Source organism: Pan troglodytes, chromosome 1, assembly GCF_028858775.2.
Source record: "Pan troglodytes isolate AG18354 chromosome 1, NHGRI_mPanTro3-v2.0_pri, whole genome shotgun sequence".
Classification (NCBI taxonomy): domain Eukaryota; kingdom Metazoa; phylum Chordata; class Mammalia; order Primates; family Hominidae; genus Pan; species Pan troglodytes.
The window spans coordinates 135,951,737-136,195,529 of NC_072398.2; the positions used below are offsets into that span (position 1 = coordinate 135,951,737).

Genomic DNA, 243,793 nt, shown 5'->3' on the forward strand with positions numbered 1-243,793 from the left:
GCTCTTTCTTCAGTTATGCTTTTTATTAGAATCCTAATATCAAAGCATCCTCTTTTTTTGCCTTAGCTAGTTCTATTTGGGATTTTATTCCTTGCAACCAAAAGCATACCATTGTAATCATTCACAGTTTTAATACATTTATACATTTTACTAGTAATAATAAAGTATTACTTTTCACACACCTCTAACAGCCAGATTTGAGCCCTGCTGTCTCACTTCTTTAAAAGTGCAATGAATGAAGCTGGCTGTTTCAGTTACAAGTCTGTGGCTCTGGAAGCACTGATTCTCTGTAGGATTAAACTATGCCCTAATCAGCACTGGGTAAGAAGCAGTAAAATAAGCACAAAGAACTCAGACCATGAGTCAGCTCAGTTTTCCTCAGCAGCTCTGTTTTAGTGCAAGTTGCTTAACTTTGATGGAACTCAGTTTCCTCCACTGTAAAAAGATGCAAATTACACCATGATTTCTGAGAACCTTTCTGGTTTTTGAATTATTTACTCTTGCACAGATTAAAGTCATCCAGACATTGCATGGGTTACAGGTGAGTATATCCAGTGGATTTCATGGCCCATTTCACTCCCAGCTTCTTTGATCATATGTATTTTATTCTTAATAGAATTCAAATTCAGTATTATCAAGTGATATGCTTAACAAAGTTAAGTGAAGACAATATCATTTTGCTCAGTAGTGAGAATTTCTAAGAACTATGAAATACCTATGGGTGAAATAAAAGAACAAACTGATGTTATAAACCTTATCTCCAGAACTACCTCATGGTAGTTTTTATACTATAAGACTTGTGACTGGGGAAAGGAAAAATCACTAAGTTCTGAAACAGTACAGAGAGTTCCATTCTCCCTGCAGTTGAAGTCAGGTCTTCAAAGCTAGACAATGAGAAGGAAACGGAAATGTTCTTGTTTTTCCTTATGGACTATTGATTTTATTTATTTATTTTTTTTTTTGAGACAGAGTCTTGTTCTGTTGCCCAGGCTGGAGTGCAGTGGCACAATCTAGGCTCACTGCAACCTTAGACTTCCAGGTTCAAGCGAGTCTCATCTCTCAGCCACCTGAGTAGCTGGGATTACAGGAGTACACCACCATGCCCAACTAATTTTTGTGTTTTTTGTAGAGACAGGGTTTCGCCATGTTGGCCAGGCTGGCCTCGTATTCCTGGCCTCAAGTGATCCACCTGCCTTGGCCTCCCAAAGTGCTGGGATTACAGGTGTGAGCCACAGCACCTAGCTTGATTTTAACTTTTATTACCAAAATCAAATGGGTGATTGCTTTTGTCACCAAAATAATGACCTTTAAAAGCCCACCTTAATAAGTAACTTGCAATTACAAAAAAAGTTTGTGTACTCAATCTTAGCCAGCTGATACAATTTTACGAATCAAAAACTAAACTCCTTAGCCAAAATATTGACTTGGAAAAACAAAGCATAGGATGCAATTTGGAAATTATTATATTACTGTTTCTCTCAAAAGCACAAATCATTTTTTTCCAATAAAAGTAGAATTGATTCAATAAAGAGCATTAAAGTTATAATGTATTTGAGGGGATGCAACTCAATATATTTTTATATTTAATGGTGTCATATGATTCACTGAAAGAACCATCTCCAAAGTCAGTAATAAATATGGCTTGGAATTTTTGATAGCTTTGTATTGATGCCTAACCTACTTATACTTAAGCAATTATTCAGGGGTATGATTTCCGTCATGTGTTCATTACTTTGGGTAACATTTTAAGAAAGGGAAAGCAAGGAAAGGAACAAAACTATATCCACTGTTTTAATTGTTTGCACCAGCAGATGGGCGTCCACAGAATGAATACAGGAATGTCTGTCTGCCTGTCTGTGTATACTCTGTGAAGGAATACACCAATATTACATGCTGACCCAAGGATAGCCAGTACGCCTTCTGCAAGAGGAAAGTTTGTGTTTCAAAATTCATCAAGGTAAATCTTTGGCTGCCCACACTCGTGTCCCCAGACATCAGGGAATCTTAATCATCCACATGTAGTGAGGCCCAGCTATGGTGCTAGTTCCAACAGTACGTAAATGGCTGTGACTGCCAGGAGGAAGCTGACTCAGTATGGTTCCCCAGTCGCTAGCAGTGGTGATATTCGCAATATTTAACAGCGAATGCAGCTTGAGGCCTGGCCAATCTAACAAACACTAGGTATAAACATCTCTGCTGGCTGGTGCAGTGCACCCTGGCTGAGTGTCAGCCCCAGCAATTGAGTGTCAGCTTGAGCAACCAGTGCAACTTTAGAGTTTACAAATACACTTAAAAGTATATTATCTCATTTAGTCCCCCAAAATTATGTTATGTAGGTATTATTACTTTTCTCAATTTATGGGTGAGAACATTGAGGCTTACAGAGGTCAAGTAATTTTCCCTAGGTCACACAACTAGTAAGTGGTAGAACTTAGGTGAACTATGGCTGACCAGCACAACCAGTTTGCTTTCTTCTGCGGTTTCTCTTCCATTCCCAATGCTAATTATACAGACAAGAAACTCTCTAATTTTTTACGCTATGCTACCTACTCAGAAGTCAGAAAATAAAAGTGACAATTAGGCCAGGTGCAGTGGCTCATGCCTATAATCCCAGCATTTTGGGAGGCTGATGCAGGACCATCACTTGAGCCCAGGAGTTCAAGACCAGCCTGAGCAACATAGCAAGACCTTGTCTCTACAAAAAAAAAAAAAAATTAAAAATACACATATACCTGTGGTCCCAGCTATTCAAGAGACTGAGGTGCGAGAATGACTTGAGCCCAGAAGGTTGAGACTACAGTGAACTGTAATCATACCACTGCACTCCAGCTTGGCTGACAGAGCAAGACCCTGTTTCAAAAAATAAATATTAAAAAAATTAAAATAAAATGTTGATCCAGTACTTCAGCGTTGTGTTATTCAAATCACTCAGTTACAAGTAGTTTCCACTATATGACTTTTTACTTGGCCTGTGGAAATGTTAATGACTGTGCAAAGAAATATGTGAATAAGACACACTGAATATTATTTTCGTGAGGCTCTTCTTCACTACTCTCAACTTCTGCTACCATCAGCATGTTAATCTGTATTGAAAAAAATGAACCAAATAGCTAGCTTCCTGGATAAAATTTATCCTGTGAGTTTAATCTTAGTAAGCAAGGCATGAAGTCATTCAGTCTTTTTTTTTTTTTTTTTTTTGAGATGGAGTCTCACTCTGTCATCCAGGCTGGAGTGCAGTGGTGTGATCTTGGCTCACTGCAACCTCCGCCTCCCAGGCTCAAGCGATTCTCCTGCCTCAGCCTCCCAAGTAGCTGGGACTACAGGTGCACACCACCATGCCCAGCTAACATTTTGTATTGTTAGTAGAGGCAGGGTTTCACTGTGTTCACCAGGATGGTCTCAATCTCCTGACCTCATGATCTGCCCACCTCAGCCTCCCAAAGTGCTGGGGTTACAGGCGTGAGCCACCATACCCAGCCATCATTCAGTCTTTTTAAGGATTAAAAATCCATTTATCCTGGGGAGATGAGACAAAACTCTGATGCATAAAAATTCCAAATAATTTATGTAGAACCTCACCCTCAAGGAGGTGGAGTACAAATGCCCACTCCTTGAGTACAGGCTTCACATGGTGACTTCCATCAGTGAGGATGGTACAAAAGGAGAGTGGGGAAGGGAGAGTAACTTCACAGTGGAGAAACCTGACAAACACTATGTTGGCCATGTGATCAAGGTCAACATCAACAGCGATAAGTAATGTCGGCAGTCTGTACCCTTGATGTGAGGGGATTAAAGTGATACTTTACTTCTGTGGTCTTCCTCGCCCAAACCCACAACCCCAGTTTCATAGTGAGAAAAGCGTCAGACAAATTCCAGTTGAGGTACATTCTACAAAGTACCTGACCAGTACGCCTCCAAGCTATCAAGGTCATCAAAAACAGGAAAAATCAGAGAAACTGTCACAGTCAAGATGAGACCATGAAAAGATAAACTTTGGCAAATGAAACTTTTAGAGTTTATCTGAGCAGTCAGCAATTCATGAATCAGGCAGCACCAAACCACGTGTGGTTTGGGCTCCATAGAGGGGATATGAGGGGAACGCTTTTATGAAGTGTTCACAGAAGCAACACAAAGAAAATGTTTGACTGGTTAAAGTGAGACAGTATCCTTAAAGTCTCTAGCTGGCAGTTTCTGATGAGTAAAGTTACTTTGAGTTGGGTTGCAAGGTTTGCTTACGTAGAAACCCAGAACACAGATCCCTCTCAGCCTAATGGCTTCCCAGAGCCCTCTCAGCCTAATGGCTTCCCAGTTACTTTTTTTTTTTTAAACATAACTAAATGTTATGTATCCTGGATGGGATCCTGTAATAAGGAAAGGATATTAGGTAAAAACTAAGAAAATCTGAATACAGTATAGATTTTAGTTAATAATAATGTATAAATATTGATTCATTATAACAAATGTATCATATTAATGTTAATAGGAGGAGAAGTTGGGTGCAAGTTGTATTAGAATTGTCTGTACTGACTGCAACTTTTCTGTAAATCTAAAATTGTTTTGACATATGAAGGGTTTATTTTTAAAATAATTCACTTAGCATTTTGGCATTTCAATGGTTGATCATGATATACCAGTCCCTTGGTTAACTTAAAATTCCTAAAGAGACAGATAATAAAAGTGAGGCTGGAAATCCTCAAAGCCACACTTTCTTCTGAGGAAGCCTACCTGCAACATCGTCACTCCCCACCCTCCACCCTCCCCCAAAGCTCCCCAACACACACACACACACACACACACACACACACACACACAGAGTATCCCCTCACAGTATCCTTTCACGGCCAAGGTTCCTGCAAGACAAGGACAGCTGTCCCTCCCTATCCCTGGAAGACTGGTTCCAAGACCTTCCTGTGATACCAAACTCCAAGGGTGCTCAAATTCCTGATATAAAATGGCATAGTATTTGCATATAACCCATGCACATTCTCCAATATACTTTAAATCATTCTAGATTACTTATAATGCCTAATACAATGTAAATGCTCTGTAAATAGTTGTTATACTGCATTGGTTAGGGTATAATGAAAGAAAAAAGCTATACATGTTCAATATAGGCACAATTTTTAAAATATTTTCAATCTGAGGTTGGTTGAATACATGGATGCATAGTGTATGGATACTGAGGGCCAAGTGCAGCCTCTACTTCACCTCTCACTCACTCTTCCAACCACTGCAGTCATGTGTCTACCCAACAGTGACTCAAAGTCCAAATCCAGTGGCTTCTCCTCAGTCTTCATCTTACTTAACCTGAGGAAGATTGAAAGTACTGATCACTCACTACTTTAAAACTTCCAGTTTCCTTACCACAGTCTCCTTGGTTCTCCTTTTCTCTCTCCTTCTCGTTTACTAATATAGCAAGATACTCACCTTTCACCATTTTTTATTTTTGCCTTTTAAAAGGTGATAGAACTTGAGCTTCTTGTTCAGAAGGGTTATATGAATAAACTTCTAAGTTATGCAAATGTAGGGTGAGTGGCAGCCAGCATAAGAGGATGTTCCCCATGGAATGCCTTCTTCCTTACTGCCAGAGTAATAGATCCAACTTGTTCAATAACAAGTGTGTTCCTGGTAGTCTTTGGCTAGAGAGCATTGGCAATTTTTGTCTTATATATAAGTAAAATACTAAACACATTTATATTATTGCTTATGTGATTAAGTGACTTTAAGTAATGTAAAGAATGGGAGGAAGTCACACACACACACACACCTGATAGTTGATCTCTACATTGGCACACAGCCAGTACTTACCAAGTAATTAAACATTGCTTTATGTTGTCTATTATCCTGTCTAATTATTTCAGCATGTTTTTTAATGTTACTTATATGATTACCTATTAAACATTTACACTAAACAAGAGATTTCTCCAGACAGAAGGAAGATTTTGCCTTACTTGTTTTAAAAGAGAGTTCAAATAGGGATCTGATTAGATGTAGCTCAGGTGCTGCTCTCTTGCACACATTTGGGAAGCCCGAGCTTATGGATGGCAATTACAGTGTGTACTGCAGGATGGATACAGCACAGCAGACAGTGAGAAGATCAAGATACTGAGCTAATCTGTGGAAGCAAGAGCCCACAGTTCCTTTCAGAGGGGTTTGCCCTGTTTACATCATCTCTTCCTTTATCTTCGTCTACAACAGTAAGTCTACAAATAGATATAGACAGCATCTCTGTGCAGGTGGTTTTCTGTGAAAATTAGAGAAGGACCAAGTTTTACCTCTGGGTTCTTTCAATAAACTATGGGAAAGTCTGGATTTTTATAGGCTATCAAACTAGGGTTGTGTTTCTATCCAATTCTGTCTAGATCTTAAAAGAAGGGAGAAACTCCAGCTTGGCATCTGGTTGTACATGTCATCTGAAAAATCAACTGAAACTTTTTGAATTCAAGTGGAGAGTGGAAGTGGCTGCAAGTAGACTATGAACTCTTTGAGGAGGAACTCTTCTGATATGGTTTGGCTCTATGTCCCCACCCAAATCTCATGTGGAATTGTAATCCCCATGTGTCAGGGGAGGCACCTGGTGGGAGGTAATTGGATCATGGGGGCAGATTTCCCCCATGCCGTTCTCATGATAGTAACTTCTCACAATATCTGATGGTTTAAAAGTCTGTGGCAGGGGGACTCTTCCAAGATAGCCGAACAGGAACAGCTCTGGTCTGCAGCTCCCAGTGAGACTGACACAGAAGATGGGTGATTTCTGCATTTCCCACTGAGGTACCTGGTTCATCTCATTGAGACTGGTTGGACAGTGGGTGCAACCCACAGAGGGCAAGCCGAAGCAGGGCCGGGCACCGCCTCACCCGGGAAGTGCAAGGGGTCAGGGGATTTCCCTTACCTAGCCAAGGGAAGCCGTGAGAGACACTGTAGCGGGAGGAACAGTACACTCCTGCCCAAATACAGCACTTTTCCCACAGTCTTCGCAACCAGCAGACCAGAAGATTCCCTCCAGTGCCTGGCTCAGTGGGCCCCATGCCCACCGAGCCCAGCAAGCAAAGATTCATTGGCTTGAAATTCTCGCTGCTAGTGCAGCAGTCTGAGATCGACCTGGGATGCTGGAGCTTGGCAGGCGGAGGGGCGTCTGCCATGGTGAGGTGTGAGTAGGCAGCTGCTATGCTCACAGTGTAAACAGAGCTGCCAGGAAGCTCCAACTGGGTGGAGCCCACTACAGTTCAGCAAGGCAGACGGCCTCTTTAGGTTCCACCTCTGTAGGCAGGGCATATCTGAACAAAAGGCAGCTGCCCCACTCAGGGACTTATACGTAAAACCCCCATCCCCCTGGGACAGAGCACCTGGGGGAAGGGGCAGTGGTGGGCACAGCTTCTCCAGACTTAAACGTCCCTGACTGACAGCGCTGAAGACAGCAGTGGTTCTCCCAGCATGGTGTTCAAGCTCTGATAACAGACAGACTGCCTCCTCAAGTGGGTCCCTGACCCCCGGGTAGCCTTACTGGGAGACACCTCCCAGTAGGGGCCGACAGACACCTCATACAATAGAGTTCTGGCTGGCATCTGGCGGGTGCCCCTCTGAGATGAAGCTTCCAGAGGAAGGATCAGGCAGCAACATTTGCCATTCTGCAATATTTGCTGTTCTGCAGCCTCCGCTGGTGACACCCAGGCAAACAGGGTCTGGAGTGGACCTCCAGCAAACTCCAACAGACCTGCAGCTGAGGGGCCTGACTGTTAGAAGGAAAACTAACAAACAGAAGAAGCATCAGCATCAACAAAAAGGACATCCACACCAAAACCCCATCCATAGGTCACCAACATCAAAGACCAAAGGTAGATAAAACCACAAAGATGGGGAGAAACCAGAGCAGAAAGGCTGAAAATTCCAAAAACCAGAATGCCTGTTCTCCTCCAAAGAATCACAACTCCTCGCCAGCAAGGGAACAAAACTGGAGGGAGAATGAGTTTGATGAGGTGAAAGAAGTAGGCTTCAGAAGGTGGGTAATAACAAACTTCTCCGAGCTAAAGGAGCATGTTCTAAGCCATTGAAAGGAAGATAAAAACCTTGAAAAAAAGATTAGAGGAATGGCTAACTAGAACAACCAGTGTAGAGAAGAACATAAATGACCTGATGGAGCTGAAAAACACAACACGAGAAGTTCATGAAGCATACACAAGCTTCAATAGCCGATTTGATCAAGCGGAGGAAAGGATATCAGTGATTGAAGATCAAATTAATGAAATAAAGCAAGAAGACAAGACTAGAGAAAAAAGAGTGAAAATAAACGAACAAAGTCTCCAAGAAATATGGGACTGTGTGAAAAGACAAGTCTACGTTTGACTGGTATACCTGAAAGTGATGGGGAGAATGGAACCAAGTTAGAAAACACTCTTTGGGATATTATCCAGGAGAACTTTCCCAACCTAGCAAGGCAGGCCAACATTCAAATTCAGGAAATACAGAGAACACCACAAAGATATTCCTTGAGAAGAGCAACCCCAAGACACATAATCATCAGATTCACCGAGGTGGAAATGAAGGAAAAAATGTTAAGGGCAGCCAGAGAGAAAGGTCAGGTTACCCACAAAGGGAAGCCCATCAGACTAACAGCAGACTTCTCAGCAGAAACCCTACAAGCCAGAACAGAGTGGGGGTCAATATTCAATATTCTTAAAGAAAAGAATATTCAACCCAGAATTTCATATCCAGCCAAACTAAGCTTCATAAGTGAAGGAGAAATAAAATCCTTTACAGACAAGCAAATGCTGAGAGATTCTGTCACCACCAGGCCTGCCTTACAAGAGCTCCTGAAGGAAGCACTAAACATGGAAAGGAACAACTGGTACCAGCCACTGCAAAAACATGCCAAATTGTAAAGACCATCATTGCTATGAAGAAACTGTATTAATTAGCGGGCAAAATAACCAGCTAACATCATAATGGCAGGATCAAATTCACACATAACAATATTAACCTTAAATATACCTGTGCTAAATGACCCAATTAAAAGACACAGACTGGCAAATTGGATAAAGAGTCAAGTCCCATCAGTGTGCTGTATTCAGGAAACCCATCTCACATGCAAAGACACACATACACTCAAAATAAAGAAATGGAGGAAGATCTACCAGCAAATGGAAAGCAAAAAAAAAGCAGGGGTTGCAATCCTAGTCTCTGATAAAATAGACTTTAAACCAATAAAGATCAAAAGAGACAAAGAAGGACATTACATAATGGTAAAGGAATCAATTCAACAAGAAGAGCTAACTATCCTAAATATATATGCACCCAATACAGGAGCACCCAGATTCATAAAGCAAGTCCTTAGAGACCTACAAAGAGACTTAAGACTCCCACACAATAATAACGGGAGACTTTTAACACCCCACTGTCAACATTAGACAGATCAACGAGACAGAAAGTTAACAAGGATATCCAGGAACTGAACTCAGCTCTACACCAAGCAGACCTAATAGACATCTACAGAACTGTCCACCCCAAATCAACAGAATATACATTCTTCTCAGCACCACATCGCACTATTCCAAAATTGACCACACAGTTGGAAGTAAAGCACTCCTCAGCAAATGTAAAAGAACAGAAATTATAACAAACTGTCTCTCAGACCACAGTGCAATCAAACTAGAACTCAGGATTAGGAAACTCACTCAAAACTGCTCAATTACATGCAAACTGAACAACCTGCTCCTGAATGACTACTAGGTACATAACAAAATGAAGGCAGAAATAAAGATGTTCTTTGAAACCAATGAGAACAAAGACACAACATACCAGAATCTCTGGGACACATTTAAAGCAGGGTGTAGAGGGAAATTTATAGCACTAAATGCCCACAAGAGAAAGCAGGAAAGATCTAAAATTGACACCCTAACATCACAATTAAAAGAACTAGAGAAGCAAGAGCAAACACATTCAAAAGCTAGCAGAAGGCAAGAAATAATTAAGATCAGAGAAGAACTGAAGGAGATAGAGACACAAAAAAACCTTCAAAAAATCAATGAATCCAGGAGCTGGTTTTCTGAAAAGATCAACAAAATTGATAGACCGCTAGCAAGACTAATAAAGAAGAAAAGAGAGAAGAATCCAATAGATGCAATAAACAATGATAAAGGGGATATCACTACTGATCCCACAGAAATACAAACTACCATCAGAGAATACTATAAACATCTCTATGCAAATAAACTAGAAAATCTAGAAGAAATGGATAAATTCCTGGACACATACACCCTCCCAAGACTAAACTAGGAAGAAGTCGAATCTCTGAATACACCAATAACAGGTTCTGAAATTAAGGCAATAATTAATAGCCTACCAACCAAAAAAAGTCCAGGACCAGGAAGATTCACAGCCAAATTCTACCAGAGGTACAAAGAGTAGCTGATACCATTCCTTCTGAAACTATTCCAATCAACAGAAAAAGAGGGAATCCTCTCTAACTCATTTTATGAGGCCAGCATCATCCTGATACCAAATCCTGGCAGAGACACAACAAAAAAAGAGAATTTTAGGCCAATATCCCTAATGAACATCGATGTGAAAATCCTCAATAAAATACTGGCAAACCGAATCCAGCAGCACATCAAAAAGCTTATCCACCACAATCAAGTCGGCTTCATCCCTGGGATGCAAGGCTGGTTCAACATATGCAAATCAATAAACATAATCCATCACATAAACAGAACCAAAGACAAAAACCACATGACTCTCTCAATAGATGCAGAAAAGGCCTTTGACAAAATTCAGCAGCGCTTCATGCTAAAAACTCTCAATAAACTAAGTATTGATGGAATGTATCTCAAAATAATAAGAGCTATTTATGACAAACCCACAGCCAATGTCATACTGAATGGGCAAAAACTGGAAGCATTCCCTTTGAAAACTGGCACAAGACAAAGATGCCCTCTCCCACCACTCCTATTCAACATAGTATTGGAAGTTCTGGCCAGGGCAATCAGGCAAGAGAAAGAAATAAAGCATATTCAATTAGGAAAAGAGGAAGTCAAATTGTCCCTATTTGCAGATGACATGATTGTATATTTAGAAAACCCCATCGTCCCAGCCCAAAATCTCCTTAAGCTGATAAGCAACTTCAGCAAAGTCTCAGGATACAAAATCAATGTGCAAAAATCACAAGCATCCCTATACACCAATAACAGACAAACAGAGAGCCAAATCATGAGTGAACTCCATTCACAATTGCTACAAAGAGAATAAAATACCTAGGAATCCAACTTACAAGGGATGTGAAGGACCTCTTCAAGGAGAACTACAAACCACTACTCAATGAAGTAAAAGAGGACACAAACAAATGGAAGAACATTCCATGCTCATGGATAGGAAGAATCAATATTGTGAAAATGCCATACTACCCAAAGTAGTTTATAGATTCAAAGCTATCCCCATCAAGCTACCACTGACTTTCTTCACAGAACTGGAAAAAACTACTTTAAAGTTTATATGGAACCAAAAAAGAGCCTGCATAGCCAAGACAATCCTAAACCAAAAGAACAAAGCTGGAGGCATCACGCTACCTGACTTCAAACTATACTACAAGTCTACAGTAACCAAAACAGCATGGTACTGGTACCAAAACAGAGATATAGACCAATGGAACAGAACAAAGGCCTCAGAAATAACACCACACATCTAAAATCATCTGATCTTTGACAAAACTGACAAAAACAAACAATGGGGAAAGGATTCCCTATTTTATAAACGGTGCTGGGAAAACTGGCTAGCCACATGTAGAAAGCTGAAAGTGGATCCCTTCCTTACACCTTATACAAAAATTAATTCAAGATGTATTAAAGACTTAAATATAAGACCCAAAATCATAAAAACCCTAGAAGAAAACCTGGGCAATACCATTCAGGACATAGGCATGGGCAAAGACTTCATGACTAAAACACTAAAAGCAATGGCAACAAAAGCCAAAAGAGACAAATGGGATCTAATTAAACTAAAGAGCTTTTGCACAGCAAAAAAAAAAAAACTATCAGCAGAGTGAACAGACAACCTACAGAATGGGATAAAATTTTTGCAATCTACCCATCTGACAAAGGGCTAATATCCAGAATCTACAAAGAACTTAAACAAATTTACAAGAAAAGATCAAACAACCCCATCAAAAAGTGGGCAAAAGATAGGAACAGACACTTCTCAAAAGAAGACATTTGTGCAGCCAACAGACATATGAAAAAATGCTCATCATCACTGGTCATTAGAGAAATGCAAATCAAAACCACAATGAGATATCATCTCATGCCAGTTAGAATGGAGATCATTAAAAAGTCAGGAAACAACAGGTGCTGGAGAGGATGTGGAGAAATAGGAACACTTTTACACATTGGGAGTGTAAATTAGTTCAACCATTTTGGAAGACAGTGTGGTCATTCCTCAAGGATCTAGAACTAGAAATGCCATTTGACCCAGCAATCCCATTACTGGGTATATATCCAAAGGATTATAAATCATGCTGCTATAAAGACACATGCACACGTATGTTTACTGTGGCACTATTCACAATAGCAAAGACTTGGAACCAACCCAAATGTCCATCAATAATAGACTGGATTAAGAAAATGTGGCACATATATACCATGGAATACTATGCAGCCTAAAAAAAGGATGAGTTCATGTCCTTTGCAGGGACATGGATGAAGCTGGAAACCACCATTCTCAGCAAATTATCACAGGACAGAAAACCAAACACCACATGTTCTCACTCATAAGAGGGAGTTGAACAATGAGAACACATGGACACGGGGAGGGGAACATCACACATTGGGGCCTGTCAGGGGTGGGGGGCTGGGGGAGGGATAGCATTGGGAGAAATACCTAATGTAAACGACAAGTTGATGGGTGCAGCAAAGCAACATGGCACATGTATACCTATGTAACAAACCTGCACATTGTGCACATGTACCCCAGAACTTAAAGTATAATTTAAAAAAAAAAAAGCGTGTGGCAGTTCGCCCCTCACTCTCTCTCTCTCCTGATCCTCCATGGTAAGATGTGCCAGCTTCCCCTTTGCCTTCCGCCATGATTGTAAGTCACCTGAGGCCTCCTAGCCATGCTTCCTGTACAGCCTGTGGAACTGTGAGTCAATCAAACCTCTTTTCTTCATAAATTACTTGGTCTCAGGTAGTTCTTTATAGCAGTTTGAGAATGGACTAATACATCTTATTTCCAATCCTTGCTATTCAAATCCTAGTCCAAGGTCCAACAGCATTGGCATCCCCTGGCAGTGTATTAGAAACACAGATTTCCAGGATCAACCACAGACCTACTGAATGAGAACCTACATTGAATAAAATCCTCAACGCACATTGAGAAGCACTGGAAGTCTGTCACTGCACCTTAATCACTGATGGAGAGAAAGGACAAGTAAGGAGAGAAGAAAGGAGGCAATCTTATTTTAAAAACTCTTACATTACAGTTGTAAATAAGTATTTTAAGTATTATTATTTTAGTAAATACTGATTTTAATAAGCAGTCTAAGACTTCATAAACAAGAAAATATTTTAAAACTAAATTTTAAAAATTTTAGGTAGTACATGATATGTTCCTTTTCTGTTCATTTGTTCTTTAATATATCATTGTCCCAAAATTTCTCCCAACCAATTTTGTAACCTAAGTACTAGTATGGCTAAAGTAGCATATAAAATTATTCTTTTTTATTACTTTAATTAAGTTGATATAAAAATCCTGTCAGCTTTGACCTAAAGAGCATTCATATTTTCTCTTGACTAGCTACTCAGATAGCACTGCAGTGTTTATATATTATTTTCCTTTGATTTATGTTTTCAGGGTGTTTCTGTTGTTTGTTATCACTGTTGCTGTTTTTAATATTCTCTACCAGAGCTGAGCACTAACTTTAATCCATTTTATTTGGTAGGAAGTAAGTTGTCAAAAATCAAACTGTGTCAAGTTAATATCCAACTTCATAATTTGAGCTCCCTTAAAGTTGTAAAAAAACTTTTTAAGAATCCTTCAAAACTTTTTCAGCCTTAGGTAAGCTTAAAGAAAAACTAGAGGTCAGAATTATATGTGATAAGGAACCTTGTGAGGAAATAATCTGGTTGATATAAGTACTTTGGGAATTCTAAGTACTGTGTTGGCCCTTATCCTTCTTAGCAAAGATAAGTTAATGTTTGTAGTGCTCACATGCTTGTGGCCTCAAAAACACAGTAAACACAGAGCACAAGCCTGGAAGGGTAGAGAACTTACTTAAATTTAATTGAAGTTCTCCTTAATGTTTGCTGAAGAACAAGAATTTCTCCAAGTTATTCAACTATTATCTACACATTTTTACTTTCAGGAAATCAAAAATGATGTGAGGACTGCACAGCTTATAAAATACATTTGTCACAGAAAATTCTATTTTTCATTGAAACTGTTGAATATTTTTATTTAAATACATATTATATAAATCACTTAATCTAGACACTTTTTAATATATAAATTGTTCAGCATTCTATAAATGAATTCATCCGCCTTGTACAAATTATCCTGCCATAATAGTTGGTGTGAAGGGTCTCATTAGTTAGGCTTTGCGCTTAGCTTTCCACTTGAAGCCTGCTTAAAATAAAGAGTGCCCTTAGTAGAGACAATTCCAAACACACCAGAAAGCCTTGTTCTTCCACAGAAACATCACTAGGCAACTGTTATTTATCCTTAACTTGGAAAGACTTCCTTTCCAACCTAGATTACTTACCCACAATTAAATAATATTTTTAAACACCAGCTTGAAAAATAATGTGTCCCAGAGGCAGAGAGGTTAATAAGTCGACACATAAAGCAAGTGTTTCAAATGGATTTTCGGACAAAATTGTATATTCAATATTCTAAAGTCACGGAGGATTGTTGGCTCTCCTTTTGGGCAATGGATCCAGGAAGGACCCAGCAGGGGATTCTGCTCATTGCTTTCCTTCTAAAAGTTCACATTCTTTAGGTCAAGCTATTGTTAGAACCACCATTCAGATCAAACACATTCATACAGTTTTATTTTAAGCCACCTTTTTTATTACCATATAACATGCACAAGTTTGTACAATTAATATGAATTTTCACAAAGTGAACTCACCCATATATCCAGCACAGACCAAGAAATACAACATTGCCAGTGTCCCAAAGGTCTCCGTTCTGCCCTCTCCCAGTCCTTACTCAGTCCCACCCCTGTTAACATCGTAGATTAGTTTTGCCTATTTTTATGTATGTAAATGGAACTTTATGTAAATGGAATCATAGGGTATTAACTCTTTTGTATCCAGTTTCTTTCCAGCAACAATGACATGAGTTCAAGCGATTCATCAACATTACTGCATGTAACTGTAGTTCATACATTCTCGTTGCTGTGTAATATTGAAGAAATATATAACAATTTCTTTTTCTACTCTATTATTGATGATATTTGGGCTGTTTCCAGTTTGGGGCTATCATGAATCATGCTGCTACATATATAGTTTCAAAACAAAAGTAATCTAATCAGTTTAAATAAGAAAAAGTTTGGCAGATACTTTTTTCATCATTAATTTCAACTAAAAAAATGAAGCTATTGGATTAGAGCAGAGATGAACCTTTAAATCTAACATTCTGTACTACAATATCTAAATAGCTTGTCTTTCTTTTCATAAAAACTAGTCTCTACAGAGCCAGCTCACTAGTTTCCTATTTCTGCTGTAACAAATTACCACAAATTTAGTGGCTTCAAACAACACAAATTTGTTCTCTCATCATTCTGGAGGTCTGAGGTCCAGAATAGGTCTTACAGACCAAAATCAAAGCATTGGCAGGGCTGCATTCCTTCTCGAAGCTCTCGCAGAGAATATGTGTCTTGCCTTTCCCAGGTTGTAGAGGCTGCCCACATTTCTTGTTCCCTGGCCTGGCCTCCAGCCAACAATCCCATCACACTGCCAGCTGCATCTCCAGTCACATCTCTTCTGACTCTCCTGCCTCCCTCTTTCCCTTATAAGGACTCTTGTGATTACACTGGGCCAGCCTCGATAGTCCAAGATCAAGAAGATCCTTAATCACATCTTCAAGGTCCTTTTTGCCATGTAAAGTAACATAACCACAGATTCCAGGGATTAGGACATGGACATCTTTGGGCCATTATTCAGCCCACCACTCCAACCCTCTGAAATTATTCCGCTCCCATTCCCCAGTACACTCTGTCCTTGACACCTCACCAAAGTAAAACGGTAACTCAATGTCCTTTTATTCTGTGATCTCAACTCCCAGACATTTACAATGTAAGCTCCTTGAGGAGAGGGACTGGCCAGGCTCTGTGCTCTTTCCCCACCACCAGCACAATCGCTGATCCTCAGTGTGTACCCAGTAAATGTTGGTTGGTTGAGTGGAGAGGTAGCAGTCCCTACATCCTCACATCTTCTCCCTGGTAAATGAGAAGCAGCAGCATATGACATTCAGGGACCTGGGACAGCTGACTGCAAGTACAGTTTTATTCCATATTCTGATTTTAACCAAAACACTTAAGAGCTCTCTGTGCTTCAGTTTCCTCATCTGAAAAATGAGGTGGCTGGCAAAGGTAGTATCTAGAGTATCTGGCCAGCATTAATATTCATTTTAAATGGAAACAATGCTTATGATACATTGTAAAGTGAAAAGGTCAGAATTCAAAATTCTGTAAGTTGTATGATTTAAACTGACTATAATGTTATACACCAAACAAACCTAAGATGTTAACCAAAGGAGAAACTGAGGGTATATGGGGTATACTGGCACTCTGTACTAGCTTCACAGTTTTTCTGTAACTTTAAAACTGCTCTAAAATAAAAAGGTTATCTTTTTAAAGTTGCTTGGCAACAAGTCTAGATTATAAACTCCTTGAGGGCAGGCCTCATGTTCTCCCTCATATTTGTTTACATAGAACCTACAACAATACTTCATACAAAGTGCCCAATAAGCATTGAAATATAAAAAAAAACTGTTTATGTGGATTTCAGATTAGTACAGACACAGTCTCTAACACTCTTCTCAGAACTGTGAAATAAGCTTCGCTGTATGTAAAGGTAAAGGCCAACTGGGCTTGATGAAATCACTGGTCATCAAGGAATGAGATCATGGAGTAGGTTGTAAAAAGATGAATCAGAAGAGGCGTGAAAGGGACCAGAAAGGAGACATGTAGTTTGGACAGGCATATTTCATCATTTTTTATGTATTTGAAAAATGAAAAAAAAAATGTATTCATGATTCTCAGTGGGGATAAGGATGGATGTTGAAGGAGTGTGTATGGTGTTCATATGTACAAGTATGGGCACATATCCAAAACTGGTTGAAAATTTTGATGTTATAATTTGCATGGATTTTTAAAGTTTGAAAAACATTAAATTATTTGGTTCCCCGTTAAAACCACTTTATTATTTAAAAAATTAAGCTACCTATTAAGCATCAATGATTATGAATGTCACTGTCTCCAGATCCACTGATCATCTCTAAACTGCTTGCTATGGTCTGAATGTCAGTGTCCCCAACAAAAATTCCTATGTTGAAATCCTACCCCACAAGGTTGGTAGGATGGGATTAAGAAATAGGGCCTTTGGGAAGTGATGAGAGAGAAGACCTCATGAATAAGATTACTGCTCTTATAAAATGGGCCCAAGGAGGCTCATTCAACCCTTCTGCCATATGAGGATGCAATAAGAAGACATCATCAATAAACCAGGATGTGAAACCTGGAAGCAGGTCTTCACCAGACAGTGAATCCGCCAGGCCCTAATCTTGGACTTCCCAACCTCCAGAACTGGATAAGTAAATTTCTGTGGTTTATAAACTACTCAGTAGAAGGTATTTTGTTATAGAAGTCCAAACAAACAGACTAGGACAGTGTTTATATGATCCCAGTCCTAATGAATTACCTTTATAAATGCTTAGGTAGTGATTAAAGAATTATGCATAGAAAAGGTTACATTAAGAAGACATTAAACAACTAAGCATTGTCATATTTGTGTGGCAAGACCACGGATCACATTTCTTTCTCTTTTATTTCAGTAGGCAAGTTGTATCTCTTTGATGAAAATACAAATAACATTTAAGATATATTTAAGAGTCTATATAAAAAGATTTTTTTATAGTTGGCTTGTAATTTGAGCAATTAATATTACAAATCTGTATGAATAACATATATAATCAGATTTTTAAAAAGTGTTTAGAAAAGATTTCTTGATTTCTCCTCCATCTCTCCTTCAAACCTGCTTCTTCTTTAGTCTTCCCTATCTTAGGACCACCATTCTCCCATTTGTTCAAGCCAAAATCATACAAAATCATCATTTATCGAGGCTTTTCCCTCACTTTCCTGTAAGCAGTCCATCAACAACTACTGTCAACTCTACCTGTAAAATATATCCTGAATCCATCCATTTCTCTTCATCTCCACTGTCACCACTTCAGTTTGAACCAATGTTTTACAAACTGTAAATTGCCACTCATTGCTGAGTTATCAAATCAGTTTTGTGGGTGACAACCAGCATTTCTTCTTTTACAGTGAAAGAGAACAGAAAAATTCAGAGGGCGTCATTCACGGTAAGGGTATTGTCTCATTAAATTTTGCTTATGTATCTGTGTTTATGTGTGGAGTCACCACACAAAATATGTTTCCTCCTGTGGATTGTGGAACAAAATGTTTGAAACCCTAGATTTAGGTCCACATCATTTCTCACTTGGACTGCTTAAAACCCAGAATGCTTATTCTTGGCACAGTAGAAGCCAAACACTTTACAATGGCCTAACGACCCAGCATAATCTTATGCCTCCTTCCTCTCTGACCACATCTTCATCTCTCATCCTCCTCCCTCATGCTCCAGTCACACTGCCTCCTTTTCAATGAACACACCAGTCTCCCCACCTCCAGGACTCTGTACTTGCTACTTCCTCTGCACAGATTGTTCTTCACAATACTTGCAGATGCCTCCTGCCTGGTCTTAGCACAAGTGCCATCTCCACAAAGTGACCTGTTTAAACTGTCCCCAATTTCCATTTTCTTCTATTTATTTCATGTTACTTATTATCTGGAATTGTATTATTTCTTTTTTCAGACTTCTTTACTGCCCATCTCTCTTTGCTAGAATATTTAAGTTCTAAGAGAGCTAAGTCTTCCTTGTCTGCCTCCTTCACTGATAAATATTCAGAGCCTAAAATAAAGCCTGGTACATAATGCATACTGAATAAATATTTACTTTTTCTTTTTTATTACTGAATCAATTTTTTTTATTGACTTCCTGACTGGTCACTTACTAAATGTGAAACACTATGCCAGACTTAGGAGTTGAAGATGAAAGACACACTCTACACAGAATCACTTGATTTGCTTTCCCTTGTTCCTTATCTCTGTCTTAGTCCGTTTGGGCTGCTATCACAAACTGTCATCAAGTGGGTGCTCATAAATAATAGAAATAAGTAACAGAAATTTTTTGCAGTTCTGGAGGTTGACAAGTCCAACATCAAACCTCCAGCCAATCTGTTGTCTGAGGACTCACTTCCTGGTTCACAGACAGCTGTCTTCTCACTGTAACCTCACAGGGCAGAGGGGTGAGGGATCTCTCTAAGGTCTCTAAGGGCACTAATCCCATTCATGAGCACTCCATCCTCCTGACCTAATCACCTCCCCAAAGCCCTGCCTCTTAATATCATTACCTTGAAGGTTAGAATTTCAATATATGAATTTGGGGGGGATACAAACATTCAGTTAATTGCAACCTCTATTCCCTTCCAGACTCTAAGCTCCCTGTGGGCAAAGACCCTGACAGTTTTGTTCACCGTTTATACCCTTTCCCTTGCATGGTGCCTAGAGTGTTAATTTTTTTTTTAAGTGAATGAGATCTTGAATTTGTGGTGGCCCCAATACACAGAGTTGAATAATGTTCCAGCAGGTCTCTGTTACCTGGGTTAAGCATAGAAAATGTAAACATTTGGTTTGATCTAGGGTAAGGATATTTAGGAGTTGAAGCTAATGGCTAGAAAGTCATGAAAGGGGTAGACAATAGAATGTAGACTTCTGGCTTTACTTTTTAAATAAACAGCTTAGATTCCTTTTTTAAAAAATAATGGTTCAGCCAGGTGCGGTTGCTCATGCCTGTAATCCCAGCACTTTGGGAGGCCAACGCAGGTGGATCACCTGAGGTCAGGAGTTCAACACCAGCCTGGCCAACATGGTGAAACCCTGTCTCTACCAAAAATACAAAAATTAGTCGAGCATGGTGGTGGATGCCTGTAATCCCAGCTACTCGGGAGGCTGAGGCAGGAGAATCACTTGAAACTGGGAGGCAGAGGCTGCAGGGAGCCAAGATCATGCCACTGTACTCCAGCCTGGGCGACAGAGTAAGACTCCGTTTAAAAAAAAAAGAAAAAGAAAAATAGTGGTTCAAAGTCATATGTTTTCATTTAGAGTAGTAATTTTTAAAGAAAAAAATTACAGTACTATTACATCTATTTTCTCACTCCATTCTTTAGAATATAAATCCTAATTAGTATTTAGTTTTGCTTATTACAAAGCTAAGGAATCATCTACATTTTTCCCTACAGCATGCAGACGTCTTACTTTCCTTCATGATATGGTGCCTTAGAACAGGGGTTCCCAAACACCAGGCCAAGTTTGTGGCCTGTTAGGAACTGGCCCACACAAGAGGAGATGAGCGGTGGGCTAATGAGCATTACCACTTAAGCTCCGACTCCTGTCAGATCAGCAGGGCATTAGATTCTCATGGGAGCACCAACCCTACTGTGAACTGCGCATGCGAGGGATCTAGGCTGCATGCTTCTTGTGAGAATCTAATGCCTGATGATCTGAGGTGGAACAGTTTCATCCTGAAACCATCCTCCCTACTACCCTGTCACATGGAAAAATTGTCTTCCATGAAATTGGTCCCTGGTGCCAAAAAAGGTTGGGAACTGCCACCTCAGAGAGTCAATTGTAAAAATCAGGAATGGATCTACTATGGATAATTATCTCCAATCAGCTAAAGATCAATAATGTTGCAGGAAACAAGTATACCAGCAAAGTCACAGACAATAAACATTGTCATAATAATGTCCCCATCTAATTTCATCCTGGCCTTGACTCTCCACAAAGCCCATCAAATAATCCCAGCAGTGTACATATAGAGTCACAAAGAACACAGAAATCTTATAGAAAGTCCTGATCTCACAGCAAGTCCTAACACTGAGTCAATCAAGGTAAATGACCCATTAGTGATGGACTGGCTTCTCAAGATAGAGGATTCAGATTGGTTTTGGTGAGAGGGGACTAAATAACTTACCATTTACATTTCTGTTAATCATCTATTTTCCTTTCTGATGATTATATTTAATTGTGGGAAACAAAATGAGTTCTATATTTAGATACTATGATGAAAATGTTTACATCTTTTAAATGTTAACACTAGGAAGAATATGACAAAATTCAACTTGGCTGCAAGTACAGTGGGAAAGTACATCATTAAAACTTTATCTATTTCCCCTAAGAATGTTGAAGCATTCAGCAAATATTTATAGTTAGCCTTTTTGGCTAGGTTCATTGATTGCAACTGATACTGTCTCCTCTTACAAGTGAGGCAGATGGAGTCATAAACAAGTGGCCTCATTCAAGAGCATACAGTCACAATCAAAACTGAAATTTAGACCACCTCCAAAAACTTACACACTTGAAACTAGTATTCTGGAATTGCTGTCTGATAGGAATTTGCTCATACCCTACCATACCCTGGGCTACATGTCCCTAACCTTGATTCTAATTACCGTGTTTTCTTTGTTGTTGTTGTTTTTTGAGATGCAGTCTCACTCTGTTGCCCAGGCTGGAATGCAGTGGCGTGATCTCAGCTCACTGCAACCTCTGCCTCCCGGGTTCAAGCAATTCTCCTGCCTCAGCCTCCCGAATAGCTGGGATTCCAAGTACACACTGCCACACCCGGCTAATTTCTTGTGTTTTAGTAGAGACAGGGTTTCCACCTTGTTGCCCAGGCTGGTCGCAAACTCCTGAGCTCAGGCAATCTGCCCACCTCAGCCTCCCAAAGTGCTGGGATTACAGGCATGAGCCACCGTGCCCAGCCCATAATTACTGAATGATGGAATCTGAAAGAAAAGTGGCCTTTAATTCAACCAGTTCAACTCCTCACTTTCCAGATCAAAAAACAAAAGCCAGTAAGGTGGCCGGGCGCGGTGGCTCACGCCTGTAATCCCAGCACTTTGGGAGGCCGAGGCGGGCGGATCACGAGGTCAGGAGATCGAGACCATCCTGGCTAACACGGTGAAACCCCGTCTCTACTAAAAATACAAAAAATTAGCCGGGCGTGGTAGCGGGCGCCTGTAGTCCCAGCTACTCGGGAGGCTGAGGCAGGAGAATGGCGTGAACCCGGGAGGCGGAGCTTGCAGTGAGCCGAGATCGCGCCACTGCACTCCAGCCTGGGCGACAGAGCGAGACTCCGTCTCAAAAAAAAAAAAAAAAAAAAAAAAAAAAAAAAAAAAGCCAGTAAGGTGAAAGCACTTGCCTAAAATGCTTACTAGAAGGTATTAGGGCCAGAACTGGAATCCAGGTTTCTGGAGTCCCAGATGAAAAGACTTTCTATGGTGTTATTCAAAATATCAAAGTCTGTTCTAAAGCCTGTAGTGGGCTCTGCACCCACTAGTTGCCCCATTCAATGGGGGTGGGAGGAACTAATTTCTTTGACCTCTCAGCTAAGAGAAAACACAGCAGCTTGGCCGTGGCCCCGCTTATACAGGACAGGAGGTTCTGAGATCCAGCTTGCCAATCAAGAATGAGTTTATTTATCCTGGTTGTTCCAGGAATTCATGTGACAATTTAACAAGTAAGTACTCAATAAATGTTAAAACAATTTAATGAGGCTTTTTTCTCTCAACTCTTATCTGAACATTTTTGTTTAATTTTTAGTGAAAAAAATAAGAACCAATTCCCTTACTATATGGTCTTGAGGATGAATAGAATGCAGATCAGAAAGAAAGGGCCTCTAGGCCACATCACAGCCAACGTTTAAGTGCCTGGAGCTGGATGAGCATGGGGGCGGCAGTGGCACCCTTCTGGGAGAACTTTCAGGGGTACCATGAGGTTGGATAGGGTAGGGCTATAGCTATCATCGAGAACCTTAGATCTGGCTTAAGGAATTTAGACTTGGGAGTGGAGTACTGGAAGTTTTGAGCAGGACTGTGACAAAAATTTCAGATGTATTCTAAATGATGACTCCATCGGTAGCATGTATGATGGAGGTGACAGTGTGGAGTTGAAGACCAATTAAAAGACTGCATGGGGCCAGGCGCAGTGGCTCACGCCTGTAATCCCAGCATTTTGGGAGGCCAAGGCCAGCAGATCACTTGAGGGCAGGAGTTTGAGACCAGATTGGCCAACATGGCGAAGCCCCGTCTCTACTAAAAATAACAAAAATTAGCCGGGTGCGGTGGCGCGCGCCTGTAGTTCCAGCTACTTGTTGGCTGAGGCAGGAGAATCGCATGAACCCAGGAAGCGGAGATTGCAGTGAGCTGAGACTGCGCCAGTGCACTCCAGCCTGGGAGACGGAGTGAGACCCTGACTCAAAAAACAAAAACAAACAAACAAAAAATGGCATGGTTGTCCAAGAGAGAATGTTTCAAAGTGCCTCTCCATTTCCCCTCTGAATTCATAAACTGAAACTGGGAGCCTAACACTGTCCCTGCAGCCTCCACCCCTGCTCCAGGATCCACAGCTGCTTCTGCTCCACCCTTTGAGCTTCTGCCCTTTCTTGCACCATCCAAAGACCACCTCACGCAGGGAACCAATCCCACTGCAAGGCTGGGGTCTCCCCACTCCACAGTAGCCTCTAGCTAGTGGACTTCAGAGAAGGGCCTTATTCTTTAGGCCTCTTACTATCATCTCTAGACCTTTCTCAAGCTCCTTGACTTGACAGGGCTGAGCTGACCCTATGGGGAACAATGAATCATGGGGTCAGCTCATTGGAACCTGAAAGGGTGTTGAGGAAACCATGGGTCAGTGACCAGTCAGGAACCTGAAATATCCAGATACAAGGGGTCAAGGCAAGACATTGCGTCAGAAATCCGAAAAGTCATGAAAACCACAACAGTGTGGTACTTGGACAGAGCTTTTTCTTTCTTCCAGATGCTCTCTGGGAGAAACTCTGCACAACACTGGCATTATGTTAAAAGTCTGTCACAGGCTCCACCACTCTTCCAATTACTATGCCTTCTCTTTTATCATTCATGGCAAATGACTGCAGCTCCCCACATTCTGACATCACAACCCAGTGGCATCTGTCCCCTCTCCATTCCACAGCCTTATTCCTGAGTTTCCTGAATTAGGTTGTTTTTCTAAATCCCCTTACCTCTCTCTCTGATATTTATCAGGTCAGCCCCTTTATTTATCTTCCTTGTCCCAGGCCAGCCATCAGGCTTAACTACATTGCAGGTCCTTGGCCAGTTTCTCCATCACTAAACCTCTTCTGTATTCTCATTCATCTAATTTGACACTGAGAATCTTCCTTGAATGTCATTTAAATCATATCACTAAGCCTTCAAAGCTACACTTGTTCCTTCCTGATTGCCTCGTTTCAAACTAAAGCTCTTACTAATAGGATGGGAGAGTTGGAAGGAACATCAGAGATTATTTTACAGATAACAAAACTAAGACTCAGATTAAGATGCTTCTTCATGGTTACTGTAGGATTTTAGGCACCTCACTCTTTCCAAATTGCTCTAATTGACAATTCAAACAAAATTCTACCCTCTTGTGCCTCATCCATTCATACATCCTTTCTGTCCACAACAGTGTACTTTATACATGTATATACACCCACCTACATACATATAGGGAAGCATATATGATGAATATGTACGTATTCAACACAGAAAAGTCACAAAACTTTTTTTTTTTCCTTAGAGACAGGGTCTTGCTATGTAGCTCAGGCTGAACTGAAACTCCTGGGCTCAAGTGGTCCTCCCACCTCAGCCTCCCCAAGTAACAGGGCTACCATGCCTGGTTCTGAGAAAAGCTGTAACTTCTTATACTCTTGATACCATGTATAGGAATTTTACTATATTCATTTTTTCCCTGATAGGTTCCTGTCACCCAAAATGCAATGTATATATACATAACATTTTCTTATTTTTTCTGTTCTCTGAAGTCCCTTCCTCTTTCCTTGGTGTCATTCTTTCCAAATATCCACCTTTCCATCTTTTATCCTCAACAGAACTACAGCCAATCATCCAGCCTATCATCCCTATTGCCTTTCCTTTTCTGTACAAGTCCCTTTCAAAAGTTCTCCACAGGTAATTTCTGCTGGTATAATCCATGATCTGGTAAGACGACAAGACTAGATATGGTAATTGAATTTAGCTGGAGGTAGATGAAAAGAGAAAGGGACTAGGCAGCAATGGCAGGGAGGATCTAGGAGCACTGTGCCAAAAATGACAATGGGCACAGCTACTCAAGCAGAGGGTGGTGTGCACCACCCTTAGATGAAGAGTCCAATTTTTTGCGGGGGGGGGGGGGGCATCTAGGAACGTCTGTCAGAAGACCAGTTACTAGCATAGGGAACAGTTACAAATTTGTCAAATCACTTATTTTATGCATGCTGAAGGACCATCAAAAGGGAGGGAAAGCAGTAAGCAGACTTTTAGAAAAAGACTAGATAGAAGAACAAAACATGGATCATGTCTGAAACAGCCTGAGGTGTGGCAGAGACCCCATTTACACTTGCTTCAAGTAGCTCTGAATACTTGTAATATCACCTGTGGCCTATCTCCACTGACAGCTGTGACTGCCATTTTCATTCTGAAATTCAGCTGTTCCTTTGCCAGTCTGGACACAACATTTTAGGCATGTTCTGAAGCATGACTCATGGTACTCTCCATAGGCAAACCTCTTCAGTATTCAATTAGTGCTCTGCTTCCTGACCTACTGGATATTCTCAGACCAAGATGCAGGATTTAAGACCACAGGCAATTTGAGAAGGTAGGAATTCCAGCCAAGACATTCAGCAAAAAGCACTAGAGACCACATGAGAGGCCTAGGGACAAAGGTAAGGAGATTAAAAACACAACTGCCAAAGTTTTACTTAATCTAAAAGAACATATCAATTAGACAGCACCATTCCTTTCATTAACAAGCATGACTGAAATGGTTGCAGCTCCTGCTGGTTTGCTACCAAGCTGGTGACCTCAGTGGGCAGAAAGGGAGGGAAGGAAATAAGCAAGCTCTACAAGCATCCTGAGGAATAAAAATTTACCTTTAGGATTAAGGTGCTAGAAGAGATTATTTGATTTGCAGAACATAATTTTATCATTAATCTATTCATTAATTACTATTAAAGTATACACCTTGCAGACAAACTTTTGCACTAAATAATTGTGATTTTATTGTTTTTTTCCACAAAATACAAAGCTTTGCACCACATTGTGGTAGTGTTCTAGCACAAGAAAATCCCAAGGTTTTCATGGAGGGGAGGGGGAGAAGGGTAATTTACAGGGTGTTCATTTTATCATTCTTGAAATGTTAACTAAAAATTTCAGGACAAAATATGTCAACCTTGTATAACATGCAGATTATTGCTTAGAACTTGCATATACTTTAAAATGGCACACATAAAGTATACAAACATTTCAGAATTTTAATGGAAATAACTTAGACATTTATTATCCCTCCAAATAAAACAACCAGGAAACAAAATAAAGAATGCCAAGTTGCTATTTTAAGTACTGATAAGTCCTAGTAACACTGATTCATACATTATCTAGTCTTACATTTTGTAAATAAAAGTTCTTCAGCCTTATGGAAATAAATTAGAAGGTATGTTCTCAAAATGGTATTAAGTATATTTTGAAAGACTTCCAAAAATCTTTGACAATTATATATTATACATTCTCAGAAAAAAGTATATATCTATGTATCTATATATATCACTATAGTTCTATTTACTGCTTTCCAAGTAGCTTTTTCAAATAAAATCTAAAAGTCATTATTATTACAAATTCTAATACCAAAAAATCTCATAACTTATCCTATTTACAAGTTAGTGAGAGTATTATCTACACAAAATTCCTTAAATAAAAAGTAGACATAGTCATACCAGAAACAAACCAAGCAGGAAACAGAAAAACACAGAGCACATTCTATATACAGCTATACCTTTAGGCTTGTTAAGTAGCAAATAACCCTAATGTACACTTAATTACAGAAATAATTACATAAAGATATAAAGAAAAAATATCCAAAGGATGTTTAACGAGTTTTCAGCCAGAGGTACTGTACTTATAAATCTTTGAGATTTAGAAATATTTCTGGTTTTGGTCTTATGTATAGGGCCTGATATCAAAATGGTCCACTGCTTAGAGTGAATAAGTGTAAACATTTTCAAAGCAAACAAACCAATCTTTAGGAGCTGCTTTCAATTCTTCACTGCTATCCAAAATATATTCCAATAAAGGTATGAATTATTATCAAAACTAGAGGCTGGCCTAGTCTGGCCTAGAAAGGGGTAAGGTTCAAGTCCTTGGATGTTGTACTTTGGAAAACACCAAGTAACGCAGTTGCTGGTAAATTTTTTTTTCAATGAAACATTACCATAGCAAAGTTTTCCCTAAAGAGCAGAACTCTAAAATAATTTTGCCACAAGCCAGCATCCACCCTCTCATAACACAGAGTTATCTCAGTTCCTCTGTGCTCCTGTCATGGGGTCTAAAAAGAACATTTAGATAATTTACAAGCCTATAATAAATCTTCAGCTGAAACACATTACAAAGCTCTGTTAAACCAGTTTAAGAAAAACAGAGATGACAGATGTCTCTTAATAAAACCATAATATTATTAGCTTTGCCTCATGTTGTAAACAGGTATTATTAAATGCTGAATGGCTTCCTGTAGTCTCTTAATAAGTCATGATTTGTCTGAGCTCCACTTTAAACTTTACTACAATGCTTTTTTTCAATGAGAGAACCTATTTGTAAACTTTTAAATTTGCCATAAGAGACTGGGAAGCTTATAGATACATGGGGAGGTCTCAAAAGTTGACAGCGAAAGGTGTTAGCATAAAAGAGGGAGATGCTGATGAAGTCATCTGGCGTACCAGGAGGAAGAGATGGAAGGATTCAAAGAGAATACTTCTAGATCAAGGGAGGACTATCACGGCGTTTAAGGGAAAAGCACTCTCAATGCCTCCTCTAACTCCAGATCCTCTAGCTTTTCATTGTTCCTACACACCTCACATGTGTTTTGCATCAGAACTCACTTTCAGTAGCTTTAATGTATTTCAATGAGCTGTGTTTAAGGTTGGGAAGATATATGTGCATCCAGAGACACATGAAGGGTCTCGCTGTATGCCAGCTCGCACCTGAGAAACACTGTGCTACTCTTGATAAAATTATCTAAGTTCAACTTCTTATGGAATCCAAACACATAAAAATACATAAACCTTTATGAAGTATTATTGATGATGTCAATACATGAATTTTTCCATTTCAGCTAATAGTCTAAACCACTTAAAGCTATTCAAATGCACATTTATTTAAATGTTTGGAATTAAGAGCAACCTAGAAACAGAAAACGTGTTCAAATATTTATTTTAACAGCATCTTTTGGAACATGTTTATTTCCCTTAAAAATGACACAGAGGAAACATGTACACTGTAACAACACCTTCCCCTCTGTTTCTCCAGAAGAAAAATGTTTCTGCATGCCTGATAACAGATGGTACAACCAACAGTAAACCTGGCTCTCTACACCGGTGAAGAACCATTCTCCAAATGCCCGGTGTGCCTCAGAGGAAATATACAATTTAAAAGTTGACCCTGTAGCAAAAATTTTGAGTCAAATTATTAAAATTTAGAAAAGAACTGGAATCAAATACTTACAAACTAGGCAGTTTTTAAAACTAGACCTTTAAGACCGTCCTGGGTCATCCATAATATATCAGAGTCACTCTTAGGGGTGGTAACAACATAAATATTATTTCACTTAACGTAAGGCTAGTCCATGAAATAACAAAATCAAACAGTTGGGATAAAAATTTAATTCAATTCACTGTAGAGTATCAACACATATTTGAGCAGAAGTCAATTTCTTTGCACTCATATATAACTTCATTTCGAGTTTTACATAAATGCAAATAATCCTTTAAAAGATTTTAGACATAAGAAGGCAAACTTTATAAGTTATAGCTCATAATTTTCAAATATTCACAAATAAAAATTTAATGCAGGATCTATGATCTTGCATGCTATTAGTTGGTTTTCATTCATTTTTTAAGTTTCACAAGAACTTTTATTTTCTAGGATACTACACATTCAAAAAACATCTTTATAATTACAGGTTGTCATCTTTTTTCTACAAAAATAGAATTGCTCAAAAATTTATATCAATTTGCTTTTATTTTTCTATAAATATTTTAATAGAGTTGTTAAATATCAGAATGCCTGATAGAATCATTTAAATTAATCCGTGTAGTCAAAATACTTAATATTTAAAATGTCTAGCAAACGTTTTTCATTTAATAAATGAAAAATTCATCGTGCAGTAAATGATATGTTCTGTCTTCATTTGTATTTTAGGTAGGTGAATACAATCATAGAACAGCAAAGTGTACCTCCTGCAAAGGTCAGACTTAAAAGTAGCAGGGCAGTTTCTAGTGGCATTTCCATTCCATGTCTGTTGTATGAGGAAATATATAGAACCTACTTTAGGATATTTAATCTGGATGTTGAATTAACTCATGCAGCCAGCATAAGATAAGGATTGCTGAATAAGGGAATCACAAACTTTAGTTCAAAATTTTGATGTTTTAAATATACTTATTTAGTGAGTGGCTATACCAGTGAAGGGTAACATTAATGAAAGTAAGAATGAAGTTTTAAGCATGAAACAGTAACTATAAAAACAAACTGCTACATGGAGACTCACTAATATTATAGCTTTATATTGTTTTCATTTTGATAGTGGGTTTAAAATCTGTGTTCAGAACTATAGAAATATCCAGAGTCAAAAAATATTTATCTCAAGGTCTCTTTCTAAAAGAATGAATTTCCAAAATAGTTTTATTATATAAATTTTTTTAAAGCCACTTTTCCTGCAAAAAGGTAAGAACAAGATAAAACCGCTTGCTTTCCTACCCCCCTCTAGTTAACCAGTACATATTTAAGCACCTATGATGTGGACAGCACTAAATTTAGCAACAAATTATCAGTGTAATATTAGCTGCTTTAAAAATAACTATTATTTTACATTAATTCTTTCAAAAATAAATGTACCTAATATAAGCCAATCAATCTCATTTTATCATTTAGTTACTGACTGAGATTTCAATCTTCTTTAAATGTTCTAAAACTTATCAGGCTCTATCTGCATTGAATAATAAAAGCAAATCAAATCAAAAGTCTTGATTATATTCAGCTAGCATGAACAATGAAAGTGAGTCAAACATTCTCCTTCAAACTGAGAAACTGGATTACATCTTTTGGTATGAGTTCAATTAATTTCAAGTATTCATCACTGGTAGAATTAAATTTCTTCCTTTCTCAGGTAAGAATAATCATTAAACTCAAGTGCTTAAAGAATAAATAAAGGCAATAATAGATAAATATATAATTCTATATTTGGATTGCAAGAATTAAAGTAAAAGCAAAACACATACACACACAACCAGAGTCGCCAGTCATTTATCTTCATATAATCAGACAATAATTTTGATGATAGAATACTTGGATTAAATTACCTTTTTTTTCTGTGCTTTAAGATAGAAATTCGAAGCACTAAAATGCTGACTAAGTAAGCACGGGTATGAATTGTGAGTAAAATATGAATACTGATATTTTTGTAATAGTTTGGGTCTCATCAAGAAGAGGCCTATTTCAGGAGCATAATAAATACATATTGCATAAGACTTTGGTACTGATGGTGCTGGGTTCAGAACTTAGGGAAGATTTTGCAAACAGAAAATATTTTTCACAGAAAAAGTGCAAGGAAAGCAGATAGGGATAAATAGTGTTAAAACTTTCTTTCTTAGTGATTCCTCCGATTAGCCTAAATAGTCCTCTATCAACATGCATTTTTAGAAGAAGAAACTCATCTCTTAGGGAGGTCTATAATCTGTCTTAAGCCTTACTACAAAATAAAAAAGCAATAATTTGATAAAATGCTAAAATAGAAATGACAGTGATATTTGAAAAATCTTAAAATGTGGGAAGTATTCTCCATGACTAAACTAATTAAATATTCCCAAAGTGGTAAAATATTTCATCATTAATAGGTGATTGCATGTCTGAAATGAAAAATGTTGTTACTTCTGAATAGCCTGAGAAAAAGAACATGCCAACAATTTAGAAATTAAACCCTACACAAGTGTTGACAGCCATAGTAAGAAAAGAGTGCATACAACAAATGTTAAGAGCTATTTACAGATTTAAAAGCAGTTCCCATTCTTGCAGCAAAATTGGTGACATAAAACCATTTGTACCAGATTATCATAGTCATCTTTCACAGAGAAAAAATACCAATGCAGTTAAGAGATTTCTCAAAAGATTCACCATTATACTGATCATTTTTATTTAAACCTTTAAGATTTTTATCCATGCTTGTAAATAAGGCAAAAGAAAGGCAGAAAAGACATCTTGGGATGAAAACTAAATTTTAATTTTAGTTTCTCTTTTCTTTTGTTTTTTTTTTTTTTTTTTTTTTTGAGATGGAGTCTTGCTCTGTTGCCCAGGCTGGAGTGCAGTGGCACAATATCAGCTCACTGCAACCTCTGTCTCTCGGGTTCAAGCGATTCTCCTGCCTCAGCCTCCCGAGTAGCTGGGATTACAGGCGCCAACCACCACGCCCAGCTACTTTTTTTGTATTTTTAGTAGAGATGGGGTTTCACCATGTTGGCCAAGCTAGTCTCGAACTCCTGACCTCAGCGATCCACCCACCTTGGCCTCCCAAAGTGCTGGGATTACAGGCATGAGCCACCACGCCCGGCCTTCTCTTTTCTAAGGTTTAAAAAAAAAGACACTGAAATCCTGAATAACAATTATAATTAATAAAGATACACAAGAACATGCCAAGAATTCATCCTATCAGCAGATATGCTGGGTAGTAATGAAGTTTGCTTATCGGTAGCACTCCTTTAATCAAGTTTTCCATTCTGAAGACTATTTTTGGCTTTCTCTTGTCTGATGTGAGAGATGACTTTGATGCAACCTTTTGAAATTTTGATCATCCACATGACATTCATCACATCCAAAACAACACAACTAATGACCCAGGATAACTGGATTAAAACTCCAAGCCTTATGTAGGGTTCTGTTCCATACACGGAATACATGAAGCCATAATGAGGAAGCATTGAGGCAATCCGCACGATGAAGAATACTACTGTCATGAGTATTCCATTGATAACGATAGCTTTAGAAAACTTGGGATACTTCAGAGCTTCAAAGAACCACCTGAAAAATGAATTAAAGAAACATCACATTTATAGTGCATCTCTGAGGATTAACCATTTTTATTTTAGTTTTTAAATTTTAAAATTCAGTGAAGGAGGAGCAAAGGGCCTAGAATAGCATATGCAATGCTGAAAAAGAACAAAATTGGAGGACTCACACTACCCATTTCCAAGACTTACTATAAAGCGACAGTAATCAAGTCAGCATGGTGTTAGTGAAATAATCAATAAACCAATGGAAGAGAAAAGAGAGCTCAGAAATAGACCCACACAAATATACTCAACTGATTTGTGACAAAAGCATAAAGGTAATTCAGTGGAGAAAAAAAGTCTTTTCAACAAGGTGTGCAAAATTGTATATCAACATCAAGAAAAATGAAGTTAAGCAGAGATCTCACACCTTACACAAAAATTAACTCAAAATGGATCATAGACCTAAATGTAAAATGCAAAACTATAAAACTTCCATAAGAAAAAAGGAAAAAAACCTGTATGATCTTGCATTTGGTGGTGGTATTTTAGATACAACACCAAAAGTGTCATCCATGGAAGAAAAAGTTGGTTAAGTTGGACTTCATTAAAATTAAAACTTGCTCTGTGAAAGACACTGTTAAAGAAAAGACAACCACACACTAGGAAAAAATATTTAAAATATACATGTATGGTAAAGTACATGTATACAAAGTACACAAAGAATTCTTGAAAGTCAACAATAAGAAAACAACCCAATTAAAACACTGGTAAAAGAGCATAACAAACACCTCATCAGAAAATATATATAGATGAAAACTAAGCATATAAAAAGATGTTCACTATTGTCATTAGGAAGTGCAAATTGCAGTGGCTCATGCCTGTAATCCCAGCACTTTAGGAGGCTGAGGCAGGTGGATCACCTGAGGTCAGGGGTTTGAAACCAGCCTGGCCAGCCAGGCGCAGTGGCTGACCCCTGTAATCCCAGCACTTTGGGAGGCTGAGGAGCGTGGATCATCAGGTCAGGAGTTCAAGACCAGCCTGGCCAAGATAGTGAAACCCCGTCTCTACTAAAAATACAAAAATTAGCCAGGCATGGCGGCGGGCACCTGTAATCCCAGCTACTCAGAGGCTGAGGCAGAGAATTGCTTGAACCCAGGAGGCAGAGGTTGCAATGAGCCGAGATCACACCACCACACTCCAGCCTGGGCGATAGAGCGAGATTCCATCTCAAAAAAGAAAAGAAAAGAAAAGAAACCAATGTGGCCAAAATGGCGAAACCCCATCTCTACTAAAAATACAAAATTATCTGGGTGTGGTGGTGCATTCTTGTAATCCCAGCTACTTGGGAGGCTGAGGCAGGAGAATCTCTTGAACCTGGGAGGCAGAGGTTGCAGTGAGCCGAAATCGTGCTATTGCACTCCAGCCTAGGCAACAAGAGTGAGACTCTGTCTCAAAAAAAAAGAAAAAAAAAAAAAGAAAGTGCAAATTTTAGCAACAAGATACTATGCACACCTATTAAAATAGCTAAAATCCCAAAAAATGGACAATAACAATTGCTGGCAAGGGTGTGGAACAAGAGGAACACACATTCATTGCTGCTAGGAATGCAAAATGGTACAACCACTTTAGAAGACAGTTTAACAGGCATAAAAGTAAACATATTCATAGCACACAAACCAGCAATCACATTCCTAGGTATTTTTCCAACTGATTAAAAAATGTATGTCCACACAAAAGCTGCATACATGTTTACACCAGCTTTATTCATAACTGCCAACAACTACAAGCCATCAAGATGGACAAACATTGTAGTACATCCATACAGTGGAATACTACTTAGCAATAAAAATAAACTATCAATCAATGTAACAACAGCAAGAATGAATCTAAAGTGCTAAGTAAATGAAATCAGTCTGAAAATCCTGTACACTGTATGATTCCATTTATAGACATTCTAGAAAAAGCAAAAGTATCAAGACAGAAAACAGAACAGTGGTTACCAGAGTTTCGGAAAGAGTGGAAAGGGATTGAGTAAGTAAAACAAGGGATATTTTAGGGTGGTGAAACTGTTCTGCATAATACTACAGTGGTGGATACTTGACATTATGCAATTATCAAAACCCACAGAAGTGCACAAAAAGTGAACCTGATGTATGCAAAATTTTAAACAATCAGGAGGTTGGGGGATACGAGGATGCAATGCAAACAGTGACAAAAGAATCTTAACTGTTACAAATGCATGATATAACATCCCTGAAAGGAGTAAGGTAGAAAGAGGTGCTGACCTAAGTGACTTCAAAGATGGAGACTATAAGACAAAGGCAAAAGAAACTGTATACAGGCAATGTACTCTAGTTCACGCAAAAACAATTAACAATTCTGAAACCATTATACATGTATATCAGGACTGAACAAATAAATAGATTTGTCTGATGAAAAATAGTGGGAACCAGGTTTCTCATTGTTGGAGTGAAAGGTTTCAGACAAGCAAGAAGAAGCTAGATTTTTTCCATGAGATACTGGATTAGATTTGGAAACAGTGAACTATTTTAGCTTGATATAGCTATAAATGCATACATACAGAAATAATTATAGATAGGTGTATACACACAGGTCAGCATATTTCCAGGTTCTGTCAGCTAGGAGCCCATAGAAACAATGATGCCTCAGTAACCATGAGCATACATGGCATCCACATGTTGGCTTCTAATACCACTCTCCAATTAAAGAAACTAGGGTTCCTTGAGAAATACCTGATTTGAGGGCTAGGAACAGAGAATACACAATATACAATATGAACCTGTTAGAGTATCATTTAGGGCCAGAGAGCAAGAAAGTGCTCAAAAAACAAAATGACGTTTCTTTATGTCAAAGGAACACAGAAACCAACCAAATGAGCTCTCCAGGTCCAAAACTCACAATGTGAGCAACAAAATAAATAATGTTGTATTGGATTATAACCTAAAGTATAAAATAAATATCCAGAAATCAATATTGATATAAATGAATGAATGAATGAATGAATAGGGGAGAAGAAACAAATCTGTTCCGAATAACTGCAAATAATTTATGTAGAAATCACACCTTCAACAAGGTAAAGCATAAACCCCTACTCCTCAAGTGTGGGCTATGTATAGTGTAATGTATTGAACTGTCTCCCACTAAATTCTTTTTTTTTTTTTTTTTTTTCTGAGACGGAGTCTCGCTCTGTCACCCAGGCTGGAGTGCAGTGGCGCGATCTTGGCTCACTGCAAGCTCCGCCTCCCGGGATCACGCCATTTTCCTGCCTCAGCCTCCTGAGTAGCTGGGACTACAGGTGCCCGCCACCATGCCCGGCTAATTTTTTGTATTTTTTAGTAGAGACGGGGTTTCACCGTGTTAGCCAGGATGGTCTTGATCTCCTGACCTTGTGTTCCACCCGCCTCAGCCTCCCAAAGTGCTGGGATTACAGGCGTGAGCTACCGCGCCCGGCTAAATTCTTATGTTGAAGCCCTGAAGCCCCAAAGTGACTGTATTTCAAGATAGGTCCTTTAAGAAGGCAATTAAGGTTAAATAAAGTAACAAGGGTCAGGCCCCAATCCAATAGGACCAGTGCCCTTAAAAGAAAGGAGAGACCAAAGTTCTCCCTCTCTTCCTCCATGCACACACGGAGAAGAGGCCATGTGAGGACACAGAGAGAAGTTGCCTTCTGCAAGAAGAGGAGAGGCGCCTCACCGGGAACCAACCCTGCAGGCACCTTGGTCTTGGACTTCCGGCTTCCAGCACTGTGCAAAAACACATTTCTGTTATTTAAGCCACCCAGACTGTGGCATTTTTTATGGCAGCCCCCAACAAACTAATACACACAGTGACTTCCTTCCAAAGTGTACAGTATAGAAGGGGCAGGGGGAGGGCAAGTGTAAGGAATAACTTTAAAATGGAGAAACCGGACAAACAGTACCTCAGGTGAACAAGCTTAACATCAACAATGATTAAGTCATGTTCACAGCATGCAGTCCTAATATGTGTGATGAGAATGGTACTGTCCCTCGGTGGTCTTCCTCCCAAAACCCCATATCCCCAGTGTAATCATGAGAAAAACATCAGACAAACCCAAATTGAGGGACAGTCTACAAAACACCTGATCAGTACTCCTCAAAACCGTCAAGGTCACCAGAGACAGGGGACATCTGAGAAACGATCACAGCCAACAGTAGCCTAAGCAGACATGAAACTAAATGTAGTGTGGCATTCTGGAAGGGATCCTGGGACAGAAAAGGGGCACTGGGCAAAAACGAAAGAAATCCACACAAAGTATGGACTTTAGTTAACAATAAGATATTAACACTGGCTCGCTAATTGTAACAACTGCACCCACTGATCTATGACGCTAACAATAGGGGAAGCTGGGTGTGGGGTACACAGGGACCCTCTGTATCAGCCTTCTGATTTTTCTGTAAATGTAAAACTATTCTAAAGATAAAAAGGTTTTTAAAAAGTCAGTGAACATTCGCTCTATTCCACTTTTTCTTCCTTAAAAAAACTGCCTTGCCTAATTTTACATCATTTTAGAGATCAAATTGCAAAGGCAGTAAAACATATCTGTGTATCTTAATATTCAATTTAACTGAATTAGTCCTGATTAAGCTAAAATTGTTCAACATAAGAAACTAAAAATTAACAGTTAAAAAGCTTGAAAATATCTTATTGAGTGATTAAAATATCAAATAATTTATATAGGATGAGAGATGTATTACATTTTATAAGTTTATGTAGGATAAAATGGCTAAATTATCTAAGACAATTAAGAAAGACTATTTAGATAGCAATGGCTAAATTAATGAAATAATACTGCAAATAGGAAAAACATCACTAAAGCAATGACATCCACATTCTAATCCAGGTCTCTGATCCTCAAGCCTTCTCTTCTCCAAAGACTTCCCTTCTCCTTCAGCCATTCATTTCTTTGACTACATGGCAACTTTGGAATTACTCAAGAAATATTATACCTCAGTGAACCCATTCCTCTCTAATCATAAGCCTTCCATATTTCTCTTTACCCAATCTCACCTAAACTACTTCTTTGACCTTCAAATCCTCAAATCCCTCTCTATCACCTCCACGCTTTCACTTCCTTTCCTACCTAATCCAAACTCCAAGTTAACTTCAGAACACACATCAGCACCCTCCATTCTCTTGCCACTTCATCTATCTCACCCACTCTGCTGATCTCCAGTGTTTCATCAAGCCAGCTTTCCTTAGGCAATACAGAATGATGTGAAGAGTAGGTAGGGTGCTCTGCAGTCAGGCCGCCTGGGTTGAAAGCCTGGTTCTGCCATGGAGCAACTGTGTGGTCTTAGCTCTCTCTGCTATTGACCTCTATGTTTGTTCTATCTCTATAAATGGGGATAAATGATAGTACCTCCTTTGTACTATGAAGCTGCCATGACACAGAGTAACAACTCCCCCATACTGTAAATTCAATAAATATCATTACCCACCAATCTTTATTAAGATAAATGGCACAAATATAATTTTAAAAGACTTGAACTTCAGCAGAATTCTCAAACTGGCTCGACAGTCCTTTCATTTAACTCCATAGTTCCCATATAATTGCTTCCAAACCTGTCCTGCCATTCAAGTCAATTCCCTTCCTCATTCACTTTTGTCTCTCAATCCTATCAGAGCATCTGGTTTCTTACTGATATACAGTTAATTCTTGAGCAACGCCAGGGTTAGGGGTGCTGACTCCCCACACAGTTGAAAATTGCTTGACTTCTGACTTGCCCAAACACCTGATTGTTGACCAGAAGCCTTACCAATAACATAAAGTCAATTAACATTATTTTATGTTATTTGCATTATATACTATATTCTTATAATAAAGTAAGCTAGAGAAAAATGTTATTTTCTAGAGAAAAGAAAATCATAAAGAAAAGAAAATATATGTACTATTAAGTGAAAGTGGATCTTTGTAAAGGTCTTCATTCTCGTCGTCTTCACGTTAACTAGCCTTGAGTAAGAGGAGGAGTTGGACTTGCTGTCGCAAGGGTGGCAGAGGTGGAAGAGGTGACGAAGTTGGAAGGAAAGGCAGGCACACTTAGTGCAAATTTTATTGAAAAAAATAGATGTGTCAGTGGACTCACACAGTTCAAACCCATGTTGTTCGGGAGTCAACTGCATTAGAGTCCATCAACCATGAATTCCTTCCACTCTGACCCCAAGATCTCAAAACTTCTTCTCAGGCACCTTTACCTTTCAACTCAGAGAAGAGTCCTCATCTTCCAGGATTTATTCAATAAACTACCCTGCCTTCCCTTGTTCTATCAAGTTCCCCTTCTATAAATTGATTATTCTTTTACCAACGTGCTCAATTCCTGCTAATCCAAAAACCTCCCCTCCACTGCTTCTCTTCTTTGCCAGTTTTTTGAAAGGAGAGTCAGACATATTCACAGACATTCTTACTACACTCCCAAACCCAAGACGATATGACTGCAACTCTACAAAAGAAATTAGTCAGTTACATATGTGCACATGTACCCTAAAACTTAAAGTATAATTTAAAAAAAAAAAAAGAAAAAAAAAAGAAATTGGTCACCCATAGCTTCCTCATAACCATAGTGTTAGCTTCTGCCAATTTTTCCATCTAACCAGTGCCTGGTCTTTAAACCAGTGTCTTTCAAAGGAAAGAACCCAAATGTTAATTCAAGGTGAAATAATATTTACATAACTGTCCTCCTTACCTCCCTCTTCCATGGCAGAAAGATCACTTATTTTGTTGGAATCCACCTCTTCTTACCTAATTAGAACATTCTTTCATTCTAGCAAATAAAGGCTAACAGTTTGTGAAGGTATGTACTGAATCTGAGAGGAAAGAGGGGAAGGGAGGAAAACATGCATGTGGGAAGGAAGGAAAGAAGAAGAACAACACTTTCTTTTACCCACCATTTACTGTTATTACTAAGACAGGCATAAAAGACAGCAAATTGTATGTATTTATTAATACAATCCTCCCTTCACTCCAGAGAGAAAATCCTAACTTTGGTCATTTAGCAATTATTCCTCCTCCTACCCTTCTAAAGGAACTTGAACCTTCCCATTAAGTTTACTGGGAGTTAATTGTGTAGAGGTATCGTACTCACTAAAAATTGTGTAAAAACTAGAAAAAGTGTAAAAACTAGGAATTATTTGCTCTAATTCACATTTACATTTGGAAAGAGGATGGAGGGCTATTTGCAGGCACAGAAAAAAAAAGTGAGAAAAGAGGACAGGGACAAATAATTGATCCTTGATGGCACTGGTTTGTTGAGTTTTAGAGGAGTTGAGAGTCAGAAGTTTGAGAGAGCCTTAGGAAAGCTGTGGGGTCGAGATATTGTGAGTCCAAGAGGAATGAAGAGAATTTTAAGAAGTGCTGTTGTGAGTAACAAACTGGATCTTTGTTGACATCCTTGGAAAAACTCCAATAAGGATTTGGATGCTGTACTGTTTCTGGAACTCTGTGAAGGGACTGGGCTGTAAGCTGACTCTACTTACATCTTAGTTGCAAATGTAATTTCTTCAGTCATGTAAACATTTGTATTTAATAAATATTAACCCTGGAAGGTTAGGAATTTAAGAACTGAATTTTAGACAAGTTTCCCTCCAGTTTCATATTATTTTGGTTCCCCTACTACTCCTAAATTATTCCTTCATTATATCTACTCTTCTTTCTCTGATTCTCCAATCTTGTTTTTTTGTTTTGTTTTTGTTTTTGTTTTTTATGTTGTTGTTTTTTGAGACAGTCTTGCTCTGTTGCCAGGCTGGAGTGCAGTGGTGCGATCTCGGCTCACTGCAATCTCCGCATCCCAGATTCAAGCGATTCTCCTGCCTCAGCCTCCTGAGTAGCCGGGACTAGGCGCCACCACACCCAGCTAATTCTTTTTTGTACTTTTAGTAGAGACGGGGTTTCACCATGTTGGCCAGAATGGTCTCGATCTCCTCCTGACCTTGTGATCTGCTTGCCTCGGCCTCCCAAAGTGCTGGGATTACAGGCATGAGACACCACACCTGGCTGATTTTCCAGTCTTAAACATTTAACTCTAATCTTCTAAATATATCTTTTCTCACAGGTTAAAATATCACCTTATTCTGATCATCCAAACATTCCTCTCTCGAGCTCTCACTAAATTTCCACTCAGATGCTCTGTTTGTCCTCTTATCCAATATCTCCGCACTAAATTCATCACCTTCCCTCTGAGTCTTCCTAATTCTCTGTCACTTTTGATGGGCACATTTCTCTGGGTCCAATATAAGATTTGTCTTAAACTTGTCCGTATTCTCTAATTTTTTATCCATTCATTGCCAATTTCATTTCATTTCTTCAAAATCTCTATTTTGTCATCTCTCTAGTCCCACAGCTTAATATGGACTCTTATTTACTTTCTGAACTAATAAAATTACACTGTCCATTCACACAACTAAGAACTGGGTAACCTAACCCAAACTTTTGTCTCCAGTGTTACAATCTATCCTACAAATATCAAAAGTTATAACCACTCAGTGGTCTTTCCAGAATGTCTTTCTCCACTATAATCTCACTGTCTACTGGGTCAAGTTCAGTCAGCTCTCCCAGACACTCAACATCATCTACATCTATCCACCCTACTCCTAAGACATACTCTTTGATCCTATACTTTCTCTTTCCCATAGCATGTTTATTTCACTTTTCAAAATCCTATGTTGATTCTTTTCTTCTTGAATGCAGGCCCTTCCCTCTCCATCCACTTCTTAAAAAAAAAAAGTCCTAAAACATTTTAAGAGTGTATGCCACGTTCTCTGTGAAGCCTTACGTGACAAGTATCTATCAATGATAGGTCTTAAAATGTGGCTTATGGACCCCTGAGTCCTTTTTGGGAGGTCTTCAAGATATAATTATTTTAATAATAGTATTAAAACATTATTTGCCTTTTTCATTGTGCTGACTTCTATACTGATAGTGTAAAGTGCTAGTAAATAAAACTGTTGGCATCTTAGCACAAATAAAGAAATGGTATTAGTAGCCACTGTATCTTTTTCCACCACATGCTTGCTTGCAGTTAAAAACAAAACCAGAAAAAGGAAAAGTTTCAGTTAGAAATGCCCTTAATGAAGCAGTAAGAATTATTTTTATTTTTATTAAATGACTTCTATGTGTCTTTTTAATATTCTGTATGATAAAATGGGAAGTACACATAAGGCATTTCTGCTACAAAGTAAAATGGTTTTCTTGAGGAAAAACCCTCAACTGATGGTTTAAATTGTAAGCTAAACTACCAGGTTCTTCCACAGACTGCCATTTTTACTTGAAAAAAAAAAAAAAAAACAATAAACTATGATTGCTTGAGCCATCTGGCAGGCACTCTCTCAAAAATAAAAAAAAAAAAGTGGGCTTGTCACATAAAGAAAAGCAACTGACAGTTTTGATACCAACAACAAAATCTGAACTTTCAAATGAAAATCAGAATATTGGAAAATTTGTTATCTGCAACTGTGAGCTTGACAGCCTCTCAATACTTAAAGACTTTTCTAATGAGATCTGCGGTGATATCTTAAATGTCATCTAATAAATGTTCAACATTTAGAAGACCTACATAACTCAGTGAGCCAATATTTTCCCAATGACCAAGACATGATGAATCAAAATTATGCATATGTAAAAGATTGAAGGCCTGCCAGGTGCGGTGGCTCACACCTGTAATCCCAGCACTTGGGGAGGCCGAGGCGGGTGGATCACGAGGTCAGGAGTTCAAGACCAGCCTGGCCAACATAGTGAAACGCAGTCTGTACTAAACATACAAAAAATTAGCCGGGCGTGGTGGCGTAGTAATCCCAGCTACTCAGGGAGTAGTAGTAATCCCAGCTACTCAGGGAGGCTGAGGCAGGAGAATTGCTTGAACCTGGGAGGCGGAGGTTGCAGTGAGCCAAGATCGCACCACGGCACTCCAGCCCAGGTGACAATGCGAGACTCCATCTCAAAAAAATAAATAAATAAATAAATAAATAAATAAATAAACAAATTTAAAAAAGGTTAAAGCCCAAGAAAGGCCAATGAATTTGAATATAACAGAGTATGAAAAGTTCATTGATATGGTTTCGGATTTCACATTTACTTACCCTTTAAGAAACTACCTATTGGTATATTCTGATGACATATTAAGGAATATCCACAATTATTAGTATTTGAAAAGGCCACTAAAATACTTTTTTTCTATTGCATAATTAACTCTGAGAGGCCAGATATTTTTCATGTGCTTCAAACACTACTTATCACAACAGACTGAAAACAGAAGCCAATCTGAGAATCCAGCTGAATTCTATCATTCCAGATATTAAAGAGATTTGCAAAAATGTAAAACAATGACAGTGTTCCTACTGTTTTTTTGTTTTGTTTGTTTTGGCAATGCAGTTATTTTTCATACACACACAAATATTGTGTTAACATGGAACATTACTGTTAATATTCAATGAGGTAATAATTTCTTGTTTTTTTCTGAGACAGAGTCTCACTCTATCACCCAGGCTGGAGTACAGTAGCGTGATCTTGGCTCACTGCAACCTCCACCAACTGGGTTCAAGTAATTCTACTGCCTCAGCATCCCGAGTAGTTGGGACTACAGGCATGTGCCACCATGCCCAGCTAATTTTTGTATTTTTAGTAGAAAAAAGAAAAAATTGTATTTTATATTTTTAGGTACTATTTTCTCAAACACAGACATGAAGCCAGATGCTATATTTAAAGCTCCTTGAAGTCACAGAATGGGACATTTAAGTACTGAAGAGGTATTTAATAAATATTGAATGAACATATTAAGAAACACAGGTGCAAAGCTTTTACAAGGTATTCAATTTCAATATCAATTCATAAAATATGTCCTCAAAAACAATTAAGAGCATTTAGGCAAGAAAGAAGTTAGCACCATTAAATTACTTTATATAAAAGAAACCTGCGTGTGGGCATAACTCAGCAGCAGAAATTTCACTGAAGCCCAGGTGTCTAAACTAATTCAGTATTTTTTCACTCTATACCCCAGCACATGTATGCCATGTGCCTTCTTATATACAAAGCTCTAAAATGGAGAGAAAATAAAAATATCTCAAACTAAAAAAGAAAACAACTAAACTATGGAAACTCTGACAGAAGCTGTGCTCAATATTGTTACAATCTCCTTACTGCCCAATGATACCATTTCTTATTCATATTCTAACGCCAGTTCTCATTTTCTTAACAGGAAGGATTCAAAGCTTTTAGATAAAGGTACAGTATAACTTTTTATTATAAAATTATAAAATTAAACTATCTCTAATTTTATAATTTCTCTAAAAGAGTTTTAAACAAAAACAAATGGAGGTGCCTATTAGTGTCAAAGGTAGCTTTATCCTGCTTCAAAATCTCATAATCAGAATCATTTTCAAGAGACAGAATTAGCTAAAGCTTAACTTATCACCTCTTGGGAGTCATTCATTCAAAAAGCAATCAAATGGCTACTACATGCCAGATAATGTGTGGACACTGGACCATGCAAAGTTTAACAAAATTTGGCCCTTGATCTAATGAAATGTAAAGATAAATAGGAAACATAAAAAAGAGAGAACTTTGCAATAAAATACATTAAGTATAGTAATATACACATATGTTGCTATTGTGAAAGGATATGTAAGACGCACCCAATTCAGCCTGGAAAGAGATGGGTTTTAGTGATGGAAATTATCCCTGGGTTGAGTTCTAAATAACAAGTAAGAAGACAGGAGGCATTGTCAGTAGATGGACAAGCTGGTGTGAGATGAGAGTTTGAGGGGCCATGTGGCAGAAGGAGATAAGACAGCTCTTCTTGCAGAGCTTTCTGTGTCACACTGAAGAGCTCATATTTTATCCTGTAAGCAGCCAGAGCCACTGAGAGGTTTTAACCAAGGAAGCTGCATATTTTTTTCTTCTTAAGCTATGTTGTAGGCTCCTACAAAGCCATATATTTCTTTATTGTGAAAGATAATAATATAGAAGAGAGATGAAAGGGGAACAGGATAGGAGACAGGAGATGGTCTATGACAAGGGCTGGAAAACTATTTCCATAAAGAGCCAAATAGTGAACATTAAAGCAGTAGCTGTTGGAGGCCATCTGTTCTCTGTCAGAACTATGCAATTCTGCCATGGTAGAGTTAAAGCAATCATGGCAGAAAAGTGAACATGGCTGTGCTCCAGTATAACTTTGTTTACAAAAACAGGCAGCGGGTCTGGCCCATGAGCCATGCATGGTTTGCCAACCTGGCCTAGAGCCCCACTGACCAAAAGAACTTTCCACAATAATGAAAATGTTCTACTAAAGGTATGTTGCTCACACATACCTGTAGGTTCCGTGTATGGCCACATGGAGCCATAAAGCACTAGAAATGCCAAAAGTTAGACTAAGGAATTGAATTTTTAATTTTATTTCCTTTAAATGATTTAAATGTAAATATTCATACGTGGCTTGTGGTTACCCTACCAAACAGTACAGAGTTAGAAACTGGTAAGGTAGCCAGCAAGAGATGGTGAACTAGGGCACTGAAGGTAGAGACAGAGAAGAGGTGGTAAAGGTGAGAAATATTAGGAGGTGATATGGTAGAACCTAATGCTGGATCAAATATAGTGAGGGAGAAATAGTCAAAAACACTTCACCCATGTTGAGCAGCAGTAACCAAGTGGACAGCTGGGCCATGCACTGAGTATAGAGGGAAATATGTTGTGTTACTTTACACATGTTGATTCAACGTGCCACCTAAGAGAAGAAAACACTTGACTATAATACAAAGAAGTAGGTAATATTAAATATGTTCTTTTCATAGATAAAATGACTATAATACAGGAATATTAAGTAACTTGTCCAAGGTCATTGCAACTTGAGTTTATCCGATTCCAAGACTAAGGCATAGTCCCTTACACCAAGATGAGTAAATAGTTAAGAGCTGACACCTTGGGAGGAAAGAACTCACCCAGAGAGAAGCAGGGAGAATATTAGTGAGACTGTCTCAAAAAAAAAAAAAAAAAAAAAAAAAGGGCTGGGCATGGTGGCTCACGCCTGTAATCCCAGCATTTTGGGAGGCCGAGGTGGGTGGATCACCTGAGGTCAGGAGTTCGAGACCAGCCTGGCCAACATGGCCAAACCCCGTCTCTACTAAAAATACAAAAATTAGCCAGGTGAGGTGGCAGCGAATGCCTGTAATCCCAGCTACTCAGGAGGCTGAGGCAGGAGAACCGTTTGAACCTGGGAGGTTGGGGTTGCAGAGAGCCAAGATCACACTACCGTACTTCAGCCAGGGTGACAGAGTAAGACTCCATCTCAAAAACAAATAAATAATAAAAATTAAAAAGAGGCCGGGTGCAGTGGCTCACACCTGTAATCCTAGCACTTTGGGAGGCCGAGGTGGGCAGACTGCCTGAGCTCAGGAGTTCAAGACCAGCTTGGGGAACACTGTGAAACTCCATCTCTACTAAAATACAAAAAGTTAGCCGGGTGTGGTGGCATGCGCCTGAAGTCCCAGCTACTCGGGAAGCTGAGGCAGGAGAATTGCTTGAACCCGGGAGGTGTAGGTTGCAGTGAGCCAAGATCACGCCACTGCACTCTAGCCTGGACAACGGAGTGAGACTCTATCTCCAAAAAACAAAAAAAAAAAAGAAAGAAAAGAAAAAAAGACAGTTGATCCAGGCTAATCACCTGGTAAACACACTAATGCCAAACCTCTTGATAAAGAGACTAATAAAATTTGTAGCAAGAGAGGCTTCATCTATGGGATGCTTTTAGAAGAACATACTTAGTCTAGGATTGCTTATGGTAAGTGACCCAGGAATTAATGGATTTATGAGATCTGACCCCCTTGAGAATGTCACATAAGCTATGTAACTCAAGATTAACTGGAGGTGTTTTATCACCAAGAGAGCTCCTTCTATGTAAATGATATGAACTGCATACATCACTTAGAGACCTCACAGGTTCCCAGGTGGTCTGGTGGTTAAACAAAAATTTTAATAAAAAATAAAATTATTTTTAAAAAGAGACCTCACAAGTAATCTTGTTCCAGAGTACACCCTAGGCACACAGACCTAGGGAGCCCTGTCAATTGTCCTGAACATCTTCCTGCTTTGCTTGTGCCTCCAATGGCCAGTATCTTCGAAATTATTCATGAGGCTTCATTGAGGGTAAGTGCTCTAACTTATGTGTCTCTGATGTGGAATACTCCCAACTTTCTGTGTTATCCCTGTACTAAATAACAAAAGACATATAATCATAGAAGCCTTCCCTGGGTTTTAGATTTTGACTAAGACTTGAAGGATAAGTAAATTTTTCAAAGATGGGGAGAAAACAGAGGATATGAATAAAGGAAGAAATATGAGAAAAACCCAAAGGAACCTAAGACAGTAAGGATAGAAAACTGATTCTAATGAATAATTTAAAAAAAGAGGCTGAAGGCATATGGAGCACATCACAGAGAACTTCAGAAGTCAGAGAGAGAAGTGTAAACAGGATGCAGCTTTTAGGGAAAAAATAAGGTAGTGAAAGTGGAATGTAAGAAAGATGATTCTGGTAACACTGTGAGGAAAGGACTGAGAGAGGGTGTATCTGGAATTAGGAAGTCAGTTAGAAGCTACTGTAGAAATTAAACCCTTGCATGTATGGCCAAATGACTTGACAAGGGTACCAAGACTACACAATGGGGAAAAGATAGTCTCTTGAACAAATGTGCTGGAAAAACTACATATCCACATTCTAAGAATGAAGTTGGACCCCTATACCATATATAAAAATTAATTCAAAATGAATTAAAGACCTACACATAAGCCCAAACTATAAAACTCCTAGAAAGAAATATAGGGGGAAGGCTTCAGGATATAAGACTTGGCAATGATTTTTTGGATATGATACCAAAAGCACAGGCAACAAAAACAAAAACAGACAAATGGGACTTCATCAACTTTAAAATCTTCTGCACATCAAAGGAAACAATCAGCAGAGTGAAAAAGCAACCTATGGAATAGATGAAAATATTTCCAAATCATGTATTTGATAAAGTATCAATATTCAGTACTACTACAACAAAATAAATAACCCAATTTAAAAATGGGCAAAGGGCTGGGCTCAGTGGCTCATGCCTGTAATCCCAGTACTTTGGGAGGCTGAGGTGGGAGGATTACTTGAGGTCAAGAGTTCGAGACCAGCCTGGCCAACATGGCAAAACCCCATTTCTACTAAAAATACAAAATTAGCTGGGCATGGTGGTGTATGCCTGTAATTCTAGCTACTCAAGAGACTGAGGCACAAGAATCACTGGAACCCAAGAGGTAGAGGTTGCAGTGAGCCAAGATCACGCCACTGTACTCCAGACTGGGCAACAGAGCAAAACTGCATCAAAAAAAAAAAAAAAAAAAAGGAAAAAATTGGCAAAGAACTTGAACAGGCAATTCTTTAAAGATATACAAATGGCCAAGAAATGCATGAAAAGATGCTCCACACCATGAATCAAAGTAAAATGTAGATCAAAACCGCATGACCAGCCAGGCGCAGTGGCTCAAACCTGTAATCCCAGAATTTTGGGAGGCCAAAGTGGGAGGATTGCTTGAGCCCAGGAGTTGGAGACCAGCCTGGGCAACATGGTGAAACTCCTTCTCTACAAAAAATACAAAAATTAGCCAGGTGTGGTGGCACATGCCTATAGCCCCAGCTACTTAGAAAGCTGAGGTGGGAGGATCCTTTGAGCCTGAGAGGTCAAGGCTGCAGTGAGCCAAGATCATGCCACTGCACTCCAGCCTGGGAACCAGAGTGAGACCCTGTATCAAAAAAAAAAAAAGAAAAGAAAAGAAAAAGAAAAAGAAAAACACATGACATACCACCTCCACCCATTAGAATGGCTACTATCAGAAGAACAGAAAACAGCAAGTGTTGATGAGGATGTGAAGAAATCAGAACCCTTGTGCACTGTTAGTGGGAATGTAAAAAGATGTATGCATTATGGAAAACTGTCTGAAGGTTCATCAAAAAATTAAAGGACCATCATATGATCCAGCAATCCCACTTCTAGAAATATATCCAAAAGAATTTGAAACAGGGTCTCAAAAATATATTTGTATGCCCATGTCCATTTCAGCATTATTCACAATAGCCAGGGGTGCAAGTAATCTCAATGTCCATGGACGGATGAATGCATAAGGAAAATGTGTTACACATACAACAGGAATATTATGCAGCCTTTAAAAAGAAGAAAATCCTGTCATATGCTACAACATGATGCATTTCAAGGACATTATAGTAAGCAAAATAAGCCAGGCACAAAAGGATAAACACTGTATGATTCCATTCATATGAATTATTTAGTCAAAATCATAGAAACAGAAAGTAGAAAGGTGGTTGTCTAGGGCTTGCAGGAGAGGGAAATTAGTGTTTAATGGGCGTAGAGTTTCAATTTTGCAAAATGAAAAAGTTCTAACGGTCTGTTGCACAATAATGTGAATATACTTAACACAACTGAACTGTATTCTTAAAAATGGTTGAGATGGGCCAGGCGCAGTGGCTCATGCCTGTAACCCCAGCACTTCAGGAGGCCAAAGCGGGTGGATCACTTGAGGTCAGGAGTTTGAGACCAGCCTGGCCAACATGGCAAAATCTCGTTTCTACTAAAAATACAAAAATTAGCCAGGCATGGTGGTGGGCACCTGTAATCCCTGCTACTTGGGAGGCTGAGGCAGGAGAATCACCTGAACCTAGGAGGTGGAGGTTGCAGTGAGCAGAGATGGCGCCATTGCACTCTAGCCTGGGCAACAAAGCGAGACTCCATCTCAAAAATAATAATAATTCACTAGTGATGACTATCAATATTACAAATTGTTAGTTTAGTTATTTACATTGTATGTATTTAAAATAAAAGTAGTCTTTTAAAAAAAATAAATTTTTTACAGACAGGGTTTCTCTGTTTTGCCCAGGCTGGATCTCAGCTCACTGGACACACTGCTTAAACTCTTGGACTCATGCGATCCTTCCGCCTTAGCCTCCCAAACAGCTAGAACTACAGGCAAGCACCATCGTGCCCAGCTAATTTTCTTTTTCCTTTTTTTTTTTTTTTTGTAGGGTTGGGATCTCACAATGTTACTCAGGCTGGTCTCAAACTCCTGGCCTCAAGCAATCCTCCTGCCTCAACCTCCCAAAGTGCTGGGATTTATAGACGTGAGCCCCTGAGCCCAGCCAAAAGTAGCCTTTTAAATTTAAAAAATAAAAAGATTATGTATTTCAATGAGGCACTAAGATAATGTCAATATAAGAATTTGGGGACAGGAGGAAGTTAGTGTCAGGAATATGAGCTAGACTCAAAATGAGCCACAGTGATATTTGTCCTTTTCCATAAAGAGCCCCACTCAATTCTAAGATTCAGTGAATACCATTCATCTTGCAGTGTACAACATGGAGGGTGAAAGAATGAGCTGGAAGCAGGCATCATAAAGCACCATCGTACTGCAAAGAGCAGGATTTAAAACCTAGCACCACCACTTGCTAGCTAGGGAAACTTGGGTAAGTTACTCTAACCTTTCCAAAACTCACTTTCCTCATTTGTATGATGGTGATAACAATTCATATCACAGATCCGTATCTTTTATATAGTAACTTGAGGATCACGGGAAAAGGATTTGCCCAAACTAAAAATAAACAGCATGACTTTAAAATAATCAATGATATCAGTAACATACCGCTGATTCACAAACGGGCTGGAAAGCTCTGCAAGCAGGCGAAAATTCCCAATGTATGCCAGCACTCCATTTTTCTGAATGATAAACATAAAACACAATGTCAAGGATAACATTCTTAACAAAATTCCCAAATACCGTAGAAATATCCAATAGCTTCTCAGCATAATATAACAATCAATACCAAAACAGATCAAGAAGTTTTCAACCTTTTACTGTTAAACTGATTTTCTTCGTGAGAATATAGAAAGATCCTTGGAATTCTACAGTATTTTTAAAAAACAGTAAATTATACACTTATGTTCACTTACGTATACAGTGTCCACTTAATGAAAATAGGCTTCAAGCAGTTGTGTCACGTTAAACAAATTAACTCTGTAAATAACCATTAGTAATGGCATTTTCAAATTACTGTAGAAAAGAATGATCACGTGGCACGCGCCTGTAGTCCCAGCTACTCGGGAGGCTGAGGCGGGAGAATGGCGTGAACCCGGGAGGCGGAGCTTGCAGTGAGCCGAGGTCGCACCACTGCACTTCAGCCTGGGCAACAGAGCGAGACTCCGTCTCAAAAAAAAAAAAAAAGAATGATCACAAAGTACTGTGAATTTCAGAAGATGAGGAGTTTTATAACAATTTAACACCTGATAGTAACTCACTTTATATCCATTACTAACTGGAAGCACCTTAAAAATCTCAAAAAAGCACTTATCCTCAATAACAATACACAAGCCTGTGAGTACAGGTATATTTGCCCAGTATGACAACATATGCCACCATGTTTGTTCTGAAAAATATATTTGTGAATCAGAAGATCCTGGAGCTAAATTTAGGATCTTTGAGACCTTTCTAAATTTAAACACAATACCTAGTACATTCTACCAATTAAATAATATAAGTTTAGCAGAGTTAGTAAACATTGGAAGGAAAACCAAAAGTATACATTCTAAAAATTTTACTTAATATACTTTAAAAATTGCTACTAAGTAAATGGAGTCACTCCAGCACTTCCAATTAAATCAGAATTATGATTACATGCCAAAGAAAACAGTCCTCCCTACCCCAATACATTAGATGTAAACAAAAGTTTGGAAACTATTTTTCTACTGGCTATACCATGCTGCCTTCCAAATGAGAACAATATGAAGCATTAAAAAAATAATAGGTGGACTTTTTATTTGATGATTTTTAGTATTTATTCATGAAAATTATTTTAGGGATTCAAAATTCTAAGCTAGATTATAAGAACTACCTTTAACAAGGTTAATCTAAAACTTTTTATAATCACAAATTAATTACCCTTAGCAATACTGGAATTTGTGATGAGGAAGAAGGAAGGAGGGATGGCCAAAGACACAGAAACAGCAGGCAAGAGGAGCACTGAATGCACAGGGGGTGACCAACTTTTCAGAGAGTCAACCAGGGCACAGCCATACCAGTCCAGAGACATAACAATGGAGGAGAAAGAAGTATGCACAGGTTTTATTACTTTAACACACAAATATGAAGAATAGGTATTTATGTGAAATTATTATTCTATGCTAGTTTTCTGTTATACTAAATGCTTTTATTTAAACAAGATGGAAGAAGTGCAGATTAATTTAGATGTGCTTGCCTGTCTTATCCCAGACTTGAGAGACACAGTCTCCTTAGGTGCTTGCACATCTCCTTCACCAAGCCTGTATTAGTTTGTTAGCGCTGTCATAACAAAGTACCAAAAACTGGGTGGTTTAAGCAACAGAAATGTATTGTCTCACAGTTACGGAAGCTAGAAGTCCAAGATCAAGGGGTTAACAGGGTCATGAGCTCTCTGCAGGCACTAGGGAAGAATCTGTTCTAGGACTCTCTGCCAGCTTCCTGCAGTTCCTTGGCTTGTGGCAGCCTAACTCCAGTCTCCACGTGGCATTATCCCTGTGTGCATGTCTGTCCAAATTTCCCCTTTTCACAAGGAGACCAGTCATAGTGGATTAGGGGCCCACCATATTTTAATACAAACTCATCTTAACTAACTACATCTACAATGACCCTATTTCCAACTGAGGTTACATTCTAAGGTACCGGGAGTTATGACTTCAACCTATGAATTTTGGAGGGGACACAATTCAAACTGTAACAATGCCCAATCCCAAATTCTTTCCTGCCTATTGTGCAATATGTTCTGTTTTATCTCCCTAATTAAATTTTATGTGTCTTTCCCTCTGTCTATAACATATCATTATATACTAATATATATAAAATAACATAGATTTCCATATACAATAATAACTTTCCTTCTCAGTGATGTCTGGGACACTCTGGGTGTTGATATCATAACTGTTCTCATTTTCATTATCTGAAATCTCAGAAAATACAGTCACAGTATTCACAGTGTGGTAGGTTAAACTAACACTATGTCAATACAAATCAAAACAGTTAATCCAATGGGCAATGTCAATGATAGACTGTTACTGCTCACAATTACAACACACTTAAGTTGCATCAGTGGATGATCCATTATTGTGAACTGCAAATCATAGCTGCCGTGATTTTTTTTTTTGTATCAGAGGAAGGGGTTTCCCGGGCTGCAGGATTTTCAGTGGTAAAATGGTACGACTAGGATAGCTCTGAACAGGCCACTCTCATCTTTGTTTTATTATAAATGCATTTAGGCTGGGCATGGTGGCTCACAAAAGTAATCCCAGCACATTGGGAGGCCAAGGCAAGAGGATCACTTGAGCCTAGAGGTTCGAGACCAGCTTGGGCAAACATCGCAAAACCCCATCTCCATACAAAAATTTAAAATAACAAATAAATAATTCATTTTAATACATATTTGAAATCACATTTGCAGCTAAAAAAAAGGGGGGGGGGGATGAGAAAAGCACAAATGTCTGAGCCCTCTAATTTATTCAGCATAAAGAACCACTTTAAAGATAATAAGGAACAAATTGCCATTTGCATTTCAAACTCCTTAGGTATTTTGTGTGCTTTTTTTAATGAAAAAATTTGGTGGCTTGTTCAAAGTTTAGGTGAGTTTTCTCAAAAGAATTGCTTGGAATATTTAAGAAGAAGTTAAAATAACAAGTAAAGTAAAATAAGAGAAATGTTCTGTTTGTTTGCTATCTCTATAGTTAAATTCTGTACCAAATTAGGGAAAAGGACAACTTTGGAAACAGTACACAACTAAAATATGACTCTTGAGGGGACAAAAAAATGAAAGGAAAAAGTTATTTTAATGAGATTCTTACTTGAGCCAGACACCAGACATAAACATCTTAGAAAGATTTGCATTATGGCTGGGCACAGTGGCTCACACCTGTAATCCCAATACTTTGGGAGGCCAAAGCGAACGGATCACGAGGTCAGGAGATCGAGACCATCCTGGCTAATACAGTGAAACCCTGTCTCTACTAAAAATACAAAAAATTAGCCAGGCGTGGTGGCGGGTGCCTATAGTCCCAGCTACTCGGGAGACTGAGGCAGGAGAATGGCGTGAACCTGGGAGGCGGAGCTTGCAGTGAGCCGAAATCGCGCCACTGCACTCCAGCCTAGGGGACAGAGCGAGACTTTTCTCAAAAAAAAAAAAAAAGAATGATTTGTATTATTATAACCCCTCACTAAGACAAATTCATGTATGTAATAAACATGAAGCATTAAAAAAATTATAGGTGAACTTTTTATTCCTTAAGGATAATTTCTCTCATTCATAACACTGACTTTCTCCCATCAAAGGTGATTTTTCTTCTGATCTATTTTTCCTAACAATTCTCTTTAGTTGTTCTAAGTCTATGGCATTCTACGTAACTACATTCAATGTTTAGAGAAGATGACAGACCAGACTGCTGCAAAATGTTACGAGTTAATGTGTTCCTAAGGTCAGCCAAAATTCTTGCTAAATTTCTTACTGTATCCTTCAAATAAATAGTTTTTCCAAAGATAAGATCAAATACCAAAATTTATTTTTATTCAACTTATAAAGTATTTTAAAGCAGACTCCCCAAAGTCATGTAAAATATCAAAATACTATAGCAGCAACAGCCTAAGCCTTAATTAAATTTTAAAAACCATTTTAGGCTGGGCACAATGGTGCACAGCTGTAGTCTGACTCAGCTACTCAGAAGGCTAAGGCAGGAAGATCACCTGAACCCAGAAGTTTGAGGGTGTGGCTGTGAGCTGTGATCACACTACTGCATACCAGCCTAGGTGACACAGCAAAACCGTTTCTTTAAAAAAATTCTAAAAATTTCTCTCTAGTTAATATTAACTTTAAAAACAAAAAAAATCATGAAGTATACTATATTTAAGACCTTTTTTGAGAATTTAAAGATTACTTTTTCCGACTCCTTTCATACTGGTAAAGAATTAAAAGTATTAACCAAAGTACCAAATTAATATCAGATAAAACCTGACTTCATGATTTTCATTAAGTATTAAAAGAGTCAGTGTAAAAATGGTAAATTTGATGTTATGTTCATCTAAACAACTTTGGCCAAAGTGCAAATTTTCCATGCTTTGAGGAAACTGTCTCTTGAATTTGAAAAAAGTTGGGCATAACATCTTGGCTCTTCTAAGTCCTCTCTCCTCTTCCCAAAGAGAATGGTTAGTTCTAGTACTTCTAGCCCAATGGTTCTCGTGTAGTTCCCAGATAAGCAGCATCAGCATGACCTGGGAACTTGCTAGATATGCATATTCCAGGGCCCCATCCAAGACATACTGAATGGGAAACCATGAGGGGTGGGAACAGCAGCTGTGTTTTGCAGGCCCTCCAGGTGAGTCCAAGGTACATTAAAGTGAGAGAAGTGCTTTCCTAGTCTAGAAATAGCCAGCGATCTATAAGCCCCAAGGAGCTAGCTCCCTACTTCTCAGAAACCGCGCTGAGCAAAGGTTTACAAACACCCACCCCAGACTGCACAGCTCTTAAGGTGGACCTGCTACATTCCTCTAGAAAAGTTTTTCCTGACCCCTTAACTCTTAGCTGGGAGAACCCCCAGTCAATTGCCTCCGCAGATCTCTCTGCTTATCTGTGAGAGTACTTAGCTCCTTGCAAATATCTACATTTCCTGTTCCTTATTCACTGTTATATCCATAAAGCCTTACACAGTGCCTGGCCCATGTTTCCTGAGTTGAACCTGGCCTTCTCAGTGCTGTTAAACAAGCACATCACCTCTAAAGTCAAAATCCCAAGAGTCCTTCAGGCCTATTTCTGAGTGGGAGAGAGGATTATCAGAATATTAGCCTTTGGCTGGACGTGGTGGTTCATGCCTATAATGCCAGCAGAGGCAGGAGGATCATTTGAGCCCAGCCAAGGCAACATTAGTGAGACCCTGTCTCTTAAAAAAAAAAAAAAAAAAAAAGCTCACTCACATTTCATTCCAAAAGAAAAGGAGAAAACCATCCAGATTTTAATCTCATAAAGATATCAGCGGAACAGAATTAGAAGTTATCAAATTTGTTATGAGAAAATAAAAATGTCTGAATCTCCAAACACTGATACATTTAGAGTTAGTGAAGCAAGGCTGGTAAAAGTGGGTAAGCAAGTAGAAGAGGTAGGGGAATGTGGGACCACTGTAACAGAAGTAAAACATCTAGAAGCAGACAGTGAGCACACTTGCAAACTAAGGAGCAATAGGATGTAGTCTAAAAGAAAGACAAACCAGGATTATAGCTCTGACCTTACTAGCCGTGTAACCTTGTGCCTATTACTGAACTCCTCTGATCCTATTCCAAGAAATCTATAACAAAGGGTTAATACTTTTAAACAGGGCTGTTGTTAGGACTATATGGCTGCCATTACTACCATCATTGTCCTCATCACTTTATAAAACATAAAACGAGAGAGTTAAAATTAACGACAGATGGAAGTGTCTAAGAATGCCATTTGATACTGTTGGGGTGATGGTCCCAACACCAGGTCGTGGGGGTGACGAAGTCTGGCGGAGTCAAAGGAATGAAAAAAGACAGTTTACGAGAGAAAGTGGGTCCAGGGGGCCAACACTAAGTATGGAGGCTGCGAAGGCCCCAAGCTCTGGAAGCCCAGACTATTTATTGGTGATCAAACAAAGAAACAGGTGGTGAGAATGTGGGGGTCGAAAGGGAGCATTATATTAAGCACATGATTTACAGCTGTGATGGTTTAGCATATGCTCTGCTACTTGAGATAATGGAGAGCAGGTTCTTTTAACTCAAGATACAATCGATCCTGGGAGAGCAAGGAGCAAGGAGCCAGCAAGTCTAGACACATTCCAGAGCCAGGAGCCTTGGATTCTATCCAAGCCATGAGCGGTTTTATGCCCTGGGCTTAGATTACGGTGCGTCAGGGTAGCCTTCCACCCTTTGGCACAGAGCTTGGTGTTCCAAAGGCCACAAGGGGTTTTAGACCCTGGACCCCGCACATGTTCCAAGACTCTCTTACATTATGTCAGTCATGGAAGCCCTGCCTCAGCTTCTCTCCCAACACTCAGCTTTTCCCAACAGATACCACCACTATATCCCAATGCTGACAGAATTTCCAGAAATATTTATTGGCAAACTTTTTAAAACTTCCTCTATTTGAGCAAATTATTATTATAATTAAGCAATTACATTTTGGGAGGCAGGGATAGTTAAAAGCAATTAAGTTTTGGGAGGCGGAGACAGTTAATGACAACATGCCTGTGGTATGGAGGGCAGGATTTGAATCCTAGCTCTGGTGGCAACTTGGGGCAAAGCTAATCTAAATTTCGGTTTCTCCTTTTGTAAAATGGGCACAATGCCATCTTTATAGCAAGACTGACATGAGAATAAAATGAGACGCATACTGATCGCCATCAGTATGCGGCGCTCAAAAGAGAAGGCACTCAAAAGAGGAAAAAGGACTAGGTACAGTGGCTCATGCATGTAATCCCAACACTTTAGGAGGTTGAGGCAGGAGGATCGCTTGAGATCAGGAATTCTGGGCCAGCCTGGTCAACATAGTAAGACCCCACGTCTACAAAAAAAAAATTTTTTTTTTAATTAGCCAGGCATGGTGGCGTGTGCCTATAGTCCCAGCTACTCAGGAGGCTGAGGCAGGAGGATCACTTGAGCTCAGGAGTTAAGGCCACAGCAAGCTATGACTGCACCACTGTACTCCAGCGTGGGTGACAGAGTGAGACTTTGTCTCTAAAAAAACAACTGAACAAGGTAAATTTTCTTATTATAAAGACAAGGCCTAAAAGGGCCTATTCCTTCCTGCCTAGGTGCAATCATTCACACCTAGTTACTGATGCAAGGGTGACCACACAGGTCTAAGGTTCAGGCCTGGATGATGGGGAGGAATGGATGATTAGACAGATCATTACAGTCAGGAAGGACTGGATGCACTACTAATGAACACTGCTATTTTACTATAAAAGATAACCTTACGTGAACAAATCACCCTCCAAAAGTAGTTGTTACTTTCTACTTGTTGCAGAAAAGCATCCAGGATGAAAAGGAAAATTAATACTTCTAAGGGTAAACTAAACTGTTTTATTGATCCTATGGTTTTTGTCAGCTTTTCATCTCACTTTGCACAACTATAATATATTTCATCCAACCTAAACTTAACTGTGTTCATGATGACTTTATGTTCATCATACCACAGTGTGGCATGGTTGAAATGGCCTCTGAAAATTACCTACTTTCCATTACCCACAGATTTTTAAATCCCACCCACAAAAGCTCTTCCAGTTTACCCTCAGCTTAGGGTGGACTACTCCATAGTGAGGAGTGTAAGCAGCTCACTGCAACCTGGGACTGCTATTCAAAAGTTCCAAAATTATACTGCTCTCTCAGATTTCCACCTGCCTGTCCTACTTCTGATCCTCACAACCCAAAAAACTTAATTGAATCCAATCTCTTTTTCATATAAACCTTCTGATATTTACAGACAGTATATGTTTATTTTCTTTCCCAGTATCATTTCCACATTGCTCAGGTAAAGACTCTTCTAGCCAACCCTTTTCAGAGTTCTTGATCCCTGTTAACTGCAGTCTTCACAAAACAAAAATAAAACAAACAACAGAAACCAAGCAGCCTCTTGATGAAAAGAACCAGTTACACAATGATTCTCTGAAGAGAATTTTGGCAGAATGAATCAATATCCTTAAAACATACATATACTAGGCCGGGCGCAGTGGCTCATGCCTGTAATCCCAGCACTCTGGGAGGCCGAGGCGGGTGGATCACCTGAGGTCAGGAGTTCGAGACCAGCCTGCCAACATAGTGAAACCCCATCTCTACTAAAAAATACAAAAATTAGCCAGGCATGGTGGCAGGTGCCGGTAATCCCAACTACTTGGGAGGCTGAGGCAGGAGAATCGCTTGAACCTGGGAAGTGGAGGTTGCAGTGAGCCAAGATCACGCTATTGCACTCCACCCTGGGGGACAAGAGCGAGACTTTGTCTGAAAAAAAAAAAAAAAAAAAAAACACATACTATTTGCCCAAGAATTCCACTCAACAAAATTATTCTTTGAAAATAATTATTCATGTGCACAAATGAGAAGATATATGGATATTCACTCAAAGTTACCTATGACACTGAAACACATAACAATAGGTCATTGGTTAAATGTTATTACATATCCATATGCCACCAGTAGAGATAATGATACCACCAGATAGTCTGAGAATAAAAACATCTTCGGAACTTGCAACAGACTCAGAGTTTACCTCCTTCGCTTTCTTAGGTATCATTTGAGGATATGCTGCAGCAAAATGAGTGAATAAACAAGAAAGTCAAAGACATGGGATTGAGGAAACAGTGACTTCAGCCCAAGATTGGAATGACAGGGAGCCCCAGGCCACTGGGCAGCAGCACAGACAGCAATCTGTTCAGACTGCAGCAGAACAGCAAACTCCTGGAGCAGGTATGTGGGAGCTGGGAAAAGATGGTTGCAGAGATGGAGTAGTATCCTTGAGGATATGAAGCTACTCAAATATGTAGTAAAGGCAAATGATGGGGGGAAAAAAGGAAGGCAATTAGAAACTCCAAAAAAATTACACAGAAAATGTAATCTGGGTCCTGCAATCAACTATTTTAATACAATCATAATAAATATTTTACTGATTTTCTGTGTGTAGATCAACTGACTACAAAGAAAAACTTACTATGATTACAGAATACAAAGTAGATATTTTTAATTCTCAGCAATATAAAAGTACAAGTGATAAAAACTGAGAAGCAAAGTAGGAGTTAGAGAAGTAGAAGAAAAAATTGGGGCACTAATATCTTCATTTTTAAAAGTATCAAGAGGTGGCGGGGGTTCCAAGACGGCCGAATAGGACCAGCTCCAGTCTATAGCTCCCAGTATGAGCAACGCAGAAGACGGGTGACTTCTGCATTTCCAACTGAGGTACCGCATTCATCTCACTGGGGCTTATCAGACACTGGGTGCAGCCCACAGAGCCGAAGCAGGGCAGGGCATCGCCTCACCTGGGAAGCACAAGGGGTCAGGAATTCCCTTTACTAGCCAAGGGAAGCCGTGGCAGATGGTACCTGGAAAATCAGGACACTCCCACCCTAATATTGTGCTTTTCCAACAGCCTTAACAAACAGCACACCAAGAGATTATATCCCGCGCCTGGCTCGGAGGGTCCCATGCCCACGGAGCCTCGCTCATTGCTAGCACAGCAGTCTGAGATCAAACTGCAAGGCGGCAGTGAGGCTGGGGGAGGGGCATCCACCATTGCTGAGGTTTGAGTAGGTAAACAAAACGGCCTGGAAGCTCGAACTGGGTGGAGCCCACCACAGCTCAAGGAGGCCTGCCTGCCTCTGTAGACTCCACCTCTGGGGGCAGGGCATAGCTGAACAAAAGGCAGCAGAAACTTCCACAGAATTAAACATCCCTGTCTGACAGCTTTGAAGACAGTAGTGGTTCTCCCAGCACAGTTTGAGATCTGAGAACAGACAGACTACCTCCTCAAGTGGACCCCTGACCCCTGAGTAGCCTAACTGGGAGGCACCTCCCAGTAGGGGCCGACTGACACCTCATATGGCTGGGTGCCCCTCTGAGACAAAGCTTCCAGAGGAAGGATCAGGCAGCAACATTGGCCATTCTGCAATATTTGCTGTTCTGCAGCCTCCACTGGTGATACTCAGGCAAACAAGGTCTGGAGTGGACCTCCAGCAAACTCCAACAGACCTGCAGCTGAAGGTCCTGTTAGAAGGAAAACTAACAAACAGAAAGGACATCCACACCAAAACCCCATCTGTATGTCACCATCATCAAAGACCAAAGGTAGATAAAACCATAAAGATGGGGAGAAACTAGAGCAGAAAAGCTGAAAATTCTAAAAATCAGAGCGCCTATTCTCCTCCAAAGTAACGCAGCTCCTCGCCAGCAACAGAACAAAGCTGGACAGAGAATGACTTTGACAAGTTGAGAGAAGAAGGCTTCAAACGATCAGTAATAACAAACCTCTCCGAGCTAAAGGAGGATGTTCGAACCCATCGCAAAAAAGCTAAAAACATTCAAAAAAGAGTAGACGAATGGCTAACTACAATAAACAGCATACAGAAGACCTCAGGTACCCAATGGAGCTGAAAACCATGGCACGAGAACTATATGACACATGCACAAGCTTCAGTAGCCGATTTGATCAAGTGGAAGAAAGGGTATCAGTGATTGTAGATCAAATGAATGAAATGAAGTGAGAAGAGTTTAGAGAAAAAAGAGTAAAAAGAAATGAACGAAGCCTCTGAGAAACATGAGACTATGTGAAGAGACCAAATCTACGTTTGACTGGTATACCTGAAAGTGATGGGGAGAATGGAACCAAGTTGGAAAACACTCTTCAGGGTATAATCGAGGAGAACTTCCCCAACCTAGCAAGGCAGGCCAACATTCAAATTCAGGAAATACAGAGAACGCCACAAAGATACTCCTCGAGAAGAGCAACTCCAAGACACATAATTGTCAGATTCACCAAAGGTGAAATGAAGGAAAAAATGTTAAGGGCAGCCAGAGAGAAAGGTCGGGTTACCCACAAAGGGAAGCCCAACAGACTAACAGCGGATCTCTCGGCAGAAACTCTACAAGCCAGAACAGAGTGGGGGCCAATGTTCAACATTCTTAAAGTAAAGAACTTTCAATCCAGAATTTCATATCCAGCCAAACTAAGCATCATAAGTGAAGGAGAAATAAAATCCTTTACAGACAAGCAAATGCGGAGAGATTCTGTCACCACCAGGCCTGCCTTACAAGAGCTCCTGAAGGAAGCACTAAACATGGAAAGGAACAACCAGTACTAACCACTGCAAAAACATGCCAAATTGTAAAGACCATCATTGCTATGAAGAAACTGTACTGATTAGCGGGCAAAATAACCAGCTAACATCATAATGACAGGATCAAATTCACATATAACAATATTAACCTTAAAGGTACATGTGCTAAATGACCCAATTAAAAGACACAGACTGGCAAATTGGATAAAGAGTCAAGTCCCATCAGTGTGCTGTAGTCAGGAAACCCATCTCACATGCAAAGACACACATACACTCAAAATAAAGAAATGGAGGAAGATCTACCAGGCAAATGGAAAGCAAAAAAAAGCAGGGGTTGCAATCCTAGTCTCTGATAAAACAGACTTTAAACCAATAAAGATCAAAAGAGACAAAGAAGGACATTACATAATGGTAAAGGAATCAATTCAACAAGAAGAGCTAACTATCCTAAATATATATGCACCCAATACAGGAGCACCCAGATTCATAAAGCAAGTCCTTAGAGACCTACAAAGAGACTTAGACTTCCACACAATAATAATGGGAGACTTTTAACACCCCACTGTCAACATTAGACAGATCAACGAGACAGAAAGTTAACCAGGATATCCAGGAATTGAACTCAGCTCTGCACCAAGCAGACCTAATAGACATCTACAGAACTCTCCACCCCAAATCAACAGAATATACATTCTTCTCAGCACCACATCGCACTATTCCAAAATTGACCACACAGTTGGAAGTAAAGCACTCCTCAGCAAATGTAAAAGAACAGAAATTATAACAAACTATCTCAGACCACAGTGCAATCAAACTAGAACTCAGGATTAAGAAACTCACTCAAAACCACTCAACTACATGCAAACTGAACAACCTGCTCCTGAATGACTACTGGGTACATAAAAAAATGAAGGCAGAAATAAAGATGTTCTTTGAAACCAATGAGAACACAGACACAACATACCAGAATCTCTGGGACACATTTAAAGCAGGGTGTAGAGGGAAATTTGTAGCACTAAATGCCCATAAGAGAAAGCAGGAAAGATCTAAAATTGACACCCTAACATCACAATTAAAAGAACTAGAAGAGCAAGAGCAAACACTTCAAAAGCCAGCAGAAGGCAAGAAATAACTAAGATCAGAGCAGAACTGAAGGAGATAGAGACACAAAAACCCTTCAAAAAATCAATGAATCCAAGAGCTGGTTTCTTGAAAAGATCAACAAAATTGACGGACTGCTAGCAAGACTAATAAAGAAGAAAAGAGAGAAGAATCCACTAGATGCAATAAAAAATGATAAAGGGGATATCACTACTGATCCCACAGAAATGCAAACTACCATCAGAGAATACTATAAACACCTCTACGCAAATAAACTAGAAAATCTAGAAGAAATGGATAAATTCCTGGACACATACACTCTCCCAAGACTAAACCAGGAAGAAGTTGAATCCCTGAATAGACCAATAACAGGCTCTGAAATTGAGGCAATAATTAATAGCGTACCAACCAAAAAAAGTCCAGGACCAGACGGATCCACAGCTGAATTCTACCAGAGGTACAAAGAGGAGCTGGTACCATTCCTTCTGAAACTATTCCAATCAACAGAAAAAGAGGGAACCCTCTCTAACTTATTTTATGAGGCCAGCATCATCCTGATACCAAAGCCTGGCAGAGACACAACAAAAAAAGAGAATTTTAGACCAATATCCTTCATGAACATTGATGCAAAAATCCTCAATAAAATACTGGCAAACCAAATCCAGCAGCACATCAAGAAGCTTATCCACCATGATCAAGTTGGCTTCATCGGTGGGATGCAAGGCTGGTTCAACATACGTAAACCAATAAACATAATCCATCATATAAACAGAACCAAAGACGAAAACCACATGATTATCTCAATAGATGCAGAAAAGGCCTTTGACAAAATTCAACAGCCTTCATGCAAAAAACTCTCAATAAACTAGGTATTGATGGGATGTATCTCAAAATAATAAAAACTGTGACAAACCCACAGCCAATATCATACCGAATGGGCAAAAACTGGAAGCATTCCCTTTGAAAACTGGCACAAGACAGGGATGCCCTCTCTCACCACTCCTATTCAACATAGTATTGGAAGTTCTGGCCAGGGCAATCAGGCAGGAGAAAGAAATAAAGTGTATTCAATTAGGAAAAGAGGAAGTCAAACTGTCCCTGTTTGCAGATAACATGACTGTATATTTAGAAAACCCCATCGTCTCAGCCCAAAATCTCCTTAAGCTGATAAGCAACTTCAGCAAAGTCTCAGGATACAAAATCAATGTGCAAAAATCACAAGCATTCCTATATACCAATAACAGACAAACAGAGAGCCAAATCATGAGTGAACTCCCATTCACTATTGCTACAAAGATAATAAAATACCTAGGAATCCAACTTACAAGGGATGTGAACGACCTCTTCAAGGAGAACTACAAACCACTGCTCAAGGAAATAAAAGAGGACACAAACAAATGGAAGAACATTCCATGCTCATGTGTAGGAAGAATCAATATCGTGAAAATGGCCATACTGCCCAAGGTAATTTATACATTCAATGCCATCCCCATCAAGCTACCAATGACTTTCTTCACAGAATGGGAAAAAACTACTTTAAAGTTCATATGGAATGAAAAAAGAGCCCGCATTGCCAAGACAATCCTAAACCAAAAGAACAAAGCTGGAGGCATCATGCTACCTGACTTCAAACTATACTACAAGGCTACAGTAACCAAAACAGCATGGTACTGGTACCAAAACAGAGATGTTGACCAATGGAACAGAGCAGAGGCCTCAGAAATAATACCACACATCTACAACCATCTGATCTTTGACAAACCTGACAAAAACAAGAAATGGGGAAAGGATTCCCTATTTAATAAATGATGCTGGGAAAACTGGCTAGCCACATGTAGAAAGCTGAAACTGCATCCCTTCCTTACACCTTAAACAAAAATTAATTCAAGATGGATTAAAGACTTAAATGTTAGACCTAAAATACATAAAAACCCTAGAAGAAAACCTAGGCAATACCATTCAGGACATAGGCATGGGCAAAGACTTCACGACTAAAACACCAAAAACAATGGCAACAAAAGCCAAAAGTGACAAATGGGATCTAATTAAACTAAAGAGCTTCTGCACAGCAAAAGAAACTCCATCAGAGTGAATATGCAACCTACAGAATGAGAGAAAATTTTTGCAATCTACCCATCTGACAAAGGGCTAATATCCAGAATCTACAAAGAACTTAAACAAATTTACAAGAAAAAATCAAACAACCCAATCAAAAAGTGGCCAAAGGATATGAACAGATACTTCTCAAAAGAAGACATCTATGCAGCCAACAGACACGTGAAAAAATGCTCATCATCACTGGCCATCAGAGAAATGCAAATCAAAACCACAATGAGATACCATCTCATACCAGTTAGAATGGCAATCATTAAAAAGTCAGGAAACAACAGGTGCTGGAGAAGATGTGGAGAAATAGGTACACTTTTAAACCGTTGGTGGGAGTGTAAACTAGTTCAACTATTGTGGAAGACAGTGTGGCAATTCCTCAAGGATCTAGAAGTAGACATACCATTTGACCCAGCCATCCCATTACTGGGTCAAAACCCAAAGGATTATAATTCATGCTGCTATAAAGACACACGCACATGTATGTTTACTGTGGCACTATTCACAATAGCAAAGACTTGGAACCAACCCAAATGTCTGTCAATGATAGACTGGATTAAGAAAATGTGGCACATATACACCATGGAATACTATGCAGCCATAAAAAAGAATGAGTTCATGTCCTCTGTAGGGACATGGATGAAGCTGGAAACCATCATTCTGAGCAAACTATCGCAAGGACAGAAAACCAAACACTGCATGTTCTCACTCATAGGTGGGAAGTGACCAATAAGAACACTTGGACACAGGATGGGGAACAGCACACACCGGGGCCTGTCATGGGGTGGGGGCAGGGGGGGACGGATAGCATTAGGAGATATACCTAATGTAAATGACGAGTTAATGGGTGCAGCACACCAACATGACACATGTATACATATGTAACAAACCTGCATGTTGTGCACATGTACCCTAGAACTTAAAGTATAATAAAAATAAATAAATAAATAAATAAATAAATGAAGTATCAAGAGACCAGGGATGGTGAATCATGCCTGTAATCCTAGCACTTTGGGAGGCTGAGGCAGGAGGATCACTTGAGCCCAGCAGTTTGATACCAGCCTGGGCAACATAGGCTGACCCCATCTCTATAGAAAATTTTTAAAAATTAGCCAGGTATAGTGGTGAATGTCTCAGCTACTCAGGAGGCTGAGGCAGGCAGATCGCTTGGCCCTGGGAGGTCAAGGCTGCAGTGAGCCCTGACAGTGCCACTGCACTCCAGCCTGGGCAACAGAATGAGACTCTGTCTCAAAAAAAGAAAAAATTAAGTATATAGGACCAGAAATAAGAATACTTACAGTTTTAAAAGGAACTGAGTGACAACTAGCATTCCCTAACTACATTGGGAGGAAGAAGGGAAGGCAAATAGAGGTATGAACATTAAATTCTTGTCCACCACAGCAAGAAAATACTATCTAACATTATTACCCAACATTGACAAATCAAGATATGGATAGTGTCTGAACAGGGCCACATCAATTCCTTCCCTCCCTGTATGTGCAAAATGTTCCTCGTATCAAGAGGTGGTCTTATTTCCTACCTCTCAAGTCTGAACTGCCCTTAGCAACTCACTTGATAAATAGAATATACTGGAATTACCTATGTAGTAAGTCTTCTGAAGCCAGGTCCTAAGAAGTCTTGCGGCTTCCTCCTGGGTCTCTTGGAACAATTACTCTTGAAATGTTCTTCAGAACGCAATTATGAGGCTGTGAGAAGCCCAAGCTACATGGAAGGACCACATATAGATACTCTCCCACTGAACTCCTACCAATGAGCCTTTAGATAATTCCAGCCTCAACTGCCATTTAACAGCACCCACATGAGACGTCAAGCAAGACTGCCCAACTGGCTTGCTTTCTCCTTTCATTTTTTAAAAATATAATTAAGAACTTACGAGTCAATGGATTTCAATCAACCACAGTCATTATTCTAACTGATGATCAAAATGTCACATTTTAAGCCAACAGAAGAGCCTTCATATTGGATCTTGTGTCCTTCTGACATAGTCCCATTAGTCTTTGATAGGTTCCTTGCTTTCTGACCCAAGATTTCCAGAACCACTTCAATATGTAAAATGAAAACTTAAATTTTAGTTTTGATCACATTTTTATAATATACATATTATATATTTATATGAGAAATGCTGTTTTTGACATACGCATAAACACATATGTATATAGGAAAAAAGTACATTCCTAAATGTAAATATTAAGTAAGTAAATAATATAGTTATATAGGTTGTGAGATTGGGGCATCATTTTTTCTTTTTGCTTGTCAATGTTTCCTAATCCTCAAATAAAAATGAATTACCTAAAATAGCTTTTTTAAATGGCCTCTGCTAAAACATTATTTATCTCAGCTTTTTATTTACAATATTGCTTTTAGGGAATATTGCTTCCAATATTGCTTTTGGAAACCACTGATTTCCAAATGCATTCTTTTATGGTTCTCTTTCTACCTTCTGAGTTATCCTTTGCCTGATCATCCTTCTTCTGGTCCCTGACCCTGACTGCACTGCCCTTTACACAAACCTTCATTTCTAATGGCATATGGGCCACTTTCCCCTGGGATAGCCATACATCTCCAAAAACCTCTTAACATCTCACAGTATCTCTCCAAACTGCTTCTCCCATTTCCTTCCATGGTGTCATCTTCCTCTAGTGCTCTGGATCATTTCGGTCTTTTCTTTCCCTTCCTTCTCTGAAATCCAAATTAGATACTGTGCTCTACTCACTGCAAAATGACTCAGATTTGTTTCTTCCTCATTAATATAACCACCACTATAACCATCAAAATTAGCTTCTTTGTAATCTGTCACCTATATTACTTCAAGCACCTCCTAAAAGATATCCTCTTCCCCAATCAGATTTTTTTCTGCATATCATCATCAGCTTTATTTTTCTAACATGCCAACTGTATCAAGTTATTTTCTGGCTAAAGATCCTACAACCATTCCGTGAAAAGCAAAAATGCAGGGCTGGTGAGTCTGAATTTTCACTCCACCTATCAGCTGGCCCTATCTTACTCATCCATATGTACAACCATCACCCATGTCTACACAAATTCCATACCCTGACACCCCAAGTCCTCAGTATCACCCATGAAGATCTGACATCTCCTCAGTGACTTTCCTCAAAATGTTTTCTAACCTAGAAAGCCTTCCCTACTTTTTTTTCCAACCTAAATATGCATATTTTTTAAGGCTGGGTTTAAATCCCATCTATCTCAAAAGCTCTCTTAGAAAATTCAAAAAGGCATAAATATACATATGAACATTTATGTAAAACTTATATAAACTGCAAGAATATACATCAAGTACTATCAGTAGTTATCTCTGGAGAATCAGACCTAGAAAACATTATACTTACTAAGCCCAGTATTTCTACAAACTCAATTTTTTTTTACAAACATCTATATTCAGAAGAAAAATTAACAGAAATTAACACAAAGATCTTTCCATTCCTTAAATTACTACGGTATTACTGATTGATCCCTGGATGACATTTTAATTTTTAAATAGTATCTTATATTTAAATCTTACATCCCTAATTGAAACCACTCATTCTATCCTATTGCTATCCCCTATCCCCCACCCTCCTTAGCTCAAAATCTCTGTAATACCTGGTTGATCCTGCCAGTAGGAAAAAAAGAAAAATAAAAAAATCTTAAAAAAAAAAAACCTCTGTGAGTCACACTGGGGTGCAGAACTATGCTTCAGTAATCTTGAGTCTATATTTTCTGATCCTGTACCCGTCAATATATCAATGACTCTGGGCCCATTTAATCCAATGACAGATAGCATCACATGTGACACATACATCCATCAGCATAGGTGGCCATTAGGTAAGATTCAGGTTATGCATAATTCCTTGTTACTTTATCCTTTTCTCTCCTATTCAAGAAAACCTACTCTAAAATACAAATGAGATAGATGCTATTAAAGGGATAGGATTAAATCTTCCTATAATATTTTTAAATAATTACAAATTCTGATACTTTATTGTTGGTAAATTATGGCAAAACTCACAAGTTATTTATGGTTAGTGTGGTGTCTCCACTCTGTCATCTACCTTTAAGGAGCTTTGCATAGAGTAAAATCTACATTTGCCATGGCCTCTGCATGACTGTGAGGGGAAACAAAACAGGATTTTTCTGATCCCTTCCGCAGCTTAAAAGAAAATTCTCCTTTTAGCAAGCGATTATGGAAGTCTGGATTTTCTTACTATGGGAAATTTTTCTACCAGCTAAGAGTGGCTAAGACCAGAGGTTTAGAAGGTAGGGGGGAAAAGAGAACTAAATTATGCACCTACTACTGCTAGTATGGTACTAAATACTGACTGTTCTACCACCAAAGGCCTGGACAGAAATGGGCACCCTTTCCCTACTATACTACACTGCACTGCACTGCACTGCACTACACTACACTACACTACGACTATATGTTGGTAGGAAATAAGTTCTGGGCATCCCAAATTGGAATCCTGTGTAAAAACGTGACTGTGTTCTATAGTGACAATGATGGGGCATTTTTTAACAGGTAATAGACTGACCCAGAGTCTCAAGCACATTTCAATTGTGCTTGAGACTCTGGGTCAGTCTATTACCTATTAATGGAAACCGTTTCAGGGTACCATCAACCTAGAATTGAGGTTTGGAAACAAAATCTATTACTATGTTTAATAATTATTTGCTTAATTGTAATCATTCAAGGTTTTTGATTATCTGCTTATAAGACAGAGATGAAGGTTTGAGCTAACACACAGGATTGGACTGCCAAATGAGACTCATGTGAAACAGTGTTCCTACCTAGCATGAAGCTCTACTAAATGTTACAAAGATAGAGACCATCAAATAATTCAAATGAAGCAGAGAGAGGTCTGGGACATCAAGGGCCACTGGCAACCCAGTTATTTATTTCTTTGCTGTGTGCCTACATGACATTCTCCAATGAGCTGTGCCTTATAGATACTGGGTTCTCTTTACTATAGGTAATCCTTACCCAGGGACACACTGCTAAGGGCATTTCAGAGTTAATGTTTCTTCTTCCTAACAAACATCAGTACTCTATTTATCCTAAGTCCTGTTGACAAGGAGATTAGACTGGGCCACGTGCCTTCTTTTTCTCCCCTCCTGTCCCCCAAGGAAGTGAATGGATTGGCAGGTCAGCTGCTTTCACCTCTTCCTCCTAGGGTTACTTAAGAACTTGGTGACATAACTTAGCTTATTGTTAATTCCCCCATTGTCTAGTTCTCTTGCATTAGAACTAAATCAAATCATTTCAACAAAACAGGTGCATCACAGAATCTCAGAATTAGAATAGAACCTTAAAGATTATTTAGTGCAAGCTCCTACCTAAAGCTTCTGCTGATTGTATCTACTTTTATATCTATCTGATTAAAGCTATCTTATGGTAGAATAGCCACTTTAAAAGGCCTTTCCATTGTGATAATCTTCCAATCACTGAGGATGTCTTTCTTCCACAAAATAGAAGTCTCCCCTACCTCTCTTTACCACCCCATTGGTCCTAGTCCCAACATCAGAATCAATCCAGAATAAGTCTATTCCCCCTTCCACTTAGTAGTCCTTTCACATTTCCAGGGACATTTCAAGGCCATCATGTCCTTCTAGTTCTTAGCTTTTCTAGGCTGACATCTCCAGGTCCTTCAATTGTTTGTTATAAGACAATAGCTACCTAATCTAATATCTCCTCTCTACAATTAACTAGCAGCTCTCTTCCAGATACATGCAAGTTTAGGGACTTCAGATGATGATGGTCTTGGATGTGGTCTGACCAGGCAAACTACGTGTGAATTGGATACCATGCCTCCTCTAATAGAATCTAAATTTGAAAAAGCTTTCTGTTTTAGCAGATGTGATAAATTGGCATAACTGAGATGCAGTCATCTACCACCTCCAGGTCATTCTTTATCCTTATGCATCGTTGAACCTAAATGCAAAACTTAACATTTATCACTATTAAGTTCCACCCATTTGTTTCAGTTTATAGTTACGATGAAGCCTTTCTAAAAATGTAATAACATTGTCCAATATGTTATTAGTTCTCCTTCCTAACTTTGTTTCAGTTATCTCATAAGCTTGCTTTAACTTTTTTATTATGGTAAAATATATATGACATAAAATTTACCCTTTTGACAACTTTTAAGTGTACAATTCAGTGGCATTAAGTACATTCATTTTGTTATACAACCATCACAACCATCCATCTCCAGAACTTTCCATATTCCCAAATGGAAACTCTGTACCATTAAACAATAATTCCCCATTATCCCTTCTGCCCAGCCAGGATCACATCACTGCACTCCAGCCTGGTGACAGAGCAAGACTCCATCTCAAAAAAAAAAAAGAAAATAAATAATAATAATATGGTGGGCTTGGAAATTGATGCATATTGAATGATTTTCAAGTTTAAATGTTTTCCAAATATATTCTAACTCATTATCTAAAGGCATGGTTTAATTGGAGATAGAAGGTGATTCACAAGGAACACATACACAAAAAAATGAAGGCTATCAATGTAGTCAGAAAGGGTGTACAAAGGAGGGTAGTTTGTCCTTAAAAATTGGGGATTAAAGCATAAATGTGTTCATTTCTCTTAGAATAAGAGATCGGCTTGTCAGGTTTTCCTTGATAATTAGTATCCTGCTCCAGGGGTGAAAGATGAGTATCAGGAAAAAAGGCTGTAGGATTTGTACCTCTCTATATAGACAGAAGAGGATTCATTAAGCTCTAAATTACTCTGCCAGAGAATTTTAAAATGACAGTAAATATAGTAGAAAGATACAAAAATAGCAATCAAGACATTATATAACCCATAATACCTTAAATTCCAAAGAATCTTACTTTTCAACTATTTCTTCAGTAAGGATACATTTTAAAACTACAGGGAACTTGCTTCTATTCATCACTTTAAGTTTTACTTTGTTTTAATAACAAAATCATTTAAGAAAAAAAGCTTACTGCAAACAGCTTAAATGGTTACATAAGTATTAAGTGAAAGTGCTTTCCAAATACAAGTTCTCATTATTGCATAAGTGATAAGAATTTCATGATCATTTACCCCCCCCAAAATTATAATTATTATTATTTTTGTTAGCTTTACTTGGAATAACAAAATGCACAAAATGACCTGGGAATTCACTGCATAGAAAAAAACCTTCCTATAGTCAATGAGTAACTACTGTAAGATTGGTAAATAACATAGGATCCTTATAGCATCTGTTAACATTCATCATTTGATCTAACTTTTCCTATTTTGTTTCCCTATGAATAGATTCACTTTAAAAGACAAATTTTAAACTATAACAATAGAACACAGACATATCAAAAAAGCAACCATCTTTATGGAAAAAATTGCAGTTGCAATATCTACCTTGAGCTTGTTGGTATATTTATGTTGAAAAACAACTGATTCTAGAGAAACCTAACAAACACACAAGGAATATAAAGTTGCTAGTTTACATATGTATATGTAGAAATTTTAGATATATAATTTAATATGCTTTACTGCCTGAGATCTGTTGGAAGAATCCTCTATTAACCTTGGTCTTGGAATTCTGAAAAAGTCTGAGCAAGATTTCTCCACTGCTCCAACCTACTTAAATGTAATTATGTATATGTAATTGCACATGGAATTAAACAGAAAAGAAATATTTTCGCTGGCTCATACTCTTTGCTGTTAAATCATAAATGCATCTAGAAATACACACAAATATCTATAGCTACACAATCCTGAAGGTTTTAAATGGAAATTCAAAGAATTAGGGTCATTTGTCTGTCTCAAAATCTATGAATACAAACAGACACACCAACACCAACACAGACACACATAAAGGTATTATTTTAGTTAATACACAAGATAGCATATCACAAAAGCAATCCCTGAATGCATCTGGAGATGGTCTTTAAAAACTAAGAATTGTATGTTTAGATTTATGTTCACCTTTACATCGCTATTCCCAATCTTGTCTGCTAGTTAGGCTACAAAAAATCCTGGAACTCACCAGTACAAGGTAGTATGCATACAGGGACGCACAATGATGCATTATAAAAAATTTGTCACCAATCACTTTCCAATACAAAATTATAATGGACAAATCTGTAAGAAAGAAAAGTGAGTAAGGTATTACATAAGAAGAAAGTTGCACTGTTTTTCAAATCTATTGAACTCTTTCTCCTGCCAACTCATCACTGTCCACTCTGAGCCCACGGCACTTTGTTCATCCCTCAGTTACTCTGATTATCTACTTTACCATAAAATCTCTGCTCCTATATGCCTGTCTCATCCACTGTGGCTCCTCTAAGACAAGGGCCAGGTTGTGAGCATCTTTAAACCCTCAGAATCTAGCACAAGGCCTGGCATGTAGGTTGGTGCAAAAGTAACTGTGATTTTTGCCATTATTTTTAATCACAAAAACTGCAATTACTTTTGTACCAACCTAATCATACGTAATATAATATTTGTTGAAAGCATAAATGAATAACTTGTTTCCAGAGTTAAAATAAACAAAAAATATTATTGAATAGAAATAATTTTAAATAAGCTTAAGTGACTGATTTTTGTCACTACAATAATTCAAACAGAGATAAGATGGTCATAGGGAAGGTACAAAATGACCAACTCATTTATAAAACAAATCGTACAAAAAATATTTTAAAAATAAAAAAGAATGCAATTAAATACTAATTCAAAATAGTGACGCCACCAAAAACTATAACTATTAAAAAGAAAAACAAAGAAAAAAGCTTACTTCTGCAAATTTTACAAAAACAACACAAAACCATGACTACTGGAACACATTTCAAGAACTCTTGCAAGTGAGGGACCCTAAAAGTTAAACTTCGTTAGTTTCACAGTCATTACACTTAAGAGCCTCATTAGGACAAAGAGGGACCATATCCTTGCTGATAAAAAATGTCCAGGCCTCAGTTGTTTGAGGCATCACTCTGTAACTCTGATCTTCAGTGAGAAACAGAAAACCATTTCATGAAAAGACGTTTCATGTTCTACCATCATGGGAGGTATTTTTTTCCTCTGTATGCTTCCTAAATGCTATCTCTCAAATAAACCAAAAGCATAGACTATGTATTCTTTGTATAATTCCGTGAGTAGTTTACAAAGAATTAGACAATAAAACAACATCTCACATACCAGAAATGAGGTAGCCTGAGGCAATAGCAATATTCACGTTTGCAAGTGATGGACCACCCCTGAAAAAAAAAAAAAAGGTTCCTTTTTAAAGTATATAGATTGTAGATGACCGCTACTTCTTTTTTCTATAGAGATTTAAATATAATGAAATTGCTTTCTATAGATTCTCAAATGGTAAGCTGTCATCTTCAAATAAAATTGCAAAACACACAATGACAGTTTAGCCAAACTGTGACGCATCATGTGGTACTGGTGTTAGCAGTAAGGTAACTACTGCTGTTATCTTACATAGTAAGATAGTTACAAAGTGAACTACTAGTGAAAGTAACACTAACTAAAATAGCTGGACTACAAATATTTAATAGAAAGATTTAGCACAAGTTGTGCCTTCTTTACAAATTTTGATCTGTAAATATAACTGGGAAAATTTGACCTGGAGTAAATCATGACATAAAATTCAAATCAAAAATTATGTTAAAGTTTGATAAGGCAAAACTTGAACAATTAATCAAATCTTTGTTACGAAATTTACTTCCCAAAAGAACTGGTTTTATTTTGCTGATGGTCATGTTAGTAAAATGAAAATGAAAATTTTTAAAAAGCTAGAAATTTTGTAGGTAGACTATTTAAAAACCTAGTCATGGAATTAAATTCAATAAATTAATTCTCTTTGAAAAACAGCATCCCAATGAAAATGTATCAATACTGATATTATCCTTATGGGAATAATTTTATATTTATGAATAGAAAAACATCCTTGCAGTCAAATGGTGGTGGTCAAAAGAAAAGGCTAAATTGCCCTACATCCCCCGGAGCCCACAACTACCTCATCTCAGTGCAGTGCTTCTTCAAACATGCCTGCTCTCTCAAACTAAGCTGAACTAAGCCTTCTCATATAACACCAGGAAACAGTTTGCAAAATTTCTGCCATTGGAATGACATTTAAATTTTTCTAAAAGGACCATCTTACATGTTATCCTATTACTGCTGAACACAGTTATTATTAGTGCATTAGTGCTTCAAATCCTGTGGTACTAAATTCCTATCACATGGCCATCTGTAACTCTCATTTCATCGCTTTGATATCAAATGAGTCAAACATAAATTGGAGACAAAAAAGTCTTAAGTAGATATTATCCAAGTTGACCACCCTACCTCAATAATGATTTATTTTTCTTCAGAACTGTGACTACAATAACTTGGCTTTACTCATTAACACAGTAAAAATGTTTAAATTATCATCATATTCTCCTTGTTTGGGATAACAATTGCTACACTAAGGCAAAATGGCCTTCATTTGTGCTCAAATCTAAAATAAATCATTTAAATGCACTTTGCTAGAATGTCTGAGCACAAGCATTTTAATAAGGCATATACGATCAATATGTTTTCTGTTTTAAAGTAAGTGATGTTCTTATAAATAATTAATATCAAAACATAAATGAAATTGGCAATCTCAGAAAAAGAAACAGCTTACCAAAGTGGATCAGCTTTAGTAGCCTCATCGAATAAGAAAATGTACAGGCCAAAAATACCAACCACCAAAGAATGGCATGTGGATACTACCCTGAAATTAAACAAAATACACACAAAGATTTTAGATTCTTTGCAATAAAATTTAATTCTGACAAGACACAGAACATTCTGAACAAGTTATACCTGGAAGCATTTATATACAGGGGTGGAGTATAACGGAGAGTATAATGCAAAATTGCCATTTCTTGCCATTTAGAAATCCAAAGGCCACAGCTTTACTTTGGAATAAAGAAGGAGGAAGATACCAAGGCCTACAATTTCCTGCTAGAGAACTGGTGAATCACTTATTGGTTAAAAGTTCTAAGACAGATAGATGCATACATGATGATGCAGCTGACAGACTTTTGTGCAGACAGATGGCAACTGGCAAGGCCACTACCCTTGGCTCCAAGCTCCAGCCCCAACAGCATCAATGCAGGATAAGTTTCCTGCTCCAATCAGCTGGGAATGACTTCCAGATCTACTGGCTTTAACAAACTCCATATCCTTAAAACAATTCGAATGGATCATGATATGAAGATTTATTATCCTGGGAGGCTTCAGTTTGTAAAGTACGTTGACATGCACTATTGCACTTGATTCTTGTAACACATTTGTAAGAAAACAAGGGTAGCTATTATTAGTCCCTCTTTATCATTATTATGAAAACATTTCTAAATAGAAAAATTGAGGACATAAATTTATACAGAAAATTTGTTTTTAAAAGAAACACCCAAGTGAAAGCACAATGTTCTCAAGATCCAGGTCAAGTTTTCTTGTATATAAGGAATAAGTTTAACATAAAAACCATAAGTTTCTATGAATATACCTTGTTAATAAATTTAATGATGTGACTAATTCCCAAGCTCTATGTTACTTAGAGAACTATACTTAGGATACTGTGTATTCATCCATACAATAAAGTTTTTTTACCCAACAATTTCAGATTTCTCACATCTTTATTGAGAAGTTCACAAGTAATGAAACTTCTTTTCATTAGGATAAAAAATGAGAGGTACAGCAAAGTTTTCTCTCTAAAAATTACTGGTGTGCAATAAATTTTTCTCTACAGTATGATCCCAAATCTTTAGAAGTAAGTAAAATATATCAACTAATATTAGGTTTGGTATCAGAAAATTTCATTGTAACTTTAGAAACCAATATACTTGACCTAATAGTGTGTTACAAAATAGATGTATCATGCTAAATCAAGCCATATTTTAAATAAGCAAAGATTCTCACCAATTTAAAGGCATTGACCAAGTATCATTTATAATACCTAAGAATCATTTTGAAATGTGAATAATTAATCCAATTTATCTGGTTTACAAGTCTATAATTTTCATGCCAAGCACACCTTGAGCACAGGATAAAAATGTAAATTCCTTGGCCGGGCATGGTGGCTCACACTTGTAATCCCAGCACTTTGGGAGGCCAAGGTGGGCGGGTCACCTGAGGTCAGGAGTTTGAGAGCAGCCTGGTCAACATGGTGAAATTCCATCTCTACCAAAAATACAAAAATTAGCTGGGTATGGTGGTACACACCTGTAATCCCAGCTACTCGGGAGGCTGAGGCACAAGAATCACTTGAACCTGGGAGGCAAAGGTTTCAGTGAGCGGAGATTGCACCACTGTACTCCAGCCTGGGCAACAGAGCGACACTCTGTCTCAAAAAAAAAAAAAAAATTAAATTCCTTGATATAAAATAAAATACTCCATTTAAATGGTCATACAGCCCACTCTCTATTGCTATTCAAAAATTATATAAAATTAAAAAATATATAATCTCTCTTACAAACTTGTTTTACTGTTTGGTAACCATAGTCAGAAAGCTCCCTTTTGAAAAACCTAACTTTTTATTTCTGACACTCAGGCCTCAGATTCACTTCTCTTTTGAGATGTTATGTGGTAAATGGAAAGCATTCTAAGCCCTCAGCTGATGGAAATGGTGTATGATTCAGTACAGAAAAGTTAAATATTACTTGGTCCAATCAAATATCTCCCTCTGTAATGAGGAGGAAAAACAAATACCCTGCCCTCACTCATACACTATTCTGTATTAAAAGTCTATACTATAAGTTTCAGAAACTTCTGTTAATAAAAATTTTATATTTTATTATTTAAAATCAGATTCCTAGCAAAGGAAAATTTAGATTCCTTAGTATCTAAAAAGAAATTCCAAGATATTACCCAAGATAAAATATTTCAATTTTTTTTCAAAGAGGGTGGAAAAGAAATGTTTGTGCATATAAAGGGATAGCACTCTAAGGAAATGATTAATGACCATTTTAGAATAGCAATTTTAAGTTACTAATCACAAGTAGTGTAAATATTGCCAACAGAAATTATATAACTCAGCTAAATTTTAGAGAAACATTTAAAAATTAGTAGTATTTCAACACAATAAGACTTTCGATGTGATAGGTAAGAAAGTGAATATAAGTAATTAAGAAAATTTTTTTACATTATAAGATGTAGCACCTGTAAGTATACACGTTTTCAGAAAAAGTAACAATTCAGTACAACAATTTTTCACTTTTAATTAAACTGTTGTCTCTCAAGTGAGCATTTCCAGTGATTTTTTTTTCCTCTATTTCTTTTTATACTAGATGGCTCAGACCACTCTCAACTCATGTTTAGAGACTCTTTCCTGATCACTAGAAAGAATTATGTGTGTTTACCTGTATGTTTCAAACTGGAGGCTGAATTTTAAGACATTTATACATATTTTACTCAAAATACAGCCTCCTTGTCCTACTTTGCACTCTCCACCTTACAGCTTAAGTCCTTTGTAAAAAAAGCTGGAGTGAGAAGCAGGAGCAAACTTGAGAAAAAAAGAAAACACCACTGAATACCTAAATGAATTTTATATAATCCCAGACTCCTTTTTCAAATAGAAACTCAGTTTCCCAAATGGTATTTCCTGTGTCATAGAATGGCAGTGATAAGACTAGATAATGCAAAATATTTTTCAATTTCATTTCATTTTCATCTTGGCTTCCATCTCTCTGTACCCTTTCCTATTTCTCTGACTTGCAGCTACCTAACATTCAAATGCCTTTACCTATCCTAACCACAGGAAAGAGGAAATGAAAATAGTTCAACATTTAATCAGAGAACGTATGTACCCCCTTCTCTTTCCTACCATTCCATCTATCTTCATATGTTAGAAAAGATTTTTTAAAGTAATGGTATCTCTAGTATAACGCATTTGAACAATATTTTTGTGCTAGTCTTAAGACAAAATAATCATACTGCTTATTTTTTGAAAATATGTGGAGAAATAATTCTTGCTTTTTGGGTGAAAAGAACTTTGACATGTATGAACCGGATACATCACTGTAAAGTACAAAAAAAAAACAACTAGAGTCTTATTAAATTCACAGTCTGAATCATAAAAGTAGATGCCTGCAAAACAATTTGGTTCAAAGGGAATTTCAAATCAAATATGACCATTCTCAAATAAATACTCAGACACTGACAGAATTTCTTGAATTTTAAAAGGAAATTTCAATGAAAGATAATTATAGCAAACTTTAGAGACTTGCTGAATCCATTTTATGGTTAGTATTAACTTCAACTAAATAGCAACAACAAAAAATACGGCCACGGCTGCTCTGACTCACTGAGGTTTACAAATGCACGGCGATGTTTGGGGACATAAAATGCTCTAAAGCACGTGAAGAAGTCATCAGAGCCATTTTGTGTTTGAAATGTTGTGAGATTAATAAGTTGTACACACACAAAAAAATTGCAACCAACTTTTTAAAACTCTGGCAGGGTGCAGTGGCTCACGCCTGTAATCCCAGCACTTTGGGAGGGCAAGGTGGGTGGATCACCTGAGGTCAGGAGTTCGAGACCAGCCTGGCCAACCTAGTGAAACCCTGTCTCTACTAAAAACACAAAAATTAGCTTGGCATGGTGGCGCATGCCTGTAATCCCAGCTACTCAGGAAGCTGAGGCAGGAGAATCACTGGAACCTGGGAGGCAGAGGTTGCAGCGAGCCAAGATTTCACCACTGCACTCCAGCCTGGGTGACAGAACGAGACTCTGTCTCAAAAAAAAAATAAACAAATAAAATAAAAATAAAAATAAAAAATAAAACTCCAGCAGATTTCTATATCAATAGATGTCTAATTCTTTCTCCATTTACTTTTCTGTTTAAAAAAAAAAACTAAAAAGAAATTTTTACTTTAAAATTATATAACAAAATAATAAATGCTGGAGGGCTCTAAATTATAATGCAAAGTTCATTATAAGATTCATATGCACTGACTGTACACTTTGTTCCCTGATGTGTAGAGTCTAACTGCCCCAGGTCTGGCTAAGTTGGCCAATACTGTATGGTATAAGCTACTCAAAAGTACAACTAATCTTTTCTTCCATCTTTGTTTCCAAAGAATATGTTTGTTATAAATATTTCAAAGAAGAACACGAAAGTACTAGTATTCATCCACAGTCAGCTGGAGTCTACTTCATCTTCACACACTTCCTCAGAAACTTAAGTAAATTTCTCCTAACATCTTTCAATATATGAATTCTTAAACTTTTTTTTGCATGAGATCATCTACTTGTTTTTCCTTTTATTTCTAAGATCAAATAAAAATTTGGCCTTACATTAGATCCTAAATGAAATACTTTTTTGAAATATTTTAAATAATTTTATCTCATAAACTAGTTTCTTGTCATCAATTACATTTTCATATGCTTTACCTTGAGTTCCATTCAATCTTCTTTTTGAAGCTGAGACTATTGAAACCTGGAGAAACTTTTGCTGAAAACCAGTAACTTACAAAGTAGAAAAGAAGCTGAAAGGTGAAAAAGCTGGTACAGGTAACACTGATGAGCAGTTTTGTGTTGATCTCCATATTTCTTCAACCTGTTAAGATAAATGACAGCTATAAATTGTTGTCTCATAATAAACCTAGAGTAATTTTTTAAAGAAATATGTCTTGTAATTTTAGTAATTTTTAAAATTTAGAACAAATGTAATATAAACTATAAGAATTTTTGACCTTTTGTATATTTCTTCACCTTTACCATCTATTTGTCATGTATCTTATGTCTGTTTTATCTTAAAGATCTCAATATTAGAGGTGTCATTTATAATTTTAACATCATGATATTCAAAATTATCTAAGTCTTAACATTAACAGAGAATTTCAAGTACTATAAGTAAAAACTATTCTTCTAATAATATTTCAATTAAATTTAGGACAAATCACTTGATTTCTTTATCCCTTAATTTCTCATCTATGATATGAAAGAGTTGGTTACATAATTTCTAAGAAACAATCAAGCCAAAAACCATAGAACTAACACTGCCTGTAATAACAAAACAAAAAATAATTCCATAATTAAAAAACTAATTTTGCAGCAGGACAAACAACATTTAAAACAAAATTAAAATCTTAAGAAGAACACAGTCTTAGCAAAGAGCCATTGCACTGTTGAGGCAAGACAATAGGGTCTGGAGGCAGGGAACCTAAGGCTGATTCATACTGACTTCCTAGAACTAAATCAAACAGAAAAGCCCAACTTTACACACCTAACTAACAAAATAACTGGAGGTTACTCACTTTGAAAACCCCTCCCTCACTTTTCTGAGTGGCAAATGGAAAACTGAAAGTACCTCTGATTGGTTGCTTTCCGCAACCAATCAGACATTTACATAGGAGTATAACTTTATAACTTAGTTTCAGCCTCTGACTGGTTGCTTTCCCCAACCAATCTGACTGACTGCCAGCCAAGTCTTCCTTTGCACAGAAGTGTAACTTCCCCTCCCCCCCGCCACGCCCCCAACCCCGCCTCCAGATGGAGTCTTGCTGTGTCCCCCAGGCTAGAGTGCAGTGGTGCGATAGATCTCAGCTCACTGCAACCTCCGCCTCCCGGGTTCAAGCAATTCTGCTGCCTCATCATCCCGAGTGGCTGGGATTACAGGCACGCACCACCACACTCGGCTAATTTTTGTATTTTTAGTAGAGACGGGGTTTCACCATGTTGGCCAGACTGGTCTTGAACTCCTGACCTCGTGATCTGCCCACCTCAGCCTCCTAAAGTGCTGGGATTACAGGCGTGAGGCATCACAACTGGCCTAGATTGTGGGCCACTACTTCATTTGCATGGGGTGTACAACAAGTGGCCAGTGGGAAACCTGTAGCAGGTATTTAAGCCCTAGAAAATTCTGTAACCGGGCTCTTGAGCCCCTATGGTAGGACCAACTTCCACCCTGTGGAGTGTACTTTCATTTTTAATAAATCGCTACTTTCGTTGCTTCATTCCTTCCTTGCTTTGTTTGTGCATTTTGTCTAATTCTTTGTTCAAAATGCCAAGAACCTGAACACCCTCCACCGCTAACACCGTCACTGCACAAATGAGAATTTAACTTTTAAAACATGCTGTTCAATCACACACATTCTTGGAGCAAAAGGCCTGCAGGGCTTTGTATCCCTTATTAAAAAAAAAAAAAAAAAAGATTTTTATAAAAGAGCTTCAGGTCTTAACTATCGAGTTAGCAGAAAGAATAGTACTATGCATATATGCACACTCAAAGTGTGTTTTCTATCTAATTGAGCTGAACTTTATTTGGCTCCTAAAAATCTCAGGAACATTCAGAGCAAAAAAAAAAAAAAGGCACTAAAGCATTTGCTCATATCCAGCAAATATAGCACTTCTATGGCTCCATCTTTGATAAAGCTGATTCTCAAATGAAAAAGAAATAAATCAATACACATTTCCAGCTGCCTAATGCAAAGAAATAAAGTCACCTACTGAAGTCAATTCACCAGAGAAAAGCCAAGTCATTGACTGCACTAGCAATAACCCCACTTCATTCCCTTCCGACCAGGATATCGTAATAAGAATCAATCTCCCACAGGGCCCCTTCCGTCAGAATTCATGTCTATAATGAATTCTTTCCTCATTCTTTGTGTGTATGTGTGTGTGTACTTGGTAAAAATATTGATATTACAATTCTTCTCTATGAGACTCCATTAACTTTACTGCTCTTTTACTTCTTTTTAATTCAACATATGTTTATTGGGTATTAAAATTTTAATTTGTGGTCTTTTAGCCTAGGTTTAATATTAACCAAACAATACATAAAAGTTTTGTACATAAATTAAGCATTACCATAATTTGCTAAGTGGGATGTAAGGAGAATAATGTTTTTCTAAGATTAAAGCAAATAGATATCTGGAGGCCAGATGGACACAAAATTGGAAAAAAAAATATAATCAGTAATCAGAAGAGAATGGAGAGTCTAATCTTAAATGTGAGGAGGTTTCCCCTGAAGACTTTCGTATGCTCTCTGCTGATCCTAGAGCAGAAGGTGGGCATGGGCTGCTCATTTAGTTTGTTAAAATTCAATGTATACAAAGCATTTATTTCATGAATGTTAAAAGGTGCCATAAAACATATCATACCTTATCCATTTTATGAATTTTTCATTTAACTAATGTATTTAAAAGCACTCAAAACAATTCACCGTTAAAAAATGTATCATCCCACCCTCGCCCAAAAATCGAGTTTTTAAGTCTTTGTTATACTGGATGAATATTATATTTTGAACAGAATTATTATCAGGTAAGACTTTGGGATATATGTTTAGAGTCTCCCTTTGGAAAAATGTTTCATTTAAAACTAAATAAAGAGCTCCATATATTCAAGCTGTGACTTCCATTAAAAGCTCAACAGATAGAAGCCAATTAAATTGCTCTACTCTCAGCTTTGCCTCTTAGTAAACAGCTGCTTGCTTAATCAGTCATGCCAAATCAAGAACTAATCTAGAGATCTTTACAAATTTCCCCAGAAAACCAAGGCTTCTGGTAGGAAGCAGCTACCCCTGTTCATTCACTTTAATGCATGAATCAGGCAAGAAAAATGGTAAAAAGTGATAAAACCAAAGGATGCTCATTACTAACATATATAAAGGGCCTGCAAGAGTTTGGTGATTATTAAGTACAGGAATATACAGTAAAACTGGAAAAGCAGACCTACTTCATATACCTCTACAGGTAGCTAGTAGCTGGCAGAAAGCTGGGATACTATTTGGCCTAGCGAAGAGCAGCTGAAACAGATAAGGGAAATACTTCTGTAGCAATTTACAAGAGCGTCTAGACATGAACTCTACATTATAATTAGTCCATCTTGATTCACAGGAATTGTGGACATCAAAGAAACTTTTCCAGAGACCTGTTGAATGAAATAATGTTTATACTTTTCATTCAAGGTGGTTTACATAAACTTTAATTGACATTGATTTCTTAGTAGGGAAAAACATGAAAAGGTCTGAAGTACAGTCATGCACTGCATAACGATGTTTCAGTCAATGACAGACCACATATACAATGGTGGTCTCATAAGATTACAATGGAGCTGAAAATTCCTATCACCTAGAGACGCTGTAGCCATCATAACACCGCAGCACAACACATTACTCATGTGTTTGGGGTGATGCTGGTGTAAATAAACCTACTGCACTGACAGTCATATAAAAGTCTAGCACATACAATTATGTGCAGTACATAATAGTTGACAATGATAATAAATGACTATGTTACTGGCTTAAGCATTTACTACACTATACTTTTTATCATGATTATACAGTGTATTCCTTCTATTTATTAAAAAACACACACACACACAATTAACTGTAAAACAGCCTCAGGAAAGTCCTTCAGGAGGCAGTCCAGAAGGAGGCATTGTTCTCATAGGAGATGACAGCTCCATGTGTGTTATTACCCCTGAAGACCTTCCAGTGGGACAAGATGTGGAGGACGACAATGATATTGATGGTTCTGACAGACCTAGGCTAATGTGTGTGTCTGAGTCTTCGTTTTTAACAAAAAAGTAATAAAATAATAATAACAATTGTAAAAATAGAAGAAAGCTTATAAAATAAGGATATAAAGAAAATCTTTTTCTACAGCCATACAATGGGTTTGTTTTCAGATAAGTGTTATTAAAAAGAATCAAAGGCTGGGTGCAGTGGCTCACGCCTGTAATCCCAGCACTTTGGCAGACCGAGGCTGGTGGATCACCTGAGGTCAAGTGTTCGAGACCAGCCTGGTCAACATGGTGAAACCCCATCTCTACTAAATATACAAAAAATTAGCTGGGCATGGTGGCACACGCCTGTAGTCTCAACAACTCAGGAGGCTGAGGCAGGAGAATCACTTGAACCTGGGAGACGGAGGCTGGAGTGAGCCAAGATCACGCCACTGCACTCCAGCCTAGGTGACAAGAGTGAAACTGTCTCAAAAAAAAAAAAAAAATCAAAGGTTTAAATCAAAAAGTTTATAAAATAAAAAAGAAACTAAGCTAAGGTTAATTTATTGAAAAAAGAAATTTTTAAAATCAATTTAGTGTTGCCTAAGTGTACAGTGTTTATAAAGCCTACAGTAGTGTTCAGTAATGTCCTAGCCCTCCACTTTCACTCACCACTCACTCACTGATTCACCTAGAGCAACTTCTAGTCCTGCAGGCTCCATTCACAGTAATTGCTCCACAGAGGTGGTGTAACATTTTTTATCTTTTTTTTTTTTTTTTTTTTGACACAGGTTCTCACTCTGTCATCCAGGCTGAAGTGCAGTGGCACAATCATAGCTCACTATAACCTCAAACTTCTAGGCTCAAGTGATCCTCCCGCCTCAGCCTCCCACATAGCCACCACACCCAGCTCATTTTTTTTTTTTTTTTTGTAGAGACTGGGTCTCACTATGTTGCCCAGGATGGTCTCAAAGTCCTGGCCTCAAGTGATCCTCCCACCTCAGCCTCCCAGACCACTGGGATTACAGGTATGAGCCACCTTGCCTAGTCCAATTTTTAATTTTTTTACTACATTTTTTAACTGTACCTTTTCTAGGTTTAGATACACAAATACTTGGCATTGTGTAGCATCTGTCTACACCATGTATTCAGTACAGTAAATACTATACAATGTAGTATTTAGATACACAAATACTTGGCATTGTGTAGCATCTGTCTACACAATGTATTCAGTACAGTACTGTACTGTATTCAGTACAGTAAATGCTGTACAGGTTTGTAGCCTAGGAGCAACAGGTTATGTCATATAGCCTAGGTGTGTGGTAGGCTATTCCATCTAGGTTTGTGTTAAGTGCACTCTATGATGTTCACACAATGATAAAATTGTGTTAAGGACACATTTCTTAGAATGTATCCCCATTGTTAAGCAATGCATGACTGTACATGTCTTAACTATCAGCTATGAGAGCCCTTCCCTTCCAGCAGGAGGACTCCCAGAGACAGGGCCCTGGGAAACAGCACTGCCAGGGCTAATTCAGTCTTCACATCAAAAAACAGTCCATCCATCTGTCTCTGGTCCACCATGAGCCAGGCACTGTGCTGGAATACAAAATAGGGAGACATGCTTATAGCCAGTAGGGATACAAAGAAATTGATCCTCACCACACAAAGTGGTAAGTGTAGGGTGCTAAGAGAATGCTCCCTGCTTTCCAAGGAATAAATACCCAGGAGAGGTAACACATAACAGTGAGGAGGTATCCAAAAGTAAACCAAGAGGACATCTTCTCTTCTATTAAAATCCCAATAAGATGCTTTTAGGCTGGAGCCCAAAAGACTCAGTTCTCAGTCGGGCTCATGCCTGTAATTCCAGCACTTTAGGAGGCCCAGGTAGGAGGACTGCTTCAGGCCAGGAGTTCAAGACCAGCCTGGACAACATTAACAAGACCCCGTCTCTACAAAAAATAGAAAAATTAGCTGGGTGTAGTAGCACATTCCTGTAGTCCCCACTACTCAGGAGGCAGAGATGGGAGGATCACTTGAGCCCAGGAGATGGAGGCTACAGTGAGTTATGATTGTGTACCAGGGCACTCAGGCCTGGGTGACCGTGCAAGACCCTGTTTCAGAAAAAAAGAGAAGGAAGAAAGGGAGGGAGGGAGGGAAAGAGAAAAGAAGAGGAGGAGGAAAGAAGGACAGAGAGGAAGAAGGAAGAGGGGATGAGGGGAAGAAGGGGCAATTTTAAAGGAAATTGACTTTAGAAAAAACAGACTCAGTTCTAGTAGGTGAGGTTAGGATTACCAGCCCCTCCCCACCAAAACACGATCACTCACTCATTTCCCCCATTTGTGATTCCTTTGCAAATACAGGGATTCCTTAGAGAATATATCAAATACCAGTGCCACTTCCATGCACATACATAACCCCTCTCCTTCATTTTCTGATATAATCCCTCAGTGAGAACCACTGCTGGAGTGTTTTGCAGTAAAAATCCCTAAAAAGAAGGGGATGGGTCTGTGTGTTTGTCTTTAAGGGCAGCAAAGAAGGGGGAAGCTGGGAAGAATGCCCCAATTATGCTTAGCATTCCTTTTCCCATCCCTGGCAAGCTCCCTTTCCTATTTCCCACATTGATTCCAAATATTCACCGCTCTCAAATCTCTAGTTCTCCCTCTTAAAATAGATGAGGTTTCTTCCCATTTGACCAAGAAAATGAAGGCGATCAGGCATAAACACCTTTAACTTGGCAATGTTTACTACCTCTCCCCAACCCCCACTACCTGAACCTCTTCTCTGCATACTATAGGTTCTGCCTGGCTAGGCGCCCTGCACCTTCAACACAGCTTATACTGTGTGCAACTAGATTTCACCACCCACCATGTACCAGCCCTGAATGGTCAGCCACCCTCTGGATGGGCTCCATTTGTGCATCCGGAGGCCCCGCAGGTTCTACTTCACCCAAGTTGAACTTAACCCCAACCAGCCCTTCTCTGTGGTGCCATACCTCAATGAATGACATGGACATCCACAACACTGCCCCATCTTCCAACCTGGAACAGCTCAGTCATCCTTGATTCCTTCCTATACCTTACCTCCACAAATAACTGACCAACAAATCCTGGTAGATTGGAGAATACCAAATGAAGGATACCTTGATTCCAGCAAAGTTCTGAAAGTTTCTCATGATAGCCTTATGAAAAATACCAAAAAAAGTGGCTAGATCAACAAAGTTAGTGAGCCCAAGAGCTAGCTGAAAACTAGAAGCAGCATGTAAATTAATGATCCAAAGTAGAATTGAGAAATATCTCCTGATATTTTATACTATTTTCTCTTTTTTGGTCCTGTTTCAGCAAATATTTTTTGTAAATATTTGTATGTTTACTTAAGCTGCATACAACACAGAGGTGGGAAAGACAGCTAATACATTAAGTTAACAGAATCAGGTTTTGAAATTATCTTGATTAGCTGAAATAATGAATCCCAATCATAAAGGCAAAATATAATAAAATTTTTAAAGGCAATACCAAAGTATAGGACTTGGCATAATAGCCATACACACAAGACCTTAGCATTGTAAGTGACACAAATCAATGAAAGACAACAGTATAACAATGATACTAAACACACACACACAAAACAAATTTCAGGCTCATTTATACTCAGAAAGAGTGGAAGTGCATTTTTTGATCAAGCATCAGTCCCATATACTCCCAATTAATTACATAGCAAAGTACCTTTAGAGTGGTGTAAAGATGGTAATCTTATCATGTCATAAAGAGCTAAGAGGCTGAGTAATGTTAGCTTGGGAACAAGATTTCTTAAAAAAAAAAAAAAAAAAAACTTGAAAACTTGAGAGCAGGCGGGGCTCAGTGGGTCATGCCTGTAATCCCAGCACTTTGGGAGATCAAGGCCAGCAGATCACCTGAGCCCAAGAGTTCAAGACCAGCCTTTTGCAACATGGTGAAACCCCATCTCTACAAACAAAATACAAAAATTAACCAGGTATGGTGGTGCACACCTGTAATCCCAGCTACCAGGAGGCTGAGGTGGGAGAATCACTTGAGCCCAGGAGGCGGAGATCACATTACTGCATTCCAGCCTGGGTGACAGAATGAGACCCTGTCTCAAAAACAAAACAAAATGAACTTGAGAGCATTCCTTGAATATTTAAAGAAGCGTTGTGGCTGGGCATGGTAGCTCACACCTGTAATCTCAGCACTTTCAGAGGCCAAGGCGGGTGGATCACTTGAGGTCAGGAGTTCAAGACCAACCTAGCCAACATGGTGAAATCCCATCTCTACTAAAAATACAAAAATTAGCCGGGCGTGGTGGTATGCGGCTGTTGTCCCAGCTACTTGGGGGGGCTAAGGCACAAGAATCACCTGAACCTGAAAGACAGAGGTTGCAATAAGCCGAGATCATGTCACTGCACTCCAGCCTGGCGACAGAGGAAGACTCTGTCTCAAAAAAAAAAAAAAAAAAAAAAAAAAAAGTTTACAAAAAAATGAGACCAGGAACTTATTCTGCATTACTCAAAATGACACAAGTGGGCAGTTTAACTTAACCACCCTCTAGCCCTTTAGAAGTGTCCAAGTGTCTATCATGGAAGTGGTAAAAGAAGAGCTGGGAGGGTTGTCTGCAGAAGGCAGGGGCCCTAGTCTAACTTTCAGAGGACTCTGCAAACAAGATTTGGAGTCTAAAATTGAACTTAATTTTGGTATTCAGAAAGACAATTCCTATTACATTAACTTCTCAACAGTCTATCAGATATGTTAAAAATAATAATTTCACAGGGAAGGAAATGTTAAGTAGATACACCATCATGGGAAGTACACAGGAACAAAGTCTTGATTTTGAGTCTCAGTTCTACCATTTGCTAGCTGTGTAGCCTTAGAAAAATTACTAAACTTGCCTTAACAGAACCTCAGTTTCCTCATCTGTAAGACAGAAATATCAACAGTACTAGCCTGGCATGGTTGTAATAGGAAATAAATGATATAATGTTTCTTGGGCACTTAGAACAGTACTCAGCATATGGTGTGTGCCTAGTCTCTGCTTCTACCATCATCTACCTCCAGCAGCACACAGGACATACAATAACTCATGCCTGTTTTCATCAGGCAACACTTAAAATGTAGGCAGTGCCCACCGCAGAGATCTATCCTCTACCACTTGAGTACCGCTATTTTGCTTCCAAGTTCCTTCCCAGCCCATCACCCTCTCCACCTCCCACAACCTTCCTCTAGGTCCCTTGGAACTGCTGCTCTACACCCAGAAAGTAGTGTCATATCCTTGGCCTCTCCTCTGAGCATGCTGAAGACACCCCTCTTCTCCTGCAACCCTCTCAAGTAGCAGCTGCCCAGCCTCTCACACTCTGGAGTCAGGAGATGGCCTTGGCACCTCTGCCCCTTCAGGCCTTATTTCTCCATTCCCCTGCCCACTGCAAACACCCATATCCTTTTTAGGGTCCTGCCATTCAGTTACACCACCCTCCTCCTTTCCTCACTGTTATATTCTAATCGCCCAATCACTTTTGCTTACTCAAAGACATTAGCCCTGGCTCACTGATGTCGTCAAGCCCTGCCATATTCCTGCCCATTTGTTGGCTCCGCATCTCCTAGACGACTCAGTCCATTATCTTCACCTGGAATGGCATGTCTTCCATGCCACCTTACCCACCCATGAACCTTTATTGTCCCCTATGCATCGTTTTCTGCCTCGAAAATAACACTTCAAGTATTCCCTTTGTTGACCAGGGCCTTCTTTCCTTCAAGCTGTGCAGTATTACAACATTATCAGTCCACTGACCTCTCAGCTTTTTCCCAACCCATTAGCCCTATTCTGCTTGTACATCCCTCTTTAATCAGCTTACATCCCAAAGTCCATCATTTCCACAGCACTCTAACACCCAAATTCCCTTTCCATTGCCAAGAGTTGACAAAATCCTAATCCTGGATATGCCCAACTATTTACTCAGCAGTGAGTCCAGAACAATCAGAGCTCTGTTGCAGAAAGCCACACATGAGAAGGTTGAAGCCAGTGTGTGAGAATTACAGAGGGATCAGACAGCCCTCAACGCTGCCCTCCACTCCAACCATTTGCCACTCCAACCATTTGCCACTCCAACCAACCCTCTCAGAGTCCACAATAAAATTCCCAAATTGTCCCTATTCTTTTCAAAACACCATCCATCTACCCCATTCTCAGCAGATGACCCCCATCCTACTTCACAAAAAAGTAGAAGCCAACATATGAAAACATTCAATATCCCACACTACCGACTATACAAACTACCTCCATCTGTAACTATCTGTCTTCCCACCTAAGGTCAACCTCTCTAACTTGTTCACTTTAGATCCATCCTTTCTGGCCTTCTTGGGAATCTTTTGCTCCACATTATCCTTTACTCTCTCCCTCTCAAATGGCTCTTTCTATTGGCTTTTTTTTTTTTTAATTATACTTTAAGTTTTAGGGTACATGTGCACAACGTGCAGGTTTGTTACATATGTATACATGTGCCATGTTGGTGTGCTGCACCCATTAACTCATCATTTAACATTAGGTATATCTGCTAATGCTATCCCTCCCCCGTCCCCCCACCCCACAACACATGGACACAGGAACGGGAACATCACACACCAGGGTCTATTGGCTCTTAAACAGGCTCAAGTTCTTAGCAAAAACAAAAATCAACAGATTTACAACCTCTTCTTCAATCCTCTTTTTCCATAAAGTTTCTCTCTCTTGCTTGAATTTTTACACTTGCGCTCTCTCTCTCTCTCTCCACTCCTTTACAGACAAAGTTCTAGAAATATTTGCCTGTATTCTGTCATCATTTCTCATCTGACACTTCACCACACTCCACTGTTGTCCCCATCCACATCACTCTCCTGGAACAGCTGTTGCTAAGGTTAACAATGACTTGCACCATACATTCAGATCTGACAGCCAGAAACCCAGGAGTCACCCTTGATAACCTGCTTTCTGCACCTTCCAACTCTGCCACTGTATTCAATCTACCACCAAGTCCAATGGATTATACTTCTTAAATAACTATCAAAAAGATGCATTTTCTTCTCAAGCTACTATCATCACATTTCTGGACTGTCTCCAAACTGGTCTCCTTAGAGTGAAGAACAAACTGGAGGGCTCCAGGAGAATCTTTTCTAAAAGCCATCTCTGATCATGTCACTTCCTTACCCACCCTCATCTTAAAACCTTCATTTGTTTCTCAATGCTCTTACGAGGACTCCATCTTCTCCAGCCTCAGTTGGCACCTGCCCTCACTTACTGCATTCCAGCTAACATGGCCTTCTTTCTCTTCCTTAAAGATGCCATGTTCCCTTCTTCCACAAGGCCTGTGCACATCCTATTCCCTAACTCCCTTCCATACCCCTCCACTCCCAAGTTCACATCCATGCTTCTTCAGCTGTCTTCTCTGAGCTCTGTCAACAGGTTAATTCCCCCATTACCTGCCCTCATGCTGCATGTCCCTCTCCTTTACAGCTGCAACTTAAACAGACATTTCCTTCTCACAGTGGAATGTATGCCCCATAAGGGTGGGAAATACGGCATTTTTCCCCTCACCATTAAATCTCCATGCACAACACAATGTCTTCCATGTAATTTATGCTCAATAAATATGTTAAATAAAACAGTTATAATAACAGACATACTCTTACATGTGCTTTCCATTCTGCTAGTGTTATAGATTCCTTGTTTTACCAGGGTAATCACAATACTAGAAAAGAAATTTTCTGAACTGACAACCATAGTATTACAGCATGAAAGTATACTGACTTCAAAAGTATTCTCACCTCCAAATATGTCCAACAGCAAAAAGTACCATTATAAATGAAGTATATTTATCTACTGTAAACTCCTTTTAACATGATATACATTCAAAAGTTTCATGTATAACCTGTAATTGTACTTTAACATTCTTATCAACTGCAGAAGTACTGATTTGTTGACTTATTTACCACCACCAGTAGTCCTAACACTCTAGGATGTAAAAGTCTCTATCTGCAAACTCTAAGTCTTTTGTAAATAAGCACATCACTGCAGAAGATGAGCTGTTTACCAAGCCAAAGAAACAAATAAAAAACCCTGGCCAAAAAAGGCATACCATCCTACACCCATTCTGAGTTTTGTTTGCATTTTCATATAGGTGGTACACTGTAATTATCTATCTCAACATTGACAAAATGTCAAAAAATGACCAAAGACATTGAAATCTTAGTAAAGAATAACTGTTGGGCCAGGCACTGTGGCTCACGCCTGTAATCTCAGCACTTTGGGAGGCCGAGGCCGGTGGATCACAACATCAGGAGTTTGAAACCAGCCTGGCCAATATGGTAAAACCCCGTCTCTACCAAAAATACAAAAAATTAGCTGGGTATGGAGGCACGTGCCTGTAGTCCCAGCTGCTCGGAAGGCTGAGACAGGAGAATCGCTTGAACCTGGGAGGCGGAGGCTGCAGTGAGCCGAGATCGCACCACTGAACTCCAGCCTGGCAACAGAGCAAGATTCTGTCTCAAAAAAAAATAAATTAAATTAAATAAAGAAAAAGAATGTCAACTACTCATTTTCGACTTTTCCATCATGTAAAAATTGTTAAGCATCTAAAAGAATGTATATAAAGCTCTCAGCTAACTGCAGTTATAGTTTTTGCTTTTTGTTGTTTTAATTGTATGTGAAGAGACATATAGGGAAAAAGACTTAGGAGGATAATATGAAGAAAATGTTCCACCTCTTTTTCTTTTCTGAGCATCAAGTTAAAGAACCATTATCGTGAGTGTAAAAGTCTACAGGAAGCCAGCTGCATAAAAGTCAACCCAATTTCTATAAATCCTCTAATATTCATGGTACTGCTTTTTAAATTGAACCAAATGGGAGGAAAAGAAGACCAAGCTAGGAAAGGTGAAGAAGCCCTATGTTCATATAATTAAGTTACACTCCCTTTCTTGAGACAGAATCTCACTCTGTTGCCCAGGCTGGAGTGCAATGGCACGATCTCGGTTCACTGCAACCTCTGCCTCCCAGGTTCAAGCTATTCTCGTGTCTCAGCCTCCTGAGTAGCTGGGATTACAGGCGCCCACCACCACACCCAGCTAATTTTTGTATTTTTAGTAGAGGCAGGGTTTCAACATGTTGGTCAGGTTGGTCTCGAACTCTTGACCTCAGATGACCCACTGGCCTTGGCCTCCCAAAGTGCTGGAATTACAGGCGTGAGCCACCGCGCCTGGCCTGTTACACTCCTTTCAAAGATAAATGATATTACTTAAGGTTTAACAAGGAATTGCTCATGGCTATAGAAAAGATTTCTCTATGGTTCCTCCCTGTCGACTAAAATACTGAACTTTGAAAAAGGGTATCCTTTATATTTTTATTCTCTATTTCCTATTTCTTCAGCCCTTACTCCTCCAAGAGTACATAACAGAGTTCAAGTTACAGAGAAACTGATCGATTCTGCCTGCTACAGACCCTGGCAACTGACACCTCCTTGAAACAATCTTTTTGGATTACAGATTGTTTTGATTATAACAAAGAACAAAATATTTAAGCTTAACTTTTCACACATTTCTAACAGACCTTTATTTTTCTCATAATGGTATATAATAATTACAACCACAGACATTAGATTAGGAAGGAGGCTAACCCCTGTTCTCTAAACTAAGCTCTGTGTCATCCACTCTCAGCAAAAAAGTATCCATACTCAAAGGCTGGGGGTGGCCCCACCTTGCTACCAAAGCTCAAAAAACCGATCTGACAGTTGAGTCACAACTCTGCTACACATTTCTTTAATCTAAGACTTTTCTTTACCTGTCATAATCCTATCTTTCCTTGTACATCCTATACTAAATGCCTTCCAGGAATCTTTCTCTGATCCAATTAAGTGCCTTTAAAATGTTCATATCCCAGGCTCCCCTGCCACCCCCACCACACACACACATACAATTCTGCTTATTCCTACAAGTAGAGAAGACTTTGTAGTCTTTCTATAGTTTGTTTTGCGGGAGCAAAAGAGTTCTGTTGATATAGATTTTTCAAACAACCCAGAGTCCCTACACCAAGATATTCTGACACAGCAAGGGTAGGAGGCTATCCCACCTCTTTAACCCCTCCCTGAAAATTCCTGCTGTTCCAAGAAATCATTTCTCCTACTGGTATCCACAACACCTAACTAGTTCTCCCTTCCATTATAGGTACAGTAATTTTAACTGGATTTTAACAAAACTTTTATTCCTATTTTCTTAGCTTACCTTTACATGTTCTAGCTTTTAATTTAAAAATAAATTAAATCTGATATAATTCATCCATTTTACATCAACTTTTTATCTTTTGTCTCATTTTAAATTTTTTATTTCATTTACATTTATTCCTTTACTTGGGGTTTGTTTTTATAATGCTTAACAAGCAGAATGAAGCCAAAAAGAAAAAGGCCTTCTCCATCTCTCCCTTCAGCTCCTCTGCTTCTCAACTCCAAACTTATTGAAGAATTCTACCCTTAGGAAATTCAGGTCATTTTCTAGGCCTTATGCCTCAGAGTACACATGTGATTTACGTGACAAATGTTGCTCCCTAGCATCTCACTCCACCGAAAACTTTTTTCGGTGTTACTCTTTCGCCCAGGCTAGAAAGTGGCACCATCTCGGCTCACTACAACCTCCATTTCCCAGGTTCAAGCAATTCTCTTGCCTCAGCCTCCCTAGTATCTGGGACTACAGACTCACTTAAAACTTTTATAAAGAAATCTTTGTTTTTCAACCTATGAGTTACAATCACAGCCACTGGATTTTGGATAAATCAGAATGCCTTCAGCCAGGAGACAATAGTAATTGGGAGGTCAAATTAATATAGTAGCTGGCACAAATAAAAAGTAATGGTTTTGAAGCTTATACAACTTGAGAGCCCACCTTCAAGGAAATCAACATTTCAAACAAAACACTGGACTCCAGCCTTGGAAGAAGTCTATGCTAGGAAGAGTCCCTGAAGCTGAAGCAGAGACCAGGTGGCTCTCTACTGTCTGGGGAAACTCTTGGGAAAAAAGAGAGAGGTTCTACAGACTGCCTTTTCCACCTGGCATCTAATGTACTTATTTCCATATCACTGCTCTTCCCTTCCTGGAGGGATCACAAAAGGAGCTCTTGGCTTGGAACATCTCTTGGCTTTTTGCCAACTCTGTGAACTCAAGGAAAACCTGGACAAAGCATGATTTTCCCCAAATATATTTTGTTCTTTTTTTAAAGGGATCACTCAGTCACCGCCAAGCTACCTAGGAAGTCAGAACCTATGGAGTCAGGGAAGTTCTTCTCACCTCCAAATCATGGATCTCATTACCCCTGGAAAGTCCTTAGGATAAGGGAAGTGGCTAAGGTAGGGCTTTGCCTGCTGCCTTCTTTTTTTCTTCTTGTGGCTGTTCCCCACAGGAAAGGAAGTGGTATTAAATGAGTTAGAGGGGCTGAAGAACAAGTTAGCATATGTCTCCCACTTGTTGGGTTCTTAAGATGAATTCCGCTCAGCTAGAGAGATACCTAGAATCAAAGCCTAGTTCCAATACTTATCAAGTAGCCTTAGGCAAGAACAACACAACCTCTGTGACCTGCAGGTTCTTTAAAATGGGGATGAGAATGTCTAATGGCAAGATAGTTATGTGGCTTAAGTGAGATAATCTGTTAAATGCACCAAGCACAGTTCCTAGTACATGTAGTCACCTGTGGTAAACCATTTAGTGGCCATAAATTCTTTGCAACAATGACACTGCCACTCCAGTCCCCCAATCCCGAGGTGGAGTCTATGTCTCTGCCCTGTGAACCTGGGCTGGCCTTGCCAACTGCTGACAAAGAGAATACAACAGAAGAGAGGCTTTGAGGGTTCTAGAGCCTAGGTAGGACTTAAAAAACACTATCTTGGAAAATTGCCCTGAGACCATCATGTCAGGAGCCTGTCTAGTCTACCAGAGGATGGTAGATAGAGGCCACAATGAGAAAACTGAGGTTGCCCAGCTGACAGCCAACGCTCAGTATCAACTACCAGCCATGCTGGCAAGCCATCTTGGATCCTTCAGCCCAGCTAACCCTTTAGCTGAAGGCACCCACTTGAGTGAACCTGTAACCAACACAGTAACTACCTAGCCAACCCACAGAATCACAGGAAATAATAAATCACTGTTTCAAGCTACTAGGGTCTATGGATGGTTTATTTGGCAACAGATTAAAAGACGACTCAATAAAGAATAGTTCTTGATATTACCAGCCTTTTTTTTTTTTTTCTCCTGAGACAGAGTCTCGTTCTGTCACCTAGGCTGGAGTGCAGTGGAGCGACCTCGGCTCACTGCAACCTCTGCCTCCTAAGTTCAAGCAACTCTGCTGCCTCAGCCTCCCAAGCAGCTGGAACTACAGGCACACACCACCATGCCTGGCTAATTTTTGTATTTTTTGGTGGAGATGGGGTTTTGTCATGTTGGCCAGGCTGGTCTTAAACTCCTGACCTCAAGTGATCCACCCACCTCGGCCTCCCAAAGTGCTGGGATTAGAGGCATGAGCCACTGCGCTTGGCCTCTTTTAATAGTGATGGCATCTCGCTATGTTGTCCAGGCTGGTCTCAAACTACTGAACACAAGTGATCCTCCTGCCTTGGACTCCCAAAGTGCTAGGATTAGAGGCATGAGCCACTGCACCTGGCCTCTTTTCCTTTTTTTTTTTTTTTTTAATAGAGATGGGGTCTCATTATGTTGTCCAGGCTTGTCTCAAACTACTGAACTCAAGTGACCCTCCTGCGTCAGCCTCCCAAAGTGCTGGGATTGCAGGTCTGAGCCACTATGGCCGGAATACCAGCCCTTTCTTAAGCAAGAAATGTTACACCTATTTAATATTTCTCCAGTCATGCCAAATCATACAGGAATATTATATTCTATATTTGAAGGAATGTGATCATTTCCCTCTTGATTTAACCCTTGGCCTAAGGGCCCTGCAGCTTGTTTATACCTATGATCTGACCGGATAATTTGGTGGCCAAAATGAGAAGACAGCCAAGGAGTTTCTAAATTCTCTAGGTGGCCTTTTGTTACCTAAGGTCCACTCTACCCGAGGGCTAGTGTGAAGGTAGTGAGTTGTCTCCATTGATTGTTCACAGTTACAAATGGAACTCCTTGATCTACTCTTTCTCTCCTCCTCTTGACTAGTCTTAAAAGATAAAAATTCTACTCGAGCTACTTTGACAGTGGTTTCCTTTCTAAGCTCTTCCCATAAGATTGCCATTGCCTAAAACTGGTCCCAACTGCACTGTTTCCCAATAAACATGATACTTATCTACCTGATTCAGGTTTGATACTGCCAGATAGTCAAAAAATCTAGATATGGTGACATGTTTCCTTGAACTACTTCACAGCTTAGTAAGGTGATGTGCAAAACGAATCAGATGTGCCTTCATCACATCACAAACTTCAGGTAGCCTCAACCTCATGTTTAAATTCAGGTGTAGTAAGTCACATTAAAAAAACCTAAGCTTGGCCCACAGACTTGATAATGAAGAACTGTTTTAGGGCAACGTTCCCAAGGCAAGAATTTGGTGAATGTGGTCATGGAAGTTCAGATCCAGATAACTCATGGGAAGTGAATTCTTCCTGGCTTTATGAAACAGGGTCAAGCTGACCCACCTGGTAGACCTCTAAGCCCTGATGACATTCTCACACTGTATAACCTATTAAAAAGTTTAATCTTGAAGATGCTATCAAGACTTCTTAGCATGGTGGCTCTAATCCTTTCTAACTTATGGGATTGATTAAGTACCATCCTTGTTGTGTGGACCAAGTACAGGGTGGTGGTGTCTGTTGTTTTGTTTTTTTAGAAAAATATTTTGCCCAGCCAGTGCTATAGTTCTATTAAGTTAATGCCATCTAAAACTTCCTCATTTCTGATTTCAAAAGTTACAGGCTTAGTATTCTGTAGGTTTTACTCATAGCAATTCCGCTGAAATTGTATATTCTATACTACTTTGTGGAAAAATTATCCAGAAACAAGATCACATTGCTATTTTTCATTGCTCATGTGTCCCTTTAGGTCCTCTTAAAGCTATTTCTGGATTAAACCCATGAACCTACACCTCACCCTACTGACCTTTCACTGAGCAGTGCCATGGCATGATACCCCTGGCTAGCACTGGGCAACATGATATGAGGTGGCATCATAAGGCAAAGTCACTAGGTTTTACTGTAAGATACTGGGAAGGTTGTTCAGGATGTGGCCATTGCAAATATAGTGTTTTCTTAATGAAAACCCAAAGGAGAAAATTTTTCTCGCCTTCTGGAATCAGGAATAGGTGTGCTTCTCTGATTTGGTTTCTCTTCTGGACACCCTGAAGCTTGTTATAGATCATTTGCCTCTTCTCTTTGCTGCTGGAAAGCTTATAGCCAGAACTTTTAGTAAGGAAAGAACAGGACTTCGAAATACACTAACCAGCCTCACTTATACTTCCATCTTCTTTTCCTTCTTTAAACTAAATATACTTTATCTTGTCATATCATATGTATCTTTGTAAAAAATCCCAAATCCTGTTTGAAACAAAGGGGAATATAAATAAAACTAAAGATACTATAGTCAATGTGCATGCCTAATCCCCCTATCAGAGAGTGACCTCTTGTAGGTAAGGAGGATGCATTGCCCCACCTTGAAATCCCCATAACATCTAACGCTGCGCTTTCACTGCTGAGTGAATATTTGGGGAATTAAATAGCAGAATATGTAAATGTTGATAACACTGTGTTACCCGAATTATAAAATAAGCAGTATGCCAATGAATTGGTCTTTTACTCTCAAAAATTCACATAAGTTTGAAAAGATATACAGTATTTATAAGAGTGTTTATCAAAACATTATTAGAAGTTCAAGGTCCACCAATAGAAATATGGTTATATGTATACTATCACATGTTATTGACATTTAAATGAAAAAGGTGATAAAAGAAGCAAGCTGCAAAATAATAAATTTTTCAAAACTAAATAACTCTGGGCACATTTTGCCATTTGTAGAGAAGACGTCTGGAGGGCCTTACCCCCAAAACTGATAACTAGGTGTGTTTAGAAGTGAAACTAGCCAGGGTGGGAGCTGGAAGAGGAAGCAGAGGTGAATTTTCATTCTCTTAAATATTGCTTGTTTATAATTTTTTTGTAATGAGCTAGTTTTACTTTTGCAATTTAAAAAAACACTAAACATTTAGAGGCCTGTGACTATAAAGTGTTCTCAAATCTTCAAAATGCTAAATATGTCTTAAAGGCTTGGTTCTTTCTTCTGGCTCCAGGTGATCAAGCCTTCCTCTTGGCCTCACCCTTTCATCCTTATGTTGCCCTGGATTTCTCCACTTTTCCATAGGGCATGTAAGAAATTGATCTGTTTGGGAGCACTCACACAGGTTTAAAAAATATTAAAAGGGAAGGAAACCTCATTCTAAACAAAGCTGTAGTCTTTATAAGTCCTTACATGTAACAAACTATAAAGCATTTAATTAAATTCCTGTCTCAATATTTTTACATGTAATGGAGCAAAACATGTTAATTGAGCAAGACTAGTTTTAAGAATCATGTCCCGGGTTAGGCGCAGTGGCTCAGGGCTGTAATCCCAGCACTTTGGGATACCAAGGCAGGAGACTCACTTAAGCCCAGGAGTTCAAGACCAGCCTGGGGCAACACAGTGAGACCCTATTTCTCTTTTAAAAAAAAAAAAAAATCATGTCCATAAAGTAACACTTTATAAAAAGAACTTGTACATTTTTCAAACTTTTTCATCAAATGAAAATTCCTTCTTCCTCCCATTCCACTAAATACAGATATAGAGAGAAGTTTAATTTTTCAAAGATTTTTTCAGCCTATTTGGAGAAAACTAATTAAAATTAATTTGACCAAGAAAGTTTCTCCAGGTCCCCAAAATTTTAAAGTTAAATTAATAAATGCATAAACTCATCAATGTGCCGTTTTTCCTATGGTTTGCCATGGCAGAATTCAATGAATAGTAACATGTCACAAGCCAGGACCCAGAATTGAGCTCCATGGAGTCAGGTGGACACCACAAGGCAGTTGGTGGGGGATCGGGGGAGAGTTGTCAGAGATAACAGAGAAACCACAGTTGAAAGCATTAGATAAATACCAGACAGCTGAGGAAGGGTGAAGTCAAACACTGAAAACATCAACTAAGGTAAGAAAATCTGATAAGGCAGGGTCAGGTCAAGGGGAGGCTCCAACTAGGTCGGAATATCAATGATAAAAGCAAGCAGTCACTAAGCAACGTGCTGGGGTGAACTCTGATACCCGTGTACTTTTGTTTTGTTGTGTTTGTTTTGTTTTAGACAGAGTCCCACTCTATTGCCCAGGCTGGAGTGCAGTGGCACAATCTCGGCTCACTACAACCTCTGCCCCCAGGTTCAAGCGATTCTCTGGCCTCAGCCTCCCGAATAGCTGGGACTACAGGCACATGCCACCATGTGTGGCTAATTTTTGTATTTTTTTTCAGTAGAGACAGCGTTTCACCATGTGGGTGGGCCAGGCTGGTCGCAAACTCTTCACCTCAGGTGATCTGCCCACCTCCACGCTGGGATTATAGGCGTGAGCCACCACGCCAGCCACCTGTGTACTTTTCCTCCAGGCTTTTCTTGCTGCTAGGAGTGTTCGGTGTTGTAACCAGACGTTGATAGTCATGAAAAGGAAATCAAAAGCCTACAGATTAACTACAGATTAAGACTCTGCCCTTGATTAACTCCGGGGCAAATACTGGAATTAACTCAGAATTGCTGGTTGCCTCATCAGTTTCTCCAAGAAGCTGTTTAGATGACCCCCAAAGGCTACAAACAATGATTGGAATTTGATCACAGATCTATACTTCTAAGGAAGTCCTGACAGCCTAGCCCTTTTATAAAATGTAATAAGAATACTTTTCAGGCTGAGCACGGAGGCTCACGCCTGTAATCCCAACACTTTGGGAGGCTGAGTTGGGCGGATCACTTGAGGCCAGGAGTTGAGACCAGCCTGGCCAACACGGTGAAACTCCGTCTCTACCAAAAATACAAAAATTAGCCCGGGGTGGTGGCGGGTGCCTGTAATCCCAGCTACTTGGGAGGCTGAGGCAGGAGAATCACTTGAAGCCGGGAGGCGGGAGTTGCAGTGAGCCAAGACTGTGCCACTACACGCCAGCCTGGGTGACAAAGCGAGACCCTGTCTCAAAAAGAAAAAAAGAATACTTTTCAAATTCTCTGTGAGGCAAGCAGCCAACGAGTTTGATCAGCAAATGGGGTTTCAAAACACATTCCATCCGCTGCTTCTGCTCCAACTTCTCAAAACTGTGAGGGGAGGTGTGAGCCTCCTACTCACCCTCCCCCTGCACTACTAGCCCCTCTGCTCCCTATCCGGCCATGAAAGTGGACATGACCTGAATTCATCAGCCAATTTGTTCTAGGTCCTTTTGTCTCCTCATTAAGCGTACAGACGAAAATCTTACTGCTCTAAAGAAATCTGCTTACATATCCAAGTTCACTCCTTGCACGTTTCCTTTTCCTTAAAGCCAATCATTTTGCTTTGAAGTGAGTAGAACTGGTTGAAAGTCCCCTCTTCTGCATCTGTCCCATCATTTCATCTATGTGAGTTCTGCACCTGTCAGACACAAGATGAGTCTCTACACTCCCTTCTCTCCCACCGACAGGGGTCCAGGTAGTGCTCAATCAATTCTATGCTCCCCACACCTCCTCCAGTATCTCCAATCCCCCTCCGCCCAGCCTGCTCCACTGCAGCCTGTTTTTCTACCCATTGGACAAATGGTTTCCAAATAGTGGACTGTGATCCACTAACACGTTATGAGTTTTTAAGAACACAGACTAGAAACAGAAATACAATAGAAATAGAAACTAGTTTCACATACACATATACTTGCTATGCCCTGGGTCTCAGTGTAAAAATGCATTTTGTACTGTTGTAGTCTGAAAATGTTTGAAACACTGCTTTAGACAAGCCTTTGTCCACCTAGTCAAACTCCACGCATGATATTGGTCCCGCTGTCTGGGACTCCCTTCCTCCAGTGCTGGCTCAAGCTCTGAACAGCCTTCCACGTGTCTTCCTCGTTGGCTGTTTTCAAAAGCTTTGGCCTTTTACACCAGTTCAGAAGCTCCTTCTTATATATCCACAGGATTGCCTTCTCCATGAACAGACCAATGTTCTGAACAAAGAAACACCTTTTGCTATTCCTGCCTTATCCTGCCTGATCAGGTCTGGGATCTGCTTGCAGCACATCCAACTGTCTCACCAGGAATAACAAGCCTCAGAGCAGTAGGCCTCCATTTCTTTGTGTGCAACCTTTCATCCTCAACAAGAAAAAATACCACCAAAGTCACTCTGGAAATACCTAGACTTTCTTACAAAATTAGCCTTACTTTCCTGATGTAATGTGTTCTCTGGTGTAATCCATCCAGCGCCTGATACCAATGCCAGGTGAATACAGCTCATTCCTAATGTTCAGTTAAAGTCTGTTTCCCATCCTTGAGAACAGATGGTGACTCCACCTCCATACTGCTATCTTCTTCTTCTCTCAAGGCAAATGGAAGAAGAAAAAGCACAACAAGGTGACTGCACTAGTTTGGTGGTATCCTTTCCTCTCTCAAGGACGAGGGCACAAGTTGTCCAGCACAACTCCACCCCCAGTCTGGCCCTCCTTTGTCCAAATGCCCATAATTCTCACCCAGACAATTAATTCATTATCTTCCTTAACAGAAAAGCTAGCTTTTCATATCTTAGTGTAGACTGTTCAGTTTACTCTTCTCAGCCAAACTGAGTATCCCAGTTTGAGATATTGAAGCCTAAACAAATCCTTAATCTGTAGGATGTGGGACTAATTTGGAAAGAAGGGTGGGGAGAGACACTGAGGTCTAAAGAGTTTCTTACAAACTAAACTGCCCATTTTCCTCTAATACATGCAAGACCAGCTTTGAGAGAGGAACATGAACGCTGGGCCTCCTTTAGAGCACCGAAGAGGAGAGTAAACAGGTCTGAAAAGTGTTAAGACAGCTGTGCTTGACTCTGAGGAGCCAGAAACACTCTCAAAGAGAAAGAGGGAGAAGGGCCCATCAAACCTCAGGTACATTCCCAAACCTGCCTAGGAGCTGTGCCACTTCCCTTTTGAAACCCAGCCCCTTTCCCATTTCTCAATTGGGAATCTAGGGATCCTTTACTTCCTACTAGTTATCTGGTTACAGGGAGGACTCTCCAACACCTACAAAGCCACTACTTCTTTCTCCCCAGTCTTTTGCAGGGAAGGCTCTTAATCACTCTAACACTCAGATTTCTGATAGCTCCCTGCTCATAAGACTTCCCTTGGCGATCAGATGAATTTACCCAGTGGAGATTTCAGAAAATCAAGGAAAAGACAGGCCAACTCTTGCATCTGTACTCCAGGACCTATTCAGAAGACTCCAGTGAGGACCTAGCTTCCCTGGGGTTTGCATTAGTCTCAGCACCTTGAGCATGCCATTCCTAGTCACCCCCAAGTATAAAGCATTAGTAGCAAAGACCCATTATTCTTTCCACCAGGGTAAAGAAGGCTTAGAGTGAAATGAATATAAATGGAAATCTAATACTGTAAATAAATAATGACTGATTGGGCAGCTGGGTCAGAGGCATCCAGCCTAAACAGATAAAATTCATCTCAAGGATGAGGACAGTAAAGATTCAAACTCCAGAGGGAGGTAATGGGACAAAAGGAGTTGCAGGCGTAGAAAAAAAAAAGAAGCACCCTCAAAATATTCTCTGGGTTATCAGATGGCACAGGAGGGGCGTGGCAAATAAACTAAAATCCATGGTTCTTCACCCATTCTTTCATATTTTCTAACACGGCGGGAATACACTTTTCTAATTTCGTTTCGCCCAATTTAAGGAAAAGATAAGCAAGGATAAAAATTCCTCATATATAGCACAATTAAAAGGGAGCTGGGATTCTCTAACTTATTACCTTAATCGGCTACACAAAGATGAAGCTACATTTCAATCGACACCATGCGCTGGCACGGGAGTAACTCACTTAAAACACCACAATCCAAGGTCAATTTTTCTCAACTCCATTTATGACTGCGTAAAGATTTTATTAAATCTTTTTTCCTATTTCACACATCAATTCCTAGGGTCCACACAAACTCTTCCATCTTCTCCAAACTGGTATTTGGATTAAACATTATCCAAGATCAGTCTTTAATTTCATAATTTCATATAAAAGTGTGCACCACATTAACACTCAAATGTGTGTACAATTAAAAATATACAGACCAGCAACAGCGACTCTTAAATGAACTTAGACTCAAAGTGTTTTCACAGAGGTTTTTCTGCCGTCTTGGAGGGGTAGGAAACTGCTGGCATTACGAATCCCATTTCATGGCTGGGTAAACCGAGGCACTTAGGGGTTACAGAGGTAAAGATGGAAATAGAAACCAATTTCTCCCTCCGACTCTCCGCCTGGTCCCTTCCCACTAGACTTTTCAGCACTCAGTGGCTAAAAATGGGACCCACTTGAGAACTGCAAGGGTAAATAAGAGCTACTTGTTTCAGAAGGTGGCGGCGGGGGAGGGGGACTTACCCACTTGATGCGCCCGATTGTGTGTGGGCTCTAACAAGAAAGCTCTCCCTGGATGCCCAAAGGTTTGCACCCACCCGCTTTAAGCTCAGATCCGAGAGGCACCGCCAGGCAGACAGGGCAGCCAGAATCGTGCAGCCCGAGAAACGCGAGAGGAATGCGGGGCGCCCGGGCGGCGCGGGGGCCGCGGGCCCCGGGACACCATTTGCTCCCGGAGCGACGCCGTGGCCCGCCGGGCGGGGACGATGCTGAGCCTGCCGCACACACCTGCCGGAGCCCGCCCGGGAGCCCCGGGCCGCCTCCCGCGCGCCGGACGCCCACCCAGCCTCCAGGCGCAGGAGCTCTCGGCCGCGCTAGGCCAGGGGCGGGAAGCCGCGGCACCCCTCTCCGCGGGCTGCGCTTGGCGGCTGGCGCGGGGGAGCCGCGGGGCGAGGCAAGCCCGCCTTCCTCCCCAACCCCCCCTCCAAACGGCGTCACCTGTGCCGGGTCCCGGGGCGAGTCGCGCGCGGGCGGCGGCTGCGCCGAGCCGGGAGAGGGCGGCGGGTGTCTACAGGCGTCTGGTCATCCGGGCCGGCCCGAGGGCTGGCGCTGGCCAGTGCCGCCCGGTGAGATGCTCACGGGAGCCAGGGAAGCCGCGGGTTCCGGGCCGCTCGGAGGTGCAGTCGCGGAGGCTCCAGCTACCGCGGCGGCCGTCGCGCCCGCCCGGACTGCGGGCTCGGGTTACCGCAGAGCTGCTCCTTAAAGGGGCCGCGGCCGCTCGGGCTCCGGCTCCCGCTCCGGGCGGCTCCGACCCTGGCCAAAGTGGGCGGGGCCCCGAGGCGGGCCCCCGAGCAGACCTTCTTGCGCTGGAACTTGGGTCCCGGAAAGAGCCCAAAAACCCTAACACCCGAAGTCGCAGCGGAGAGATCCTGGAAGCTCACACCTTGCCAAGGGCAGAGGGTGCAATTCCCGGGTTTTCCAAAGCAAGTCACAAAACTTGCCAGCGGGGGAACTGTGTGAGCCCGCCCCCGCAGCGGTCAGTACCTGGGCTAGCCACGTAACAAAAAATCTTCTTAAATTATGAATTTACATTCTGCCTTAAATGCTCAAATACTGGGGACTTCATGGTTAGATCATCAGAAAAGAGATGAAAAGGCAACTGCTGGTTTTTCTTGCCACGTCTGACATGGCCACACTCGAGTCCCGCCAGTTCTTCTTTGGGGCTGCAGGTGCATACCAAACTGGTAGGGGGCGCGTGTAGAAGAAGCGTGTTCTCTCCAGCACCACCTCCAGAATTCCTGAAAAACACCCTCATGGGTGCACCAGCACTACACCTACACCCGGAACCCCTCTGTTGTCGGGGTGTGGAAGTTGGATTTGAATATTTGGTGCTGGCTGAGAATTCCAAGTTGCCTAGTAGATAAAGTTTGACATTAAATAGATGTTCTGACCTGTTATATACAGCCCCAAAAGCCTCCAAGTGATCTGCATCAACCAGAGATAATTGTCTGAAACAAAACAAAATAACAAAAAGGTATACTCATGCATTATAATTCGCAGAGAGCAATCACAAGGCCTTTTCTTGAAAAGAGGTAAGTTCTAAATAAATAATTTGTAAACACTATCATTGATAACAGGATATTTATTTCTAAGAAATGTCAATAGAGCTAACATATTTGATCTACTATATACATGCGCAGAAAGACACACATATCTGCCGCAGATTTAGACCGGAAAATATATACACAAAAGCTCATATAAGCTGTCCATGTTTATTTTCAAGAGAGGGCAATAGAATTTAAATCAGAACCTGGAATTCTGTCAGTTTATTAGAGTTGTGTGCCTTTAGCTAACTGAACCTCACTGAGGCTCAATTTCTTCATCTATAAAATGGTAATAATAATTCATAGTGACTCTGAAGACCTGGACTGATGTGGAAAAGACAAAATCTATACCACGGAACAGGGAGGGACAGAAACCTGCCCTGCAGTCAAGCAGAGAGAAAGATCCTTCAGGCCCCCAAATGCGTGTTCCCCTTTTTCTCCCCAAGACTCTCAGGACGTACCAGGGCACCGGTGCTCTTTGAACCACACGGTGTCCCATCATAGTCCCTTCACAATATGTGCAGTACCTGACAACTTTGGTTTGCGCAATAGCTACCTTGTGCACTCACATAGCTATTTCATAACTCTCTGTGGGCAGGATGGTTATATGTGAACATCTGTGAAGTCAGCCCAGAAAATACCAATTTCACAGTGTCCTCTCAAGAGTCTGTATCAACACTACCTCCTACAGAAACTCTCCCATGCTAGTCTCTGGTGGCCGATAGTAGCTCTGTTCTTTCCTGATAAATGCACCATCATTATCTTTGATATGCATAATTCTCTAACACCAACAGCAGTAACCAAGGCCAGGTAAACCCACAGAAATCCACTATACTCTATGTCCCACTATATTTCTTCATATTAGGCCTCTACAAATGCCTCATGAAATCTGCAAGATTGTTTTTGAGATTGTACAGAACATGTAAGTTAATATATCAAGGGCAAGGCGTGAGCTATGAGAGGAATTCAGTAAATAGTAGCTGAATGTTGCAAGTTTTAAGCTTATTAAAACTCAGTGACCTTAGGAGGTAGAAGAATACATCAACTGTATTTTTTCCTGAAAAATTCAGGGTAGCTTAATCTCTTTAAAAATATCCAGTTCATGGCTGGGTGCAGTGGCTCACGCCTGTAATCCCAGCACTTTGGGAGGCTGAGACGGGAAGATCACCTGAGGTTGGGAGTTCGAGACCAGCCTGACCAACATGGAGAAACCCTGTCTCTACTAAAAATATAAAAAATTAGCCAGGCATGGTGGTGCTTGCCTATAATCTCAGCTACTCGAGAGGCTGAGGTAGGAAAATCGCTTGAACCTGGGAGGCAGAGGTTGTGTGAGCCGAGCTCACGCCATAGCACTCCAGCTTGGGCAATAAGAGCGAAACTCTGTCTCAAAAACAAACATATATATTATGTGTGTATATATATATATATATATATAATGTGTGTGTATATATATATATAATGTGTGTATATATATAATGTGTATATATATATATCCAGTTCATTAAATCTGTATTATTAATTGTTTCACCAATATTCCCTTTCCAAGGATACTTTCTCAGAATTCTGTATTTACCATATGAAGTTTTTCTGCATTTTAAATGGGATGTATAAAGACTGAATTGCACTTTTTATATTGTTATTCACTGAAACAGTTCAAGCAAACAGATCAGAGAAATGAAAGTATTTATCCACACTTGAAATGGGCAACAAATACAAAAACTCTTTTTTTTTTTCTTTGAGACAGAGTCTTGCTCTGTTGCCCAGGCTGGAGTGCAGTGGTGCCATCTCGGATCACTGCAACCTCCGCCTTCCAGTTTCAGATCTCGTGCTTCAGCCTCCCGAATACCTGGGATTACAGGCATGCACCACCATGCTTGGCTAATTTTTGTATTTCTAATAGAGACGGGGTTTCACCATGTTGGCTAGGCTGGTCCCGAACTGCTGACCTCAAGTGATGCACCCACCTCGACTTCCCAAAGTGCTGGGATTACAGGCTACCATGTCCAGCCAAAAACTGTTTTAAATGAAGTAAGTTTTCCTGATGAATTTATTTTCCAAAATTCTTAATCTTCTGAATAGAACCAATTGTTTGAAAAACTAAGACCAAAAGCTGTTTTTTTTCTAAAAATTATAATTAAAGCAAAAATATTTTGAGAAGTTGCCTTAATTCTCCACTCTGCTCTGTTAGTGAAGATACAAACTAAATGACGCCAAACATTTTGATCAGAAAGGCTGAATTACTAAAAAATGAATAACCCCAAGCACTACTTTTTCCTGTGTTGGTAGTTTTAGTGTATTAAGAGTGTTTGTAGTTTTATAAGTGTTTAAAAATACTTTCACCAGGCACACTGGCTTATGTCTGTAATCCCAAGTGCTTTGGGAGACTGAGGCAGGAGGATTGCTTGAGACCAGGAGTTGGAGGCTGCAGTGAGCTGATATTGCACCACTGCACTCCAGCCTGGGTAACAGAGTGAGACCCTGTCTCTAAACAAACAAACAAACAAACCAAAAGGTTTTTTTAAAAGTACTTTCATTTGTTTTCAGATGAAACTATTTCAAGATATTACCAGTGGTTATCTCTGGGTGGGTGAGACTTTTTTTTTTAAGAGATAGGGTCTGCTATGCTGCCCATGCTGGGGTACAGGAGTACAGTGGCCAGTCACAGATACCACATCACATGACAGCCTCTAACTCTCAGGCATCTATGGAGGCAGCCCATAAAATACAGAAACAATCCTCCCCATTTAGCCTCTTAAATAGCTGAGACTACAGGCACACTCAGTTTTATGGATGGATGAGATTCTGGCCATCTTTTTATGTTCTTTTTGCGCATTTTATTATATGTGATATATTTTCTACAATGTATGTGTATTGTTTTGTTTGCATTTTTATTTTTAGTGAAAGTAGCACACATAAGTGAAAAATCAAATAATTCTTAAAGGCTTATAACAAAAAACATCAATGAGTACCATCAGCCCCCTGCCCTGCTTCTCCCCACCTGTCTTCACCCTACATTCCACACAACCCTACCATGTTCTTCATCTCCTAAATGATAACCTTGTAACAGAATTTCTTGATTTTCAGTTTTACATATTCTTTATTGACATCTTATGGTATTTGAGGATTTAGCTCTTTTACCCACCACCACAACAACTTTGCCCTCATGCTTCCTTGCAACATAACCATATTACAATGTTCTCTCAAATCAACAATTAGGGGCCAGGTGTGGTGGTTCATGCCTGTAATCCCAGCACTTTGGGAGGCCTAGACAGGCAGATCACCCGAGGTTAGGAGGTTGAGACCAGCCTGGCCAACATGGCGAAACCCCGTATCTACTAAAAATAAGAAAAGTAGCTGGGCGTAGTGGCGCACGCCTGTAATCCCAGCTACTCAGGAGGCTGAGACAGGAGAATCGCTTGAACCCAGGAGGCAGAGGTTGCAGTGAGCCGAGATCGCGCCACTGCACTCCAGCCTGGGCGACAGAGCAAGACTCTGTCTCAAAAAAAAAAAAAGAAATAAAAGAAAAAGAAATGTAGCTAAGGTTGGATGCAGTGGCTCACAACTGTAATTCCAACACTTTGGGAGGCCAAGGCAGGAGGATTGCTTGAGGTCAGGAGTTTAAGACCAGCCTGGGCAACCTAGTAAGACTATGTCTCTACAAGAATAAATAAATAAATAAAATAAAAATGTATCTAACCTAAATTTTAGATACAAATGCTTCAACATATCTATCAAATGCCCATCAATAATATCTTCCAATGCCCAAACACACAACTTTCAGTTTACTCTTTTATTTTGCCAGATCACAGACTCCAGTAGCTTACTCAGAAGAAGTACTAGAGGGTAAATTTTTAGAGTACTTGCCTGTCTGAAAATGTCTTCATTCTACTCTTATTCCTGACTGATAATTTAGATGGATTGAAAATCATTTTCCCTCAGCATTTTGAAAGCATTTTTCCAGTGTTGCCATTGAAATGTCTAATGCCTTTCTAGTTCCCACTCCTCTGTATCTGACCTATTTTTCTTTCTAGAATCTTCCATTTTCCCTAGTAGTCTGAAATGTCATATTGATGCACCTTACAAATAGGTCTTTTTTCAGTGGTTGTGCTGGATACCAAGCGGTCTTTTTTATCTCATTTGCAAATTTTTTCTTTTATTTATTTGCTGTTTTCCTCCCTTCCATTTTCTCTATTCTTTTTGTGAATTCTTGTTAGTAGGTTATTGGAACATCTATATTATTCTCTAAATGTATTGTCCTTTTATCCTATTGATCATCTCTGTATCTTTCTTATCTATTGTCTGAGATAGAGGTTCTCAAACGGGGCAGAAGGAGGAGAAGGTTGATTCCCCTGCCCCAGGAGACACGTGGCAATGTCTGGAGATATTCTTGGTTGTCGCCACAGGAAAGAGGGGGATGGTCTGGCATCTAGTGAGTAGAAGCCATGGATGCTGCTAACCATCATACAATACACAGAGCAAACTTCCACACAAAGAATTTCCAGCACCAGATGGCAACTGTGCCAAGATTGAGACATCCTTGACCAAAATAATTCCTTAACCTTATCTTCCACCGAACTTTCTATTTCAAACACATTTGTCATTTCCAAGGGCTCTTTCCCATTCTCTGGTTAGACATTTTGTTTATGAGAACGCTTCACCAAAGGATAAACCCCTTTCTCCAGAGGAGAAACTTCTAACCTCATAGAGGGATTGCATTGATAGTGGCAATGTTAGGGTGGAGGGCATGAGTGCAGGCTGCCTGAATGAGGTGGAGAAGGGACCCAGGGGTCCAAGAGCCTAGTGAACCATTATACAGCAATCTTCCTTTTTCAGCCTGTGCCCTGCCCCTGCCTTCCACAGTCCACTGCACCATCAAGTGCTAAGTTTCCTCCAAGCACTGAGGTTAGCCTCTCTTCCATTTTGCCAAGCCAGTTATCACTTCTCTGTCCAATTTCTGGCTTTTACAATTTATTGAAATCTCTTATCTGTTGTAGACTTTTCTCCTATTCCCTTTTTCCTTGTGGCTTATATCTTGTAAACATCTTTCTACACTATCATTTTCATGTCATTTTGCAAAGAATACATGATAAACACCTCTGGTCATTCCATAATTAAACAGGAGAGGCTTATTTTTTCATTATGAAAATAATTAATAACAGAAAGGGATCCAGAACAAAGAACACAGTTCTTATTTTGTAAATTTCTTTCATTTCTTTTCTTTTCTTTTTTTGTTTTGTTTTGTTTTGTTTTGTTTTAAGAGACACAATCTGTCTGTCTTCCAGGCTGGAGTGCAGTGGAATGAGCATAGCTCACCGTAATCTTGAGCTGCAGGGCTCAAGCAATCCTCCCACCTCAGCCTCCTGAGTAGCTGGGTAGGTGCACGCTACCACACCCAGATAATTTTTTTTTTATTTTATGTGGAGATAGTCTTGCTCTGTTGCCTAGGCTGGTCTCAAATACCTTGCCTCAAGCAATCCTCCTGCTTTGGCCTCCCAAAGCACTGGGATTACAGGAATGAGCCACCACACCTGGCCAATTTTTCATAACTCTCTAACGTTTTTAAATTATGCTAAAATGTTATGGATATTTTTAGATTTTATAAATTAGTTGAAATTTATGTTATCAATCACCAGTTTATATGATTATAACTTTTAGATCCTTTTTTTTTTTTTTTACTTTTCTTTTGAGACAGAGTCTTGCCGTGTTGCCCAGGCTAGAGTGCATGGGGCAATCTCAGCTCACTGCAACCTCCACCTGTAGGAGGCATGCACTACAGGCATGCACCACCACACCTGGCTACTTTTTAAAATTTTTTGTAGAGACAGAGTGTTGCCATGTTGTGCAGGTTGGTCTTGAACTCCTGGACTCAAGTAATCTGCCCATCTTGGCCTCCCAAAGTGCTGGGATTACAGGCGTGAGCCACCGCACCTGGCCTAGATCCATTTATTGAATGTCCTCCTCGATATTTTTCCATGCATACTTGCATATACTTTCGGTTTTATTTCAATGACAAAAAGCTTACATATTTTGTAAGTGCTCTGTTACATTCAATGAATTTAACATAATGTATTTAACCAATCCCTTATTGTTGGACATTTAGGGATCTTGTTGTTGGATGAAAATTTCCATTTCTCACATAAAGCAAAGTAGTAATGTCTGACTAAAAATTAATTTTAAAATTCAAACCCAGCTTCAAATTTAATAGGGAAATTTGGAGGATTCCTGCTCAGGTCAACAGGACAAAAGGGTTGCTCGTTCTTCCCCTACTAATTAATGTGGGGCTGAAAGTATCAGTCAAAGGAACTAGAGGAAAGACAGAAAGTAAAGATATAACTATTGGCAAAAAAAGTGTAAAACTGTCATTTCTATATTATATGATTTTATACCTATAAATCAAGTGAAATATATATATTTTTTAAATATACATTTTTTCAGTTGATGTTTTTGGTATACATATGTATATCCTCACATGTACGTGTATATGTATACCCAAAATATCAACTAAAAAATATATAAACAATAAAAAATTTAAGTGTGGGAGCAGGAAAAAAATTAATTTACCAAAATTGTTTGTGTGTGTCTATATATATATATATATATATATATATATATGCATACACACATTATGTGTATGTAGTACAAACACACAGATAAACAATACTCTTACAAAATAAAAGAAGAAAAAGACCTACATAATCGCAACAAAAAGTGTGTAGGGGTAATTAACAAAAAATATGCAAAACTGGCTGGGCATGGTGACTCACGCTTGTAATACCAACACTTTGGGAGGCTGAGGCAGGTGAATCACTTGAGATCAGGAGTTCAAGACCAGCCTGGCCAACATGGTGAAACCCCGTCTCTACTAAAAATACAAAAAATTAGCCAGGTATGGTTGCACACGCCTGTAGTCCCACCTACTTGGGAGACTGAGGTGGGAGAATCCCTTGAACCCAGGAGGCGGAGGTTGCAGTAAGCAGAGATCATACCACTGAACTCCAGCCTGGGCGACAGAGCAAGATTCCATCTCAAAAAAAAAAAAAATGCAAAACTTACATGAGAAAAACATTAAAACACTCCTGCAGGACACAAGAGTAGACTTGAACAAATGAAAATCAGACCAGGTTTTTTGGAGAGAAAAAGTCAATGTATGTAAATGCTCTCTAAGTTTTAATTTTATTTATTTATTTATTTATTTAAAGGCAGGGTCTCACTCTGTCGCCCAGGCTGGAGGGCAGTGACACAATTTTGGCTCAAATGAGATCTCCCTCCCTGTAGCATCAACCTCCTGGGCCCAAACAGTCTTCCCACCTCAGCCTCCTGGATAGCTGGGACTGTAGGCACACCCACCAGGCCTGGCTAATTTTTGTATTTTTTGCAGAGACGGGGTTTTGCCTTCTTGCCCAGGCTGGTCTCAAACTCCTAAGCTCAATCTATCTGCCCACCTCAGCCTCTCAAAGTCCTGGGATTACAGGTGTGAGCCACTGCATGTGCCCCTAATTTTTAAATGTATTACAATATCAATGAAAACACTAATTGGCAATTTTCTGGAATAGGACAAAATGATTCCAAAGTCCACATGGGAAAATAAACAAACAAGTTTACCAGAAGAACAATTTTTAAAAGATCAGTGAGGAAGGAATAACCTTCTGTATATTAAAAAATACTATAGAATCTCAATAATTAATACTTTGGGATTTCCAATGGAATAGATAGGCTAATGGAATTAAATAGAAAGCCCAGAAATAGACCCAAATAAGCAGCATCTCAAGTCAGTGGGGTAAGATGGACACTTGAATAAATGGATAGCACCTGGAAAAAATAAAGTTAAATCTATGTCTCATTCTGTATGCTAGTAAATATTCCAAATGGGCCAAAGACTTAAATGCAAAATACGAATATACAAATGTATTACAAAGGCCAGGGATGGTGGCTCACACCTATAATGCCAGCATTTTGGGAGGCCAAGATGGGAGGATTGCTTAAGCCCAGGAGTTTGATACCAGCCTGGGCAACATAGTGAGACCTCCTCTCTAGAAAAAATCAAAAAATGAGGTGGGAGAATGGCTGAGCCCAGAAGGTCAAAACCAGAGTGAGCCATGATTGCACCACTGCACTCCCACCTGGATGACAGAGCAAAACAGAAACAAAAACAAAAAAATGCATTCCATGAAAATATGGATGAAGTCTCTCCTTACCTTGGAATTCGTAAAAAGGAATGGGAAGGCCTAACTGTGACTCAAAATCTAAAAGCCATAAAAGATTAATAAATCTAACTAATTAAAAAATCAGAAACTACTACCTGGCAAAAATAACAATAATAGCATAAGCAAGGATGAGACACAAATTACAAACTGGAAAAAATATCTGATATTCAAATCACAGATAAATATATAAGAAGCTTATATATCAAAGAAGAAAAAGACCAGACACTCGAGAGAAAATTAGAAAACATGAACAGATATCACAGAAAAAGAAAAATAAAGGACCTTTACACATTGTAAATGGTCTTCATTTGTAAAACTATATGCAAATTAAAACCAACCAACCTCATCCCATAAACATATTGTTATTCTACTTCCTCACTACTCTCTGACTTAGGAGCATTCATCTCTCACGACAGCCTCTTCAGATTGGTCTCCCCACCATCATTTTTGAAAAAGAGGGAAATTTACAAAGCTATATCTTTTTTTGTTTAATTCTAGATCTAAAATGCCTTGTTAACAGACGTTGCTTGGATAATACTAGAGTATCACTGTTTATCAGCATATAAAAATTCCTGCTTACTGTTTTGAAACATGAAGAACCCATACATCAATATGATTAAAATCAGAACTAACATGTTCCCTATCCTGTTCCTATGTACGATTTTTAAAAATAAAGTTGATAAACTATTCATAAGTGGTTTTCATAGACCTTATAGCTAAATACAACTTTAGAGTTTAGAAATATTCCTTAGTATAAAGAGCCCCTGCTCTACTGCCATCCCCTGCTAAAATATTCAATTCCAAAAGAATCATATTTTTGTAGTGATATAAACCAACCACTTCATAGAGACAAAAAACTACCCTAAAAATAATTAAAAATTAAAAGAGCAAATTTTTTTTGTTTGTTTGTTTAAGACAGAGTCTCGCTTTGTCGCCCAGGCTGAAGTGCAGTGGCGCAATCTTGGCTCACTGCAAGCTCCGCCTCCTGGGTTCACGCCATTCTCCTGCCTCAGCCTCCCAAGTAGGTGGGACTACAGGCGCCCACCACCACGCCCGGCTAATTTTTTGTATTTTTAGTAGAGACAGGGTTTCACCGTGTTAGCCAGGATGGTCTCGATCTCCTGACCTCATGATCCGCATGCCTTGGCCACCCAAAGTGCTGGGATTACAGGCGTGAGCCACCGCGGCCGGCCTAAAAGAACTATTTTTATGAATGTTGTTAAATATGCAAACATATTATCTCCCTTACAAATTTCTTATCTCCCAATAAAATTTACCTCATGTTATTACAACTATCATTCCTGCAATGGTGTTACTATAAGCAGCTCAACCCATACATATGAATCATGTGTATCACTAACCGAAGTTCCTGTTTTAGACATTCTATATGAGAAGTCAGAAGCATCGAAAATGACAGTTATTATTTTTATGGAAAACGCATATGCTGCATTCAGATCTCCCACTTAATCTTGACCTGCATGCTGTGCATTTTAATTAAAAAGCATTTTTTGTCCTCCAGCAAGTAACGGTTTTGGAAATTACCCATTGCCATCCCTTTTCAAAATATTTTTGTTATACTTTGCAATATATTAAGAATTTTTTATTTGGTTTTGTTGTTGTTGTTTTGTCTGTTTGTTTTGAGATGGGTCACACTCTGTCACTGAGGTTGGCGTGTAGTGGTGCCATCTCGGCTCCCTGCAACTTCCACATCCCACGTTCAAGCAATCCTCCCACCTCAGCCTCCCGAGTAGCTTGGACCACAGGCATACACTACTACGCCCAGCCAATTTTTGGTAGAGACAAAATTTCACCATGTCGCCCAGGCTGGTCTCGGACTCCTGAGCTCAAGCAATCCACCCGCCTCGGCCTGCCAAAGTGGTAGGATTACAGGCGCGAGCCACCACACCTGGCCCTTTTTTTATTTTAAAAAGAAAACAATCTAGTTTTAGGGGAAAGGATATTTTACGGGGATTTATTTTCAATAAGGAAAATTATGTTTAAAGTCTCAGATTTTAAAATTCTCTGTGGTAAGTAGAAAATACAAGATAATTTCACAAACATATCAAATTGAAATGAAGTTGAAGTAAATGTCGGGATTTTTTAGCATTGAAATTGTTTCTTTTGTTACAGGTAAGAAACTCACTTTACCTCTTAACATGTATAGATAGAAATTGAGGTCTTCAGAATTTGAGCCTTTCTCAATAACAAGTTCTTAAATGGAATATTATCTACAGTGATTCTCTATCTCTCCATATGGCTATGGCTACAGGATCCACTAAGCCATCAGGAAGACCTGGGGGTCATCATTGACTTCCTCCTCGTCCCACAGAAGCATTCAGTGTCTGCATTAGAACAACTGCCTCCAAACTAGTCCTTTTTGCAGTAGTCTTCTTTCTGCACTCGTCCTTTCTTTTTTCTTTTCTTTTCTTTTTTTTTTTTTTTTTTTTTTTTTTTTTTTTTTTTTTTTGAGACGGAGTCTCGCTCTGTCACCCAGGCTGGAGTGCAGTGGTGCAATCTCGGCTCACTGCAAACTCCGCCTCGCGGGTTCACGCCATTCTCCTGTCTCAGCCTCGCGAGTAGCTGGGACTACAGGCACCCGCCACCACGTCTGGCTAATTTTTTGTATTTTTAGTAGAGACAGGGTTTCACCGTGTTAGCCAGGATGGTCTCGATCTCCTGGCCTCGTGATCCGCCCGCCTAGGCCTCCCAAAGTGCTGGGATTACAGGCGTGAGCCACCGCGCCCGGCCATGCACTCATCCTTTCTAATTAGTCTCTATTGCTGCCACCAATAAAAATAAATAAATATTTTCTGAATTTAGAAACAAATGAAGTAATATATTCATCCAAAATCCAGCTTTTCTGGACAAGTGCCTAATTATCAAAACCCACCACCCATGGAGGAGGCAAGATTATGGTACATTAAAGTCCAAAGTACAATTCTAAGTCTCACAACTGTTCTGAGAGTGAAATCACTGAATACACCTGGATTATCAATTACCTGAAGACAATCTAGTTTCAGGGAAAAGGATATTTCAGGGAATTTATTTTCAATAAATCTGTCTTATGCAGATAGTCCCTGACTTAAAATAGTCCAGCTTAACATTTTTCGACTTTACAATGCAGTGAAATGCATTCCTTCAAGATTCTTCTACTGAATGCGTTTCATTGCATTGTCAAGTTGATCTTTTCCCAGGCTGGTGATATGTGGTACAATTATACTCTCTCCTGATGCTAGGCGAAATCATCTAACACAAAGCCTATTTTATAATAAAGTACTGAATATCTTGTATAATTTATTGAATACTGTACTGAAAGTATTATTTTTGTTTATTGTTATTGAGTCAGAGTCTCACTCTGCCACCCAGGCTGGAGTGCAGTGGTGTGATCAGGGCGCACGGCAGCCTTGACTATCTGGGATCAATCAATCCACGCCTGCCTCAACCTCCCAAGTAGCTATGACTACACGTGCACCCCACCATGCCCAGCTAATTTTTTGTAGAGATGGGGTTTCGCCATGTTGGCCAGGCTGGTCTTGAACTTCTGAGCTCAAGCAATTCACCCACCTCAGCTTCCCAAAGTGCTGGGATTTCTGGTGTGAGCCATGCTAAAAATGTTCTGAGCATGTTTAAAGTAGGCTGGGCTAAGCTATGATGTTCAGTAGATTAGGCATGTTAAACGCTTTTTTTTTTTTTTTTTTTTTTTTTTGAGACGGAGTCTCGCTGTCCCCCAGGCTGGAGTGCAGTGGCGCGATCTCAGCTCACTGCAGGCTCCGCCCCCCGGAGTTCATGCCACTCGTCTGCCTCAGCCTCCCGAGTAGCTGGGACTACAGGCACCCGCCACCTCGCCCAGCTAATTTTTTTGTATTTTTAGTAGAGATGGGGTTTCATTGTGTTAGCCAGCAGGGTCTCGATCTCCTGACCTCCTGATCCGCCCGCCTCGGCCTCCCAAAGTGCTGGGATTACAGGCGTGAGCCACCGCGCCTGGCCCGTTAAACGCATTTTTGACTTAGTGTATTTTCCATTTATGATGGGTTTGTCAGTACACAACACCACCCTAAGTAAAGGAGCATCTGTACACCTTTGCAACTTACATTGCACCCTGCAAGGTGGGTGCTATCTAAGTGTTCCCATTGTTCTCAGCTTGTCAAGGAACTCACTTAGGAAGCTCAAAGTTCTGTGGCTGAGGGAGAGTCTTACCTGATAATCTACATTCTAGAGAGAATGATGTGTTTCTCCTCCTTCTTTATCCTAAGCAATTACCTAAAGTTAATAAAATACAGCTAAGTGATGTAAAGGGCTGCTTTGCCTCCCCTTTTATGGCTCCTACAAAGCCCTCTGGTTTGTTGATAAAATCCTCTACCAGATATTTAAAAATCTATCAGCATTTGGCTTTTAAACACTGTTTTAGGCACACAGTGTTCTGTTAGTACAGAAAGAGAAAGTCATCCTCTTAATGTATCAACATAGAGGTGAAATGAACTTGATTTCAGTTCACTTTGTCTTAATCCAAATTATTAATTCGTTTAACAAATAATGCACATTGTAAGAGTATCATGGGAAACTTTGAAAACAATTGTGTAAATTCTGATTGCTAGTCGTACAAGACATTCTTGGGAAATAAAAAACCATAACCAATAGCTAAATACACCACTGTCGAATTTCAACACTTGTCAAATTGATTTGTAGGGGATGGGATGAACAAACAGAGCTGAAATTCAAAATCATGTCTCCTAAATAATTTAGATGTGGTTTTAATAATTTTAGTCTTCTTTGGCTTGTACCATTACAACAGTAAAGCCCAATCATTCTATAAGAATGTCAATATAAAAATAACTCACTGACATCCTTCTTATTCCTTCATCTCTCTGAACCAGAATTCAGCCCTTCCTCTAGTTTCTACAGGAAATTATCTCTAAACATTTCATGATTCTCCCCAACTTAACATAAGAGTAGGGGGTTCCTGAGAAGTTGAGTAGAACTTCTACCAGCTCTATCTTCCAATCTCTCTTCTTTCCTACATAGGAGTTGAAGAAACATCTTCTGTTGATTAAATCCAATGGAGTTTCACTGCCTACCTAAAGTAGTTCTTCTGGCCAGGTTCAGTGGCTCACGTCTGTAATCCCAGCACTTTGGGTGGCTGAGGCAGGTGCATCACCTGAGGTCAGCAGCTCAAAACCAGCCCAGCCAACGTGGTGAAACCCTGTCTCTACTAAAAATATAAAAATTAGACGGGCATGGTGGCACATGCCTGTAATCTCAGCTACTCAGGAGGCTGAGGCAGGAGAATCACTTGAACCTGGGAGGCGGAGGTTGCAGTGAGCCAAGATCGTGCCATTGCACTCCAGCCTGGGCAACGAAGCAAGATTCAGTCTCAAAAAAAAAATTTTTTTTTTAAAGTAGTTCTTCCAAACAAGTACACTACTCTTGCTAAAGGAAGTTCTGCAAATATATACATATATAGTACTTTATCCACTGCTTTTGCTCTCATTTCTCAATTAGCTCTTGCTGCATTCCCCTAGCCCTTGAGCTTTCCATCTCAAAGTTTTGATAATTCCTTGAACCTGAGAACATAACGGTCTTTTCTGCTTTGATTCTTAGCTCTAAATTTTGCAATTAACCTTTTGCTCAGTTCACTTCTGCCCACTCCAGGTTCTTACCTACCTTGAAATCCATCTTAGCTTTGGCTTAACCCTGTCCTCCCTGTTCCCCCAATCCACTAAGGTGTATCTGGTATCAATTCCACGTATGCCGTCTAAAACTCATTCTTGAGCTTCAGACCTATATTCCCAAGACTCTACTATGTTTTCCCAGGTTCTTCAAATGCAATAAAATATATAACTCATGATCCCTCCTCCTTTCCATACTCTTCTTTCTCTGAGTTCACGAAGTCATCATGCTTCTAATCACCCAATCTAGAGACTTCAATTTTCCTAGACTCCTCCCTCATGCTCAGCTCTCTCTATCCAAGTACACAGCAAATTCTGTCAGTCGGACTCCCTATGTATTTTTCATTTACTTACTTCCTCTACCCTTACTCTCACTCACCAAATTTAGACCTGTATACCACCCTTTTCCTCTTATGTCTCCCTGGCATCATACCAAGTTAATAATTTCCTTTCCATCTTCTCCCATTGCTCAGTACCACGTTTCACACAAAATAGACCCTCAATAAATATTCATTGGTTATAGAAGAGTCCTCAAATCCTTGTGATCTCATATCTTTTCTTTTCTTGTCATTCATAAGTTGTCTGTCTCTCTCCGCAACTTCATGCCTCTTCAGAATTCTTCTGACCTGCTGTTGGTTATCTTCTTTTCACCTCAAATCAAAATCATTCTGTTACTCTTTATTGCCTATTAACTAAATGTGTTAATGTCCACCGTTTGAGCTCAAACCTACATTTCCATTTTTACTGTTCATACTCTTTACTCATTCTCACCAAATCCAACTACTAGTCATTCTCCATTTTCCTGCATCTCTACCTTTGCTCATGTTGCCCCCAACACACACACTGTCTTTTCCTCCCATCTTTTCTTGTCAAAACTCTCCTAGTTAAGGCTGAGAATTTCTCTCTCCCTCTTTTCTCGTTTGAGAGTTTAAGCAAATGTATATCTTGCTTTGTACAGGTACTTTATTTCTCCTACCAGGAAAGCAGTATCATAGAGTTGTTCAAAGCAGTGTTTTTCAGACCACCTGCAACAGAATAACTGGAGTCATGTTAAAAAGACAAAAACAAACAAAAAACCTTGTAAATCAGAGTTTCTTGAGGTAGAACACAGAGCTCTGCCCTTTAAAAAGAAGCTCCTGGCTGGGCACTGTGGCTCCCAACACCTTGGGAGGCTCAGGTGGGAGGATCTCTTAAGGTCAGGAGTTTGAGACCAGCCTGAGTGACATAGCAAGACTCCATCTCTACAAAATACACACACACACACACACACACACACACACACACACTTTAATTAGTCAGGCACAATGGCACGCACCTGTAGTCCCAGCTACTTGGGAGGCTGAGACTGCAGTGAGTTTCAGACTGCAGTGAACTATGATCACGCCACTGTACTCTAGCGTGGGTGACAGAGCAAGACCCTTTCTCTAAATAAATAAAACAAAAATAAAAAGAAGCTCCCCAGTAAGGTGTACAGTAAAGTTGGAGACCTAGGCCAGGCACGGTGGCTCACGCCTATAATCCTAGCACTTTGGGAGGCTGAGGCGGGTGGATCACAAGGTCAGAAGTTCAAGACCAGCCTGGCCAAGATGGTGAAACCGCCATCTCTACTAAAAATACAAAAGTTAGCCGGGCACATTGGCGGGCGCCTGTAATCCCAGCTACTTGGGAGGCTGAGGCAGGAGAATCACTTGAACCCAGGAGGCAGAGGTTGCAGTGAGCTGAGATTGCGCCACTGCACTCTAGCCTGGGCAAAGAGCAAGACTCTGTCTCAAAAAAAAAAAAAAAAGTTGGAGACCTTTGAGTTGCATAAATGGGCCTTGAAGTCAGAATTGGGGTTGCATTCCAGTTATATCTTTCTTAAAAGATAATTTTCAGAAAAAGCTAAAATCATGACTGACACAGATAGAAAAGGAAATAATGTCAAAGATTTTATTTAACTAACTCAGTGAGGGAACCAGGCAGATGTTACAACCTGTTTTTAAGCAAATCTGAAAAAGACATATTTATACTGAGTTGTAAAATGGCTCAAAGACAATTAAAGGCAGGAATCAGATGATCTGGAAGGTGTCCTCTAAACAATGTAGAATTTTCTTTTTCTTTTTTATTATTATTATTATTTTTTGAGACAGAGTCTCACTTTGTTGTCCAGGCTGGTGTGCAGTGGCGCAATCTCAGCTCACTGAAACCTCTGCCTCCTGGGTTCAAGTGATTCTCATGCCTTAGCCTCTGGAGTAGCTGGGATTACAGGCATGCACCATCATGCCCAGCTAATTTTTGTATTTTTAGTAGAGACGAGGTTTTACCATGTTGGCCAGGCTAGTCTCAAACTCCTGACCTCAGGTGATCTGCCTGCCTCAGCCTCCCAAAGTGCTGGGATTACAGGCGTGAGCCACCGCACCCAGCCAGCAATGCAGGATTTTCTATTGAAACATAAATTTTTTGTACACCTTTTCATAGCTATATGACTTTGAGTGTGTTACTTAACTTCTCTGAGCCTGTTATTTTATCTGTAAAATAGTGACAATAAGATTTTTTTACGTTTGTGAATTTCTTTATTCTATATGTATATATATGCATATACATATTTTTTTTGAGATGGGGTCTCACTCTGTTCTCCAGGTCTCTACCTCCTAGGCTCAAGCGATCCTCCCACCCCAGCCTCCCAAGTAGTGGGGACCACGGCCTGCGCCACCATGCCCAGCTAATTTTTGTATTTTTTGTGTTTTTAGTAGAGGGGGGTTTCACCAAGTTGCCCAGGCTGGTCTCGAACTCCTGGACTCAAGTGATTTGCCTGCCTCAGCCTCCCAAAGTGCTGGGATTATAGACGTGAGCCACCGTACCTGACCAAATAGTGATAATAAGATTTTATAATTAAAAAAAAAAACTTTCATGGGGATAATACCTAATAGAGTTGGTGAGAATTGAATGAGTTAATGAGTACCAAGAGTTTAGGACAGTGTAGAGCAAATTATACTCAATAAACATTACATCATTGTTGTCATCATCATCATTGTTGTAGTAACTATAAGTTCCTTGAGGATCATTCTTGTTTATTAATGAATGTATATATATGCAATCAATTAATCAAAGTATATTAAATACCTACTTATGCTAGGTTTGGATGAATAATAAAATAGTTCCTGTCCTCAAGGAGTCCAGACTAGCAGAGGAAATGAGGACTTAAACAAATAACTACACGTGATATAATAAATAAAAATAGAGTTTTTTAGCACAATTGACAAAATGACTAACCATGTGTAGAATGTACAGAGTGCATACAGAAAGTCATTGTAAATGTGAATTTGAGCTGAATCTTAAAAGATGAGCAGGTAATCACTAAGGAAGCACAATGTGGTAATAACTATTATCCTAGATCATGTTGTTCTTATTTAGTTTGTGCAAGATCCGTATAATAATGATTCATTTCTAACTGAGTAGAGAGGGGGTTTCACCATGTCGCCCAGGCTGGTCTTGAACTTCTGGACTCAAGTGATTTGCCCGCCTCACCCTCCCAAAGTGCTGGAATTATAGGCGTGAGCCACCGTGCCTGACCAAATAGTGATGATAAGATAATACTTACTATGTGTCAGGCACTATTCTAAAGAAACATCATTACCCTGTTCTTTTTTTTTTTTTTTTTTTTGAGACAGAGTTTCATTCTTGTTGCCCAGGCTGGAGTGCAATGGCACGATCTCGGCTCACCACAACCTCCGCTTCAAGTGATTCTCCTGCCTCAGCCTCCCGAGCAGCTGGGATTACAGGCATGCGCCACCACACCCGGCTAATTTTGTATTTAGAGAGACTGGGTTTCTCCATGTTGGTCAGGCTGGTCTTGAACTCCTGACCTCAGGTGATCCACCCGCCTCGGCCTCCCAAAGTGCTGGGATTACAGGTGTGAGCCACCGCACCCAGCCTATCCCGTTCTAGAAAAAACCTGAGGCTTACAGAAGCCTAGCAACTTTCCCAAGATGATACAGCCACTGAGACGCAAGACCACAATTCATTACAGATAACCTGTTTCCAAACTGAGGAAAGATCATCTCAATTTTTCTAACAGGAGAATCAAAATCCAGAGAGATTAGGAGATCTCAAAAAAGAGATTTATCAGAACTTGGGTCTCTGGTTTTGAAGCCTAGGCAGATGGGGAGGAAGAATACCACAGAATGAGAGAGAACATGCAAAACCACGGAAGCACAGAGGAGCTGGGCATGTCCCCAGGAACCACAAATGTTTGGAACTCAATATGCGTTTATGGAAACAGCAGGAGAAGCTAAGGCCACTAAAGTGGTCAAGGATTATGAAAAATAAACTATGCCACACCGAATTACATAGACTCTGCCCTGGAAGAGATGAGGAAACAATGAAGGATTTTAAGCAAGAGAATAAGGAGAACAAAGGTTTAGAAATGGGGCAGGGCAACCAGTTATGAGGCAGCGAGGACTAGTGTTATTGAGATCAAGAGTATTGAAGTCAAAAAAACCACCAGTTATTATGACTTTAGGAAAGAGAACCTCTTTGAGCCAGAATCTTCTCATCTGTAAAATGAATATAATAAAGGGCTATTATGAGGCCTAAATGAGAGTACACAGATCATTGTGCTATATAGATCTGATACTGTATATCGGATCTAGTCAGCATTCAATAAATGATGGTGGTAACTGTTTTTTGTTATTAATGTTGTTATGATACAAATATATTGAGAGCTAGTTTCCATCTATTTGAAGGAAGAATATATGAAATACACTTACTGATGCTCTTTTGCTTAGGTTGTTTAGAAATAAAACTAATGCTGCTTGATTTGTTCAGGAGCAGTAAATTGATCTATATCAAAACAGCAAAGCCCCAGGAGCACAAAGAGAACTAGATTTCAGGACTGGCATGAAGTTAAGAGTTCCGTTTATCAACTAGTTCTTGTGTCCCTACGGTGTGTCTAATACTCTATTAAGTGGAACATATATAAAAGTTACGACACCATCTCCTTTCAAAAGGGGGCAAGAGTCTACAATACAGTTCCTTTGGTTGATTTCCTCTGTTCCTGATTCCTGGTGTCCTCTCTCATTTACAACCTCACACACACCTCTTAGGTATTTACACTACTCCTGTGGAAGTGATCTGGGTTTCCCTACTTCGTTACTCCCATCTTGGACTACCTCCTTTTCCTGGCTCCTCCAGCTGGATGAGTTGGATTACACATTTTTTGATACAAACCAGTATCTCACTGTGGTCCAAGAAACCCTGCTACTAGAGTGAAGTTTAACCATTTCTCTCACAGCTGGCAGTAGAATTCTTCTCAGAGGAAAACATCTTGAGTCATTATATATAGATGGTGTGCCTAGAGAACTTGGGTTAATAAGAGATAGGAATAACAAGAAGGACTGTTCTATATCAGAAATTAATTTGGAATCAGTAGTGTCACTACAGTTTACAATAATCTATTGTATATTCTAAAATAGCTATAAGAGAATAATTTGAATTTTTAGCATAAAGGCAAATATTTAAGGTGATGGATATCCTAATTACATTGATTTGATATTTACAAAGTATATAAAGGTATTAAATTATCACATGTACCCTGAAAATATGTACATCTATTATGTATCAAGAAAAAAAACATTTTTAAGGGGAAGAAAAAGAAATTAACTTGGAGATGTGGAAGGAGTTGGGGACAAGACAGAAGAGATGAGAAAGAGTGAAAAGAAAGGGATGGCAGAGTAACTTCATGGTATGCCTAAAATACTTTTTTAAAATGTGTAATATTCTAAGTTACTTGTATTTCTTTAACTCCCCTCATTTCTTCCAAATTTCCAGTAGGCTTTCCACTACCCCTAAATTCTCATACCTCTGCAAGACGCACACATGGTGTGAGGGGAGGTGCTGGTGAGGTAAATGAAGAAACCACAGGATGGGGCCGAGTTGCACTGCTAGATCAAAAAGGAGCAGAAAGGAGATAGCACACCTAGAGTCCAGTGAAATAGTCCATAAACTGAACCCATTAGCAGGGGCCAGAGGTAGTGCTGAAATCACGTCTGGAAAATTGGCAGGATACTTCATGAAACACTATATAATATAAGAGTTGTGTAATAGGGGCTTGAGTCAATATTATCTAGTTTAAAAACAAAACAGATGATCCCAACTGATATCTGGGTCATGATTTCCTCAGAGACATTGACTATTTTGGCACAATCTATAGGTTTGCCTTTCCAAAGTTCTTACTGTCCCTTCCGCAAAGCTATCCACCCTTGTCTTACCCCAGGTTACTGCAACAGTCTCCCTGGGATCAGCAAATAACTTCTTAAAGAATCATACAGTAAATAGGTCACGCTTTGTGGGCCAGATGGTCATAGTTACTCATCTCTACACCTAAGGCCGGAAAACAGCAATAGCCAATACATAAATGGTTCAATACAAAGGTTATGTTCCAATAAACCTTTATTTACAAAAACAGGCAGTGGACCTTCTGTCCTGCTCTTTCTGTTCTCCAGTTGTTGTCAAGGTACTCTTTCAAAATGTCACTCCTCTACTTAAAATTTGAATGGCTAATTGGTAGAGAATAACCTCGGATTGCTTGAACTGTTACCTACAATCCAAAGCCTGCTGTTAGTGTACCTTCTGCTTTGCAGCTGTAGCTTGCAGAGATTGAGGAAACACAACTCCGATACTTTCTGATGCAATGACTAAAGTCTTGAATGGTTTCACATCTGCCTTCCTCTCTAAACTTAATTTGTTTATCTTCCCTTTGGCTCCTGATCGCTTACCTCATATCTTGTTTGCAGTCTTGTATACAGTGTACTTTATATGTTGTAATTTTTCTCTTAAAGCAATTTTGGTTTGCCTTTCTGACCAATACTCACTTTTCAAATATCATGTGGTGTGAATATTCCATGTGGCAAGCCTACATGACTTAATCATTTAGTCCTTACTTAATTCTCACAATAATACTATGAGGGATTTCTTTTTATTATTCTCATTTTACAGTATACATAATTAAGACCTAAAGAGGTGCCGGCGCGGTGGCTCACGCCTGTAATCCCAGCACTTTGGGAGGCTGAGGCGGGCGGATCACAAGGTCAGGAGATTGAAACCATCCTGGCTAACACGGTGAAACCCTGTCTCTACTAAAAATACAAAAGATTAGCTGGGCTTGGTGGCAGGCACCTGTAATCCCAGCTACTTGGGAGGCTGAGGCAGGAGAATCACTTGAACCCAGGAGGTGGAAGTTGCAGTGAGCCGAGATCACGCCACTGCACTCCAGCCTGGGAGACAGAGCAACTCTGTCTCAAAAATAAAAATAAAAATAAAAATAAAAATAAAAACCCTAAAGAGGTTAAGTAATGTGCCAAGAAACAGAACAAGTGGCAGAGCTGATATATGAAGGTAGAAAGTCTGACTCCAGAGCACAAGTTTGTCACTTTACACTAATTTGTAGTTTCTCTAGGACCATGTCTGTTTTTGACCTCCTTGAAAACTGCTCCTGTGTGACCCCAGCAGTCTTCTGTAGTACTCCTGCAAGTTTCATTCTGAATCTTAGGTACAGTATGATTGGATCCAAGGCAATCATGACATTTATTAAGCATAGCCACCGTGCTAAGTGCTGTTCATTTGTTATGTCATTTAACCTTCACAGATCCTAGTAAGAAAGATAAGGTTATCTTCATTTTACAGATGAAGAAATACAGGCACAAATAATGTGTTCAAGGTCACATTAGAAGAGGAGCTAGAATTTAAACTCATGTAGTCTGACTCCACAACTCATACTCATGGATGCACAAGTAAGTAGAAAGCCTGAAGAATTCCTCAGGTCTCATACTGTGGGTGAAGTTAAATTATTCAGGCTTTAATTATCCAGGATAGGCGATAAGGGAGTAAGTATGTTTTAGTTATTTATTGCTGCCTAACATATGATCACAAAACTTAGTGGCTTAAAACAACAATCATTTATGGGTTAACAATTCTGTGGGTCAGTATTTGGGCTGGATTTAGCTGGGAGGTTCTTCTGCTGGTTTCACCTGAGCTCATTCATGTGGTGACAGTCACCTGGAAGGTTGGTGGGTTCTTGATGGTCCAGATAAACTCTCTGGTGATCAAGACCAGTTCACAGATGTTTAACCTGTGCAGTGGCATACAGCACTCACTTAGAAGGGTTTATCACTCTGTTGTTGCCGTTTAAAAATTATTAATAATTATGGTACAAGAGATCTCACTGGGCCTTGCAAGTTGGTGCTGGATGTCAGCTGGGCATCTTTCTCCATGTAGACTCTTATCCTCAAAGAGGCTAGCCAGCCAGGCATGGTGTAATCCCAACACCTTGGGAGGCCAAGGTAGGAGGATCACTTGAGCCCAGAAGTTAAAGACCGGCCTGGGAAACAGTGAGACTCCATCTCTACCAAAAAAAAAAAAAAAATGTAATTAGCCAGATGTGAGGGCAGGCACTTTTAGTCCCAGCTACTTGGGAGGCTGAGGTGGGAGGATTGCTTGAGCCACAGAGGTTGAGGCTGCAGTGAGCCATGATGGCACCAATGCACTCCAACCTGGGTGACAGAGTGAGACCTTGTATCAGAAAAAAGGGAGGTGCTTAGCCCAAGTTTCTTCACATGATGACAGGAACTTTCCAAGAGACTGAGAGCAAGGCTTCTTAAGGTCCAGGCTCAAAATTCCCATATCATTATTTTTTATGCGTTTTTTTGGTCAAAACAAGTCATAGGCCAACCCGGACACAATGAAGTAAGGGTCTGGAGTCCATCTCTTAATGAGAAAAACAGAAAAGTCACATTGCACAGGGTCATATATAAAGGGATGGGACAAGATTATGACTATTTATTGCAATCTACCACAGAAGAGATATGTGGTTAAGGTAAAAGGAAATAATTTCAGTTTGGGACATGTTATAGTTGAAGTCTCTCCTGTGGTAAATTCATGCAAAGGTATCCAGTATTTGGATAACATATATGTGTCTAGAACATAGAAGAGAATCCTGGTTGGACATACGAATTTCGGAATTGTCAATATGCAGGTAATAGGTTTCTGAATAAACAGATCAGTACTCCCAAAAAGACTGCATTACATGAAGGTGAAGGCTAACAAAGAGATATAGTCAATCCCTTGGGACACCCAAACATCTGAGTGGACTCTTCTTCACATACAGCTCAATCTCCCTCTCTACCTGTGGTCCTATCTACTTTCTGCAGCCAGCTCAAGGTCAGTACCTCTGGGGGAAGTACAGCCTGCTCTGATACATCCAGATATGACTGCTTACAGTCCGATGACCCATAACATAAAAGAAAGATACTCAATCCCCACTTTCAACCCAATATGCAAGGTTAGAACAGAAACAGAATTAACCACAATAAAAACTTCCATTTGAAAAATAAAAGAATGGAAACCTGATACAATCAGTAGTCCTTAATTGCTTGTTCGTTTGTTTTCTTTCCAAGCAGAAATCTCTCCACTGGCCATGAAAGAAATTCCTTGATTAACCTCATCTGGGCCCCTGGGTTCACCCTCTGGGAGGTTCTTCCTTGTGCATTATTCTTCAGGTTAAAAATTGAAGTGGATGTTGGAGAATATGTTTTCCTAGCGACTGCCTTAGGATATGAACAATGACTGGCATTTCCAAGTCAGATTTATGGTTTCTTTAGCAATAGAATTTCTTCAAAAACTTAGTACAAGGTCAAGTGTGGTGACTCACACCCGTAATCCCAGCACTCTGGGAGGCCGAGGTGGGCAGATCACCTGAGGTCAGGAGTTCAAGACCAGCCTGTCCAACATGGGGAAACCCTGTCTCTACTAAAAATACAAAAAGTAGCTGGGCATGGTGGCACTCACTTGTAATCCCAGCTACTCGGGAGGCTGAGGCACAAGACTCACTTGAACCCAGGAGACAGAAGTTGCCGTGAGCCAAGGTAGTGTGTCTGGAATTGGTGGGTTCTTGGTCTTACTGACTTGAAGAATGAAGCCGCGGACCTTCGTGGTGAGTGTTACAGCTCTTAAGGTGGCGCGTCTGGAGTTTGTTCCTTCTGATGTTCAGATGTGTTCAGAGTTTCTTCCTTCTGGTAGGTTCGTGGTCTTGCTGGCTTCAGGAGTGAAGCTGCAGACCTTCGCGGTGAGTGTTACAGCTCATAAAAGCAGCGTAGACCTAAAGAGTGAGCAGTAGCAAGATTTATTGCAAAGAGCGAAAGAACAAAGCTTCCGCAGTGTGGAAGGGGACCCGAGCAGGTTGCCACTGCTGGCTCGGGCAGCCTGCTTTTATTCTCTTATCTGGCCTCACCCACATCCTGCTGATTGGTAGAGCCCAGTGGTCTGTTTTGACAAGGGGCTGATTGGTGCGTTTACAATCCCTGAGCTAGACACAAAGGTTCTTTACGTCCTTACTAGATTAGCTAGATACAGAGTGTGGACACAAAGGTTCTCTAAGTCCCCACCAGAGTGGCTAGATACAGAGTGTCGATTGGTGCATTCACAAACCTTGAGCTAGACACAGGGTGCTGATTGGTGTATTTACAATCCCTGAGCTAGACATAAAGGTTCTCCACCTCTCCACTAGATTAACTAGATACAGAGTGTCCACACAAAGGTTCTCCAAGGCCTTACCAGAGTAGCCAGATACAGAGTGTCGATTGGTGCATTCACAAACCCTGAGCTAGACACAAGGTGCTGACTGGTGTGTTTACAAACCTTGAGCTAGATACAGAGTGCTGATTGGTGTATTTACAATCCCTGAGCTAGACATAAGCGTTCTCCAAGGCCCCACCAGAGTAGCTAGATACAGAGTGTCGATTGGTGCATTCACAGACCCTGAGCTAGACACAGGGTGCTAATTGGTGTTATTTACAATCTCTGAGCTAGACATAAAGGTTCTCCACGTCTCCACTAGACTCAGGAGCCCAGCTGGCTTCACCTAGTAGATCCTGCACCGAGGCTGCAGGTGGAGCTGCCTGCCAGTCCTGTGCCGTGCACCTGCACTCCTCAGCCCTTAGGTGGTCGATAGGACTAGGCGCCGTGGAGCAAGAGGCGGCGCTCATCCGAGAGGCACAGGCCGCACAGGAGCCCACGGAGGAGGTAGGAGGCTCAGGCATGGCGGGCTGCAGGTCCCAAGCCCTGCCCCGCAGGGAGGCAGCTAAGGCCCGGTGAGAAATCAAGAGCAGCGCCGGCGGGCTGGCACTGCTAGGGGACCCAGTACACCCTCCGCAGCCGCTGGCTCAGGTGCTAAGCCCTTCATTGCCCGGGGCCGGCAGGGCCGGCCGGCTGCTCGAGTGCGGGGTCCGCCAAGCCTACGCCCACCCGGAACTCCAGCTGGCCCGCAAGCGCCCCGCGCAGCCCCGGTTCCCGCTCGCGCCTCTCCCTCCACACCTCCCTGCAAGCTGAAAGAGCCGGCTCTGGCCTTGGCCAGCCCAGGAAAAGGGTCCCACAGTGCAGTGGTAGGCTGAAAGGCTCCTCAAGTGCCGCCAAAGTAGGAGCCCAGGCAGACGAGGGGCCGAGAGCGAGCGAGGGCTGTGAGGACTTCCAGCACGCTGTCACCGTTCAGTAGCGCCACTGCACTCTAGCCTGGGCGACAGTGCAAGACTCCATCTCAAAAACAAACAAACAAAAATGTAGTACAGTAGTCCCCCTTATTGGCAGACGATATGTCTCAAGACAATGGATTCCTGAAACCACAATGGTACTGAACCCCATTGCCATGAACCAGAACATGTTTAGATGTCTGCCACCCACAAATTTAATGCCTTTTTCATTATAACAAGACACTAATCACACACTGTGGCTGTAACTTTTGCAATTTGAGGTGCCATAACAAAACTAACATGAATTTTTTTCCTTCTTCACAATCTCATGGACAGAAGATTCGTTCTTACTGTAGATCTTTCTTAATAGTCTCAGCATACAATTTTTTTCTTGCCTTATTAAATTGAGAAATTTTGCCTTTTTATTAAAAGGAAGCACTTTATGGCTTCTCTGTGCTATCTGAATAGCCAGCATCACTAATCTTGTGCTTTGGGGCTATTATTAAGTAAAATAAGGGTTACTTGAACACAAGCACTGCCATACCACAACAGTGGATCATAACTGGGAGGGCTACTAAATGACAAATAGTTGGGTAGCATATACAATATGGACATGCTGTACAAAGGCAGGATTCACCTTCCAGGAGGGATGGCTGGGATAGCATAAAATTTCATCATGCTAGTTATAAGGGTGTACAATTAAAAACTTATGAATTGTCTATTCCTATAACTTTTCATTTAATATTTTTGGAAATCATGAAAAATGAAACCATGTGGGGACTTGTAGGCTTCTATGCCGTTTGTCACCCGTCCATTACATGTGCCAGTGATAGGGACAGGAGGCAGGAAAATTCTGGGCAGAAGAGGGCAGGTCCCCGGTGAGGGTCCCACCTCCAAGCCTGGAACCATGGCCCAAAGAGGGAACGTGCATTCCTGTTTTCCCACTCAAATGTTGCCTTTTCAAAAACTACCCATGGCCTGCCCCACCGTCATCCTGTACCCATAAAAACCCCAGTCTCCACCAGCAGAGAGAAGAGAAAAGGAGAAGCAGCTGGATGTCAGAGAGAAGCAGCTTGACTTCAAAGGGACAGCTTGATGGTGTGGCTTTGGTGAGGAGTCTGACAGGGGATGGCTGGACTCCAGGGGAAGATCACCTTCCCATTCCATCCCTTTTCCAGCTCCCCTTCCCTCTGAGAGCCACTTTCATTGGCAATAAAATTCTCCACATTCACCACCCTTCAATTCGTTCATGAAACCTGATTTTTCCTGCATGCCAAATAAGAGGCATCACTCCAAAGGCTGTCACACTGACCCTCTGCCCTTGCTGGTGAAGAGCAACTGCCTCATGCAAAACAGCAGAGGGCCCACTGAGCTGTTTAACACTTAAGCCATCCACGGACAGCACAGCTAAAAGCGCACTGTAACACACACCCTCTGGGGTTTTAGGGGTCACAGGTACTCCCCATTAGACACTGCCACGGGGCCTGCACAGAGTTTTGCTTCTGCCGGCACCCAAAAGCACTCACCCCAGCTCCTGCACCTGCTCACCTGCATGCTCCCTCCCATGAGGGGCTGAGCATAATGGGTTCAAGTGAGTGGAGTTTACCCCTGCTAGTGGAGAAATGGCTGGCTAGCCCCAGTGCCCACACTCCGGGTCCTACTCATGAAGCAGTCAGGGAAAATTTCCTGCTTCACCAGGAACTACAATGCAAGTTATTTTTTCAATCTACCTCTTAAATTTGCTTATTCACTAGTTCCTATCATCTACTCATTCATCTTTTCATTGTTTTAATGGTGGCTATTTTAAGATAATCTTAAAAAATAAGTGAGGGCAACTCCCTTAATCTGATCTTTGCTGCAAGGCTAGATCTCTTTCTTTGGCTGAAGAATCTTAATGGGAGGACTTGGAGAAAGTCTCTGAGCAACATTCCAATATCCTGTTTGGACTATAGAAATAATTGAACTTTCCAATACTGGGAGGCCCCAATATTCTGTAAATTCTTCCAAAACCAGACAAGATCAGGCGCATTCAGGGTGGTGTGGCCATAGAGTGTACATTCTTTACTTTCTTCCATCCTGCGTGCAAACCCATCATTTCTTATGTGAGCTCATTGCTTTCTTGAAAAACCTTGCTAAATGCAGCAAAGAGAAACCTTTATATATCTATATTCTGGTCTCTTCCAAATGCTTCCCCTAGAATTCAACTACAGAAGGAACATGATCAGCCTTCCAAGTTAAATAGGTAACATTTTTACCAAATGTTTTATCACATCCTAACAAGGATCAACACTTTCCCAGCCTGAGAGGTCTGTTTCCTCACTGCCAATTTTCTGACTGCTTAGGCAGTACTATGTTTTTGGATTTTAGAAGTTTTCCATTTCCAAGTATCAATTTCTGTATTAGTTAGAGTAAAGGCTAAGAGATCCCAGAATCCAGTGACATAAAGAAAACAGATGTTTCTCTTCCTCTCACCTAACAGCCAGGCCTAGACTAAAAGAGCAGCTCTGTTCTAGGTTTGCCTTTCTAAAATTCAGGTCATAGAGGATCCAGGTTCCTTCCATCTTGTTGTTCCACCCTCTTCTAGGATGTCTTCCCCATCTTCATCATCACAGCTGGTCACAGACATGTCCATGAAAGAGAAAGAAAGCAGTCCAAGGCAAGCCATCTTCCTTTAACAAAGTAAGGCAAAAGTTGTATTCATTGCTCCTAGTTATATTTAATTGGCAAGCACTTACTGACAAAACCACTCCTCACTGCAGAGGAGGATAAGAAATGTAGTTGCCAGCTGAGTGAACACGTGACCAGCAAGAAGGGGAGAACAGTTTTCTGGGGACAACTATTAATCTGCCACAAAAAGTAAAAAGGAAAGATATCCATAGCTAAGAATCCTTAGAAATGCAAAGACCAAAAGGGGATAAATAAGCTTCTTAGACGAAAATAAAGTGAGAGCCTGAAAAAAACATACAGCAAAATCTAGCTGATGGGTACCCACGTTTCCATTTTATGATTTCAAGTACTTTTCTGAATATATTTTATAAATAAAAGTTTTATTTATTTATTTTTTTAAGAGACAGGGTGTGCCTCTGTCACCCAGGCTAGAGTACAGTGGAACCACCATAGCTCACCGCAGCCTTGAACTCCTGGGCTCAAGTGATCCTCCCACCTCAGCCTCCTGAGTAGCTAGGACTACAGGGATGTGCCACCATGCCTAGCTATAATTTTTTAAAAATTTTATTGTAGAGATGGTGTCTCACTATGTTGCCCAGACTGGTCTCAAACTCCTGGCCTTCAGCAATCCTCCTGCCTCTGCCTCCCAAAGTGTTGGGATTACAGGTGTGAGCTACTGTGCTCAGCCAACAGTTTTGTTTTGTTTTTGTAATTTTTAGGAAAGTAGATAGAAAAAGAGAGACCTAAGAAGAATATAAAGATAGAACAATAGTGGTATGAGGAGAATCAGAGAAAATGGTATATTATGTCAATGTCAACATGCTTGTCTAAAAGAAAAGAAAAAAGTCAACAGAAGAAAATAATTTCATAAAAAAGGTTTTTTTCAGTTGGCTAAGAGAAGACAAGAAAGATAAGAAAAGGAAATATTCTTGCTTTCAGATGTCTTATTGTGGAAAGAAAAAAATAATAATATATTTTTTAAAAAGGCAATATTCTTTGGACTTGAAAATACAGATGTTATTAGAGAATAATTATGGCAGAAGTTATATTTCAGTGAATTGGGAAATGAAAATGAACGAGGGAAAATGAGACAGCAAGTATAGCCTGGTCTTTTTTAAGAACACTGGCTTTCACAGAAAGAATCCGACAGTTAAGATGACAACTAGCAATGACTAATTCCATTGGCATGAGTACCACTCTCAGGGGACTGAGCTGGGGTAGCAGTAGTAGGTTGTAAGGTCAAACAGGGAACTCTTCTTTGCCCTCTGAAGGTTTGCTGAAAACTGAACTGACAACAGGCAGATTAATAGGAGAAAAGGGCATACACAGTTTATTTAACCAGCTGGGGGCTGGAGGTGGGGGAAATCACAGGAATGTGGTTACCCGATAACTCAATGAAGTCCAGATGCTTATATACTCTTCTTCCTAGGGGAAGAGGAGATGGGGAGCAGGGGTGTAGGGGAAATGAATGAGGTCAAAAAACAATGGCCTGGAATAAAGTTCCTCTGAACTCTGGAAGAGGTGGCCAGAAGATAAGGGGCAGAACGTCACTGTGAACAAAGGTTGTCTTATACAGAAAAATTCTGCCAGAAAATCTCTTGGAGCTGCCCTCAGAAGAATAAATGAAAAGTCTGTGTGAGCATGGCAAAGATTCCCAGTCTCTTTTTTTATCCGGTGGTAATCTTTCCTGGTTATTTTTTAATTTTTAATTTTTTTTTTTTGAGACGGAGTTTCAGTCTTTGTTGCCCAGGCTGGAGTGCATTGGTGCAATCTTGGCTCACCAACACCTCCGCCTCCTGGGTTCAAGGGATTCTCCTGCCTCAGCCTCCCAAGTACCTGGGAATACAGGCATGCGCCACCACGCCTGGCTAATTTTGTATTTTTAGTAGGCACGGGGTTTCTCCATGTTGGTCAGGCTGGTCTAGAACTCCCGACCTCAGATGATCCACCCGCCTCAGCCTCCCAAAGTGCTGGGATTACAGGCGTGAGCCACGGCGCCCAGCCTCTTTCCTGGTTATTTGATAAAATTCCTAGGGAGGGGGTCTTAAGACAATTGCATTTCTTTTGTAAAAAAACTTCACTAGTCAGATAAGGAAATTCCAGAGACAGAGTCCCTCCCTGTGCTTCAGAAAGAAAGAGGATCCCAGAGACAAAGGGCAGGGAAAGGTCAGAGAGAGACCTTGGTTCTGAGTCTTTTTTCCGAAGCCTTTCAATTTTCTTTAATTCAAGGTACTAGGCATGTCAAAGTACCATATTCCAGGGCATTGTTTTCTAAGCCCCAACAGAGTCCAAAAGACTAGGGTTGTTCACAGTTCTACTGCCCAGGGTTGTCCACAGTTCTTCTACTGCCCAGCATACATATAGTGCACATCTTGGCTGGACACAGTGGCTCATGCCTGTAATCCAGACCTTTGGGAGGCCGAGGTGGGAGGATCTCTTGAGGTCAGGAGTTTGAGACCAGCCTGGGCAACATGGTGAGACCCTGTCTCTACAAAAAAATTTTTTTTAAAGATTAGCCAGGCTGGGCAACATGGTGAGACCATGTCTCTACAAAAAAATAAAATAAAATAAAATAAAATAAAATAAAATAAAATAAAATAAAATATTAGCAAAGCATGGTGGCATGCACATGTAGTCACAGCTACTCAGAGGGCTGAAGTGGGAGGATCACTTGAGCCCAGGAGTTCAAGGCTGCAGTGAGCTACAATCATGCTACTGCTCTCCAACCTGGGTAAGAGAGAAGAAGAACCGCCTCAAAAAAGAAAAGAAAAGAAAATAAATGCATCTTGAACAGCTGGAAAAACAGAGTGCTCTGTATCTTAGGTTGGAAAAGTTTTCTCAAAGTTCAGAACTTCTCTTGAATGTGTTGGTTAAAACTTAGAATAACGAGATCTTGGAGCCTCCAGAGATAGTACCCTCTATCTCCACTCTCACAGTCAGTAACTGCCACTGTTGCATGAGATAGATAGCTTGTTCCCTGGAGAGTCAGGGGTCCAAATTGGGTGTAGAGATGAAGAAGGACCAGAAAACACCTTAGCCACAGCTGGAGTTTGGGCAAAGCCCTACCCTTTCAGAACTCAACTGAGGTGGAAGGGGTCAATAAACAAATACATCTGAAGAAGCATATGAATCAGCAACAGTAAATCTTATAAACTTCAGGCACCTTTGTTTGGCAGACTAAACTCAAATATTCAACCGCCCCCTCCCCCACCTTCCATTCTAAACTTCCGTAAGAGACTCAGAGTCAACAAATTCTAAAGTTGGCTCTAATTCTTCAAAGTAGTAGAGAAAGCAGGAATCTCTTGTTCTTATATAATAAAGCCAAAATTCATTTAAAAAATATTATTTCACAGAGAAAGGATTAGATTTTGTTGTCTCTGAGGAAATTGAATGCTTTTTATTACAACGAGTGCTTACATTCTAAGTGACACAGCTCACTTCTCACATTGGTATGAGAATTCAACCACCATTGGCAGATTCACCGTCAACCTTATTCATGGGGCTTGAGCTCACAGTCCTCTGAAACCCCCAGTTACTGATATACTCACTCAGATGAAGTCTTAGGCATTGTGATACAGAAGAATAAACCGAGATGAAACGTCTACATTTTTTGGTGGGAAGTGCTTGAATATTTCTGAAGGAGGTAGACAAGGCCACCAGACTGAGGTCTGGAAGAAAGAAATTCAAGGATGAGAGAAGGCATCAGGGGAGTAAAGAGAATGGTTCTCCTTGTGAGACCTAAGTCTGGAAGATCCCCCCTCTTGAGTGGTTCCTCAACCCTTTTAGAAAGATCAGTGGAGAGCCACCTAGTGGTAGCTGACAGGGAAGGTTGGCCAAGATAAGACAAACCTTATATGCCCCATTTATTTGCAAGCTTTATCAGAGAAAGGATCTGTTCCTGTTAGTTTTCAACCAAGCTCTCAGACACTCTTTAGGTCAGTATATTATAGAGGTACCCAGCATGCACAGGACAGTGTCATTCTAGGGCACGTCTGTGTCAATATATGACTTCTGAGTCATTGGGAGGGCCATGCTTCCTCCATATGCTGACAGGAACATCCATATAATTCACCAAGAATAGGCTGCCTGACTGCATGTTCAGAATGATCACCTCTCAACATCTGAAATATAACTTTGCTCTGTGCTCAGTAGAAGGCTTCAGTTCCAAGACATAGTCCAACTGCGTAAAAATAGAATGGGAGTGGAAAGGCACTCTGGCGAAGAGATAAAAGGTGTGGTTTAAAGACTGGAGTGCCATTTTAATGTGGCTGGACTGTCTGGCAGTTTAAAGGAGCTTTGCTGAGCCAGACTGATTGAGGAAGGGTTTTATTGATTTTTGCTTTTATTTTTTAATGGGAAAGACTTGAGCTAGTTTTATAGGCTAAGGGTAAAGACACAGTGAGACAGAGTCAGTGGTTCAAGATTCAGGAAAAGATAAATGATGTAAGAAACTGACCATAAAAGGGTTTGTTTAGATTATTAGCATCTTTTCAGAAAGGGAAATTAGAGATTCTTCTACATTTCTAGGTTAAGACACAGTTATTCCACAGTTCCATATGCAAATATTAATCCAGTATTACAAAGTGTGAATACTTTCTCAGGTTCATTTAGGTTATATTTCAACTTATCCCAAACAAATATAATCAGTAAAGAGCCCACTGGAGTGATGGTTTAGAGGAGATGGGAATCTTAGGCTTGCAAAATAGCTAAGTCACTTGAGATTTATATCAAAAAAGTCTGTCAGTAAATTAACAAACCTGTTTTGTTAACAAATTGAGAAGGTATTCATGAAGATTCATCAGCCTAATGTTGATGAAAGATGAACAGGATATTAAATAAGTCATGGAAATGCTGAAAAGAAACCAGGTTAAGAGACATAGCTAGAGCTGTCTGTCTACTGTTGTAACGTGTTATTGGTTATTTGCACAAAAATTCCAAGAGAAAATAATAATAACCTTTAAGTAGCATATCCGTAACTTTCATTTTGCTGTCTCCTCCTTCTTACTGTGAAATGTGTGTTGTTAAATACATTCCCTTAAGCAACATCACTATATTCCTGAAGTCACTAGATGGCCACGGTACATCCACAGGAAATTAAGTCAAAGCACCAGCAGTGTTCATTTAACATGGTAAAACCTCCATTTCCTCACCTACAGAATGGGGATAATAACAGTACTTAAGACCATAGGATGGTTGTGAGAGGTGGTTGAGAAAGTACGTACATGCTTACTAAATGGTAGGCAGTGTGTGTTATTATGCATATGATTTTCACAGTAGGTATGCCATGCTTTTTCTTCATATAAAGTTAAGGAATAATGAATACATAAAAAATGAAGAGACACAATTTGTGTGTTTCTATTAAAAACAAAAAGCTCTGTGGCGGCAGAAAATAATTCGAGAAAAAAGGGCAATGTACACAATGAAGGAGAAAATAAAAACGTAATGAGGATGCCAGACACAGGCTTTGTGGGGAGGGAGGACTCGGCTGAGGAGAAAATTAATTTAGTAGATTTCAAAGATAAGCAATGTTTAGTGCAGAAACATAATTGCCTTTACTTTACTTATAGGTCAAAAACTGAAAAAATGGTCACTTGGAAAATTAAAGAAGCTGCTATTATTGTGGTTGTCATTAATAAACATTATAATGTGGTATGAATGATGCTTCCCATGCTAGTCTGGGAATGTACTTTTAAATAATATTTTCATGTTTTGTTAAATTTGGAACTGATGGAGCATTTGGGGTGTACAAGGTTAGGGCAAGGGATTTATAAACATGTCTGAAAAGATGTATCTGGGATAAATCAACATAAAGTGAAAAAGAGAAAGAATACAATTGTTGTGTCTTAGTAATTTCACTAAATTCATCTTAAACAAGGCTTGAGTCAATCTATCTATCTATCTATCTATCTATCTATCTATCTATCTATCTATCGAGAGAGAATCCTTTTTGAATGTACTTGAAGAAAAAGCAAGAAAAAGGAAAAGCAATCCTTGACAGAAATGTTAAAAAAACCACTTAAAAAATCATTGTCCTTCTGTATAAATGAAAAATCAGACATAGTAAATAATATTTCTATCTTGTTTTGTTTAATATATAGCACAGTAGCTAGTATAAATATAAATTTTTTTTCTTTCATTCTTTTATTTTTTTTTTTTTTGAGACGGAGTCTCACTCTGTGGCCCAGGCTGGAGTGCAGTGGCGCAATCTCGGCTCACTGCAACCTCCGCCTCCCGGGTTCATGCCACTCTCCTGTCTCAGCCTCCTGAGTAGCTGGGACTGCAGGCACCCGCCACCACGCCCAACTAATTTTTTGTATTTTTAGTAGAGATGAGGTTTCACCATGTTAGCCAGGATGGTCTTGATCTCCTGACCTCGTGATCCACCCACCTCGGCCTCCCAAAGTGCTGGAATTACAGCAGTAAGCCACCACGCCCAGCTGTTTTTGTTGTTGTTGTTGTTGTTTTTGTTTGTTTTGTTTTGTTTTAAGACAGAGTCGTGCTCTGTCACCCAGGCTGGAGGGCAATGGTGCCATCTCTGATCAGTGCAACCTCTGCCTCCCGGGTTCAAGTGATTCTAATGCCTCAGCCACCCTAGTAGCTGGGACTACAGGCATGCAGTACCACACCCAGCTAATTTTTGTATTTTTAGTAGAGACAGGGTTTCACTATGTTGGCCAGCTGGTCTTGAACTCCTGGCCTCAAGTGATGCCCGCCTTGGCCTCACAAAGTGCTGGGATTACAGACATGAGCCACTGCACCCAGCCTACAATAAATAGTTTTAATGATAATGGAGAAGATTCAAGTGTGGGCTATAGAGTCAGACTGACTATGATTAAACCCTGACTCTACCAATTCCTGGCTTTGTAACCCAGAGCAAATGATATGATCTCTCTGTACCTCAATGTCCTCGTTTGTCAAATGGGTATCAGAAGTGTCTAATTAGCTAATCCATGTTTGGAGTACCTGGCATATAATAAATACACAATGAATGCCCATTATGGTAAGTATTAAATAGTTGCCTTAGCCTTCAAGGGCTAGCATTTGAAGAGTCCTAGGTAGTGGCTTCATCCAGGAAAAGGTTGTGACTCAAATATACATTAGTATATTTAAAAAGGAAAAAAAATCTTGACTATAACTAAGATTATTTGGGTTGTGCTAGGACAATTTTTATCACCCATCCTGCCCAATCTTCTAGATGATCTTTAACAGCAAAGTGTATAACCATCACTTCTGGTGGTCACATGGTCCCAGTTCTGTCTCTGACCCAGACTAAGAAATCCCTTCCAGCTTTATCCTACCTTGTCATGGACAGGCATGATGCTGACCAAAGTGGTGTCCCTGGTTGTTGCATAAAAGCTTCAATCTTTTTTATCTATACTTTTCTACCCTTATTAAGATTGACGATGGTTGAACTCTGCTGGGAAGGGACCTAGCTGCCAGGATCCCTAGCAGCCCACACTCCCAGGCAACCCATAAAAGAACTGGTTGAATGACTTTTCTCCAGGAGGCCCTGTGAAGAGGCATGCAGTTTATACAGTCAGGCTCATTGTTAAGTCACTGCTTGGGTGTTAACTGTTATTACCTTACCACTGTACCCCTCAGTGCCTAGCTTAGTGTGCAGCATTTAATAGATATGAACTGAACTAAAATGAATTGAAAGCCTGCCTACATTCCTATTTACTTAAATCCTCAGAAGCCTCTCAGATCATCCATTATCATTCTAATTCCTATCTCTATAGTTCCCCCAATCTGACCCAACCTCTGTTCCACACCACCCTTCAAAGCCTTTCACAGCACCTTTTGGGCATCCTGCTATAACCTGCAAATTTTCCCTCTATCTTAAGCTTCTCTTTGAATGTCTTCTTCACTTCCCTTCTTAAGCTGAAGGCTTGCTCTCTCACACTTCCCCAGTATGTCTCTCAAATAGAAGCCTTTTGTTTCTCACTCCCACAGGAGGCGGGGAGGGCATCCCTCTTTCTCTCTATTGTTGCTTCCACACCATTCTCCTCCTTCTTTCAAACTCCAGTTCCTTTAAAGTACTTGCCATGTAGTTGTATCACCTTGTATCAGTCAGTATCTGTATCCCCAATAGCATACAGGTGGCACACTTGTATCAGGTTAATTTGAGGATGAGTTATAAAGGGGTTATTTACAAAGGTGTGAATGTGGTAGGGAAAGCACAAGGGATGGTGCAGTAACCTAGGGCTAGTAACAGTGGAGCTGGTACCACCCCCTAGATCTGAAGGAACAAAGAAAGGAAATGCGGGGACCCTGAAGAAAATACATGTATAGAAAAGGCCATATCGAAAATAGCAGAAACCTTCAGTTCAGGGACACAGCCTTCCCTCCATCAGATCTTCTGCTGAAGATCATCACTGGCCAAACTCAACAAGAATCAGAGGGCAAGGAAACCGGTTGATTTAGTCCCTAAGTCTCAGCTAACATGGAACTGAGTGAAGTGGGAAAGCATGGAGAATGAATCTGGAGAGACAGATGGAAGATATCCAGCTCATACCCAATGATCTTTTTAATTGCTACCACTCTCCAATTTTTTACTCTTTGAACACATGAGCTCCTAGCTAATTATTTTCCTCTCTACCCCTCAGTGATTTCAGGATCCAGTGATATTTTTCATCCATTCCCAGTGATACTCTAAATACTACTACTGGTAATAACACAACATTCACTTCAAGCATTCCACTCTCTGACCATCTCTTATGTCTACAGTTCACTTACTCTAGTTCTTTCATTGCAATTTTTCAATCTTCTGGGGGCCTCCGATCCACAGATCTTACTACCATGCTACTATTCCTCCACTCCCCCACCCCCACCCTCCTGTCTTCATTTTCCACTAGGATTACATGAAATTCCACAGACCTCACTCCCTTGAAGAGCGTCTTCTCTCTCCTTTGTATTCACCCATCAATGCTCCAATTCTAGTCAACTGCCTTGGTATGTTTTGTGCTACTATAACAGAATACCTGAGACTGGGTAATTTATAATGAACAGAAATTTATTCCTCATGGTTCTGGAGGCTGGGAAGTACAAAATCCAAGGCTGGCAGAAGGCAGAAGGGCAAAAGAACACAAAGAGAGCAAGAGATGGAACTTGCAGCATCAAGCCCTTTCATAATGGCACTATTCCATTCATAAGGGTGGAGCCCTCGTGAACTAAACACCTCCCATTAGGCCCTACCGCCCAACAAAGTTCCACTGGAGGTTACATTTCAAACACATGCTTTTTGGAGGACACAGTCAAACCATAGCACCAACTATCTGCCTTTTCCACTGGGGGGAAAATATATAAAATTATGCTGACTAGTTTCTCATTATATTTGCTATCAGACGCCTCAAATGGGCATTATAATCTGCCCAGAAATCCTACACTGGTCCTGGTGAGTGTGCCAATTACTCTTTAAGATGATTATTTCATACCTTGTCTTCCTTCAAGCTTCCCACACTGTACACTCTCCACACTCTCATTGACTCACCACAAATTCTACAAACATCCCTATATCTACATTCATCCCTGTTCTCCATTCTGTTACGACAGAATGAGGGTCGTTCCTCCTATCAAAGTCCAACTTCCCCACTTGTGCTCCAGGTTCCAAACCATTCCATCTTTTGAAGATATTTATTCCTGTGCTCATTCTTTTTCCCTCCCACAGCAATTTTCCTCTACCACCTCTTTTTAACATCAATATGTCAATTAACTCCCATCTTAAAAAAATAAGGTTCCTCAATTCCAAATGCTCCTCCATCTCCCACCCAATTTATCCATTCCCCTCAAAGAAAAACCTGCAATAACTGGAGACTGTTTTTTTTTTCTTTTTCATGTCCCATTCTTTCTTCTCATTTCCATCTGCCTTCCATCACTACCTTATTTAGATCTCCAGTGACTAACCTGTTCCCAAAATGTCTGATCCCACCTGTCAACAGCATGTGACATAGCTGACTGCACTCTCATTCTTCAATTATTTTCCTTTTTTGGTTTTTGGGGACACCATTCTTTGCTAATTTTCCTCTTATCACCCCTTTTCTTTTCCATCTTCTTTGCTGGCTCAATTTCCTCTACTAGACCTCTGAATGTTAGTGACTCCAGACTCTTCTCTATCCTGCACTGTCCAATACAGTAGCCACTAGCCACATGTGTCTATTTAAATTTAAAATAATTTAAATGAAATAAAACTCATTTCCTCAATCACACTAGCCATATTTCAATTGCTTAAAAGGTACATGTGGATAGTATACAACATGGATACAAAACACTTATATCATTGTAGAAAGTTCTATTTGACAGGACTGACCTCAACTCTTCTTTGGTGATCTCACCCAGTCCGATAGCTTCAAATACCATCTATACGCTAATGAATTCTAAATTTATACCACTAGATCTGACCCAAGCTTCAGGTCTGTACATAAAACTGCCTATCTGACATAACCACTTGGATGTCTAGCAGGTTATTCAAACTAAAGTCAAAAACAGACCACTTCACTTTCATCCTCTCCTCCCCTTCCCCTACCCACAAAAGCTTGTTTCTCCTTCAGTCTGTCTATTCTTTGCATATAATACCACCTAACCAGTTTTGAATCAAAAAATCTAGGAGTCATCTGGATTCCTCCTTGTTTTTTAATCCCCAATATCTAATCCCTTAACAAGTTTTATTGACTCTACCCATAAAATGTATATCAAATCTGACCTCTTCTCCCTCCACTGTTATCTCCCTAGTCCAAAGTTTTTGCCTGGACCACTGTCTTATTTATATGACATCCCCTGCACCTAAAACAGTGTCTGGCACATAGCAGATGCTTATTAAATATGTTGAATAAATTAACATGTACAATCCTACAGAAAAGTACAAAATTATCTGAACTTCTAAAATAACTTTAAAAATGTGCATGAGTAATATTTGCTGTAGAAACTTTGGGAAATAGATTTAAGAGGAGAATAAAAATTGTCCAGGTGTGGTGGCTCATGCCTGTAATCCCAGCACTTTGGGAGGCCGAGGCGGGCAGATAATGAGGTCAGGAGTTCGAGCCCAGCCTGGCCAACATAGTGAAACCCCGTCTCTACTAAAAATACGAAAAATTTGCCGGATGTGGTGGCAGGCGCCTATAATCCCAGCTACTAAGGAGGCTGAGTGAGGAGAATGGCTTGAACCCTGGAGACGGAGGTTGCAGTGAGCTGAGATCGCGCCATTGCACTCCAGCCTGGGCGATAGAGTGAGACTCTGTCTCAAAAAAAAAAAAAAAGAAGAGAATAAAAATCACCTCCCAGGCTGAGCTACGTGGCTCACACCTGTACTCCCAGCACTTTGGGAAGCTGAAGCGGGTGGATTGCCTGAGTTCAGGAGTTTGAGACCAGCCTGGGCAACGTGGTAAAACCCTGACTCTACAAAAAATACAAAAATTAGCCGTGCATGGTGGCAAACGCCTGTAGTCCCAGTTACTTGGGACACTGAGGTGAGAGCATCTCCTGAGCCCAGGGAGGTTGAGGCTGCAGTGAGCTGAGAGCGCACCACCGCATGCCAACCTGGGTGACAGAGTGAGACCCTGTCTCAGAAAAAAAAAAAAAAAAATCACCTCCCAGACATGCTTTACTTATGACTGGTTATAGACCACATATCGTTATTCATTTTGTCAACTATTAACATAGTTTTCATGCTTTTTGCAGCACTATAATTTACTTCCATGAATCTGTTAAATGCACTGTCAGCACAACTCATCTTCCCAAGAGAAATTTTAATTGTTGCTTCTTCTCGCTCAGTCTTAACTTTCCTGATTAATCCACTATAGCTTTTTTTTTTTTTTTTTTTTTTTGAGACAGAGTTTCGATCTTGTTGCCCAGGCTGGAGTGCAATGGCACGATCTCAGCTCACTGCAACCTCCCCCTCCCGGGTTCAAGCAATTCTCCTGCCTCAGCCTCCTGAGTAGCTGGGATTACAGGCATGTGACACCATGCCCGGCTAATTTTGTATTTTTAGTAGAGACGGGGTTTCTCCATGTTGGTCAGGCTGGTCTCAAACTCCCGATCTCAGGTGATCACCCTCCTCAGCCTCCCAAAGTGCTGAGATTACAGGCATGAGCCACCGCACCCGGCCCTTTTTTATTTTTATTTTTTTTGAGACAGGGTCTCTGTCACCCAGGCTGGAGTGCAGTAGTGCAAATATGGCTCACTGCAGCCTTGATCTCTTGGGTTTAAGCAAACCTCCCACCCCAGCCTCCTGAGTAGCTGGGACTACAGGTACACACCACCATCATGCCTGGCTAATTTTTTATAGAGATAGGGTCTCACTCTGTTGCCTTGGCTGGTCTCAAACTCTGAGGTTCAAGTGATCCTCCTGCCTTGGCCTCCTAGATTGCTGAGATTACAGGCATGAGCCACCATGCCTGGCCCACTACAGCTTCTTGACTTCTTGATTATCTATACATTCTGTCTCTGTCACAGCCCAGGACTTGGCTTGCCCAGGTGACATTTTTGGCAGGAATTCTCAGCTATGTTCCTGTCCCTGCCTGCTACCTAGCTGCTCCCTGCAGTTCTCAACTTTCTTGGCAGGAAAACTGAAGAGTTTTATGATCACCTTAATTCAGAATAATTCAACCAATAAGTCCAAACAATGTCTGGTACCCCACCCTCTTTGATTCTCTGCATTTCCTGGCAAGCCCCCAATGTTTGATTGCTTCCATTCATTCCAGCTACATGCCAAGTGTGGTCAAACTAATATTTCCTACAGATATAGGTAATTATAATAGTGAGGGGATGAAGTAATGGGAAATGCAAGGGTGTCCTCCAAGTATTAAATCTACCTTAATATAGAGCGTGGGGCCTGCAGCTAAGTAATTATCATATGCCTGACATTTTCATTGCATGTGTCAGTTTACAAAGCTGTTTCAGACACATCATCATCACAGCAATCTAGATGCTATTGTTTGCCTACCCAACAACCCTCCCTGCAGCTTCCTCCTCACTGAGAGGATGCCTATTTTGTTCAGTACCCACCCTCCATCCAACAGCCATATATTACAGGTGAGTTGTAGATCATCCTCCTCCCACCTCCACCAGCTTTGAAGTCGCTTTCCTTTTATGCCTGGGAAAGTGATGTAAGTATGGCCAAAAGGAGTGAAAGAAAGTCGGCTGTGAAGGGTTCTAGAATAAGTTTCCTTGCCTTAAAAAAATAAAAAATAAAGCAGGCCGGGCGTCATGGCTCACCCGTATAATCCCAGCACTTTGGGAGGCTGAGGTGGGCGGATCATGAGGTCAGGTTCAAGACCAACCTGACCAACATGGTGAAACCCCGTCTCTACTAAAAATACAAAAATTAGCTGGGTGTGGTGGCGCATACCTGTAGTCCCAGTTACTTGGGAGGCTAAGCCAGGCGAATCGCTTGAATCCGGGAGGTGGAGGTTGCAGTGAGCCAAGACCGTGCCACAGAGCAAGACTAGGGGGGAGGGGCAAAAAAGACCCGACAAGATAACCTCTTTTTTGGCTATGGAGATTGCCCTGTTGGATGTAACCATCCACACATCCCATTCTGGGACCACTAGTGTCTTAAGTATCAGGTAAGACTGTTTCAGGTTGAAGACATTATTAGGAATGGCAGAGCGGGCATATACAAGTAAATGATATTCTTTGTATTATCCTTGAGCTGTTTTTCTTACTACACCAAAGACCCTACCTCTGGACTTCCAACTATGTATTTGTAAGCCCAGAGAATTCTGATTCCATTAAAATTTGAGAGACACTGACTTCTAAGTCCACAACTATGAACTTTCTCCACCCTTACTAGCTAAGTAGCCTTAGGCAAATTATTTAACTTTTATGGAATCTACTTCTTTGTCTGTAAAAAGGGAAATAATATCCACTTTAAGGTCTTACTGCGAGAATGTATAGTTAAGAAGATTTGATGGAGCCGGGCGCGGTGGCTCATGCCTGTAATCCCAGCACTTTGGGAGGTAGAGGCGGGCAGATCACCTGAGGTTAGGAGTTCGAGACCAGCCTGGCCAACATGGTGAAACTCTGTCTCTACTAAAAAAAAAAAAAAAAAAAAAAATAGCCAGGCATGGTGGTGCATGCCTGTAGTCCCAGCTACTTGGGAGGCTGAGGCAGGAGAATCGCTTGAACCTGGGAGGTGGGGGTTGCAGTGAGCCGAGATTGTGCCACTGCATTCCAGCCAAGCGACAGAGTGAGACTCTATCTCAAAAAAAAAAAAAAAAGAAAAAAGAAAAAAGAAAAGAAAGAAGATTTGATGGAAGACAATTTGGAAAGTGTTGTAAGGTCCACGGACTCTACTCACAAAGTCTCCCAAACTTGCTTGCTGATAGGAATGGACACGCTGGTTACATAAGCTAATCCCAGGTGCCCGATCCCCGGAAATTCTGATTCAGTGTTTCCTAATGGACCCTGGGAGTCTGCACTTTTAATAACATATTCTAGGCTCCAGGTAAGTGTGGTGATCAGGCAAGTTTGAATTTAGCAAAGGAATACAGGATGCAGTACTCCTGTCCAGCAGGACTCAGATTTCTGGTTTCTGATTCTAGATCTGACGCTATTCCACTTGGGCAAGCAGTTGCACCTTTCTGAACCTTTTTACTCATCTGTATACCTGTTCAATATAACCTACAGGTAGGTCTATGGTGGACTGAAGGCAAATTATATTTGGGGTGAAGGGGCTCCTGATCTTAGTATTTTATGTTGTCGTAATGTGGATTAATTAGACATAATTAATTTATTAACAATTAATTAATTAGACATAATAAGCAAAATTGGGATTGAAGGGGGTGTTGGCAGATCATCATTTTGGCTGAGGACATGAGAAACACACTGGAATTGCTTTGTGATAAAATTAACTGAATATTAATTGTAGGACTGTGCCTTGTCTATCCTGCTACCTAGAGCCACTGAGCTTTGCAATCCTCTTAGGAGTGTGGCTTACCTTTAGGTGGTCACCCTCAACTACTCTGGTCACACTGAGAGCTGTGAAAACCTCGAGAAAAGTTAAAAACATACATGTTGGGAGACAGGGGGTTTGAATGAGGGCCCTAAATTCGATGTTTAAGCCTAGGGTCCTTACTGGCGAACACTTTCAGTAATATCTATGTGCAACAGAAACATTTCTCTTGGCATTAAAAAAAAAAAGAAGAAAAAGAAAGGATGTATTCCCTTAGCTTCAGGTGGCATTCACGAAGTTGACAGAGCCAGAACACCTCCTAACTGGGGAGTTTCGGGACCTTTAGGGCGCAGAGACTGCCTGACCTCGTTGTGGGCGTAAATCAAGCTTCCCCAGCGCTTAACTTAACGATTTTCAGCTTACGCTTGGCGGCAGCTGCGCAGAATCCGCGCAGAAGCAGGGGTTCCGCTGACAAACGTGAACGTACAGAACGTAGAAGCCTTTTAACGCTAATATGCAGTTTCCCTGTATGGCTGTTGTGCATTATTAATCTAGGTATTGCGTATTTAGTTTAGGAAACACGAATACTACATGATAAATGAGGTAAAATGGATTGTGACTGGGACCCCAGTTTCTCCCTCGCCTCCACTCCTCCCAGCTCAGGAAAGACCAGCCCACCAGGACGTGCGTCCTCCGCGTTTGAGTCGCTTCGGCACCCGTAATTGTGAACTTTGACAGCGGCTGGTCCCCGGAAGTTGGACGCATGCGCCGTTTCTCTGCATGGTGTGCGTTGTTATTCTAGCTGCGGCAGCAGGAGCTGTGGCGGTTTTCCTAATCCTGCGAATATGGGTAGTGCTTCGTTCCAGGGACGTTACGCCCCGGGAGTCTCTCAGTATCTTGGTAGTGGCTGGGTCCGGTAAGTATCGAGGAGGCGACTGTCGGACTTGGGTTGGTCACTACAAACCCCAGAGTGCACCGCGACGCTCTTCCCTGGTACCCTTAGCACTTCTTGGAGTGTTGCATGCAGAGATTTGTAGTTTCTCTGCCTTGCCGGAACCGGGCAGTCCAGCCAGGGTAGGGGCTGGTTTGCTGACGCGGCCCAGAGGTTTTTTTTATGACAAGTAATTTACACTTGTCTGTAATTAAGACTCTCTGTAGCGTATATTTTTCAAACAATTAGTGAACAGAGAACGTAGAAGCCTTTTGATGCAAACATGCAGTTTCCCCGTATAGCTGTTGTGCATTATTAATCTAGGTATTGCGTATTTAGTTTAGGAAACACGAATGCTACATGACAAATGAGGCAAAATGAATTGTCACATTTATAAATATACAAAGTCCAAGAGGATAAAAACAATGATCTACGGGCTGTAGAACAATATACACGCGGTGGCAGAGTGTGAGCAACACACTGACCTGTCAGGTAATACAATCTAAATCCACCAACTCTGTAGGTGCTTACAATTTTAAATACACATATTTGACAGGGACAGACAGACACACACAGACACAATGTAAACATTTGGGTATGGCAGGAGATTGCATCCAGATAGAACATGTATAGTATGAGTAAATGTACTAAGTTTATGTTCAAGTATAACGCATTACTTTATTCACTTAATCTGTTTTGAGCTGTTAGAAAGACCAAACACTAAACTAACCTCTGGAAATAACAAAACTAACATTACTTGCCACGGAGTGCTGACTCCGTGCTAAGTCCTGTGAGAGATGCAAAGATACAGCAGTAAATGAAACAGAGAATACAAAAAAACTAACAGAAAATAAATCAAAATGAGTATTTGCCACAATGAGATAAATGCTATAATCTTGTAATAATTGTGTAAGAAGTACAAATTGCTATGGCAGTCTTCAGGAAGGGCACTACTTTATCAGGTCTTAAAAAACAGACAGCTTCCTGGAAGAAATGATGCTAAACTGAAACTTGAAAGATGACCCAGAATTAGTCAGATGAGGGACAGCCAGGGTTTCGAGGGCTGGGAGGATGTGAAAAGAAGGTGATAGCACTTGGAATGACCAGAGTTGAGAGAACACTATCGTGTAGAGTTCAATGTAGGGAGGTAAACTGAGTCCAGATTGTAAAGGGTATTTAAAATCTTGCTTTTTTTCTTTTTTATACAGAGTCTCACGCTGTTGCCCAGGCTGGAGGGCAGTGGCGCAGTCTCAGCTCACTGCAACTCCACCTCCCAAATTCAAGCCATTCTCCTGCCTCAGCCTCCCGAGTAGCTGGGATTACAGGCGCACCACCACACTCAGCTAATTTTTGTATTTTTAGTACAGACAGTGTTTCACCGTGTTGACCAAGGCTGGTCTTGAACTTCCGACCTCAAGTGATCCTCCTGCCTCAGCATCCCAAAGTGCTGGGGTTGCAGACGTGAGCCACCCCTGGCCTAAAATCCTGCTTTATAAAGCAATTGCTGCTACTCCACTGTTGATATCATGTAGGGGTTAAGACCACAGGCCTCTAGGTTGTCATAACACCACACATGAATCACATCTCTGCCACTTACTACCTTGGGGATCTCAGGCAATTAGTTAACCTCGCTGAACCTTCTGTTTCTACATGGGTTGAGAGAGGACAGGAGAGATTAAATATGATCATATTTAAAGTGTTTAGGCCGGGCGTGGTGGTTCACACCTGTAATCTCAGCAATTTGGGAGGCCGATACAGGCGGATTGCTTGAGCTTAGGAGTTGGAGACCAGCCTGAGCAACATAGTGAAACCCTGTCTCTACATTAAAATAAATAAATAAATTAGGTGGATGTGGTGGCATGCACCTATAGTCCCAGCTATTTGGGAGGCTGAGGTAGGAGGATCACTTGAGTCTGGGAGGTGGAGGTTGCAGTGAGCTGAGATTGTGCCACTGCACTCCAGCCTGGTTGACAGAGTGAGACCCTGTCTCAAAATGAAATAAAATAAAATGATATAATCAAAAGCTTAAATTAAAAAATAAAGTGTTCAATAAAGTGCTTGACATATAGTGTCAACCTAAAATAATCAAAGGGCTCAATATCCAGTTAGAAGAGTTTATTCAAGCACAAAGCGTGAGATTGGGTGTCTGGGGAGCAAACCTATACCAAAGAATGTAATCAGTACTCCCCATGTGGGGAAGAATGAAGGTAGTTTGTATAGGCAAGAACAGAGATGCTGAACAAAATTACAATATTTTCCATACAAAGGCCAACATACAGATACAAGATTTGGTTGGCTACTGTAAAGGCCAAGGGGAAACTTCCCTTTTGCCCTCTGAAGTTTCACTGAAAATCACTGATGAGGCAAAAATAATAGGAGAAAAGGCATACAAATTTATGAAGCATATATGAAAGTGTTCTGAATGAAGACCCAGAGATATAAGGGAAATGGTCTGTTTTTATGCTTAGGTTCAGCAAAGTATGGACAGCCATGTAGAATTATGACTGGACAAAAGGGTATAATTTAATGCTAATAGACAGTAGGGAAGCCCAGCAAGGCCTGTCTGTCTAGATTTTTCTTGGTCTCTCTGAGCATGCATTCCTTTCCTTCTGGTTATGGGGTAGGGCCCTCTCTGGAATGGGGGTCTTATGACCTACCGTCAAACAAGGTAGATCAGATAATTTTTTTAATTTAATTAATTAATTTTAAAAATAGAGATGGTGTCTTGCTATGTGTGCCAGACTGGTCTTGAACTCCTGGCCTCAAGCAATTCTCCTGCCTTCCAAAGCGCTGGGATTAAAGGTGTGAGCCACCTCGCCCAGCTCCCCAGCTCGGATAATTTCTTTATGGCCAGTTTTTACACAGAAAGGTGGAGTAAAATTAGAGTAGTATTTTTAGGTTTTATGACCAGCTTTTGGGAGAAGGAGTTCTTGGTTTCTGTGACCCGCCCTGGGGAAGAGAGATTCTAGTTTCTATGGCAAGCCTCAGGGGAGTATGGGACTGAGAGACAGAGGACAGGAGAAGGCCAGAGAAAAATTTTTACTTCTAAGGCCTTCATTTTGGGATATTATTTTCTAAGTCCCAACACTACTATTGATTACACACTAAGGGATTTGTTTAACATTCTGGTATAAGGAGGTAACAATCACAAAGGCCTCTATCTCCAATGTCATTTAGTCTAGGTTTGAATAAAGACTAGGGAATCTGGTTAATGTATAACATCTCAACACAAAGGTCAGGAAGCAACAGACATACACCAAAGAGAAAAAGCCATGTTTCATGAGTCAGTTTCCAGGGCTTAGCTTTTCCCCTTGGCATAATAAATTTGGAAGGTCTTGACATTTTCTTCTCTTTTTACATAAGCATTTAATAAATGTTATTAGTCTTGGTGGCAAAAGGAGCTTTTGAAGTTTTGTTTTGGTTTTTGTTTTTAAGACAGACTCTTGTTATGTACCCAGGCTTGCCTCTAAATCCTGGGATCAAGCGATTCTGAGACAGCCTCCCGAGTAGCTGGTACCACAGGCACGTGCCACCGCACATGGCTTATCTTTTTCAGTGGAGAGTCACCCACTTCAAGCCTGCATTGTCAAAAGAATGTCTTGACAAAGACCGAAGTAGAGAAACAAATAGGAGCCTTTTGAATATTTCAGATAAGGATGTGAAAAGAAGGTGATAGCACTTGGAATGGCCAGAGTTGAGAGACTGGAGTCTGACTGGAGTGATAGGTGTGGGGCTGGAGAAAAGCAATCGCATTCAGATGAGATTGGAAGATTTTAGGAGTTAAATCCACAACTGTGGATTGAAAGTAGAGGATGTGGGAGGGAAGGACTGAAGGGTGATTTCCAGGTTTCTGACTTGAACAAATGGATGGATGTTAGAACCATTCACTTGATAGTGTTACATTTGGTGGACTAGAAACCAAAATTAAGGTTGATAATTCACCTGGCAAATGGTGCCTTCATTCAGATTATTGAGGGTAGGAAGGTATCAAGGGCCTGAAAGAACCATGCCAATTAAAGGAAGACTTGTAATCAAATAAGCAGTTTAATAGTTCATGCCCAAAATTTTGGAGGAGGCAGAAGGCATTTTCAATATTTACCTTGAAGACCAAGCGACATTTACTCTTTAGATATCATAAAATATTATTAGTAGGCCAGGCACTGTGGTGCACGCTTGTAATCCCAGCAATTTGGGAGGCTGAGGTAGGTGGATCACCTGAGGTCAGGAGTTCAAGACCAGCCTGGCCAACATGGCAAAACCCCATCTCTACTAAAAAATACAAAAAAATTAGCTGGGCGTGGTCGCAGGTGCCTGTAATCCCAGCTACTCAGGAGGCTGAGGCAGGAGAATCGCTTGAACCCAGGAGGCAGAGGTTGCAGTGAGCCGAGATCACCCCTGGGCAACAGAGCAAGACTCCATCTCAAAAAAATAAAAAATTATTAGTAGATCACTTCTGTTCAGAGAACATTTGCCAAAACTACTTTTCTTTGAAACATAATACAGCCTTCTTAGGCAAATGTTAGATTTAATATCAAACTTTCATTCATTCTTTCATTCAATAGGACAGCCTGCTATTTCTAGGAATAGGAGGTACAGCAGTAACAAACACAAATCCCTGCCCTCATAGTATGGTGCTTGCCTTCTAGTGAGGCATGGATAGAGGGAGATAAAAAGCAAAACAAATAAATAGACTACATAGTAAGTTATGCAGTGATAAACACTACGATTTGGGGAAGGGGCATTGCTTTTTTATGAAGATTGTCAGGGAAAGCCTTCTTGGGGAGATGACAGCCAACAGCAAGGAGGCTAGAGTGATTAGAGTAGACTGAGTAAGCGGGGAGGAACAGGAGATGAGCTCCAAGAGGGAACATAGTTGAGGTCAGAGTATAAGAAGCCTTTTATTTCACATGAGACATGAAGCCACTGGAGGATTTTGAGCAGAAGTAAATAATTTGATCAACTCGAATAGGGTCACATGGGATGTTATGTTGCGATAGACTGAAGGGGAAGTGGGTCAGGGAACAGATCAAGAAACTGTTCATAATCCGTATGAGAGGTGATAGTGGCCTGGAGCAGGGGAGTAGCAAAAGAAATGGTGAGAAATGATTGGATGCTGGATGTATTTTAAGGTAGAACTTAGAGATTCTTATTCTCAAAAAAATGTATCTTAATAGAAGAGTAAAATGGAAGACAAAATCCATCATTTTAATGACTTTATTCAGTAACAAGTTTAAATTTTCAGTGAATATACTGTCAAGCTAAATAACAGAGAGAGATTCTCCAAAGATAATAAGTGTATTCAAGAGTAAGCATTGTAGTGAGGAATACACATGCCGAGTAAACTATGGGCACATTCAAAGAGGCAAGGGAAGACAGCAATTTTTAAAGCTAAAATGGGGAGGGTTACATAAGTTGTTTTGAAACAATTATCCTTGCTTACAGGGATCAATAATAAGGGTGGCATCAGTCCAAGGTTAGGCAGGCAACTGCTGGGCCGATGTCCTTGCAGAAGTTTTTTTTTTGCATAAGGTTGCAGTGGCCTTTGTACAAGGTTGTGGTTTTGGTATAGTCTTTTGTAACAGTTCTTGTTTTCAGGCGATTGAGCATTAAGAACCCTTCCTTCATGGCCTTTCCCAGCTCCATTTTGTCACAAGTGACTCTATTTTTATCCTGACAACTTTCACAGTATTCAATGAGGGTTTCCTTAAAAAATAAAAATAAAAATAAAAAATTTAAAAAAGGAAATAAAAGACTATTAAAGCAGGTATAATGAAGTTTTAATTGTAGTGGAAGATGTTGTGGATATTAGGTTTTATCCTTAATTATTCCAGCTGTGAAAACAAATACCTACTTGGAGTACCACCACTTGTTTTTTTTTTTCTTTTTTGAGACAGAGTCTCGCTCTGTTGTACAGGCTGGAGTGCAGTCTCAGGTGATTCTCCTGCCTCAGCCTCCTGAATAGCTGGGATTACAGGCATGAGCCACCGCACCTGGCCTAACTTTTTTGTTTTTTTTCGAGGCTAAACCAAAGATACTAAAATGAGTATAAACCAGATGTGTAAATTATATGCCCCAGTCAAGAAGATGGGTGACAGGTTATAAAGCTAATGTATGATTTTAATTCCTGAAATTCACACTAAATCTATGCCAAATTTGTTTCTATATATAATTCCTTCTGGAATCTAGAACGAAATCCTGTCCTTTCTACTATTAAAAAAAAAATTTGGGCCTGGCATGGTGGCTCACGCCTGTAATCCCAGTACTTTGGGAGGCCGGGTGGGTGGATCACCTGAGGTCAGGAGTTCAAGACCAGTCTGACTAACGTGGTGAAACTCTGTCTCTACTAAAAATACAAAAATTAGCCGGGCGTGGTGGCGCATGCATGTAATTGCAGCTACTCGGGGGGCTGAGGCAGGAGAGTCGCCTGAACCCGGGAGGTGGAGGTTGCAATGAGCCGAGATCACACAATTGTATTCCAGCCTGGGCAACAAGCGTGAAACTCCACCTGGGGGGAGGTGAGGGGGTGGAGGGAATTTGTGTTGGGGGAAAACTCATGTTTAATTTATCTTTGTTTGTGTTCTTGTATCACTATATACTCTTTCTTACAACAATAAGGGAGGTGGGGTGGAGGAAGCCTTGTAGGTAGGGGGAGCAGCATGACCAGAGGCAAGGAGTGAGTAACGAATAAGGTGAATGCAGAGAATGTTGAAGACATCAACCTGACTGAGGCAGAGAGCTTGTGAAACGAGACTGAAATGGGTGTGATGGGGCCCCTTGATAAGGAGTTTGACTGTTTTGCTTAAATGGTTTATAGATAGGTAGATATTCTATTGTTGTTTTCATAAACAATGTTTTCATTGTCTCAATGAACATAGTTGATTTTTAAATTTATGCTTTTGAAATTAATGTATTAAAATTTTGGAGATTATATGACTTCAGAAACTGAACATTACTTATTTGGTGAAGCTGATAAATATTTGAGGACCTGCAGTGTGCTGAGACCTCTGATAGGAGCTGGGGTTACAGTGGTGAACAAAAGATGTTTCTTAGGAAGGCCCAAGCCCTGCTGATCAGCGCTTATGCCCCCTTCACCTTACTTCTCTACATAGAACCTTCAGTGACTGGCTTCCCTTTTCCCATCCTGCTTTCGTGCCTTATTTCACCTGTACCCTTCTTCCCAGTATTCCTATCACTCTTTGAACACATGTTTCAGATCTTGTCATCTCATGCCCTAACAATCCCCATCTCCACCCAGTGGCCTCCCTACTCCTATCTCTCCATTATCTTCACCTTTCAAGTCATCTCAGCCTTTTCCGGGGTTCTTCCTTATTTTTAAGGCATTGATTTTTCATAACCATTTGCTTACCCTTCACATTTTAGTTTTTCTTACTGTCTTGCATCTTCTTTGTCTTCATGTATGTGTCTTGCCCCTTTCTCACCAGTCTTCTTGATAGCAAGAGCTATGTCTTATACTGTTTTGTGCCTTCCTTAGTACCTACTGCTAGTGCTGATTTTATTTTTATACATGTATTATCTGCTTTTGATATAAAAGTTGTATTTATACGAGGGCATAGATTTATTGTTTTCAAATGTTCCTTGTGTCTTCTGAGAAATATACAATTACAGTGCCCCCCCAACCCCAACCTGAAACCATGATATTGGTATAACATGGTCAAATGGATATGTCCATTGTGGGTTTCTTAATCTTAGGACTTCTGATATTTTTTCCAGGTGGGCATACCACTGAGATCCTGAGGCTGCTTGGGAGCTTGTCCAATGCCTACTCACCTAGACATTATGTCATTGCTGACACTGATGAAATGAGTGCCAACAAAATAAATTGTTTTGAACTAGATCGAGCTGATAGAGACCCTAGTAACATGGTAAGTGACAATTTCTATTTCTAAGAAAATTACAAGTTGCACATTGAGTTTAATTGTCTCTGGTAATAATCTCATGGCACTTCAGTGCCCTACCCACAATGGGCAGTCAAATGTTTGCTGGTGATGAAATACATTTCCTTTGCTACCAAAATATATGAATTTCTATAAAATAAATCTTCAAATTAAAAAATGGTTGCTTAGCACATCAAAAAGTTTATCCACCATGATCAAGTTGGCTTCATACCCGGGATGCAAGGTTGATTCAACATACGCAAATCAATAAATGTAATTCATCACATAAACAGAACTAAAGACAAATAGACACAGAAAAGGCCTTTGATAAAATTCAACATCCTTTCGTGTTAAAAACTGTCAATAAACTAGGTATTGAAGGAACATACCTCAAAATAATAAGAGCCATATATGACAAACCCAGAGCCAATATCATACTGAATGGACAAAAGCTGGAAGCATTCCCCTTGAAAATTGGCACGAGACAAAGATGCCCTCTCTCACCACTCCTATTCAACATAGTATTGGAAGTTCTGGCCAGGGCAATCAGGAAAGAGAAAGAAATGAAGTGTATTCAGATAGGGAGAGAGGAAGTCAAATTATCCTTGCTTGCAGATGACATGATCCTGTATCTAGAAAATCCCATTGTCTCAGCCCAAAAACTTCTTAAGCTGATAAGCAACTTTAGCCAAGTCTCAGGAAACAAAATCAATGTGCAGAATCACTAGCATTCCTATACACCAACAACAGGCAAGACAAAACCCAAATCATGAATGAACTCCCATTCACAATCACTGCAAAAAGAATAAAATACCTAAGAATATAGCTAACAAGGGAAGTGAAGGACCTCTTCAAGGAGAGCTACAAACCACTGCTCAGTGAAATCAGAGAGGACACAAACAAATGGAAATACATTCCATGCTCATGGATAGGAAGAATCAATATTGTGAAATGGCTATACTGCCCAAAGTAATTTATAGATTCAATGCTATTCCCATTAAACCACCATTTACATTCTTCACAGAATTATAAGAAACTATTTTAAAATTCATATGGAACCAAAAAGGAGCCCAAATAGCCAAGACAATCCTAAGCAAAAAGAACAAAGCTGGAGGCATCATGCTACCTGACTTCAAACTATACTACAAGGCTACAGTAACCAAAACAGCATGATACTTGTACAAAAACAGATACAGACCAATGGAACAGAATAGAGAACTCAGAAATAAGACCACACATTTACAACCATCTGATCTACAAACCTGACAAAAACGAACAATGGGGAAAGAATTTTCTATTTTGCAAGGAGTTGAACTGGCTAGCCATATGCAGAAAATTGAAGCTGGATTCCTTCCTTACACTTTACACAGAAACTAACTCAAGGTGGATTAAAGACATAAATGTAAAACCCAAAATTATAAAAACCCTAGAAGAAAATCTAAGCAGTAGTATTCAGTACACAGGCATGGGCAAAGATTTTATGATGAAAATGCCAAAAGCAATTGCAACAAAAGTAAAAATTGAAAAATGTGATCTAATTAAACTAAAGAGCTTGTGCACAGCAAAAGAAACTCATCAGAGTGAACAGACAACCTACAGGATTGGAGAAAATTTTTGCAATATGTCCATCTGACAAAGGTCTAATATACAGAGTCTACAAGGAACTTAAACAAATTTACAAGAAAAAAACTGTTATTAAAAAGTGGGCAAAGGACATGAACAGACACTTCTCAAAAGAAGACATTCATGCAGCCAACAAACATATGGAAGAAAGCTCAACATCATTGATCATTAGAGAAACGCAAATCAAAACCACAATGAGATACCATCTCACACCACTCAGAATGGCAATTATTAAAAAGTCCAGAAACAACAGATGTTGGTGAGGTTGTGGAGAAAAAGGAATGCTTTTACAGTATTGGTGGGAATGTAAATTAGTTCAACCATTGTGGAAGATAGTGTGGCGATTCCTCAGAAATCTAGAGGCAGAAATACCACTTGACCTAGCAATCCCATTGCTGGGTATATACCCAAAGGAATGTAAATCATTCTGTTGTAAAGATACATGCACACATATGTTCACTGCAGCACTATTCACAATAGCAAAGACATGGAATCAACCCAAATGCCCATCAATGATAGAATGGATAAAGAAAATGTGGTACATATACACTATGAAATACTATGCAGCAATAAAAAGGAACAAGATCATGTCCTTTGCAGGGATATGGATGGAGCCAGAAGCCGTTATCCTCAGCAAACTAATGCAGGAACAGAAAACTAAATACCACACGTTTTCACTTATAAGTAGGAGCTGAACGATGAGAATACATGGGTACATATGGGGGAACAACACACATTGGGGCCTGTTGAAGGGAGGGGTTGGGGGAGGTAGAGCATCAGGAAGAATAGTTAGTGGATGCTGGGCTTAATACCTAGGTAATGGATTAATTTGTGCAGCAAACCACAATGGCACACGTTTACCTGTGTAATAAACCTGCACATCCTGCACACATACCCTGGAACTTAAAAGTTGAAGGAAAAAAAATGGTTGCTTAATTTTTTGCATATTTTTTATTCTTTTAAATAGAGAAAGCAGTTTTTCATTGAATTCCAGTAGTGAAAATTATTTTATTTATACTTACATACACGAAGCATCCTGTTCATGTGCTTATTGGCTCTTCATTAAAGCTCTCTATCAATGTGTTACATTTATTGATAATTTGATTTATCTATGACTGCTGTTTCTTCTCCAAATCATACTTGTGTCTGCCTTTGAAATTATTAGTACTTCTTTACCCCTGGTTGCTCACTTCATTATAGCATTTTAGTCAGTGTTTAGAGATTTTTTTTTTTTTAAGTGAAACTACTTCTTAATTAAGGAAGGAAACTAGAGCTGTTCCTTATGTAGAGTGAGTGCCTTTATCCATCCCTCTCTCTGGGAACGGCCCAGCTGCAGGGCTGCTCTGGATAGTTCAGGGGTGGACAGCTGGCCTAACTCAGACCAATCGAAGTCTTTCTCTGAGCTTTCTGGGCTTGGAGACCTAGAGAATGGAATCAGTCTGTCTTCAGACAAGCTCTGTAAATGATAAAGCTTGAAAGCTGCTGACAGTCATGTTTTCACTTAGAAGATAAAGGTAGTCTATAGATACAAGAATGAAGATAATGTACAGGAAGAGAGGAGAAGCCAGTGTCTGGTGCTGCCTTCAGTGGCTCAAGAGGCCCTGCTATAGCTGTGTTGGTCCTGGATTGGTGGTTCTTTTCTTGGGAAATCAGGACCCACTCCTAGAACCCTACCCCACTCCCTTTGTTCCCACCTTTGTGACATACGCACACACGCACACTCTCTCTCTCTCTCTCTCTCTCTCTCTCAAGGCTGTTTGTGTTAACTTTTGGTCATTTGTAAACCTTATCCCCAACTAACATACTACTAAAATGTATTCTCAAAAAATCCACGTCAAACAAGATCGGTATATAAATCTGCTTGCTATCATTCAGCTATAGCAAAATGTGTGGTACTTTTTTTCCTCTGTGGAAAATAAGCCAAAGTGATTTCGTTTTTGTTTTAGGAATCAATACTGTATTAGTTTCTTAGGGTTGCTGTAACAGAACTGGGTTTTTGCCACCCATAAACTGGGTGGCTTAAAACAACAGAAATGTATTTTCTCATAGCTCTGAAGGGTAGAAGTCTGAAATCAAGGTGTCATGGGGCCATACTCCCTCCGGAGGTTCTGAAGAAGAATCCCTCCTTGCTTCCTCCTGGCTTCTAGTGGTGGCCAGCAATGCTTGGCCTTCCTTAGCTTGCAGCTACGTCACTCTAATCTCGGCTTCCACCATCGTATGACCTTTTCTGTATCTCTGTCTTCACATGCCTTTTTTATGAGGATACCAGTTGGATTTAGGGCCCACTCTAATTCAGAAGGACCTCATCTTAACTTGATCATATATGCAGTGCTCTTATTTCTAAATAAGGTCACATTCATAGATTCCAGGTGGACATGAATTTTAGGGGGGCAGTAGTTATATACTGTGCATCACAACACTTAGAACCAAGTAAGTTGGGTTTGCTTCACATTAATAGTCTTAACTATAAAAATATTTTGGATTTTTATTTTTATTTATTTGTTGTTTTTTTTTAAACAGAGTCTCACTTTGTCACCCAGGCTGGAGTGCAGTCGTGTGATCTCAGCTCACTGTAGTCTCCACCTCCCAGGTTCAAGCGATTCTCCTGCCTCAGCCTCCTGAGTAGCTGGGAGTACAGGTGCCTACTATCATGTCTGGCTAATTTTTTTTTTTTTAAATAGAGACAGGGTTTCACCATGTTGGCCAGGATGGTCTCGATCTCCTGACCTCGTGATCTGCCCACCTCAGCCTTCCAAAGTGCTGGGATTACAGGCGTGAGCCACTGTGCCCAGCCAGATTTTGGATTTTTATAGTGCCATTATTTTGTATTTTCGAAGTGCAATGTAGGACTAAGCATCTCTGTTCAACTTCCTTTTACTAACACTTGCCTACTGGGGCAATGCAGCCACTGTTAGAGAGAAAATTCTGCTCCATTCCTAAAAGAGCCTCTACTCATGAATCTGAAGCTGGGAAGAGCTCTGTAGAGATGCAAATGAGCTGTTGAGGGAGATAGCGTGAACATTTCTGCTGGCCACCTCTGGGTACCACCACGTGTGTGTGTGTGTGTGTGTGTGTGTGTGTGTGTGTGTTTGTGTGTGTATGTATAGGAGGGTGGTGAAGGACAGAAAGACAAAGAGGCAGAGACAGACACCTTCCTGCCAAGCCTTACTAAGGTTGGGGGGTTTCCCTACTGATCTTTTTCTTCGCTTCAGCTCAGCCATCTTTTGTACCTTCCATGGAGCTCACCAGACTAGGAAAAGGTGGGGTCTTGCTGAAGAAATCAATAGTGATCAATACATTTGCTGGAAGAACCCATATTAGCCAAGTATAATTAACAATCTAGACCTGCACTGTCCAGTATAGTAGCCACTAGCCATATGTGGCTACGTGTATTTCAATTTAAATTAATTAAAACTAAGTAAAATTTAAAATTTGGTCTCTCGGTTGCACTAGCCTCATTTGTAATGCTTAGTAGCCACATGTGGCTAGTAGCTACCATTTTGGATCATATAGAATAGAACATTTTTATCATTGCAGAAAGTTCTATCAGATGACACTAATCTAGACTTTCATTTATAATAAGCTGAAAATGAAATATGATTAGATATTGTGAAGATAATTAACGGATTCAAAACAAAGGGCCCCTCCCAAAAGTTAACATAGAAACAAAATAACTTTTTAGCTCCTGGGTGATCACAAGAAACTTAAAAAGAGGAAGAAAAAAAGAAAATAACTTTTTAAATTTCATATTATCATTGAAATTCAAGGAGATATTCCAAATAAACAAGAATAATATGTTTTTTTGTTTTTTGTTTTTTTTGAGACAGAGTCTCACCCTGTCACCCAGGCTAGAGTGCAATGATGTGATCTCAGCTCACTGCAACCTCTAACGCCCAGGTTCAAATGATTCTCCTGCCTCAGCCCCCCTAGTAGTTTGGATTACAGGTGCCCGCCACCACGCCCAACTAATTTTTGTATTTTTAGTAGAGACGGGGTTTCCCCATGTTAGCCAGGCTGGTCTCGAACTCCTGACCTCGTCATCCGCTTGCCTCAGCCTCTTAAAGCGCTGAGATTACAGGCGTCAGCCACTGTGCCCAGCCAAGAATAATCTGTTTTATAAGGGAAGCAATGTTAAAACAAGAAAGATTCCTTGGAAATTAAAACAAAGTGCTTATCAAAATTAAAAGTGCTGAGTCAGTAATTATCAGGTTAAATATAGCCGAAAACCTTATTTGTGAATTGAAAGTCAGGCTAAAGGAATTCTCCAGGCAATAAGGCAAATATGAGGGAAAAGAATCATGAAATGTCAAGAATGAGAGGAAAAAAAATAAAATTTTAAAAACTGTAGAGTAGATTTTCATTAGCTTTCTCCTAGCTCAAGTATCACTTTTTAATTAAATCTCATCATAACATCAACAGTTATATAGTCTTAACTCACCGCTGTTTCTTGTATACCATGTCTTCTTCTGATTTCATTTTGTTTTCTATTTGGCTCAAGTGTTTCCTTCAGTGTTTTTTTTTTTTTTTTTGAGAAAGGTTATATGGACAGTATATTTCCAGAGTCTTTTCAGCTCTGAAAGTATCTATTTTTTTTTTTTTTAGAATGAATCTCACTCTATTGTCCAGGCTGGAGTGCAGTGGTGCTATCTCGGCTCACCACAACCTCCACTTCCTGGGTTCAAGTGAGTCTCCTGACTCAGCCTCCCAAGTAGTCGGGATTACAGGCATGTGCCATGGCGCCCAGCTAATTTTTTTGGTATTATTAGTAAAGTTGGGGTTTTGCCATGTTGGCCAGGCTGGTCTCAAACTTCTGACCTCAAGTGATCCCACCTCCTCGGCCTCCCAAAATGCTGGGATTACAAGCATGAGCCACTACGCCTGGCTATCATCTCTGAAAATATCTTTTTTTTTTCTTTTTTTTTTTTTTTTTTCAGATGGAGTCTCGCTTTGTTGCCAGGCTAGAGTGCAGTGGCGTGATCTTGGCTCATGGCAACTTCCGATTCCCTGGTTCAAGCAATTCTCCTGCCTCAGCCTCCCAAGTAGCTGGGATTACAGGCATGCGCCACCATGCCCAGCTAATTTTTGTATTTTTAGTAGAGACGGGTTTTCACCATGTTGGCCAGGATGGTCTCAATCTCCTGACCTCATGATCCGCCCACCTCGGCCTCCCAAAGTGCTGGGATTACAGGGTTGATCCCACCATGCCCAGCCTGAAGATACCTTTGTTGTGACATAATATCCCTACAGTTGTTTGGCTTGATGTACAATACTAATTGTAATGCCATAATTTTTTCCTCTCAGAGTGTGTAAATACTATTCCATTCTCTTCCAGCAGTCAGAGTTCCAGAAAAGATGTTTGATCCTAGTTTGATTCTCTTTCCTTAGAATTCTGAAATTTAATCAGTCCATGTCTACATGTCTGTTTTCTTATTAATTCTTTCTTGAATTCAGTGGACTCTTACGATCTTTCTTCAATTTAGGACCATTTTCTTCTCTTTTTTCTACTTGTCTATTCTGTAAACTAATCCTTTTTCATATTATATATAGGTCATATGTATATATCTACACACACACACACACACACAGATGGTCATCTAAGGAGAAATGACCATCTGTGTGTGCGTGCGCGTGTGCATGTATTTTCACGACCTTGCACGGATGCCAAAATCCGCAGATGCTCAAGTCCCTTTTATAAGATGATGTAGTATTTGCACATTGCTCATCCTCCCATATACTTTAAATAACCTTCAGATTATTTATAATACCTAATACAGTGTAAATACTATGTAAATAGTTGTTATACTGTATTATTTAGGAAATAATGACAAGGGGAAAAAGGCCTGTACATGTCCAGTACAGATACAGTTATCCATTTTTTTCCCCAAATATTTTCGATCCATGGTTGATTGAATCCACGGATGCAGAACCCATAGATCTGGAGGACTAACTGTGTGTGCATGTGCATATATATATTTCTTGGAAGGTTACATTGACAATATATTTCCATATCCATACAACAGAGTTGTGTGTGTGTATGTGTGTGTATATATGTATTTATTTATATATATATAAAACGGTATACATTTTCTTCCTGCTTATCCTTTCACTGTTTTATATGAAGAGAAGTTTTAGATTTTTTTTTTTTTTTTGAGCCAGAATCTTGCTCTGTTGCCCAGGCTGGAGTGCAGTGGCCTGATCTCAGCTCACTGCAACCTCCACCTCCTGGGTTCAAGCAATTCTCCAGCCTTAGCCTCCTAGTAGCTGGGACTACAGGTGTGCACCACCATGCCTAGCTAATTTTTGTATTTTTAGTAGAGACAGGGTTTCACTATGTTGGCCAGGCTGGTCTCGAACTCCTGACCACGTGATCCGCCCGCCTTGGCCTCCCAAAGTGCTGGGATTACAGGCGTGAACCACCACGCCGGCCAGAAGTTTTAGATTTTAATGTTTATATTTTCCTTTAGGAATCCAAATTTATATTTTCCCTTAGGACTTAAAGGTCATAGAGTTATACTCAAGTGTTATTTTCTAGAAGTTTTAATATTTTTCTTTTCTTTTTTTGAGACAATGTCTCACTCTCACCCAGGCTGGAGTGCAGTGGTGTGATCACAGCTCAGTGCAGCCTCGATCTTCCCAGCTGAGGCAATCCTCCCACCTCAGCCTTCCAAGTCGCTGGGACTATGGGAGCGCACCACCACACCTGGCTAATTTTTGTATTTTTTGTAGAGACAGAATTTCTCCATGTTGCCCAGGCTGGTCTCGAACTCCTGGACTCAAGCAGTCTGCCCACCTTGGCCTCCCAAAGTGCTAGGATTACAAACATGAGCCGCCGTGCCTGGCCACATTTTGCTTTTCACACTTGTCTTTAATTCATCTGGAATTGATTTCTTTCTGTATAATGTTTGAAAGAGATCTAATTTCCATATGGCAAAATAGGGGCCCAGCCCAGCACCATTTATTCAGCAGTCCATTTCTGCAGTGCCGCCACTGATACGTGAAGTTTTTGTGTATGTGTAGGTCTGTATCTTAGCTCTCTATTCTTTTTTTTTCTGCTTCTAATATATAGCTGTTCAGCCTAGCTCTCTATTCTGTTAACTGGTTTGTTTGTCTATCCCTCACCCAGTACCAAACTCCCTTAGCTTTATCCTTCAGAAGTTTTTTTTTTTTTTTTTTTTTAATGAGACAGAGTCTCACTCTGTAGCCCAGGCTGGAGTGCAGTGGTGCATCTCCGCTCACTGCAAGCTCTGCCTCCCGGGTTCACGCCATTCTCCTGCCTCAGCCTCCCAAGTAGCTGGGACTACAGGCACCCGCCACCACGCCTGGCTAATTTTTTTTTTTTTTTTTTTTTTTAGTAGAGACGGGATTTCACCATGTTAACCAGGATGGTCTCAATCTGCTGACCTCGTGATCCGCCCGCCTGGGCCTCCCACAGTGCTGGGATTACAGGTGTGAGCCACCACACCCGGCTGAGGTGTTTTAATTTTTCTTTCTTTCTTACATAGGTTTTTAAATTAGTTTTGACAAGTTCACAAAAGAATCTTGTTGATATCTTTATTTGCATTAAATTGAATATATCAGTTTGGGGAGAACTTATATCTATATGATGATGTCTTCCTATCCAGAAACTTCATCTCTCTCTCTTTTCATTGTTTAGATCTCCTTAATGCTTTTCAGTAACATTTCTAATTGTCTTTGTAAGAGTCTTGCATATCTTTGGTGTGTTTATTTCTAAGTGTCTTGTATTTTTTTTTTTACTTTTGGAAGTAATATATCTTTTAGTGACATTTTCCGTGTTGGTGGTGTGTAGAGATACACTTGATTTTTGTATAGCAATCTTAGAAGAACTACTTGCTACATTCTAATTAAAGCTGATAATTTGCTATGAATCTTTGTTATCTGTGAAGATAATCTAATCATCTGCAAATAGTGGTAGTTCTAATTCTTTCTAATCCTTACACCTTTTGTTTTTCTCATTTTATTTTGTCAGAACTTCCAGAACAGCAACAAATAGAGAATAATGTAGTGGACATCCTTGTATTCTTTCTGATTTTAAAAATGTGCCAAGAGTTTTACCTTAAATCACACTTGGTTGTTGATTTTTATCAAATGTCTTTTCTGCATGTGAGATAATATGGTTGTTCCCATTTTATTTGTTTATAGGGCCAAGTACGTGGTATGAACTATTCTTGAATTCCTGGAATAAATTCAGTTTGTTTATGGTGTGTTATATTTTAATACATTGCTAGATTTGGTTTGCAAACATATTGTTTTGGATTTTTAAATGTATGTTCATGTGTGAGATTGTACTTTTCCTTTCTCATTCTTTTCTTTGGTATTGGTATCAAGGTTACAGTACTCTCATCAAATGAGCTGTGGAGTATAGACAACTTTTTATTCTCAGGAGGAATTTGTGTAAGCATGGAATTGATTATTTTTAAGTTTTGCAGAACTTGTCTAAGACAAAACCACCTGGGCCTGATGTGTTCTTTTTGTAATGGTTATAGGACTCTTCAAGATTTGTGTTTCTTTTTAAATCAGTGTTGTTAAGACATTTTTCTAGGAATGTGTCTATTTTATGTAAATTTGCTAATGTATTGACATAAGTATTTTCATAATTGTATTAGTCGTTCTTGCATTGCTATAAAGAAATACCCAAGACTGGGTAATTTAAAAAGAAGAGAGGTTTAATTGGCTCACAGTTCTGCAGGCTATACAAGAAGCATAGCAGCTTTTGCTTCTGGGGAGGCCTCAGGAAGCTTACAATCATGGCAGAAGGCAAAGGAGCCAGCACTTCACATGGGCAGAGCAGGAGGAAGGGATGGAGGGAAGTGCTACATACTTTTTTTTTTTTTTTTTTAATTTATTTATTTATTTTTTTAATTATACTTTAAGTTTTAGGGTACATGTGCACATTGTGCAGGTTAGTTACATATGTATACATGTGCCATGCTGGTGCGCTGCACCCACTAACTCGTCATCTAGCATTAGGTATATCTCCCAATGCTATCCCTCCCCCCTCCCCCCTCCCCACCACAGTCCCCAGAGTATGATATTCCCCTTCCTGTGTCCATGTGATCTCATTGTTCAATTCCCACCTATGAGTGAGAATATGCGGTGTTTGGTTTTTTGTTCTTGCGATAGTTTACTGAGAATGATGGTTTCCAATTTCATCCATGTCCCTACAAAGGATATGAACTCATCATTTTTTATGGCTGCATAGTATTCCATGGTGTATATGTGCCACATTTTCTTAATCCAGTCTATCATTGTTGGACATTTGGGTTGGTTCCAAGTCTTTGCTATTGTGAATAATGCTACAGTAACCAAAACAGCACGGTACTGGTACCAAAACAGAAATATAGATCAATGGAACAGAACAGAGCCCTCAGAAATAACGCCGCTTACCTACAACTATCTGATCTTTGACAAACCTGAGAAAAACAAGCAATGGGGAAAGGATTCCCTATTTAATAAATGGTGCTGGGAAAACTGGCTAGCCATATGTAGAAAGCTGAAACTGGATCCCTTCCTTACACCTTATACAAAAATCAATTCAAGATGGATTAAAGATTTAAACGTTAGACCTAAAACCATAAAAACCCTAGAAGAAAACCTAGGCATTACCATTCAGGACATAGGCGTGGGCAAGGACTTCATGTCCAAAACACCAAAAGCAATGGCAACAAAAGCCAAAATTGACAAATGGGATCTAATTAAACTAAAGAGCTTCTGCACAGCAAAAGAAACTACCATCAGAGTGAATAGGCAACCTACAACATGGGAGAAAATTTTTGCAACCTACTCATCTGACAAAGGGCTAATCTCCAGAATCTACAGTGCTACATACTTTTAAACAAACAGATCCTGTGAGAACTCACTCACTATACTGTACCAAGGAGATCATGACCAACCATTCATGAGAACTCTACCCCCATGATCCAGTCATCTCCCACCAGGCCCCTCCTTCCACACTGAGGATTACAATTCGACATGAGATTTGGTGGGGACACAGATCTAAACCCTATCAATAATATTCTCTTGTTAATTTTGTAATTTGTGCTGTAGGTGTAGTTTGTGCCCTCTTCCATTCCTAATTTTGCTTGTTTGAAGCCAGACATTTGTCAATTTTAATATTCATTTTTTTGTTGTTTGAGGCAAGGTTGGATGTATTGTCTGTAACATGTAACTGGACTTTTTGTAAAACTCTAATCTGACATTGTGGGCAGAGAATGTGTTCTGGTAAAAGAAGTTCTTTGGTATTTGTTGAGACTTACTTTGTAGCCTAGTATGTTTGAGTTTGAGTACATTTTCTGTGCTTAAAAAGAAATTATATTCCCCATTGTTTGTTGCAGAGTTCTGTGTATGTCCATAATGTTTACTGCATTGTTCAAGTCATCTTCTATATCTTTATAAATTGTTTTGACTTCTTGATCTATTCAGTAAGAGAGAGGCATGGGCTGAGTGCTGTGGCTCATACCTATAATCCTAACACTGTGGGAGGCCAAGGCAGGAGGATTGCTTGAACCCAGGAGTTTGAGGTTACAGTGAGCTATGATCATGCCACTGCACTCAAGCCTGGGTGACAGAGTGAGACTCCATCTCTAAAAACAAACAAAAAAACCAAAAATCCCAAAAAACAGAGACAGGTATGTAAAAATTGTGATTGTGAATTGGTCTTTTTTCTTTGTATTTGTTAGCTTTCTGTACATATTTTTGCATTCTAGTTCAAATTTGATTCTACGTAGTGAATTATTTTTAATCATTATGAAGCTCAAATTTGATTCTACATAGTGAATTATTTTTAATCATTATGAAGCTCAAATTTGATTCTATGTAGTGAATTATTTTTAATCATTATGAAGTGACCCATTTTATCCCTAATAATGCTTTTTTTAAAAAAAAATCTATTTTATCTAACGTTAACATAGAAATACCAGCTTCCTTTTGGTTAGTGTTTGCATGGTATGTATTTTCCCACCTCTTTATTTTCACTTTTTTGTGTGTGTTATTGCATTTTTTATGTGTCTTTTATAAATGACATATAGCAGAATTTTAAAAATTCAAAACTGGGAATTGTCTTCTAACTAGCGTGTTTGGTACATATACATTTGTTGTGATTACTGATGCATTAGATTTCTTTCTCCTATTTTATTTTGTCCTTTTTACTTAGACCTTTTTCTTGGAATCTTTTTGTTTTTCCTCCTTGGGCTGCTTTCTGTTTGTGTTAATGAAGATGTCTTTATTCCCCCCTTCTCCTTTCATTTGGAAATGGAAATTATACTATTCTCTTAGACATTACCCTTTTTTTTTTTTTTTTTTTCGAGATGCAGTCTTGCTCTGGTGCCCAAGCAGGAGTGCAGTGGTGCAATCTTGTCTCAGTACAACCTGTGTCTCCCGGGTTCAGCTGATTCTCCTGCTTCAGCCTCTGAGTAGCTGAGATTACAGGCACGTGCCACCACACCTGAGTCATTTTTGTATATTTAGTAGAGACAGGGTCTCATCATGTTGCCCAGGCTGGTCTCAAACTCCTGACCTCAAATGATCCACCTGCCTCGGCCTCCCAAAGTGGTGGGATTACAGGTGTGAGCCACTGCGCCTGGCCCCTTACACATTATTCTTAAATTGTTAACTTGAGTAACTAGTTAAAGGAAAAAATATAATATCTCCATCCTCCTCCTGAAAAACAAACCTTTTATTTTTATTTTATTTTTTTCTCATTCTTGCTGTCATCTTAAACAAGGTGTTGAGAATTTTTTAACTGTGAGCACTCCTTCTCCTCTTACATATTATTGTGTAGTATTTTGGTTCTAATTTGTGTTTATACCACCTAAATTAGTTATCATTATTATTGCTTTATACAGTTGTGCTTATTTAGATGTATATTTATATAGCATTTTCTTTCTTACCCTTGCTTCTTGTATCCTACTTGTTTTTTTGGATTCAGTGTGTTTCTTTCAGAGGTATGTATTTCATTCGTTCCTTCATGGAAGTTCTGCAAGTGATGACTTTTCATGTTTTTGTTTGTTTACCTGAAAATATGTCTTGGTTTTGTCCTTCCTTTGATTAGAATTCTAGTTTTCCTTCATGACAAAGTTTAGCATTCACAAACTTATTTAACAAATATTTATTGAATACCTACTAAGTGTTAGGAATACAGTAGTAAATAAAACAGAAAAATCTCTGCCCTTATGGAGGCTACATTCTAGTGGCGGGATAATAAACCAGATAATTAGGTAAAATTTATAATGCGTTAGTGAAAACTTGTTAAGAAGAGGAATAAAGCAAGGCAAGGGAATAGGAAGATTCAGAGGGTTAAAGGGGGGTTGTAATTTTAGGTAGTGACCAGGAAAGGTGGTGTTTAGATGAAGACCTGAAGGAGGTGAGATGTTAAGCCATCTGGGGAAAGAGAATTCTGGGAGAGGAAGCAGTAACTGCAAAGAAGGCCCTGAGGTGGGGCCGTGCCTGGCATGTTTGTAAAATAGCGAGAAAGTCCATGTAGCCAAAGCGAAGGAAGCAGGTGAGTAGGATCTGAGGTCATAGAGGTTAAGGTAAGGATGTTAGGCTTAGGTCTTTTAAGACCTTGTTGTTCATTTTTTGGCTTGGATGGCTCTTTCCAGTGAGTGAAATGGGGAGCCATTGGGAGGCTTTAGGTAGAGGAGGGACATGATCTGACAGAATCACTTTAGTCGCTGACTAAACTGAAGGGGAGAAGGGCAAAAGCAGGGAGAGGGGTTTAGAGGCTATTGCAGTGCTCCAAATGAGAGATCAGCATGGCTTAGACTGGGAGTGGATGCGGGAGAAGGAAGTCAGATTCTCAATATATTTTGAAGTCAGAGCTGATAGGATTTACTGGCAGATAAGATGTAGGGTGTGAGAGAATGAGGAGGAGTGGAAGATGGCACCCAGGTTTTTGGCCTGAGCCACTGGAAGAATGGAGTTGCCACTTACACAGAGAAGGTTAGAGGGGTCATCAGGAGGGGTAATTGTGGGTTATCTGTAAACATACGAGAGAAGATGTAGATAATACAATGGGATCTATGAGTCTGAGGTTCAGAAGGGAAGTCTGGTCTATAATATAGATTTTGGAGTCTTCTGTGTATAGGAAATGGTAGGTAAAACAAGAAACTAGATAAGATTACCCAGGGAGTAGGCCAGGCACAGTGGCTGATGCCTGTAATCCCAACTACTAAGGAGGCTGAGGCAGGAGAATTGCTTGAACCCAGGAGGCGGAGGTTGCAGGAAGTGGAGATCACACCACTGCACTTCAGCCTGGATGACACAGTGAGACCCTGTCTCCAAAAAAAAAAAAAAAAAAATTACCCAGGGATTGATTGATAGAAAATAGAAGAAGACTAACAACTGGGCCTTAGGGCCTTCTATTAATAAATTTCAGATATAGGGGAGCTGTTATTGTCTTGGAAATATCAGCTATCAATTTGTTTCTTTGTAGGCTTTTCTCCTCCCTATCCTTTAGAGGCCCTGAAATCCCAGCCCTTAGGTGTCTGGAATAATTATGTCATCCTCCTCAAACCTTCATGTCACAGGCTGCCTGTTCCCTTTTCATTTTCTTCTTGTTTGTGGCAATTAGGGACTTCCGTTTCCTTCTTTCTGGTTCAGATAAAATTGTATTTTGTTATATTTCTGACAGCATTTAAAACTGTTTATAGAAGGAGGGTTATAAAGCTAGTTTATATTGCTATTCTATCAGAACCAAAGTCAAATTCATTTTCTAATGAAAGTCAGAGTTTTGAGGTACCCTTGGTGTGGATGCCTATTCTGCACCATTTGTGTAAATAGCACCCCTCTCTCCCCCAATTTTCCTCACTTTTTAAATAATGTACTATAATTGTGTAAGTTGCAATTTCCTGGCTATAGAAAACACTCCTGTGGTTACAGGCCTTGAACTATCTCTCTATAATTTAATTTTTTTCAGACTTCTTAAGTGAACCAGAAAATCTGGATCATTTTAAAGCATTAATAGTAACTGCACTTTGTGCTTTGACAGAAGATCTCATCCATCTCGCGCGGAACGCTTCAGGAATAAAAGGGCATCGATTCACACTTGGTTCTGGTGAGAAGCCAAAATCCACATTTTCAACACAGGCGTGCTCCTCCAAAAACACAAAGAGCTTCCCAGAAATCAGAAGATACAAATTAGAAATGTTAATCACTTATAGTTATATAAGTAACAGGAAATTTCTGTCATTTGGTTAATAACTTATTCTGATATGGAATTATCCAATAAATTTCTAAATGTTTTTGCTAGTTTGTAGAAAAAAATTTTATTTTTATTTTATTTTAATTTTTTGGGACGGGATCTCTCTTTGTCACCCAGGCTGGAGTGCAGTGGCTCAATCATGGCTCACTGCAGCCTCCACCTCCTGGGTTCAAGTGATCCTCCTGCCTCAGCCCCCCCAAGTAGCTGGGACTATAGACGTGCACCACCACACTGGGCTAATTTTTGATATTTTGTAGTAACAGGGTCTCATTATGTTGCCCAGGCTGGTCTCAAACTCTTGAGCTCAAATGATCTGCCTGCTTCAGCTTCCCAAAAGTGCTGGAATTACAGGCATGAGCCTGTATTTTTTACCTTGCCCTTATTTTTTGCCTGGCCCTTATTTTTTTTTTTTTTTAATAATTTTTTTTTGAGGCAGGGTCTCACTCTGTCACCCAGATTGGAGTGCAGTGGTGCGATCTCGACTCACTGCAACCTCTGGCTCCTAAGCTCAAGCAATTCTCCCACCTCAGCCTCCTGAGTAGCTGGGACTACAGGTGCACACCACTCACACCAGGCTAATTTCTTGTATTTTTGGTAGAGACGGGGTTTTGCCATGTGGCCCAGACTGGTCGCGAACTCCTGAACTCAAGCAATCTGCCCATTTTCACCTCCCAACATGCTGGGATTACAGATGTGAGCCACTGTGCTTGCCCCCATATTTTTTAAATGTTTATTTATTTTTTTGTAATTATAACCTTTCATAGCCCTCATGCAAGAAAAAAATTAATGTTGGTATTTACCTATTTATGCTAGATATTAATATACAGCAGATTTTAAGCTAAATTTTAAACTAGTATAATTTTATTAATTGAATGTTAGAGGTGGCCTACATTTCTTGCACAAATTCTTCATTCAAATTTCTTCTGATTCTTCTGAATCAGTGTATATTTTAATGGTGTATAATATTTTAGGTGCCTAATTCACCTTATTTATAATTACACAAGAGTAAAGGCAAATAATACTCCTGGTTTAATAACTTTTTAACTCTACTCTTCAGCCTGTCTTTCTCTGAGTAGTTTAAGTAGCTTTTTAATAAGAAACAGGCTTCCTTGACTAACAACTGAAATTAGAAAGGCAAAGAGTGGAGAGCTAAGAAAAAAAAAAAAGGATATTTGACTGTGAAATTACTTATATGAAAAAAAAATACCTTGAAAAGCCTACCAAAGAAAAAGTAATTTCCACTGGGATTAGTTCTAAAGTAAAGAGTAGTAAAGTAATATCTTCCAGCAAAAATTGGAGAGTAACCTTTCCAAATAGAGCCAATTACCAGAGCCCTATGAAGGTAAATGAAAACTCAAATCAGAACGTTCTTCCTGGAGAGCAATAGGCCATGTTTCAGCAGGGACATCCACCCCTCCAAGGCGTGGAAGGAAATGAGGCTCAGGGCATTGCAGTGTGGATTTTGGTTCATTCTTTTATTTGCTTCTGAATCTGAGCCTTGTTTCTTAACTGCCTCCCTTGGCAACCAACTATTACTCCTTGTAACTTCTGTTACAGCATGAGTTGGCCCCTTTTCACATTACTGAAGAAAAAAGCTCGGTGACATATGAATAAAACATTTTTTAACCTGCATTTAAAAAAATATAGAGTAGAGTTTTTCATATATAAAACAACAATAGAAGTTGCTGAAAACTGATTTGAAGGGTTAAAAGTCAGAGCCAACTTTCAGGCCACTTAATTAGATTTCCCACTATTCTGTAAGTAGGCTTATGTTTTCCCAATAAACATTATTTATTTGCTAATTCAATCAAAAAATACAAAATGAGTGCTGATTCTATACAAGACACTGTGTTTAGTGGAAATTTCAGCAAATCTTTATTGAATATGCCCCATAATTAACTGTGGCAGGACTGTGAGTGGTTATTTTTCTGTTGCTTTGCCCTTTTCTGTTCATTCCAAATTTTATTTATTGTTTATGTTTTCTCTTAAAGAGTCAGGATCTTGCTGTGTTGCCCAGGCAGGAATATAGTGGTATGATCATAGCTCACTGCAACCTCGAACTCCTGGGCTCAAGTGATTCTCCTGCCTCAGCTTCCCAAGTAGCTAGAACTATAGGAATGCACCACCACACCTGGCTTTTTTATTTTTTGTAGAGATGGGGTCTTGCTATGTTGCCCAGGCTGGTCTTGAACTCCTGGTCTCAAGCAATTCTCCTACCTGAGCTTCCCAAAGCTCTGGGATTACAGGCGTGACTCACCATGCCTGGCCTGTTGGTTTCTTAATTTTAAAACTTTGGACAATACAGAAATATGCAAAAAAACAGGCCAGGCACTGTGGCTCACACCTGTAATCCCAGCACTTTGGGAGGCCAAGGCGGGCAGATCACCTGAGGTCAGGAGTTCAAAACCAGCCTGGCCAACATGGTGAAACCCCATGTCTACCAAAAATACAAAAATTAGCTGGGTGTGGTGGTGGGCGCCTGTAATCCCAGTTACTTGGGAGGCTGAGGCCAGGAGAATCACTTGAACCAGGAGGCAGAGGTTACAGTGAGCTGAGATCACGCCACTGCACTCCAACCTGGGTGACAAGAGCGAAACTCCATCTAAAAAAAAATAAATAAATATACAAAGTAAACAGTGAAAGTTTCCTGTCACTATCCCAGTTCCACTCTCTAGAAGTAACCACTGTACCAGTTTGAGTTATATCCTGCCAGTGCTTTTTTTCCCCTTCTGTTACATGTATACATATAACAAAGTATGAATTATATATACACACATACATATAACCCTAGAGACAGTGTTGGGTGTTTTTTGGAAGGAGCAGGTTATGGCTAGTTTATAAATCACATCCTATATATTGTCTGCAACTTTTAAAAAAAATTTAATTCTGTACCTTGCTAACTTTCCATGTTGGTTCATACAGGCATGTCGTTATGTTATGTTATGTTATGTTATGTTATGTTATGTTATGTTTTTTTGTGAGACAGGGTTTCACTCTGTCGCCCAGGCTGGAGTGCAGTGCAGCAATCTCAGGTTGCCCAGGCTGGTCTCGAACTTCTGGGCTCAAGCTATCCACCCACCTCAGCCTCCCAAAGTGCTGAGATTACAGGCGTAAGCCACTGCGCCTAGACTGCTTTTTACTTTAAAATGATTGTAAACTATAGTATTGTTGTACCATTTCCTATCATTTTCAGTTTTTCACTAAATGCTGTAGTATTATTTTATTCTGTAAGTTATTTTTAAAAGTACATTTTATACACATTCTGCAAGCACTTTTATAACTTTCCAATTTTACTGCAATAAATATGGGAAATAAAGAAGCCCAAATTAAATAACTTGCTGACATTAAAGGGCTTGTCAACCCTTGCCCACTCTAGCATTCTGCTAGATCAGCAGTCCTCAACCTTTTTGGCACCAGGGACCAGGTTCATGGAAGACGGTTTTTCCACAGATGGTGGAGGATGGTTTCAGGATGAAACTGTTTCACCTCAGATCATCAGGCGTTAGTTAGATTCTCTTAAGGAGTGCACAGCCTAGATCCCTTGCATGCGCAGTTCACAATAGGGTTTGCACTTCTAAGAGAATCTGATGCTGCTGCTGATCTGATAGGAGGCAGAGCTCAGGTGGTAATGCTGGCTCACCTGCCACTCACCTGCTGCTGTGCAGCCCGGTTCCTAACAGGCCACAGGCTGCTACTGATTCACAGCCTGATGGTTGGAGACTCCTGTGCTAGATTGTTGATTGAATTCCTATTCTGAAGTACACCTAGAAGTTAGGAGTATAAATATATGGTGTAGAAACCAGTGTAATAGATATTCCAAACTATTTTTGTTGTGGCCACTATGCCCTCTATTCATATTTTTCAATAATTTACTCAAGCCAGCAATACTGAGTATACTGAGTATATACTAATAGAATTAGTATAATAATATAATACTAATTAGTATAATAATATAATACTAATTCTATTAGTATACTATTCTATTAGTATACTAATTATTAGTATACCATTCTATAGTATACTAATTATTAGTATACCATTCTATTAGTATATTAATTCTATTACTATGCCATTCTATTAGTATACTAATTCTATTAGTATACCATTCTATTAGTATACTAATTCTATTAGTATACCATTGTATTAGTATACTAATTCTATTAGTATACCATTCTATTAGTGTACTAATTCTATTAGTATACCATTCTATTAGTATACTAATTCTATTAGTATACCATTCTATTAGTATACTAATTCTATTAGTATACCATTCTATTAGTATACCATTCTATTAGTATACTAATTCTATTAGTATACCATTCTATTAGTATATAGTATGCTAATTCTATTAGTATATAGTATGCTAATTCTATTAGTATATAGTATGCTAATTCTATTAGTATATAGTATGCTAATTCTATTAGTATATAGTATGCTAATTCTATTAGTATACCATTCTGTTAGTATACTATTATACTAATTCTATTAATATACTAATACAGTATGCTAATACTATACAATTAGTATACTAATACAATGTATACATTGCAATACATTTGCAATGTATATGCAAACTCTACACATACTACTGATTTGGACTCTAGTCTTCTTTAAATCACATTGATATCCCTGGCTGTCCACATTTAGCTTCCTAAAACACTGCTTTGCACAAATAACCCATTATTCCAACATTGTCAATGTTTCCTTAAAATGAAAAAGTATACTTGGAGCCAAAAGCCAATGTCCATTACATTCTTTCTCTCTAAAATCAGAACCAAAAGAAGAGTATCTGCCATTAGTCATACTGTGTTTTGTTTTGGCCCTCCACCTAAGTCGAAATAAGAGGTATAAACATTGAAAAAGAAGAAATAAAGTAATATATGCTATAAATAATTATATCTAGAAACAAAATCAACAAAAGACTATCAAGTAATACAAGTTCAGAAAAGTATCAGATTCAAGCCAAATATGCAAAACTCAATCACTTCCTTATATGCTAGCTTTAACTGTTAGAAAAATAATGAAGAAAGAGACCTAAAATATTAAACACTGGGAAAGGAGCTTGAATAAAAGGAAATGATCAATATGGGCCCAATAGTGAAATCTTATTGAGACATTAAATATGGTAAAAATAAATACAGAAGCATGTTCCTGATGTTTAAAAACTTAACAAAGATTTTCAGTTTTCCCAAATTTATAATGCAGTAGGTGTCAGAATCCTAATGCTTTTAAAAAAAAAAAAAAACTTTGTTTATTCAGCAATAAATATTTGCTTTCCATTTGCCAGGCAATATTATAGATAGTTGGGATACACAAGTGAACAAAAAACACAAAAAAAGTCTGCCATCATGGAGCTCACTCCACTTGACCTGGATGAGAAGACAGTAATACCAGACATAGTGAAGAAGAAAATAGTAAAGTCTGTTAGAAGGTGATCAGTGCTGTGGGGGCAGATTGCACAGGGATGGGGAACTGGGAATTTTGATGGGGTGGAAAAGTTGTGATTGCTCTTAGGACCTTGGAAGTGATGGGGACTCCTGAGAGAAGAGTGTTTCAAGCAGAGGGAAAAGTCTCTGGAAAAGCCATAGAGAAGAATATTCCTGGATGTTGGTGCAATAGCAGGTAATCCTGGTCCCTGGAGGAGAGTGAGTGGAAGGAGAGACACTGAAGAGGAGATGGGAGGAGCGGGCAAAGACCAGATAATTTAGGGCCTTGTAAGCCCTTTTAAAAACTACCTCTCTTAATCTGAGGAAAATAGAGACCTGTTGGAAAGTTTTGCTTGGAGGAGTGACACAATCATACTGTTTTACACAGGTCACTCGTGTGGCTGTGTTACAAATACAACAAAAGCAAAACCAAGGAAATCAGTTAGGAGGTTGTTGCAGAAATCCCAGCAAGAGATAATGTGGCTTGCATCAGGAGGGCCAGGAGTAAGGGAAAATAGTTGGATTCTGGATGTTTTTGAAAGTGGAGTTAACAGAATTTCATGGCAGAAAACAGAGGAATCAAACATGACTACAAAGCTGTTCTAAGCAATTGTAAGAATGGGATTGCCGTCACCAACCCTGGGATGTCTGAAAGGGGAGCATCCCGATCTCCAAGGGTCTTTAAAGTGTTGCCTAGAGGAACCTGGAAACTCCCTGGGATTTAGAGGGACTTCCCAGAACCACTTTGCACAGATTCAAAACCGTTTCCTAAACTCTACACACTTGTGCACTCTCTCTCCCTCCTTCCCTGTCTCCCTTCCTCCCTCATTCCCTTCTCCCTCTCCCCTCCTTCTCTCTCTTCTTCCTCTCCTCTCTCTTCAACCCTCTCTTTCTCTCTCCTCTCTCCCCCTCCTCGCTCCTTCTCCTTTCCTTCTACTTCTCTTCCTTCTCCTCTCTACCTTCCTCCTTCCTCTCCTTCCCCTAAAAGGTCCTTGAAGCTTCAGAAATGGACCAGGCGGGCCCCTCCAAGTGTTGAAGGACTTATATTTTCTTTCCTCTGCAATGTCACTCCCTCATCCTGCCACCAGGTGGCAGTGCACTGCTGATCATTTAGCCGCTGACCTGCATCAGTTCTCAGTAGAGGCGGTAGAGAGCTGAACATAGAGCCTGCAGTCGGCCTTTTAATGCCTCATTCTTTAATGTGAAGTAGGGCTTCTCATCCTCGTCACTATTGACATTTTGGGACAGACAAATCTTCATTGTAGGGGAATGTCCTGTGTGTTACAGGATGTTAGCAGCATCCCTGGCCTTTATCCACCAGATGCCAAGAGTGCTCCCCCAACCCCCACCACCAGTTATGGCAACCCAAAATGTCTCCAGACCTTATAACGTGTGTATGGGGGGCCTCCCCTCCCATCGCCCTTGAGAATCAGTAGTTGAATCAACATCCACAGACTATCAGACATTTGAGGAAAGCCTCTAAAGAGAAAACTAACGAAAGGAACTAGAGAAAAGGGCATTTCAGTGGCAGTGGGGAGTTTAAACGAAAACAATTATGTTCGAAGAAATGAGAGGGCATTATTTCATTAAAACAAGAATAAGACCTATTTTTTAAAAAACTAAGAACAAAAAAAACCCCTTGGCTATTAAAATTTTGATTGCAGCAATAAAAATTCAATGAAAGATTGGAAGATCACATTGAAGAACTCAAGAAAAAGATTAAAAGCCAAAGGAAAACGTAAAAAACAGTAGAGAAAGGCAAGAAAATTAGACAACCAAACTGGATGTTGGAAGTCCATTATTCAGAAGGAACAAGGAAATGGGAAAAGTTCAAAATGAAACAAAATTATGACCCAGGGAAATTTCCAAAACAGAAGGACCCGACTTTTAAAATAAAAGGACTATCCTGAGTCCAGTGAAACTGTAGACACGTCATCTACAGTTTCAGAACTAACGATGAAGAGAAGATACTAAAAACTTCCAGAAAGAACAAGAAAAGGAATCACATTTGAGGTTTCAGAAGTACAGTGGAGCAGTGTCTCAAATGGATTCCTCATGTACCCTCCCACAGAGGGTGTGCCCCACCAAAACAGGGGGCACCCAAAAGGGAGACTCAGTTCCAGGGATCTGGGCCTCAGTCCAGGAGAGAAGGGAAGGGAATTCTCAGGACAGCAGTGAAGGGAGTTCCAGTGTGAAGACTTCATAGGTGGTCCTAGAGAACAAACAGTTGGGAACAGAGCAAAGTGACAGAGAACTCCAGAAGACATGGTGCCAAGAAAGTAACGGGAATGATAAATAACGCGAAGAGTCTGACGAAACTGAGAAGACCAGAAGAACTTTAAAACTGTGTGTATGTGTGTGTGTGTGTGTGTGTGTGTGTATGTTTAAATCAAAGATAAGCAAAGGACAATGAGTGCTTTGAATGCAGAGGAGGGAGAGATCTCTGTGAGCTAGAGTGTTAGGTGGGGTGGGGGCTTCTTCAAAAGAGTAGGGAGATATTGGTTGATTTTTGGTTTTGTCTTTGAATATTTTTCTGTATTTTCTAAAGTTACAATTAGAAAACAGCTATTTTTTAGAAACAAAACTAAGAAGAGATACAAGCCCCAGTGGGAGTAAAAACCTACTAATATGAAATATTTATTTTTTTATGAATATCTAAATAAATATTTTCTACAGAAATAATCCAAACACATACCACAAGCACCAATATTTTGAGGCTCATATCCTTTTATTTTGGAAGTACAAAAGTTTCGCTGCTAGTGTAATAAATAGGGATTCTTTTGGTTTGCATTCTTTTTTTGGTTTTGCATTTTCTGTTTATATAAGAATCAGTGGCAGTTTGGTGGTTGCAGGATTTATCAACCAGCTCTTCTGAAATTAACATGACATTCTTCCACTGAACACCACCTACTGTTTTCCACAAGGTGGGGCGCTAACTTCACACAGTGGACTGAGACTGTGTACAGCTTGCTGAGATGTCTACATTGAGTGTATTTGTTGTTACTTTCCACAGTTCCTAAGCAGTTCTTTTTTCCCTTTCTTTTTTTTTCTTTTTTTTCTTTCTTTCTTTCTTTTTTTTTTTTTTAAAGAGACGGGGTCTCACTGTCTGCCCAGGCTGGGGTGCAGTGGTGCAATCATAGCTCACTGCATCTTTGAATTCCTGGGCTCAAGCAGTCCTGCCGCAGCCTCCCAAGTAACTGGGACTACAGGTAAGGCCCATCACACCCAGCTAATTTTTTAATTTTTGTTTTTGTAAAGATGGGGTCTTGCTGTGTTGCCTACGCTAGTCTCCTTCTGCCTTGGCCTCCCAATCAGTTCTGAAAGAAATGTTTGTAACTGTATAGTTTAAACTGTGGGGTTTTATTTCAGTTTGTCAACTGTAATGTATATTACAACTGGTGGCTTAACATAGTTATGGTTTTGAGTGTGTATAATGTATATGTGCACTTTTCCTCATTCATATGGACCTTAACTTACTGAATTATAGGTAAAGGTAAAAAAAAATCTCTAATTTGAAAGGAGGCCAGTCTAAATGAGCAAAATATTTGAATAAGAAAATATTTGTAATTTACTGCAAATAGAGATTCTGATGTGGCCATTTCAGTGAATAGATTCTTATTTTTGAAATAGTATATCAGGTAGATATATACATGCTTTTAAAGTATTTTAAACAGCTTAATCTCTTAAATTCCTCCCCAAATCTCAATTATTCCTTCCTCTATCTCTAGACCTAAAGCCAGTCAGGTTAAACTTTCTTTAAATCATGTTCTGAACAGATGAAATTAAAATAGCTGTGAATAACATAGTGCAGTTATTTCAACCTTGTGGTAATTTAACCAATTTCCCAGTGCCAGTTAAATTTGTATTCTATGGGATTCTTACAACATGAAGAGCAGTAACATTTTATAATATAGTACTGTTGTTTCTCCATTTCAAAGCAAATTTATGGCATTCTAATCACCAATGTTTGGTTTTAAAAACACAAATAGCACAATTAAAAAAAAATCTATACCATTGAGTACAAACATACAATTTATTTTGTGCTGTTATAAAATCAGGACATGGCCTGTTTTGGAATTCCCTATGTCCTTCCTTTTGTACAAATGGAGGCTGTTAGATCCTTCCAGCCTTTAGGCCCAAGGAAATAATTCTGGTAGTTGCAGTCACACCACGGACAGCATAATTCTAAGCTCTGCATGTGGCCAGGCTGTGACTAGAGATGTACTTACAGTTTTAGTCAGGTTTGACCAAGCAGGTGAGCATGGCAAGGAAGTAAAAGGGAAACAATGGGTGCCGAGGGATACTCCCTTGTCCTTCAAATACCTGGTAGATGCTCACTTTATGGTGCTTATGAAATGTCATGAAGCAACATATGAGTAAAGGAGCTGTGGGTCCTGCTAATAACCAGCTCTGTCATCTTGCGTGAATCAACCCCTCTGGGCCTTAGTCTTCTACTGTGAAATAAGGAGGCCTGGCTGTGATTAGGAATCTTATTTATTTATTTATTTATTTTGAGACAGGGTCTCACTCTGTCACCCAGGCTGGAGTGCAGTGGTTCAATCTTGGCTCACTACAACCTCTGCCTCCCAGGCTTAAGCGATCCACCCACCTCAGCCTCCCCAGTAGTTGGGACCACAGGTGCGAGCCACCACACCTGGCTAATTTTGTATTTTTTGTAGAGATAGGGTTTTGCCGTGTTGCCCAGCCTGGTCTTGAACTCCTGAGGTCAAGTGATCCGCCCACCTCGGCCTCCCAAAGTGTTGAGATTACAGGCGTGAGTCACTGCACCCGGCAGAGATCTCACACCTGGCTTTCAAGTCTGACTTGTCAACGTCAAGCGAGGCTTCTGCTCCAGGCCGTGTTTCTCCAGGGCCTGTCAGCATCAGTCCAGCATCCAGATTCCTGAATATTATCTTCCTAGATTCCCAGTTGTCTTCCTCCGTCCACTTGCCTGCTAGGTCTACCCATTGCTTCAGTTATAGTACAAACTCCTGTCTGTCCCATTTCAACCTAAAATACCTGTGTATGTTTTCTAATATTGATATATTTTATACTTAAAGAGTATTTTACCAACTCAAAATTATGCTCCAAACAAGACCACAGTGAATCATGATGTGCTGTCAGCCTGTTTCCGCTCTTGCTATTTGCTCCCTAGGTCATGACAGTACCGTTCACCCTAGGTAAAAACCTGAGAGTTATCCCAAACTCTCCAGCGTCCTAAATCTCCCTTCTCACTGCTTGTCATCTCCATTCCTCTACCTTAGTGCTGCTGCTGGCCGTCAGGCCTTCAGCATCATTCTTCTGATGTATTTCAGTGATCTCCCCAATGATTGCCCTTCTCTGGTCGTGCCCTCTCCCCTTCTGTCCATTCTCTTCATAATTACTAGACTGGTATTTCTTGAATGCATTTCTGCTCCCATTATTCCGCTCCAACTCCATTTTCTGTTGTTCTCTTTGTTGCTTCTTACGTACCAAAATACAGTTCCCCAGATATTCCATGCTATTTCATGTCTCTCAGCTCTGAACACGCTGCTTCCTCTGGCAAGAAGACCCTTCACCAACCACACCCACACTATTATACTTAGAAAATTTTATATCCTGCACAAGTTAGATCAGGAATCTCTTCATGAAGCCTGATTTACCTTATCAAAGAATAATGTATTGGCTGAGCGTGGTGGCTCACGCCTGTAATCCCAACAATTTGGGAGGCCAAGGTGGGAAGATCATTTGAACCCAGGAATTCCAGACCAGCCTGGGCAACATAGGAAGACCCTGTCTTTAGAAAAAGTTCTTTTTTAAATCAGCAAGATGTGATGGGGCATGCCTGTAGTCCTGGCTACCCAGAAGGCCAAGGTGGGAGAATCGCTTGAGCCCAGGAGGTCAAGGATGCAGTGAGTCATGATCATGTCGCTGCTCTCCAGCCTGGGCAAGAGAGGGAGACCCTGTCTCAAAAAACAAAAAAACTTATAGTTTATCACTTTGTTTTTTTTTTTTTTTGAGGTGAAGTTTTGTTCTTGTTGCCCAGGCTGGAGTGCAGTGGTGCAATCTTGGCTCACTGCAACCTCCACCTCCCAGGTTCAAACAATTATTTTGCCTCAGCCTCCCAGGTAGCTGGGATAACAAGTGCCCATGACCACACCTGGCTAATTTGTTTTTTGGGGTTTTTGTTTGTTTGTTTGTTTGTTGTTTTTGAGATGGAGTCTCACTCTGTCACCAGACTAGAGTGCAGTGTCACGATCTTGGCTCACTGCAACTTCCTCCTCCTGGGTTTAAGCAATTCTCCTGCCTCAGCCTCCCAAGTAGCTGGGACTACAGGCACGTGCTACCATACCCAGCTAATTTTTGTATTTTTAGTAGAGACAAGGTTTTACTATGTTGGCCAGGATGGTCTCAAAACTCCTGACCTCAGGTGATCCAAACACCTCGGCCTCCCAAAGTGCTGGGATTACAGGCATTATAGGCGTAAGCCACCGCGTGTAGCCAATTTTTTGTATTTTTAGTAGAGACAGGGTTTCACCATGTTGGCCAAGCTGGTTTCAAACTCTTGATTCAGGCGATCCATGTATCTTGGCCTCCCAAAGTGCTGGGATTACAGGTGTGAACCACCGCACCTGGTCCAGTTTATTACTTCTTACTTGGTGCTAACATTATGTTTAATAATTGTTTCATATTATAGTTATCCCTTTGACTGCAATTATCACTTTTCCTGTGCTGTCCTGATAGACTGCAGTGAGTTCCTTGTGAATGTCTTATTCACCTCTGTTTCCCTAGCCCAGTTCCTGTCACCTGGCAGGTGCTTGTTGAAAGTTTAATGAAGAAACAAGTGAATGAATCCATGCTTAGAGAGTACAGCTCTGAAATTCAATGTCGTAAACAATTGTTTCATACATGATTTTAATATATATATTTTATTTTAAGAAAAGGAATGCAATTTTCATACCATTTTAAGGACAAAGGAAGGGTGCTTCAACTTCAAGTGACATAAACCTACGCTTAAAATTGGCTTGTACAATAAAGGGAATTTGTCAACTTACAAAACAGGAAAAATTCAGTCTTATTTCTGGCGAGGCTTGGTCCGGTTGCCCAGGGATATCCCTATAGCAAGAGTTGTCTCTCTGCTCTGTCTTCTGCAGTGGCAGCTCCACTGGGCTTCCCACAGTGCTGCCTCCAGCAGCTCCAAGCTCTCTCATTAGGGTAACAAAAACCTGTAGCACCTCCTGGCCTCATGTCTCTTCCTCTTCATGAGGAAGAAGAGGATCTCTTACAGCATATGGGAGAGAGAGCTCCAGCAAACATCTCCTGCCGCATGGTACTCCAGTGGGGTTATACTCCCATCTTTCAGCTAATCATTGTAGCCAGGAATGATTCCTCCATGTTGCTTCAGCCATTCCAGGCCTACTCTTAGAGGCAGGGTTAGGGGTGAAGGGGACAGGCGGCAAATACCACCAAACCGTCCGGCTGAGAATATGAGAGGAATGAGTTACCCAAAGGAAAATTGCGATATTGTCAAAAGAAGGAGTCAATAAAGGCTGAGAGAGAATAAATGTGCATTATAAAAGGCTTTAAAAATCTTTTGAGCCGGAATCTCATAATTTTTTCAGAAACAAACTACTTTGTTTTTCCCTGAAGTCTCAGACCACCAGGCAAGGAGAGGCTTCTGGAGGTTAAGTGAAGGGTGGTTTCAGTCCCTGGGGCAGAGCTGGAGTGCAGCCTCGTTTCTCTTTGACAAGCCAGTCTTGGAGCCAGCTGTGGGATCATGGTGGCTAGTTAAGGATCCCTGATCTCAGCCAGCCCTCCTTGCTTCACAGTGGGACACTGAGGTCCAGAGAGCTTGATTCATGCAAAGTAAGTGGTTATCAGCAGGACCCATCTTGGGACTGTATTAGTCTGTTCTCATGCTGCTATAAAGAACTGCCCGAGACTGGGTAATTTATAAAGAAAAGAAGCTTGGGCCAGGCGCGGTGGCTCACGCCTGTAATCCCAGCACTTTGGGAGTTCGAGGTGGGCGGATCACCTGAAATCAGGAGTTTGAGACCATCCTGGCCAACAGGGTGAAACCCCGTCTCTACTAAAACTACAAAAATTAGCCAGGTATGGTGGCGCATACCTGTAATCCCAACTACTTGAGAGGCTGAGGCCGGAGAATTGCTTGAACTTGGGTTGTAGAGGTTGCAGTGAGCCGAGATCGCACCACTGCACCCCAACCTGGGCGACAGAGTGAGACTCCATCTCAAAAAAAAAAAAAAAAAAAAAGAGGTTTAATTGACTCACAGTTCCACATGGCTGGGGAGGCCTCAGGAAACTTGGAATCATGGAGGAAGGCATCTCTTCACAGGGTGACAGGAGGGAGAATAAGTGCCCAGCAAAGGGGGAAGCCCCTTATAAAACCATCAGAACTCATGAGAACTAACGCACTATCACAGGGGAACTGCCCCCATGATTCAATTATCTCCACCTGGTCCTTCCCATGGGGGTTATGGGAACTACAATTCAAGATGAGACTTGGGTGGGGACACAACCAAACTATATCAGGGGCCCACAGCACCCTCACTCATATGACACTTCATGGCATTTCATCAGCACCATAAAGTATCTACCAAGTACTTGAAGGACATATAAAAAAAATTTTGTGGTAAATTATGGTCATCTTGATTTCATAATGATTAGTTGAACCATCCAACATACATTTAAAAATATACATTGCATTATTTTTAAATAGTTATGAAAGAAAGCTGAAACCATTTTTGGTTGAATGAAATTTTACCATTTTAACTTTGTCTTGTTTCCAGGACTTTTCAGTCGTGTGGCATTCACTAAATAATAAATGTATTGTATGTTTCAGTGTGTGGTAACAGCAAAGAATGACTTCATCAACCACTTGATCTCCTCTGTTGTGGTTTATGATGCCATCTGGATTCTTTGGTGGAATTATTTCCATCTAAATCACTATAAACTCCTATTTAGTTTTCACAAATCTAAAGCCAGATATGTTTGTGGTTTTTAACAGTGATGTAATTCTGGAACATACTTTGAAAGTTACAAGTTGTCATATACTGTTAGTATTTAACTCAGTGTTTCATATACTATCAGACACTAGAAGCCTGAACAAAATCCATTTCTCTGTTTTTTCACTCTTCAGCATCCTACTTTTCTTATCTCTCTTGCCACCATACATTTGATTATACATCAGTCAAGTTCATATAGGGAGCGTTGGGAGGCCTTGTGGGCATACAGAGTACTATGGGACATGGCCCTGTTCTACAGAAATTAGGAAGCTGAGATGGAAAGGTTGTTTCACTGTTTCACTAAAATATGTCTTCTTCTATATGATAGAGAATAAAAAAGAGTCTTACTTCTTTGGCCAATAGTGTGAAAGAGACTGGATTATATTGAAGACAGGTAAATTTTGCAGGATATACACATTGAACTACAAAGAAAGAAGAGAGAAAGAGACAGAGACGAAAGAAAGAGAGAAAACAAAACAAAACAAAACAAAAACATCCTTTCTAGGAACATATAACCCAGCTGACTGCCAGGTAGGAGCAATAGCAGGACAGCAGAACTTGCCATAAGGGCCTTGAGGCCTAAAGTTCAACAGGAAAGTCTCAAAATTTCTGAGGTCCTGTTGTGTTCTTATTTTGATTTTTCCCCTAAAAGGCTTAGGGAATGTGTGGGGGTAGGTGGCGGGCGGTCACTGGTAACAGTGGTAGGTGGGTTTGGTAACCCAAGCCTACAGTGCAAAACAGGGCACAGAGGGCAAAGAGAGAGGAGGAGGCAGGGAGCTTAGTTCCTGTAGAGGCAGGGAAAGAGACAACAAACTCTATGGGTTTGAGAGTGGGTGATTTGAAAAATCAAGGAAGAAAAAGGAAATGGATCAGGATGAGTAGTTGGCTATACATAAGAGTAGCAGGAGGCAGGGAATAAACTTTGTGGTTCAGCTCCTTATATGTTGGGGAAGTCAGCTCCTCAGCAGTGAGACACAGAGATCCAAGCAAGGTCTAGAGAAGGAGGTGAGTCAGCAGCATATTTCAGAACACATGGAAGACCTGGGTTCAGGTCCTGGTGCTGTCACTTTAGGAAAGTCCAGATTCCTCATCTGCAAAGTGAGAAAGTTGGAATAGTATGTCCCTTAAAACCCTGAGATGTCATGAGGTTAAGAGCCAGCATCTTTCCCATCACCATCCAGCATGGACTAGACTTCTAGAAATTATAATGATAGTCATTTGTCTGTTCAGCAAGTTATTTACCAAGTACCCATGATGTGCAAAACATCAGGCAGTGGGATTGTAGCAGTGAGCAAGATGAAATCCTTTTCTCTCATGGAGCTTGCATCACTGGAAGAGGGGCAGACTACATACAATCACATATACACATAAATGAACAAGTTAATTGGAGGTAGTGGTGATTGCTATGAAGATGGTAAAACAAGACAGTGTGGTGGAGAGAGACCACATATTTGGAGAAGAACTGTCTCCCCTCTGAGTGGGTAATGTTTAGACAAGATCTGATGTGCAGGAAGGAGCTAGCTGTGAGACAGTCTGGGAGCAAATCAAACTTGTTAGAATGAGCATACAAGGCCCTCAGGAAGGAGTGAGTCTGACACATTCAAAGAACAGACAGAAGACCAGTGTGGCTCAAGTGAATGAACAAGGAGGAATTAGAGATGTGAGCCAGCACCAGATTACATGGGACCTTGGGAGCAACTGTAAGGCATTTGGACTTGGTGCAGTGGAAAGCCTTTGTGGGATTTTAAGCAGGAGAATGAAAGGATCTGCTTTACGTTATAAACAGATGGGTCTGGCAATTCTATAAAGAATAGATTGTAGGGGAGCAAGAGGAGAAGCAAAGAGACTAGTTAAGAGGCTGTTGAAGTAGTCAAGGTGAGAGATGGTAATGACTTGAATTGTGGGAGTAGCCGAGACATGTGGAATAAGTGGTTAGCTATGGAATGTGTATAGAAGTTTTGGGAGAAGGAAACATGGGGGCAGCCTCCTCTCTCCTTTCGGTCCCTGGCAACCTCATAGGTCTTCATATCTAGAAGGAAATCTATGATAGATTTTACTGTTGATTTGTTGATTTCTACCTTGGGAATACAGAAGGAGTAGCCCATTGTGGTGGCAAATATAATAGTTTTAAGTCACTGTAGAAAGGCCTAGTGGATAGAGGAATACAAATATATATATATATTTGTGTATATATATGTGTGTGTGTGTGTGTATATATATATGTGTGTGTGTGTATATATATATGTATGTATGTATGTATGTATTTCTCAGCCCCCGTAGGATGGATTGAGATCCAGTTTAGCAGCCTACAGTGTCCCTCAAAGGAAGAACTACTTTCCTTGGTCTATAGGAATCCAGGAAAAGACTGGCCCTGCTAGGGTTATGTGGCCACTCCTGAACCAAATGGTAGTTCTGGGAGTGGGAGGTAGGGGTGGTAAAATGATGGAGCAGGCATCTTTTATGTCTTGCATCCCATTATAGGACATGAAGCTGGGTCAGGAACAGTTCCCTTAGAGCAAAGGTACAGACTAACAAAAACAACGTCTATAAAGATGCCTTCATTTGGATTTCTCCAGATGTCAGAACCCCTAGGTAATTCCTGGCCAAAGGTCATAGCAGGCCTGAATTGTAGCTGTCTGAACCTCTGTCTCATTCCCTTGTCTTCAAAGGAAACTTTAAGACCAGAATATAAGCCTTGTATTGATTATTTTTCATTGACTTCTTTATATAGTTGATTTTATTTTCTAAAGCTATGTAAAATAATAAAAACTCTCTTAAGATTTTGCCACAGCCTGGCTCTCAGTGTTTCCTTTAAATGACACAGGACATCAAGTAACCCAGCACCCAATTTCTGTGTCAAGTATAGGTAATCTGAGGGCACTGTCCCTGTCAGGATGGCCTGGGTTCCCATCTACTTGACTGCCTGGCAGCATAGCAGGTATCATAGAAAAACAGTGGGGCAGAGAGTTTTTGAAGCAGTGTTAGATGCAGAAGGGGATGCCCTGCTGCTCTAATTGGCAGGCTCCTTTCCCCTTTGTGTGCATACCTCAAAGCCTCAGCACACTCCTCTCTCATGGTCCTATTTTCTGGAAAGAGGACCCACAGAGGCTTTTCACCTAGAACATGTTAGGGAAGGGGGGCATTTGTCTTTGATTCCTTTGTGTCCCTCCTTCCTGTTTCCCCAACCTTTGGGGTTTGGTGCCTTCTAGCTTTGGCTGTTTATAAATCCACAATTCCCTGCGCTACCCCAGCCTCTCTCCTCTAGCTTCATGAATTCCATTCAGTTCAACCCATTTAAAGAGTGGCCCTTGCAAATAAGGCTTTAAGTATGCACTCTCAAATTACCCCCCTTGTGTCCTTTCTATATTCTAAATACATCTCAGCTAGGTGATAGGAAGATGGAATTGATTTATATTACTGTGTAATGACATATTGAATTATTTATTCAATAATTTTTTTTTTTTTTTACTACAAACTATAACCAAGTACTCTTACAAGCACTGAGATTGCAGTGATTAAAGTTCCTGGCCCAGGGCCAGGCGCAGTGGATCACGCCTGTAATCCCAGCACTTTGGGAGGCCGAGGTGGGCAGATCACCTGAGGTCCGGAGTTGGAAACCAGCCTGACCAACATGGTGAAACCCTGTCTCTACTAAAAATGCAAAAATTAGGTGGGTGTGGTGGTGCGTGCCTGTAGTCCCACCTACCCGGGAGGCTGAGGCAGGAGAGTCTCTTGAACCCAGAAGATGGAGGTTGCAGTGAGCTGAGATCGTGCCACTGCACTCCAGCCTGGATGACAAGAGCTAAACTCCGTCTAAAAAGTAAGTTCCTGGCCTCCTTGTGTAAGTTATGTTCTAATGGAGGAGACAGCAATACATAAATAAATAAGTATATAATATGCCAGTATAGTAGATGTTATTTTAAAGCACACAGAAAGTTTGGTGATGGAGGAGGGAAGAATATGTGTACGTGGGGATGGGGAGAGGGGAGGATGGGGATATTTTAGAAAGGCTAGTCAGGAAAGATATCTCTGAGGAGAACTGATATGCTACAATGGTGGGGGGATGTGTAGGTGGAGACTTGGATTTATAGAGCAGTCTTTTTAGTAGGATTTTCAGTTACCTGAACTTACTGTCAAAAAATAATGTGAGAAAGATCGGATAGGATTTGGAAGTGGAGGCTTCTCTAGTTTAGAGCTGTAAGCCAGAGAGTGGCACCAGATGGACTCTCCTGTCCCGTGCCAGTCATTGTTAATGTCACAGTTAGGGCTTCCACCTTGGCTTTCTTTCCAGCCACCACTTCAACTTTCATCCCTGACTTTGATGCAGATTCTCCCATCATATTGACTCTTCAGGCTGTGCTGAACAAGTATCCTGCCCTCTGACTTGGAAGAGGCTCCTCATTGCCCTACCCTGTGGATAACCATGTGCTTTATTATTTAAATTGATACTTCTGAGAGCATGGGGCACTATCAATAATTATGCTGAGACAACAGGTGTAGGCTGAGATCCACCTCTGCAGTCTAGATGATTGGTCACTGTAGGCATGTGGTCATTGGCTGAGCTAGCTCCAGCACACAAATGGAACCAAGACTCCCCTCCCAGCTAAACTTCTGGTCTGGAGACTGGGAGGTTGGCTCCTCGTATGGTACATCCACAAGTAAAAAGAGAGGTCATCAAACTTTAGTTACTGGTCTTGTTGCCTTACCCTCAGGCCTGATTTTCTATTTTATATCTTGGAGGTCCCTCAGTTCCCACCCCAGAACATGCTTGCACTAGTTTCTATTCTTCTGAAAATGGACTGAGACTTCCTAAACCCATTTTCTTAACTGCTCCAGGCTGCTGCCAGGGATGAGATGTAGACTTTCTTCCACGTCCAGGTCTAGGAAAGCTATCTCCAGCCCCAGACGCTCTTGCATAGGCTTTACCAGGCTTGGATGTTTACGTCCTTGGAGCCAAGGTGTAATCAGGGGAGCCAGAATCAAACTGATCATCCTTCCAGTCCTGGTGACACTGTCTGGATATAATCCAGAAATGTTGTTCATTGCTGCTGCTTCGTAAAGTTGTATGCTCACAGCCTTAACAAAATTAAAGGAACATGATAAACACCCATGCTTTTTTAAATAAAATATTATAGGTATTGAGATTAGGCCACACAATTTGGTGGAAGTAACAGCCAAAAAAACTTCTATGATGGAATTCTACTGAATTATTTTTATCACAATAATAACAATGACATGACATCTTACTGGATTCAAATGTAGTTTGTAGTATAGGTCCACAGTCCCTTAGTCTGAAATCCTAAAGAGCTCTGAAAACTGGAAAAAAAAAAAAATCCAGTTTGTCACAAGCTTATTTAACGGCAAAACCTGATTTGAATCAGCATGAAGCTTATAGTCTTTATTTATCCTGTTTAGTGTGAATATTCATGTATTGTTGCAGAGATATTAATGTTTTATTTCTTTCCCAAACTTCAAAAAAGGATATTATATAATATGTGATATATAAACCATATTACCTGTCCAAACACTTCTGACCCAAAAGGTTTCTGAGAAGGGATTTTGACTCTACAGTACTGCTTGGCCTATTACTTGTTTTTCAATTAGTAATCTCCACAACTTAGATGAGCATAAACCTCAAACAATTTGCTATTGCTTCTGAGTGGTTTATAGTTTGGGAACTACTCAGTATTAGTTTCTAGTTCAATATTTAGTACCTTAGCTTCTGGAAGGAAAAACATTGATTTGATAAAAGATTGATAAATAAATAAAAATAGTGGATACATATTGAGCCCAGGTCTCCCATTCTACACTGGTATACCATGGAGAGATGAGAAAATATTCTTTGCCATCATATGAAGAAGCAGAGTGGTCACACATTTCCATTTTCACTTTGTGCTGAGTCTGTAAGAACTGCACTCATGTTCTCTTGGAGCATAATAGAAGCCTCCAAACACAATTTCACACCTTTTTCTGAGTGCAAGAATGTAGTTATATGCTTTTCACTGGTTTAGAAAAAGGCTTTTCTATCTTCTTTTCTCAAGGAACATATTGTTTCTCAAGGCCAAGGGGAAAGGAAGAATGTATTAATTATTCTGTTCTTTTCTTTCTGACTTAACTGTGTGGTAGCCAGGCTCCAAGAAAGCCCTCAATGATTCTCACTTCCTGGTGTTCACATTCCAGTGTAGCCCCTTCCATATCAAATAGGGTTGATCTGTGTAACTAATATCAAAATATCAGAAATATCAAAATGTGACTTCTGAGGTCAGGTTATAAAAGATGTGACAATTTCTGCCTTGCCTCCTCTTGGAGCACTTACTTTTAAGAGGCTAGCTGTTGCATAATGAGAACACTTAATTAAGGAGCCCTATGGAAAGATCCATTTGGCAAGGAACTAAGGACACCAACCAGCAATCAGCACTAAATGGCCAGCCATATGAGTGAGCCACCTTGGAAGTGGATTCTCCTGCCCCAGTCAAACCTTCAGATGACTACAACCCCAGCCACCCACTTGATTTCAAGTTCATGAGTCACTGCAAGCCACTAAGCCACTCTTCGTTCCTGACCCACAGAAACTGTGAAAAACAGAATATACTTATTGTTTTAAGCTGGTAAATTTGGAGATAATTTGTTACACAGAAATAGGTAACCAATATATCTGGAATTTTGATTCAAGGAAAATATGTTGGTTTCTCTTGATTATGAAAATATCACTTTCTTGTTGCAAATTTTAAACATATTCAAAGTTATTCTGACCTGAAAAATGAAAATATCCTGTAATATCATCTTCTCTGTAATTTCTGGCATGTAGTTCCAGTTCCAGATTTTTTTTCTTTTTCTTTTTTTTGAGGCAGACTCTTGCTCTATCGCCCAAGCTGGAGTGCAGTGGCATGATCTCTGATCATTGCAAACTCTGCCTCCAAGGTTCAAGCAATTCTCCTACCTCAGCCTCCCAAATAGCTGAGACTACAGGCACCCAACTAATTTTTGTATTTTTTGTAGAGAATAGGGTTTCACCATGTTGGCCAGGCTGGTCTCAAACTCCTGACCTCAGAAGATCCACCTGCCTGGGTCTCCCAGAGTGCTCTCATTACAGGTGTGAGCCACTGTGCCCAGCCCAGTTCCAGATTTTTTTTAATGAAAATACTCATGCATGGCCGAGTATAGTGACTCAACCCTATAATTCTAGCACTTTGGGAGGCCAAGGTGGGTAGATCACTTGAGCCCAGAAGTTCAGGACCAGACTGGGCAACATGGCGAGAACCTGTCTATACAAAAAAATTAGCTGGACATGGTGGCCCACACCTGTGGTCCCAGCTACTGGAGGCTGAGGTGGGAAGATCTGGGTATGGTGGCATGTGCCTGTGGTTCCAGCTACTTGGGAGTCTAAGGTGGGAGGATCACCTGAGCCCAGGGAGGTCAAGGCTGCAGTGAGCTGTGATTGCACCATGCACTCCAGCCTGAGCAACAGAGTGAGACCTTGTCTCAAAAAAAACCAAACTAACAAATACTGATGTGTGTATGTATGCATGTGAGTATTTTGTTAATTGATGCTGGATTATATTAAACATGCTGTCTTCCAACTTGCATGATTCACTTAACGTGTCTTGGGATATCTTCCATACGAGTTCATATAGTTCTATGTCATTTGTTAATATATCTCCATATATTTTACTGTATGCACTTCTCCATTCCCTACTGGAGAATATTTGGTCTAATTTCAGTTTCCACAAATACAAACAATGATACAGTGGGGTAATCTGTGGGATATATTTCCAGAAGCAGAAATGCTGGATCGAAGGAAGACACATTTAAAGTTCTGATAGATATTTCCAGATTGCCCTCCCAAAAAGTTGTACCCATGTATTTACCCAGTGAATGTAAATGTCTATTTCCCCATACTCTCAACAACACTGGTTATCCACTGTCGTTGCCAATCAGGTAGGCGAAAATGACTTGTTTTCTGTTGTGCTTGTTAGCCATCTTTTTACATGTTTATCATTATTTGTATTTCTTCTGTTTGGAGTTATCTGTCTGTCTTTGCCCATCTTGATACTAGGTTACTTGTCTTACATATTGACTGGTAAGAATTCTTTGTATATCAGCAGGTTAAATTCTTTGCCTGAAACATAGTTTATAGAAACTTCCCCCAACTTATTGTTCAAACTGACTTTAACATTTTTTGAATCATAGGAACTTTTTTGTCATATGTGATCCCATCTGATGTGTTATATAAAGCATGAGATAGGCATTACAACTCTAATTTAAAAGTGGTTAGAATGAAAATTTAAAATAAGAAAGCATTTCTGTTTCTACAGCTGTTAATTGTTACTATGTTTAACTTTGATATCAGTGACTCAGTTGATTTGGATTCCATTTGTTTCCTTCTAGTATACCAAATACTACATTCACCGAATTCCAAGAAGCCGGGAGGTTCAGCAGTCCTGGCCCTCCACCGTTTTCACCACCTTGCACTCCATGTGGCTCTCCTTTCCCCTAATTCACCGGGTGAAGCCAGATTTGGTAAGTAAGACCATCACTAAGGAGAGGGAAAGTAACTCCCTGTAGATCTTTCGTTAGTAACAGGACATACTGTTTTCTTAAACAGCTACCATTTATTAGTGTGCCAGGTAGTATGCAAGACCCTGAACTGGCTGGTGCCTTGATCTTGGACTTCCCAGGCTCCAGAACTGTAAGAAATAAATATCAGTTCTTTATAAGCCACCCAGTTTATCGTATCTCATTATAGCACCTGAAATAGACTAAGATATCATCCTTGGATTTTTGTGACTTTTATCACAAAGCACTCTTTCTCCTGCCTCAGCCTCCTGAGTAGCTGGGACTACAGGTGCATGCCACCAAGCCTTGCTAATATTTGTATTTTTAAGAGAGATGGGGTTTCACCATGTTTTCCAGGCTGGTCTTGAACTCCTGACCTCAAGTAATCTGCCCGCCTCGGCCTCCCAAAGTGCTGGGATTACAGGCATGAGCCACTGCGCCTGGCCTGTGACCAGTAATCTTTGATGTTATTGTTGTAATTGTTTGGGGACAGTGTGAATCATGCTTACATAAGACAGTGAACTTAATCAATAAATGTATGTGATCTGACTGCTCCAACAGCCTGCTGTCCTCTCTCTGTCTCACACACACATACACACACACACACACACACACACACACACATTCCTTGGGCTTCTCTGTCTATGAGACACAACAATATTGAAATTAGGCCAATTAATAACCCTGCAGTGGCCTCTCAGTGTTCAAGTGAAAGGTAGTATTTCTTATGTTTCACATTTTAAATCACAAGCTAGAAATGATTAAGCTTAGTGAGGAAGGCATTTGCAACAGGCAGTTAGTCAAGTTGTGAATGCAAAGTAAAAGTTCTTGAAGGAAATTAAAAGTGCTACTCCAGGCTGGGTGCGGTGGCTCACACCTGTAATCCCAGCCCTTTGGGAGGCCGAGGCAGGCGGATCACAAGGTTAGGAGATCAAGGCCATCCTGGCTAACACAGTGAAACCCTGTCTCTACTAAAAATACAAAAGATTTGCCAGCCGTGGTGGTGGGCGCCTGTAGTCCCAGCTACTCGGGAGGCTGAGGCAGGAGAATGGTGTGAACCCCGGAGGCAGAGCTTGCAGTGAGCTGAGATCACACCACTGCACTCCAGCCTGGGCGACAGAGCGAGACTCCATCTCAAAAAAAAAAGTGCTACTCCTGTGAACACACTGGTTTCACGATAAGTACATGACATAGCCTCATTGCCGATATGGAGAAAGTTTGAGTGGTCTGGATAGACTATCAAACCAGTCACATTCCCTTAAGCCAAACCTAATTCAGGACAAGGTCCTAATTCTCTTTAATTCTGTAAAGACTGAGAGAGGTCAGGAAGCTGCAGAAGAAAAGTTTGAAGGTAGCAAAGATTGGTTGAGACTTAAGGAGAGAAGCCATCTCCATAGCATAAAAGTGCAAGGTGAAGCAGCAGGTACTGATGTAGAAGCTGCAGCAATTTATCCAGAAAATCTAGTTAAGATAATTGATTAAGGTGGCTACACTAATCAACATGTTTTCCATATAAACAAAACTGCCTTATATTCGACGATGTCATTCAGGACTCTCATGGCTAAAGAGAAGTCAATACCTGGCTTCAAAGCTTCAAGGGACAGGCTGATTCTATGTAGCTGTTGACTTTAAGTTGAAGCCAGTGCTCATTTACCATTCTGAAAATCCTCAGGCCCTTAAGAATTATGCTAAATCTATTCTGCCTGTGCTCTGTAAGTGGAACAACAAAGCCTAGATGACAGCACATCTGTTTACAGGATGGTTTGCTGAATATTTTAAACCCACTGTTGAGACCTACTACTCAAGAGACAAAGCTTCCTTTCAAAATATTACTGCTCTTGATATATTGGGCTGGATGTTTTTATTTAAAAAAATACAAAATATACTGCTCATTGACAATGCACCTAATTACCCAAGAGCTCTGATGGAGATATACAAGGAGATTAATATCTTTATGCCTGCTAACACAGCATCTATTCTGCAGCCCATAAATCAAGGCATAATTTTGACTTGCAAGTTTTATTATTTAAGAAAACATTTGTAAGGCTGTAGCTGCCATAGATAGTGATTCCTCTGATGGATCTGGACAAAGTCAATTGAAAACCTTCTGGAAAAGATTCACCATTCTAGATGCCATTAAGAACATTCTTGATTTATGGGAAGATGTCCATAAACAGGAGTTTGGGAGAAGTATATTCCAGCCCTCCTGCATGACTTTGAGAGGTTCAAGACTCAAGTGGAAGAAGTAATTGCAGAGGTGATGGAAGTAGCAACAGAGCTAGAATTAGAAGTAGAGCCTGAAGATGTGACTGAATTCCTAAAATCTCATGATGAAACTTGACTAGGACCCTATTCTGTGACAGGATTTATACTGTGCACTCGAGGTATAAAAGTAAACACAGCTCTACCCCTGAGTGGACTGAGGTGATCTGTGAAAATGGCTCGCTATTCACTTGACCCAGAAAAATCCCACAAGTCATGCAAACCAAGTTGTTCAAGTCTTCATGTTCACTTTAAGAACATCCATGAAATTGCCCATGCCAGAGAGACCTAAGTAACCAAGATGTTATGTAACTCCAATTTTCTTTAGACATGTATTAGATTCTGCCAATATTAGCTAACTTGCTCAATTGAAAAGTTATCCAGTATTTTAAAAAATATCTTTAATGCAGCAGGTACTAAAAGGGATGAATAAAACAGCTCTTCAGGAAGCTTATACTTTGGCTTCAGGGAAAATGGAGTAAAGAAACAACAGGTAGACTTGAAATACAGATTAATTCAGTTGAAAATAGAGACCCTATTTAAAAGGCTGCGCGCGGTGGCTCATGCCTGTAATCCCAGCACTTTGGGAGGCTGAGGCGGGCGGATCACGAGGTCAGGAGATCGAGACCATCCTGGCTAACACAGTGAAATCCCATCTCTACTAAAAATACAAAAAAATTAGCCAGATCGAATGAGTAGGCTGATCTCATATTCTCTTGAAAATATACTCCTAAAGAGGAATTTGTTTCAAGGAGAAGAATAGAAAAGTTAATTTGTGAGATTGCTGATTATTAAAGTAAGAGGACTGCTTATGTTGGGGGAAAAAGATCTATAAAGTTCTTGAGGGTAAAGGCCAAGTATTTTTGCGTTTTCCATGGTCCTTTCTAGAAAAGCTTCCACATATTTGAGGAATGACTTAAAAATAAATGAATGAATACTGGATTAAGTGAGTCATCACAAAAACAAAGACACCCACTCCCTACACTGGTGCTCTTCTCAGGCTTTATTAAGAGTCTGAAAAACCAGGAGGGTTTCCAAAGTCTGCAGTGTTTGATTACTGGCTTCATTCCACCCTGGCCATTACCAAATGAAATACTCAAGGAAAGAGCTCTGCATACAAAAATGAAACCTAATTTAATTTTTAATCAAGTAAAAAATAAATTTCAGATTCTCCATATTAACAAATTGAAAGGAAATGGACCATTTCAACCTAATACTCTGCCTCTTTGCCTGAAGCTGGTTTAATTCACCATGACAAATTTAGATGTACTTATTACATCTACACTCACTCACGCTTTGTATGAAAGAAGTCCATTATTTTATTTAGTCATTTTTTTCCATGTTTCATACCCAGTTTGAGCTGTGAAATGTCTAAGTTCATAGCAGTAGAAAGTTGATGGCTGGGTGCGGAGGCTCACGCCTGTAATTCCAGCACTTTGGGAGGCCAAAGCGGGCGGATCATTTGAAGTCAGGAGTTCGAGACCAGGCTGGCCAACATGGTGAAACCCTGTCTCTACTAAAAATACAAAAATTAGCCAAGCATGATGGTGGGTGCCTGTAATCCCAGCTACTCAGGGGGATGAGGCAGGAGAATTGCTTGATCCCAGGAGGCAGAGTTTACAGTGAGCTGAGATCATTGCACCCCAGCCTGGGGGATAGAGTAAGACTCCGTCTCAAAAAAAAAAGTTGATGACATGGATGGTGGGTTATTATCTATAAGTAGGATACTGTGATTTTTTTTTTTTTGATTAGGTGTTTTCTGTGGTGAGCCACAAACTAGGTGGCACCAAGATTATCACTGTTTGTATAGTATATAAAATTTTTATTGGCCTACTAATTAACATGTGTTTGAAATATTAAGAAGAGGCAATTAACTCTTGTTAATTGTTGACATGCCAGAACCCTTACAGGAACTTTTTCTCCTTAACTGTTGTTAATTTGATTCTCTTTGTATAATGACTTTCATCTGGTATTATATTTGGTGGTGATCAAAAAACTTTATAACATGTTCAAAGGAAACTTGGCTAGACAAAGAAAAGGTCAGCTGTCCCAAGATGCTTATCTGTCAATGGAATTAAGTGAGAGTAAGGTTTTCCAAGCCAAGTCAGATGAGAAACAATTAGACCACACTTGTCTACTGCTTCATGTTTTCCAAGATTAATGAAATCATAATTGGGAGCCATTTGTTTAGGTTTCCTCAGTTCCTGCTCCTCTGTTGCCCAGTCCTCTATAATGTGTTAAAATAATGCCAGTGTTACCCCTTCCCACTGTGTGTTTCCTCTCCATATATGCGCTGTAAATTTGGCAGCCTCCTTAAAGATACAGAAGGACTGGCCCTGCACTGTATGTGCATTTAGCAAGTCTGATGATGGTCAGAGTCCACTGCGAGAAGTGGTTTGATGTGAAAATCCCCCCAAATATCTGGTTTCTTGTGACTGACAAACTGCTTTTCCCAGTTGCATGGTGAAATTACCAGCTGTGCCACTGACACATTGGCTGAGTGACAACCTGTAGCTGCTTCCATCCATAAATGAGGTATTTAGTTTAAATGTTATAGCTTCTGTTTCACATTGAGTGAGTTCAGAACAACATCTGTGTCAAAATTAGGCTGCATATTAGCAGTTAGATTGCTTTGAGTTGTTTTGATTCGTCTCCATTTTGGGGGACTCTCAGCAGCTTGAAAATGATTTTTCTTTCTAAGTCGATGCTTTTTCCACTTGGCAAACATTACGTTTTTCCTGTCTGCAGAAGCCAGCGTGGCTTTGCCTGTGATTTTTGCTCTCTTGTTTTGCTTTGCCTGCATCACTCTTGAGTTGTCACTGTTCCAGCCCATCACAGGCTCATTTTGGATCTGAGGCTGGTGGGGACTCTTCCTTTCAAGGTGAAAGCCAATGTGTTTTCCCAAGGATAGCTGTGAGGTCACAGTTAAAACAAAAATGAAAGTTGAATCAAAAGGAATTCAGTTGTGAGAGGATAAGAAAAAGGAAAACATGAGGAAAACAAAACTGTTTTTGAAGAAGGGACTGATGTGGTCACAGGCAGTGAGCTCCAGAGACCTGGCCTTATAGATGAGGGTAATGGGAGATGCTGGTGACGAGGTGAGAACAGAGGGTGGGGTGAAGAGAAGGGAAGCCTTTGAAATGACCTTAGATGCATGAATAATTTCTAGAACCAGTCCCAGCTTCACAGACTTTCAGTGCTTATTTTAAAGGATCATGTGAAGCAGGAGCTCTATTTGTATAGCACTTGAAAATCAAGAAAGTGATGTTTCTGTTTAGAATCTTTAAAATCGCTCTTTGACCTGAGGAAAAAATAAAAGAAGGGGGCACAGACAGCACCGATAATTGAATATGTAATGGAGAGCCTCAGAAGGGTGCTGCTCTCCAAGTTAAGTGGGATCATTAAAGTTTTAGAGTTTGTGTAACTAGAGTCAGTAGGGAAGTGTCATGGGAAGTTTTAAAAATTTGAATACAGACTGTGAACTCCTTGAGGAACGGTGAGGTGTATTACTCATCTTGGCAGTGCTAGCACCTATTCTAGAGCGTGGGGCATGTAGGAGTTCAATAAATTTTGAAAGAGTAAATCTAGGTAGGAGAGAGATTAGGAAAGGAGAAGTCAGAGAAGCTATTAAAACCTGATGATGACCATTTACAGCTTTTAGGTGGGCTGGAAAAAGTAGAATAGGAAAAAAAACATTGCATAACTGCTCCTTGGTTAACTTTTGCTCCCTCTGAATTAATCGCTGAATTCGTCTAAGGATTTTTTTGATAACATGTTTCTAAAGTGTTAAATATTCTCTTTATCAAAGCACCATAAGAAAATGGCGAAAGTTTCTCATTCACCTTAACCAGAGTACACTTGCTTTATTTCTTTAATTGAAGTGAAATTCACATAACATAAAATTAGCCATTTTACAGTGTACAATTCAGTGGCATTTTAGTGCATTCAGTATGCTGTGCAACCACCACACACCTTTACAGCATCGAGTTCCAAAACATTTTCATCAATAGTTGCTTTACTTTAATTTCTTGGTGTTGTAGAACCACTTAGAGTTTTGTGGGTTTTTTTTTTTTTTTTTTTTTTTTTTTTTTTTTTTTGAGACGGAGTTTTGCTCTTGTTGCCCAGGCTGGAGTGCAATGGTGTGATCTTGGCTTACCGTGACCTCTGGATCCTGGGTTCAAGCAATTCTCCTGCCTCAGCCTCCCAAGTAGCTGGGATTACAGGCGTGCACAACCATGCTTGGCTAATTTTGTATCTTTAGTAGAGACAGGGTTTCTCCATGTTGGTCAGGCTGGTCTCAAACTCCTGACCTCAGGCGATCCGCCCGCCTCGGCCTCCCAAAGTGCTGGGATTACAGGAGTGAGCCACTGCGCCTGGCCACCACTTAGCATTTTTTACTTCATTTGGGGGAGAAAAAAAAAAAAGATTAAAACACAGATAGTGTTTTCTAACAGCCTCTGGAGATCAAAGGCCCTCTCCTTCATGGTCTTTCTAATTCCTTGTTTACCCTGCCCAGAAGTCATTGAGTAGATGTATCTTTTTCAGTTAGCGCTTACTCTTTGATACTTTGCAATTTGATGACTTATTTTTCTCCTTGTATAATTTTTTATCTTTTTTTTTTGAGACTCAGTCTCACTCTGTTGCCCAGGCTGGAGTGCAGTGATATGAACTCGGCTCACTGCAACCTCCGCCTCCCAAGTTCAAGCGATTCTCCTGCCTCAGCCTCCTGAGTAGCTGGGATTATAGACGCATGACACCACACCCGGCTAACTTTTGTATTTTTAGTAGAGATGGGATTTTACCATGTTGGCCAGGCTGGTCTTGAACTCCTGACCTCAGGTGATCCACCCGCCTCGGTCTCAAAAAATGCTAGGATTATAGGCATGAGCCACCACACCCGGCCATGTATCATGGATTTCTTTTTCTAGTGTAAAACATATATGAAGTTAAATCAGCTGTAGAAAGCTTATCGCTGGGATTACAGGCATGCACCACTATGCCCGGCTAATTTTGTATTTTTAGTAGAGGCAGGGTTTCTCCATGTTGGTCAGGCTGGTCTCAAACTCCCGACATCAGGTGATCCACCCACCTTGGCCTCCCAAAGTGCTGGGATTACAAGCGTGAGCCACTGTGCCCAGCCAGGTTATCGCTTCTTTACCTGTTAGCATGCAATTTGAAATTCCACTCATACCAGGACAGCATTTTACAGCAGATATAAGCCAAGCTGCTTCTCAACTTCAGTGGTGCCTTTTCCACATAGTCAAAAGGGTTAACTGATTTTCCCTAAGATACATGGGCAAATAATTATTAAAATGTTCTTCAAAAGGACCTTACAATCAAGAATGAGGGTAAGTGGAATGAGTAAACACCTTACAAATTTCAAATACTATTATGGCTTACTGCAAAAGCTGTGTTAGCATTATTGGGTGAGGAATGTAAAAGATCCAATCAGAAACAGGTTAGAGAGCTTGAACTGGTATTATACATGCTTAAAAATAGCAAGAAGGTCCCTGCTGATAAGACCTTCAAATTACAGAAAGAACATATTGTGACTGATAATTCTTTTAAGAAATGTGAATACCAGATTTATAAGTTTCACGTGTTTGCAATGTCAAAACTTCCATATTCTGCCATAAAAAGTGAAATCCTGCAGTGGAATCAGCTGTAGAATTGCAAAGGGCAGCAAATTCCATTTGTTAGCAAAATACCATTTTGCATTCTTGGTCTTCCTGAATTCACATTTAAGCCACTTATACAAATCTTTGACACAAGCAATTTTTAAAATATGTTTATGGCTGACAGTTTGTGAAAACAGGTTTGCTTTTGTGGGCTAATCACTTTTCTCTAAAGACAGGTGTCACATGCTTAAATCAGTTGTGTCCACATCTTAAAGTTCCAGATGTTATTTTTCACAAGATTTACTTACACAGTACAGTATTTTGTAGATAAGCCTTGTTAGTGGAGGCAGTGCCTGGATTCAGGGAACTTGGTCTGTTGCTGTTTAATTATTCCTAAGCCAATTTGCCTGTTTCAGTTTTTCAAGGAGCCATGATTCATCTCTGTGAAGTCACACAGGGAGAGAAAAATTCCCCACTGGTCACTTCCATGAAAGAACAGAATTGGGAGGGGCTGGAGGTTGGGAGAAGGTAGGGGGTGAATTTCCTGCTCTCTGTGGAAACCAGGTGCAGCTTATATAAGGCAAACTTTCATGCTTAAGGTCATAAAAGAATTCCCCATATTTACCCTTCCTTCCTTCCTTCCGTCCCTTTTTTCTTTTGTCTTTTTTTCTACTAATTGAGACAGAATCTTGCTCTGTCACCCAGGCTGGAGTGCATTGACATGAGCTCGGCTTACTGCAACATCTGCCTCCTGGGTTCAAGCTATTCTCCTGCCTCAACCTCCCGAGTAGCGGGGATTACAGGAGTGTGCCACCACACCCAGCTAATTTTTTTATTTTCAGTAGAGGCGGGGTTTCACCATGTTGGCCAGGCTGGTCTGAAACTCCTGACCTCAAGTGATCTGCCCTCCTCAGCCTCCCAAAGTGCTGGGATTACAGACCTGAACCACCGCGCCTGGCCACCTCATATTTTCTTTATAGGTTTCATTGAGAATTCATCCTGAATATTTGCTTCCCATTTGATTTCCTATAATTTCCAATCTACTTTTTTCTCTGGTTTGCATCCATTTTACCTCAGTTGTGATACACAAGAAAAAATACCATCCTACAAATCAGGAGGTTTTGGCTTTACTCTCATCTTTGTCAGTAGTTAGGTGTGGTGACTCAAAGCTAATCAGTTAGCTTCTCTGACTTAGCTTCTCCTTCCTATCAAATAGGAGTAATGAGAAGCTCCAATAGAAGGATCACAGTTGGCAGATGCACTTGCTTTTAACCAAGCCACTCCCTCTGCTGGGAAAGTGATTCCCTGCCATTCAAAACCACTTACTTCTGCTCACCTCCTGCCAGGACATATGATCCTTGGAGCTCCAGTGCCTCATTGGATTTTAGATATTGTAGATCTCAAATATATATATATATGTGCTTGAATTATGATGTCGATGTGGCTATTAGAGTCATTCTGGGGTTCCCCAGGGTTTCCTTAGGGAGCACCTGTCACCCATACACATCCCAAGGGGCCTTCGAGAAGGTGGTTGCCCTTCTATGGCCCTCCCTGATACATGCTCGTGGCCGTCCTCTCTCTTCTGTCTCTTTCCATGCTTTAACTGTTCTTTCTCTTTCTTCCTCTCATCTACACCTCTCCCCTCCATTGGGATCATGTTGAAGCCCCTGTTTCATCTTATCCTTGACATTCTCTCCCACCTGTTTTTGTCACAAAGACCCTAGAGGTTGGCCTGTTTACCTGCACTCCTTTCCAACTGCCCCGATCAGATTATACCGCAGGAATTCTTCTCCTAGGTCTCCCTTAGGTCTACTGGGAAATGAACTTTAATTTTCACCAGTTTTGCCATTTTTTTTCCCTAGCACAGTGACTCTTTGTTTTAAGGGCTTTTCCTGCAGTTGACTGTAGGAAGCAGATAGGTGTTAAAAACAGTTAAGCATTGCAGGAGTTAGATGTGTAGGAACTTAGGGATTACTGATGGACTTTATTCAGATGTGAATTGGACAAGGTCTTTCTCAATGCCTTTTGTCTGCTTCAATTATCCCCTTTTTATTTCTAAGACCAGCACTCATCAGGGCCTCCTGCCTTGTCTTTTTTATCAGCCAGTTCTGAAGCAAACTGATGATCCTCCTTGGGCCATTGCAGACACACACATCTTGTCTGATTCACATAGTTGGTCAGTATTTGGACCACATATTTGGTCAAGGTATTTCACACCACACTACACACACACACACACACACACATACACACACACACACACACACACCTTTTGCAAAATTGCAAGGGCTGGTGACTGCAGGATGGATGTTAAGCAGCCCTAAATAGTGACTACCTGTCTGGGCTATCCTCTCTGTGGTCTCTTACCTCTGGTGGTTTCATTTTTGTAGGTTCCCTGACTGGATTGTATTTGTGTGCAGCCTTCAAGCCTTTTTCTGAGGATTTGAGTGGGCAGTAGCGGTGCTGAGGGGTGGCTTGGAGGCCTAATAGATGTTCTTGGGGACTAAATGCATGCCATATAAATGAAGGCAGTGGGCTTATTGTACAGAGTTGTGAGATAAACCTGCTGTCACTGAACCTTCTTCTTTAAAGTCCTGGAGCTGCCATTGCTGTTGTGGCAGAACAGTTCATATTTATCAGATTTAGATCTTGGCAGATTTCTAAATTTATATTTATATCTTGGTGGGTTTCTAAATATAAAAATCAGCATGTGTCTGCATATTCCCTTTCCTCTTTTTATTAGAGCAGTCATATTATTCAATGGTCATTCTCTGATGGAGAAGGCATTTGTACACTTAGAATTACAAACTTACACAGATGATACCTTACCAACAATTTAATTATATACCCTATTTTTAAAGTTTAGATAATAGAACCAAAAGAAGGAAGTGCCTTGTCCAAAGTCTTAGAACTAATAGGAAAGCATGAATACAAAAAAACAGTTCTTGTCACTCCCAGCTCCAGGTTCAGCTCTCTGACCACACAACAAATGAGACATCATAGACTTTTCTCTCGAAGGGTATCAGGTGCTGTCTACATGGATAGAGAAAATGGGCTTGGGCAACATGCATACCAGGGTTTAAAATCTAGGTCTGCCACTCTACCATTTGGACAAATTTAGGTGAGCTGTTTATTCTCCATAAACTTCCTTTTCCTCATCTGTAGAACAGGGACCATGATATCTACTTCATAGTCTTGTGTGAACATTCATGCATAAGAAGCCCCCATGGTAGGTTGCTGGATCTTTCTCCTCTTTTGTCATTAAGTTAAATATTCTCTTCCAGAAATCAAGAGGCTAATAAGGAGTTAATAAATGTTTTAAAACTTAGACCACGGAATGTCTACACAATGCCCAGTTTGGATGCTATGGTATTCTGACTGTTTTCATGTTGATTTTCATGCCACAGTGAGCCTCTTCAGGCATGGAAACAACCAAGGATTATTTGCTTCTGTCTTCTTTGTTTTCCAGCCCTCTTATATTTTCATCACAGACTCCATCGCTTCCAAAAACAGTGTGTCAGGATTTACTAATGAATTTCAGCTCTGTCCTGCTGGACCACCATTCAAGGACATCCGTCCAAACCTGCCCCTCTCAAGAAGGGCTTATCCACATGCACCTGATTTACAAACAACCTTAGTTCCCCAGTTTGGTTCCTCATTTTCTCGAGGCTTCTTCTGAGGCTTTTTGTCTTGCACCTTTACTCCATCCAGATCTTGCCCTCCTGTGAACTCCTCTTGAACTTAGAGCTTAGCATTTAATTGTTCTCTAGTCATTTAACTTCTGCTGAATTTTCTCCCTCCCCAAATTAGATTGTGAGTACTTTAAGAGCCAAAAACCAAGCTTTCTGGCTTTATTATCCCTGTGGAGCTTAGCAGTGTGTCAGGTGCTTGGAGAGGTCTTTGATTAATAACTGAATAGTAAGGAACTGGAACACGCTAGTTCTACCAGATGGAAATTAGCAGCACCCAGTCCCAGCTCCCTGCAGATCTCCATCTCTCTCGGTTAAATATCTCGTCCTCAGCTAACACCCTCTGATCCCTCCTGGATCCCACTGAGAGGTGAACGGCATTCACAAGCCCCTTGAACTGCTTCTTGGCTCACCTTTATTACCCTGACTTGCTCCCAACCCACTATCAGGTGTGTTCTGCCCTCTTTGTTATCAAAGAAGGGGGACTTAGGCCTCCCCTGTTCTGAGTGCCGTGGCAAGTTTAAAACTGTATAGCGCTCTCTTCAGATTGCAAAGGGTTAGGAATCATAACGAAGCCTTAGGAACTCGAGTCTTTTTCTGCTGCCATTCCATCAACATGCTCACTTAATTCTTAAAGAAAATGCTATTCATTGAATTACTTTTTATTTCTTAAGATAGCCTGAAACTATTAATATGGTACAAGACTTTCTGATATCATTGCTCTGGGATCATAAAACCTACTTGTCAAAGCTATTCTTTGAAGTTATTTAGCCATAATTTTGTTATAAGCTTTTTATTAACAAATAAAAATTATTTATAAATCAATTTGTAAATAATTGTAATTATAAGTTTACATGTAATTTTAACTATTTGTAGATAATTCAAAAAAATTATTTACAAATTTGTTTTTATTTTGTATTGAGTAACTGCTGTGAGCTGAGACTAGAGCTAGGCACCATGGGAAATGGAGATGGCAATTTGTGCTCAGAAGAGTTTGTAATCTAGAATCCAGCCATGGCCCCAAGTCTGAGGCTAAGAAGGAAGGATGATCTGGACTGGGAACAGAATTGACCTGCCTCAGGGTTCCAGACTGAAGCATCAGTGTGATTTTTTAGAGGTGTTTTAAATCACAGGCCCTATTTTGGAGGTGAGAACAGGTTAATTAGCCACTATTCCATTATTCCAGGCTGCACAAACTACATAGTAAAGATTATGGCCTAAGGCTTCAGGATGTCCAACGAATAGTTCTGAAAGTCAGGGGAAGCAAACGCTCTTCAAAGCGCCCAGAACAAATAGCCCTTTAGGTCAGTTCTTAAATCAATAACAGATCAGTCACCAGAGGAGGAAGTCTGTTTCACAGCCAAACAGTGAACAATGCTGTACTGAAACCCTAAGCTCCCACGGTCTCTGGGGAGTAATTAGAACTTGTTCAGTAATCAGCTAATTTGTATTTCTGAGAATGATTCTAAATAAAAAATGATAAAAGTTGGATAAAGGGTAAACTATAGACCATTGCTTCATAATGGAATTGCATAATTCAAGTGGGGAATCATAAATTTGGAAATGCTGGAAGGGTTTTTTTTTTTTTTAAGAAAAAAGTGATTTAAAGGCAATGCTAATAAAATAAAAATAACCCATGACTAAAAATATATGCTGAAGCATTTTATCTCACTGGAACCTGAGAACAGTAAAATATCCAAGCTGGAGTCTAGTCTACTAGACTAGTCTAGTTTTCTCACTAGGCCTATAAATTAATTTTGAGACTCTGAAGTAATTGTTTGACCTCTTTTGTCTGCAGAGTCAGTACAGATTTGGGGTGTTGTTTGTTTTAGTTGTTGGCAAAACATTGTAGATATCCAGATCCTGGTTGCTGTATTTTTATTAAAAAGAACAGGAAACTGGCCAGGCACGTTGGCTCACGCCTGTAATCCCAACACTTTGGGAGGCTGAGGAGGGTGGGTCACAAGGTCAGGAGTTTGAGACCAGCCTGGCCAATATGGTGAAACCCCATCTCTACTAAAAATACAAAAAATTAGCCGGGCGTGGTGGTTGGCACCTGTAGTCCCAGCTACTCAGGAGGCTGAGGCAGGAGAATCAGAGGTTGCAGTGAGCCGAGATTGCACCACTGCACTCCAGCCTGGGCGACGGAGCAAGACTCTGTCTCAAAAAAAAAATAAAAAATAAATCAAAACAAGAGCAGGAAACTTATTTCCATCAAAAGAGTTGGAGGGCTAGGATAAGTGAATAAACAATAGCTTATGGTTAATTTCAAATACAGCTTGTTACCCTGCACTAGAAAAATGAGACAATTCTATATTTAATTATATATAGCAACTCTAACATTTGTGATGAGAGGAAAAGATTCTTCTGGGGTTTTTTTTATTGTTTCTTTTTTTTTTTTTTAATTGAGACAGTGTCACTGTGGCACAATCTCGGCTCACTGCAACCTCTGCCTCACAGGTTCAAGCAATTCTCCTGCCTCGGCCTCCTGAGTAGCTGGGATTATAGGTGCCTGCCACCACACCCAGCTAACTTTTTTTGTTATTATTAGTAGAGAAGGGGTTTCACCTTGTTGGCTAGGCTGGTCTTGAACTCCCAACCTCAGGTGATTCACCCTCATCAGCCTCCCAAAGTGCTGTGATTACAGGCATGAGCCACCGTGCCTGACCTGTTTTTCATTGTTTCAACAGGACAAATACAAGAAAGACTTGACTGGTATCTCATCAGATTATACTTTTCCTGTGATATCAGTTTTGAACTTATAATTTCTTTCCAGCTCCAAGAGTCTCTGATTCACTGATTCTAACATGACATACTAGGAAATTCTATCAAAGCAGGGGCTCCTGGAACAGGTCCCGTTGACCGTGGACCACAGATGTTCTCAAGGAGAAACCCACATATGGTGATAGGGTATATGACTAAACTGCCTGTTTGAGATACACAGCTTTCGTGACTACCAAATCTGGCATTTGTGTTTCTCAGTAGCAGATGTGAAGAATGAGTTATTACTTAATGAGCTGCAAAATCTTATTGGACTCCACTGCAGTGCACAGTAGCTCACTCTAATAAGACGAAACAACTGTAAAATAGTTTGTGTGAGTTCAGTTCCGAGTCTACTTCTGACCCAGTTGGATGGTATTATTTCCCCAACCTAGAGATTTCAGGTTACTGTGACATCCATGAAAAGATCCAAATCTTATTTAGTAGAAGTTCATATGATGAAATGAGAATTAAACTAAATTTAGTTAAATGTTTTGAGTTTTACTTTTGTATTAGTCCATTTTCATGCTGCCAATAAGGACATATCTGAGACTGGGTAATTTATAAAGAAAAAGAGGTTTAATGGACTCACAGTTCCATGTAGCTGGGGAGGCCTCTCAATCATGGTAGAAGGCAAAAGGCACGTTTCACATGGCAGCAGACAAGAGAGAATGAGAGTCAAGCCAAAGGGGAAACCCCTTATAAAATCATCAGATCTTGTGAGACTTACTACCACGAGAACAATATGGGGGAAACCACCCCCTTGATTCAATTATCTCCCACTGGGTCCCTCCCACAACACATGGGAATTATAGGAGCTACAATTCAAGATGAGATTTGGGTCGGGACATAGCCAAGCCATATCAACTTTTCATCACTTTAAGTCATTAAAAATACAAATTAAAACACTTAGTCACATATAGTTTTTAGATTCCAATAATAAAGAATAATGAATCTTAATCCTGTTCTATATGGAAGTCTCTGCAGGCTGCTATAACACAGTACCATAAACTGGGTGCTTATTAACAATAGAAATTTATTTTTCGGCTGGGCACGGTGGCTCACACCTGTAATCCCAGCACTTTGGGAGGCCGAGGTGGGCAGATCACAAGGTCAGGAGATCGAGACCACGGTGAAACCCCATCTCTACTAAAAATACAAGAAAAATTAGCCAGGTGCTGTGGCGGGCACCTGTAGTCCCAGCTACTCAGGAGGCTGAGGCAGGAGAATGGCGTGAACCCAGGAGGTGGAGCTTGCAGTGAGCTGAGATCACACCACTATACTCCAGCCTGGGCGACAGAGTGAGACTCTGTCTCAAAAAAAAAAAAAAAAAGAAAGAAATTTATTTCTCACAGTCCTGGAGGCTGGGAAGTCCACAGTTAAGGCGTCATCCCATTTGGTGTCTGGTGAGAGTCCACTCTCTGGTTCATAGACAGTGGTCTTCTCACTGTACTCTTAAATGGTAGAAGGGATGAGGGAACATTCTAGGGTCTCTTTTATAAGGCACTAATCCTATTCCATGAGGGTCCCACCCTTATGACCTAATCATCTCCCAAAAGCCCATCTGCTAATATCATCACCGTGGAGGTGAGGATTTCAAGGATGAATTTTGGGAGGTCACAGATATTCAGTCCATAGCAGGAAGTAATTGGGATCTTCAGGTTTCTAGGCTAATCTAGATGCCTTCCTATTTATCATTCTGTTCTTGAGTTGACTTTCTGATTATAGTGAGGCCAGGTCAACACACAGTATTCTAAATATATGGTCAGGATGGTTTCTTCTGACTTTATTCAATATCTTTATCTGTGTAATGAAGAACTTTGGTTGTTCTTATTTCTGCTATGCTCTGTTAGAATTGGAATTTTATCTTCCAAATCTTTAGAACTTTTTACTAAATATGGAATGATATTCTGGCTTTTTTTCCTCTTCTAATCAAGAACTATCTTTTCTTTGTAGAATTTAGGAATGGCAAAAGGAACTAATTCATTTTTGTGGTATTTTCTAAATCCATAATACACAAATGAGTAGGCACATGGCTGATAGAAATATCAGTATACAATAGCTTATAGCTTCTTTCTTTTTTAATACAAAATATAAAGGGCATTTTCACCATCAAAAATTTCCTGAATTCACCTATAACCAATTTCTACAATCTCTTTTGCCATTTAAGCCAAAGTGAGGTTTTATCTTTATCATTGATAGACAACTTGATTGTGTCTATATCAATGATAAAGATGGCTGAATTTCAGCTTTATACTTTAGTGAGTGGAATATATTGGATTTTATACTACAAAACAGACTAAGATACTTGGGAGCAGAGAATGGAGGTGGTTGAGGACAAATCTAGGCTGAGTCCTATGTTTCTAACTTGGGCAAATGAATCAAACTTCAGCTGCATTTGGAAGTAGGGATGTCCATTGGATGTACTGTCAGAACTCAGAGAGCAATCTGAGCTATAAACATTGATTTGGCAATAGTTGAAGAGGAAAATTATTTGAGAAGCTATAAATGTTAGGAGGAGCTTTCTTATGTAAAGTTTGTTCCAGAAGATAAAGTTGAAAGGTTTGGGAGGATGGATCTAGGAGGAAGAAACACAGGACCAGTATGACAATGAGGGGACATGAGAGAATTGTTTATTAGAGGCACTAACTATAAAAAGTCTAATATTTTTTCCTCTGTGAATGTTGGAGGCTCATTCATGGATCATACTTAAAACCCCAAATTTATCATTGCTATCTGTAATTATTTGGGTTAATAATTTCAAATGCCTGTTAAAGTCTAGAAACTATAATACCTCTTAGCTTTTAATTTTGAAATCATGTTAAACTTACACAAAAGTTGCAAAAATAGTAGAGAATTCTTATGTGCTTTTTACTCAGCTCCCACTAATGTTAACATATTATATAATCATAGGTACAGTTATCAAAGCCAAGATATTAATGCTGGTATAATACTATTAACTAAATTACAGACTTTATTACCAGTCTTTCCACCATTGTTCTTTTTCTGTTCCACATCCAATCCAGAATCCACATTATATTTAGTTGTTAGATCTCCTTAGTCTCCTCCAACCTGTGATAGTTCCTCAGTCTTGCCTTATCTTTCATGACTGTTACATGTTTGATGAATACTGATCAATTATTTTGCATACAGAGAATACAACTGTATGATCAAATAATGGGATTTATTCTTTCTCTATTTCTGAATGGAACTTTGGGTTTTATAAGAGTGTATTTTGTGTTTGTCAAAACCCTGGTGACTGGTCAAAATCCATTTCAGCACAACACAATTATTGTGACTTCTTTGTGTTGCTTGGAAATTCCTCCTTCCTTCACTACAAGGAAATGATATATTCTCTGCTCTACTTACTATAGTAATCACTCCATCTTTAATAATGATAAGTGAAATAGAGAGTGAAGAGTAAAAATTTTCACAATGTATGGTTCCTAAATTAATAAATTTTTGTCTTGTAAGTCATTTTAAAAAACCTTTTGCAAATTCCTCAAAAAATAAAACATGATTATAAATAAAATATATAATATTTTATAAATATAAAAATTAAAAAAATTACCATATGATCCAGCAAATTTACTCCTAGACATATACTCAAAAGAACTGAAAGCAGAGACTCAAACAGATACTTGTACACCAGTATTCATAGCAGCATTATTCACAAGTCAAAAGGTAGAAACAAGTGTCCATCAACAGATGTGGAGAAACAAAATGTAGTATATATACACAATGGAATATTAATCAGCCATAAAAAATGCAATTCTGATACATGCCACAACATGGATGAACCCTGAAAACATCATGGTAATAAGCCAGCACAAAAGGACTAATACTGTCTGAGTCCACTTCTTTGGGGTAGCCAGAATAGACAAATTCACAGAGACAGAAAGCAGAATAGACATTACCAGGGGCTGAAGAAGGGGGGAAATGGGAAATTATTGGTTAAGGGATACACGGTATCTGTTTGTAATCATAAAAATGTTCTAGAAATGGATAGTGGTGATATTTACACAACCTTGTAAATGTGCTTACCATCACTGAATTGTACATGTAGAAAGTGGTTAAGAGGGTAAATTTTATATATATTTTACCACAATTTTTAAAAATCCTTATACAACCATAGCTCTCCTGCTACCCACTTACTGGATCATTTAAATCCAATATATAGGGTTTTTTTTATTCTACAGATTACATTTTTTCTGAAAAACCTATTTTTCTAAATAGTATTATCATACTAAAGCTAACCTTATAAAAATTGTATTTCATCTAACAGAAATTTGAAAAAGTTTCATCTTAAATTTATTTGAATAATTTAATTTCTGATATTTGTATTTGATTAGTTATGAAAGTCAGTAATAGAAACATAAGCTTATCTCACTAGAGGTTTATTTTACCCTGTTGGCTTGGATTTTGTGATAAGTGTTCACATAAAATTTAGCCTCTGAATAAATCTACCTGCAGCATGTACCACCCACATTCATCACTGCTCCTGATTGTATGCCTCAAATTCTCTAGAAGTAGGAGGCACTACAGATACCTGCTTACTGTGGGGAATCTAGGAGTTAGGGACTTGTATTTCCGCGAGCCCCTAGACTCATGACACCATTTGTTAGCTTGTTCTGTTTCATGACTGACAGCTCCACCAGAATAACATGGAATGGGAAAGAAGCGATTCTCAGAAGAAAGAAATACTGAGAAAAACAAAAATAGATGTCTAGCATACCAGATCATTTTATTAGTTAATTCCACTAAGGTTTGTTGAGCACCTCTTATGTGCTTGGCACTATTCTAAGGGTGAGGGATACATCAGCTAACAAAACAGACAAATATGCCTGCTCTCATTTAGTTTACCTTGGAACTGGTCTGTTCAGCTGTAAGGGCATGTTGAAACTTGGGCAGCTGGCAGATATAACATAAAGTGCTTAGACTTCCATGGCTAACCTGTCTCCCACTTCTTGAAGTCATTGCATTCAAGGAGGATAGCAAGCTAGTATTCATGTCAGATTGGCTTCCTTATGCAGAGGTCTGCTATAGTTTCCATAAGTTCAAACCAGTGGGTGGTATTGCTGTGGTTTATGGGGCCCCTAGCATCTAGAATGAGATAAACTGGTACTGTTTTAGCTTGTGTAGACAACATGTTGGCAATAGCCAGTCAAGTTGCTGCAGGATTTCAGTCTCAGACCAAAATGGGATGAAAAATGAGGGGCCTTGATGGAACTTTGCATTTTGGGGCTAAAGCCGAGGTTCACTAGACGTGCAGGAATGCAGAGGTTTTCCAGATACATACCAGATTCAAGCTTAAGGCAGCAATACTAATTCCATTTATAGACCAAGCCCCTGGAAAGGGTGGTGTTCCCGCCAGTCTTGGTTAGATGACTTGGGACATGGGCAGGGCACAGTCTGTTAAGGGAAAAATGTCTTCAGACGGGAAATGACCATAGGATGCTGGTAGATGAATGCTATCAGCAAATAAAAATAATTGTTAGTATTTGTTAGCCAGACCTACATTTTTTCATTTATACCTCACAACAAAAACGAACAAAGGGGGAAAACCCCTCTTTGAGATCAGAAGTCTACTTGCAAGTATTAAAAATTCATATAGAACTTGCTCAAACAAAAAAGGAAATTTTTCAATACTGGCAGTACGGTGATTGTTAAGACAGACCATCCCCACCCCCCTCCTCTGTCCTGATCTCACTGCCTGTGCAGAGGGATAACATTTTTGCCTTTTGGAAATATTAGGAAATACAGTTATATATTTCAGCTCTGGAAGCCACATTCGGTTCTAGGCATCACACTTTTAAAGGGCCACTGACAAATTGCAGCATGTTCAGAGGAAAATGATCCAGATGGTGAGGAAATATGAAACCGAGTTATATAAGAAACAGTTGGAGGAAGTGGGGAGATTTAGCCTAAAGAAGAGGAGATTAACCAGAAAGTATTACAGAGACCACAGTTTTCAGATTCCAGAAGAGACACCACAGAGGTTAGGGATTCATCATGCTCTGCCCATTGGAGCCTTCCAGAACAAAGGCCTTTGTCGGGAAGATACGGGTAAAGCATGGAAAAGAAATTGATAACAAAGCCATGCCAGAATGACTGGGCCTCACTGGAGGCAGGTTCTAAGGTGGGTACTAAGCCTCACATTTCTGGAGTTATTCTAACGGAGGATATCAGTCAGCACTTGCTCATTTCATACTTCCTCCATGAGTCTTCCCAGATCTCCCATGGCCAATAATCTCTCTTCCTGGTTCTCCCTTTTACTTTTTACCTCTCTGAAGTGTTTCCATGGATTCCTTTGTATTCAATTCAATTTATATATGTCCATCTCTCACTAGTGATTCTCAAACCTATTGTAATCCTTTTTATATCATGCCCTTTCCTATCCTAAAATGAAAGTCATAGTTAATGGAACCTACCTATATATAATTCCAAAAGTGCAATAAAATGCTCTAATTTTAATAAAAAGGAAAAAATAAAAGGAAAGGAATTTGTAATCAAATTACGTGTTTTGCAATATGTACATACCCAGGCATGACCAACCAGGAGGCATAATCAAGTGCATAGATTCTGAATATAGAATTACCATGAGTAGGACAGCTACAATTCAGACCAGTCCGGGTTCATCGTATTGATAACTCAAAACCTGTGAGCAGCTTTGCTGCCCATGATGTAATTTTTTAAAATGGTGAACAGCTTTTGTAAAGTTCCAAACAAACCAAGTACAGTCTTCCCTCAGTTTCCATGGAGGTTCTATTTAGGGCAATTCAGTATAAAACCTGCAAAAAAAATTTTGCCTTTCTATATAAAACAGAGTTAGGTTTTAGGCTCAAACAGTTCTAAACAGATTTTCACTACGTAGATGTCCAATGGGACATTTGAAAGTCAAGAGGGATGTAAGACAGTCCCAAGTATTGCAGAATGTCCATATCCCTGGCACCTGTCCAATAAGTGCAAATAGCACCCCTTAGTCACCATAACAAACAGAAATCCCCCTATAAGCTCCCCTTATCTACTGCTCCATGAAGAACCAGACTATACAGTGAACTCTAGGAGGATGGGGTCCAGTTTTGTTCCTCTTTTAATTTTCTTTTTACTTGATACAAGAGATACTCAATGTTTCTTCAAGTAAAGAATGCAGTAAAGAGGATGCTTAACTGCTTCCCAAGTATCTCAAACTCAGTTTTTCCAAATTGAACTAAGATACCATCTTTCTGATCCCTGTCCCCACTCCCAATCTGTCTTACCTCCTTAATTTTGAGGCCTAAATGATATAACATTATACAAATCCAGCAACTATGGATTCCTCTCTCTTACTGCCTGTGACCAGTAGGTCATAGACCATTTCGTTTCTGGCTTAGAAACATGTCCTGACTCTGGCCTCCTCCATTACCTTGCTCCTGCCTCCCTTTTCATGTTCACCTGGCTGTTGTAACTGCCTGTGTCTCTGCTTCCAGGCTCCCCATCTTCAAATACACACTGAACTCTGAACATTCCATGGATGTGTCAAGCCCTCTAAATTTTGGTACATGCAGTTCCTTATTTCTAGAGTAACGATTGCCTTTTTCGCCTGAAAGACTTATCCTCATGCATCAAGACCTGGCTTCAATGTCTTTTCCTCTGTGAGGTCTTCCAAGATCGGAATTACTCTGTGTGTCTCTCTCTTCATATTCTTGTTGTGGCATTGCTTGAGTTAAACTGTATTTGTTCACATCTCTGTGGTCACTGCTAGATGGAGAGTTCCTGCCAACATGGTGAAACCCAGTCTCCACTAAAAATACAAAAATTAGCCAGGCATGGTGGCATGCACCTGTAATCCCAGCTACTCAGGAGGCTGAGGCAGGAGAATTGCTTGAACACATGAGGTGGAGGTTGCAGTGAGTTGAGATCATGCTACTGCACTCCAGCCTGGGCAACAGAGCGAGATTCTGTCTCAAAAAATAAAAATAAAAAGGCGGGGGCGGGGGCAGGCGCGGTGGCTCATGCCTGTAATCCCAGCACGTTGGGAGGCAGGTAGATCACGAGGTCAGGAGATCGAGACCATCCTGGCTAATGCGGTGAAACCCCATCTCTACTAAAAATACAGAAAAAATTAGCCAGGCGTGGTGGCTGGCGCTTGTAGTCCCAGCTACTCGGGAGGCTGAGGCAGGAGAATGGCATGAACCCAGGAGGCAGAGCTTTCAGTGAGCCGAGATTGCACCACTGCACTCTAGCCTGGGCAATAGAGCGAGACTCTGGGCCAGGCACAGTGGCTCACACCTGTAATCCCAGCATTTTGGGAGACCAAGGCGGGCAGATCACCTGAGGTCAGGAGTTCGAGACCATCCTGGCCAAAATGGCAAAACTTTGTCTCTGCTAAAAATACGAAAATTAGCCAGGCATGGTGGCAGGCACCTGTACTCCCAGCTACTGGGGAGGCTGAGTCATGAGAATCACGTGAAGCCAGGAGGCAGAGGTTGCAGTGAGCCAAGATTGTGTCACTGCACTCCATCCTGGGGGATAGAGCGAGACGCTGTCTCAAAAAAAAAAAAAAAAAAAAAAAAGTTAATTACCCATGCTTTGGAGTCAGCGGCTGGAGTTTCAGTTCTACATAATTTAGTAGTCCTCTGGTCTTGGGCAAAGTCCTTAATCTTTCAAAGCCCCAGGTTTCTTATCTGTAAAATGAGGATAATCGTGGCCACCTCATAAAGATATTGGGAATTGAATACAATGCTTACAAGATGTTTAAAACAAAGTTTGAAATATCCATTATCACTGGCTTTGTATCTATCCAACACCTCATAGTAAGCATAATAGAAAAGACACTTACTAGCTGACTTTGAATGAAAGGACTGCTGATATCAAATTCTGAGGTTTTGTGATTGAATCAAAAAATGGATGTTATATTTAGAAATTATAGCTAATTTTGTCATAAATTTATCCATGGAAAATAATCTTAAAAGAAAACAAAAGTGCTATATTTTCCTCTCTAACTTTTTTGGTGCATTAAAAGGCATTCAGGTTGGGCATGGTGGCTCATCCCTATAATCCCAACACTTTGAGGGGCCGAGGCAGGAGGATTGTTTGAGGCCAAGAGTTCAAGACCACCCTAGGCAACATAGCAAGACCTCATCTCTACAAAATATTTAAAAATTTTTTAAAAATTAGCCAGGCATGATGACACACACTGTAGTCCCAGCTACTCAGGAGGTGGAGGCAGGAGGCTCACTTGACCCCAGGAGGTCAAGGCTGTGGTGAGTCATTATGGTGCCACCGTACTCCAGCCCGGGCAGTAAAGCAAGACCCTGTCTCAAAAAAAAAAAAAAAAAAAAAAAAAGAATGAGGGCATTCGTTCTAGAACAATAATATAAAAACTCTTGAACTTTTAAAGTCCACAACCACTGTGGAATATTATGTGCCTGCAAACCCCTGTGTTTTGGACTTTGACTTGTATCTTCCAAAACATGAAGTGTGAGGAATGTCACCCTTCTCTTATTAATCTGGGATGATGAAGGACAGTGAGCACCTCTGGTATTGTTGCACTGAGCTCAGTAACTGCCCTGCAGTTCATTCACTTTCCATTGAAAATAAATATGTTTATTCAGCCTATGGACCACTTGTTTCCTTGCTTTAAGTGCTGTTTGCAATATAAAACCGAATCCTAAATTTTAAAACTTCCATAGTTAATACTCTGCTAAATGTTTAAAGCCTGACATTTAATCTCCATGAACTGGAACGCTCTGATTTCACTGTTTTCAGCTAGTAAATGTCACTCTCAACATTGTTGCTTTCACTCACACTTAAGCGCTTTCATCTGCAGTGGGTGCAGTGTGTCAGAGAATTCTTTGTTTGCCACTTTAGTAAGGGGGAAAAAGACTAAGCTGGGCCTTGAAACAGGGTGAAAAACACTTCGTGGAAGGCAAAGATGACCCTGTTTTTATATGGAGTTTGTGAACACACAATCTTGAGTTCTACCGGATACTCTTAAAAAGCAATTACAGAGTCCTGCTGAGCTCATATGTGCTTGCCAGCCAAACAGTGGGAGTGGGGAAGGAGCAGTAGATACTATCGTTGCTTTAATTCACTTTTGCCTGCAGGAGGAATCTTGTCATCTACTGGCTCCCCAAACTATTTTCAAATGGGATATTTTATTTCTGAGTTTCTGAAGGCTACTGGCACACAGGCCAGCTCTCACTTTTCATCATTTTGACATGAAATGGAAAATCCGTTTGTGGCTGTTTTCGTAGCATGTGATTTACTCCTGTTCTTTTATCTGTCTCCCCTTTATATTTTTTGTTTGGACATATTTTTCTCTTCAGGCTTTTGCTGTCCTGGCGTTTTTATGTTCATCCTCCTTCCCCTGCCTTCTCCCCATCCCCAACCCGCTCAGCCTCCTTCCCCTGGTCCTCAGTCCCTTGCCCCGCCCCTCTTGTGCTCATCCAACTTCAGGCGAGGCTGCCTGTCTTTCTCCTCCCTGATCTGTTCCATGCTGCTGCTGGGGCCGCTTGCGCTACTTCTCCCACCTTCCAGGTTCCCCCGCCCCAGGTACTTACAGGGCTTTATCAATATTGGCCCATGAGATAGCTGACAACAAGCAGTCATTGCTGAACTCATCCCTCATCACTGTTGTAGAAAAATAGATTATCAGCAATATTCTTAGGCATACCTGCGTCTTTAAGGTAGGTGCCTGCATACTTTGTGCCTGCAACAACCAGTGTTTCCAGTTTCCTGGCAACCATATTGAAGCATGAATTTAAGCCTGGAAATAGAACATCATATGAGAAGCACCAAAGTGGAAGTTTAGAAAATCATGCCTTTCTGTCAGACACAGATTCAGGTCTCTACTCTATAGTTTATTAGCTATGTGGCCTTGGACAAATCCATTCATTCATTTAATTGAATGCCTATATTTATGCCTTGTATTTGGCTTTTAGGAAGCTAGTTAATAGCCCTCTGTCTTCTCCACTTATATTCATAACCAGTTGAGAAATAAGACATAGAAATGGCTGGGTTTGGTAGCTCACACCTATAATCCCAGCACTTTGGGAGGCCAAGGCGGGTGGATCACTTGAGGTCAGGAGTTCGAGATCAGCCAAGCCAACATGGTGGAACCCCATCTCTACTAAAAATACAAAAATTAGCCAGACATGGTGGTGCACACCTGTAATCCCAGCTACTCGGGAGGCTGAGACATGAAAATTGCTCGAGCCCGGGAGGCGGAGGTTGCAGTGAGCAGAGGTGGCACCACTGCACTCCAGCCTGGGCTACAGAGTGAGACTCTGTCTTTAAAATTAAAAATTAAAAAAAGAGCCATAGAAATAAAATTATTCACTTTATCAACAATAAAAGCCATGTTGGAAGATGCTTATATATGCAGCCACCCTAGGTTTACTAATACTTCTCTCCTAAATTAGACGGCAGGCCTGCCTCTGTTTTTCCCTATCCAGCACACCAGTCGGGGTGTAGAGCATGGTCACATGTTGACAACCGATAAGCTGAAAAGAATTTAAAAAGTGAAAAAACCCATGGGGGCTGGCTGAGCATCCTCAATCTGTCCTCCTAAACTCACTGATCAGGCAAGCTGCTCTTTCTCCTTAGGGAAGGATAGAGTGAGAAGGCTGAAAAGAAGAGACTGTACTCTTCCCACCTGGGACTTGGAAATTCCCTTCCCTCCACGGAAACAGGAGGGTTGAGTATTACCCCCTAACCTTAAGCATTGTATTTAACCAGTGATTACCATGGTAAGCAAAATAAATATTGCAAGCCTGTTTTCTCACCTTAAAATATGGATAATCATAGCTACCTCCTATTGTGGCTGTGGAGACTAAAATGAAATTACAAATTCTTTACAAAGAATATGAGTGTGTGTTAACTGCCATTTTTTGATCAGGCGCAGCCTGAGGTGGAATTGGTCATTCGGTAGGTATGTGTCTTTGTGCCCTCTCTTCTTCTCTTTCTGAACCTTCAATTTGGTGATTTTCTCCTTCTTCATTCCTTTTTTTTCTTTTTTTTTCTTTTTTTTGTTTTAGTGTGGCATATTGGTCCTAAAGCTTTTGATTTCCAGTAAGCATAGGTTGAATTAACTCACACTGGCCAAATCTTTGCTAATCCTGGTTTATGTATTACAGAACTGATTAATTTGAACAAAGAAAGCATTTGGAACAATTAAGTCTGCTTTAGAACTGCACAACTGGTTGTACCTAAATGATCACCAAATGTATGGCTACCAACAGGAAATATATTTCTTTTTTTTTTTTTTTAGGACAGGGTCTTGCTCTGTTACGCAGGCTGGAGTATAGTGCCATGAACACAGCTCACTGCAACTTCTGCCTCTCAGGCCCAAGTAATCCTCCTGCCTCAGCCTCCTGAGTGTAGCTGAGACCACAGGTGCATGCCACCCAGCTAATTTTTTTTTTATTTTTTATGGAGACAAGATCTCACCCTGTTGCCCAGGCTGATCTTGAACTCCTGGGCTCAAGTGATCTTCCCACCTTGCCCTCCCAAAGTGCTGGTATTACAAGCATGAGCCACTGCGCCTGGCCAGAAATACATTTCTTGATTCCTCACATTTATTGTTGTTTTAGTAACTGGAACAATATTATGCAGCTTCTCTATTACTGTAGAAAATAATTCAGGTGAGCCTTCAAACCACAATAATGAAGAATAACAGTATAGGCAGTGAGTTTAGGAAGGAACTTTTAATCCAGGATATTTGGACTTTATTTTGAAGGCAGGAATAAGCCATTGACGATAAGTGATGACATAAACTAGATTTGCATTTTAGGAAAAAGGCATGTAGCAGCACTGTAAAGAGTGAAATGGAGCAGGAGGGGTTGGGGCTGGGAATGTGGGTGGGAGGGTTGTGGGAACCAGGTGGGAGGAGAGATGGCCTGCGCCAGGCAGGGATGGTGGAGATCAAGAGCAAGGCCCAGATTTGAGAGGCTTTCTGAGTAAAATTAGCAGGATTTGGGCGAGAAAAGGAAAAGAGAGAAATGTATCATAGTAGGAGAGCTGTTTCCTAAAGTTAAAATAATAAGATTGTAAATGGCAGTGCTGCCAGAGGTCCTTTCCCAGCAGGATAAGAGGGTTTCCATGAGGAATCCAGCGTGGGAAAGACAGCTGGAGCCAAAGGAGAGATGGACTTGGCCAGTAAGAGAACTGGACCAGTCCCTCAGGAGGGAGCTGGAGAGGGAATCCCCTGGCAGGTTAAAACTGCAAGGAATGGGATAACACAGAGATTTGCCTTTCACTGACTGAAGACAGAGTGAGAGAGGAGGGAAAAGGAAGAGTGGAAAAGGAGTAAGTTGGTGTGTTGGGGACATTTGGGGGCTGCATGCTTTCAAGAATGCCAGGATTAGTTATAGATACTCCTGCCTCATAATTACGTCTAACCATTCAGATAAGCACTTGAAGCCTCATTTCAGGTTTTCCAAAAAAAAAAAAAAAATGGGTCTAATGAAAATATTTAATTGGATACTTAGCTAGAGGACTTTTTTTTTTTTTTAACTTTGTGGACTATGTCTTTTTTGGTGGGGGTGGAGGGATTTAAATTGCATTTTTCTTTTGCCTTAAATTGCCTGAATGGAGGGAATTTGACCTCTGGGACAAGCTCTCTCTTTGTAGTCTGCTTTTTATAAGGATGTTTCATAGTTTTTAAAGACTCTCAGGACTGGAGCATGGAGTTTTTAACTAATGACATGTTTCAAAAGTTTTTGTTCATATTTGTACAGGTATTATATAAAACCTGTGTTTGTTCTGAGAGATTTTGTGATATTAAACTTGCCAGCACCTCTAGACACCCAACAATGTATGAGTAATTTCTGCAGGCTTCCCATGAGATTTTTTTGTGTGTACCTGCTTTGTGCAAAGCATGCGATAGGGGCTGAATACAATACCATTTCTTGATTGTAAGCTCTCTGATGGCTTACTCATCTTCCCAAGCCCAACTGCCAGGTAAAATGCCAGTACCACTATAATACCTTATACGTATTTAATCCTCACAGTAACCCTATGAGTTAGTTACCTGCCATGTCTATCCTCATTTTGTGAATAAGAAAACTGAGGCATTAGAAAGAAAATTGGCTTACCCAAAGTCTGAAGGCCAAGTGGCAGACAGGATTCAAACCCAGACAGCCTGAGACTACAGCATCTGTACTTTATTGTTATACTGTGCTGCCCTTCTGCTCAGGTTGTAACTATTTAATTCATAAATACATTTTTTAATAAAGTCATATAGATGAGACAACACACAATGATAAGCTGGTGGTAGTTATTAGAATTTTAACATGGATTTTAGCACACTTGCTTATAATTAACATCACATTTAAAGTTAAGTGTCCCTCTATCCAGTTTTCTTTCATACCTTCCCATTGCCAGCACTTCCCCCAACCAAAGGGAGCCTGGTTTTGTTTTCAGACCCAGCTGTCTGTTTCAAAGACTTACACCATAGTGGGCCAGCAGGGAAGGCTGAATGGGGTTAGACAGCCAGTGGAGGTGGGAGTCAGAAACAACAATGGACAACTGGCATAGAAGGCTGCATGGCACTTACTCTCCCTGGAAACGCTCCGTCAGACTCAGGAAGTGTGGTTTAATCCTGGTTAAGATAATTCCATTTTTATGCCCTAGAATAGACTGTCTACATTCTCCAGCAGAATTTTATTTTAAATGTTACCCTGAGAAGCCCTACCAGTAAATAACTTGGTGTGCATTACTTTCCCTGTTAGCTGAACTGCACAAAATAGGGGTTTATTCTGCCACCACCACCTCTTTTCCCCTTAAAAGGCTCTTCAATGAGAACCTGAGAACCTGTTACCCCAACAGGAGATGCCTGGACTGTGGCCCAGCCATGCCCTCAGTGGGATTTGGAGGAGGAGAGAAGACTGTAATGCAGTCAAAAGAGCCACTGTCGATCTTGAAAGAACATCAACCATACAGATGCCACAAAGATTCTCCTCCCCGCTTCAGTTACAAGACACACCTTTTGGTATTTATTGTGAGGCAGCCCTGTACGGAGAAACTAAAAATTAAAAAAGCAGCAAATATAAGACGTGCTAGGATCTAAGTTCTTTGCAGATCTTACTTCACTTAATCCTCGCTAAAACCCCATAAGGGAAGCACTACTCAAATCCACATATTACAGATGAGGCAATTGAAGTACAGAGAGGTGAAATGATTCCCCCACGGTCACAGGGGGAAGTGGTAGAGCCAGGATGCAATCCCAGGCAGTCAGGCTCCAGAGCCCATGCTTTCACAGCTATCCCTTCCCTGGACCATCAGTGCCTCAAATACCCCATCTTGTTTGCAATTAGGCAGAAACTGTTTCAATAAACAGGGGCTTCATATTTGAATTGGAAAACTCAGAGGTTTAATATTCTCACCATAGTGGTTGAGAATCTCTTCCTTAACAAGATTTGGCTTTTAGTCAGGCAAGTTGTCTCCCAGATCAACTGCTGGATTAAAACTTGCTGCCCCTGCCTTTAAGACTACTCTGGGAGAGGGTTCACTGTGGTGCTACTGACAGACTGAGCCCCACCAATGAGGCCCTACTTATTGTGCCCTCACCTCCCCAAAGACCCAGGTTGTAATGCGAAGCACCTGCAGCAAACCATTTCTCACATGCCCTTTTAGCAGGGATGGAATGGGACACCTTGGCAGGCAAGATGACCTTAAGTGGCAGGGGATATGGTGCCTTGCCACCCGCCACCTCCCTATTAATGTCTTTCTGTTTTTCCACTTTTGGGTGTCTTCCTTATATCCTGTCCATATTCTCTGGATGCTCTCAACTACCCTTTTTAAAAATGTTAACAGCTGGGTGCGGTGGCTTACACCTATAATACCAGCACTTTGGGATGCCAAGGCGGGTGGATCACCTGAGGTCAGGAGTTCGATACCAGCCTGGCCAACAACGGTGAAATCCTGTCTCTACTAAAAATACAAAAATGAGCTGGGCATGGTGGTGGGTACCTGTAATCCCAGCTACTCAAGAGGCTGAGGCAGGAGAATCGCTTGAACATGGGAGGCGGAGGTTGCAGTGAGCCGAGATTGTGCCACTGCATTCCAGCCTGGGTGACAAGAGTAAAACTCCATCTCAAAAAAATAAAAATAAAAATAAAGTGTTAACAGATTATTAGGGAACTAACTTCTAGTCCTTTGGATAGAACTCCACCCAGGGATACTTGCCTTCTAAGAGATGACTCTGAACACCTAACCATCACATGGAAGGGCATTCTGGCTGAGTTCTCCAATATCTGGCAGTTCTCTCTGCTATGGGAAACCTCAGGCTCACTGAAAAGCCCCTCCCAGATGGGTTCAGCAGGGCTGCTTGCCCCTAAAGTGGTATTGAGCAGGATGAGAGAGAATGGCCTTTGATGGATCACCAGTGCCCACATCTCCTTCTTCCCACTGCTTTTCCTCTTTAACACACACAGACCCCTTCTGCCAGGTTGAATGAAAGTAGGGGTACCATGCTTGGACATAGCCAGCCCTGTTCCTATAGTGTAGAGCAGAGGTCCCCAATCTCCAGTGTGCACCAGAATCACCTGAGAGCTTGTTTAAAATGTATATTCCTGGTGCCTAGACCCAGGGATTCTGATTTAGAAAGAATCTACATTTCTGTTAAGTACCCCTGATGAATGTGACGTGAAAGTGTGAGAAACACTAGCATAGAGTCACTCCTCTACTTGCTTTCAGTGGGATCCTCTCTGAATAGAACTGGGATAAACTCATTGCTTTCCTGAAGTCCTACCAATGCTCTTGTCTTTTGCATGTGCAGTAGGAAAGCGTCATTAGTGCAGTCAAGCAGTCTTAACGTAACTCAGCTAAACTTGAAGTCAGTTTTTAAAACCCTCCAAAAACCTCCTAATTTCAACAAAGCAGTGTCATTCAGCTTCTGTAAGTTACTGTTGGGTGAGGTGCATCACTGCTAGGATTTTGGGAAATGTGTGATGGACAATTAAAGGAAACAACCTTTGAAAGCCTGAATGCACTGACAGTGAAGGACGTTTTTATTGGCAGACCTTGACTACTTAGTCAATGTGTGGAATCCAAACTTGGCTCCAAAATATATACATTTTTTGAGACAGAATCTCATTCTGTCACCCAGGCTGGAGTGCAATGGCGCGATCTCAGCTCACTGCATCCTCTGCCCCGCCAGGTCCAAGCAGTTGTCTTGCCTCAGCCTCCTGAGTAGCTGGGATTACAGGCACGTGCCACCACGCTCAGCTAATTTTTGTATTTTTAGTAGAGACGGAGTTTTACCATGTTGGCCAGGCTGGTCTCAAACCCCTGACCTCAAGTGATCTGCCTGCCTCGGCCTCCCGAAGTGCTGGGATTACAGGCCTGAGCCACTGCGCCTGGCCCAAAATACCACGTTCTTTAAGCACACCAAGAGTACAGCAACTTTAGGATCTCAACTTGTCATATTCTACCTCCTTGCCTCTGTTTCATTATCTTTGAATATATGAATGTGTCTGTCTCTTTCTGTATATCTGTATCTCTCTCTCACACATAAACACACACACATGCACAGAATCTCATAGAGAAGTGTTCTTACATATCCTTTGACTCGGAATTAATGAATCAGATCATCTTCTATAAAAATTCTTAAGCTTATTTTTTATACTGCAAAAATAGTCTGCACATAAAATAAGGAACACTGTTGACCAGTTTTCAGTTCAGCAAGATAGAAATTTAATACATAGGTACGTGTACAAAAATTAAGGAAGTGTCACAGGAAAAATATCACTTACCTACTTAAGAGAGTGCCATGATTGAAGTCAGGAGTTATATAATCACTTTGAATTCAAGCCAGTTCTTCCTGTTTAGGACGGATACTCCCTTTTCTTGTGAAAATGTTAACCATTTCACCATTTTCTCTGCTGAAAACCTTTCCTAATCCATATTACTGTAATAATAGCATGTTATAGTCTGCTACTGATATCTCTATTAAAGCTATATAAAATGTTAATAACAAATGCCAGAATTTAACCTTTAATTAAATTCCCTGTGTCATAACCTTTCTTAGAACCCTCTTGCCTTAAGCCCACTTCTAACAAAAGCTGGACCTAGTTGGCGGGCCTCAGCCAGGCCAGTATGGTAGAGAGGAGAACCCTGGCCTAATCTTCAAAAAGCTTGGGTTTGAGTCTCAGCTATGTCACTAGCTAACTGTATGATCTCACATAGACCAGTTAATTTCTCTGAACCATAGCTTCCTTGTCTAAAACAGGAAGACAGAACATCTACCTCTCAGAGCTATTCTAAGGTTTAAATGAGGTAATTTTGCAAAATGCCACATGTAGACTCTATACCTAGCAAGTGGCAGTTTCCCAGAAAATGTCAGTGTGTTTCCCTTACTCCTCAAGCTGAAGGAAAGGGATTGACCTAAATTATTCCCTGAGGCTTCATCTAGCTCTAGCTGTCTGTGCTTTTGAGAAGCCACTTACTTCAGGGTGTGGAGAAAACAAAAGGAAAAAATACTGGGTTAATAGGGTTTAAAACCCTCTGTGAAAACATTTCAGAGTTGAAAACACAATGAAAACAAAAAAAGATCAAGAAGCCAGGAAATCATCACCTTGGTCCAGAGAACAGGAAAACTAAAAGATTCGGTTTCCTCAACTGAAAGTAGGAGCAGCCAGGAAGGTTGGGAAAACAATGTTTGGTTAGCCTGATAAAGATCTGTAGTGATGATGCTAAGCAGGCATGGCCTGACCATTCCAACCAAAAAAATGTTTAGGTCTTTATTTATGTATTTGTTTTTCGTGATGGAACATCAGGGCAAGAAAATGAAATACCAACCTAGTGTGGCATTGACAACCTCTGAGCTCTTTTGTCTTCCCTGCAGTTACAGTCAGGGAAGCAGCCATGAACATGCATGGAACGTGCAGACTGTGTAGCACGTTGGGTCTGTAGGATGCTACTGACATGCACTGAAACCAAAGCTGTGCATCCCTAAGTTGTAGAGGGGATTTTGGAGCCTGATGTCTGGATGTCTGCACTGCTTATAGCTTAGCCCAAACCCCAAAAATCAGCATGCTCGCAAGTAGGCTGGGAAGTCTAGTACGAGGGCAAAATTGACAACTTTTGTTTTGAAATGGACAAGCTCAGGCTTATTCATCGTGTCATCAGACTTGTTCACCATGTTATGGCTACAGACCTTCAAGGCCATTTGGCCATGGTCTGAGAAGTATACTACAGGGTCACTGCAGATCCTGAGTAGGGGAAGCTCAGGAATCTTTTAGGCATCCACCGTTGGTGGAAGTCCAGAAAATACTGCCCTTGGTAATCAGGCTTCTTCTATCTTTATACATGTATAAATATATATAAATTACAAATATCTTTATATATTATATAAATGTATATAAATATGTAAAGATATAAAAATATATAATTATATTTAATATCTTTATATATTTAAATATAAATACTTAAATATCTATATATAAATATAAATAAGATTTAAAATATATTTATATATTTATATAAAGATAGAAGGAGCCTGATATATATAAATATATAAATATATTATAATATATATATTTATATAAAAAGATAGAAGCCTGATTACCAAGAGCACTATTTTCTGTGACCCTTCCTCAATTTTTGCCCTGCCCAGTCTACTCCAAGTGATATATATGACTGGAAGACAAAGAGACCGAAGTGGATGGCTGGGTTACTGTTATCTGGTATCCCCTGAAAGGTAGGCTAAGTCATGCCAGGTCAATGCTATGCCTGTGACAGAGTAACAGGACTTGAGGACAAGATTAGCATAGCCCACATAGTCTATGTGTTTCATAAGGCTCTGGCCTTTGTTCCACACAGTACCCTTAAAGTTTGAAAAATGCCACAAGTATACTACTTTATTCTTTGATGGATAATAATAGCTACCATTTATTGACACATTACCGTGGAGCAAGCACTGTGTTAAATGCTTTACATGTGTTATCTTATTTAATCTCCCCAGCAGATACCATTTCCCCTGTGTTACATTTGCTTCTGGTTTGGTTAGCATTCCCCATCCCTAACATTCTCCACTTCACCACTACCAATTCCCAAGAAGAGAATATGTTAGAACTGACTCTCCACCTCCCACTAAGAACTGGCAGGACCAATTCTGTCTTGCCCTGCATCTTTGTTTAGGTTATTCACTACAAGAAGTTCAGAACCCTGAGACACAGTTTCACCCTGGTATAACATTTCTATTTAGCTATAATCTGTCTCAAGCTCCCCCTCCTCTTCAACCCCCAAACCCTTCCATTGGTCTTCAGTAACTTCGAGTCAGTCCACAAAATCTTCATTCATCATCCTCTTTACTGCCTCTTGCTCTTATCAGCATCTGATTCTGCCCAGAATACCCTACCAATTCATCAGATACTTGCTTGTAAGTAAGTCACCTCCTCAGGAAAGTCTTTGTCTTCTATATCACCCCATTTCCTTATCCTGCTTTTCAGTCAATGACAGACAAACAATAGTGATCCCGTAAGATTATAATGGAGCTGAAAAATTCCGATCACCTGGTGACATCATAGATGTCCTAATGTAGCACTGGTAAACAAGCCTACTGCACTGCCAGTCATGTAAAAGTATAGCACATATAATTATGTACAGTGCATAATACTTGATAATAAATAACTATATTACTGGCTTATTTACTATACTATACTTTGTATCATTATTTTATAGTGTACTCTTTCTACTTATTTTAAAAAAAAAAGATTAACTGTAAAACAACTTCAGGCAGGTCCTTCAGGAGGTATTCCAGAAGAAGGCATTGTTCTCATAGGAGATGACAGCTCCATGCGTGTTAGTGGCCCTGAAGACCTTTCAGTGGGACAAGATGTGGAGGTGGAAGACAGTGATATTGATGATTCTGATGCTGTGTAGGCCTAGGGTAATGTGTGCGTCTGTGTCTTAGTTGTTAACAAAAAGGCTTAAAAGTTAAAAAAAAAAGATATAAAAAATCTTTTTGTTCATCTGTACAATGTGTGTTTTAAACTAAATATTTCTACAAAAATCAAAGTTTTTTCAAAAATTTAAAAGTTTATAAAGTAAAAAAAGTTACAGTAAGCTAAAGTTAATTTATTATTGAAGAAAGAACAAAAATTTTTTCATAAACTTAGTGTAGGCTAAGTGTACAGTGTTCATAAATTCTACCATAGTGTACAGGAATGTCCTGGGCCTTCACACTCACTCACCACTCACTGACTCACCTAGAGCAACTTCCATTCCTACAAGCTCCATTCATGATAAGTCCCCTATACAGGTGTCCCATTTTCTGTCTTTCATACAGTATTTTTACTATACTTTCTCTATGTTTAGTTGTGTTTAGATCTACAAATATTTAACCATGTGTTATAGTTGCCTACAGTATTCAGTATAGTAGCATGCTGTGCAGGTTTGTGGTCTAGGAGAAGTAGTAGGCTATACAATTTAGCGTAGGTGTAACATCCAGATTTTTATAAGTATACCGTGTGATGTGCACACACAGTGAAATCACCTAATAATGCATTTCTCAGAAAGTATCCCCATTGTTAAGCAACACATGACTACATATCTATTATTTTCTGCCTACTCACTGGAATGTAAACCTTACAAGGGCAAGGACTTTTGTTCACTAATAAATCCCTAATGCTCAGAACAATACCTGTCATATTATCTTTGCTCAATAAAATATTTGTTGAATGAATGAATTCATGACAGGGAAAACTGAGACATAGCATGGGTAAGTAAACTGTCCCAGGTCACATTGCTGTTAAGCAGCCAACCAGGGTCTGCATGATTGCAAAGCCTTGGTGCATAAGCACCATGTTATTCAGCCTCTTGATGGATTATGTCAATGCACAACAAGCAGGAATATTCTGACCAGACCAGAATAATCGATAGAGCGAGTTAGAGGGAACTTATCAACTGGGCAAGATCCTACAGAACCAAAGTTTACTGTTCTTCTCAGTTATTTTTTTGATTAAATTGGAAAGTTTTTTTGAGTTGTCACCAAGCAAAATGCAAGTAACTAATATTTGAGGATGAGCCAATAAATTCAGTATCCTTAAAACATTAGTGCATTAGCCTAAATGAAAACTATTTATAACTTGCTTACCTTTTTGGTATGGTTTAAAAGAAGATGAAAGCTATTCTGGGTAAAGAGAAATCGGCAAGTGGCTAGATGACTGTAGTACATTCACGCAGTGGCACAATTGTGCCTATGTAGAAACATGGAATGGATGTAGTTGTATACGTGGAAAAGTAGACCCCAAAATGCTGTATACACAATGGTGACATCTCTGAAAATTCTGTTACCAATAGAATTGTGAGAGACCTTGGGTTCATAGACAGTCAGGGATTCGAGGGTTTAGAATTTATTTGGTGATTTAATGTTGTTCTTGATATTTTGATGTTTCTGTTTAACTGTTACTCCTCAGATGATTAAATAAACATAAAAAAGAAGAAATACAATGTACCATCATGTGAGCCAAGCAAATACGTCATCCCCATCTGCTGCACATCCTTTTCCTTCCTGCTGTCCACCTCCACTGATCGCTGACATTCAGCACTGCCTTTCCCAGGCTTCAGCCCGGCCTTCCTGTCCCCTGACTGTAACCTCTGCATGTTATATACCACCTGACTCCAACTGCATTTTCTTCTTTACTCCCTTGATTACTCTCAGATTCTTCTCTTTCTAGTTGCCTGAGGCTTTTGTCCCACTGCTTTTGCCCTCCTGTCTTAGATAAGTCCTTTTGCTTATCCTTTCCGTACCCTGGAGCACTCTCCCAGCCTCTTTTTTGCTGTGCAGTCGCCATCCATGTTTTGCCCTGTCTGACTCCTATGCCCATGGTCCAGTGCTTTTAGCCCTGTCTGAGGAAATCCTGTGACTGCTCCGATGTGATCTGGCCCCCTCTGTCTCTACATTTGCTGCTCTCAAATCTTTGTTCCTCCCATCTAGTTAGGGTTCTTGATAGCAAACTATAGAAATCTACTCTGGCTGATTGAAGCAGAAAAAGGATTTAGTGAAGGCTATTGAGAACTCTTGGAATTACCAGCAATGTTAATTAAGCAGGCTTAGAAAATATAGAGGGACAAAGTGGGAACTGAGCAGCCAGAACCATGAATGAAATTCTATGGCCACAGAGCTGGTTTCAGGAGATGCTGCTGCTACTGTTGCTGGACAGTGAATGCTGCAGCTGGCACCACTGGCACTGGATGCTGGACCCCTGCCAGCAGTACCTTTGCTACCAGGACAGAGTCTCCTCCAGCCCTGCCCCTCTGTAGCACTAGCTCCTGGTCAGATCTAGGCAGAAATAGCTGGGCAAGTCACTGGCCCATCTACTAGCTGTAAGGAGGCCTAGAAAGGAGTATCTCACTTCTGCTGTGAGAAAGGGGCTCTGCCTGCAACCACAGCTCATACACTGGGAAATTGCTTAAACAAATTCTAGACAGGAACAAAACAAAGAAAAAAAAAAGACCACATGGTCCATTCCTGATCCATAATAATTGTTGTATTAAACTTTCCACAACTTCCTTAAATCCTGAAAGCTACTTCTTCCAACCTCTCACTCAGCAAGAACTCTGGTATATAGTTTAACGCAAAATTAAACTTTAGGGATCACAGATTTATACACAAAGATGTTCATAACAATATGATTTAGAATAACAAAAAAGGAGTCAGCCTAAATTTCCAACAATAACCGTTTCCATTAACAAGAGAATGGTTAATGAGTTATGAGATCTCCATAGGATTAAATATATGCAGTCATTAAAAACCGTGAGTTTTTAAAAAGTATTTTAAAAACAAATATAACTAAAATTAACTTTACTAATATTATGTATAAGCTCTCACAATTGCAAATATGCATATATGAACATATATTAGAGTATAAATATATACAAAGATGTAAGTTAGAAGAGAATACACCAAAATGTTAAGATTGGTGAGATTAAAAGGATTGTGTTCTTTTTTGTGCTTCTCTCTATTTTTCACACTGAGATGAAAAGTTAATATTTAAAAGAGGGGAAAACTTTCTATGCCACTATTTTTATCTTTTATCATATTCTCAGTACAACTTTTCCCAAACCAACCTCATGAACCAAATACTCTGAATACTTACTATTTTCTCCTGGTATTGAAAGAACTTACCCTTTTCTATGTGGTCATTTCCTCCTTCACTATCAGTTTGTTCTCACTGATGTTTATGTTCACATGTAGATCATTCATTCCATTCTGTAAACCCTTTCCCCAGCCCTGCTTGGCCCATCCAGCTGACACCTGAGCTCCCCTCTCCCACAGCATGCTTACTTTTCCCCTGCCCTGTATTTTGGTCCGATGACTCACTGAAATAGCCATCTCTGAGGTTTCCATTACTCTTCTCTTGACCAAATCTGAAGATCTTTTCTCTGTCTCTATCTTTGTAGCTCTGCTACCTGCAAGAAATGGTATTGATCATTTCATCATCTTTGACACACTTCTAGGGATAGGCAAGGGACCTTGTGGTTTTCTTCTTCTTTGTCTAACCATTCTTAAAGCATTTTCCTGACTTTGCTTCCTGTTCAGCTTTACAGCCAAGCTTCTTCTCTTTCTTTCTTTATTGACAATTCCTACATGTCAGTGTTTTCTCCCTTCCTCATTTCCCCATTTACCTGTCTACATAATGGAGCCAATACCCTATAAACAGAAGCATTGATTTTGACAGAACCCTTGACCTCCATGTAGGCTACCTACCCGAGCCAGCCCAGCTTTGACAGTGGGCTCCAGTTCTCTACCTTCATCCATGGCCCCAGGAGCTCAATAAAGCTTTCCCTGCAGCTGTGTTCCTACAGTTCATGACCTCTCTCCAGCCTTCACCTCCATCAGCAAGAGGCTATCAGAAAGTCTGTGTTTGGGCCAGTGCCTTAGAGTTGGACTCTGCTTCTCTGTCCAGTCTCTTAAAATTGAAGCCTTAATTGGACTCTTCAGCTGCCTTTCAGTCTTACCTTCATATGCTCTCTCGGGTCACCCTCAACTCCGTGATCTCTGACCTAAAAACCAACCCAGGATGCCAAAGTTCTTAGCCCATATTTGGCGGGGGTGTTTTACTGGATCAGGAGTCGAATTCAGACTATTCAAGTTAAATACATCTTTTCTATGTATTTACTTATTTTTCTTATCCATGAGTTTCCTGAAAATATGTCTTTTCATACATGCAGAATGTTATGTTTCAGCCAATGGGACTTGACCTGTGGTGACCCAAATCTCCAGAACAACAATCCTGTTGAAACTGCTCTTGATCCTTGATCTGGCTCATCTATGCTCATGACCTTGTATTTATATCAGTCCTGTCCTCTTTCCGTTTTCTAAACCCATAACATATTATTTTTAGTATCTTAGACTTCCTGCTTTTAGAGAAGTTTATTTATTGATTTGTTAATCATCCAACAGACACATATTGAACCCCTACTGGTTGGTGCTGCACATGGTCAGAGGCCAGTCAGGGAGCTGAACAAAACAAAGGGCTGTGTCACTTAGTATGCTTCTTATTGCCAGTGACAGAAATCCTGATTCAAATGATTTCAGCAGAAATAGAATGTATTCCCTCACCTACCTGGCAAGTCTAGGGACAGATCTGGTTTCCTTCAGGCACAGCTGGATTCATGGATCATAATGCTGCCTTTGGGACCTGGCCTGTCTTCATCTCTCGGCTCTGCTCTGCTTTGTGATGGCTTCATTCTCAAGCTCTCTACATGGTGGCAAAATGGATGTCAATAGCACCAAGGCCACATCCTCCTCAGTTCCAGAACAGTAGAAAATGTGTGGCTTTCTCAGCAGCTCCAGCAAGTGTTCTGCTAAGTCTTGTGGTTTCTGACTGGACTGTGTGCTCTTCCCTGAACCAGTGACTTTCACCAGGGGAATTCGATGCTCTGATTGGTCAGACTGGAGTCATACATCCTCTCTTTACAGCTGGGTGTGGAGTCAGGTCTACACAAGCACTTAAATTGAGAGCGAAGGATACAGTGGTTTGTTCCCGAGGAAAAGGTGATGGATGTGGGATGGTTAAAAAAAAAAAAAAAGGGCCAGGCGCAGTGACTGATGCCTGCAATCCCAGCACTTTGGGAGGCCAAGACAGGAGGATCATGAGGTCAAGAGATCGAGACCATCCCGGCCAACATGGTGAAACCCCGTCTCTACTAAAAATACAAAAATTAGCTGGGTGTGGTGATGCATACCTGTAGTCCCAGCTACTCGGGAGGCTGAGGCAGGAGAATCACGTGAACCAGGGAGTCAGAGGTTGCAGTGAGCCGAGATTGTGCTACTGCACTATAGCCTGGTGACAGAGCAAGACTCTGTCTCAAAAAAAGAAAAAAAGAAAAAAAAGCTGTCAGTCAACCACATAAGTGTATGGTTAGAATTACAGATGGTCAAGTTTGGCAAAGGAAACATTTGAGTCAATATAGGGTAAGCAAAGACCCACTCCTTCTATACTCCCTTGCTTCTTCCTTTCTTTCTTCCTTTCAGCAAAATTTAGTGAATGGCTGCTTTGTTCTAGGTGCAGAGTATACACTGTTCTAGAAGCAGACTCTGCCCATAAGGAGCTTACAGAGTAGTGAGGAAGAGAGATGGCCCGGGTGGTGGTGTGAGACACATTCACTGATAATTTATATTTTGAGAAATGGAAGTATGAAGAGTATTTCTGTGTTTTTTAAAATTAAAAAGACAGTTCCAATCATTATATCATTTAACATCTTTACTTAGACTGTCTCAGTGAGTTCTGCTTTGTTCAATGCTTGGAATAAGTCTCTCTGGTATGCTTCTTTGAATAATGAAGACTCCATAATCCACTTTTATTTTTTTTGCCTAGGCTGCTGCAAAAAGAGGTAAAACCTTTGTGTAATTAAAAGTAGCTTTCCTTAGATTAGGTTTCCTTTGAGATTAGTTTGCTTTTTTTTTTTTCAGTCCTTGATTTATGGGTTTGTGGTTTTATTGTACCAGGGACTTTTGTAGTAAGGTGCTTCCAAATATACGGATGCAAGAGAGATAAACAAAATACCTTTAATTTACACTTTTATCTTAACAGTCTCTACTTCTGACCTGTGGCAGGTTGTTAATGCATCTCCCAGCAATGCCAGTCATTTCCCTTCCCATATACAGACATCTCTAGCTGTGTATACATAGTTTGTATATAGAGAGTTGACTAGATGTTGAAATGAACACATGGATTTGTGCATTTTTTTTAAAGAGGAACAAATGTGAAATTCTTTCTGTGACATTCAAGATCCAGCAATCCTTGCATTATTTTTTAGCTGTAGTTTTTATTTTGTTCTGTATTATTGAAACAAAGACGAAGAAAAGCAACACAAATAATCCAAGGATTAGGGAGTGCATTAATAGAGTGGTTGTCAACTGCAGACATTTGGCAGTGATTGGAGTCATTCTTGGTTGTCTTGATTACTGGAATCTTGTGGGTAGAGGCCAGGGATGCTGCGAAGCACGCTAAGTAAGATGCACAAGACAGGCCCCCATAACTAAAATATCCAGTCCAAAATATTAGTAGTGCCTGGCAATAATTGGATTTTTGGAATTCTAAACATTGAAAAGATTCAGAGCAAGTTTGTAATTTAGGTTTAAGACAAAGATAGAGGAAAATTGTAGAGTTATAGAACCCTGAAAGACATTTAGTCCAGCCTACCCATTTTCTAGTAAGGTAACTGCTAGAAATAAAAAAAAAGTGACCTGAAGCAACGTAACTCCTTCACCTCCTAAACATGTGATCAAGCAACTTGCCCAACTTCTGTGTGCCTGCCTTTTCTCCTCTGCAAAAAGGGATGATACAACTTGCTTGTGCTCACTTTGGCAGCACATATACTAAAATTGGAATGATACAGAGTTATTAAAAAAAAAAAAAAAAGAGAACTTGTCTCAAATTATGATTGCTGTGACGATTAATTAAAATGTAATACACGTAAAATGTTTAGTGCAGTACTTGGCCATAGTGCGTTGTGAATAAATAGCAGTGGTGAGGGCCGAGGTGGTGATTGTTCTTTATGCTGTTGCCCAGAATCACAGAGCTGGTTTGCAGTTTGTTTAACCTTGTTCCCCTGACTCTCAGTTCCATTTTCTATTACACTGCCTTGGGGGACTATGAAGAAGGGTTATAGGGGCAACTTAATGGAGATTAAAGACCAGTCTGGACAGCAGCTTAGTAGCTGGTAATTCAAGGGAAAGTCTGAAGACAAATTCTCCATAAAAGACAGAAAGGGGATTTGTAGATGGTAGGTAGAGAGCTTTGAGGAAGACATAAGGAAGACTGGTCTCATCTAAAACAGACTCTTTTCCCAAAGCTCTGTGAATGGTGTTTCAGGTGGTCACACCTCCTGGTGGAGCCTAGACCAGGTGACCTTTTTCAAACTCTGCAGCCCTGACCATGTTCACATGGAGGCAAGATGGCTCTCTTTCTGTCGGGGAGAGTCCTTGAAATGCTGGGGTGGTATAAACAATATAGACAGTATATATGGGAACCTTTCCAACTCTAGGATTCTCTGGTGCTAAGTTTTGTGGACCTTAGGCTGGTAAGATCATGTGACATAGAGCATGCCCAACAGATATGTGTAGACAATCACAAACCTCTTGTTTTATGGTTTGTGGAATAAAGTGCTTTATTAGATTTTACTAATTCAGTCAACATGAGCATATAATTAAGATGTTGTGTAAAATGCTTTTTCCTCTGAAAACAGTAATATCTTACCAACAATTCTCTGAAACAGGTTTTCTCTTATTTTCTTCAATGGCTTATAAAAATTCAGCTGGGCTGGCTCGTGCCTGTAATCCCAGCACTTTGGGAGGCCGAAGTGGGCGGATCATGAGGTCAGGAGATCGAGACCATCCTGGCTAACATGGTGAAACCCCATCTCTACTAAAAATACAAAAAAAAATTAGCCGGGTGTGGTGGCGGGCGCCTGTAGTCCCAGCTACTCAGGAGGCTGAGGCAGGAGAATCGCTTGAACCCGGGAGGCAGAGGTTGCAGTGAGCCGAGATCACGCCACTGCACTCCAGCCTGGACAACAGAGCGAGACTCCATCTCAAAAAAAAAATCTTCATAGTCAATTAAAGACATTTTCTCCCAAATCAAGAATAAGTTGGTACATTAAAGAAAACAGTGAATCTCAGTTGATTTTGTTTTCTGTATTTTTATGTGATATTCAAGGTCCACAGAGCAGTCAGAGAAGAGCAACACATGCCTGTCCGATGAGTGCTGACTGAGCACCAGGAACTGTGCTAGAAGTTAGAAGTTAAGTGATTTGCCCTGAGTCACACAGTTGGTAAGCAAGAGAGCCAAGACAACACAGCTCTGCCTGGCTCCAAAGTGCATGGGCTTAAACATGCGCTGTTTGCTGCATCCTGGTTCTTGACAGAGAAGGACTTATTAGAATCATAAGCAGATCCCCTCTGAGATCAGGCTGTTCTTAATGCAAAATGCCTCCCTTAGATTATTATTCTGTATTTTCATTTGACCTTCAACTTTTTCTTTCAGGTGTTGTGTAATGGACCAGGAACATGTGTTCCTATCTGTGTATCTGCCTTTCTCCTTGGGATACTAGGAATAAAGAAAGTGATCATTGTCTACGTTGAAAGCATCTGCCGTGTAGAAACGTTATCCATGTCCGGAAAGATTCTGTTTCATCTCTCAGATTACTTCATTGTTCAGTGGCCGGCTCTGAAAGAAAAGTATCCCAAATCGGTGTACCTTGGGCGAATTGTTTGACAAATGGCAACTGACTTCTTTAGAATTTTGCAGTTAACAGTAGTATGTACTCAAATTGGGGGGAAAAAACCCTACATGTTTCTTGTAAAGGCGTCTGACAGTCCTGAGAATTATTGATGGTAAGGAATAAAAAATGTACAGATGACTCAGTGAAGAAACTGAGGCTTCTCTTATGAAACAAACATTGATAAACGTAACTACTAAATGTTTATGCCTCTGTAAACCAAATTTCTTTTCTAGATAAAAATATGTATTACTACCTGCAAATTTTCTTCTGGCTGTTTTAGTAGTATTTTTTTTACAGAACTAAATATAGAGTTTGTATGATTAGTAATATTTCCTGTCCTACAGCTTTTTTTTTTTTTTTGTAAAGTATTCTGCCTTGTAAAAGAAGAGAAAAAAAAAAGTATTTCTGAGTTTTGGTTCAGATACAAAAGGCTTTATTTCCTGTATGGAAACAGTGATGTCCCCAGTGAATCCTTTCAGCATAAAGGAAGCAGTTATATTAAATTGGCTTCATGACAATTTGCACTCCACAAGCCTCCAGAACCTTGAGCATAAACCAGTATCATTTTTTGTACTTCAGTCTTGCTTTTTGAGTAGTTGGCCTTAATATAGAGTATCTTTTAAAATCTCTTGTTTAGGCCGGCATGACGGCTCACACCTGTAATCCCAGCACCTTGGGAGGCTGAGGCGGGTGGATCACTGGAGGTCAGGAGTTTGACACCAGCCTGACCAACATGGTGAAACCTTGTCTCTACTAAAAATACAAAAATTAGTCAGGCGTGGTGGCACATGCCTGTAATCCCAGCTACTCAGGAGGCTGAGGCAGGAGAATCGCTTGAACCCGGGAGGCAGAGGCTGCAGTGAGCCAAGATTGCACCATTGCACTCCATCCAGCCTGGGTGACAAGAGTGAAACTTCGTCTCAAAAAAAAAAAAAAAAAAAAAAAAAAAAAAAAAAAAAAAAAACTCAATGATGTAGGGACTGTTATTATTCCCATTTTACAGATGACTTGTCCAAGATCACATGACTAGTAAGTAGCAAAGCCAGAATTCAAGTTCAGGTAAACCTGACTTCTTAGTGGGGCCAGTTTCACGGGTGTGTGGCCTGTGCAGTCACACAGAGTTCTGCACTGAAGAGGGCCTCCACTTGGTTTAATGTTCTGCTGTGACTCTCTTGAACTTCTGAATATTTTTTTAAACAATGAACTTATATTTTAGACCCTCTGAATTCTTTCGCTGGTCCTGCTTGAGACTGTGTTTCTAGTGGTGCCATGTCTACTGTAATAGAAGTACAATAGTTAGTGCAGTGCTTGGCCCAGGAGCTCCTCAAAAACAGGAATTCCATTTCCTTCCCTCTAACCTCTGCTTCTTTAACAAAGCAGCCAAAAAAAAAAAAACAAAATAAAAAACAGAAAAGAGAAGATTCTCTCCTGTAGTATATATAGGTTTTTTCCTCTTAAATCTTTTGCTTTATAAGTATGATATAAATCTAATAAATTGTGATTAGTGAAGTGATTGAATTTTTGTGAAAAGAGACATGATTATCCACGATCATGTAAGATTAAAATCCTGAGGCTGATCCAGCCTTTTTTCTTTTTTTTTTTTTTTAAAAAAAAAGCAAAAAAAACAAAAAAACTGTCTTCTCTGAATCATGTAACAGGCGCATCTGTCAGCCGGACATCTTCCTAGGTTTTTGGCTGGAGAAATGTGTAGCCGAAGGTGTCTCAGAATGGTGAGAACACTTTGCTGTCTGGATTTAGTGGGCCTGGGGCAGCCAAATGATAGTTCATTGTGCTTTGATTTTAATCCTCAAATCTCAGTCACTGGTTGCTTCCCTGGAGTATCAGAGCATATTAGTATCATTCAACCAGGGGCTGAGGTGAAATAAGCCTTGACTGTTCTAGAGAGAAAGTGATTTTTTCAGGGACAACAGCATCTGCATTTTATTGCTGTTTAAGGCTTTCTCTGCTCTGTACTTTGTTCCTTGAGTGGCACTAGGTAAATGAATGGTAAGGGAAAGTGAACTGCGTTTAGTGAATGCCTCTCTGTGCTGTGGGGCAGCTTCCCTGGGCCCCCACAGGTAATCCTGCTGCAGAGGCTTCCGTCAGGTCAGAGCTTACAAAGATCAGACCAGAGAGAATTGTAGAAAAGATGCTATAATTTTTTCCAGAAACATATGTCCCAGATGTTTTGCAGAGCCTTAACTTAAGACAGTGGTTAGCCTGGAATGTCAGAGAAAGAATGTGTATGTGTTATATCACCAAAAGTTTAGAAATATTATATCTTTCATAGGTTCAGGCTGCTGTGTACTCATTCAGAGCCAGGCTGAGGCATGTGTTATTGCATCTTCCTGATCATTCAGATTACTCTGGTAAACAAGTGCATGCTCTGCTGTGTGTTACTGTTATGGCTAATTTGAGTCCTCAAGGTCCCATTAGCAGAGGGGGCTGGTGGCACAATTTCCCTGCTGTGCATTTCTGTGACATTCAGAAAGATAGTGCGCCAGTCCCAACTCAAACTGAAGAAGATGAGTAGCCAGCTTGTCCCTTCCAATTTCTCTTAGAACACTCTGAATGCAACTTTTACTGTAGGAGACTGTTCATGAAAAAATTAATTGAATCAGTCTTCAAATGAGAGGCAGGGAAACCACACATCCTGCCCACACCTACTTCCCTGGAAGATTTCTATCTACAGTTCAGCTATCCTAAAAGGTCTCAGCAGCTTGCCAGGTCAGAATGTCTAACTGTTTCAAAAAGGATGCCCAAAAATCATGACAGGAAACTTTAGCCTGGAACGAAGAGTGCTATGAAACCGTGTCAACAAGAGGAGTGGTGACAATTGTGAGTTGAATAGCAAGATGTCCTTGCTAGGAAGGAGATGACCCAAGCTTCCCCTTATAAAAGCAACTTGGAACACATCATTTTACCTTTCAAAGATACATGGTAAGTTAAAATTGAGAAACGTACCCCTTTAGTATACAGTTCCTTGGGTTGAATGAGTGCTTTATTTT

At 40.1% G+C, this 243,793-nt stretch overlaps 2 protein-coding genes and 1 long non-coding RNA gene across 9 annotated transcripts; 1 reads left to right on the top strand and 2 right to left on the bottom strand.

The window, feature by feature from the left end:
- Window positions 1–28,582: 28,582 nt before the first annotated feature.
- TLCD4 (TLC domain containing 4) lies at window positions 28,583–141,723 on the bottom strand. 7 transcript variants are annotated; one of them, XM_016922951.3, is made up of 8 exons: window positions 141,496–141,723; window positions 106,010–106,066; window positions 79,936–80,101; window positions 75,185–75,274; window positions 73,708–73,766; window positions 72,560–72,654; window positions 50,131–50,204; window positions 28,583–32,457 (listed from the first exon to the last, which is right to left on the bottom strand). In XM_016922951.3, the coding sequence occupies exons 3-8, from the start codon at window positions 80,088–80,090 to the stop codon at window positions 32,139–32,141; spliced, it is 792 nt and encodes a 263-aa protein (XP_016778440.1). In that variant the 5' UTR covers window positions 80,091–80,101; window positions 106,010–106,066; window positions 141,496–141,723; the 3' UTR covers window positions 28,583–32,138. The 7 variants fall into 7 exon arrangements, with proteins under 7 accessions (XP_016778440.1, XP_054541110.1, XP_054541100.1 ...); XM_054685135.1 differs by lacking the exon at window positions 106,010–106,066 and adding an exon at window positions 129,972–130,164 and having other exon boundaries at window positions 141,496–141,717; XM_054685125.2 differs by lacking the exon at window positions 106,010–106,066 and adding an exon at window positions 129,897–130,164 and having other exon boundaries at window positions 141,496–141,699.
- Window positions 141,724–149,534: 7,811 nt separating this feature from the next.
- ALG14 (ALG14 UDP-N-acetylglucosaminyltransferase subunit) lies at window positions 149,535–242,362 on the top strand. The gene is made up of 4 exons (XM_016922899.4): window positions 149,535–150,000; window positions 157,747–157,898; window positions 196,571–196,702; window positions 240,548–242,362. The coding sequence occupies exons 1-4, from the start codon at window positions 149,865–149,867 to the stop codon at window positions 240,776–240,778; spliced, it is 651 nt and encodes a 216-aa protein (XP_016778388.1). The 5' UTR covers window positions 149,535–149,864; the 3' UTR covers window positions 240,779–242,362.
- Window positions 155,216–161,151, bottom strand: LOC134808905 (uncharacterized). Its single transcript, XR_010153094.1, has 2 exons — window positions 160,556–161,151; window positions 155,216–155,718 (listed from the first exon to the last, which is right to left on the bottom strand). It is a non-coding gene; the product is annotated as an uncharacterized LOC134808905 (long non-coding RNA).
- Window positions 242,363–243,793: the final 1,431 nt, after the last annotated feature.

What these genes read in the sequence shown, in the direction of transcription:
- TLCD4 (XM_016922951.3), bottom strand. Translation starts at nt 80,090, where the DNA reads ATGGAGATCAACACAAAACTGCTCATCAGTGTTACCTGTACCAGCTTT. An exon ending in ATGCATACTACCTTGTACTG is followed by an intron (nt 50,205 to 72,559) that starts GTGAGTTCCAGG and finishes TTTATCATTCAG; the next exon opens with AAAAATGGAGTGCTGGCATA. An exon ending in AGCCCGTTTGTGAATCAGCG is followed by an intron (nt 32,458 to 50,130) that starts GTATGTTACTGA and finishes TTCATTTTTCAG; the next exon opens with GTGGTTCTTTGAAGCTCTGA.
- ALG14 (XM_016922899.4), top strand. Translation starts at nt 149,865, where the DNA reads ATGGTGTGCGTTGTTATTCTAGCTGCGGCAGCAGGAGCTGTGGCGGTT. An exon ending in ATAGAGACCCTAGTAACATG is followed by an intron (nt 157,899 to 196,570) that starts GTAAGTGACAAT and finishes GTTTCCTTCTAG; the next exon opens with TATACCAAATACTACATTCA. An exon ending in ACCGGGTGAAGCCAGATTTG is followed by an intron (nt 196,703 to 240,547) that starts GTAAGTAAGACC and finishes TTTTTCTTTCAG; the next exon opens with GTGTTGTGTAATGGACCAGG.